Raw genomic sequence first — 259466 nt, 5'->3', positions numbered from 1 at the left:
TGCACAGCAGGATGTGATGGAGGGAGCAGGAGGGCTCTGTGGCCTGAGGGGCTCTTGCAGTGTGTTTCTGTTGTGTATGGGCAACATGATAAATGACTTTTTACTGCTGTGCCTGGCCAAACACCAGTGTGTGCCTCCACCACTGCTGGTGAGATCTGTGGTTGTTCATCACCTCATGGATCAGGCCTTTTGTTAATGATATCCCTCAAAAAATGCATCATACTTCACAGGCACTGCTTGATTAATTCCCTCAGTGTCCAAGGGTGGCGTGCCAGGAATGAAGAAGAATTGGTTAACGAGTGGAAAAATCGATTACAGAAATATGAGGGGTGCTATATTAGATATGCCTGTGCTCCCCAAAGGATCATCTCAGGGCTGTCAAAACACTGGGCATTCTATTCTCCATTTTTATGTAGCTTTGACTTGGTTTTTCATGGAGATGAGAAAAAAGGCTCCACAAAGCCTGGTTACTCGGTCTTGGTTCAGAAGGTGCTTAATAGGTCTGCCTGCTCTGTCCCTGTTTTTGAGTGTTGTGCACAGTAATTTCCACTGAACTCAGCATTTCTGTAAAAGCAGCTCACCTGAAGAGCTGTCTCAGCTGGATGCAGAGAGTGTGACCGTGTGGCCTTGTCCAGCTCTGAGGAAAAGGATGGGGTGAGCAGTGCCTTTGTCAGGCACGTCCAGTTGGACCTGGACAGGTGTTCAGCCCTGGTGTGTTCAATGTCCCCACTGGTGACCACAGAACTCCTGACTGAAAACACTGAATTTAGCCCTTTGCACTGTCCCTTTGCTGTGTTCACCTTGATTCTTATAACCTGGGCTTAACCTGATCCTTGTTTTCCCTGCAGTGAATTGTGGAGGTCCAGACTCCCCACGAGCTCTTTTCCCCCTTGGCTGCAGAAATGAAGAGCAGGCTTTGAAATGCAACCTTCATATCTTGTCAGGGAATTTCTTGTGAGATTCCTGGGAGGGCCCTTGATGGACAGACAGGAAGAGGGCTAGACATTGCAAAGCATGAATAATCCTGAATTCTAGCCTGGTCATTAACCAAGTGGAGCTCTGAGTAATAAAATGAGGTTTCTGGGAAAGCTTGACATTTCTACCTTACCTTCTGTTTACAACAGCTTTGTGTGTTTTATCTTTGCAATGTGCTTAAAAGATTAATTTGTTTTTAAAATGGACTTTCCTTGCCTCTTCACTCACGCTACAGGAACTGTAATAAGCATTTATTATGTAAAAATTGTAGAGAGACTGGAGCTCAGAAGTCTTCAGTGGCAATTTGCATTGCATTGGTAGAACCATGCCATTGGTATCTCTGCAAGAGTTCATTCATGCACATAAATCAATGTCCAAAAACAGTCTGGCCACTTCCAGCTCTACCAAAGGCATGAAGATTTTTCTCACAAGTCCCTGTAATGCTGTTGCAAATGGCCAGGAAGTTTTTCAAGTTCAATTTAAACAACCACGATGCCAAGTTGGATGTGGAGGAAGAGTTCCTGCCTTTTTTTGATGAAGCACTTCAAGGGCTGCTCCTGATAGCAATGTTTGCTTTACCAAGGGGGGACTGGTGGGACAGGCTTTACTTTACCTCCTTGGACACGTCTGCAGTTTAAATATCCCCACTTGAGCAAGGCTCTCCCTTGGCTCCTTTTATTGGTAAGAAGGACTAGAGGATGTGAATCATCAGACCTATTCCAGACATTTCATTTAGGTGAGATTAATAGTGGCCTCCCACTATTTTCTTCTCTCCAGTGACTCAGGGAGCTCCAGTGGGACTGGATCTGATTTAGGATGTGTTTTACAGAAGCCTCTCTCTGCACAGAAGTATCACCATGCTTGATTGGGTTGGTTCCTGAGCTGCAGAGTTGATTTTGGTGGGTGATACACATAGCATGCAAACAAAACCATGGGTGGTTACATTTATACCCATTTTATAAATAATCCGTTTCTATAATCATTTGCCCCAAACCTGGATTTTGCTGTCCATAAAGAGGATCCAGCACACTTGGTGTCATGCATGTCTTCAGTTCTTTTCCACCCCATTCAGGGCCATGGCTTTCCAGCAAGCCTTCAGTGTCCTGTGCTGCCCAAAACCACCCTGAGAGGATGTCTGCAGGCTGATGTCTGTGCTCCTCAGCTGCAGCACAGGCAAATCCAGTGCCCAAATTTATCCTGGGGATGTGACCCTGCTCCAGGCTGTGATTGCACAAGCAAGGAGAATTAATTACATCAGGTCAGTGCAGTGTGACTCAGGAGACAAACACATCCACATCTTTTCTTAGAAAGTCAAACACTTTCCAGAACTTTGGTTTCCATTTTCTGCAGGCTCCAGCAGGTCTTGCTGGGGAGAAGGGTCAAGGTGGAGGGAACTGGGCTCTTTTCTCTCATTATTGGAGTGTTAAATATTTTGCAGAATTCTGGTGTTGAAAGCTGCAATCTGAACAGTTGAGAAAAAGTTCAGACCTGCATACTTAGCTTCCAGAAAATGCCCACATGAATTTCTCTGATTGAAGTGGAGCAACCACAAGGGAAATTCTCAGGACATACAATTTCAAATTCTAAATAGAAATGTAACAGGAAATTAAAGTAAAAAAGAAAGACCTATGACCAATATCCATAAAAAACCATTTGACCAGTGTCTAGATTTCAGCTTTGTAACAAATCTAGGCAAACCACCAAGAAATATGCATTTGTTATGCTTTCCCAGTTATGTTTCTCAAGCTCAAACCACTTGAAGTAAATAAATGGCCTCAGGAAATTAATGTATTACGATTTTCATTGATGCAATTGTGACTGGAAAACATATTTTGCAGTATTAATGTCAGCCTCCAGTCATTACTTTGCAATCAGTTTAATTGGATGCATCTGATAATTAAGAGCTCAATCCTGACCCCAGTGGTCCTTTCAGGATTTCTTCCTTTGCACAGCTGAGCCTGGCACAGCCTGAGTTTGGTGTTTATAACCAACAGGTAAGAGAGATTTCAAAGAATGAAGCTCCAGTCTCCCTGACAGCAATTCCCAATTGTGTCTTTGTTTTTGGGAGGCAGTGGAGGCAGCACAGGAAGGACATGGACCTGTTGGAGCATCCCAGAGGAGGCCACCAGGCTGCTCAGAGGGATGGGATGGAATGGAGCACCTGTCCTATGAGGAAAGGCTGAGAAGAATTGGGATTGTGCAGCCTGGAGAAGGCTCCAGGGTTACCTCACTGCAGCTTTGCAGTATCTGATGGGAGCCTAAAAGAAAAAATGGAGGGGAACCCCGAGGGCATGTAGTGACAGGACAAGGGGAAAAGGCTTCAAGCTGGAAGAGAGCAGGTTCAGATTGGATATTGGGAAGAAATCCTCTGCTGTGAGGGTGGGGAGGCCCTGGAACAGGCTGCCCAGAGAAGCTGGATGTGCCCCGGGCAGGCTGGTGAGGCTCTGAGCAGCCTGGTCCAGAGGAAGATGCCCCTGACCATGGCAGGGATGGCCTGGATGGTCCCTTCTGCTGAGGAACATGCTCAGGGCAGGGGCACAGGGTGCAGCTGCTCCAGGTTGGGCTCTGCTCTGCCTTTGTTTTCCCCAAAACTTCCAAGCCAAACCATTCTGGGATTCTGTGATTTATGCAGGGGTTTGGGAGCTGCTTTGTTCAAGGTCAGAGGTTAAGACCATGGGTAATTAGGAGCAACTTGTGAATCCTCCACTCATGCAGGAATTTAGGGGGCTTCAAAATATATCAGGGGCACGGGCAAGCTGCACCACTGACAAGCCCATTTTCCACATAAAATAAGGCAAAATATCAGTAGGTGGAGATAAAATGAATTTCCTGAAAGACCATACACAAAGTAATGAATTATGTACCTCTTCCCCAAGCAGGACCATAAAGGTTTGACATTGAGAGTCCAAGCAAACCTGAGTCAGAGACATCAGTCTCACTATGTGCACAGATATTATTTGAGATAAAAAGATCATGCAGCAGTTTGAGGTGTGCAAGTTTCCTTCTGCTGCAGAAAGAGCAACCCTTGCACCTCCTGTGTGACCTGGAATTCTCCCATCGAATCCTGCAGCAAGGTGTGCTCATCTCTACATAAAAGAAGGCAGGAGCAAGCATGTGCTACTATTGTGAAGAGCTGGTTATGTTTGGGGTTTTTTTTTTTTCTCCTTAGAGTGTTTCAGAAGACAAAAGTGTGGTTTGGTTTTTTTGTTTCACGGATTTCGAAAAAATGAAACGAGAAACCACAACTTTGGGGTACAGATATTTTGTTTATAAAAACTGGAAATTATTTTGGGAAGTGGGTTTTTCTCAGAATAATAGAAAATAGTCTAAGAAAACAGGAGAAAACTCAGTTTCAAGTCTGTGCTTCTTTGTCCAACAGGAAAACATTTTGTGAGGACAAAAAGATGGAGGGGGAAAAAAGCTATTGTAATCTGCTACAAAAATACTTGGCATTTTAAGAACATTTTTATGCCTTTGTTTGTATCTTGCTCTGCCTCTTATTTGTCATAATTCAGCCTTCTCAAGATGCAATATTATTTACCCAGGCATTTTGTGAAATGCGTCACACTCCGAAAGGAAGGTGGCAAAAAGGACAATTCGTGTGTCAAGACAGCATTCCTGGGGGAAAATCACTGTGCTACAACTCTCTGGAAATATGGAACAGAGGAATTTCAGATAAATATGTTAGAGAGGAATTTCACCCCACTAAGAATGTTTGCTGTGAGTTGTCTTTTCCTTAGAAGTACAGCACGTACATCATCTTGCCAAATGATTCTCACATCAATAATTTCCCATGTTGGGAAACTGCAAATCTCTGTGTAAAACTGCAGCTCCCTAAAGGCAGCTGAAAGTTCAGCAAGGGACTGGGTTATGGGGTGGAAAGAGACTTTTTCTCCTCATGTGGCACCAAAGACTCGTTCTAATCCTGGGTTAGAATTCCTGGGAGAATCCCCAAATACTGGGGAGAAATGATCCTTGTAGGACTTTGTAACTTTCTGTGCCTGTAGGTTTGATTTCTGTTTGTCCTGTCATTTCCTCTGGTGGCAGACACAAGTTGGCAACAGGGCTGATAATTAAGGTTGCCCAAACATTAAAAAAAAAATCCTTAGGCTGTCTACATCCACTTGTTAATACTTTTGTTAAACTTCAGCCCCAGAGAATGGTGGTGTTACTGCCCACACCAGAAGTTTTCCTCAAAGCAGAGTGTCAAATGCCAAATCATAAAGGACTTGCTGAATCTCCAGCTAGGAAATAAACTGGTTTTGCCACTGTAAGGTCTCAGGAAGGAGGAGGAGAGGATGCAGTTTGTCACCAAAGTGCAGGGGCTGGCAGGGAGATGGGGTTAAATTTGCCACAGATCTGAGGATGTGGGGAAACAGGAATAACTCTCAAGAGTGGATTTGGCTGGAGCTGCCAGACAACCTGCAGAAAATGTCACTGCATCAATCAGTACAACCTGGTCCCTCCAGGTTTTCTGAACTGAAGAACTCCATGCTAGTAATACCCAGCAGGAGTTTCATCAGTGACTGAAAATTGCACTTATTTCAGCAAGGGAGAACCAACAATGGTTACAAAAATCAAATCAGCTTCCTGCTATGGGTTTGCAGTGGCTGAGGTGTCCCTGCAGCACTGGTAGCTCAAACCCTGCCCACTGAAAATTGCTGCTCCTGCAGAAACAAACCTGGCTTGTCTAGATCTGGCAGCAGCAGCAGCATTATTGAGGGTGGGACCCAGGGAGCAAGAACCCCTCTCAGTCTGAAGACCTTTACCATATCAAGGAATTCCTGATTGTTGAGAATTGCTCAGCTACTGAAGCAGAGCACTGACATTGCTGGAATAAAAAAACCAAGAGCTCTGTGGTTTTGCAAGGCTTCTAAATGGAGTTGGGCTGTCCCAGTTCTCAGAGTCCCATTACAGTATTTTGGCATAACTTCTACTATCTAGGTGCTCTTGCTCCATCTAGTGAGGAAATTTATTGCTCATCCTGGCTTAGTTTTGGCCATGGAGGAGGCCTGGGGAAAAGTAATATAATTTATTCATTTGACCTATGCAAAGATGGGAATTACCCAGGAAGACTCAAGGTTTGATTTTGTTGGAAGAGTAAGAATGACAATGATTTTAGCTTACAGCTGCTCATTGACATACCTATTAAATTATTTTTAAAAAAAAGACTTGAGGGTTTTTTTTAATGAACTTTCCCATGAAACTCTATTTATGTTTATGTTCAGTGGGTGGATTTGCTTGTTATGTGAATTGAATGGGGGGGGGAGGAGGGTGAAGAGATAAAATGAACAAAGTTGGTTTAAGGGGTTTAGCTGTATCTGTTCCAACCCATCTTTACTGCTCTTGTTCAGCAGCCAAAACACATTCCTCTTTTATAAAAGAAGGAACACAGGGGCACCATCTCCCAGCTCCTGAGGGCAGTAGAGCTGTCTCTGAGGGCTGTGTGAGGGGCTGTGTCCTGCTGGGCACTGAAGAGAGCAGAGCAGGGTCAGGGTGTGGAGCTCAGAGATACCCAGGGACCCTCTCTGTGCCTGCCAAACCCTGGGGGAGCTGAGGCAGGTCGGGATTTGCCCATTCCTTCTTCTACCCTGCCTTGCCAGACATATTTCATGCTATATTCCCCCTTTCCTTTTCCCTTTCCAAAAGATATTCACTCAAACCATGAGTGGAGAGCAGAGAGAACAGATAAAAAAAGAGAGACCAATGGCATTTCTTTCTGGGACTTGCATTTTTGGGTACACTTGAGTGCACAGTAAGTGCCATTTTCATCAGGTAGAATTTTCCTAATTTTGTTTGAAAACTCCTATTATTGCTTCTGAGTTTGGTTAGGCTCATGCAATAGATATATATGCACTATGTATTAAAAAGTATCTATATATTCTGCAAAAATACAAGCTAAAGACACAGGGCTGCCATGTCAAAGGGATTTTTGGCTTTTTAAGTGAAAACAGTTTTTAGTTTAAAAAAAGATTTTGTAAAGAATGTTCCCTTCCTCCACCAAAAAAAAAAAAAAAAAAGAAATCCCAAAAAACAAACAAGAAAACCAAACATAAAAAGATATTAGTATTATTTTGTGCTTGTTAAGGCCAAAGTTAGACAGGGCTTACAGAGACTGTCTCAGTGCTATTGCATGGCCTTGGCTGCCTTTTTGGTCCAACATTAAATGCCAGAATAACTGTGAGCAACTCATACACCCATCTACAGAGGGCCTGATTCAGTGGTTCCCTCTGTACAGTGCTCTGCTGTTAAATGCCCCTGGTATAATTATTTTTGCATAGTTTCCACCATTCTCATGTTTTCTGGCTGTCATCTTCAACCCTGTCATCAAAAATTCACATCTGACCTAATGAGCAGAACAACATTTGCAGGTAAAGTTACAACAAAAATCAAAAACTCGCTTAGAGGAAATCGGAATCTGCTTTCCTGAGCTAAGGAATACATACAGAAAGGCAGAGGGAAAGAATGCAGAAGGTAAAAATTCTGGATTGATTAGAAATTGTAGAAATCTGACAAACCAGTGCTATTTTCCTTCTGCATTCAAAGGGCAAAAGACAGCATAAAACAAAGAGATTTTTTGACACCATGGAAGAGGAATGGATGCACTTTGGTGAAAAACAGCAAAGAGAAGCCTTGAAGCCAAAATATCTGACCTTGGAGCTCTCTGATGAAGCTCAGGAGTTGGTGGGTGCCCTGTGGGAGATCTGTGCTGGTTTTATCCACTGCTGGAGGGTCTTGAAATATTGCCATGGGGCTTAGACAAAGGTAAAGACACTCTGTATGAAGGAAATGGGACAACAGGACTGGACTGAGAGCTGCTTTTAAAAGACCAAAAACTGTCCTGGAAGCTTTTATATTTAATTAATCAGTTTACCTAACAGATAACCAGGCATTTCCTGTCATGAGCACAACCAAAGGCTTTTAGCTGTGCCTGGGAAAATCTGGTTGAATTAAAGAAGCTCAAGTGGTTCCTTGACAGAAGTAATGAGGAAGATGGATTACAAGAAAAGGACAGTGAATTTATAGAGCTCCCCTGGAGAAGAAAGCAAGATGTTACAGTGGGGTGGCAGCTACTGAGCAGACCTTTGGGGTGGCTAATGTATGTGATTTATCAAAGGCTAAAGAGACTGTCAAGCTTTTTAAAACATACCACAGTTTCCTGAGCACTAATGAACCAGCCATCTGATTAGTTTTTCAGATCTCTGGTCCTTTCAAAGTTTCATGTTGGGACATTCACATCCCTTGAGCTGGTTTGTATGTGCTGACTGGAGTCCTGCCACGGGGGAATGGGAGTAGGGACAGGGACAAAGGTTCCTCTGGTGACAACATTCCTGAGGGCAGCTTTTCACGGAGCACAGCTCCATCTTTAATCTCTCGTGGGAGACTCAGTCTCTCAGCTCTAAGAAGCTCCTTGGACTCTTGATCCACTGCCATCACTTGTGTTTGCTCTGGGAGGCTCCCAGCAGGGCTGTCCTGCTTTCCCTGGCCATGGCTGATGTGATGGAATCACAGCCCTGATTGTCTAGAACAAATCCATAGTTTGGCAGAACCCAGCTTAGCTCAGACTGTGCTTTAAAGAAAAAAAAAAAAACCAACCAAAACTCCTAGACACTTGGCTTTTCTTTTTTAGAGAAAAATAAATTGATAAATAACAAATCAATATGTAAGTATAAAAAGACATTTCCATGGAAGTTCAAAGGCACTTTATGGAGTTCAATACACTCTGTAGTTGAAAGGCCGAAAGATGCATTAAATTAAGATGGTAAATCTCATATAGGATATGAGTTGGCACCTGAGAGCATCCCCTTGCACACCTTGCTTGTGGGCCCAGGGGATTCCAGCTGGGATCCAGCCCGAGCACCAGGTCTTGTCTGAGCCTGATCCCTGCAGGTCTTCATCCCTGTCTCAAGTCCCAGCTGGGGCTTGGCTTTTTTTTGGGATGGGCTGGTGTCTCTGCACTGTTTCTAAAGTCCTAAACTTGGTTATGCATTTTTATTCAAATGTTCCTCTTTCAAAGACTGAGCACTGCAATTCCACACAGTGTGTTTGGATGCACTACAGAAGTACAAATGATATTGGCAGCCCACTGCTGTTATTTTTGCAGTTTACTTTAATTAGTAATCAAATATAATTTTTCAGCTCAGTGTTTTTTATTCCAAATCTTTAATGTCTTCCAGATCCACTCCAGGTTCACTAGACTGGGTGGTAACTAAATCTTAATTTTAATCCAGAGGAAACTGCCATGCCCATTTTGAGCATGCCTTATTTGCTTACTTTTGCTCTTTTATTTTTAGCTTTATTTTGTACTGCATTTCTCTCTGTGTCTCTCTCTCTGTATTTAAAAATTATTTTAGACTTTTCATTATTATGTGACATCGATTCTTGGCACTGAGGTTAAAATCTGGAACTGAACAAATCATGAAATTACTTCCTCAGCACAACCATTTGAAAATTTCTGTTATGTACTTGGCCTTGTGTTTGTCAAACCTCTGCTCACCCTCTGTGTAGGATCCTACATAATTTATTCCTCAGCTGGAGAAGAGGGAGGAAAAGAGAGAGATGAGAATACCACTCACTCATCATTTACCTGGTCCAGGATTTGCCTAATGAGCCCCGAAATGAAAAGTGTTCAAAGCTTTTCCTTGTAAGTGAAACATTATAAGCAAAATCCTCTTCTTTTTTGTATGTTCTGCACCAACCAGTGCCTCACCAAGAAATCTGCTTTAGAGGTGGAAGTGCAGTGTGAGTTTCCCTCAGCAATGCCCAGGATGGGCAAAGTTCTGGGCTGGACTGACATCCCAAGCACAGAAATGCCATGACTTTGAAATCCCATTCTTTCTATCTTTTTGAGAAGCTGGGAAAAAAGGAGAGAAAGTCCCTGTGCACAGGAGAGAGGTTCTTCAGTTTCCTGGTCACACTCTGTGCTTCAGGAGGACAGCCAAACAAAGCTGTGATATTCCTGCTTGGCAGGGGTATTACACAGAACCCACACAACCATTTATTTAGGCTGGAAAAGGCTCTTAAGATCGTGGCTTGGCTTGCACAGCAGGCTGTGCCCAGCAGTGTGTGTTCTATCCCAGCTCCTAACCCAGCTGGGGCAGTGATCCTTGTCTTTCCCAAACCCATCCTCCCTCCAGGAGATCTCTCCTGTTCATGGCCATGCAGTCCCAGGGCAGGGCTGATCAAATTCCATCATCCCATGGGGAGATGCTCCAGCCAGGGCAGGAGCCGAGCATTTCCTACCCAGATCAATGGGGAGATTTGGAACAGCAGAGCAGCCTTTTCCCACTGGATCCCAGGGGAAAACCAGAGCCTTCCACATCATCCCTGCAGCTTTGGAGGAAAACTGCACCTTGTGCAGGAGCCCTGCTCCAGCAGAACCACATCTGTCACTGCAGGAGGATGCAGCCACCATGGAATGGGACTGCACCAACCCTGACTGACTGAGGGGGGCAGCTTGGATTCTCACTCTGCCCCTGCTCTGGGTTTGTTCTCTGTAATACTGTTTTTTTTATTTTAATTTTCCTAATAAAGAACTGTTATTCCTATTCCCATCTCTTTGCCTGAGAGCCCCTTAATTTCAAAACTACAATAATTTGGAGGGTGAGGGTTTACATTGTCCATTTCAAGACAGCTCCTGCCTTCCTTAGCACTTGTCTTTCAAACCAAGACAGATCATCAAACCCAACTGTAAATCCAACACTGCTAAGCCCAACACTAAACTATATCCCTAAATGTCACATCTACACACCTACTAAACCCCTCCAGGGCTGGGGATTAACCACTTCCCTGGCCAGGCTCTTCCAGTGCTTGCCAAGCCTTTCAGTGGGGAGATTTTCCCCAACATGTCACAAGCAGAGGTGTCTCTCAGCACAGCATTTCTGCTGTTCCCACTGCTCCCTTCACTGGCACCTGTGCCTGTGGGGTAGCCCAGGGGCTCCAGGTGCCAGGGTGGAAAACCCAAGGGGTGACACTGAGGGTGTGTGAGTGCCTGCAGCAGCAGCAGGGACCATTTCTAACCCTGAAAATCTCCATCAGTGTCATGGAGCTGTGGCTTCATCCCTTCTCTGGGAAAAGGGTGTCTCCCCTGCCAGCAGGGTCGTGCCCCCAGTGAAGCAGCAAAGCCCAGCCCCAGACCTCACTGAGCCTCCCCTGGAAATGTTCTTGGCCAGGAGCAGAGGGTGAGGAGCCAGGCTGGCACAGCAGGCAGCTGGCAGCAAGGACTGCAAGAGCTCTCGTGTTCCCAGAGAATTGCATTTTTCTTGATGTTAAATGAATATACAATGGGGTGTTATAGATGTTCCTTCTACATCTTAGCCACAGTTAGAGAACTTCAGTTGTTAATGCCAAGTATAATAAAAATGTTTTCTAATCTTGATGGAGTTCTCCCTGACATCTTGTGTTTCACTGTCTTTTTTAGCTTCCAGCACTTCTTTCTATCAGGATTCTTGTTTGCCTTGGCTTTCACAGTCCCTATCCCTTTTTAGGGCTTTCTTTAATTGGTTGCAAAGTGCATTTTGACTTTTTGCTCTTCCTTTGTTTACATGTTTGTTTGTTTGTTTGTTTAGAGAAACAGTGGGGGAGTGCTTGGGGAGGATCTCTGCTTCTTCCTTCTGGTTTAATATCCTGGCCATCATTTCATATCACCTCCTCCTTTCTGTGTTGTGGAAACCTGTCAGAATCTCTGGGCAGGTGACAGCACTGCCTGACTCATGCCACGTTGCCCTGTCCTGTGTCCTTGCCTCTGATTCCTTGCAAAACAGAATAACTTGAGCCTTGCAGGTTATTGGATGTACAACATCCTAAAAAGCAGCAGGTGAATCCATACAAAATAGAGGCATTTCCCTAAAATCCAAGCCAGAACTGGGTAGACACTTGCTTCTGCCAAAAGAACCAAAGCAGAAAAGTCAGAGAATTATAAAGGGGATATCAGTAAAATGTGGGTTCTCCACATCTTTGTGGAGGGTGATGATAGGGGGAAGTTTGAAAAGGTATTGTGATGAAAAATGGCTTATAAAAATTCAGTTTTATAAAATTTTTTATTAAAAGTTTCTTTAAAGTGGTCCAAATCCTTGTCTTTTCTCACTATTTCCTTCTCTAGTGCTTAAGCTGAGGAAGGTTTCAAATAGTTCAAATATTTCCAAAAGACTGGAAAACCTGAAATCATTTGCCTGAACATTTTATGTGAAAACTTTCTGGTATTTTTCCTTTTCACTGCTGCTGCCCACAGAAGCTTTACCCCTGGAATAATGACGTGTGCCCATGTAGGACCACGGCTTTACCTCCTGCAAGCTCCTAAGTCACTTCTGAGCCCAAAAATAAGGATCATTCCCTTACCTCTGGACAGGAGGCAGGGTGCCTTTTGTACTTCTCTGCAGAGGGGAAGTGAAGGGGCGTTTTTCCTTTGGAATGACACTGGAAAGTCTTTATGTGGACAGCAATGTGCTTACCTCAGCCATAATTTACAGGACTCCCTCTCAGAAAAGAAGAGTGTTTAATTCCCAGAGATGCTCAGACTGCCTGTACAACACGTGGGCTGCAGGACAAGTCTCCTCTTTCCCTGAGAAGTCATCAGGAGATTGATTTAAAGTGCCAATAAGCATATTGGGAGGCAATAGGAAGATCAAAGGCTGCTAAATATTACAGCTGTTTTCTGAAGTATTTTGTTCACAGGGTGAGCACAGCTGATCCTCTGCTTGATGGAGCTGATGGTCACATCAAACACTGCTTCATGGGTCACTGGGGCCAAGGTGCTGGAGGTAACTTTGGTATTAGTCTTTCTTGCTAACCATCTGCCTGTCATCATCAATAACCCTCCCAATCCTTTACCATCCAGGTCCTTGCTTGATCTTCCACCAAAATTGATTGTTTGAAATGTTCAAGTCATTCATCAGCCATTACTGAAGCCAGATTTGGAGGGCAAAACAAATAATACCAACTTAAAAAAAAAAAAAAAAAAAAGTTTAATGGTTTTCTTTGTAAGAAAGAGGCTGCTGAGACAACAGGAATTGCCTGAAAGTGTCCAGGGCCAGCCAACACTGCTTTAGTGTGTGTCTGAAGAGAAAAATGGGCTCTGGAAAGAAGAGAGAATAAGGAAGGAGCATTTGCAGGAGCAGACAGGTATTTATAGAGCTAATTCACCTCAACCTCTGCCTGTTGCTTTTGTCACTTGTTCTTTCCTCCTAGAGCAGGAGCACTGCTCACTCCTTCCCCCTTCAGCTGTGACACTTGTCCTTGTCATGAGGATATCACTTGTTCCCTGCCCAGCAAACACTGCTGTGGCAAAATATCTTCAGGGAAGAGAGGGACAGCCTTAATGCCTACTTGATGTGAAGGTTTTTTATGAGCAGTGTTGCCCCTTTGGACAAGAGGATGCCATTTTTGGCTGAAGCACTCAGAGACTCAAAGGTGAGACAAACCCCCTGTCAATAGGAGCATGACACAAGTCTGAGTGAGGAGGGGACAGGAGAGGAGGCTGGCAGGTGGGGCTGGTGGGGTAGGAGACTGTGAGCAGTGAAATGAGGACAGGACATGGAGAAGCAGCACACTGCTGGTTTGGTTTCTGTTGTCTGTTTTGGTCAGGAGAAGAGTTCTGTGTTTGGGAGATAAACCAAGCCCCGAGGAGCAGGAGCTGATCCAGGCTCCATGGGTGGTGTCAGCCCTTCCCAATTGCAGAGCTGGGCCAGCCTGGTACAATGGAGTGCATTTTTGTCTGTGTTTGGACTGTAAACCTTGCCATGTGCTTTGCCCCAAGGGATGAATGCTGATTGCACTGCAATGATCTGCTCTCAGAGCAGACAGGCAGCCAGCAGGGTGTGAAACCCTCTGCTGTGCATGGGCTGCACCTTGCCATGCACTGCAGGCTGAGCGAGTTCAGCTCATTGCAGTAAATGCAATCTGCTGGGAGGGGAACATTTGGGCTGTTCAGATGCAGCTCGTGAATTTGCCAGCCCCGGTGTAATGCATCCCTGGGTAATTGTTATGGGGCTTCATTTTTTATTTGTTTATGTGTTTGTTTTTCAACTTCAGTTGGTTACTTTGAGTCAGTAGACTCAGTGGTATACACAGCCTGGATTTCTCCCAGCTTTCTTTTGGATACTTATATAAAACTGTGATTTCAAAATATCTACTGCTCTACACTCCTTTATGACAGCAACTTCTGCTATTACAGTAGTGTAATATTAGTGTACCGTAGCTACATAACTTAATTAAAAAGATGATGAGCAATTTATTTCATCCTCTGTAGCCAGGAAATAATGATGATTGGCAGTTATATTAAAAGGATGGGTTGGACTCTGACTCCTTTTGCTGCAGGTTGTAGACTTGCCAGCCCAGTTACTTTCTGCAAATAGCTGATTGTTTTTCTTGGCAATTCAGTGGCCCAGTGGGTTCTAGACATCTGGCTGCTGAATAATTCCAGATCAATTTGTGCACCTATAACAGCCCAACATGCTCAGGTTTGACAAGTGGCTGCTGCACATTGATGAGGGTGCCAGGATGGATGTCTTGGCTTGCTGTGTGTGAGCAGGCTGGTTCTGCATGCTCTTAGCTGACCTCCTTGATGCTAACAGGCCTGAGCTGGGCTAGAACTGTGTGGCAAGACTTCAGCTGCACTGTGCACACTGCTCAGGATCCCAGCTGATGGAGCAGGAATCAAAACGTTGCATCAGGACAGGCTCAATCAGTAAAATCAGTAATACCTTGACATTTTTGCTGTTGTCTTGCAGCTCTGGCTTTGTGCCTAGGTGAAAAGTGATCCAGAGCTTGCTTATCCTCCATGAACCCTGAGTGAAAATTGTCCTTGCTTAGAATGCCAGCTGTGCTTCCTAATGCGACCTTGCAGGACAGGATAAGCACACTTAATTTTGCATGCAAATGACACAGTCAAGAGATATGAATCTTTTAATGCCTGTGCAGCTCAAGTTCAAAAGCAAATTCTAGTCCCCAGAATGGGATGTGCTGCCATCTCAAAGCTGGGAGTTCACATCCATTGTGTTGAAAACCTGTCCTGTCACACTGTGGGACAAAAAACACAACCCTTGTTGTGCTCAGAAGGAAGAACAATGCTTGAACAAAGATTTTTTTCTCCTGCTGTCCTTAAGTAAGCCAAACCTCCCATCTAGAGCACATGTAAGAGATCCAGCTGAATAGAGAGCACAAGCTGCTGTCATTGTTGTGTTCTGTCTTTACAATGCCTGCTAGCCCTGGCACCCTCATTTTAGGTCCTGTCACTGGGGAGAAGCTGACATGCAGGTATGGAGGACCAGGATGTGGTGCAGGATGGATAAAGGAAGGAATCAGGAGTCCCCCTGTACCAGTCCTGTTTTTGGAGCTGGCAGAGAAACAGGCTCTCTGTGAGTACCAGCTAAAAACAGCAGTGCTGCTGTGGGAAATTCTCTCTTGTTTTATATTCCCCAAATCCACTTTTGGTGCCTCTGGAGTTGAAGGCATAAAAGCAGCTCATTAGGGGCCTTATCCAAACCCCATGGATCTCACTCAGAGTTTGTGCCAGCAATGGGACTTGGTTGAGTTTAGTTATGAGCCCGTATCTTTTCTCCACATGTATGGAGATGTGGGATGAAGCTACTGGTGAGCAGTGAGTCCTGGTGAGTCTCACTGCCTGCAGGGTTCAAAGTCCTGAGTTTCACCTCCCCCTCTCTCATAAAGGCTCATCTTTTGTTTCTCTCTGCATCCTTTAGCCAAAAAGACACTATCTCGAGTGAAAACACATTCCACTATTTTAGTTCTGCTCCTTGGAATGTTGTGACACATCCCTCAAATATCAGCTTTGTTAACTGTCAACAAATTGGTGTCCTTTCACTCCCAGTGTGCTCACTCATGGATCCTCTTGGCTCCTGCCCTTCCAGAGAGCAGCACCAAGGCTGCAGTCCAGGGAACACTCCCTGTCCTGACCTTCTGCCCCAAAATTCACCTTCTCATCACTGAACAGTGGGACAGCATCCCATCAGCTAGGAAAGCTTCCTCTCCTTCTCCAGCATCAGGAGGAAATGGCTGGCACTGAATTTATTCACCAGGGAAAAACCCAAGTTTGGCCCAGTCCCGAACCAGCCTGGTTATCCTTCCCATCCAGATTTATTTTATATCCTCATTAAAGCAAATAATGGCCTTGAACAAAACCACTTGGATGGTACTTAGGGAAAAAGCTTATCTGGGTGCCTGACCCAGCAGAGAAACTGGTGCTAATGGGGGAAACCAAAGCCTACCAAGGCAGGGGGAAGAAAACAAAACCCCAGCTTATCTCTGTTTTATCTCTAACCTCTTCACTGGTATTAGTGGCACCACATATTAGTGGCCATCTTCTTTTTTCCTCTGCCTTCACTCAGTCAGGATTGAAGCATGAGAGAAGGATTTTCGTGTTGGGACTCAGTTGTTTATTAAATCTTATCTTTAGTGCAGTGAATTCTACACAACCTTTAGCTAACAAGGTAAAAATGAGAAAATGGAGCTGTGTCCTGCTCATTACAAGGTTTTTTAAGGCCTAAATATCCAATTAAAAACTAACATCTGTATTATTTATACTTTTGACCCAATGACCAAACACTAGTGACCTGCACTGCAGTACTTTCTATCCAACCAAAAACTGCTGCCTAAAACCAAGAAGAAGGAACAAGAAGGAAGAAGAGCCAAAGCCCAAGAACATCCATCTTGTCCCATCCTATTACTGTGTTCTAAAACCCCAAATTCCAAACCCTTCATCACATGATATCACACATTTCCATTCTAACTACACCCCCAGGACTTTAAGTCCATCATCCAAATTTGGAGCCTTCTCCAAGGCTTCAAGTCAAAAGCAGTGTTCTCCTGGGGGTCAGTGCAGAAAGCACAGAAAGCTCAAAACTCCCAGGCTTCAGGGTTCCAACACACTTTGACACCTGGAGAGGAGAGAAAGCCCTGGTGAGTTTTCTGCACCATCCTAGTCAGTTATGGTTGGACAAAGGTCTGAGCCTGTTTTGCTCCAGCAGATGAGCCCCAGGACCATTTTTTTCCCCCTCTCAGGTTCCCCTTGGAAGGCTGATGCCATTCCAGGCAGGGCAGTTGTGCTGGAAAAGGCTGAGGGTGGCTGTGCTCCCAGCCAGAGCTCAGGGTTTAAATCAGTGTGAGAGATCCCAGGATGTGGGTCCTTGTGATCTGGCAATTATAAACCAGTCATTTGAATCACATGATTAGAATTCAGGTAAACAGTCGGGGAATAACCAAGGCTTGTCCCCCAAATGCAGAGCCAGACACACCATTTAAGGGAAATGAGAGGGAAACAGCTTTGCTCCAGCCCAAGGCTTATCCTAAAGATATTCCAGCCCTCAGCTTGAGGCACTGGCAGAAGGAAGCTCAGCCTTGCAGGCTGCTTCACCCCATTCTGCCTGCAAAATAACAACTGTGCATCTTCACTGCTGTGCCAGAGTGTGCCAGCAGTGTGGTGCCTTTGTGATGTGCCAGTGGAGCTTTCTGCAGTAGCTCCTATGTATGCCCAAGGTCAATAAATATTCATATTAACTCTGCACTGGATCTGTACTTTCTGCTTGTAACTGAGGAGGGTAAGCAGTTGAACCAGACTTAAGAAAAAAAAAAGCCCCTCTGAATTTTCCTGCTTAGAAATCTGAATTTTAGAAGCAGATGTACTATATCTGAATTTCTGGGGGGCCTCCAAGCAATCAGACTGACCACCATAGCACAACAGAGCAAGTGAAGGGGAACTGGGCATGCTTGTTAGTCAGCTCTGCTTTTTCACCATCACTCTGATTATCCATCCTGCCTTTTCTCCTCTTTTGAAGGAGAAAAGGTAGATTTAGGATGAATTAAGGCTTGGAGAAAATGGTTTTGGGTTGTGATGTTGGCTTGCTCTTTGTATTTTTTTTTTTTATTTTAATGCCAGTCTTGCTTTTAAAGTATAGAAAATGGTGCATGGTCTCCTGCAAAGTCAGTTTACACTAAAGTCAAAGCCTTGCAAATATTCAATTAGGAGACCAGTCAAGTATGTGGGATTAAGTTGTTTATATAAATGTTTGCAGAACCAGAGTGTGAGTTCACAGGCAGGCATGGGAGCTTTGGTTTCCCAGCTGATCCATAAAAAAGGTCAAACACTGTATACTGATAAATGGAGTATAGTTACAAAAAAAAGCCAGCCAGCCCCAATCCAGTCCTGACTGGAGCTTCCAGTACCAATTCCCAGTTGTTTATCAAAGTGAAGTTGGAGGCTGATGAGTTTGCAGGATGTGTAATTTAAAAACAATTTCAGACCCTTCCCTGGGCACCACTGCACATCTCCACACATTCACATGCAGTTGGGAGCTAAAAGCAGATTCTGTTTAAGTAAACAAAGAGCTTCCACTGATTACCCAGAAGCAGCTCTGGTGTGAGCAAGAGTGGAAGAGGCCCCATGGAATGAGGTCTGAAGATACAGGGCAGCATCATTCCCTGGAATTTTCTGCCTTTGCTCCTCTTTGTTTCTGCTTCTGGTTCCAAATTCCTGAGAGCAGCTGGAGAAAAGTCCTGGTGTTCAAACCCAGGGAAGATAGAGGAGAAAATTAACTCCTCTTATGAAGAGAAGTAATTGCTCTCTCAGCTCCAGCTTCAATTTTGGTGAGCCCTGGCAGGACTGATGGAGTGTACAGTGGAAGACAAAACCGGGTAAAAGAGTAAAAGGTGAAAAGAAGATAATTTTGTGCAACTATATTTCTGAAATTTCATTTGGGAGGGGTGTCAGATTTGCAATAAATTCCTACAGTCTCCCAGGAAATAGAGAGAAAGCAAGGACTCCAGTGCTCTAAGAGTGCCTGGTGCCTGGCTCCCTGATTTCTGTGCTGGAGGAGACACGAAGCCATCAGCAACAATCAGGAATTTGCCCAACCCCAGTGGGCCAGAAGGAGGAGTGACTGCACTGAGACTGTTTTTTCTCCCCTGTGATTAACTGGCACGAAGTCAGGAAGTTCCCTACACCCTTGTATTTTTTTTTAGGGTAGTTTCTTTAGACAGGCTATGCTGTTAAGAGTGTGCAACTGGTGTTTTTTGGGATGAAAGGTGCTGAGTCAGTGCAATATGTTGCTTTTTTTCCCCTTGAATTTGTTTTTAAGTTTTGGATATCTGTATTGGAGTTACTAATAGACTGAATTGTCCAAACGGGGATTCTTCACCACTCCTGCTGCAAAATCCAGGCTGTGTTCCTGTTGCTACAGCATCTACTGCTAAGTTACAGCTAGTACAGTCTGTTTTTCACTAAGTGCATCAGTGAACAGTTTAAACAAAGTTAAACAAAAAAAAAAAAGTACTGGCAACAAAGAGATGACTTATCATTTGCAACTTTAAAAAGGAGCCTGCAGCTATACGAATCTGGAAATAATATAAACTTAACCCACAGGACTGTTGCATTGGTTTTAGAAGAGCTTACTTTAAAGCTGGTATGTGGGCTCACTAAGAGACTGAGTGGTTGGCAAGGATGCTAACCATTTATGGAATGTGTCTTTGGAAAGGATTAAAGCAAAAAACATGTTGCTTCTTACCAGCTCTGAGCTGGGAATATAGCTCTAAGGGGCGAGTGTTAAATTTTAAGCATCCAGTATGTAAAGCTTTTAGAGAAATAAACTTTTTCTCTTTCCTTGCCCTGGTGCTTGGGATCAAATTCAGTCCAGACCGGATAGACTAAAAATCATTCCCATGTGACGTCCAGGAAAAGGTCAGGAGTTCCAGCAGTGCTGGCAGTAGTGGAGCAGTTCCCAGCTTGCCTAAATTCTATTTGTGAACTGCCCAAGATAACAGTCAGCATTTCAGCTCTCACTGTTCCAAGCCTCATCTAACTCTGCCTATTCATTTTGTCCCTCTACGCTGGCTTTTGAAAACTGCTTTGTAAAACTAAAGCCTGGGACAAGTTAAAATGCAAAATCCCTGTGACTTGGTTGGGAAATCTTTCATTTTTTACTTTCATTGGCCCTGTTATGACTCTTTCTCTGCCTCATGGTCCAGCCCCTCACTGTGTTGTCTTCTTCCTGTGGCACTCCCTGTCCCAGGCTGTGCTTGAAAAGACAGTGAAAAGTGTCTCTAAGTGGCACCACTTTCCTGTGACAGAGATTCTCTGTTACTGATGAAACAACTCCATATTTCGCCCACGTGTGTGAGCAGGTGTGGTGCTGCATCTCTCTATGTTTGCAAAAGGCACTAAAAGGACTTGCTGCCAAACCCAGTTTTCTCCCCAGTGTGGAGAGAACCACGGTGCTGTTCTCAGCTCTGACATCTGTCCACAAGAGCAAAGATCTCTTTTAAACAATCTGTGTGTCCAGCTGCTGCCTCCTTAGCAGCTGCTGCCACTGGCAATGCAGGGGCCACAGTCCAAAATATTTGCGAGCCTACAGCCACTCCCACAAGGTGAGGACAGCTTTTGGAAATAGGACGTAAATAGAGGCCTAAAAGGTGTTGGAAATAAGTTCCAAGGGGGACAGTGTCTCTTTTCCTGCAAGCATGCCTGCCCCCCATCATCTGCTCTTGGCACACGTGGCAGTGCAAGGACAGCCCTGGCTGATGGGGCAGTGCAGGGTGGTGCCAAGGTGTGTTACCTGCTACTTGTCAACACCTTGGGGCTGAAATCATGGGAGAGTCTGAGCCTCAGGTGCAGAGCTGGGGGCTCTGGATGTGGAAGATCACAGTCATTTTGGAGAGCTTCCACTGACTGTGGCAATTTCTTAACAGGATCCTTCCCCTAAGAGACTTGTGTTTTTCTTTCTCTCCAACCATTCATGAAACCCAGAATCCAGTCCTGCACCATGAGGATGTGAGACAGAATTGGCTCAGTTTTGGAGTGGTCCATGTTAAAGCCTTTCTCTAGAATTTGCACCAAATGGCCAGAATATCTTTGTGGCCTCACTTTGAAATCTTTGATTGAATTCTTGACTACAGAAACTGGCCGTGACAGGATTTGTGTATGACTTACTATTATCTGTCTAGTAAATAGTCTAACATGCTTTATTTGACAATGAATGTGTACACCAGTGCCATAAAAGCATGATATCACACTTATTAGGAGACTCTCAAAAAGAAAACCATGGCTAAATGTGGAGGTGAGCATCTCTTTCTTCTTTAAAGTGAAAATCCTAAAGCTGTGTCTTCATTGTTGAGAATAAATGAATTTTCTCCCAAATGAATTGCATTCTACTGAATGCTCACCTTTTTTTTTTCCCCCATATTGCTTATGCTGATGAAGTTCCAGAAAAGGTAATGCCAGCTGCTCCTTGTGAGTGCCCTAAGTGGCTGTGATGTCCCTGATCAGCTTCACCTGAGCCCTGCATCCCCTCCCAGGGGCACAGGAGCCCTATTTAAGCTCAACCCTAGCTCTGCTTACTGATTTTACACTTGGCTCTTCCTCCTGAGCTGGTGTTGGATTTGTGGTTTTTTTGGTATCTGGCTCCTGCTCTCCAGGGTGTGTTGTACATTTCCAGCTCTTTGTCCTCTGCTGCTCTTGAGAAGTTTCCTGCATGGATTCTGGGCTTGCTTTGCTGCTTGCTGTGCCTGGAGCTATTGATGGGCCCTGTTTCCAGCATCCCTAGAGGCTGCCTGATCTGTGCCCAGCCTCGTCAGCGTTTGGGGAATTTTGTGCTCGAGTGCTTGGTAAAGGTAAGAGGAAAATGTGTAGCTTGAAGTTACCCTGGTAATGACAGACTCAGTAAAGCTTGATTGTGTTTTTCCCCCCTCCCCTAGAGTTTAATGATTATGGTGTTTTGAAGATGTTTCCCATTTCTTTCTCCCATGTAGAATGTCTGCCCACCCGCCTTTGTGAAGGTGTTTTCCCTTTCTTTTCCCCCACGGAGAGTGTCTGCACGCCTGCCTTTGTGCATCCCCCAGTTACTGGCTGAGTGAAAGGCAATAACATTTCTGGTTTGAAATTGCTACCTAGAAAAGGTCAAGCAGCACCAGATAACCCATGTTGCAGTCTTGCTCTTGGGATGGGTGCAGGTAACTCGCAGAAATCATTATACTTGCAGTTGCAAGGGTGTTAGGAGGAAAAAAAGAAAGGTTTGGGATGAAGTCCTTTGAAGAAGACTTGCATCAGAAGGGCCTTAAGTGTTTTATGAGATGAGTAGCTGTAAGTGTCTTCAAAGATACTGACTGCAGCCAGTGGCAAAGAACAGAACTTTTAGGGAGCTTTTTTCCTGCACAGAGAGGCAGTGGAGCTGAGGATGGTGCAGAGCATTCCTGGTACCTGGAGTGTTACTGTCCAGGTGCACCTACTGCCTCTCCTGAGTGCTCCTGGAGCCCTTGGATCTCCTGGGCTTCTGCAGGAGGAGTTTCCCAGCTTGCCCTGGCTGTGCAGCCAATGCAATCTTATCTTTGTGGCCCTTTTGAAAAGGGCAATGTGGGAAGGCTGAGCTGGTTCGTGTGGAGTTATGGGTTCAAGGACCAAGCTGTTCCTACGCTTTTTCTTCTGTGGCTTTGCTGCTCTTCTGACCCCTAGTAAACTTTCTGGAAAAGAACCTGAAGCTAATTAAGAGGGTCATTTTTGTGGCATTGGCTAAATGGGAAATGGAATTTCTTCCCATTTGCACAAACAGAGGTCTGGCAGCAGTTGGAGCCCACTGCTGGAAAATAAAGGGGAAGAGGTCTGAAATAGGTTTCAGAAGGAAAATGCTTGTTTAAAATGAGGGTTTGCAGATCTGTGTGCCTGGATAAGAAATATGTGCCTTCACACATCCTGCCCTGGCCCTTAGTTGTGAGGTAGGTGCTCAGGCATCTGACCCTGTGGGGAATTTTCAAAGCTGTGTAAGGACACTTAATATTTAATGCCCCAATACCCTGCCTCTCCTATTGCTGCATAACTAATAATGTGAACTTAAATGGATTAGATGCCATCGTTGCCTCAGGAAAGGGATTCTTAAGTTGCCTTTTGTGCTACGATGGAGCTATAGGCATTCTGGTTTATTTTGGCAATGGTTCGGACTTGAAACAAACCTGGTTAATTTGAAATTAAAACAATTGGGTCCTTTATGCATTTGTAATGGATTTTGCAGTAGTTGCTTACTTATAAAGGTGATTTCATTGTCCATTGGAGGTGGTTCACAACTGTATGGTTGGCACTATTAAATTTGATCATTGATGGATTTCTGGGTTCAAAATCCAAATCTAGATCTGTGCTTAGTTCTGTTGTCCAGACTGAGATGTAGAAAGGGTAGGTCTGACAGTGAGTTTATTTAATATTGACAGCACTGAACACTCCATTATCATGACTGAGACTCTTCCAAAATTCTGTACTTGGTTTAAGTTAATGGGACTTAGAAAAATATCTATCATCCATTTTCCCCCCTCTGCAATAGTAATTATTATTCATTGTTTCCAATGAAGCCTGTAATTCTCCCATGAGCTTTTGTCTCCAGGTGCTCTCAAAATATTGCCAATTATTGAAAAACTTGAAGTAAAATGTTATTAGTCCTTCTGTCTTTAAGCTAGAACAATGGACCTGTTAAAATATTTATAGTTAATGTTAGGGCAGCCTGTGGGAATTGGGTCTGAGAGTTTCATTCAGACTTTTATTTCATGCATGTATTTATGTTCTCACTGAGCAAGCAGTGGTTGCTGCAGAGCTGGGAGATGGGTTAGGTCTGATACCTCTGCATTTTGTTGTGTTAATTTTCAGCTGTGGTTTTGGACAGTAAGGAATATTTAAATATTTTGTTTAGCATAGCACACATGTGATGGTCAGTGAGTGTTTCCCTGCTGGTTCTGGCAGTGTTTATATGCCATGGTAATTTCTGCCCTCACAATTCTGCACTCTTGCTGCCCCTGTGCTGACAGCACTGCCAGCTCCCCATTGCTTAGTGCCCTGTGAGGACAGGAAATGCTGATTTTGTTCAAAGGGAGAACCTAGAAACCGCAAATGGCCAGGATGCTTGCCCAGATTGTGCAGCAAGGAGTTTTTTTTTTAATGGCAGGTGCAAATTGTGGGAATCCTGACTTGTAATGTTCGTTTGCACTGATGTTTTCCCACCTGGTGAAGGCTTCCCTCAGCTGATTGTATCTTACAGGTTTACTTTTTTCTAAGCACACACTGGATCTTCACCCAAGATTAGTAAAAATTAGACAGGACCTAATCAGATAATAAGTAATTCTACCTGAACCAACTGTAACTTCTTTGAACAAAACAATGTTTGTGTTTCTCCTTTTCTCTAGGAGACTGTGTCCTCACAGGAAGAGGATGCTGCTGTTTTTACTTTATCAACAGAGTGTGTTCAGATACTGGTTTTTTATTTTTTACACGAGTTGTATTTCAGAGGACACTGCCAATTCTTCAGTCTTGTTCTTTTCAAACTAGACAAACCCATCTAATCAATCTCAGATTCAGTGCTCTGCTTACCTGCTGTTGCCCAAACCCATAGACTCTGTTTGCCCTCAAGCTTTTTTGTCTTTTGGCAGCAGTTCCCATTCCAATTACGAAATATCCTTGGAAATTCAATACCTCATTTTTCTATTATTTAAATTATGGCTCACATTGTAGTTCAATGAATTTAATTAAAGCATTTCCCTACACACGTGGTGTCCATGTGGATAGGGAATAAGAACTTTTAATCTTAAAACTGGGCATGTGTAATAGAGCACAAGAGATCACTGCTCCTTATTGCATCCTTCAGGCAAGATGAATGTTCCTGTTGCCTGGAGGAAAAGATAATCTGTATGAGCTGCCTTAAAATCCTTAGGTAGCAGAAGGAATAACCTGTTTTAAATAAGCATGTTGTAAGATCTTGGTGGGATATTGAAGGGGTGAAGCAGGACCTGCAGATTTGGGGGTTACCCAGTGGAGTTGAGGCTGTTGCTGCCTCAGCCCCGGGGCTCCCACCAGAGTTTTTGGCTGCTGGAAGGGGATTGTGATCAAAAAGTCTCACTCTTCATCACAATGAAGGTTTGCAGATCTGAGTGTTAATTTTGTGGTAGGAATTTGCCTTCAGAATACCCAAGGCTGGCTTGTGAACTTTCTTTTTGAAGAAGTTATTTTTGTTAAATTCCCTTTCTGATGCACTGATGAGGATGCTCAGCTGATACCAATCCCTCTTTTCTCCACCATCCTGCAAGCCTGTTGGTTAAATTTGATTAGACTTCCAATCTTTGGCCTGCTTCAATGTCTTTGTTTAAAAAAATAAAAAGGAAACAACTCCAAGAGAAAACCAGCATTTGTGTGTAAGACAAATGCAGGCAACATATCCAGCATGGACTTGATGAGCATTTGGTTTGTGCCAGCAGCTGAAAGGTCACCTGTGGTCCCCCAGCCCTTGCTGCTCCACTGGAATCTGTGCCTTGGTGGCTGGGGACCCCTTTTCAGGGCATGAAGATGCTGAAATGTTTGTTCCCAGGGGAGGTGAATTTTCTAGAAGTGGGGGCTGGAGAATCTATGAATATTTTGTGCTGCTGGGAAGTGAAGTTTAAGGGTGTGGGCTATTAGCCATAAATAGCTGGCCTTTAGGAGTGCTTTTGCTTATGTGATGACTTATTTTGTTTGCACTGGAATGTGAGAATTGTCATTATGGGCCAAACCAGCGATCTGTTGGCATCTCCACAGCATCAGAAGCATCAAGAGAAAATTGTAGCTGACAATTGTTGGAAAAACTCCTTTGCACTGAGCAGTCTCTGCTGCACACCAATCTTCCCTTCCCATCCCTGGACACTGTTATTGCTGCTTCCCTCAGGAACAGGAGACCCTGCACTCAGGGCTGTGTGAACATTTGGGATGGCTGCAGACTCTACAGTGGAGTCTCTTTGCTCTCTTGTCAAGCCTGGAGTGATTAAACTCTTTTTCCTTTGCTCACCATTCCATGTGTTTTCCTAGAAAAACTACAAAGTAAATGCAAACCCAGCTACTACATAGTTAAGATAACACAAGTAAACACATGCAACAGATTAATTGGTAGCTGGATTTGGTATATAGTCAAGCCTTCTAAAGGCAGGAAACTTGAAAACTGTGAAATATGCAATTTCACCAATTTCCAAACCATGTACTTTACTGGATTTTGATGCTTTTGTAAAGCAGTTTTCTCAATCCCTATTGCAATGTGATTTTATTTCACCATGATCATGCTGCTATATGGAGTTGACCTAACAATTTAACATTCTATTGAACTGATTAATCCCAAATGCAACCAACTGCTTGCATTAAAAACCCTTTAATTCACCAGGTTCTTCCCTTCCCTTGGTCATGGTTCCAAGTGTGGATATGGAGACTGCTTGCCTCTTCTACTCTAAAAGCTGGCAGTAGGTTTGCATTACTTGGAGAGTAGTTTAGCAGCTTCTTTTTGGGCAGGTGTTGCTAAATGAGAGGAAGTATTTTCTTATTTCAAGTTCTCAGTAATTGTGGCAGTTCTGATATGTTGTTGGTCACACTCCTGCATGCAGAGCAGTAAGAGGCATATTCAGGATGCAAACTGTGTTGAGAATGTTCTTGTGCATGGGAAGTGCAGTAAATACAATTATAACACCATAAGGGCAGCACAGTCTGACTCTGTGGTATCATCTGCCCTTGACAGCTTGTGACAGCACTGAGTCAAACCACTGGTGTGGCTGTAAAGACCAAGGAAAAGCAATTTTAAATGATAAACTAATTATGTTCACGGCTACAGGACCTCTGAACCTTGGAAATGAGCCAATTACAACATTCTTCTTTGCTGAAATATCCTAACAAGGAAGCTACTTTAAGCTGAATGTAATCCATGGTTAGCTTATAGCTGATTGCTTGGTTTCCCAGAGCGTTGATTTTTGTAGCTCTTCCATCTGAAATTATTTTAAAATATGTCCCAACATAGTAACTGTGTTTTCAGCTACCAAGGTGCTGTCATCTCTGAATGAAGCATGGTGCCAGTGTGACTTTGCCATGTTTTAATTTCTCCTTTGCCTTTCCATGATATCAGTGAGAACAAATGTGTTACCAGCTGCACTGGGCACAAACAGACTCCGGTTGCATCTGGCAAGAATTTGGGGAAATCTACTTTGAGTTACAACTTGGAAGAACTTGTTCTGCTTTAATAGCAACAGACTTCCAGAGCATGGGTTTCCTGAGCCCTTTGGGTGTGAAAAGCCATCACAAATGTGATGTGATTTTTTTTTTTTTTTTTTTTGTCAGCCTGCCTTTCGTTGGAGGATATCCCAAGCAATGAAAGCACATGCAGTGTGCTCTATTTATAACTCAGAAGACACAAGTAGTACCAGTGTCTTTGGCCACTTGACTTTTTATTGTGTTTGCAGAGCAGTTACTAAGATGCTGTGTTTTGGAAGTGCTGGAGAAGCTGGGCAATCTCCTCCCAGGCTCCTAAACTTCAGCAGCTAAAGGCTGAAAGGATGTATTGCTTGCCTCTGCAAGTTTGGGCTGTCAGAGGCTGACTGTGCCTCCTGATGGATCATTAGAATTAATTACTTGGGTCCTGGTGTGCCCGAGATGGATGAGCTCTGTCACCTCCCTGCTGAGGGGTGAATTATTTGTTGGTTTGCTGCAGCACTCGTGGCACATTACACCTGCAGAGCAATTAGCTGTGCCATGCTGTTAATTCCTCGTGTGGATTAGCAGAGGGCACCACACTTGTGTTGTATCCTCTGCCAGTGCTGCCTTCTGTGCCTTGGTGACCTGGCAGGACTGAAGGACACCGTGTGAGAAAAATGCCCCTCCTGCTCAGCTGGCTCATTCCAAGGAAAAACACATCCTAGCAAGAGTTTCCTTCCACTCCCCTTACACGGAAGGAATGTCTTGGGAAGCTTGGAATGGCTTCTTGATTCTCCTGGAATACGTGGCAGCCAGCCAAAGGAGAGCCCAAATCCTTTAAGTTGCTTATTAGTATGTGTGTAGTGGTTTTAATTTGCCAATTTGAGATTTCTCAGCCAGTGTACCAATTATTGTAGTGGATTTAGCTCTGACTAAATTACCAGTGCACCCACTAGAATTATTTACTCCTTTCCTGCTATGAGATAGGCAAAACAAGCTCCAACTTTAAAGGGTATAAACAAAAGCTTTGTTAACAGAACTACAAGAAAAAAATACTAAGAATCAGAATAAAACTTCCAGAACACTTCTCTTCCTCCCAAACCTCTTTTCTTTCACACTGACAACGTACAGGAACAAATCAGTCAGTTTACCATCTCTAGAATAGTTTTTCTCCAATCTACTTAGGGAGAGGAGATTCTCTCTTCAGTCTGTAGAGACTTCTCTTCTCTTGTGGCATCAATTTCCACAAATAGCAGCCACCTATACAATCTGCATGAGCTGCCAATGTTCTGGATTTCAGCATAATTATGAAGAATTTAATCTGCATTTGATAGTCATTTTGGGTATCATTCTAGTTTGGGAACTGTAAGCCATTACTTTATAGCAACTTGTACATTTTGGAGAGCAGAGCTGTACTGAGATTTCTAGTCTCAAGTACTTTGCCACTCTTAGATTTTAAACTGGTTTATTTGCAAATATGCTCACAGTTATTTAGTGTTTATTTCCATAAACCTTGTTCAGAGCTGTGGCTACACGAGGTATGGGTTTGATGGATGGACTGCCCAGTGAAAAAGGAATTGCCTGGATGGTCACAGCTCAGAGCTGTGGTTTGTTGAGCAAGTGGAGAGCAGAGGTGAGGGGTGTTCCACAGGGTTTGGGTTGTACAGCTAAAGGGAGCCTGCAGGAAAGCTGGAGAGGGACTTTTTACATGGACATGCAGTGCTAGGACAAGGGGGAATGGCCTTAAACTGAAAGGAGGAGGGTTTAGATTTGATATCAGGAAGAAATTCTTGAGTTGGGATGTGGAAATACATTATGCAGAGAAGCTGTGGATATCCCCATCTCTGGAAGTGTTCAAGGCCAGGCTGGATGGGACACTGAGCAACCTGGTCTAGTGGAAGGTGTCCCTGTCCATGGAAGGGTTTTTAAGGTTCTTTTCAACCTAAATCAATCTGATTTTATGTATATGGGTGTTTTTTGGTAAGCATTGCCTGGTAACTCTGAGCATTATTAATTTAAGAGATTTTTAAGGTTGCTGATCCTGTGGAATTTGCTTGATGTTCTGTGACTGCTGTATCCTTAGGAGACCAAACATAGCTGAAAGTATCTGGTACTTGAGATAGTATGAACAAATTCCCCACTTATCCTGAAACTGCTGCACTGCACGAGCTGCCAGGTCCCAAAGGGAGAATTTGAGCTGTGCTTTGTGTCTGTGTTGAACCAGAGTAACCAGGGAGACCCAAGGAACTCTGCTGAATATCATCCTGGTCTCTTTGGGGGGATCATACAATATCCTGAGTTTAAAGGGACCCATTAACATCACAGGAGTTCAACTGGTCCTGTACAGGATGAATGTCACCATGTGCTTGAGAGCTTTGTCCAAATGCTTTTTTTTCACTGTCAGGCTTGGTGCCAGGACCATTCCCTTCTCTAGTGCCTGACTGCACCTTGGGGGAAGAACCTTTTCCTAATATCCACCCTAAAATTCCCCTGCCACAGCTTGGTGGCATTTCCTCCAGTCCTGTGTGGTTGATAGAGGGGAGATCAGCACCTGCCCATGGTGAGGCAGCTGGAACTGCAGTGAGGGCTCCCTTTCCCTGGGCTGAGCAGACCAAGTGACCTCAGCTATTCCTTGAATGCCTTCCCATCCAGACACTTCACCACCTCTGCACACTCTCTAATGGCCCAGTGCCTTTTCTGCACTGTGGCACCCCAAACTGCACACAATATCCAAGGTGAGGTCACCCCAGAGCAGACAATCCCTCCCTTGCCTGGCTGATGCTGTCCCTGGTGTCCCCAGGACAGGGATGTCCCTCCTGGCTGCCAGGGCACTGCTGCCTCATGTCCAAATTGCCATTAAAGAGCACCAGCCCTAAAATGGAGCCCTGCAGGTCCCCACTAGTGACTGGTTTGCTGGGATGTGATGGTGGAGATTCCCAGGGAGACTGGCATGGCTGAGCTCTCGTGATCTTTCTCATTATTTGCTCCAGGAAATAATTTGACATTTTTGGAAGGGAGTTTTGATGATTTCTGAGTACTTGGCATTATAATGAGTTTTTTAAAGCTTACAAGGAGAAGATATTAGGTTCATTGCTAGCCAAGCATGTAGCCCTGGAAAGGGGTTTTAACCCTTTGAGTGCAGCAGAAATAAGATGCACAGCTACATGGTCGCCTTTCATGACAGGAAGAAAGAGCCAAGTTTATTCAGTAACACACTTGGTTTTATAGCATGACTGCAACTCCAAGAGTAGAGAAAAGGTGATTGGTTCAGAGAGGAGACACCCCATTGCCAGGGCCTGGTCACACACCACAACAGGTGTTCTATCTTGTTATTAATTCCTTTTGATTTTGACCAAATCATCACCCTGGGAGAAATTCTCCCTGGCCTTGAGCTGGCCCAGCTGATGGGCTGGGAACAGAGCTGAAAAGCTCCAGCCTGGAATATTTTTCAGGCTGTAATTTTCTTACTTTCTCAAGATGTGCCCCACACAAGCATCCTTACCTTGGGTGACAAGTAAAACAGGTTCAGCTGGCCCAAGCCTAATGAGAGACTAAATAATACTTGTAAATATTTCCTGGAGTCAGTATTGAAAGTTGTCCTGGTGTTCTGAGGTGTGGACCCCAAGTTCAATACTCCCCACCTTTCAGATTCGGGTCTCACAGGTGCATACAACCTTTTCTAAGTTAGTGGTAGCTGTATTTATATTTTATACATATTATATTGGATCCTTCCCAGGGTGAGTAGATGTACATGATTGCCCCTGAAGCACCAGAGTTGCATAAAATTGTTGCTTCTATATATCTTATGTAACCTATGCTAGATTTCAATTACCTTAATGCTATTCAATATTTTTTTTAAACTTGGCACCACAGAAATGAATGTGATTTATTTCTGGACCAAGGAAAGCATGAAATCTGCTATCAGAAGCCTGGTTCTTTCAGTAGTGGTGAGAAACGGCAAGAAAAAAAAAACCATTGCCACTTTCTCATTAATGCAATTACCATAGCCCATCAAACATGTGCTGATAAATTTGAGAGGCCTATACTATTCATTAGGCATATACATTCATTAGTGTAGCCATCATAAAATAACAAGGGGAGTGTCCAGCTTGGGGAAAAATCCAGAGAACAAGAGCTCACATTATACAGAGCTATGATGATAAATGTCTCCTGTGGCATAATTTTAACTCTTACCATCTGTTATTCCCTGTTGCCATAGTAACTTAAAATAAATATTAAAAATAGTCTGAAACCAGGAAAAGCACAGCAGGGAATGTCTGTCCTGAAAGAAAACAAACCCTCAGTGTGACCAGGAAATAGCAGGAAAAAGGACTGATGAGAACTTGAGGAGATTTAGCTGGGAGAATTTTCAATATGCAGGGGTGGGTGAGAGAAGGATCCCAAACCAGTGTTTACAAGCAGTTGTAGCTGGGCTACCAAAGCCCTATCAGATGCTCAGTGCTGTACTTGCCATCTGTTTTCAGCTTTGAGCTTGAGAAGTAATTTTACTTTAACTTTTAGAGGATTTATGTATATATGCATAAATATGATTTTACATTTTTGAGATATATTTGATTTTTTTTTTTTTTGGCTGAGCTAGAGGGCCATGAGGAGCTGTTATGACACAGTTACTGTAAGTTGTGAGCATTACACTGGTGTTGAACAAATGATGCCATTCAAATATTATTAGAACTGAGCCTTTAGGCCAAAGGCAAGGCTTAAAAGGAGAGCTGCACTTTCATGCCAGGCCAGCACAGGAGCTGTTTCCAGAGGCTTCTTTCTGGAAAATGCAAGAGCAAGAAAAGCTGACTTTGGAAGGAAAGGCTGAAAGACTGCATCTAGTGTCAGGGGCATGAGGAGTTGTCTAAATAATTGTAAGTGTTGTGAAATAACAGCAGTTCAAGAACCCGGGAACTTGACTCTTTTGGGATGTCCTATGTAAAGAAATCCTTGTTTGAGAAATGCTTTGCATGGGGGAGCAGCCCTGCTTGGAGGAATCGCTGACTGTTCTGGGTGGGTCCTTGCTTTAGTCTAATTATAATGGAGATTTGTTTAGCTTCCTTGGTGAGTGCTCCTGTATGATTTTTAGCATTCCCTTTCATTCGTTTGGCAGTCACTTCAAGGGTGATTTATGATAAGAGAGGAGAAAACAAAGTGAGATTTGATGTTAGGCAGTAGCCAGGGAACTTTAGATGTAATCTCTGCTGCATAACATCCTGTGCAGCTCGGTGAGCAGGGTGTGCTCACAGTGGACTCACAGCATCTCACTCACAAGGCTGACTGGATATACAAACATCCAGGTGCCATCAGTGCCAATTTAGGGTCTGTGGCTGGGCTCAAGTGCGTGAGACCTGAGGAACACAAATGAGAAATTTGGTTTGGTCCTGTTGTGGCTGATGACCTGACAGGCAGCTTTTTATCTGCAGCCTTGCGGTTTGCTCTGGGACAATAACAAATGCAAATTCTAAAAAGGCAGCCAAATGTAGATGTTTTGATTTGCAGGGAAGCTCTGACCCCCCAGAACTGTAACTTTGAGTGATAAAAGTTACTTGAGTTCCAGCTACAGCCACAGCTATACAGACACAGCTACAGTGTCTGAGTTTTCCCAGACTTTTCTTCCCCTCTTCTATTCTCTGCCATGTCAAACTTTGGTGTAATGTGAGTTTTCTCTTTGGCCAGAGTGCTGTCCTCAGCCTGCTGTGGACACTTCCATGGCACAGCTGCCTGGCTCCTGTGCAGTAACTCAGTGCCTTTGGGAGATTTGGCCATGTCCAAAACAGCTGCTCCATCCATGTCATAATCCTGATGCACACCAAGAGCCTTAGGTTCACCCCCAAACCCCTTAAGGCAGGTCCAAAGTTTCTCACAAGGCTTCATATTCTTCCTGATGAGTTAATGATGACAGAAATGACGCCTCTCCTGTGCTGATATGATCTGGTCGAGTCTTTTCCTGATCTTGCTGTGATGTGGGAGAGACCTGTGTCACTTTGTTCTTGCTGGCACAGCTTTTCCATGGCTTGCTGCCCTGGTCTGAGGTGTGGAGAGCCCAGAAGAGAGAGACCTGTTTCCCTGAGACCTGTTTCAAGTGGTGACAAGGGAACCAATACAATGACCTGTTGGGATATAACACAGGATAGTTTCAGTCTCTGTTGGCACTGCTCTTTGTCCATGCTGGACCCTCATGCCCATGGCAAACTGAAAATTCCCCAAATCCCATCTGACTCACCTTCAGCTGATGAAATAGTTCATCTAAAGCTCCACTCTCTTCATCTGTGCTTCAAGTATTAATTCTGCAAAACTGTTTCTGTGTAGCTGTGCAGTCTTCTGAACTTTGCTCTTCATTTTTTTTTTTTTCTTGTACTCCATTCCTGTCTGCTTATTTTTGTGGGGAATCCACACACACTGGAGTGGTTTCTGGCATGCTGCAGGAAGGAAAGGGTTTCCCAGGAGTTCTGGGAGCAAGCCAGTTACTTGGAAGTCCTGCTGGAAACACTGCTTGGAAGATGCATAGAAAATATTAGAACTTTGCTGCATCCTGCTCAAAATAGGCTATTATTCAATAGTAAACTTAGTTAGGTATGGTGATGTGTGTATGTGTGCTCTGACTGTACATTATTTAACACAGACTGTGCTTGGAGGGCTCTTCTTGCTACTGAAGATGAAATGTTTCCTGCTTTGAGGAATTTACAGCCTAGATGGACACTCCAGGAAGACCAAAAATCCAGCAGCAGCTCAAGATGGAGTAGTTCATGTTAGGAAGTTTATCTCTATTTCATGATGGTGATGACATAATTTTTACTTGGAGGAGTAGGATTTATGCTGATGCACTTTCAGCTTTTATGCCAATCTCCTTATGTATTGCATTAGACAGTCCCTGCTGCAAAGGTTGGAAATCTCAGCTAGATTAAGATATCTGATCTGTGCTTCCCAAAAATTCCACTGTGTTGTCAAGTGAAAGCAGAAAGCTGATGGAAGACATAAAGTGTGCAGAAGGCCTGCCATATTTCACCATGATTTACTCTGACATCTCTATGTAGCTAGTTGATTTTTTTTTTTTCTTTTGACCCGAATAGCAGTGTGAGTTCAGCAGTCAGCAGCATACATTCTTTAATGCATCTAGAGAATTGAAATTATTGTTTTATGGGTGAAGTGATAGCCATGCAATTAGGATTTCCATCTGTGCAGTCCTTTGCTTTGGTATGGTGGCAAACATGTAGCATGAAATAAACTTATTACAGCTGTGGGAGGAGGGCTAAGGATGAGCCTCCCTGTCAACAGTTTTGCTGTAGAATTTTACTTTTAAAGGAACTTTGCAGATATTTACAAAACTTCCATATAGCTGCTTCCTGAAGTTATGCCTTGCCTTTAATCACAACTGAATGCCCAGAAGTTCTCTAACTCCAAATTTGCACAGAAATTCAATTCCTCACTCCAGTTAGCTCTGAACTTGTGCTGTGCCCTCAATGAAAAGCCCTTGCTGTGTCTTTTGCAGTCCAGTCTTACAGCATAGGTTGTTTTCCAGCAACCCTGAGCCTTGCTTTCCATGAACTGTAGTTTAGTTTGGATCCAGTTAAAACCTCTGTTGCTTTTCATTTATAAGGAGTATGTGGATTTTATTAGAGAAGCTTGTCCCAAGCTTTGGGCTGGATTTTTTTGACAGAATGCTATTTTGCAGTTAGTAGCCATGTTATGCTGTCTGTCATCTGAGCTGGAGATGTATCATCAAACTGCAAACAGCTTCCAAGTTGCAAAAGGTATTTCCTTCCTTATTCCATCCCCTTAGCTTTCTTTTTTTTTGTTTTTTTTTACAGGCAGTAATAGTTTCCACGCTCGCTCTTCAAGATCCCATGGATCTGGAGAGCTCATGGTGACTATCATTTTATTCTGCTGAGTACTTTAAAAGTTGTAATGAGACTGTGTGGTAAAGTTAATAGAGCCTCCTGGTTATTCTCAGAGTACTTGTAAAAAATTACTTGGTGTCATGACTTCATATCCAGACAACTGTATAAAATTAGGAATACTCTTAATGCTTGTTCTCCAAGATGTATATTCTTAAATTTATTGGTGCCATGAAAATGCAATCATTTTATCAGGGAGATAACTTGGAACTTTCCAAATGCTGATGAATAGCCTGCCAAATCTTTTTGGTGTTCAATAATAAAGTTCAAAGCATAACACATTGGACACATGGGAAAAGTTCCCTTTTGCAGGTGATTGATGTGCCAACCTTTCATTCTGCTTCCAGAATGCTTTGAGATGCAGATTTCTTTTTTTTTTAAGCAAAAGATTTCAGAATTTTTTCTTAGTTATACCATTTAGGAGCTTAGTTTTCATTCAACTGAATGGTTAAAACATTAAGTTTCATGCTGTCCCTTGCAGGATAATCTTTAGGGCTTGGTGGAGTAAATGATTGTGCTCAGAATTATGCTGGGTCATCCACCCACCTCGTTACCTTGTGGTGTATAAGATTTGTGTATAAGTAGCTTTGCTGTGGCATTGTATTTTTTATTAATCAAGTGAGAGGTGGCAATGAAATGCTAACAAGAATGGCCTTTATTTCTACAGATATTTACTGCTTACAGAACTTTATACCATTCTACAATTTTGTCAGCCCTTTTCAGGTAATGGGCTTGTTATATTTCTTGTTATGGCTAAAAAAATAACTAGGGAAGGCATTCACATTTATTTGTGAACTACAGTGCTGAAGTGTGCACCCATGAGAAAGGATCCCTTCCTTGTTTATCATCTGCTGTAAGGCCTCTCTAGCTCTTCCTTCACCATCAGCCTTCATCCTGCTTTTTCTTTTTCCTGAGAAACTAAAATGAAAAAACTGCGTTGAATGTGACTTACTGTGCTGAAATGACCATGCTGCTAAAGTCAATCTTTGCCTGCAGTTGGTTTAATAGCCCCACACTAAGGGTAACACAGAACAACAGTAACTGGGATATTCTTGTGTGCCAGCAGGGGAAGAGATGGTTCTGGTACCTGGTGTCTAGGAGATTTGCATGTAACCCTTCAGATCCTTTTCTGGAGTCTGATAATGGGTTGGGTGATAGTGGAAAAACACTTTTCTTTTACCATGGCACATATGAACTTCTTTGACAAATGAGAAGATTGATCCTTTCAGAAGCTGGGGCAGTGCTGGTGAGGTGAGTGGCACAAAAGCCAGGTACCATGTGTCTGTTCAGAATGTGAAATGCAGGGCTTTGTGCAGATGTTAACTGGTGAGGCTCTGGGGTTGAGCAGCTTGGGGGGTAAGGTTTCAAGAAATGTGGGTGCTTTAACAAATGATCTTCCTGATCTGGTATTCTCTGATTTCAAATCTCTTGGTAGGAACAAAATAAGCATAATACACAAAATTATGCATGTTATTCTGAGATTAGCTCAGTTGTTTGGAGCATGGTGAGAAGGTCAAGGGTTTCATCCCCACATGGGCCATTCACTTGAGAGTTGAACTTGATAATCCTTTTTGGGTGCCTTCCAACCTGGAATGCTCTGTAATTCCTCATTAGCTAAAGCACAGGAAATACATGCATGACATGAAACCATAAGCAAGTGTAATGCTTAGAATAATGTGCTGCTCTAGTGTAGCTCAGCTCTAAGAGGCTACTGAAGTTGATGGGAATTTTTTGCAAATCTGGGGCTCATCCCAGGGTGGCTCTTTGGCCCTGTGGCATTATTAGAGGCCTCATGGCATGATTTTGTTATCTTTAGAAGTAATGTCCTTGTGTTCATTCCTCATGAAAGATACGTGGCTGCAAGTGAGAGCTCTGGCCATAATACCAGCTGTGAATTACTTGGCACCCTGACTACCTAGAGAAGCCAGGATGCTTTTTTAATTTTTTTTTTCCCCCCAAGAGGAATAGCTTTGCAGCAAATGAGATAGGCTTAGCATTTCTACAATTCATTAATTGTCATATGAATAAGCTCTAAAGAAGAAAGCCCTACATTTTTAGATGTTAGCCACATGTGATCTCATAACTGAGGCCACATAGTTCTGTAAAAGGTCATAAGAAACATCTAAAAGCTGGTAGTCATATTTCACTATAATCTTTGGTTGATATTAATGATGCCAAAGAAATACTGAAAAAATGCCTGGGGAAAAAAATCCTTAAGGCAAAAAGTACGAATGGCACCTACAAGTGTCTGATATTTCTTTATCTGAAAATCTAGGCTGTGTACTCAACCAAATGTTCTCTTCTAGAGATGCAAAACCATGTAGCTTCTGGCTTACCTGTCTAAAACACAGGGTTGAGAGCTATTTTGCAAGGTCTGTGTTTCTGCTAATTGTTCATTTGGCAAGGTGGTGATGATCATCAACAGCATGAGGAGTGACAAGGATCCACACAACTGCCCAGACTCAAGAATTCTGCAAGTACTCTGGAGCTGCTCCCTCAAAATACCTCCTTCTATTATTTTGTATTCAAATTTCAACCCTCAAAGGTATGTGAGAGCTGCAGAGTATTTTACTACTGATGTGCCTGTAAGTTGTATTCTATGCCAAATTAAGCAGCAATACTTCTGTATGGCACATACTGTAATTAAATACAGAACCCAAGCCTAATGTTTGACCTTGGGGATTTTAATTCAGTTGATTGTAGTGCTGGTGGGAAAATGAATTCCATAATTGAGGCTGAGATCTGATGTCCCTCATGGTATTGGAGTATTCAAACAAAGTTTTGGGAGAAGTCCATTTCTAATATTCATGCTAATTTATCATTTTAACTGACATATTTGGATTCCAGAACAATTGAAGGTTAAACAAAAGGAAAACAGGAAATTAAAGGATTTGATGGGTCCCCTCCAAGTTGTGTGTGAGTCTTTCTCTACTGGCTTTAATGGAATGTGGCCCACTCTCTAGAAATAGTTCTTGAATTCTTTCACTGGAAACACTGACAAAAATTAATATGCCCCTAAAGTGAAACAGACCTGGGAAACAAAATAAAACTCAGCTCTTGGAATTGTCCAAACCAGAGGAAGTGCAGAAGCAAAACAAATACCATGAGAATGTAAGAATTTTATTCTTTCAGCTTTAATATTTAAGGTATGAATAACAAAGATAAGGTAAGAGTGGTCTATCTGTGAATTAGAATAGTGCTGCAGATATAGTGGAAATGGAAATTTGAAATGTTCAGAGCCTTACTGGGACAGTGGGTTTTTGAAACACATGATTTTTTTTTAGGATGGTGCTGGAATGATGTATCTCTTATTGACATGACAGCCATAAATAACCAAAAGTGTAGAAAAATTAAATATGAAGCAGTTTTTTGAAGTCTCAATATACCCACCTTTCATTGGGAAGAAATGGTTCCTTAATGAATGGCATTTTCCTTTTATTTTAATTTGTATAGAATTGTTTCCACCATGTAGAGTGACTTTTTTTGTTGTGGTGTTTTTGGCTTTGCAGTGTCATGCAAATGGCAATTGCCAGGATAGAAAAATTGGAACCTGGAAGTCATCCCAAAAAGCATAATAAAAAAATATTCTTTTTTTCTATGCATTTACTACAATGAATCAGATGATGCAGTATCCCTTTGTGGTTGATTTTTTTTCACTTTTTTTTTCAGTTGAAGTTATTCTGTGTAGAGTGCTGTTGTGGGAAATCCTCACTCTTCAAGCTGAGTAGTTTTACTGTGACTTAAATGGTGCCAGTTAATTTAACTTTAAATGCAGTGGGCTTTAAATCTGCAGAAATGTGAGAGAGGATATAAAAATTCAGTTTTTCTATGGGGGGGGGAAAAAACTACTAGTGGGTTGTGATAGTATTGAAATAATTATTGGAAGAATACATTGATCTATTTGAGGAGCAAAACAGCTTCTAGAAACCTGATTGTCAGAATGCAACAAGGGCCATTTGCAGATTTATATATTTTTGTGATGGGTGGCTTCAAGTTATTTGGTTGGGTTTTTTTTTTTTTTTTTACTTGAATTTTGGCCTCTGCTTTCCAATTCTCAGACCTCACAGTCCATGGTATCACTGGCACTGTGCTTCAAATAATTCCTGGACAAACACCAAAAATCCTGGGGGTTTAAGTCAAGGAAATTCCCTCTTACCTTGCAGGAGTAAATGTTGACTGAAATCTGCATTAAATCACTCACTGCAGTGTGCTCTGGTTAGGAAAAGAAGCATGTGATCTGTTCCTCCACTGTAAACGTTCCAGAAAAGTGTATTTGAGTTTATTTATAGGCAATTCTGTGGTGCTCACCACTGCAATATCATCTCATTGCTCTCAGGGCATTCCTGCCTTTTAATGGAAAAGGACAAATTTTTTTTTTTTTTTTTTTCCTCTTCAGAGCTTTGCAAGTGAGGGCACATCAATGAAATTAATGTCAGGCCTAAATTGTTAATCTAACTAAAATAATGGGGTTTTCTTCTGAAAAATGCTACTGTTTTGCAGCAGTTTTTGGCAGGTTTCTTAACAGAAATGGAATAATGAATGCACTCTTCATGTTTCCTTGAATGTTTTGTGTATTAAACGTGAAATTAAATTTAAAAAATTCTACTATGCACAGTTTCTCTGACTTTGCAGCAGTGTTTACAAGAATAATTCACAAAATGTCTAGATAGAGGGCACATGCCACAGGGAGTACAGCTGCTTGGAAAATATTCATCCCTTTAGTGGCCTCCTTCTGTCTCAATCCCCCAAATTCTGATGACAATGAAAAGAATTTCACTCTTAACAAAAAAATTCTATTGAAAGCTTAATTTGGGGAAAATGAGAGAAACTTTAACCATAATTTTTCTCAGTGAAATAAAAACATTGTGTCGAGGGAAACTCTCAAAATTTGGCCACTGCCCTCTGCAGCCCCTCTCAAGCCCAGGGTATAATTCAGACTTTTTAGCTGGGCCACCTTGAGCCACCTTGAACATCAGGAGAAATCAGAGTCACCTGAAAGAATAAGCCTCAAGAAAGTGTGTTGGTTTTTTTTTTTGTTGTTGTTGTTGTTGTTTTTTTTTTTTTGAGGCATTGGTCCTAGAAAACTGGAGAAGCTGTGCCTTAGCATTATTGAAGGTAAGGGTTTTTTTTTAATGAAACAAAAATTTTGATTTTTTTTTTTTTTTTTAGGTTGGTTTGGGCCAAAAATTTAGTAGTTCTCAAAGGAAAACATTATTTTTATGGAGGTGGAAATGTCTGGCAAAATACTTGCCATTTTATATCAATTTTTCTGACTGGAATATTTTTTTATCATAGAAAATTAAGCAGCTTGATATCTTAATCCTACTTCTGCTGCTTTGGATCCTTAAATTCAATTTATTTCCTCTGATTTTTGGATATTACAATGAAGCCACTGACTAGAGGGACGAATGCTATAAAGATTTAACTTTGGACCTTTGCACACCTGAAACACAAATAAGTTTTGTTTTCTCTGTTATTACTTTGGGCTAAAATTCTCTTTGCAATATGATCCCAAATGAGAAGAGCAAGATAATTTAGGAAAAAGATGCTGTAACTGTCAAGGCTTTAATCTACATTATTAGCACACCATGTGTGGTTTCCCTGAAAACCAAAAGCAAGCTGAAAGCTTTGACTCTCATAACTCATCTGCATGATGAGGATGTCTTCTGGTGGATGTTTTGTAAGGTTTTTGAAAATGTTGGAACTTGCAAAGGAGCCCGAGGCTACAAAAAGTGTTCTGAATAAAGAACAAATGGAAATTCAGAGGAAGAGAAGCAATCTGATCCTGGAGAGTTCTCTGGTAATGCAGAAATCTGAGCAGGAAAAGGTGTTTGCCTCTTCAAAGCCATAGATTTTAGAAATGAACTATTCCAGGTGAAATTCCATTGAGCAAAAAGAACAGGAAGAGAAGGAATTTTTTTTTTTTTGGTCAAAGGCTTGAGGGACAGAGCTTGTTGTGGAGATCATTTCTTTGTGATCAAAGTAAAAACTTGCAGGAATGGGTGATTTTCCAAGAGGGAGGGAAGGGAGATCCTCATCAGTGTGATGTGCACACTATTGGCTCACAGCTGTAAGAAACTTTGTTTATCCCTGTTGAAAATCCTGTTTTTAAAGCTGGGCAACCAAATGACAGCAGCTGTCATTTATCCCAAGGTTTGGAATTCTGATATATTGAAATACAGATGTAGTGGAAGATTATCTTCCCTTCCACATGCTTCCTGTCCTGATATGAGAAGGAGAAACTCCTTTTGAAGGCAACAGGGTTTCTGTCCAGAAGGTATGAGGAGGTTTCTTTGTTGTAATAGGGCAAAAAAAAAGGCTCATTGATAATATAAGCCAATTCTTGTGTTAGCAGTGTTGCAAACACAGAAGACAAGTATGTTAGGACTATAAATCTCTGTAAAATCACAATATTGGTTATAAAGCTCAGGCTTGAGAGCCAGCTGTCCCTGCTGTTCAACCATTCCAGTTGGGTGGGTGACTCTAACCTTTGAGGCTGAGCTCAAGGCCATGGAACTCAAAATTGAGTGGAGAAAAAGTTCCTTAGGTTTGTCTGAGAAACTTGGGAACCTAAGAATGGCTTCATTTCTATCCTGTGTGCTGCCCCCACTGCCTGGCACTATTCTTTGTGTGGAAAGAGCAGAGTAAGAGTGTGTTCATCTACTGCCCTGTGAGATAATGTCACAACTCTCAGCTCTTCAGGAGCTCATCAGGAATTCCCGGGGTGAAGCTGCAGGGCTGAGACACCCCAGTTTCTGGGAGCACTCTTGCTCAGTTGGGTGCTGCTGTGGCTCCCAACACAGAATGCAGAGTGTGCTGAGGGACAGACCCGATCAGATTGTCTGTGGGTTGAGTTTTTACAACGTTTTTATCTGGCATAGTGGTGTCATGACCTGGTGAAGGGAGAGGACTTCATTTCATTGATTTTTGTTCTACCTAGCTAAAACTGCTCCTGCATTTTTGTCCCCCCTGTGCTTGTTGGACCTCATTGTTTGGTGCTGTCTTGCTAAACAATTCCTTTCTTTTGCCCTGAGTTGCTTCTGTTTCAGTGTGACTGATCTAAAAAACTCCCCTGTGTCTGTCAAAAACCTGGAATCCCCCTACAGTGAGAGGTAATGTAGAATGCAAAATATATTTAGATGTTTGTGTGCTTCCAGCTCAGCAGGTAACTTCCCCATTGCAAAAATTCCAACAATTCGGGCTCCTACACCGTTCAGATTTGAACAGCTGGATTTTTTTTCCTTGCCACCCCAAACACCTTTTTATGTACCTTACACTTAGATGTCAGTGATGATTTCCTTTTGGAGCACTTTCAGAGGCCTCACACAAGAAAATCAACTGCACTGCAGCCATGTGCCTAGCAGGACTTTTACTGAGACCACCAGCTCATTTCACACAGGTCATCAAATGGTTTTCCAAGCATGTGCTGACTTGGACTGGTTTTGAACCATTGACTTGGAGTGGAAATATTTCATATCCCTTGCTAATCCCCTGAGCCTGCTGGCCTCCCACCCCTGTGGCCATTATTTTTGAGGAGAATCAATTAAGTACAGAAATTCAGCTTCACGTTCTTTCACTTAGGTCTCCAGCATTCTGTACTGTGTCAGGGAGCTTTTATGAATTCTGGAGGGGAAAAAAGTGTAAAATCAGGAGATTGCAGAGGAGTGAAGCTTGCTTTTCATTCTAAATGGTAACAAAAAAAATACTTAACTATAAAAAGAGGCCAAATAACATTGCATGTGAACTGCAAGTTTCTCAGCACAGTTTAAATCCTGGTGCTCCTCTTTGGACAAGCTGGGTACCTCGATTTCAAGGAGTTTCATGATTTTGGTTATTTGTTTTTTGCAGAGACAAGCAGATCTGACCAAAAATGTATGCATGTATATCTTGGGTCTCTTTAAATGCTTTTTCTGCCTTTTCCCAATAAAGATTGTGGAACTGGCACTTCTAGTCACCACAGTATTTCAGGGAGCTACATCCTTGAATATGAAAGTAGAGGAGGAGCTGCAAAAGTGTGTAGAATAAAATTATGGGAACTTGACATACTGTCTGGAAAATATGTCTGGAAAGCTGTGGTTTCCTTTTTACTCATACCCCTCTAAGTGGATTTGCTTTATTGCAATGCCAATAAATAATTTAAGCCATTTATTAGACAGCTTGTGATCCTGTCCATTAGGCTAGTGTGTTTTTGTTAGGAGGGTAGAAATTTCCTTGGGGTTTTTTTTTTCTGCTGGTTCTGTCATGGATAGGTCTACAGCTTTTTTTTTTTTTTTTTTTGTTTTAATTGCATGGGAGTCCCTTGCCTTAACTATGCTGTTGTAACCTCTGCTGAGTAGAGCACTGATAAGTCTGTTACCATCTGTAAAAAAAAAAAAAAAAAAAAAGGTAATTGTGCTACACAAGTTAGGAAAGTGACAGCTTGTTTCCAGTTCTGTGCAAGACTTCAGGGAGCAGTGTTTAAACTCTTTCAGGATCTGTAGCTCTTTAATTGCTAAATGGCTGTGGAATCTTTACTTTCTGGGAAGTGTAGAGGTTGGGAAACTGTTCAAGAATGCTTGCTCTGGAAATTCCTCGTTGAGATGTGGAAATGAGGGTGGACAGGGGAGTGGCCTCACCTGCAGATGCAGGAGGCTTCAACCTGAAACCATGGGAGCTGATGTGGCTGTTCTGGATCAGGTCCTGTTTCTGGTTTTTGTTCTGGGTTGGTTCAGAACCAGCCACTTTTTATGGTGTGCTCCTAGTTAGGGATTGTGGTTGGATCTTTGCCATCTGATATCCCTGTATATTAAGTTTGTCACACCCCATGGCCTTTGGATAATGGCTCTTAGGTTGTGCAGTTTCTAAGTTTATTTTATACATTCAAATCTTTTTTCTCAAACCAATCCATCCCTCTGTTTATGCCATGGACTTCCCTGCTGGACAGGTCCCAGTATTGCTGCCTCACCAGCAGTGATAGTGAAATAAGATCTTACAAAATTGTTATTGCCAGATTTTGACCTTCCCACATTTGTGTGTTGGGCTGTATTTTTTTGCCTTTTTTCCCCAGCTGGTAACTTCTCTGGGATCAAGTATTAACAGTATCTTCCCTGCTGTCTACTTTTTTTGGTAGTTCTTTTAGATAACAGTTCAAAAATAATGTTTCCCTGTCACCAGCCTTCTTCAGCAGTGGTTGGTGGCTCTAATTATTCCTAAATGCAGCATAAAAACCTAAGCAAGATTTGTGGTGAGTTAATTAAAGACAGTATGGCAGAAAGTGATGAAAACATCCCAGTCCCGAGGGAAGGAAAATTCTCAGTACTTGCAGAGTTCCTTGGTGCTCCTTTTTGCCTGGTAACTCTTAATGACTGCAATTAGGGAATTGTTGGGATTCTGAAGGTTTGCTTTTAGAGCCTGACATCTTGGTGAACTTTGTGTAAGGGATAGATCCTGCTGCTTCACTGAACTCCTCTGGAGTCCAAAGGCTCATCTAAAAATACCAGTTTGTAAAAGCAGTTTGGTGTGTTTATTATGGTCTTGGACAATCTTGCTTTGTCTGTTTTACCTTCCAGATGAGCTACAAATATATGCTTCTCCTCCCAGTAAACTCCTGTTGGGAATATTTTCTTCAAGTGTTGTTTTAGTTCTCTTCTTTTACTTTTAGCTGAGCAGGAGAGTAGCAAAAGTATGATCAGTTCTCACTTGGTGAATTCATTGAGTTGCAGCACATTTGGGTTTGAGGGGAGGGATATGAACATTATGGTCCCACAGAGTTTGTTCCAAAGCTCATTGGAGATAAAGATTTTGAGTTTTTAGTCAGCTTCTGTCAACATCAATGAGAAAAATTAAATCAACTTTCTCCTGTAAAAGCAAGACCTTTTTTGTCAAGGCTGTATTTCTAAGTTTTCCCCTGATTTTATTTTTTTTTTTTTTTTTTGGTCGTCAAATGTATTAAGATACCCTTAAGGTGGCTACATTTTTTTTTTTTTTTTTTTTTTTTAGATTTTGGATGGCTACTGAAGTAATAAAAAGCCAAAACATCAGTATCTCTAGTCTCAACTTGGCAACATGCAACTAAAAGAATAAATGTTGTAGGAAGGAAATGTTGTTCATCTATGTACAGGAACTTTGTTCTTTGCCTCATTTCCATGGAAAAATCATCCTTTGTGTAGTTTCAGGATTTTCTCACGTGCAATCAGAGTAAAATCAAATCCCTTCCAGTTATCTCTGCAGTGGGAAAAGCTCCAGAATAGCTCTAAGAAATCATTTTGTAGATGTGTCGTCAGCAGCTTCTTCCCCTCACTCCTGGAAGCCCTTCCTGAGTGGTGTTTGCTCTCCAAGCAAATGCAAATCTTCTCAGAAGCCCTGGAAGGGAGGTGATCCTGTCTGCCCTGTTGGGATAAGTGGAAGGGGTTCCTCTGGAGTCACTGGGGCTTTGCTGGTTTACATGCAAATGATTTGTTGGCATATTTTTATAGGCTTTATTTCCCTGTTGTGTCTGGAAATGAGAAGGATTAATGCCTCATACTTCCTGCTGATACTTGCTGACTTCCCAGCTAATTTCATATTCTCCCTGCAAAACTAACTTATCATAACAATTTCTCTTCCCTCTTCACTTTTCTGAGTTTAAATGATGACTTGCAATAAGGGCACTAACTTTGTTAGTCCTAACAAATATTTTACCCTTTGTCTTTTATCTTTCTTCCAGAATCTGCTGATTTGTGTTTTTGCCTTGTTGCCTCTTCCCCTCTTGGTTTATGCCTGCTGAACCCCACTTGGCATCACTGTCATGGAACACTGGAAGTTGTTCTCAGAATCATCAGTCCCCCTTCCATGGCATCTTCCAGAATGCTGTAACAAAAGCTGGATATTTGTCAGCTCAGTAGTATAAGGGTCCATTGCTTGCTCTGATGTTCTTCTTGCTGGACTTTTGGAGTCCAAATAAATATCTGGGTTGACTTTACTGGCTGCAGAGGAATGCTGGAGCAGAAATCTTTCCAGAGGGAGTCACTATCACAGAACAGGATTAACAATCAACAGGAAGTGTCCATATTAAATTATAATCCAGGCCAGCTCTGGTACCTTGGGAGAGAGGTGGAGCAAATGATGTGTCTGGGATGTCACAGGGCAGGACAATCTGGTGGCAGCTGTTGCCATAAGGTTGTTGAGGATTCAGCCACTTTTCCACTACTGAGGCCCTTCAATATCTTGGGAAAGGTGCTTTCCTCGAGTGTGAGAGTTTGGTACTGCTCTGCACGAAGCCTTGCCCATAATAAAGATAAAAATGCAGGGAGGAATCACTGGCTGTGTGCTCTGGAGCTGGGAGTGCTGAGCACTTGGGTCCCTTTGCTCCCTGTGACTTGGAAGCACTGCTGGCTCTCGTGGCCAAAGCTTGCAGTGTGAATAACAGTGGGAAATTAGGAACAAAGAGCATTTGAACTCCTGATCAGCAGTTCAGCTATGCACCAAAATGTAAACGTTTGGCAAAACTGTCTGGGACACATGTTTTGTATTTCGAAAGATGAGTTAAAAATTTCTAAAAGCTTTAAGGGCTTTGATGTTCTCCAGTTCCTTAAAAATGAATTCCTCCTAAATGAATCTGTGAGGAATAGATTCTCTTCTAAGAATTTATGAAATATTTTGGAATTCTCTTACTTTTGTTTTTATGAAAGGAAAGTGTGGGGATGTATGAAATGAAAAAATAGAAATACAGAGACAGTATCCAGGTTAAGGCTTACCAAAAGTTCCAGAGTTGTTGGCTGAAGAGAGCTTCCATACAACAAAAAGAAATTAAAACTCAAAGTGAGAATACTAACTCTCCAGGATCACTGTCCTTGTCCAAGTAAAACCACATGTACAACAACTTTGCTGAATGAGCCATGCATGCATCAAGTCCTACAGAGAAACTTGCTCATGAGGAAAATGAACTCAATGTTTATGAGGAAAAGCAATCACAAAAATATTTCATATTGGATATTTTTGCCATGGGGAAGAACTTTGACTGTAAAGCAAAGCAATATCTAAATAATGTTGTGTAATTGGCCAAGACCTTGTATCCAGGAGAAGCATGGCATGTGACAGTGCCAGCACAAGGGATCTGTCCCTTCCCAAGGGGAGCTCAAACCCAGAAACCTCAGCCTGGGCTCCTTCCTCTGCCTTTAGATTTGAACCTCCAGAGAACCCCAGGAAGGAAATTTTCAGTACAAGCTTTTGGTGCTGATTCATCCCTTCAATGCACTTCCAAATGATTAGGGAAATCAGGACATTGGGCCTGGGATGCTGATGTTTTTCCCAAATCCCAAAAGCTGAATAGATGCAGACTGAAGTCTATATGTGGAAAGTATTTTGCCACATTTTTTTGGTGTGGGTCATGCTATGAAATTCAAGGTAAATCTATTTTTATTGATATATTCCAGAAATGGGCAGTAAAGGTGCATGGCACCTCAATATTTTATCACCAATCTGTAGCTAGCACAGTATCAGACAAAAGCTCAGGGGCTGCAGCCTGAATTTTGAGTGCTGGCAAGTTGGTTGACTGAGGTATAAAAGACTAGGCATGCTTGAAACTCGAGGTTTCTGACATCTTCCAACTGAGATGTCTCTTCCTTTGACAGAAACTTTGGATCCTCTTGTGCCTCAAGATCCTCTGCTGCAGACTTTACCCGTTCTAGTGCTTTAATCACTACTTATAAATAACTGACAAAAAAAAATACTCAGGCTGCCTCTGTAGCTTGGAAATGATGCTGGCTCTGTGTGCAGTGGTTGTGTGAGGTCAGGATTTCCATGGAGAGGAGCCACAAAGGGAAGAGTGTTCAGAGAGTATTGCCCAGGACACACTGGCAGATATCCTCTCCCTTTTCTCTTGTTTAAATGTCCTCGGACATTCTCCTCACAAGAACCCCAAATCAGCAAGAACCATTCTGTTTGGCATCCTATGGTTCAGGATCAAAATGGATTTTTTAACTTTTTTTACTGGTGTTGAAGTCTATGAAGAATCTGCCCAGAGTAAAGGAGATGGAGAACAGGATATCCACAAATAAGTCCAGGTGCTGAAAATGCTGTTTTTTTCCTAATAGGCATGGGTTTTTAATTTTTACCATGGTTAGGGGAAATGCAGAAGAAAAGTATAGAGCTGCTCTTGTACAAGCCATTATGTCCAAAAAAAAAAAAACCAAACCTCCTCTAATTGAGATAGCTCTTTTGCTTGGGCAGTAAGTATTTGTGAGCAGAACACCTAATATTTAGTCAGTCCCAACTCATCAGCTCAGCACCAGCATCCTCTGACTGCAGCCCAGGCTCACTTTGCAGGCCTGGCTGCAGAAGCAGATTCCAGAAAATTAGTTTAGCATGTCAGCCCAGCCCGGAGCTCCAGGCTTTGGGAGGAGGAATGAATGGAGGCACAGTTCTTGTGCAGACCACATGGATTGGAGGCTGCCCTCTGATTTACACACATGCTGAGCTCGGGGGAGTGCACAGGTGTATGTGGGGGCAGAAAAAGGCACATTTGTGTTTTGCTTTTTCTAAAAAAAAAAGTGGTGCAGACCTGGGCTGTGTAGCCAGATCTGTCCCAGTCTGGCACATCCAGTAGCTAACTCCATACCTGAGGCTAGATTACAGAATCTGGTGGTAGTTCAAAGTGACTTTGTACTGCTGCCAAACAAGGAACAGGCTCATTGCTTATTCTCCAAATCAAAAATACATTGTAAAAAGCAACATAACACAGAATTAGGGCTGCATGGTTTAAACATTAAACAGCCAGCAGAACCAAGGGGAAAGATTTCTGTGTCTGCATTAGCCCTAAGCCAGGCTATTTCTATTACTATTTTTCCAGCTAGACATGCAGCTTATGTGACCAATGCTTGCTCTTGATGAAAGCAGTGACATTTTTGTGGTGTGGGAGCCAAATGGAGCCTTTAAATTGGCTGGTATGAAGAAGTACCAACTGGACCATAAAGCATTTGGGCTGCTTTTGAGCTCGAGCTGATCTAAAACCCTTTCACAGAATGAGGGATGTCTTGAGATGTGTTTGCTCAGAAGGGCTGGGCACAGAGGCCAGGGCCTGGCTTCCTCAGGTTCATAATTGTCATGTCCCAAAGGATGTGTGCAGGTCTGCTGCAAGCTACAGAAACATTTCTCCTATTTAAACAAATATAATTTGGAGCTATTGGAATACAGCTGCATCTTCCTCCCAGCCCTACCCCTGTTTTATAGCTGAGCTGAGTCTGGCAAGAAGGTTAATTTGGGTCTGTCAAAACCAGGAGAGACCAAAACTGCATTTCAGGGCCTTTGGTGAATTGATTTGCTCTTACATGTGCTAACACAACTTGTGACAGTGACAGTTCTGAAGTATTTCAGGTTTTTATCAGTGAGGATCCAGCCTTGCCCATGGGCTATTTAAGATGCTTCTGAGACATGTGGGCTGCAAATTGGTTTAAGAAACTTGAGCCACAGATTGTCACTGTCTCTCCCCAGCCACTGTAAATGCTTGTTGAAGTATGCAGTCTGCAGATTTGCAGCTGAAACAGTTGTGAGAGCTGGTCAAGAAAAGCAAGAGCACATGGCTCCATTTGGCAGACCCAGCCAAAAGTTCCACTTCACTCTTATTTGCAGATCTTAGTCCAGGTTCAGGCTCAATGGGTTTGACAAACTCAGAGTTTAAGATTCCTGACTAATGGCCCAAGAACTAAAGCTTGTGGGTTTTTCCTGTGCTCGATTCTGTGCTGGTTAATTGTCATTTGGAGCAGATATTTTTCTCTTGGGAGGGCAGAGAAGTCCCTGGAGAAGGGATGGCTGCTGAAGCTTGAGTGGTTGCTCATGGTTATAGGGGCTGATAGTGCAGGAGTGCAGTGTGGGGAATGTAAATCACTGCAGGAAGCCAACAGGAAGTGTTGGGCTGATTTTCTATTAAATAGAGGCTGTTTTTCGATCAAATCTGGAGCTTCTGTGCTCCAAAGCCTGGAAGCTCTCTGTGAAACAGCTGTAAGAACACTTATCCACATGGTCCCACATTTTACTTTAACCTGTGTAAGCACCCAGAAAAAAACCCAATCCTTAACAGTGCCCCCCAAGCTGTCATCAGGTAACATCAGGACACAAATGCAGAGCATGGAAACTTCTATTCAAACACTTAATACTGAGCAAAGTTATAAGCTACTGCAATGGGGGTGTCCTGTAATGGAAAATCTTATGCAAGATGAGCTAGAGGAGAAGCTGCCACTGGTATGTGAAACTGCACAGCCATGGGTGGCTTGTTTTTTCTTCTGCTTTTCCACCTAAGCTGTGTAAGCAGCATCTGCCACCAAGGTTATTTTTGCATTAAATTTCAAGCTTGAAGTAGAATTTACAAGCTAGTTAATGGTTGTGTGTTAGCACTTTTCTTTTTTTTTTTTTTTTAATAAATACACAAGCTTTCAAGTAGGCTCTTTCAAATTTAATGCTGGGAAATAATTCATCCTCAGATTCTGAAAAAAAAATTTTTTTTCCTCTGAACTAGTATGTGAAATGTCAGCTCTGATTCCCTGACTTGGCCTAATCAGGAATTACTCTCAAAGGATGGACTCGCTTTTCTTACCTCCAGAAAGATGAAGAGTGAGAGTGAATTTTTGTGGCCCATTTTCCTGGCATATCAGTTTGAAATTCCAATCTCTTGACTGTGAATCCTGACAAATTCAGCAGTCCAGGGCTGAGGATGCCCTGATGCTTTCTGCCATTCCCTTCATCCCTGGACAATCCACTGTGGAGAAGCTCTTGAGGGAAAAGAAATCCTGGGGTAGAGTGGAGGGGCTGTTTTATTTGCCAGAGAGTCTGAACAGGCTCTCAGCTTCCCTGCCTCTCACTTCTTTCTTTCTTTCCCCTCTCCACCACAGAGGATGACATAATTTCACTACAAAATGCCACAGTGGCCATTTTTCCAGCCCAGCTCCTTCTGGGAATTTTTAGACCTAGTTTGAAGACTCATAAAGGTTCCATTACTCTTCTAATTAGGAAATAAAGAAGGCTCGTTATTTTGTTAGGGGCAAAGGACTTTAAACCTTTTAAGCAATTATTTCCATGGTGAAATACTACCCATAATTGTGAAATCAAAATGGAAGCCAAAGGGATTAAGATCCCAACAACTGGTTTGACAGGAGAAAGAAGAGGGGAAAAACCCCCAAGATTTGATTGCCCCTTTTGCAGTAATCCTTCTTGCCAGAATGCAAAAACTGCCAAACATCTGGCAGAGTTAAATTAGCAAGAGTGAATGAGAGAACTTAGACACAAAGGGTTACAACAAGCAGAAGATTATTTGGACAAACTGGATGTGCAAAATAAAATCCCCTGTGCCTACAAACTGGGAAGGAGAGGGGTTAGACAACAATGACCCAATTTTGTCAAAAATCTTCACATTTTAGGAGTTGGGGAGGACAGACCTTGCTCAATATCCAAGCTTTCCTAGTTGATTTCTATCACTGCACTAGGTAAGCCTGGCTTTTTCCTGCTGTACCTGAGCTCAGTGAGTTACTTGTGCAGGACTACAGTGACCCTTTCTTACCTGAAAGGAACAGAAGAATGTAGGAAGGGGTACAAAATCTGCAGGATGTCTCCAAGCCTAGCTGTCAGCTTGCTTCTTGATTTTTATTTTTTATAACTTCTAGTTAAAAAAAAGCATTAATTAATGGAATTAAAATTAGCATAATAAACTGATATATCATTGACAATCTGTTTCAAGAGCAAGTCTTCCCAGTTTCCTGTCTAATAAATATGAGTTTGGGGGTGAAAATGGCTTTTCTGGCTAGCCATTTCATGGTACAAGCTGCACAAAAACCACCTGTGCATGTGCTGAAGAGAACAAGGTGCAGCTGTGCAGAAACTGCTGCCCACCAAAATCTGTAGCCCTTTAGCCAAGGAAAGGCTGGCACTTTTGTCTGGGTTCAGCTCAGTTGAAATCCTGACTCTGTTGTTGGGGATTAGGTTTCTTTTCTTCTGTTTGTTGTTAGTTCCATAGTTGTTGTTGTTTTGTTTGCCTTGTTATACACACTAGTGAAGAGCTGTTATTCCCATCCTCATTTCTTTGCCTGAAAGCCCCTTAAATTTCAAAATTATAGTAATAGGGAGGGAGAGAGTTCACATTCTCCAGTCCAAGGGATGCTCCTGCCTTCCCTAGCAGAATCCTGTATTTCAAACCAGGATATCTGTGTAACTCCAGTCCCCTCCATGCACTCTGGGGACTCCTCCTGGGATCTGCACTGAAGACAAAAATAGGTCTGGATGTGACAGAGGATGAGAGTGCTGGATGGGACACAATAAAAACTGGAGATGTTTGGGGAGATGATCTTTTCCTGGGCAGGATGCACCTTTTCACAAGAGCTAAATGAGGTTTCAGTGTTGCTGCCTTGATTCAAGGCCACCTGAGAAACCCTATAAATCACAGCTGCTCATCAAGGTGAGTTTTAAAATACATCACCTTCAGGTGCTGTAATAGGAGAATGTTGATTTAATAGGAGAAGGAGGATACTGTGCATAGAGAACTTGAATTAGTGTTCTCAGTGGTGCTGATGTTTGTGTGAGTGTTGTATAAGGAGAGAGTTATAGCTGAAAATATTCTCAGAGGACTCTGTGCACAGGGCTGGGGGAAGATAAAAATCCAGATTTCCATTTTCTTTGGAATATCCTACATATTCAGAAGAGGGACTGCGTCTGAAAAAACAGGGAGAGTTCAGACTTTTAAAATCCTTCATCACTCACTACTGTCCCACTTGATTTATACTGCCTAAGGTGGGCCAGCCACACTTGAGCACTACAATAGCCAAATACATCATAAAAAGCTTAAATAGGTTTTACACAGAGGCTGTTACCAGCATGAACAGCTCACAACGTGTGTCTAATGCCCAGTATAGGTGTCTGTGGAACAAGAAAACATTGTTTAAAAAAAAAAAAAAAGAAGAATATTGTGTTACACTAGACAGCCTAAATGCATAATAGTTCTGAGCCTGGTGCCTCCCTCTGGTTATGTGCTGGGATCTAGCAGAACAAAACAATTTTGCACCAAAATTTTGGAATGTTTACATCTTGGCAACAAGTGCTGTTTGGAGGAGACAAGCAGCGTTGCTGAGGTAGAGGGAGGTGGGAGAGACTGACCCAAGTCTTTGCTCCCTTCCTTCAGGTCCCAGTTTTCCTTCCCAGATTTCTCCTGACTCATCAGGGCAGGGACTGGAGTGGATTTCAGGTCAGGGTCAGTGGTTTAATTCTGGTGTAGAACAGAGGAAACCCAACAGCATTAAATGGAAATCAAAATGTAAGCTTCAATGAATGGAGTGATAATTCATCTGAGAATTGCCCTTTTGTGCTCACTCCCACTGAATTTTATTATGCAATAATATATTCACCCCTTCCTTTCAACACCCCTTGCTGGAGATGAACTTACAAAAACCTTTCTAGGGGAGTGACCCCACTCTGCAGCGTTATCTCTTTACTCACCTGAGCAAACCCTGCTGGCTTATGGCATCTGCCGTTGTTCTCTAGGAAAAGTTCACTGGGTGGGTTTGGTTTTTGAGGTCTGGAGTGCTCCACACCTCATTAAGGACTGCAGTGCTTTCTGTGTGTCTTTGGGGACAGTGCTGTAAACAGAATATTCTCAGCCTGGTTGGGGCTGCAGAGGTCTCTGTGGAAAAGGAGATGCAGTGGCTGAGCACTGATGACAGCAGGAATTAAGTACTGTGTTTTTCCTACACTTTATCAAGTAAAGCTTGGCTATAAAAAAAGGAAAGGTTTGGGAATTGCCTGAGTTGACTGATTTATTCTTGCTGTGTATGATGCCTTAAGGCTATGTCTGTAAACACTGCCTTGTATCCATCAGAGATGCTGCCAACACCACCCTATAGCTAATTAATTCTCATTAATGGACCTACAGTCTTACACATCCAGCTGCCACCTTGAGCTTCAGTAGCACACTGACCTTTAAACTACAAATTTCTGTGTGATGTTCAGATTTCCTGTGCAGCCTTTCAGCAAGTTTTTGGGGTTCAGGGTGTGTCTGCAGTTCCCTTTGGGGGAGCTATGGCTCGGACATGGAGTTTCCTCCCATTTTGTACACACTCATCTCTCTTCTCTGTGCTATTTCCACATCTCTGCTCTTGTTCCCTGTCCTGTTGGGACTGTGTGATGAATGGTGAAAGCCAGAAACATTTTGATATTTTGTTTATATTTAATATCAACCGTCTGGATTTCTTCTGCAGGCTCAGCAGGTGTTAAGGTTTTGTAAATGTCTTTTTCTACCCATGCTCTCCTGATCGTATTAGATATAAATTTAATATCTTTAATTGCCAGATAAGCTAAAAGAGATTAGGAGCTGTCCTTGTTGGTGGGAACCCTAAAGATCCTGTTTGGATCTGAGATTGTGATCTGAGTGTGGTGGGAAAAGATTTTTGAACTTTGAACAGGTGTGATCCATGGGAGCACATAAAATACAGCTAAAATGAGCAGCCCTATAATAACAGAAACTTCAACATAACAAGATAGTAAAACAAATGGTACAGGAAAATTTTAAGATGGTTTGATGACTGAACTATCCAATACTTGGACTAGTAGAGCCAACTATTTACTTTTTGTGTTTGTGCACTCCTTTGATATTTATATCTCAGAGAAAAACAAGCAAAGTCTGTAGAGAGATCTTGTCAGGCTGGGTTTGTTTGGTGGTGAGTTTTGAGAATTTTCATAGCATTAACATAAGTTTGCTCACAGGAAATGGAAGGAAAGTGTGATTTTTGGTAAAAGAATTAAAAAATATCTGACCTTTACAAAATAGAAGTGTTTTTTGTGTGAGTCTCTGATGGCATTGCCTTGCAGCTGAGGGAAGCAGAGGCATCTGGGCTGTTTTTGTTTTGTTTGTCAAACCAGTCTCTCATGTGATACTTTCTGAAAGCTGCCAAATCCTCTCAAATCTTGGGTGGCCTGGGCCTGGAACAATAAGTGGCCCAATTTCCCATACTTTTGCAGTATGTAACCACCAATACATTTTTATTCCTGATTAAATTTGGACAGCATTTATAGAAAATACCCTTCCCCTTGGAGAAAATGAATCAAAATGCCTTTTACTAATCCCTCTGAGCATATGAAGTTGAAGTTCATAAGACAGAACTTGCACTGTAGGAATTTCCTAATCAATCATAACTAATCTGGAAGATAAGATGAAAAAGCAATAGGGAAATTGGTCACTGTGTCAAAAAGCTTAAGCTGAATATTTTTCTGGATATTTCTCTGTGCTTCTTCACACATCCTTAACGGCTGCCAAGAGACCATAATAGAAAACAATGAATGAATAACATCACTTCAGGAGCTGAAATTTGTTTTGTTGGAGTCTGTATTCATAGATTTGCTGAATATCACTGGACTGTATTTCAGAAGAGTTATTTTTGGTTTTTTTTCTTTCTTTTTTTTTTTTGTTAAATGTTATTGCAGGGGTTCTGAGAGCAGTTGTTGCACACTGTTGGAGCATTTATTTCTATTTCTGATATTTTATTTTACAGTTCAGTGAAGAATTGGAAAGGATGTCACTTGACATTATCAAGAGGAGGTATACATGAATTTTTTTTCCCTTCTAATTAAATAATGAACTCAAGGAGAGCTCTGAAATGTTAGAATTTCCCACAAGACAGGCACTGGGGACTCTGACCACCCCAGTGAAGGGCTTGAATAGGATTCTCATGTTCATGGCATTGAGCAAATTCTATTTAGTGTGCCCCTGGCACAGGTGGGGATGGAGCTGTGGGAGGGAGAGGGGGACTTCCCTGCAGGGCTTGGATTTCCCAACAGCTCCAGGCAGATGCTGAGCCCTGGTGGGATCCCTCTGCTGAGCCCAGGGCAAACTGAGGAGTGATCCCTGCTAATGTGGGCTCAGGGAAAGCAGCAAATCCTCTCACTGGAGGATTTTATGAGCGTTTATGAGCTCCTGACACACGCTGGAGGCAGGATGGCAATAGTTTGAAATATGGAGCTATACATTGTGTGCAGCCATCCCACTGCCTGCTCCTGCAGCTGCTGTGGTGTGGCTCAGAGTCTGTCAGAAATGGGGCTGGAGTGTCCCTGGGAGATGGTGAATTTATCCATGATCTAATCAGAAATGGGAATTCTGCAAGCTGTTTCTCTGATATTTGATTTGCGTGCATCTTGTGTATGAAAACTCTTAGTGATTTTGAGGAAGTCCTCAATTGTATTTAACTGCTCAGAAGCCAAATTAAACAAGCTGTCATTTAAAAAAAAAATCAAATATAGAATAGTTGAGACTTGAACACTGAAGTTCAAAGAAGAGGAAGTTGGCAACTAAATGTCAGAGTGTGTTTCTGACCCATTATCAGTTTAAAGCCTCTTTGAAAGCTAAGGACACTTCTTAGAAAACCTATCAAATATGACTTCTTTTCCTTTTTGCTTTGTGGTGTCATAGTGTGCTAAATTCTAGAAAAAGTCAAATTTGTGATATTCCTTCTAATGAATCCAAACAATAGCTATTAGCTAGGAATTCAACATGCATTCTAACACTCAGAAGCAGCTCTGACTCAAGGCATGTGTCTGTTTATCCTGATGGTTATAATATCATATGTGGTAGATGCTGGCAGGGACATCCCTTCCCTTTACCCAAAAGCATTTAGCAGTGGTGAAAAGACTTTTGTCAAGGCAGGCATAATTCTTTCCATATTTGTGCTTAAAAAAAAAAAATCACTGGTTATTTTTTATTTATGAATGTTGTCTCTGTGGCTGAAAATAATAAAGATGTTAACCATGAGCCACTGGTGACTGGTTTATATCATTGATATCTAAACTTGCAGCACTGGGAATTAGTCCTGATGACTTGTGAGACTGAGTGTGGTAGTGGGGCTACCTTAATAAAGGGTAGCATATGATAATCTAGAGAGTTTCATAAGTTATTTTCTTTATAGGAAAATGCAATGAATCCTCAATCAAATGTTCTTAAAAACATCTTTTTGATGTTTAATGGGGAAAAAATGCAATCCTTTGTAGACTGCTGCTTTTTTGGAGCTTTGTATCCTGAGACTCTTATCAAGCCAGCTCTGAGATCTGTTTTGTGAGGGATACTCTGAACATGTGTCACAGACACACCCATGTTAATTTTTTGTGGTAACTCATAAATCAGGAGCACAGTGCCAATGAACACCTATAGAAAACGGTGACCTGCTTGCATTGCTAGGTTCCCACTGATATTGCTAAAGCAGATAAGCAGTGATTCCTTACAGACATTATTCAGGGTATCTGGAAGCATTTCTGTAACCATTGTTACCAGTGCAAAAAGGTACAGGAGCACTGCAGCCTTTCCTGATGATAAATGGCTTGTCTGAGGAAGTGGCATCTGAGGAGAGACCTTGTCTTAAAAAAGGGTTCCAGAGAGCCAGTTGGGAGCACTAGTATTGCATTCCCATTCCTCTAGAAACAGAACTGCAGTAAGGTCATTAAAATCGCTTTAAAAAGCATTTCAAATATAAATTCAAAGGACTGAATGTGAACAGGATGGGATTATTCCCCAGCATTGTATACTGTTAATTGATGTGAGTGTGCTTCATACAGCTGGCACTTGGTGCTCAATTGCTGTGAAACATTCTTGCAGGGAAAGGAGAAAGTTTGATTTTGTGACATTGATCCATCTCAAAGAACAGGAAAAAGGATATTTGCACTCTGCCTGAAGGTTACACTAAACTCCAGGGGTTAAGAGCTTGTCACAGAAGGGGAACATGTGTCATTTTGGTAAAGGGCAAATAGAGATCAGAGTGATTCAGAAGATGAGATATTTGATGAGCACTGATCATAGGAGAGCTGGAAGGTCATAAAGTATTTATTCAAATAAGTGTGATCTCTACATAGAGAATTTAATTCTAATTCCTTCAGTTTCACTGTCTGACCAAAGGGCAGGCCAAAGGAGGTTTGATATAAAGTGCAAAAGCTACATTCTACATAAACCTCAAATTTGCCATAAACTATGGGTACACCTCTTGCACAGCAAAGCACAGGTATTAAATCTTCTTGGAAGCAAAGTAATTTAGAAGTGTAGAGGAGCTGGAGACTGGAACTGTGAGAAACAGATGAGCTGTGACTCCTGTTTTTATATACTTCTGTTACCTCAACACATGATATGCCAGGGATGTAGTTTATAGAGAAATAGCAGGGCTGTCTGCAGTTCACACCCCCAGCTGCCCTCTGAGAAATTCTATCATGTTACTTCATCAGTACTAACAATTGGGATGGGCTGAGGATATCAGTGGGTAGGCAGCCCAGAATGAAATGCAATGTAAAAATATACAGCATGGAGGCTTCTGTCCTGGCTCTTTTTTTAAAAAAAATTAATACTTAGTTTCTTTTATTTAAAGAAAGCTGTTGCAGGAAATTGCCTGTGAGGGGACATAACCCAGAGCACTTCACAGAAAGCTGGGTGTGTCTAGATTTGGAGAGGATGAACTGAATAGTTGGCAAAACCCCAGTAGCCCTCTCTTTCCATGTGAGAGGGGACAAGGAAAGGCATCCCACTATGTTCACTATTACACTAAATGCTGCATCTTTAGAGAAACTCCCTTGGGGGTTCATACTTCCCTAGGATTGCTGATCTGGAGCCCTGCCTGTGCACAAAGGATTTGGCACATGGAAATCCCAGCCCTGCATGTGCCTTCCATATCCTGCTGCTGTGCTGTGAGCAGGGACCAGCCCATGGGAGCTTGGATCCTGGCTGACATGACTTGGTGATGCTGCAGTAGGGATAACTGTATGTCCTGGTTTGAAAGACAGGGGTCTGCTAAGGAAGGCAGGAGCTGTCTTGAAATGGACAATGTAAACCCTCACCCTCCAAATTATTATAATTTTGAAATTGAGGGGCTCTCAGGCAAAGAGATGGGAATAGGAATAACAGTTCTTTACCAGGAAAAATCCAAATAAAAATACAGTATTACAAAAAAAAATCCCAAAACACTGCCAGAGTGAGAATCCAAGCTGCCCCCCTCAGTCAGTCAGGGCTTGGTGCAGTCCCATTCCATGGTGGCTGCATCCTCCTGCAGTGACAGATGTGGTTCTGCTGGAGCAGGGCTCCTGCACAAGGTGCAGTTGTCCTCCAAAGCTGCAGGGATGATGTGGAAGGCTCTGGTTTTCCTCTGGGATCCAGTGGGAAAAGGCTGCTCTGCTGTTCCAAATCTCAGTTTTAATCTAGGTAGGAAATGCTTGGCTCCTCCCCCTGGCTGGAGCATCTCCCAATGGGATGATGGAATTTTATCAGTCCTGCCCTGGGACTGCATGGCCATGAACAGGAGATATTTTCCTAGACAAAGGATGTGTCCTGGAACAGATAAAGAAAACTGCTCTGCCTGGTTTTAACAGCTGGCCCATTAACAGAGGATATTTCCCCAGGAGTTATGGGGCATGGAAGAGATAAAGAACATTGCCCCACCTGGTTTTAACAGCTGGCCCATTAACAGGGTGATATCCCCCCCTGAGTTATAAGGAACACTGCTCCACCTGTTTTCAACAGATGGTTATGGAATAAATACTTTTGATTACATCTTGCATTGCAACCTAAGACATTGTTGTTTCAGTGGGGTTCCAGCTTTGGAACAAGATGCCCAGGCAGTAAATGCTGCTAGATGGATGTCAGGGATTTGGTGCCCTCCCATATCCATTTCCCAAATTTGGTCTGTGGCATTACAGAATATTGCTAATATTTCTTCATTTGCCTCCTCATCTGCTTCCAATAAATTCTTTTGAGGCAGATATTGCAGTTCCTCTTTCCTCCATTGGGTAAACCCAAGGGCAGGCAGGGGTTTTGGCTTAGCAAAATGCCTGGGACTGCTGTTGAGGTTTTGTCTGCTATGCCTGTTCTTCTTCCCTATAAATCTGTTGTCTTTGGCACAGACAGGAATTTGGCTTTTCCAAGGAAGTGGCAAAGGCTTGTCCTGTCCAGAGGCAGATTGAGGGAGGGATGTCCTCTGCTGTGTAGCTCTTTCCACAGATCCCCCATGTGACTTTGGCACAGCCACAGGCTGCTCTAGTTTGGCACAGTTTGGCACTGCTGGCTTCCAGTCGTGGCTCTGCCAGTGCATCACAAGTTGAGAGGGTGAGATAAGGGCACTGCAGATCCTGAAAATGCTCTTTACTGGGGCAGGGTACTCACTTGCCCAGCATGTGAGTGCTCAGAGAGAGGCACAAAGCTGCAGTTTGTTCTGAGCTGAGCAAACACAGCTCTGCCCTCTGTGTGTGAGAGCAGACACCGGGTGCTCTCACCTCTGTCTGGTTCTTCCCAGTGCTCAGATGTATCATCATCACTGATACACAGGCTGAGCTGAATGTCTGAACACTGTGGGTCTAGGCTGGATCTTCAGTCCCTTGTTTTCAGTCTTGGAAAAGGGAGCAGAGCTCTTTGCTTCCTATTGCTCTGTGTTTTACCTGTAGGGCATGGAAATGCAGCTCTGTACAGAAAGAATTTAGGTTGTCTTTATAGGTGTGCAGTGTGACCTAGACTGGTTAGAGCTTCTTGAGTCTGGAGGAGGTGCAAGAAAATATATGACAATAAAATAAAGCACGAGCTGGCTGTAAAGTGGTGACTGTATTCACACTGTTCCCCTTAGGCAGTGGTAAATTGGGACAATAATAAATTCACTGTTTGAAGCAAATACTGTCAGAATCAGGTATTCCTGCCAGCAGCTACCTCTACTTCATTTTATTGAGTAAGCACAGCCTTCAGTTGCTTGAGGTGCCTTTCTCTCTCCATGGCTTGCCATCCTTAGGGATGGAGAATCAGTTGTAAGTTTTGAATTCTGTTACAGCAGGCAGAGCTGCACAGGAGATCTAAATGAAGATCACACGTATTGTTTGCAAACACGGCCATGTGTGGGACTTAAATGGACTTTGCCCATGGAAGTTGTGATTTTCATTTGAGTTCAAGTTAATGACCTTGCCCCAGCCTGTGCTCATTGCCTGAGCCAAGCTGCTGGAGCTGAATGGTTCATTAGCATCAGAGCACAAAGGGGCCTGGTTCTCACATTGCTGTGACAATAGGAGATGTCAGAGAATATTGATTTGATTAGGCTGATTCTTGGTGTAGCCTGGTCTAAGTTGAGGGGAGAATCAAGGCCAAGGAACATGCCTCACCCTCAAAATGCCTGTACCAGCAGCTGTGTCATTTGTAAGCTGGTTGCAAAAGCAGATGATGGCACCATCTCTTCTGCCTGGAAAACAATACTCGAATTAAAGCCAAATTTACAAGGAGGAGTGTGCACTGTGCAGTTGTTCGGGGCAAACACACTGATTTTTCTCAAAATAAGGCAAATGGAGACAGAGTGTAAAGTTTCGAGCACTGCTACATGCATTGAGTGTAATTTTTCATGAGTGGCAGTGGCAAATGGGGGTGCTTGGAAAACGATACACATCTGCTGTTCATAGTTTGCACTCTGTGTGAGAAGTAGGCATGTCCTTTTAAAAAGTGATTCCTGAGAGCAGAGTTCCCTTACCTGGTGTTCACCTGCAGAAAAAGTGTGTAAAATTCCCACTTTTGGAAGAAATGAAGAAGAGTTCTTTTTTTACTTTTCTGCTAGTGAGTGAAGGTGCTGTGAAGTCTCTGTTCTTTGGGGGGCACTGTGTACTAATAGCTAGGCTTAGTTTTGTAGTGGAAAAGTAAATTCAGGTATTCTGTTTTCTTTGGAATATGGGCCACTATGCTGTTTGTTTTGCTTTTAGTGAGGTAAAGTCACTGTGTCCATGATTAGTTATTTCTTGTTGTGGGTAAAAAATATCTTTTTCCAGCGGGTTTTTGGATGTTTTTTTTTCATCTTTTATCATGTATAAATGAGCTTTGCACATATTTCGTTGTCTAAACTCAGAGAAATAAAATACCTCACCTAGCAGAAATGGGTAGATATACCACACCAAAATGAATGGAAAAGAGGCATAATTACATGCCAAAGTTTTAATTGCTTTAATCCAAGGTGAGGAAATACTGCTCATGGAAACTCTTGACTAAATCCTACTCTCAGGGTGCTAGGTCAGTCTCTTCCCTGTAGCCTGGGGGCCTTTCTTTCCCAACATCTTTAGGAAAGCTGAAAGCTGGAATCATCTCCTGCCCTGCATTCCTTGCTTGGTTTTCATGGACTAATGCACGACATGCTTTTTGATTCCTGCACCTTAAACAGGATCCGTTGTTTATTCACTGATTGCTTTGGTTGGCACTCTGAAGAATTGCATTGCTTTTCAGGTAGAAGCAGAGCACGGTCCTTGCCATTCAAGGGAGGTTTGGGGCACTTGGAGTGAGAGGTTTAGTGCCCTGGGAATGTGCTAAAAATCCATGATGGGAAAAGCTCCTTGCAGGGCTCTTCCACTGGATATGAACGTGTCCTAGGCAGACTGAGGCTGGGATTCCTGTTAGGAAGTGCACCCTTCTCAGTACTCACATTGCTAGCCCTTGTTACTGGGTCTAAGCAGCTCTAGGTTTTTTTATTTTTAGCTGACTGACACTGCACTGCACACAGCCCCGCGTTTGAAGAGATGCTCATATTTCTCTGCTCTCTTTTGTGGTCGTTTTTACACCCTCTTTGAGCTTGCTGGTGGCTTTGAAGTCCTATGGATTGTGCTGTTTCAGGCCAAAAGATATTGCCTGAAGCAGCATGTGTAAAATTTTCCTAAAAAGTTACCTCTGCCTGTCTAACACAGAAGCAGCTTGTCTGTGCCCAGGAGGTAATTATGAGGATGATCAAATCTGCTCGTGGTGTGTGGGCTTCTCCCTCCTGCCCTGAGCAGCAATCCCCCAGACAGAGCTGCCAGCTGGGTGGCTGGCTCACAAATCTCAGCTCCCTCACCTTGGTGTCAGAGGGGCACAGCTGTGATCTGCAGCACCTGGGCTGGAGCCTGGCTGTGTGAGATGTGATTTCAGATGAGCTGTGGAAATGGCACAGCCATAGCATCATTTAGGAACCGTCTGCTGGGCTGGGAGAAACCAGCACTGGGGTCTGTTTATGCTATGAGGAGGTCTGAGAAAATATGCAGAGCCAAACCATGCTCCCTGTGCTGGCCTGGAGCAGCAGAGGAGGTGTGAGCCAGCCGGGGGTGAAGAGCACATTTCCTGCTGCTGCTCCTCAAAGGAGGGGAAAGCAAAGTCTGCTGGACAGCCCAAGGGTGAGCTGGTGAACCTCAGCTGCTCCTGCTGCTGCCTTCTCTCTGGGTATGCTCCTCATCCAACCCAGTTCCTGAGCTGATCCTGGGGGCCCCTTTCCCCTTTCCCCTTTCCCCTTTCCCCTTTCCCCTTTCCCCTTTCCCCTTTCCCCTTTCCCCTTTCCCCTTTCCCCTTTCCCCTTTCCCCTTTCCCCTTTCCCCTTTCCCCTTTCCCCTTTCCCCTTTCCCCTTTCCCCTTTCCCCTTTCCCCTTTCCCCTTTCCCCTTTCCCCTTTCCCCTTTCCCCTTTCCCCTTTCCCCTTTCCCCTTTCCCCTTTCAGCAAGTGACACGGGTGTCACTGACCCTGGCAACAAGGCTTCCTACAAGATCTGGTTGTAGGGATAGTGCAGAAGGCGATTTTCCCCAATGAATTAGAGCTGTACTGATTACTGAGGAGTGGAAATACTTGTCTGCCCAATGAGGTTGGATGTTATAAAAGAGTGGGTCAGCTAGTTGAGAGTAAATTGCAGTTTGGGGTGCAGGGGCTGCTGCAGTTTGGGATGGGATCCTGCTGCAGTTTGGGATGGGATCCTGCTGCAGTTTGGGATGGGATCCTGCTGCAGTTTGGGATGGGATCCTGCTGCAGTTTGGGATGGGATCCTGCTGCAGTTTGGGATGGGATCCTGCTGCAGTTTGGGATGGGATCCTGCTGCAGTTTGGGATGGGATCCTGCTGCAGTTTGGGATGGGATCCTGCTGCAGTTTGGGATGGGATCCTGCTGCAGTTTGGGATGGGATCCTGCTGCAGTTTGGGATGGGATCCTGCTGCAGTTTGGGATGGGATCCTGCTGCAGTTTGGGATGGGATCCTGCTGCAGTTTGGGATGGGATCCTGCTGCAGTTTGGGATGGGATCCTGCTGCAGTTTGGGATGGGATCCTGCTGCAGTTTGGGATGGGATCCTGCTGCAGTTTGGGATGGGATCCTGCTGCAGTTTGGGATGGGATCCTGCTGCAGTTTGGGATGGGATCCTGCTGCAGTTTGGGATGGGATCCTGCTGCAGTTTGGGATGGGATCCTGCTGCAGTTTGGGATGGGATCCTGCTGCAGTTTGGGATGGGATCCTGCTGCAGTTTGGGATGGGATCCTGCTGCAGTTTGGGATGGGATCCTGCTGCAGTTTGGGATGGGATCCTGCTGCAGTTTGGGATGGGATCCTGCTGCAGTTTGGGATGGGATCCTGCTGCAGTTTAGGGTGGCGTTCTGCAATTTGGGATGGGATCCTGCTGGCTGTGCTGTGAGGAGGAAGGGATATGTGGTTGTGCAAGGCACAGACAAGGTGAGAAGATGCTGTGTGAGGAACACACAGGGTTAGGTGGCTGGGTAAGGGACAGGTTGGGGTTTAGCCAGTCATGCAGAAGGAAGAAGGGAACTTGCAGAGAGGAGAGAAGGAGTCAGAGCTGTGTGGAGCTGCCTCTGAGGAAAGGAGTCAGAATTGCTTGAGAGAAGTTCACTCAAAGAAGGCATAAAAAGTTTTTAATAAAGGACTGGTGATGATACTAGTCATGTCCATCTCGACATAATTTCTACATCTGCTTAGCCTGGACATCTTGTGTAATCTCAAAAAGTCCCCCTCATCTTTGATGGTGAAGTTCCACTTAGCACTTATATTCTGGAAGGGCTGAAAGTGAAGGATGATGCAGCATTGTGCCTGGTTTTTCAGGGGCTGAATACTCCAGTATTTAGACAAAACCCTCTTTTAGTGCTCTAGAGAGTTTACAGGGTAGGACCAAGGCTCTGCCCCAGCCATGTGACCCTCCAGGGATGTACTTTGTATATTTATATTTTGTTAAGACTCCTTACCATCCCTGTGGTGCTCAGAGACAAAGGATGGCAGACGTTTCACAGTAAAATGTTGCATGGCATAGATGTGAGGAGTGCTGTGAAGGGAACCCAAACGTGCAGGGCTGGGTCTGGGGGTGTTTGCTGGGCTGGGTCTGGGGGTGTTTTCTGGGCTGAGAGTTGTGTTCAGGTCCTGCCTCTCTGCATCAGCCTCTGGGCTGGGGAATGGGGATGGTTATTGCAGCCCTCACTGCTGTGATTCTCCAAAGCAGAGCTTTGGTCCCCCACCCTAAGCGTGGAGCATCTGTGCTAGTTGCTGGAGAGAAGTTAATTTCTAAAGATTTGTGTTTTTGCTGTGAACATTAGGAGAGTTTGGCTTACTCTTAGCTGTGAAGACAACAACAAAAAAAGTCAATTTGGGAGTGAGAGACAAGAACCATTTTGGCACAGATGGGAAGAATAGCCTTCCCCGTGGTGTATTTGGTGCTCTATATGTATCTTGCTGTGCTGTGGCAATGTGCAGGTGTGGGTGGTTCAGGATGTGTCTCTGGAATGGCAGCTGGAGACATTGCAGTGACAGTGGTGGGACAGTGCTGCTCACCTGCACCATGCCAAATTAAAAGAAAAATAATTTGGGGAAGCTCAATAATAGAAATGGCTTCATTTTGAAAAGCAAAATATTGTCCCTCCATAAATGCCCCAAAGATTTTTTTTACAGGCAGGGATCACAGCTCTGCCATCACAGCAGCTTTGGGAAGGCACTCTGAGGCTGGACCAGCAATAGCCCAAGGGGACCCTCTGGCCACCACTGCCTGCTGAGCCTCAAGGGCTTTGTGGTGACAAAATGCAGATGGTTCAGTGTCTGTACACAGCAGCCAGGGCTGTGTGCACCCCAGGGCATGATTTACACTGTATTTCTAGACCACAGCTTTACCTCAGCTTTAGACTGTAAATTTTGCAGGAAAAGTTGATCAACCTGTGAGAGCCCCAGTCTCAGAGATTTCCAAGGTAATTCTAACATGATTCTTCTGAGGGAGAGACTGCAGGCTGAGGTCTCCAAGAATGCACTAACAACCCAAAATGTGTAAGTGCTTTGACTCTTATCACAAGCAGTCCCACCCTTGCCCTGTGTTATCAAACTTCAGAGCTTAGCAATGAGCACTGGCAGGGCCCTTCCTCACTGTGATAAGGTATTGATTAAAAAATTGTATTTGATTTAGGGGTTTAATTTCTGCATACACTATTTTTCCCCCCTATGTCTTATATTTTCAATCATAAACCAGGATTTGGGTTATTCCAGTCCTGGAAATATTTTCAGGTCTGGGCTGTGACACAGAGGGGGTCTCATTGTTAAAGCAAAGGGGAGGATGTGGCTAGAGAGGCAGTCCTGGTGGCTAGGGCAAGGACTACCGTGGGAGTTCCCTAAATTGTTACTACTGTGGATTTAGGCACCTTATAACTACATTTACAAGTGGCTCCTGTCATAGGATGCAGAGGGGCATCCACTAGAACTTAACTCTGCATTCTTCAAAGCTCAGGTTTCCAGTAGCATCTCCAGGAAAACTCTGGGACCTGTGACAGTTTATTGGCTTCAAAGCTTCAAGTCATGGAAATCAAAAGTTCCTCTCAGTGAAATTCACTTGAGTGAGAAGGATGCAAACTTTATTTTTCACCATGTCATTTCCTCAAAGCAAAATTGGGTTTTTTTGTGAATTTTGATGGAAAGGTGACTTGGAACACAGAGTTTGGGATGCTTTGGCAAGGGAGTAGCAAAGTAATGGTAAGAAAAAAAAAAAGCTAAAATACCACAAGACCCCCCAGTTGCTTTCAGCTTTAGGTAGTGTCTCCCTTCCAGCTCCCTGTTGCAGTGGACACTCAGCTTGCAGGGGTTGATGGCCATGCTGGAATGAGAACCTGAGGATACTCCTGCCCTTCAGCTTTCTCTTTTGAGAGTCCACATCCCTTAATCCTGCTTTTCTCTTAGCCTGGATTCTTCAACGTTTTCCACCCTAAAAATTTAGGGGATGCTAAGATCCAGTAGAGATTTGTAATTCCTTCCTGAATAATGTCACTACCTCTTTCTATTTGGTCATGGATACATAAGCTAATAATTTCTGTATTTAATAGAATGGCTGAGAACAAGGATTTTGTTCTCTCTTTTCTAGTAAATCCCACAAAACAAAGTGACATATATGCTGTAGGTATTACTCTTGATATTTAAAACTGTTGTAGCCACATCATGGCAGCTGTCTGGCATTAGAAGAATTTTCCAAGGGGTTGTTAAAGTGAAGGAAAAAAGTGCCTTCAAAAAACAAACACCACTTTTTGCTTCATATAATAAACCAGTGAAATTTAAAATGGCCCTAAGAATAATTATGATTTCTTGCTGTAAATCTGCATAGATTTGTCTCTCTTTGAATTTTTTTATGCTATAAGGATTAGTTTACTGTCTGTGGACTAGATCCTTCTTGCATTACACATGTGACTAAATCTGTGGGGCCCAGTTACCAGAAAAAAGGAACCCAGAAAGGCATTAAAATAGTTTAGCCCATTCAGCTGCAAAGTCATCTTACACTAAACCAGTTAGGGGTAAACTATGTGTATGTTATTGTCAAATATGAACCTGCAGAACATCTCCTGCTCTGGAATCTCATTCCCTTAGAGCACTCAGCTGTTGTGTAGCCTTTCTTAGTGACTGGTACATGTTGGGATCTCTGCACTGTGCTGTTTTCTAGGCAATAATTTTCCTCTTTATTTTCACACTTGGTTTATGTACTTTGTATGTTTCCATGATCAGTCTTTATCTGTTTGTCCATTTTTGAAATACCTGCATAATTTGCAAAGTGTGCAATCATTAAATTAAATTAAATTAAATTGCAGTGTGCAATCATTAAAGCAAAACAAAGGTAAAAATTAATTTAGGTTTACTTTATTGATAATATTCAAAGATAGTGCCAGTATTGGTCACATTAAGGAGATGTAAGGCTATTTTCATAGTAAGTGAACCAGATTTGATCTCTAGATGAATAGTTGTAGACCTATAAACTAAACCTATGTATCCAACTAATCCAGCATGCCAAGGATCATCAAAGTTTCAAATCCCTTTAAAAGTTATTTTTCAGAACATGGCTATTCTATCTGTAACTTCTATTGTACTGTTTGAAATGGAATCAGGCTGTGAAGCCTGCCAACTCATCTTTCATGTGCCTTTCCCACTGGTGTCTCTCTCTTTCTGCAGAACCAAGCTTGCACAGCAGAGCGTTTCTGTTGCCTTTTACATGTGGTCCTCGTTAAAAAAAAAAAAAAATACAATGAAGTTTAGCTGTGGCGAAATTATTTATTTGATATTCTTAAAAAAAAAAAAAAAACCTGGTGCAAAAAGTAAATATGTTTACTGTATCCCTTTCCATCCAGCGCATTTCCTTTTTTTAAGCCCCGTTTCTGTTGAACAAGACAGCCTCTTTCTCCAAGATTAACATTTCTTATGATTGTTCCTGACAGAGGATTTACTTTCAGAGGCCCTGCTAAGGATAACCAAAAAAGGGCATGTAGCAAGACACTTTTGGCAGCTCGCACGAATTTTCGGGAGGCTTTTTAGGTCTTGGTTTTCTGATGAGTGGCTTCCTGAGCATGCCTGGGGAATGACAGGCATCCCTGCAGGCAGGCTGAGCCCACCTTGGCTTAGCTCAGCCATTGGCCGCCCATCAGAATAAATCGAGGACAATGCATTCCGCCGCCTGCCAATTGTAAACATCGGGGATGTGTGTGTTCACTTAGCATCGGCTTTTTTGGGAGGGGCCAAGGGAAAGCTGCGCTTTTATTGAATAGGGCTGTGTGTGTGTGTGTGTGTGTGCGGGGCTGCTGTGCCTTTCTCCGCTGCCCCAGTTATTATTCATTTCCTTCCCAGTAGCTGAGAACTTTGCAGCCAGAGGTAAGGAAGGGCTGGCGGGGTGTGTTTGTTTGGGAGCGAGCCGGGCTGTCGGGGATGATTCTTGCTCTCCTCCTCTCTTCTCTGTGCCCCCTCCTTTCCAGATGTTGGGAGGGCTGCATGGGGGATGCGTGTTTGCTCACCCCGCTGGACCCCGGTGAGGAGATGCTGGCCAGGATCTCTGCTGGTCCATCACTCTATTTTTGATCCTAACCTACCTACCTTTTCTTTCCTTCCCCCCACATTTTCTTATTATTTTTTTTAATTTTTTTTTTTTTTTTGAGAAAGTTTTCAGTGTGTTATGGTCCGCTGAATCGCTTTTCAATTTTGCAACTTAATACGTGGACTTCCAACTGCAAGGGCAGTGTCGGGGCAGTAAGCGATACCGTGAAGCCCTGGTTAGTGTAAGTGATCTGATAGTCGCCGCTGTCCCCCCTGGCAGCCTTTCACAGGAGGATTGTTGACAATAGATGGCATCAGTTTTTGTTTTCAGCCTCCCAACATGCGTTGCCAGAATGTTTCTTGTGAAGTCGTCTTTCCTGTTAAAAAGGAGGGGGGGGGATTAAAAAATTTTGCTTGGGTGGGACTGGAGCTCTTGGAAGTCTGGGTCTGTGTTTGTCAGAACTGGAGAGCAGGCTCCCCTTCCCAGCTCCTTGGACGTGTTGGGACACTTGGAAAGCATTGTGCAAGGCTGGCTGCTGCTAGCATGGTATTCTGCATAGCAGGGAATTTCTCAGGGAAAGGGCTGGGAAAATGAAGGGAGGGAAGGGAGGAAGTCAGCTGCAGATGAATGCTTGGTAGCTGCAGACACTGACCAAGCTGCTAAGCTCTGGCCAGACCTGCAGGGATAGAATAGATTTGTCTCATGTGTCAAATGTTGTTTGGAAGAATGAAAACATAACTGTTTTGAAATGACTTTTTTATGGAGTATTTGTTTTCAAAGGAGAATTTCTTCTCAAAGTATGAAGTTTTTGTACAGTTTTGCCTGAGAAGGCTTCCCCTGCTAAAAGGCAGACAGGAGAATAATTTGGGAAAATAACACATTCCCTCCTTGGCAGCAGCTCAAAGAAAATAAGGAGGCAGAGTGGGATTTTTTGTAAGAACCATGTATTTATTATAATTTGTCTATTTTAGATACCATACTGTGAATGATTGTGTTTGTATGATTTGCCATTGGAGAACCCTTGGGCTCTGCCTCCATTCTTTTTCTGTGTCATTAAATGTAGCAGTGAGTCTCATCTTTTTCTCCTGCCATTTAGACAGGGTGGGACCCTAAAACTACACACACCGAAATCAATGGATCAGACTATTTCAACATAAACTACAAGTGGAGCAAAACTTTTAGTCCATTTGCTCTATTAAATTGCCTGTAAGGTAAAGCAGGGCAGAACTTTTCTCAAAATATTTGAAGAAATGATTGGTCTGCCTTGTTTGGGGAAGCTGCTTTGATAATAAAACCTGCATATGTTAATGTAGACTCTAAATCGTGGTGGGAGGGAAGAAATACCAGATAAGATGTCTGCAAACAAGAGACTCAATTGAAATAATTTGTTTTTCCTGAAAACTCCTCTTTGTTGCCACTTGCAATGACAAGAGGATCAATTCTCACAGCCTTCATTCACAGGATTAATCCTGGTGAAATCAATACCATCATTAATGGATTCAGGGGCTGATGCAAAGGGAGTCCTGTGTACTCTGAATACACTTTGACAGTGAGTGATGTAAGCATGTTTCAGGAGAATGAGGGATTTTCTACAACTGCTTCTTCATACACTCACAGCATTATTCTGACATGGAGCAGCCTGAGAAAGGAGTCACTTCCCTTGTGCTTTTAATTCTTGACAGACACAATGCAATAATGACAGGAAATTAAAGATAGGTGAGTTGAAAGGGAAGTGGGGAAGGGTGTAAGTTCCTCTGGCTGGCATTGCAGGGAAAATTGAGGTGCATTTAGATGGGAAGGTTTTTTTTTTACTGGTCTCATTCATGGGGCCAGAATGTGACACAGAGCATCTGTTCAGCCCCATCCGGGATTAGGGTGCAGTGCTGCTTATTCCAGGTGGGGAGACCACAAAGGTAGGGCAAGGCTTTTCTCATGGGTGGCTGCTGTCCCATGAAGATGCCAGGGAGGCTCTGTCAGGAGCCTGACTGGAATTCCTCCTCGTCTGACACTTCCCTTTGCACAGCTGGAGCAGCCCTGCCTGTGGGGGTGATCTTTTCCTTGCAGAAAAGTGAGAGCCTGCAGGATTTCCTTCCTGCAGGACAAATACAACTGGAATGTTCTGGGGCTGTGGAAAAAAACCCCCTGATTTCTCAGGAGCTGCTTACATGAGACCTGTTCTTGTGGGCTTGCCTGAGTTTTACTTTGTATTAAAGATCAGTGGAGTTCTTAACCCCTATCTGCCAAAGGTGCAGCTGGGAACATTTGATCCCAGTGTGTGAACCAAGAGGGACAGGAAACCATATATGCCAAAGAATGAGAGGGCCAGGAGATCATAACTGTCCATCTGCAGGGCTGCTCTGGACTCTCCTGGGTATGGCAGAAAGCACCAAAAAAGGCAACAGGGCAGAAGGGGAAGTGCAGTCCTGGGAGCACTTTTGATTGCCTTTGAGAGGAGCTTTATAGGGAGTTTGCAGGATTGGGCTCCAGGTGTACAAAGCCTGGGGCACACAAGCCTGTGACTGCACAGAGTGGGAGCCTGCCTTCAAAGAGAGCTTTCATTCTTTAAAAATTGTCTCCTCTTAGTAACTGCCCCCTGGCAGCTTGTAATGAGAAATTTGCTGCTTTGGGGAAGGTGTGTGTGTGCAGGGGATGGTTTGCTGGCTTTGTGCAGGGCTGCTGAGGGGTTCAGTGGGTGAGGGTGGATTTGGGGCAGCTGTACTGGAAGGAAGTCACCTACAAAACGTGCAGGCACCTCCTCTTGGGGTGCTGGTCTTGCTTGGAAGGTGTAGCTGCTGCTTGTCAAGGGTTTGGCTGAGGTTGAAATTTGACTCAGAGGCATTTGAAGGTCATGTTAGATCTGACCTTTCTGGATGAAACACCCAGGTCACAGGACAGTTGAGCTATAGAACATTTTTTTTTTTTTCTTTCCTGATGCTTTTGTACACTCGACTAGCCCAGCAAGGAAGGACACTCTGTAATTTGGGATCCCTCCCACCCCCGCGGGAGCTTGCTCCTAAAATTTCTTGAAACAGATTTGATCAACCGAAAAGGTTAGGGAATGTAACACTGTTCTTAGCTGCTGTGTTAGCTGTGTGGTTTACATCCTGCATTACAAAGGTGCTCCTTTTAATGCATTTTTCCTTTGGAACCACCACCACAAACCAGTGTCTCTTTCCCTTTTCTTGCCCTTCAAGAGGGGAAAATTCTGTCCACGAAGCATAGGGGCACCTCCTGATCACAAAATCTTATCTACAGCAGTGTTTATGGGTTGAAGCCAGGAAGAATTGCTTGTGGGGACTGTCCTGCTGGCTTGCAGTGAAGGCAGGACCAAATAGCTGAGGAAGCAGGTGAAAGAAAGGGAAAAAAAACCCCAGCAATATCTTAAGCCACTGGAGTGATTTCTCCTTTGAATTTTTTTCCTGTGGTCATAAATACCTGGTGAGTCACTTAATGGCCCTGTGTCTGTTTCTCTATCTCCAAGTAAAGGATAATCTGAACCTTTCTGTATTTAGCCCATGGGGCTGCCGGGCTTAGTTCATTAGTGTTTATAAAGAATTTGCAATACCAAAATGCCGAGTTTAGGCACTGGCTGAAACCTTGTTTTTGACTGATTTCCCAGATCATCTTAGGCTTTTTTTCCTTGTTGTGTTCACACAGATATGTGTTAGATTTCTAGATGATGGGTATAAAACCACTGGAGCCCAGGGAATGGGGTGAAGGTGGGCCAGGCTCAGTGGTGACAATGTGCTGTCATGTCTGGAGGGCATTTCCCGTGTGCTTGAAGTTTGAATTGTTTGTGCTGCATCTGGACAGCTGTGAAGCTGTCATGTGTGCTCCAAAAAAAATGCACAAAGGCAGCTTTTGCTTACAGATCCACCATAGAGTCAAAAGCTTGGAAGCAAAACTACTCAGCAAGCTGCTGGACCTTATCTGCTTGCTCAGTCTCATGTTGATGAGAGAAGTTGAAATTGTAAGCCCTGAGGCCAGGCCAAGCTGCAGTGGGGAAAATATTAGGGAAAGAGTTCAGGGCAATGGAAACTTTGCATGTTTCCACACCCACTCGTGTGTACAGAATACAAATAAAGAGCATTTTCCCTTCAGACTTGCTGTGGAGGGCGTGAAGCAAAGTGGAACCCACCCGTTTGCACATTTTCTGGTTTATGTCCTTAAATGGCAAAAAAAAAAAAATCTTTGGAATTTAGCTCATAGAAGGGTTATAAATAGATTTGTGGAGATAAAGTTTTGCTGTAAATGCTCTGGTTTGGGATCTATTCAGAAGGCTGACAAACATGAAGAGGAAAGTATTGCTAAATGCAGGAATATAGTGTCACTGCACATCCATGCACGTGTGGCCTTCCCAATCTTCCCTCAAGCATGTGCAGACCTAAAGGGCATGGAAATCACCATGTTCCTTTTAAAAATTAAATAACCTGGGCTGAGGAGGAACTAGTGCTCACGGTTTTTAAATGGCTAAGGGAGACTGAACCTGTGACAGCAATGTAAACAAAGATTTGTAGGCAGCTTTTTTTTTTTTTTTTTTTTTTTTTGGTGTGTGTGTGTGTGTCCTTGTGCAAAGGAGCTGAATTTGCCTGGGGGGAGGCAGAGCAGGGCTGGACAAGCTCTCCTCCAGGAGCAGCAGAAGTCAAGGTTCGATCCTGCAGGCTTGTGCCCATTGGATCCCAGTCATCTTCAAAGGGAGCTCTGCCCAAGTGAAGCAGTCTGTGATCAGGCCATTGTTTGTTTCTTATTTGCAAGGCTTTGATGTTCTCTCTTGTCTTTCTGACTGCCACAGGCCATGTTTTTACCCTTTTCCCACTTCATTATTTTCTTTGACAGTGAGCTCTCTAATGGTGAAATGGCCCTCACTTGATTTTGTTTCTTTTTTTTTTCCCTTGAGCCACAAAGTTCACCCTGGTAAAATCTTTTCATCCCAGAAGCACAAAGGCATGACCTTTTATAATTCCTCTCCATTTCAGAGGACCTAGCAGTGCTAGTGTGATGGCCCAGACCATTTCTTTCTCTATCAGCTGCTGTACTGAGAACAATTTCTGCTCAGTCTGAGTAGGTTCAGCTGCAGATGGGAGAGGCAAAGGACTTTATCTGCACCTTCCTAATGACCCTGTGATAACCTCATTTCTCCCAGCAATTTCTACAGTCATTGAGCTGAGGAGAATTTGGCTTTGCTCTGGCCTAGTTAAAACTCATAAATTTGGAAAAGAAGTTCCAAGAGTTTGTCTGTGATGTGTGGGGCTAGGAGTGGGTTGGAAAAGGTTTGGTCAGCTCTCCTTTACCTGCACAGCTTGACCTGCAGGATGCCTGCAGTCAGCATCACTGTGGGTCTGCAGAGAGGTTTTGCTGCTTGGTTTGGCTTTGGGAACAGCATTTCCCCATGTGCAGAGCCACACCCCTGCTATGAAAATGAGGAGTTTCATTCAGATGTCTGATAAGCCACAGCTGTTGCTTTGCCACTTCAAACAGAACTGGGATTATAAAGACTGAAGTGCAGCATTTTAATTGCTGTAAATATGAGCAAGAACGTTTAGGCAATCCAGATGATACAGAGCCAAGCATTTCTGTGGCTAATGTATATTATACTGACAAAAGCAGGCCAGCTGAGAATTTCCCTACTGCTGTCCCAGTAATTTAAAACACCACTTATTTCTTTTCTGCTGTATTGGTGAAAATGAGGGAGAACCTGGGCATTAGCTGGCCTGAATCTGAACTTCATTTCAGTAGCTATGCTGGGACACATTTAGTGATATAAATGATATTGAGGGTTTTTTAAAATATACATTGGATCTAGTCTGTTTGATTTCCTTGAGTTAGAGGAATTCAGAATTCCCTGTGAGCTGCTTGCTATCAAGAAGCTGGCCCTTTTTGTTTGATTTTCTACACATCCCCTGAAGGACAATGACAGTAGGAAGCTGGGTCAAAATCCCAGGAATGAGCATTCACTGGGAAATGCTATTTTGTACAAGAGAGGGCACTGCAAACCTAGAAAGGCAGGAAAATTCCATTGCTCCTTGCTCCCTGGTGATTAAAAGGCTCTGCCATATATAGGAAAGGTCTGAGCTTCATTTCCTCAAACCTCAGCAGCAAATGGCTTATCCACTCGACACGAGATGCAATCAAGGAACATTCTGACAATAAAAAGGAAAAGCAGAAACTCTTGCATGTAGTCTGCTTGGAGTTTTCTCTGCTGTGTGTTATTAGAAGCTCTGTGAGCAGGTTTTTTTTCTTGCTCCTTTATTTAGATCCCTGTAAACTTCAGTCAGTTTTGCTTGCCACTTAACCCTCCTTCTAAAACCAGACACACCAGTCTATTTCCTCTCCCCCCACCATATAACCCAAACAAGAAAATAGCATTTCCTTTACCCCAGTGCATGTATAAACGTAGTTCCTTGGTCTTCAGTGCATCTAGTGTGCATTTATATAGCTAAAAACTGGGATTAGTGGACAAAATCTCATTCTCACCAGGTATAAAGCACTAACTTTAAGAAAATCAATGATTAAATGCCACTTTTTCAGGGATGGGGCCACAGGAGTGAAGCAAATATGTGTGTGTGTATAAATAGGGATGAGTTTTTGGGGGGAGGAAGGGAGCAATGTGCTTTGGATGGGAATTGCAGAAGGGGTTCCCAGTGCTCCATGTTGCTCTCAGGGATTTTCTTTCCATCCCATCAATTTTTGGGTGGTGAAACTCGACACAGACAACCTTGAGATGCAAAATCTTCGGAGCACAGTTGTGTTTGCATCCTTGCTTTTCAGTTTATTTTGTTTGGGGATGCGTGCTCTCTGCCATCAAAATCATGGGGATAAAGTAGTTGGTGTAGTTGGATTTTTATTTCACGTGGAGAAAGTTTAAGTGCAATAATTGAGCAGCAAGATGTACTTTGCTTGATGGAGATTTCCTGGAGTTTTTTGTTGTTTTGCACTGAGCACCTTAGAAATACATTGTTTGTGTCATATTGGTAAGTTTAGAGATTCTCTGCTATGATTTTGCTGGAAAGACAGATCTTTGTGGCCAGGAAGGCTGATGGATCAATTTGATTTCTCAGACTAAACCTCATTCCACACCACACTCATGTTTTGAGGCCACTTTTGACATGGGGTGTCACAGTCACCACAGGACAGGTTGCCTGGATTTAAAACCAGCAAATACTTTTCATCTCTGGCCAGCAGTACTCCTGAGGAGGTGGCCTTTGACATTATCACAAAGTCATGCTAAGACATGGCCACTGAGGAGCTTGAATGTGGCCAAAAGAAGCATGGTCAGGTTGTGACTGTTGGGTAATGCAGTAGTAGCACATGAATAATTCTGTTTTCCATCTCTTAGAAGGATCAGGGGTAGCCAATTTGGAGACCAAAATAACTGCTTATCTAATCTCATTCATATTTTTTCATTCAGGATTTGGATTGTGAGAAACTCTGCATTATATCAGCTTTTTAAATGGCATCTGGAGCCTTTGGAAAAAGTCCTTGAGTAATAATCACAATAAGTATTATTGCATGGGCAAAAATGCTTTTCATTTCTTCTATTTTTACAGTCTCCATGATTCCAAAGAGAGACTGCTTTGTTTTTCTTTTACCTCTTAAAAGAGGAAAGTGTAAATGATGCTTGTTTGGGCATAATTTTCCCTTTGGTTTTCCCCTCCCCTGAATGATTTGTGACCCTGCTCAGTGTGTTTGTGCAATCCCATCCTGGCTGTTTGTGGAGAAGCTTTGCAGGAGCTCATGGTGTTGAATTCTGCTGCTCTGCACTGTCCCCATGGTCAGTAAAGATGTTTATTGCTTCACTTGTCAAACCAGAAACTACTTCATCATCCTTGTGCCATCTGCTGTAGTGACCTAACTGCTTTTCCAAAGCAGGCAGTTTATTTTGTTTTGATTTGCTTTTTTATTTCCCCCTCTGTTCATCTGTAAATAGATGTGAGCTCCTTTCTTGGAGTCAGTGTATAGCAAACTTAATATTAAGAAGTGGAGAGGGAGTAATGGTGTGTTTGCCTTCTGTGTCAGAGTATCTGATAAAGATCAGTTCATCTTAGTGAAAAATGAAAGGAATTTACTGTATGTGCAGGGAATATGTTTTGTTATAAATGAACGTACTGAAGTGGTGACAGGCTGTGAATCTGACTTATATGACAAAATACAGTTACACACTTCTGAAAGCCTGGAGACTGGTGTGATGAACTGGAAAAAACATTATAATCTGAGCACGTTATTTCTGTCTCTCCTGTGACCCTCCAAGGCAATAGAGAGGCACTGATGGAGAGGCTGGTGGCATTAGCAAGAATAGGACTGGTCTTGTTGGTCCTGGTTCCATGCTTACAGATGCTGAGGCTGAATTTAAGCAGGCACTCTCAGTGCTTCCCAATTTAGGATTAAATACCAGAAGCCATAGGTATAAAAAAAACCCCATAACCAACACCAGTCTGCCCCCAGAAAACAGAAAAGCTGGGAAAGCCATATATAGGTCATCTTGTCCCCATCCTGGAGGCAGTGTAGGATAATTCCCAAAAGTGCATTCACACATGTTTTGTCCATAAACACCTCTGTTTATTAACAAAATACAATAAACTGTCATTTTTTTCACTGAGGGTTGGGATAATTTGCTGCACTTTCTAGATTTTAGCAAGGGGAAATAGCTTTCATTCTAAAATGTATTTCTTGGCCCATGGATATTGCTGATGTGAATTCATGCAAAAAAAAAAAAAAAGCCCTAATGAATGGAAACTTGTAGAGGAGTTACCAGCAGCTGGTTTTATTATGGACCATGGCTCTGACATGATCTCACACATGTTTAAGACAAGTGTTACCTCACTGGCTTCAGTGGAAATGCTTTTCATTTGCAAGGGAGTAAATGAAGCCAAAATCAGACAGAGACCTAGGGAGACTCTCTGGGAGAGGGTTTTAGTCTGGGAAATGTGCTTTACATAGGTATAAAATATATGGGCATATCTGCACACTGCAGTAAATGTGTCAGGCCACCTGAGAGAGAGCAGCCAAATTCTGCTTTGAGTAGCACCTGTGTAAATCCAGAATGGACTGCAGGGAAAATGTGCCAGGGCAGACCAAAGAGGTATCTAATTTTCTTAGAGTGCGTTTTTCTTATTGGATTTCTTAGGTTTCTTTGATTAGATGACTGGAAAATAGAGCAAAATTAGACTGTTGTCAGGGAGCTTCATGTTTTTGGCTCCTTATTTTCAACCATATCAAAGTTTTGTTAACTGTGAAACCATTTCAGACAAAAGCATTACGTGTACAGCTATTCTGCCTTGAAAATATGCAAGGAAACAGTGAAATAAGGACTATTTATTTCTTTAGTCAACTCTTCAGAATTGGGTAATAATGCATCTTCTTTCAAACTCAGCCTTCAGCTCAGCTGAATCCTGCAAAATTGGAGGGAGGTAGCTGTGCTTTATTGAAAATGTAGCTATGGTCTCAAAAAGGCAGAAGAACTTTAAAACTTCTTCAGGTCCAGTAGAGATGTTATTTAAGAGGGATATTTTGGTTCTACAGCAAATCTGCAGCTGTGAGATGGGCTTTGCTGTTTTTTCTGGGTGTGAGGAAATGCAGTTGAAGATGTGACAGGTATTGGTTCACAGTGAATGAAGGACACAAGGGAGGGATTTGCTGTCTTGGTTTGTTGCTCCCTTTGTTTTGTTGGTCCTGCTTTCTGCTCTCCTGCACAGCAGCACCTGAGGCACACCTGGAACTGGAGCCTGCAGCCTCTTTGGTGTGAGCTTTGAAATGTTGTGTTTTAGGTGCAGAGTTTAACCTGGCTTCCTTGATTTTAGCAGGACTTCCCACCAATGTAAACACCGGTTTCAGATGCTTTTTGCTTTACTCAGTGTTTGAAACAGGGATGTTTACAGGTGTGTGGTGTAAAGTTTCCTTGTAATGTGGTTTGCAGCTGATGCTGTGCACTCCCGGTGATGGAGGGAAAATGTTTTAAGACTATGGAATTCAGTAGTGTTAACTTTCATTTTTACTTTCCTTGAGGACTTGAAGGAAAGCAGAATGATGGTAATTAAGCTTGATCTGTAGCCCAAAATTGAGGGGGGGAAGGCAATAAAGTATAGGGAATGTTTTAAATGGCCCTATCTACTTATTTAAAGCGAGCTCTTAGAGACTGGGGTTACAAGCCTCTTCTCAGCCTATTACAGGTTTCTAAGTGCTCACTGTCTGAGCCAAAGCTAATTATATTGTCCACGGAAAAAGCACAGCAGAAGCTGGTGTCCCTGTGGTTCATACAACTGCTAATTATTTCCAGTGGTGATGCAGAAATACGTTCTTACATAATTGGTCTGAGATCACCAACTTGTTTCACGTAGATGCCATCAGGCAGAAAGGATCCTGCCAGCTGCACTGCCCTGCCAGATTCTCAGTGGCAGGCATGAAGTACAGAGCCGATTGCTGAAAGCATTTGAGATGTGATTTTTTTTAGTTCTCCCTAGATCTTCTCCCTGAGGAAATTAAATGCTGCTGAGAGAGCAACTCCAGTGGGAGAGCTCATGTTTGAATACAGCACAGAAATCCTTTTCTTTTGCTGGCTTCCAGCATTTTTCTGTCTTGAAAACCACCCCATATTTCTATTTTAATATTGTTTTTAGTTGAGCAGTGCTTACCAAATTCAGTCAGCCTCGTATGTGCTAAACAACACTGTGCATGCTGTAGGTGCCTTTACTGAGACAAAACTGGCCAGGGTCATGTGCAAAGCCAGTGAGAGAGAAGGGCAGAGGTTGGCACTTCTGTCTGCTACAGCAAGACACACAGGTCTAAAATATTCTGTCATCCCAAGGAATAATATCCACAGGTGTCCCAGTTTTGGCCAGGCCAGGATTAATTTTTTGCAGTAGCTTGGGGGTGCTGGTGGAGGAGAGGCTGGACCTGACCTGGCAGTGTGAACCTGCAGCCCAGAAAGCCAATTGTGTCCTGGGCTGCATCCCAAGGCATGTGGGTAGCAGGGCAGGGAGGCAATTCTGCCCCTCAGCTCTGGGGACACCCCACCCATGAGTGCTGCATGAGTTCTGGGGTCCCCCAGCACAAAAACGACATCAGCCTGCTGGAGCAAATCCATGGGAGTCACCAAGTGCAGCAGAGGGTTGGAGCAGCTCTCCTATGGTAAAAGGCTGAGACAGTTGGGTTTGGGAAGAGAAGGCTTGAGAGTAACCTGGAATGCAGTGTGGGATGGAGGGATCAGACAGAGGGTGCTGCACCCAATCCTGCCGTGCCCGAAAGTGATGCAAGAGTTGACACAAGTGTGTCAGAAATGAACAACTAGGATTTTATTCTGGAGCACATCCATGGCAGGAGGGTTCACAGGAACAGCTGTTTCTCATACAGCTTTGGTGCTGCCCGCTGCACAAAACATCCCTCTGAAATATGAGCAAGAAAATCTTGATGTACTGCAGCGACTTTGCATTTGTACAGGTGCAATTGGCTTCAGCTGAAGGGCCATTTGGATGAGATGGAATGTCTCATTTATATCTCAGTTATAAATTACATCTGGACATTTGCACGAAATGTAGTAGAAAACAAACACACTCCACTTGTTGGTGGTGTTGCTGTGTTCATGAAAGATGACCTGCCCTCCTTCCCCACATGCAATTTCTGTGTGGACATAATGCCCCTATTCAGTATTCACAGAGACAGTGGTGGCTACCCAACTTGGCTGCTTGATTCTGCATTTGCAGAATTCCACCCAGCTGAAATCACTGATTCTGCAAAGGGAATTTGTTTATACATTTTTTTTCCTTCATTAAAAAAATGCAATTAGTGGTTTACAATGTTTATATGGATGGCACCAGCTGAGTCTTTTTCCAGTCCATTGCATGCTGTTTTCATGTGACCTGCAATAAGAATTGTGCAAAAAAAAAAATCTCACTGGGATGTCCAATTTTAAGTTCAAATTCCCACTGTAAATAAGAAGCTTTGTCAAGCTTAATTAATCTCCTTAGGTGATATCAGTGTTGTGGGTTTTTTTTTTCCCAAGGGATAGAAAAAAAGGAGACTGAATAGAAGTAAGCTGCTATCCTGCAAATTTCAGCAATTAGATCTTCAACTGTTGTATTATATTGAATAATTAAGTCAATTCACCACCCAATTTTCACTTTTTCTATTCAGCAATCCCTAAAATCTCTTTTGGGGAGCCAGCTGTGCTTGCATCCAATTTTTCCCTATGAGGGCAAGTGTGCCAGTTCAAAACTTTGGGGTGTGCCAGCCATCCTAAGAGGGCATAGTGTTAAATATCTTGTGTGAATATGAATATTTTGCTGTTTTGTGTGAAACTGAGTGACAGTGCAGTCCCAGACTTCTTTCTTTTTTTACCTGATTGCTTTATTTTGTACATCTTTTGCTTCACTTTACTGATGACATACTACTTCTGGTTTAATATCACAGCAATACAAAGCTTGTTGACAATTTATTGAAGTAGCTTTTAGGCAATCACATTGTGGCAATGTACTGCTTATTGCATTGAAACCTGTGCAGTCTGTGCCCACGTTTACCTTTGGTGAAATTAATTTCTAACCACTTGTCATTTTACAAAATATATCTCAAAATGGTGCAAAAAAAGCAATTATTTCCCCTCTCCCTTAATAGTGAAAAAGCTTCACTGGAGTGAATACTGAAAACGTTCACTAGAGTACTAAATAAAGGGTTCTAGAGGAAAATATCTGATTTGAAAATCCCTAGCACATTATTCAGAGGTGACCCTTAAGGCAGTGAAATACCTTTAGAGATGTTGCACATCAGGAGCTGTAGGCACTCTCCTCTTTGTACTCTGTGCTGAGATATTTCCAGCAGCTTTTGAAAGTAATAATTTCTCTTTTGGAATGCACAATATAATCTGCATTTCCCCAAAGCAGTGCTTTTAGGAACTTTTAATTGTCATCATTTGGATTGGGAGCTGCTCTCCTAAAAGAACAACTCTGGCTGTTTTGGGGATTTTTTTGTCAATTTTACCTGTTGAATATTATTTTAGTATTTTTTTTCCTATTAACAGCTGACTGTACCACAGAAATATGGAGACTGCCCAAAGAAATATGTGCCTGCCCTTGACTTTTACCCATTTGAATCCAGTCAGTGGCTTCACATTTCCCAGCTTGTATTTGTGCTTGCTGAGGGGAATGGGACCTGAAATGTCATTGGGAATGATGTTCTGTCTTCAAACAGCTCAGTCACTGCTCCATGACCAGAAGTACCAGATTTTGTTAGGACCCTCAGCTGTTAACATCAAACTGAGAATAATATCATTTTTTGTGCATAAATTTATGTAGGTAGAGAAACCAAAGATTTAAACTTTTAGGTAATTGCTGTCTAATTATCATAGCCTTGGTGATGACAGAGAAAAGAGAAATGGACACAAGTTACTCTGAGCCATCAGATAAGAAATCCAGATCCTGTAGTACATGCTAGCTGCAGTATTGAATTTCTTAAAATGTGTGTATGGTTAGCAGCTTTAGGCACTTGGTGCTGTCTTTGATTATAACAGTGCTGAACTTTAGCTGCAAAATTAAAACTTCTGATTTTCTAGTACATCAGTAAGTGAAACCTAAACCCATGTAATCTGTAAAAATAAATGTAATTACTTTAGCAAATGTGTTACAGCTGGCCAGGTTTAACATTAAGGTACCTGTTTCTTGGAGCTGACTGGTGTCAGAAGACAGAGGTGATGGCTTGAGCTGTGCTTTGCAGGCAGAATGGAAGAGAAAAATTATTGTTTTGCATTCTTCTGTGTCTACATTAAAGTGAATTAAACAGAGTTGCAGATCTGACCTCTGGCACTTCTTCCCACTGTTTTCTTCTGTTTAAAGCATCTTGGTGAGAGCAGCTTTTTTTTTTTTTTTTTTTTTTTTTTTTTCATTTCAAAATCTCTGGTAAAACTGTAGTTAAGCGAGCAGCTTCAAAATTGAACACTTGATAAAATCTTCAAGAGCACCTGAGGCGTCTGAAGCTGTGACTGATCCCTTTCAGGGCTGCAGTCTGCTAGAGCAGGACGTGGGACTCTGCACTCTGTCACTGGTGCTGCTTTAGCAGAATTTTTGCCCTTTTTTCCTCGGTTACTTACCTAGCAAAGCCATTTGGGATTTCTGCAGCAGCACAGAGATAAGGGGCTGACTGCAGCAAAGCTCTCCAGCCTTGGCCAGTGATTGCTGTGGTGAAAATAAGATCACAAAAGGCTGTACCAGGTCTGTCTCTGGTCAGAGCACTGCTGTTGGATCCCAGGAATGTGGAGTTTTGGAGCTTTCTGTGCTTCCAGGCACAGACCCCCTGGAAAACACTGCTCTGGAGCTGGAACCTTGGAGAAGGCTTGGAAATACAAATAATGAGTTAGAAATCACAAATGTGCAGTGGGTTAGGTGTGTGTGTTTTCACTGGGTGATGGGTTTTAAATTTGAGATTTTTATAGTATAGTGGTGGATGTGGGACAAGATGGAGAATTTTGGGTGGTGTCTTTCTCTTTGTTCATCTTCTTCCTTCTCCACAGAACTCAGGCAGTGACCTTTGACTGGTCAGGCAAATGCCACTCTAAAGCTTGTAGGAATCTATTATTGGGTCAAAAGGATAAATAATATAGGTGCTAAACTTTTATTGGTTTGTTTGGCTTTTAAAGGCCTTGAAGCAGGCTCAGCTGTGCCCATTTTTCCCCACTTCTAGCAAGGAGCTGGAGGTGCTGTCACACTTTCTATAATTTCTGATAAAATACAATAAACATCCAAGCCTGAACACAAGAATTGCCTCAGTTGTGTTTCTGTAAATCGTGGCTCTGAAGGAAGACAGAGAAAACTGATAACAAACCATTAATAAGTGGTGCAAAGCCCAGCACACAGCCCCACACACTGGCACAAAGCCCTGCACTGGTGTGGGTCCCTTCATTATTCTCCAGACTTGGGTGTCATTTCCTGTTGTGCATGGAGCCTTATTAATCTGCCATAAGAGCACTCTTGTTTCCTGACCTTTGGGAGATTTTTCAGCAGCTATTTTTCACAGGAATGCTGTGGCTTCAGGCTTAATTAGGGTCTAGAAGTGTTTAGAGGTGCTTTAATGAAAGGTGCTCTGGCATTGGTAAGTGCATTGTGATGTTATTAACTAAAGTGATGCCTACCAAGAACTAATGCTGGATAAGCTATCATCAGCTGCTGAGCTTTTCTGCTCCTGCTCTTTGATCTTGCAGGTTTCTGGTTCTTCCACTTGGGCAGTTTTAAATCCCTCTTCACAAAGAACCCCTATTGAAATAATGTGGACCAACTGATTTTTGGATCACTAATTCAAACTGGAGCGAATGATCAGGTTTACAATTTCAGTCTCAGTTTAGAGCATTGGGGTTTTTAGAATGGCTTTCTGTGAGGCTTAACGTTTAGGAACAACTGTCTTGAGTAGCCAGGGATCTTCCTGAGAGGTGGCCTCATTCTTCTTGTCACATATTCTGGTCTTTCCAAGAGTCATTTTTCTCCTGTGAGCTGTTACTGGGAGTGTTTTTGTGGCATCAGTAACAATTCTGTATCTTGATCTTAACCATCCTGGATCTCATGCAGTATCTGGAAAGAAAAGATGCAGTGAAGACCTAAACTTTGTGGGGTTTTTTGGTTTGCTTTGAGTTGCCCTTTTTATAAAGAAGCAAAGTTGTAGTTTCTGAATGATCTGCAGAAATTATGTAGGTAAAATTCCTGCTTTGAATGGTTCCCAGGATAACTCTACATTGTGTATGTCCCTTACAGCTTGTAGCTGGGATTTGTTTTGTTTGCTTGCAAAAGAAAATTAATATATCATGATGAGCAATGCATGGCACATAAGTCAAATTACACAAATGACTGAGGATTTTTGTGTTCTTATATCTGTGCATGGATAATATTTAGAAAACAAAGTCATTTAAAAACCTTAAAGAATTTTGGCTGCCTTTCAGAAATGGTAGAGTTAAGTCAATAAAATGCTCAGCAGAGATTGCATGTCCCCAAACATATTTTATCTTGACAGGTTATATACTATTGAGAGCTGCAGCCATGACTTGAAGCCAAGTTGGGGAAAAGAACAGTTCTGTTACAGGGCTGCATTTGATGGCAATCTGAGGAGGGGAAGGGAGAGAATTGTGTGTGCTCTGAGAATGCCAAATGCAGAAAGCTTTGCTCAGCTGAACTCCTGGGTTCTGTAAATCATTGTAACATCAGTAGGTCTTTACTGATTTCCATCTCTTGGGCAACTGTTTTGGTTTTTATTTTACACAAACCTGATTTCTCTGGATGCATGAAATGCATGGGGTTTTAATGGAAGTTGTACTGATGGGCAGTAGCTTGGAGTCTGTGTATTAAAGTTTGGAGTTTAAAAAATTTTAAGTAATAAAATGGGCAAGTGTGGCACTGTCTAGCCTCCATGACCTGGATCAAACTGATCCATGATTTCTCTGCACTGATGTGGCTCCACTGAAGTTTGCTCATCACACATCTTGCTTCCATGCCAGTGTGTGGCTGGAAAGAATGGACTTTTGGGGTAGGAGATTGGAAATTACGAGTTATGGGGCATTAGAACAGATACTTTAGTGCCCTCTGGGTCCTCCCAGCTGAAAAGAATGTGAAAAATACATTCAAATAGCAGGGAGCATAAAATCTGTCTCTGTGGTATCTGTTGAAGGAAGCTCAGTAGATCTGGTGCCATTATTGCTGGGTTGGAACTCTTTGGGTTTGTGGAGACAGAAAAGTGCTGCTGTGAGCAGGGAGGTTCATGATCTGCACGTGAGAAATGTGGAGTCCTGCTCTTTTACCCCAGGGAGAGGCTCCATGTAAAGGTTGAGGTCTGGCACAGGTGTTTGTTCATCCCTGTTTTGGGGAAGTTAAATTCACTTTCCAGGTACTAAAGGCAATTTTTATTCAGAATGGCCACGGGCTGCCACAGCCTCACTCGAGGGCAGGGGGAGTAACTTTGAAGTAGATCTGGATGGTATTTTTGGCCCTCTCAATTAGCAGAAATTGGAATGGTTTGGGGTTAAAGTTGTGAAAAAATTATACAGGATTTAAATTTACTTCAGTCATCCTGTATGAGCAAGGCTTTTGAGAAGGGAGTTTAGAAAGTCTGGTTTTGAGAGTCTGTTCTCCTGAAACCTTTCTTTGGGGAATCTTTAGCATGATGTAGGTCCTGTAAGAAGGTACAATGAACTATTGGTGGTTGGTGACTTCCCCTTTTGCCTGTCCATTCAGACACCTGACTGCTAAAGGACCCCAACACTCTCAAAGTAAGGAGGAGCTACAGTGGGAATGTTTGTCAAGCTGAGTGTCTTAAAAATGAGTATGACCATAAGTCACACAGCAGTGTGCACTGCCCAGTAGGGTTATGTGGTGTGTTAAAAAGTTAAACAAATTATATTTAGACTTACAGATCTTTAATTGTTTTTCTTTCATAGAAATACCTTGAGAAGATATTGTGTTGCTACTATTAAAATAGATATTTTGGACTGTTATACTTCAATTTATTAAAAAACAAAACAGCTTGGAGGAATGTTTATATATATTTTTTTAGATGTTCTGTCCTTGAGTGAATGAACAGTGGCTTGAAGCTGATAAGGGATGCAGTTCCAAAGGCAGTGCTTGACTGCAGTGTGGAGGCAGCTGCTGGGAATTGAAAACCTCCCCCTGCCCCACCATGGCTCTGTGTGTTGGCCTGATAGGTTTCATCTGTCCCTGGAAGTTTTTCTTGATCCACTTAGATATTGTCAGATAATTGCTGGGGTGGTGCTGTTTGCACATAGAGTGAGATTGACACTGTGGAATTATTTCTCTTATGTGAGAGGAGAAGGAGACTCCTATGGGAAATATATTTGAATTAAATACAACACATTGACCCACTCATTACCTCAGGGGTGGGAGGCATGGAATGCTGGTGGTGAAATGATTTAGAGACAATTTACCAGGGTGTCAGGGGAGCTTTCTCCATCCTCCCTGAGCTCAGCCAGTGCTGCACGGCATGGTGTGCCCTTCTGTGCCATGAGGAAATACCAGACAACATTTTATTTCTCCTTTCAATTTCTGCACAGTGAGGGTGGAACTGGGCTGTACTGGAGCCATTTCACAGGGACAGGGGTGATTGTCTTGTGCTCTCCTGTACTGACCTCAGCTAAAGCAGGAGCAAATCCCTAAGGTCCAGGAGTGGCAATAAGGAAGTGTAGCATGTTTAGTAATGTGGAAATTCTGTATTTTTATTTTCTTCATGGAGAGGTCCTACATTTGAATTGAGAGCTCTCACTAGCTAAAGAATCTGTTGAATTTTTTTGTCTTCTGATGACTCTTGATCTTGAAAAAGATCAAGACTCGGGTCAATAAAAGATATTAAAACATACCAAGAGCTTAGATACTTAAATGGATCCTCATTTTGAACTGAGTTCCTTACCTTTACTTGATGGCTCATTTTTAGAGAGATACCTGCTAAATGAGACTACATCACTTGAAGTTCTGGGCACTGAAAGGCACAGTGTGATGCAGAGTTCTAAGGTCAGATCCAGCTGAAGTCAGAAATTACTGAGAGTTGTTGCTGTGTGACAGCTTCACAGTGATTTAAGGCACACAAAGCAATCTATTCCAGCAGAGTTCAGGAAATGCTGTTCAGTTCTGAAGACAGATTTTTCTACTACACCTGTGTGCAGTCATTCTAATCATCAGTGGATTATTGCTCAGGACTTAGTGGTGTCTTTAGGGAAGCATAATGAAGTCTGTGTTGCTTAGTGTCTGCTGTAACTTTTTCTAAGTGGGGGATTTCATACCCAGCATCTTTCATCAGCCCTGGGTTCACTCAGTTTGTCATGCTCCAACCTCTCAAACATTCCTGGTCAGTGTTGGCAACATTCTGCTCAAAGAGTGAGACCTGCAGAGCTGTGAAAGAGTGTCAGAAACTCAGGGGGTCCCCCAGAGAGAAGAGAGTTTATTATTATGAATATTATTAGGCATGACTGTGGTTGTATAGGACATGTCTGGCTGCTTTAATTTGAAGCATCTTACTGTTTGTTGTTTTCACAGTGCCACTTTGAATAATTCCTCTAAATGCTGGGCCTGCCATTGTTGGGAAAATTTTGCATTTGGCTAAAAATATTCAAATCTTACATGAGGCTTTCATTCCTTTGCATATTTCTTCTCCCTAGATGCTGGGAAATTTCACGATGGTGGCTGGCAAGGTAAAGAAAATCTAAATCAAAAGGGCTGCAGTGAATGACTGATAGGTGATTGGTACAGGTTTTTAAATGTGCAAGTGTCACTATGAGCCAACTGAAGTTATTACTGCTATTCCTAAAAGTACCACTAAAAAGCATCAGCCAGTTGAAGTGAAGTCAGGATTTTTCAGAGATCACACTTCAGCAAAAGCTGACATTCCTTTTTTAGCTTTCACTGGGAGAAATCCAGATGCATGTGCTTTAAAACTCAGTTTACTCTGGCTGTAGTCAAATAAGTAAAGACAGAATATTGGTCCAGATGGGGATGCTTAAATCACCAACTGATGTCTTAATTTCTCTTCTTTTCCTTCAGTTTATCCTCCCTTTGAAATCTGGTCATGCAAGAATTTTCTTGAATGCTGTGATCTGGAATATTTCCTTAAAACCATATCCACGGAGTTATTTTAGATTGCTGATTTACTGCTGTCCTTCCTGTGTCTTCTTAGGTTCTCAATTCTTTCTGCAATGATTCTCCATTACTGTCAAGCCTAGGGCAGTAATAAAAAGAAGTTTATAGTCTTGTACTCAGTTCTTGGTTGTCCCATGTCCTCTGATTTCTATCATGCCAAAACATGCTAATAGTAGCCCAGTACCTGGCATGATCTTTCATGTTATGTTTCTTGAAAAATATAATTTATTGCAAGCTGGCTTGTTAGAAGTACTGGATGAGTGGTGTTGGAATGAAATTAATTTGCTTTCTAGAAGAAATAGCCCACACAGAAGCTTTTATCAGACTTCTCTCCTGCCCTGGAAGGGCCCAGCTGTTAGGAAGAGGGAAGGGATGTGTGCAGGTTCATACTCACACAATGGTTTGGCCTTTTATTTATGCAGGCTATTGGTAGGGCTGCTCATTTATAACAACTGTGGTTGTTTGTGTGATCAAGTGAAAAACTGTCAGGGTCATGTCTAAGGAAATCGTGTTCCATTGGTGCAAAGCATCATCAGGTGTCATGAGGTAGATTAGTAAAAATAAATTTGCAAATTTTTCCAGCCATACAGCCCTGGACTGTTATTGTAAAATGAGTAAAGGTACTCAAAATACACATTCCTTTGGGTTTTCTTTCCAAATCTGAAAAAACAAATAGTCTATCTAAAGTCTCTTTAATGGAAAATGATTCCCAAGGGGTTAGAGAGCTTCTGTTTTTTTTTCCAGTAACTAAAAAGTTAGCACTGAAACAGGAAGTGCATATAAACATCTGCTCAGCAAACACACTCCACATTTATATAGTGGAGAGTTTAGAGGTTAAGAGTGTCCAGTTGGTACTGGGAATGCTCCAAGTTCTCCAGGCTCCCACTTTCATTGTTGTGTTTGAAACCTTAGGGAAAAATAGAAGTACTTATCAAATATTTGCATTTATCCACATTCTTGCAAATTACATGCAAGAATGGTATTTTAGAGATTGCTTGAACTTACTCAGTGGTTGTGGAAATTCTGTGGTCTGCCCTGTCCCATACCAAAAAATGTTGCCATTTGTCTAGCTGTTACTTTTCAAAATTCCAAAACAATAATTAGCAAAAGAAGAAAAATTAAGACACTGTAACAAGGAGACAGAGAAAAAAAAATTCCTTACCCATGTCCCCTACTGAAAAAGGATTTTACAGAGAGGTGCTGGCAGGAGAAGCAGGGCCTGGAAGCTTTGTACATAAAATCAATGGTGGGATAATTTCCAAAGTCAACAGAATCCAGTGTGGCTGTGCTCCTGTAAGCCATAACTGCCATAAACACGCCTTTCCAACACGAAAATTACCCCAGCTCCTCTGGGATTATCCAGGAGGAATGGGTCAGCAGGGGACCCTCCCTGTCAGTAGTTCTGTTTGGTAATCCTTGAGCAGATGGAATTTCCAAGGTGATTTTTGGGAAATGTGTATCAGGCATGCTGGTCTCTTTGAACAGTTGTTATTACAGCACTCCAGAACTGGAAAACTCGGGGAAAATAATGAAGTGAGGAGCAGGAGTGAAGGAGAGTCACTACTGGGTGATGCTCCAGCTGCTCCTACTTAGAATTCAGATCAAATGCACAGATGATACCAGGATCAGGAGGGTGGGGGGATAGAGAGCAGTGATGAAGATAAGGCAGCTGTAGACTGCAATCTGTGTCATTCAATAAACTGACTCTGTTCAGATAAATTGTTGTCATGCAGCCAAAACCAAAGTCATATATTAAGGAACAAGAGAAATAGAGTGGGGGACTGTATCCTCTGTGTATGAACAATATAGAAAACTCTAATAAAAATCAAATCTTGGTACCTCCTCAGGGACAGATGTTGGCTACTAACAGGCTCTGTGATTGTAGCAGAGAAAATCCTATGGAATAGTTGGAATCTGAAACCAGACAAGTAAATTGGACACACATTTTTATGCTCAGGGTGATGGGCTGCTGGAAGAACGATGTTTGGTTGATTCTTCTCTTGGTGGTGCTAAGAAAATGTGACATCTGCCTCATGTCACACAGCCCACAGTTCTTTTTTTTTCCTTCTTTCTTATAGTTTAGAAGTCCCCTCAAGTTCTGTCTAAAAGCTGATTTTGGGACTGTGTGTGCACATAAGTCCCACTAGACAAAGTTGGAACCTTTCTGATCACCCCTGAAGTGCAAATGTGTTGCAGCAGGAGTACTGAGCCTGTTTAATTAAAAACCCCAACAGAAATAACTTCCTTACAATGGTTAATAAACTGTGCTATTGAGCCTGTCTGGAGCTGTCACAGAAAAGTGATCCAGAGATGTCTGCAAAGACAAGAAACACAAAATAAAATGCACGGGAAATGAGCTCCTACAGACCCAACTTGAAGGCTGTTGTTGGATTATTGCCAAGTGACTTTTGAGGTCCCATGCATGAAGGAAGCAGGAACTGGGGGTAACCAGCAGGGCTCACACTCCAGAGCCTTTTCTGGATGGGTTCTCTCATGGGACACTATTGTAGATTTAACTTCACTTTAATGACTCACATCCAGTGGAGAAAAATGGGATGATAGAAGTGAGATGTAGTGCTCTGCTGCATCTCCAGAATGAGAACAAGCTGTTCTGATAACTAATCATGATCCAGTTATTAAATGTGTTCTCCATCACTAAATGTGCCAGCAGGCACCTCAGTGACATAATAGAACAAGAAAAGGTTATTTAATGCTTGTTTTATAGGTAGCTTATGCAGAATGCAGTGAATTTACTTTGAGATATCTGTGCCTTCCATATTTTATTTTTAGTTTTAGGAATAAAGAAATACTATCTCCCATCAATAATCAATTTATTGACAGCTGATCAAGAGTTTTATAGGACAGTGTGGGCCTGACTTAGAAAACCAAGCCCCATTCCTTTTAGAATGTTTACATTCTTACTTTTCTGCAGAAGCCAGGGCAATTGAGGTTTTTTTGGTTTTTTTCCTGTGTAACATGATCAGAAAACTTGTATGGATGGGGAAGAAGAACTAATTCTGCTGTGGCATTTATAAAGCCGGGTAACTGGGAAAGTTGCAAAGTAAAGCAGATATTACAAAGAATCAGAAAATTTTGGGAGTTCTGTGGTTTAGAGTCTTTTTGTTATTTTTTAAATTTTTTTTTTAATTAGCCCTCCTCAGGATTATTAATGCAAAGAGGGAAGAATTATGAGAAATGACAGTAGAATTTAGAAAGAGACTTGAAATTAGGAGGAAATGTGAGGGAAAGAAATGAAAATTGCATTGGATGTGCAAGTTTGAGATGAGAGGGAAGGAGGAGGGCAGAGCTGACAGGAGTGATAGAGAGGACAGACAAAAGGAAAATGGGTACAGGATTTTGAAGAACCAGTCTGAAATAATGCTGTGAAAAGAGGGTGGGAAGGGATGAGCAGATTTATAGATGGCTGGAATGGTACAGTCATGGAACTGAAATCAGAAATATCAGCTCTGGGCACTGCTGGAGTGATCAACTGCTGAACACAGCTTTTGGAGGCTGCTGTATTTCCATTTAGGTGTGATGTTATTTAGTGTATTTTAGACTAGTTGTGGCAATTTTGTTAATTGTGGCACTGCTCCATCTGGTGGAAAATATTTCTTTCCTGTTTAGCATGGACACTTCACATATCTGATGGTAAAAAGTGATTGGAAAATCCTACCCCCATGTATTTCAGTGCACCAAAAGCAAATAATTACACTTCAAAGTCCTGAGGGGAAAAAAAGTTGTGCAGGATACTCAGATGATGTTACATGTATACTTTTTAATATAATTCTCCACTCTCCAGAAGTTTTTGATGGTTATCCACACTATCTTTATCTTCCAACTCATCATCAGTGTTTTGGTAACAAAGGTTTGTTTTGTGTTTTTCTGTAAGCTGTGTGTCAGCAGCATTGACTTGCTGTCTTCTGTGACAGGTCTGGTTGTAGTTCCACTTTTTTTTGTTTCTTTTTTTTAGTAAGCACAGAAAAAAATTGTTGATAACATTGTTTTTGTGAAATTTAGGAGCATGATGCTTCTTTATTTTTTTATTTTTTAATATTTTTAATTTTTTTTTTTTTTATTGAAAAGCATTAATGTATGTACAGGGGTAAAATGTTTAATCTGTTTCTATGACTCTGGCCCCAGGTCAGTGCTCTGGAGTTGGTGTCCTGGGTAGGACACATCATGGCAGAGTATCAGACTTCCACTCTGATTAACTGGATCAGTGTGAACCTCTTGGGAAGTGACAGAGGGTGGGTCTGCCATCACATGAGCCTTCTGAAGTAAATTTTCACTGAATTCTTGGGTTAGTTGAGACAGACCCAGTTTTAATGTAGAATTTTTCATTTTTTTGGTGTATTCAGTACTTTTACTTCCATTTTCTCTGCCCATGAATCTGATGAGTCTTGACTTCTCAGTAGGGCTCCAGGACATATTTTTAACTTGCTCTTTTGTGGCTCAAAGTTATATTTCCAAATGAGTGCTTGCATAGGCTGCTCAGTTGCATCTTTCATCACCATTTTTAGATGTCTCCCTGTAAATGTCAGGCACTTCATCACTTCTATGACTTCATGTACCTTCGTGCAGGGCTGGTGGCCTGGGATATTCAAGTGTGTTTATCTTGTCATCACCAGTTGTGCTTTGGACTGGCTTTACTCCTGAGCAGCGTGGAGAGATGGCTGAGTGATTGCAACCCTTGTTCTGTGCTCTCCCACTGCCTAAATTGCCCTCTTTGCCTGCTTTTGGGTCTGCCCCTGTCCCAGGATCAGGAACAAGGGGAAGGAATATTAACTCCCCGTGACTGTGAGCTGGAGAAAGCATTTCCAGAAGAGTTCCTGGCTGCGTGAAGTGTGATGGCATCTCAGCATTTTGGCAAGAACAGTCACACAGCTGGAGCTGCAGCACGTTCTTGTGTCTGTCTGGTCATCGTGCTGAGAGCTGTTTATGAGCGTTTTTATCGAGATAATTAATCTTGAATCCACGGCGTGCCGTCCTCTTTGTGGTTTCAGTAGGACATTGCACAACGATTGGCAGAGCTACCTGATTGATAAATTCAATCAGATCAATGTGATCAGCGTGACTCAGGTTTGTGTGGTCACTCTCAGCTCCGTGGGAAGCTTTGTCTGTGTGCTCTCTTTGAGTCTCAGGTAGCTGCATGGCTTGAACCATTTATTACCTAGCTGTACTCTCAAATTCTCCCTGTTCTCTTCATGCATTGCCAAGCAATACATGCAATTTTATTGCCACCTTCCATTTTATGTCATATGGCTGGGTCTATGTATTATATTGCATAGTAGCATATATTATTGCACATATTATACACACCTTTCCAGGCTTTGTAGTCTGGCCAAAACAGTATTGCAGCATGGGTTGGTTGATGGCAGTGAATTGAAATTTACCTTCCCCATAGGTCCAGCCTGCTTTGACAGTGGTGTCTCAAGTTGGAATAGCAGACAAATATTTGCTGGACTTGGAGTAGGTGACTGACACGGTGCTATCTGTCATTTCTAAAGAGCATTTAACTGCTAGGTGTGGCATGGAGAAAGTAGTAAGTGTAAAAGATATGATTTCCCCATGCTGTAGTGGTTTGCAGTAGTTGGTACTGACTGGAATTAAGTCTGGATTAAAATTTGGACACGAGCTGCAGACCCCATGCATGAAAAAAATAGAGACATAAATTCCTTCATGATAACTGATTTTTTCAGAAATGCCTTTTGGTTGAAGTACTGCATGAATTTTACAAAGTTCATGTACCTCTGCAGTTTATTTTAAGAGATCTGAATTTATTTGGTGTAGATTTATTTCAATTATCTAATCAGAAGCAGACACATAACTGCTTAGGCTGTCAAAGGTATTCAGGAATGTATGACAAACTTCAAAGGAATGTATAAGATCTTGCTACACATCTTACTATGCATTTTTATAGAGAAGAGTTAATTAAATTTTCCCTTTCTGCCCAGAAATTACTTCTAGGCTAAATTAAATATGTGGGGTTGTCAGGCTTTTCAACGTTCTCTCTTTCTGCTTTAGCTTTGTGACTGATTAAACAACCAAATGCTTATCTGGATCAAAGAAATAATAAGCAGAGGGGGCATCCTCAGGCCAGTTATCAGTTGAAAACAATTTCACTGTCAGGTATCCAAGTTCCAAGGCACAGAGCCCACCAGAGGGATTAAACAACAGGGACTGTGTACAGTGGTGTTTACTTGCAAAGGAGAAACTTCCAAGGGGAACAGCTCAGTTTCCCAGCTCGTGTTTCTGCAGGCAGGGAATAAAAGGACTGTGCCACCCTTGAGTCCTGCCTGGTGTGGGTGTGGTCCCTGTCAGGTGGGACATGAGTTACCTGGCTACAGCACAGCATCCTTCCCTGCCTCCAAACTGGGAATGCAGCTTAGTCTTGGGTTAACTCCTGTGGAGAATTAATTTATGGGAGGGAAGGGGAGAAGGAAAAGAGGAAAAAAAAGCTCTGGTTATCTGAAAACACACCATTCAAGTATGTTTGCAGGGACAATATTTCAAGTTATTTGTTTCAGCAATTTAGATAAGAACATGTGCTTTCCTATGGAAGACAAGGCACAGTGTCTTAATACCTGACACAGGGAAACCCTGTGTGATAAAGTACATAGATAGCACAACAAGGGGTGAATTGGAAAAGCCTGGGAAGATATATGATGCCATTAGTAAAACATGGAGATTTATGTGTGACATTAACATCTCTGAGAGAGCAGAAGCAGAATTGTACTACTAAAGCTGCCTAAATGTTTTTTTTTTTCCTTTTCCCCCAGATGCAATAACAAAGAGATCTGAGAGAAAGGGTTATCTAATGAGTAAAGTACTGCCTACAGTTTGGCAGACCCACCATTCCCTTCAAATTTTCCTCTGTATCCTCTGGCAAAGGAGTAAGACTCGAATTTTTGCAAGCTGTGGCTGATGGCCATAATGATAGTGGTGTTTTGGCTGTGCTGGAACACAAGGGCTGGGATATGCCCTTTGTTGGCATTCAGGTACCCTGCTCCCTGCTGGGAATGCCTGTGCACATCAGGGGGGAGAGTTGAGCAGAAAGGATGGCCCTGGAGGAGCAGGAGTGGCCAGCAGCAGGCACAGAGGTTTGCTGGAGGCCACTTCTCGAGCTCTTGGGCACCAGTGCCAGGAAACAGGGGAATTTTAACTTTGCTGGCCAGCTTGTGTGAAATATTTCATCTTCCAGGGCTGCAGGGGAGTGAGAGAGTGGCTTCATCCCCTCTGGCTGAGCGTGCCCTTGGCTGTTTTACACTGAGTTACTCGTGTTGGTTCTGTCATGCCCAGTTAGGCTCTGTTTTGCATGTACAGAGATTTTTTGGGACAGCAGTGATGCATCCTCCTTCAGCCACAGGGCAGTCCTGTCCTTCCTGCCAAGGGGGAGATTCCATTGCCTTGGGTTCATTATAACACAGAGGGATGATGCCACAAGTTTAACCTTTCACAGCCCTGGAATTTGAAAATGTTCTGTTGCCTGTTGGGAGTTTCTTGCTGTACAAAGTGAATTCAGTTAAGCAATAACTCATTTTTCAAGAGAGTTTTTTTTTTTTTTTACAGTGCAGGAAATTCTCACTTGTGGCAAGCCAGTGTGAAAGTCAGCAGTCAGTCTGCACTGTCTTAAAAGCAGAGAGGAAAGAAAAACTGTCATTTTTGGAGGATGGAAAATTTAAAGGATAGCTCAGTGTACAAGTAGAGAATGCAAGTTTCCTTTGAGCAGACCATCACTGTGAGGCATAATTATTGAAATTGTGCTTTCCTTCTCTTTGAGCTGTTAGCATTTATACAGAAATAAAGTTCTGCTGGTTTTGAGGTAAAGCAGTTTAATATTGACACAGGTTATTGGTCGTGTGGGGAAAGTTGTCTGGTGCTATGGTGGGCGTGCAACACAATGAAGAGTTTTGTCAGGACACTTGGTAAATACACTCAGAAATTTGGGAATCAGAAGTTAAAGCTGATCCCACCCTCTCAAGTACATGGTTCGTTTGCTGATTGGAAAAGGAAAGGTCGCTTATAAGTGAGAATAATGAAAAGTGGAGCCCTTTTACACTTGGTGAAGTGTCATTGATAACAGCACATCACGGGTGAAAACTCCTCCTCTGGGAGCTCTCCAGGATCTTTCCAAAGGTGAATTTTGTGCCAGAGCTCACTGAAAGTGATTACCAAGACTGAAGCACAGTGAGCACGAAGATTTGGTCTTAATTTACACTTGAAGTGGGAGAGGGCAAATTATAAACCTGACTCATGACTAGTGGGTTAGATACCTGACAAGATTTTGGGGTCTTTTCCTGTCAGCTGGAAAACAACCCTGACACATCCAACTACTGCATACAGAAAGGGTACAGAGACATTTACAAATATCAGATATGCTGACTTTCTACTTTTTGATGCCTTTTTCATTTTTATGAGAGAAGCTGAGCAGAAACAGCTCCATGGTGCATAACTCTTTATTGTTTAGGGGTTTGTAAGTTCCATTTTATTTTTCACAGTGTAATTTTTTTTAATCTCCTAGTCTAAAATGAAACAAAACCTCACTTTTACGACGTGCGAGCATATATATTTTACATTTATTTTCATAACTTCCAATGGAAAGAAGTCCTCCAAGGAGCTGTAGTCAGGTTAATAAAGCTGTGGAGTCTGAGGCTCCACAGAGCAGGGAAGTTCTTGAGCTTCCATTCCATGACATGGATGGTTCTGGCTGCTTTAAAGAAACAAAGATGTCAGGGTGTAATTTTGTTTTGAGTAGTCACACAGTGAAGAGCCTGATGGAAGGAAAGTCTTCAGTGAGTTTTGGATCACATCATGAAACAGTTTGCCTATGAAACACCACAGAATTTAGATTTAAGAATAGATTTTATTGGAGACCAGGCTCTTTTATATATGTATAAAAAGACTTTAAAAATATGGTTGGAGTAAGTATTTTTGATTCCTTTAAAATGAAGAAATGAAGCCATTCTAGTGATTTCTAAGAAAAGTGAAAGTTAGCATGTAAGAAACAGATTTTTTTTGGCCCTGTTGAAACTGATGATGAAGCTTCTCTCCTATCCAGTTGTAGCCCTCAGATTTGGCAGACTCTGGTTTTCTGGCTGTTGACCATTTCAGCAATAATCCCTGGCCATAATCCACCAGCTCACTGGATGTGCAGTGCCTTGGGCTAATTCATGCCAGTGAATGCTGTGTGAGTGTTTAATGCATAAACACAGAGCATTTTCATTCCACATCTTGGTATGCCTGATGCTTTGGATTGATTCCAGCTCTGTCAATCAGTGCAGCACACAGTAATTTCTAATGGAGAAATATTTCAGACCTACTTATTTTGACTCGTCACTGTTGGCAGGGGTGGAGAGCTGTGCTCAGAAATTGGTGAATTTTCATGTAACCACTGCATTCTTCTAGAGTAGAATGGATGTTGAACAAAAAAAAAAAAAAAAAAACAAAACTTGTAAAAATCACCAGAATGAGTGTGCATGCATAACAGAAAGCTCCCAACCAGTCTTGTTAAATTCATGTTTTACACTGTCACACAGTCATGGAATGCATAACAATAGTCTGGCTACAGGTCAAGGGTCTGTTTGTTCTTTCATATTTCTCCTTAATTTGGCAAGTGGACACACTTTTTGTCAAAAAGAAGATGCCAAAAGAAAGGGCAGGGTTTTTTCCAAGTTATTTTTGAAAAGCCTTGATTCTTGGATGTCTGATCCGGATATTTTAGACCTGGCTGTCACTACCCTGGAAATCAAATTTTGCAACAGCTTAATACAGGCAGCCAAAATCATTAAAAGCGTTCCAAAAAAATTCATCTGAAGATACAGTTTAGTTCAGCTGCACAAAAGAGCAAGGCACTAATTGTAGGCTTAGCAGGGGATTCATATCTTCTGTCTTACATCAGTTTTTAACCAAAATTAAGTGTCTCCTTTGAAGAGCAAAAGATGGGGTTTGCTGTGTTCTCCTTTCTGTTCTCATGCACGTCCCCATACATTTTTGTCTATCAGAAATTTATTTCTGTGCTTGGGTCTCCTTCTCTTTTATGTGCATATATTGAGCCAAGTAATGATAATTTGTGTGCTGTGCTTACCTGAAATTCTCACCAAGTGGGAAGTGAATCCTGTGGGAGCCTGAGCTGCAGATTCCAGGCTGGGCTTGGTGCCTCCCCTGTCTCCCAGAGGTGAGGAGCAGCTTCTCAGGTGTCAAAATCCTCAGCATTGTCAAAACCCTGCTGGGAGCTCAGGTCTGTGATTCCTGGGTGACCCACGAGTAACTCCCTTCTGTTCAAAGGAGGAGATTTTCAGTAGCTCATTTGTTCCTTTTGTTTTATCCTGTTCCTCAAATGTCAGCCTGGGATTGTTCATGACTTGATCCAGATCTGACAGCACAGTCCTGTCCTGTGTTTTAAAGCAAAGGTGGTTCTTCAAAAACATTGTTTTCCAAAGACTTTTTTTTTAACTTTTTTTTTTTTTTGTTTGTTTGTTTGTTTTTGTTTGTTTTTGTTTTTTTTGTTTTTGCAATGTTTTGCTTTCTTCATCTGCTTCTGGCATAAAAACATGAAACTGAACAGCCCTAATCAGAATTATTTCTTGGGCAACTATGGAAGCAATCGTTTGACATACTACATAAAAATCTCTTTTAGTCCCAAGGCAAGTGTTGCAGTGAATACCTTGGAGTTTATAGAATTTCCTGTACAAAGATTGCCTGTTTATATGGTAATGGACTCCAGCAGATCATCTCTCCCAGACCCAGGTTATCTACCTGCAGAAAATACATGATGATTCTGAATTACTTTCAACCCTCTGTTAGCTGCAAGGCTTTCTTAGTATTTATTTTTAAAGAACCCTTTAAAGGATACCTTTTTTCTGTAGTGTAAAATGGCTTTATGATCAAGCTGTCAGGCATTGCTTTTTTTTGTGTTGGTCCTTCTTTACAGAGGAGTTTGGCATCATTTCCCCTTTTGTCACTCTGACAAAATGAAGCCCAAAAAAAGAAAAATGATTCCTGTGACAGCACCAGACTGGAGGTGATGCCAGCCAAGGGCTTTGTCCACTGTGTCACACTGGGCTTTGAAGGGCACTAATCCCCCAGTCCAACAAACACCAAACTTGTTACTAAAAAACATCAAAACATTATTCATCAAGGAGATGGATGGGATATGAAAACAGGAAAAATACTTTTTACAGCAGCTGACAGCACTGTAGGGCTGTAGCAAATGAAAAATCTTTTGAAAAATCCTACAAGGTTCAAATTAGATTAATTCCTTGAGAAATTCAAGAAACAGCATAACTTGTGCTCTGTCACTTGACATTTTAGCATGCACAGGTGAGCCAGACAACTGTTGTTTTAATCCACATTCAACATTCCTATCAGTAATTCTGCTCAAAGAGCCCCATATCCATCTCTTGTGTGGTACTCTCATTAAAATATATTTTTTTTGCTACCGCCTGGAATTTCATTATGAATAATCAGTGATGTAATACTAAACCTATGGAATCCTAATCATGACTCAAAATCTGTGGAATAAAGTAGACTCAAATAAAAAAGATGCAGTATATTTTGTTGGTACTGTTTTTTTGTTGTTTTTTTTTTTTCAAGTGGCTCATTGCAACATTTTCCCAAATATATTTCAACTAAAACGTCTCAAAAGAAACTTTCTTCAGTTTTAGGGTTTGGAGTTAGAGTTTTGTTAATAAATGTTTGTTTTCTTGTCTCCCATGTTTCTAACACAGTTTTTTGGTTGTTTGCTGCCTTACCTTTATCTCTAAATGTGTGGCTTTGACATTTCTGTGCCTTCCATTGCCACACAACCTTCAGTCCCATCCAACCCAGCCTGTCCTGGAGCTGTGCTGGGTGCATGCTGTCAACACAGCATTTGTCAAAATCAACTATTTGATGCTCAGTACATTTCCCACTTGTAGAACTCTAATTCTCCTTCAGAACACCTTTGTTTTGAAAACCCTTTTTTTTTTTTTTTTTTTTTTTGAAAAAAGGGTAAATTTCAGCCTCGTAGCAGAGTCTCAGTCCAGGTGAAATGTTGTTTGGCTTGTATTTTATTCCTTGCATCCACACACATTGAAACTAAAGAGAACCAAGTTAAGAAAATGAGTGGTGAAGTAAAAATGATGTGGTTTATAATATAGGCTAGCAATAATTTGAAGGGAATATTCAGTCTGGTGGTGTGAACCAAGGTTGGAATTAATAATGTGAGGGACTGGAGTGTAGGTGAGTGTTCAGCATGGTGGGACTGGGTACCAGAGACCCTTCAGAGCAGATGATGCTTTAAATTCCACTTTTCCTTTACAAGCCTGCTGACAACCTTTTAAAAGAGTTTTGCAGTTTTAAGGAAAAAAAAAACCAACCCAACAAAAATAAACAAAACCCCTGTCCCACAAACCCCTGACTTTTCAGAGTTTTCTTTGAGCTATAAATTCACTGCTGATATTGGCTGAGGAAATGGCTGTCTGCCCAATATAGTTGTCCCACAAAAATGTACAGAATCTCTATCTTTCAGTCTCCTATAAAGAAAAACATAGAACAAAAATGTTGGGGGAAAAAAATGAGTAAGACAAGACATGACCTTCTTTGGAGTAAATATATGGAAGAATTAAAGGATCCTCAAAAAGCCTTTTTTTTTTTTTTTTCCTGAAATGCCAATGTTTGTTGATGATTAATTCCAGAATTGATTAGAGTCAGAAGGATGGATAGGTGGGTGATGGAAGTATGAACCAAAAATGTCTAAACCAAGATTTCAAAAGAGGGTTCTGCCTGCATGTGCAGCATCCACATGTATGCTTTGTTTTTGGATGCTGACAAAACCTGCCTTGCTTTTTTCCTTGTCACATGGTGGAATATCACACCTTGGCTTGTCATCAAATTGTTGTTAACACAAATTGTCAGAAATTCAGCTTCATGTTTGAGTCTTGAAAGGGACTAAGGCTGTACTTGGAGCTTGTGCCTGACTGTGCTTTTTCTCTGCAGTAGTGAAAAATAAGGTGAAAAAACAATTGCTGCTCTGGTTCAAATAACAGACCAAACTGCTTCAGGTCTTTTTAAAGTGCTGTTAGAGGAGAAACTCAGGGACTTATAGTTAAAATGAAAGAGCAAAAGAAGCTATCTTGGTAAAATAAAGTGCCAAAGAAGCTCTCTTGGTAAAATGAAAGTGCAAAAGAAGCTCTCTTGCTAAAACCCCCAATTTTATTATTTTTTTTTCATTTTAACTATGTCCCTTCAACCAGTCATATATGAAGCCTATGAGAAATGGCACCTTAAGGGAGGTTTTCCATATGAGAAATCCATAAGCTGCAACCTGTGGCTCCTTTCTGTCAAATTTCAGTCCTCAGCCTGGTCAGCTGAAGAGTTGGGAATTTGAGTGACCCTGTAGAGCATTTCAGATGTGCTTTTGTGAATGTGTGGCTCTGGGCTGTGGGCTGCTTGCTCTGAGGACACCAAAGAGGTGCTGCTGTGGGTGGTGGGTGGTGGTTTTCACCTTGTCTCTGCAGGTGACTGGAAATGGAAGTTGATGTTTCTGGTTGCATTGAAAGAGAATTTTTTTTTTTTTTTTTTTTGCCATTTGCCTCCTTTAGAATGTCTGCAGCCCGGATCCACTTGGGTTGTGATGTTTTTTGGTCCTAAGGGATGAATAAAACCAGACCAAGCCATCCCTGGGAACCTTTGCAACCAGAATTGTTAGGAAGCAATTCAGGGAAATTCAGGGAAATTCAGCACATCTAATGCTTTCCTCTGAATCAGTGCCACACCTGATATGGTTTCAATGAGAGTTTTGGCTGCTTTTCATGCCTCCTGCTTTAATAGCCCTGAGGCAGGGCTCTGAAAATATTCAGAAATCCAGGTTTGATTTCTCTAGGTTTTTAAATATTTGTGCCATAATGGGGAGAGTTATCCTCAGCAACAAAACTTCACAGGTTTTGCCATTCCCAGGGTGTTGCAATGAAATAAAGCATTTTGTTTCTTTCTTTAGGTTATGGAAAAGAGGATCAAGCTTTTTCCAGTAGATTGGAAATAGGTAGCCCTCAGTGCCATTGTTTTTGCTTGCTTATGCAGGCTTTACCATCTAAGTGTTCCCACATTTAATCCCATGGAATGGGACCATAGGGATTGTCCTCTGTGAGAAACATTTCTGAAAATGTTTTTTTGTTTCCCCTTCCTACAGAGAAGAGAATTTCTCACTGGAAAAGAACCATGGAAAAAACATGATTCAGTTTGCTTATAAAATGTTAAATGGTCCACTTCTCTGTTTAGAAGTAGCTATCTCTAGTTATAAAGTTATGAAAGAAAGACAGTACTGACTCCTTGAAGAGGAAGAAAAAATTTACATTTCCAACTGTTTGGGTTTGGTACTCACACCTCAATTTCTCCCACCTGGTAATTAATTGATCAGTATGTCAGTAAATATAGTGATGAAATGATCTAAAAGAGATGGAAGAAATAATGAGGTAAATGATAATAAAATAATAATAATAATAATTCATTTGTGTTGCATTTAGTGCTCCTTTTAAGAACAAAGTGCAAGATAATTGTCTCAGCTTTCCTTTGTGTGTGTCATCCAGAGATTTCTTGAGCATGAACCAAATAGATTAATTTTATAGGAACTTTTTAGTTATTGGTGCCCCTTGACTTGGCTATATGGTATGAAACAGTATAAAAGGATATCAGCAAGTGGGTTAAAAAAATTCCTCTGCCTCAAATCATGTCCAGTTGTCAGGATTTGCTCATTCATGGTATTTCACTTGATAGGTCATAGAATCATAGAGTGGCATGAATTGGAAAAGGTCTGAAATACATTTGTGAGTTTTGTTTCAATAAGGAATTCTTGAAGATATTTGGCAACATAATTTTTTTTAAAAGTTTTTTTTTTTTTTTTTTTTTTTTTTTTTTTTTTTTTTTTTTTTTTTTTTAAGTACTGTGCTTAGGACTACAGAATAAAAACAGCCCATGAAAGAAAAACAAGTCCTTGCTCAGGAATATGTGTGTGTATGTTTTGGCTGTGTCTCAACAAACCTGTGCTTAACTTAAAGAAGGTGAGGAATCTTGTTTAGGTTGGTGAGGAGAGCACTTAAGTACCCTGTGAATGAGAGCACTCAGGAACGACTTGGTGTTAAGGAATCAAGGGAAACAGGGCTAAGTGAGAGCCTTAGGAAGAAAACAAGATGTTCTGATTAAGACTGATGTCCACCTTCAGAGCTTTATCTGCAAAACATCTCAGCAGTCAGGAAGTCACACAAATTAAAGGTGTTTCTGCTGTACCTTTAAATTGGTATTTTCTTGGGACATAAATGATGGGGTGTTTTTTCTCACAGCTACAGTAAGTGAAGCAGAGTTTCTGCTTGAAAGACCTGGATGACTCCGTGTAGCTACATGACTGCTGAGTGGCATGTCAGTCCTTGGATTTTATCAGTGATTGGAGTATTTTATTGATGGAAGGATAGAGCTGGATTTTCTCTGGATTAGAACGTGCAACAGCAATCGACTTTAATGGGAATTTTACTAAGGCTGAGGTAGCCCTGGAATCTGGATTTAGGCATTGCACAAAGAGAACCAGCATTCCTTTCACCAGAAAAGGTTTTCTGGATTCAGAAAACCTCAGGAAAACGTGGATTCTTCAGTATTTACTGTGACACAGAATAGTTTCCTGGAGGAACTGCCATGTTAGCTGTGATTCCCTGTCTTGGCAGCTCTTGGGGCACCAAAGGTGTTTGTTTTTGTAAAACAAAAGGGTGTACCAGTTGTGTCCAGCCATGGTGGAGCACAGCCCTGCATGTGTGGAGGAGACTTTGACTCCCTCTTCATTTCATCACACACTGCCTTCAAAAAACCCCTTTGGCAGGCAGTTTAAAATTGGAAAAAACTCCTCAAAATTCTCCAAGATAAGCAAATCCTGCCCCTGACGTTACTGCTCATGGATTTAGAAGAAATGGTGGAAAATTGCACTGTCACTTGCAAAAGCATGATGTATTTTTTTCAGGGCTTAGTCAAATCTCTTGCTCAAGACAGTGAATCTAATGAATACTCTTTAACCACCCTGCTGATTGTGCTGAGTAGGTGGGAAGGTAAACTCGATTTGTCTGATTAAAAGCTGGTTGTGAAGCCAGCTTGGTTTTGGTATCTTTCTTCACCTGGTTTAACATATAAAGAAAATTTCTCTGCACCTTGTAATTCCAGCCTTTTGTCTTCTGAATATATGAATATTGGAAAGTTTTGCCTGTTTTACTGCCTCTGTACCTGGAAGTGGATGGGAATCACCAGAGCCCCTGAGCAGCTTTCCCATTTTTGAGAGAGATTTGAGATCTCTCTCAGATTGGAGATCTGAGGGTACTCTCCAAGAACTCCCTGCAGTTCTCCCCCTTAGGCATGGCTCACAGCAGCTTTTTCTCACCACATTCTGTCCAAGTTATCATTTATCCCAGCCATTGCTTGAAGGTGGCTGTTGTTCCACTGCTGCAGTCCAAGTACATGTGCAGGGAGAAACCCATGTAAATGCAACCCAGCAGCTATGCATGAATAGCCAAAAGTTTTTGCATCTTTTGACTGGAGGCAGCCAGCAATCAAGAAACTGTGCTGGTCTGCAGCCAAAAGAAATAGGGAATTCCCTCTGTTGTTGTTTCTTTTTTTTTTTTTTTTTTTTGGAAGTGATTATTGGGGGCATAATCAGGTTTGGCTCCATGTTAATCAGTGCAGTTTGGATATTAAAATTCTCAGTTCTGTGGCTGATGATTCCCAGGATATTTACAGGGTGGTTGGGTTACAGTCATGGCAGCAGGATCAGGTGAATGGAGCAGTTTTCCTGGCAAATGGAAGCCACTCTTCCCTAAGTGGGAGTTCAGATGCATAGGACAGTTTTCCTGCCTTTTCCTGCTTGGGAGTTTCTTCCTCACAGGAAGAAAGGAAACAGAAAAGGAGCAGCAAATCAGTTTAGTCAGTGGTGCAATTGTATCTAGCAACTGCAGCAAGGACCAAGATTTGTTTTACTTTCTAGATCATCCTAACTGTAAAATTTTTCTGCCTTTGGTGCCCTCTTCAACCCCTCATGTAAACACTTGTGTCTTTCCAGTGCCTGTGATAAGCATTGGCTTACTCAGAGAATCCCTTGGGAGCTGAACAGGCAGCATCTTCCAGGCTCAGGGGCATCATATCTGGTGAGATATTTGCTTTTTATGCCTTTTTTTTTTTTTTTTTTTCTCCTATTTGAGCTGCATTGGATTCAGTTGAGACAATTTCTATCATGAACTGCACTTCAATGTAAGCTTAGTTTCCTTTGAAACTCAGAGTCTGGTATGGAAAGGGGTTGGTTTGGGTTTGTGATCAGCCTGATTGACACTTTGTGATAGTCCTTGATCAAACTGGCTGCCAGAAATTACTTGTATATTTGGGAATAGTCCACCCTGATTTTCCCTCTTTTAATTTTTTAAATTTTTTTTAAAAATGTTTTGTATGCCAAGGATTAGAAGTAATTATGTACACAGTAATTTAGCTCTCTGAAGCACTGAGAAATTTTTCCATGTTGTGGCTCCATATTAATCTCCTGGTTCCTGGAAATGACCTGAATGGGAAGGAGGTGTTTTTCCCTTGGGAAGGTCCAACTCTTGTGTCTTTATCATGAACCCTACCCGTGCTCATCTCTGCACACACAGGGAGCAGGCTGAGGTAATGAGGTCAGCTCAAAAGCCACTCCAGGCTTTCTCTTGGTGAAAGGTTATGAATATGGAGACCATTATGTGTCATTAAGATAATCATGTAGCTGAATATGTCAGTGAAGTCAATGACTCTCTATTCCCCAGGTGTTCTGGTTTTAGTTTGATAGGGACACAAAAAAAAAAAAAAAAAATTCTGCTTGCCAGGTGGGAGGAAATTTGCCTTTCAAAAGATTGCTGCTTCAGCACTTGATAGGAGTCTTCTAAGCAATAATGGTAATAATAATAATAAATGTTCCCAGGCTGCACTTGCTTTATAATTGCTATTTAGCCCAAATTGCTCTGAGTGAGGAAACTCCATCATTCTGGTTACACAGGTGGAGGTTATGATGTCATGGGTAGCAAATCCACTGATTCAAAAGGATGGAACATTTTTGTAAAATACTGACACAATGCAGAGTTTTAGTAGTGAAAACTAAGGGAAGCAAAAAGGATTCAAAATTCAAAAAGTGAAGCAGCCAACCTTGATGTGGAGGTGAGGAAAGGACTTGCCTTGTGCAGTAGTCGTTTGGGTTTGTTAATTTGAATATTTTTGTTGTGAGATAGGATTAGGAGGAAGGTGAAACAGGTTTAATTTTAAATGGTATAAAGAGATATTTTATTATTAGAAATTATAAGAAAATACTTATAATAAAAGTTTAGGCCATTTTTTTAATACAATTTTTTTTTTAATATTGAAGATGTATAGAAAATAACCTAGTTTACTATTTTTCAAAGCGTTTGTTATTAAAAACTTTGCTGTCAGGGCCTGTGTTTGCATGATCTGATCTGAACTTTTCCTACAAGGGAGAGGTTTGTAAGCATCCCAAGGAGTTCTGGGCACACACGTGGTTGAGCTGATGGCTACACACACTTTTAGTGAGTTTGTGTCTGAATTGTGTTTCCTCAGTGCCTTTTTTCTCATTTCTGGTGTTCACAGGCAGGTTCAAGTGGCCCAGCAGAGGAAAGTGCTGAGCACAGAGCTCATGTGGCCAGCTGCCCCTGCCTGCACCTCTGGCTGCCACAAATTGGGTCAGGACATGAGGAAAGAAGAGGCAGAGTGAGCTGGGCTGCAGCCAGGAGGGGAGAAACCTAAAAGTCAATTTGTTGGCCAATATTGGCTCCCAAACACATTTTTTTTTTTTTTTTATTTGCACATGGAGCTATAAAGGCTCCAGTTTCAGTTCTTGGGAATAATTAAACCTTAAGCAGTGATAAACAGTGCAATATTCAATTAGTGAGTTGTCCTGACAAAAGCATGTCAAAGTAAATTGGGGTTTTTTTTGAGGCTGTTAACTGTGCTGACAGAGAGTTGGTTAATTCTTGAAGGATAATGTTTTGGGCAAATTCCCAGCCTCCAAATGCCTGCAGGCAGACTTGTCCATATTTGTGGTATATTTGAGGTCTAGTGTTCCTCCTTTGGGCCATATATTTTAAGAGGGAATTTTAATGGAAGGAAACATTGCTGCAGAGCAACAGCCTTCTCTGAAACACTTTCCAAAAGAATGTGAAGGCCAAAGGTCTTGTTTTTTCAGGGCAAAAGATGTGAATCCTCTCATATTTACTCAGTTATAAATAGTGATGGGCAAGGCTCTAAGGATGGATTCCTGGCAGATTGTATCAGGGATAGTTATTCTCCAAACTAAGCAAAGACAGTGGCTGTCTCTTAATTGTTGCATCTTGTCTGGCACAGAGAACACCATTATTAAACAGATAGCAAATAATTACAATAAATTTGAGGTTTTCACTCCTCTTATTTCTCTCCAGTCCCAACAGGCAGCAAAGTGTATTTTATTTCTAGTAAAAGATGGCAGTTTAATGCTGGGGGAATGCTCATGATAAATATTTTGGTTCTCCAGTGAGGTGGCAGGAGAAATGCAACCCCATGAGGAAAGAACTTATTTGGGGTGTAAGAAGTGCTGCTGTTGACCAGCTGGGCTTGGACAGGGAACTATATTTCATTTATCTGTGCCTCTCTTCCCCCATCTGTAAAGAGGGGGGAAGATGATAACTTTTCTTAGAGAGAAGCTGTTTGAATATGTTGTTCCTTTCCACTGGAAGCTAAATCTGCTGGTATCATTGCTAATAAATAGGTGAGTGTTATCTGATTCCATTAACAGGTTAATTTGCCTCCCACAGTGAAATTCAGTCTCTCACAGTGAAGGTCTTGTAGAGTTCAGTGTGCAATTTGTGCATCACCAAAGAGTTAACATGAACCCAAATGTGAAATAATCCTTGCTGAGGAGCCTGAGGGCCAGAGCCTCCACAAGTGACACTTCCAAAAAGAAGCACAAGAATAAATTCCTTTATTTCTTGGAAAAGGAATGCAGTTTCTCATTTGCTTTCTAATTTCCTGTATCAAGGGCAAATGTACAGTAACTGAACTGGCTGGAAAACGTTTGGTAGTAAATACTAAATAATAAATGTTTGGTAGTAGGTGAGACCTCAAATAGCAAGAAAAAGTATTTTTCAGACACTGATATGCTTTTGTGTAGATGTGTTGTTTTGCTAGTACTTACCAGGGAAGAAAAAGTAAAACTGACTTCTAATAGCTATTAGGTATCATTCCAAAATTTTGCAGTTCAACATTTATTTGTACTGATGTAAGACAGGTACTTTGTAAAAAGTTGTAGCTGGACTCTATGGGATACTTGAAACTTTTGAGAACCAAAGAGATTTCCCACTGTAACCTGTTGTATGCTGTCTGTCTGTACCACAAAAAATTAAAATTGATTCCCAGTACTAAAAAAAAAAAAAAAAAAAAGAAAAAGACAAAGGGATTAAATGACAGAATTGCTGCTTTTTCTGGTGGCTGTTGGTACTATCATATATTCTAAAGCATTCCAGCCAAGGGCATGTGGCTGCAATGGAATTTGATGTACAATCAGTTTTAGAGAACAGCCTGTGCCTTGTTAATATAATCCATAGAAGGCTTCCAAACTTCCTGAAACCAGTCCCTTCTGTTTCCAAGTCTGCATATGATCTCATAGGAAATGATCTGGGAGAGGCCAGCTAACCCTTTTGCATAATCAAGGTAGCATTGTTCTTTTAATGCCTAAAGTGAGTTGTTTCACTGATATAAACTCAATAATCCCCTTCTGTTCTGTCAACAAATCTCTGTTATCAGGCCTTGCAATGATTTTGGTGGCATTACAACAGAGAAAAAGTGGCAAGACTGAAGTGTGACCTCAATAATGTCATTCATTTACTTTGTCACCCTTTGTCTTAGCTATTTCAAAAATCCTAAACCATTTGAAAATTGGGAAGGCTGAAGTGTAAATACATAACACGAGTGGGCAAGGTTTATTTTGCAGTGGGCTCAGAGGCAGGTAAGCAGCCTGCACCTTGCCAAGGTTCATAAATGGCAGTAGTAGCAAAACAGCAAGGAAGGTATCTGCCCTTTATATGGCTTTGATATCAAACCTCTCATATGTGCATTAGCAGCAGAAAGAGAAAAAGTGTGTTTTGTATGGGAGCCCCTGAAAACCTTGCTATTTACACAACCCCAGAGTGCCTCGTGCATGTTGTTTTATATCCTCGGGATACCCAGGATTTCCTCAATATATTTAGCCCAAGAAGGGAAACACTCCCATGAGCTGCTGTCCCTGAAAGCCTTGTAGGGCAGCGAGCCTGAGCCTTCCCTGGCAGGGCAGGGAGAACAAAAGGCTCTGGGCTTTGTCACTGTGCACAAGTACAATTATGGTCTAGTTCATGTGAGCAGCCTGGAGTTTCAGTGAGCCTAAGCAGAGGTTCTGTGGCACTCTGATCACTGCAGAGTTGTTAAATTTGGCACTCTGCTCTGGGCTCCAGTCTAACATTTTCTTCACCATATTAGGATATGTGGAAATTGGCCAGCCAGCAATGGGCCTTCAGTGTACTCGTTGCTTGTGCTCATGTTTTAGAGAGTAGGCAGCCACTGCTTTGCTAAAAACTAGCAGGTTTGATAGAATAAGACAAATAGAAGCCTTTAAAAATTGTCATTGCAGTACAGTAAGGAAAATAAGAGGATTTCCCAAGACCGAGGACATTGTTATAACAAAGTTTGTGGTTCCCTTGTGCTTTTCACCCTTAGCTATTGATCATCCTGTACATCCAATCTCAGGAGTTGTGTGTTGTGCTGTTATTCAGCTGAAAAAACAGAGTGAAGTGAGCCTGGCTGGCTGTGACAGGAGCATTCCCATTCCCTCTGCTGGCTTTTCCAAGGCTGGGGAAGGCAAAACTCTGGATTTGTGACTCCCAAGGTTTGAGTTTGGCTGATGGAGCCAGCCCAGCTGGGGGTGGTGCAGGAGCAGTGAGCCTGATCTGTCTGTGGCTTCAGAGGTGAGCATGTCTGAAACTTCCCCAGCAAGGGATGGACTCTTCCACTGGGGAAATTCCAGAATAGAAAGCCTTCAGCATCTAACTGACACCTTTTATGTTCTTAAGGGTTGAGAATTTGGCAAGTTTTGGTCAAGCATATTATCAGGTCGACCCCTGTACTCCAGTAGATTTTGCTATTAAAATTGCTTTTTTTTTGTTTTCATAATTTTTAATTTACTACTGCTCCCTGTAGCTGTAAACTTTTGTTTCACTACAATGATTCTCTGTCCTTTCTAATGTTCTAACACATGCAGCCAATTGTCACATCCCCTACTTAAAACTCATTTGATGCATGCGTAGCTCTTTTAATCTCTTTATAAGTCAGTTCCTCTCTGCTTGCTTAACACTTTTATGGCTCTCTTGTGATTGTTCTCTGGGTTGTTATTGTCATTGAGGAAATGAGTTCTCCAGAGCTGAATAAAGTATTCCAGGTGTGATCATCACAGGGCTGTGTTAGGGATATCACCTTTCTGCCTTGTGTGTTTCATTTAATGTTGCATGGACCCTTTCTGCTACCACATCATGCATTATTTGATGCCTACTAATAAAGAAACAACACCCCCCTCCCTCCAAAAAAACAAACAAAAAAACCAGGCCAAATTTAAGCTTTTCAATTACAAATTTAATTTTGATAACCTTTCTCAAAGGTGCAGGAATGGCTGAATCCATGCCTGTGGTTTTTAGCTCGAGGCAGCACTGTGCTGCCAGGAGATCTGGAATCATCACATCAGTTCTGACCTTTCAGCTTTTTGCTGATGGTGTGTATGACCTTACACAAATCCTTTGACTACTTGACCCTCGTGTCTGGATAATAACACTGTAGTAGCTGCATTTGGTAAGGCTGTGAGGGTTGGTTCAAGTTTGTGCATGATCTGGAAAATATAAAGAAGTGGCAATGTAAAATATTTGGGCAAATGGCTGCAGAAAACCACATTACATGACCTGTAAGCTTATGCTGTCCAGGCTTGTGGAAATTGAGGAGGGCCATCAATAAAAATCCTGTTTCTGTATAATGATTTATTTGCTAAAAAAAGAAGGGAACTAAATCAAATGAAAATGATGAACCTTATATTGAGTGTAACCTCTGCAAAGTTCACTAGAGACCCACTGAGAACACATGTCCAAATTTCCTTTGTTGTTTTACCCAGCTGTTAATTTTTAGTTTGAGAGACCAGCACAAGCAAGAATACATTTGGTTGAGGGTCTTGGAAGAGGTAGCAAGCCTGTCTTTTATTTAGGCATGTTTATATCAGCACAAAATGAGTGCAATATCATAAAATTGCAGCAGAGCTAGGAGTGGGGCATGGCAAGAATAAAACATTATTTTTACACGTGCTCTGAACTCATGTAAATGAAGACACATCACAAATGATTCTTCTGAGCCCAGGCTGGTAAATCCCTCACTGGCACAGCACATGGATTTACCAGGTTAAAAAACCCTACATGTGTTGCATGAAGCAGATGCAGCTGGAGGCAGAGTTCTAACCCTACCCATGACTTTTAAAATACAAATCTGATGAAGTTTTCAGTGCAGTAACATTCAGTTGATGTTAATTTGTGAGGACCAGGTCTTTATTGTATTAAGGAGGGTATGCAAAGGTGCATGAGCACTTGGGGTAGGAGGGAGGGGATTTTGCATGACTTCTTCATGCCCACATCACACTGAAACAAAATAAATGGAAATGCAGCCTCAATGCTAAATACACATAAGGGAAATGAAGAAGGAAACGTTTCTGCTGGTTTCCATTTTAGATACATTACAAAAAAGGAGCTCTGCTGTAGGGCTGTAGTTCAATGCAGGAAGCATTTCTATGGAATTTTGGCATTAGGTGGACTTCCCAAGAACAGCTACTGTCCAGAAGATATTCCAGGGAAAATCTTCAGAGAGCAGTTTGAAATGTTGGCACTATTTCATCTGAAGCCTGATCCAACTTGAACTAGGAGAGGAACAGAGGAGGCTCTGATTTGGATCTAAATGGCTCCTCTCTACACTGTCCAACTTGCACATAAAATATTCAAACAGAAGAACATCCCGACCAAACAGCCTCCCCAAATGACCCCTTATAAAGAATACGAGAGAAAAAAAAGGCTGCACAGACCTTGTATTTGACTAGACTAAGGCATATTTTGAGCCACAGCATCTCCTCGGCAGTGAGAGGGGAGATTGTGGCAGGGGAACATGGCCCAGAAACAAAAGCAACCCACACTGCACTTGTGGGAAGTGCAGCCTCTGTTTTGGATTGCTTTGAGCAGCCTTAGCAGAAATTCTTTCTGCCACAGCTAATTCACTTATTACTGAACTACTGATCATCTGCATGTGGATCTTGCCCAGATTTAACCCTAAACCACCAGGACTGGGTTGAGCTCTGTGAGCAGATACAGGAATATTCAGCAAGATGTCTTGGGGTTTTTTGTACCTCAGTTTTCCCATTTGGAGCACTCTGGCCTGACAGAACCAGATCAGGTTCTGTGATGCATCTGGTGTACTTGGATGTCAGCAACACATACAGCTGATCATGTGGATGTTTAAATAAATGCAATTTATTTAACACCAGAGGTGTTTCCAACTTACCCAAAAACGGGCTGTGCAGAGAGGGAGCAGAGGTGTGGACAGAGGGATTAGATTCTGTTCAGGACAGGGCTGGGTTTGGAGCCTGGTCTCCAGAAAAGGCTTCCAGTAGCTGACTGGCTAAATCCTGCTGTGGTTTAAATATTGATGGCATTGCTACAGACAGGAGAGTTTTGATTGGAGCTGAGGAGGTCTCAGACCCCTGTAGATGGTCACTTTGAAGGCCAGGGGACTTTGCTGAAGGATTCACCTCTGTGGCTGTGACTGTGGTTGTGGCAGAAGGAAGGATGCTGTGGCTGGGCTTACAGACAACCCAAACTCACAGAATCCAAGCTCAAGCACAAGTCTGGATGAGCTGGCTGCAGCTTGGACTCAAACTTCAAAGCCTCCAATGAAATTCCAAATAACCCAACGGGAGATTTTTGGGTTTGATTTGTTTTCTTAGATGTGAGACAGCAATATGAAGCTGAGATCTGGGTGTGCTCTAGATCTTGCCTCCTATTTCATGTGCATAAAATGCAGCTATTTTGAAGTACTGTTAAATTATTGTCCATCTTTGTTGCCCTTGGGACAGAATAATTGTATTTTGGATGTCTTTGTTTTCTCTGTGCCTCCTTCCATGTGCCTGTGGCATGTAGCAGAGTGAGCTCGAGTTAGTAGTACTTTATTTGTGTTTTGAGGAGAAAAGTCTCCTTATTGCTATTTTTCCACCCCCTGTCCTTTCTGTTTCATACCTTTAATCACCTTGCCAAGAATTTGATTGATAGCTTGGCTATAAGAAAAGATTGGTTTATGACTCTTAATAATATGTGAAGTTAAAAGTGCATCTCATGCTCCAGACTATGAGCTGAATGCTGAGAGACACAGAAAAAGAACTCTCCTGTTTTATCCTGTTTTTTTATTGCATGATTTGATAGGTGAATTGTGGATTTGTTTCATCTCCTTACAAATATCTTATAGTTACTTTTGGAGATGGAATGCTGATGCTGGTAGAGTGGCAGCTGTAGCTGATAGCAAATCCTGTTATGCTTGTGATCCAAACGAGAGTAAAAGATCAGAGCTCTATAATAATAGGAAAAAAATTTCATAAACAAATTAAATATGTGAGGAAATTCACATGAAAACAGTAAGGGTTAAGTGGAGAATTTTGAGGACAGGAAATAGGTACTCAGTGAAAGTTAAAGCTGGTATCTGTCCATTGTATTTCTTTAAATGATTCAGATTATTTTATTTTAAATAAGAGGAATGGAATTAATGGACTTTAAAACTGTATGCTTGGCAAAAAAAAAAAAAAAAGCTGTATCTTGAGTTTGTTTTACTTATACAGCCATACCAATCTGCTATGGTGGTTTGATTTTTATCTATGGTTACCAATGTCCATAGTCAAAGTATCTTGGGCTCTGCTTTTGTTACATCTGTCACTGATTTTTGATAGCTTCTGGCTGTGAGGATTTGCTGTCTTGCCAGTGGAATCCTTAGGACCCTTTGCTTCTGTGGAGAAGGTGATGAGCAAGCACTTCATGCACTTCTCCCCTGCCCTGTGCTCTTGGGAGGAGCTCTGGCTTCCTGCTCTTCTGGCTGCACACACACAGGTAGCACTTAGCCTGAAACTGGCAGGTAGTATTCAAAAATACATGAAATAATATAGAAGATAGACTGGGGAAAAAAAAATGTTGGCTTCTAATCCAGTTCATTCTATTGGCCCAAAGCAGAGTTTAGTATTTAAAGTGATTTTTGAGTGGTGTATTTTGTTCTGGAAGTGTCTCATGTAGAGCTTTGCAGTTTGCCTCACTTGAACTGTAACAGTGCTTAATTATCCTTCCCTCTACACATTTTTCCCAAGGTTCTTTATTGGTAGGGAAATTGCTGGTGTCAAGGGAGAAAATCAGTCTCTGTTGCTCCATTTTAAGCACATTACATCTTCTCCTACCCTCAGGGGATGTGAGGGGTTTATCATTCTCCAATATATGTGTGAAAATTACTGGTTTTTAGGCTTGGCAAGGCTGACCCTTCCAAATTCTCCATGGACACCATGTTTCCTAGAGCTCTGGAAACTCTGATTGCTCTCTTCCAATAATTCCCCTGTTTCCTGAAGCCATGTGAATATTCTCAGGTTTCCAGCCAGGAACTGGGCAGTACTCAAGAGGGAAGGAGGGTTGCTTTGTTTGTAGCTGCTCTGTTTCCAAACATTTGACATGAATGTGATTTGCCACCAGCCCTGGGCTTTAGTTTTTTTACTCTTTTCTTTTTTTTTTTTTTTTTTTTTTTTTTTAAATCTGTCAATTACTGCCTCAGTAAAATATTGTCTAGTGTTTGTGAAAGCAATTACCAAACCATTATCATATTTTTTTAGAGAGATTTAGTCCACAAGCTGAGAATACTTGAAGCTGAAAATGGCCTGATTTTGCATGTTCTGGCTACTTGTCCCTTCTCTTGCAATTCTTAACTTTCATGGTTTTTTATGCTATTAATAGCAAAATTTGTGTCAATATTGTCAGAGATATCTCTGGTCAATGGCTTGGGCTGCCTGATATATTCTGGCTTCACAGGATAGGTCAGGCTGAAAAACAAAATGAAATAGGGAGAAAACACCAAATGAAACAGGGAAAAACACTGAAATAGGGAGGCAAGCCCTAGAGCAATGAGGAGAATGAAAATGCGTGCATGAAATGCTTCAGTGAGGTTCTTGCAAGTGCTTAGAAAAGCAATGAGAGAAACACTTTGGGGAGAGCAGGATGTGTCTGGAGCCAAGTTTGTTCAACACCTATGGGTGTGCTTCATATTAATTTTTAATATCTGCTTTTAGAAATCTTGAGAAAGTAAGAGGTGATGCCATGACAGAAGAACAAACATATTTTGTCGAAAGTAGAGTGAAACCTGAGGAAGATATAATGTTATTAAAATGGAATTCACCTCCTTCCATGTGAGAGGGACAGCTTAAAGCAAGGTGCTTGCTCCTCTAATCCTCGTTGCAACCATGACTTCAAGACTTTGGAGTAAATTTCCCATAGCAATGGGAGAATCATCCTGATCTCCTCTAGCCTGGCTTCCTAAATGCTCAGATGATTGTTAATGAAGAGAACACCTACATTTATAATTTAGGGAATTTATAAATTCCCTAAAGAAGTGAATTGAGAGCACCTGCCTTGGTGTAAAGAGCACCTGATTGCCAGGGTTTGAGCATGCAGAATTCAGAACAGCAGATTGAGAGGTGTTTGAGTTCATCACTGTCCTTTAATGGCCCTGAGCTGTTCATTCAGTTCAAGCCAGGTTTTTCCACTGAGAGGAGGGATGAGATGAGTGCCTGTCAGTGGAGCTGTGCAGTGCAGAAAACAGCTTTGGAAATACAAGGCCCAGGAAATGTAAAATTGGACTCGTTACTGTCATGAAGCATAATGGTGAGAATTCACAATGTATCTGTTCCTGTAATAAAGCAGAGGAAAAGCTCTAATCCCCTGAAGAATCCGAGGGTTTATTTATATTATTTGCCGAGGTGTGGGTGTGATGGATGGGGACAGATATCAGTGGTGTAAATCTGTGGGTTCAGTGTGGGCAAAGCTGACTCTGGCCAAGATTTCTCAGAAGAGATTTCCTAAAGGGATGAGTTTTATGGTGTTGGTGACTTCCCAGGCACAGCACTCACCTCCAGAAATACCCAAGCTTACCCCTTAGGGTGGGAACTGATACACTGAGGGTTTTCACAATGCTAGCAAAAGGAAATCCCTGCTGTTTCAAACTTTGCCATGCACTGCTGGATAAGGACATGTGTTTTTAAACTCACCACCTTGTGTTCCTTTTGAAAGTGCTGGAAGTTTTCTATCTGAGCCCTGGAATATTTTGTGCATGGTACTGTGGTGAATATGTAGAGCTTAGCTGGCTGCTAGTTATTGTTTATAAAATTCTGTTTGTGCACTTACAAAATGGTGATTGAAATCCATGGAAACTCGAAATAGACTTTCAAGTATGTTTTGAGCCAGGATCTGAATTACAATAAGTATATTGATAAGTCACTTGTGCAAAAAGGTAGATATTTGTTTTCCTCTTCACACTGAAACAGAAGTGTAAACACTGAGCATTTCCTTAGTAATGTAATATCTTATTTTTGTAGATTTGTGGGGAAAAAAAGTCAAGTCTTTTCCTTTTCCCTCCACACCCTTTCCTCTGGGGCATTGTTAAAGTCTGTCTGATCCACAGAGATCTGATCCAAACCTAGGGAACTGAAACTTTTTTTCTAGAGTAAAAAAAAAAAAAAAAAAGAAACTGGGTTTGGTCATTTCCCCAAGGCTCAGGAATGTTAGTGATGTCACTTTTCTGTCTTCAGGAATTAATCTCTGTTACAAAGGCCATAATGGATATTCAAAAAACATTTAAATAAAACTCCTGACAGCTGAAGTCTCCATCTCATCAGTAGGTCATGGTTCAATGACAAATTGTCCATGAGGGCTCATAGTTGGTTATCCTTAATATTACAGGTGAACTAGTGCTCTTTTAAGGAAGAGGGTGTGAATGAAGGAAAATAAATGCTCACAGTTATCATATTGCATGAAAGCCACTTCCACCTCTGCCCTTCAACACCCATTAAAGTCTTGTATGGCATCAGTTGTGTTCTCTGTTTTCATTATGTATCTTGAAATCTGATTCAGATGACTGAAATACCAATGCAAAAATTGGAAAAAAGGGAGAATGTTTTTGCATACCTTATGAACCATAACGAGACCTCAGCTATTACTGTCCCTGTTTTATAGCTTATTATCTTGAAATTTCCAGGTGTATCTGCTAGATCAGGGTTAACAGAAAGGATTCCTTTCACCGTGCTGGGAGTGGTGTCAGTGTTGTGCTGCTGGGAAAAACAAGGAGAGTTGTTTAACTAAATTTAGGTAAGGCTGACATCAGGCTTGAATGTGAGCTTTTCCACCTCTCATGTGGGAGGTAGCAAATATGTGAATTCCCTGTGTTTGATTCCATGGTGTGTCTCAGTGGGAGCAGATTTCAGCATGTTGTGTTCCTGAGCTCTTGGTTTTAGGTGGGTTTTACAGTGCTGGCATGATTCACCCTGAAGTTTGTCTCAGGCAACCTTTTTGGTTCTTCTCTTGGATCCTGCATATTTCATGGTTGATTTAGCTGGGTTCACAGAGCTTTCTGTAAACTGTGGAGTTCTAGAGAGAAATTTATGGGTTTGGAAGAACAACCAGCTTCATAGGGCAAATGGCCCTGTCTCTGATTACTGTATCAAGAAAGGAAGTTTGGGTTTACCACTAATTGCAGATAAAAATTAATATTTGCAAAGGAGACACGTATGATTTATTTGTAAGTGTTTTCTGTTTCCATAATGAAATTTCCTTCGGGTTTAAGTACAGTCATTTGGAGGAAAAAACAGAGGTCTGTGGCTCATTAGTTTCTGGTGGTTGTCAGAAGCCATTAATCAATTGCCCCTTTTACCAACATAGGTCCTAATTCAGCAAAGCATTTAGGCACATGCTTAACTATAAGCATGTGTTTCAGAGCACTTTGCTAAATCAGGGCTTTAATGTGATTCAAGCTTGCTGCATTTTTTTCCAAGTCTAAGGTTACCCCAAAATGACAGGAGTCACTAATACATCAGCTGAAGTGTCATGTACCTTCCTCACCTGTCTTTCTAAAAAGTCATATGCAAGGGGAGAAAAAAAAGGGTCAATTTTTCCCTCATCCTTTTCAGATGGAGGCTCCTGTCCTGAATAGTAGGGCGTGTGGAATAGCAGCAAGCCAGGAGCAAGGGGAGTGAAATGTGGGGAAAGCAGTTTCCACTTGATTCTTTTGTTATCTCTGTTTTTGCTAAAGCCTGCTTGGTTATGAGGAGGAAAAGAGGAAGGCAGCAGGTCTCAGTTTTGGTACAGCCAGGTGAATCCTGGTGTGCAGTATCTAATAAGTCTGGGTGGAGTGTGCATGCATCTTAATCTACAGAGGAGAAAAATTCAGTTCCCCTCACTCCATAATTCTCCCAAGTGCTTCTACTACTCTTGTAAAAATCACAGTGTGACTTTCTGCAGTGGCTGAGGGTTGTGTTCTCAGTTCAAGTCTGGTCCCCTTTGGCACCTGGAAAAGGATGCAGTCCAAGCACAGCTATCCTGCAGAGAAATTCCCTGCAAGGAGCAGCACCTCAAGTGGCACAATGCCAGCATGACTGCCCCCTCCCACCATGTCCACCCTTCCCATTTTTATTCCAGTAAGAGAATCAAAGGGACCTGGGTTTCTTCTTGACATTTATTCGAGTATGATTCATAATTTAGTAGAGATGATCGAGAGCTGTCAGAAATTACAGCAGTTACTAGACTAGTTACTAGACCAATATGATTTTTATGGTTCAGCAGGAAGTTGAATATCTAGTAAAGGTAAGCAGCCTTATAATCCCTTCAGGAATTGTTTGGCATAGGAGAGAGTATAGCCTTTAGGCAATTTTTCCCCATTCTGTGAAAACCAAAGTGATATCCTTGTATCACACACAGTCTTGATTCCTTTCAGATTTTGCAGTAGGGATGCTGCCTGTTGAATCAGCTGAAGCACTTTTCCATAAATATAGGTTTCCTTTGGATTTTCTCCTCTCAATTCTGCTGTCATTCAAACTTGTTTTGCTTGTGAAACCTGGCATCATCTCAGCCTGAGGTTGTACGTGGGCAGGAAAATTGCTTCATTGGTTCATGCTTTTGTTTTCTTCCCTTTCTGCATTTGACAGCAGCAGGAGCACATGATGGAATGGTGCACATGAGCCTTTGCTATGTGCACTGCTCAGATTGCAATGACAACTGAGCTTTGGCTTTCAGGCTGGAGCAAGGTCTGCATTGCTCCTAATGCACCTTGGCTCTGCAGCGTGCAGTCAGGAGATGAGTGTGGAAAATTTTGCGTGCTTCCTTTGACTTTCTATTGGTATTCTTTCTATCCCAGGGAGAAGAAACCAAAACACTTTCTATTTTCTGTATTAATAGTTTTATACCACACTTAGGGGGGAGCTTAAGCACTGTTTATGTTGAAAAGCATTCCAAGGCCTCAAAGACTTAAAATGTGATCAGATGGGAATCAAAGGGCAGCAGGGGAAGAAGCAGCATTGAGGTAACCCCCTGTCCCCAGTCTCACCCCAAAACCTCGTGACAGAGTAGGGCAGAGAAGTCTCATCTGGAGTCCCAGGTCACAGCTTTCTCTTGCTGGTAAAGGGATGTCTTTCATAGGCTTTGGCTGATAATTGTGGCACTGGTTTTCTCCCCAGCATGCTTTTTCTCTGGAACCCTGAAAAAAATTGGCACCCTCACCAGTTGTGGAATCTTTTTGATAAAGATTGTTTTGCCACTCTAGAGTGAGTTACCAAGGTGTAGACTTTCCATGGTATCTTTTTTTTTTATTATTATTTTTTAGATTTGGAGCATTCCCCTTTGAATGATTTTGGTTTCAGAAAGTTGAAGCAACACTAAAGGAAGTTTTAAGCTAGCTCTCTTTTTTCTTCATGCAGTTACTTAGAATCTCTTGTTGTCTTGTGCTTCTTTTAATGTGCAGGAAGTTTAGGGGGCTTCACATCTCCTACCTGTATGACTTGCTAAGCACTGTGTGTTTGAGAATTGCAGCTTCATCAGGAGCAAAACCTGAAGGGTCCCTGTCCAAAACTGTCCTTACAGATGCTGAGTAAATTTAGGTGGTCTTGGAAAGTGTGAATCCATAGCCATCCATAGAAGACACTTGAAAACAGCAGAGATTTTTAAATAAAATAAAATGCATGTGTTTTTTTCCTAGTCTATGAAGTTTAACAAAGAAAAGGGAAAGGATAGTCAGGCAACAAAGGGAGAAATGGTGGGATATGTGTGATTAATACAGTTTTAACTTTGCTGTCTGTGATGACACTATGCAGTGATGAAGTGGATGTATTCTGTGATTTATTTTCTTCTACTTTAAAGTAGTGGGAGCTCTAAAAATGACTAATGAACCTCCTTTCAAGGTTCATATCTATGACCTAATTCATATGTGCAGGAATCTTGTCTTCCTTTTAACTGCTGCATAAAGTTGAGGGTTGCTCATCTACAGAGCATTAGGGGCCAAAGCAGAGACCCTGGACAAGTTCCAGCACTAATAGCTGCATTCCAGTGAAAACAGGAATCAGATGTACAGTGCACATGACAGTCTAATTGGCAGATGCTATTTACCATATGTTAATTGCAAGTTGTATTATAAGTTATGATGTTGATTAAGGCAGCAATTAGAGCAGTCCCTTGTAGGATGCTGAGATTTTAAAGATAATTGTTCCAGTAGATGCATTTTTATCAGTGTACCATTGAAGCTTATTCTTTAGAGGAAGACCTTATTAATGTGTGTTTTTCCTGACCTTGGCAAGCCCAGTTTCTCCAGAAAAGTTCCTACCTGAGGAAGTGTCCTGCTGTGCTTTATTGAGTCTGTAGAAGATAGTATGGCATGTATGTTTGCATACTATTTTTGTGCTACATCTGTTGCAAGATATATCAGTGTATATATGTGTATATGAAAGTCTATTTGATGTAACCATCTGTAGGCCTAAATAGGGATTTTTCTCTGGAGTTATTAGAAATGAATATGATAATTTTTAATGACAATATGATAACACGGGGCACCATACCCCCAGTATATAAATGAAGTTCAGCTGATGTCTTGTGGACAAATTGTAGTCTGGAGGCTGGAAATCAGTCTTTGGGTTGTGCAAAGCCTGTGGAAAGCTTCATGTTGCATTGTCTGTGTGGTGTTTCCTGATAGTAGAGGATAGAGCAGGGGAAAACTGCAAGAGCAAGATACAGAAGGTGTTCTCATCATTCAGAGCAGCTGAGCAGGCATAATCCTGTCGTTTCTCTCTGGTACAGAGTGATGCCAGGGTTTCTGCTTCTGGGAGACCAGCTGCACAGCTATGGCAGTTTGTACTGTTAAGGCTCAGCAGTTCTTCAGCTGAATCTCACTGCTCACACTCTTGAAATGATTTCTGCTGTGGTAACTGAGTTGGCTACCTTCACGTGGGGTGTCTGAAGACATCCCAAAGGAAGCAGAGCTAATTATCTGGTTGCCCTAATGATCCTGGTGATCATTAATCTACCATTAATCCTATACCCTGTAGTCCTGTTCTCAAAAATGTGCTGAAGCCCCCATTGGCACAAGCTTGTGACTCTAAGAGTGCTTGTCCTGTGTCACCACACCTCTGTCATGGCACAGTACTGAGATTTCCCTCTGCATCTAAGCTGGAGAAAATCTGATTTTCTGTCATTGCTCTACAGTCCAAGTAGTCACCCAGCACCATGCCATTATAACAAGTTTTCAAGTTATACAAGCAGACGTGAGGAAAAAAGCTGATTTTTCTCTCCTTAAAAAAAGGACTTGACATAATCCTAGTGAAGAGTATATATTGCTTTGAGAGACTGGTTTAGATCCATTCTCTGGATGTGGAAGGGACTCTAAGCAGAGGAAATCACCATGTTGAAGGAGAGGCTACTTTGATTTATTCCATTTTCAAAGTGTTCAGATTTCCAGTCACACTCTAAGCTCTCAACCTGAAATAACTGTGTCTACCCAGGGATTTGTCAGGGCTTAGCTGCATCTGTTCAGAATTGTACTTCTCATTGAAGCAGTGCAACTTTTTCTTCCTAGAAGAAGCTGTTTGTGTATTAGCCAAAGGCTGCAGTTGTAAAGGCAAGATTGAACTGGTGAAATGGTACATGGAGGTTTTTGGTTTGGGGATTTTTGTTCATTTCTTTTATATTCTTTTTTTTTCTCCCTTTTTCTGCTCTAGCAATAAAGTTTACATTGATGTTGTGACCCATTATTGCTTGGCTGTGGACATGTCACCATGTGGATGTGCAGGGTACCAAACCAGCTCACCTCTGCTCTGTACAACCAGCCAGACTTTGTATTGAGGCAGGTATTTAAAAATGGAGACAAATCTGTCCCATAAGTAGAAACTTATTATAGACAGGTTTCTCATGAATGTCTGTCTGAAATCCTATTAGATCTGGCTTGAAGCTGGAAGAATGGCACACTCTTTGGGGGCTGAGAAATCCCTGTGTCTACATTGACTCCATGGAGATTTTTATGTGTTATTTTCAGAGATGTTTGGTCAAGCACAGTGATCCTGTTGCAGTTCTAAAGGGACACCAAAGATGTTGCTGCTGTTTTGTAGGCTTAGAATAGGACAATACTTGGGACTTGTCTGAAGCTTCCTCTCTTTTCTATTTCCTCATCTTCCCTCCATTATTTTGAATGATTTAGATGTCATTTATGGTTGTGTAAAGAGGCCCTTCAATCTGTGTAAAATGTGTGCTTTGGTTCTGGCTCAAGCAAGGAAGCTGACAGCAATGGAATCACTATTTCTGGAGGAGGCAGCAGTTTATCATCTTCTGCCACATTTGTCACTGCCCTCTCTCCCTTTTCAGAGCATACCACTGAAAGAATTTGACAGAAACCAGTTTTGTGTTTCTAGGAAATGAATAATTTGTTTCAGAGAAAGTGGTCTTTTTTTTTTTCTTCTTCCCTGTAAGGAAAACCAAATAATACTAATAAAAAAGCTGTTTCACCGTTTGACACACTGGGAGGCCCCCGTGTAAGGTCTTAATTCACAGAACATATCTGTGGCTGTACAAGTTAATTTCTTTCTTTCATAATGAGCCTTTTGTAAAATGCAGAAATTACTCCTTCCTTTACAGGGTTGTTGTGAGAGTGAGACCTTTGAATCACTCACTATTGCAGTGGAAATCCTATGCACACCACAGAACTAAAAACTTCAATGTGATTGAATGTTGACTAAGAGTGAGGAGAAATATATTTGTGCTTGTGTATTGCCAGAAACCACAGAGATTTAGCCAGGTGAAGAGATAATAAAGTATTACCTGAAGCCTTCTCTGTGTGGAATTCCAACTGTTCCTCATGCTGGAATATGCAGCTCTTTTCATTTTCCACAAATATGCAGAGGGCAAAGCCATGACTGGGATTGGGAATTTGCCACTGGAAGGAATTTGCCACTGGCCCCCTGGATGGAAAATTCAAGGTAGCCAGACATGAACTGGAAGTCCCCCTGTGCCTAAGTGGGCTGCCACTGCTCTCTGCCCAATTTCTGCAGCTCTCTGCCCAATTTCTGGAGCTCTCTGCCCAATTTCTGGAGCTCTCTGCCCAATTTCTGGAGCTCTCTGCCCAATTTCTGGAGCTCTCTGCCCAATTTCTGGAGCTCTCTGCCCAATTTCTGGAGCTGCGTTCCAGGCATTGCACTGCAAGAGGGAGGTCTATGGGAAAAAGTCAAGGAGCACTGTCTGGAGGAATTATGTAGCCTAGTCCAAATTCCAGCAGAGGAGTCCCTAGATGATAATTTTTTAGAAGGTTTCTGATCTCTAGTGGTAGAAGTCAAAATTGGAAAGAATCTGAGATGATGAATGGCTCAGAGGAGAACAATCTAATTGTTTTGACGAAAGCTGTTTTGTAGATTAAACTCAGAGTTACAGCACCAGCCATTTCACTTCTCAAACCCTCATTCTTCTCTTCTCCTTCTTTGATTATCTATTTCTAATCTCCTGTTTCTGGACACACAGGTAGAATGAGCCCTGTTGCATGAAGTATTTGTTATCATAAGGCTTTTTGTGCACTCCTCCTCTCTGGCAGTTAACACAGATTCCTTCTCTGCTGGTGTGTGGCCTCTTTAATAGACACAAAATCATGCAGGGCAGATCATCTGTCTTTGTGGTGACTGAAGAGGGGATGAGCACCACTGAGGGCTCTGTATATACTAAATATATATCCTAACTATAAAAGAACAGTGTCATAATGCCTTGAAGTGACACCATGCAGCTGCAACAGCTGGAGGCACTGGTGCCATGGAGACTTGTCCAAGTCTATTGCTAAACCCGTCTCATTCCCTTTGTGCCAATCCTTCTGCCCATCTTTTTCATCCTCTTTGATGCCTCTGTATCACTGCTTCTCTTTGTTTTTAACATAATCTTTCCTGTTGATTTAATTTTCCAGGTCCTCTTTTGTCCTTGTGTGTCCTGGGTGTGTTTTTATCTGAAGCACAGTGCAGATTTGTTTCTACAGCTATTCCTCCTGTCAGCTTTTCCCACTCAACTGCAGGTGGTAATGTTATTTTAAGTGTTCATAAAGGAGATGTAAGCTGTGATAGGTAGTGTGGCCTAATAAATTTAAAAGCATGGCTGTAGAGACCAGAGATCCTCTCTCTGGCTGACACCAAAAGAAATGAACATAAACTGGTGGTAACTTCATGTCATTGTCACAGTGTGGCAATTCTGATGGAACAGGGCTCTGCCATTCCAGATAAAATAGTCCTGCTCTCACCTGGGAGAAGTAGAATTGAGTTAACTTGGCACTTGAATTCAGGCAGCATTTCACATATGAACTGCTTCATTCACAGATTTTCAGCTGGACTGGGGAAGGAAGGTGGAGCATAATCAAATAGAAATGTTCTTTGAACTGTGTTTTTGTATATTGAAGGATAGGAGAAATTAGTCAAGTGGGCGACTATTGTTTAGTTTTGTATATTTCTACAACTTAAAGATCAAGGAAATCCTGAGGGTTCTGTTTTTAAATAAGAAATACATAAAATTTAAGCATCGGTCTTCTTGAATTCCACTTGGTGAATGAGTCCTGATGCCTATATGATACTTTTGCTGCTTATTAATCTAATGTGACACTTTTAGAAAGGTTGTTTTGGACAAATGGCATCAAGACATAAAAGTAATAAACTCTCCATGAGTGTTGCTAACAATGAGAGCTGGCAATAGACAACATCAACTAGTTTCCCATGAGAAACAAAGAAATATCAAAGGGTTGTAAATAGCATTGCATTTTCTGCTTGCCAGATGAAGATGGGACATGTGGATGGTCTTGAATGTTTTGCCCATTTTGGCACATGCTTGCATTTTCAGTGGCTTAGCTGCTTGGTCTGGGATGTAAAAGACAAAATAGTGCTGTTACATGGTGAGAGAAGACTCCCAGCATTTAAAAACAGCAAAATCACTGTTATTGCTGCTGTGACTGCTCTTCTGAATAAAAACACTGGTGGCATTTCTTAGTTTATTACAGCTCTGTCCCTCTAGACAGGATATTCTGTCCTTCCCTTGCACTTTTGAGATTTATTTTGGTTCCCCTGTCCTGCTCAGAATTGATCATTGTACCCCCTCTCCATTTTACAGGCAGCAGGAGGGACCTCCCAAAGCTTTTGCTTGAGTCTGTTTTTTAGACTGAGCTGTTGCAGATTTTGAAGAAAAGCAAAAACACTGTGGGAAGGATAACAGAATCCTCCTCAAGTAATAAGAATTAGGAAGTTTCTCATTTGGTAGTCAAATAGTCACCCTACCTGGAAAAGAAAGTTTAACTGAGAATTCTCTCTGACTTCTCTGTGTTCATGTAACCCTTAGACTTTGGCAGCAAGTGACCATCTGAAAGATAAAACCTTCCCTGCAATCATGTTTAATTCAACTAAAATCTATTCTTACAAGGAAATTGGTGTAAAACCCAAGGAGGCTGAAGTTTAGCATGCTTAGGGTCTGCCAGTACCAAGTTATTAATCTCACTGCTTTTCTCTTATTTTCTAATCCAATTTTATGTTGCCACAAAACAGAGTTAATGTTCACAGAATGTTTTAGCATCATGCTTTCATGCTTAGATACCCAGAATTCGTTCTGTTGTGTACTGCTGCTCACTGAACTGTTGAGTTATTTATATTTTGTTATTTTGTTGGAATCAGGAATAACATTTGATTTCCCAAGGCCTTGTCTTTTTCTTTTTTTTTTTTTTTTCTTTTATAGTTTGGGTAACAATGACTTGAACTCTGCCTAGTTGCAGTAACATTTATTTGTGAGCCAATGTCCTTGAGACAAAACAAACACATTGCTTTGCCTAATGTGGTTATCTTTCCTATTCCAAAAAATATGCAAAGCATAAAGAAAAACGTTTTGCAACCCCATATCCTCTTTCTCCTGTGTTTACTGTTGCATGGCAAATAATATGCATTATGGTATTTAGTGAGCTAAGCTTTTGCTCTGTGGTCAACCACAAGTTTTCTCTGGAGTCAATGGAAGATTCAAATACTAGAGGAATCTGGATGTGAGTCAGCAGATACTGACCAGAGCTGGGTGAAAAAAATTATTTCTACCTTTAAATTTTCATGAATTCAAAATATTTCTGAAAATTCATCGGGATGCATAGAAGGAGTGTATTGAATAGGAATGCAGAAAGAGACACACTTTCCCTCTAATCTGTTTGCAGATCTCCTTGCAAGAGTGAAGGTTGAAATGGCACTCTGTGCAGCTGGGGATGAATATTGGGTCTTTTTCTTGTGGAAATGTGGGTGCATTTGCCACCCTGTACTGTGCCATTGCTGGTCGTGACTCCCTTTATATTTGCTCTGCACTGAATGAATAATTAAATAATTATTTTCCCTTTTTCTTTTAATGGAATCTGGAGTGATTCCAGATAGTCCAGGTAACAATCCCACTCCTGAACACCCTTCAGGCTGATGACATGATGGTACTTACCTGAGATGCAGGATGCACATGCAATTATCTTTACTTCACCTTAATTCTATTTTCTTATCACTTAGGTTAATGCCTAATTATTAGACAGATCTTTCTTGGGTTCAGCTAGAACTGATATATTTGCTCAGCTGAAGATGGATATTTCTACAGAAAATACCCATTTCATTGTTATGGTTTGGGGAGGTTTGCCCCATCAGCTCCTACATATTTTATCAGAAGAGTTGCAACTGCCTCTGGATGTGTGTTTCATATGAGTAGTGGCCTAAAACATCTTAAATAAAATGTGTAACTAGCAGATGGTGAGCGAGAAAATAGAAGTTGATTATGCCCAATAAGATTTTGAAATGTGCTGTGGAAGCTGTGTAGAGAAGACCTTGGTAGCAGAAACCTTCTCTGAGGTCAGGCATAATAAAAGCACACAATAAATGTGCAAGATGAATGAATGAAAAGCTATGGGTAAAGAGGCTAATGAGGCAGTCAGCCTTTAAAAACAGTTAACCTTTGAGTCCTTGGAATGTGTGAAAATCCTGAACTGACTCTTTGCATTCTTTGTTTTTTCTTTGCTAAGTGACTCCACACTCCTGTTGGTGACGTGAGGACTGCAAAGAAAAAGTGTAAGACCTTCACTGGTCTGGGACACAAATAAATTTCATAAAAACCAGGGCAAGCCCCTAACCAGATGTGAGCAAAAGCTGCTCTAGTGTGGAAGAGAAGCAAGGCTGAACTTGGAAGGATTAACATGGCTCTGCTGAAACCTCCATTAAAAGGACTGTTCCAACAGGGTTTTTATCCTTCACACACATGCACTTCAGTCATGCAGACTTGTACAGCTAGCATGGACCTCAGCAGCAGAAGACAAAATAATTAACAAAATGAAGATGGTAGTCTGGCTATTTTCCATCGAAGAGGCATTGGTAAAAGAGAATGAGAATGCCTTAAAAATTCTGTGTGGTGCTGCAGACTGAACTAAATTTTATGACCATGTTCTTTTTTTTTTTGCAAAATCTATAAATACATTTTTCGGGGAGGGAAGGAGGGGGCAGAGAGGGGAGGGAGGTTAGGAGGGGAATGAGAGAGAATGAAGTAAAACAAAATTCCTTTTTTTTTTTTTTTTTCCTTTTAAAATGGAATGCTAACCAATCCCTTGGCAACAAAGGCTATGTTTATTTTTAATTAAAAAATAACATAGCTGGGTTGACTTCAGTTTTCCCAGCTGCTATTCTTCCATCACAACAGCTTTCTGGCCTCTTTTCCCTTGCTGATTTCTTTCATCATTTGCACTTAGCTTGTATGTGTTACATGGATTTTATGTAATATTTCCTACTGAAATAGCAAGACTAACAATCTAAACAAGTAGCTGGGGCTCAGTCATCTTGATTCTCATCTGCAGTACCTGAGCATGCCCTTCCTTTTGGGAAAGTTATAGGTGTGACCAGGATAATTTTATTTTATTTTTTTCATGTGCACATTCCTTGCTGTTTATACGGCTGCCAAGCGAGGAGAAATTGAAAACTGCATTTTGAAGTTATGAGTTGGAGTTCATTAAAATAAATGGAGTGGGTTTGGCAGAGCTCAGGTATCACTGAGCACACAGGTAGTGTTTGAAGGCTGACAAGCAGCCTTGGTGGTTTTCCTCTAGATGATGGATTGCAGACTGCCAGGTTTTGTGTTTGCACATTGAGTGAAAAGTTGGAAAATAGAAATGCCTGCCATGCCTCCTCCTGCAGCTCCCTTTCCTCCATCCATGGGGCAGCACAGGAAGAAGTCAGGGTGGTGATCCATTTTCCAGCTCGTGGTGACAAAGTTGATCACTGATGCAGTGGAGCTGATGGTGCCCATCTGTAGCAGCCTGCTTTCCTGAGCACACTGAAATTTCAGTGTTTGTGTAGACATCCAGAGGCCCTGGAGTACTCATGCATAACTGCTCCTTTCTGCAGGCATTTTTGGGCTAATTCAAGTGGAGATAGCAATGGTGTAGCCTTCCAGGTTTGTGTACCAATCATCTCAATTAAACACTGCCAGCAGCAGTGGGAGCTGAAAGCATCAAACCTCCAGCTGCTCCCAGACAGGAGCTGGAATAAAAGCAGTGGTTTTTTGGGTCACTGGAAACAGGCTGTGGAAGAAGATATATGTATTAATCACCAATGATGTGACTGCTGGGACACTCTTTGTGATGCCTGATTTGCAAGCTTTCCATACCTAATAAAGCCACTTTAAAAAAGTCTTTTACATTTTTTTTGCATTATTCCTGAGTAAGTGGCAGCATTCTGGTGCACTGTGATACTTTTCCTCTGTGGAAGTTTAGCTCTGTTCATCTTGCCTCAAAAGAGCAGAAAGGCAAGCCCAAATGCATATGAATGCTTGTAATTTGAAGAAATTACATTATCCAAAGCATCTTTCAGGCACAAAAAGGGAGAGATTGGGAGATTTATGGGAACAACCCCCAAAACTGACAGGATCAGAGGTAGGAGATATCAGGACAATAACATTAAGGAGTAGGAGGAAGAGGATCTGGGCCAGGACATTGGTTCAAGTTTGGTATAGCAAGAATGTGAACAGGAGAGAGCAAGGAAGTTGGAGAACAGTAGAGTGAGGGAAAGCAGGAGAAGAGCAGAGGAAAAAATGGGGCAAAACCATCAAGATGTGATGGAAATAAGATGCATTAAAACCTCTGGGATAGAATAAGTGGATCTGGACTAGGTTAGCCTGTGAGGAAAGTGATAGAGAAGGGAGGTAGAAAGTGAAAAGAATCAGATTTTTTTTCTTCTTCTTCTTTTCTTCCATTTCCAAGTTTCTGGAGGATGGTTCAGCAAACTGGTGTGTGCTTCCTGTGGGAACTGGAATGCTATGTCCTCCCTTTTTTTTGCAGTGGAACAGCATTGGCTCATTTCCAGTTTCTTGTTTTGGCATGTAATGCATTACCCCTTGTAAAGATGGTTTATTTGAGATAGTACTTAAAGATTTGACAATAATCAAATAAAACACAGTGCTTGTGGTCAACTTAATCGTTTGTCCCCAGTCTTTATAGATAATTAGAGAATTGAAATCTTCTGAGCTGAGGAAAATACTAGATTGTCTTAGTAGGAAGGAGGTAGGAATTTGGAAACTAAAAGTTAGTCTGAACTAAAAGCTGAAATAAATCCAAAAGAAAAGAAAGTGGAACCAAATGTTTCCCTCCACAAAAGTTGGGCACGCTCATTTTTAGGGTTTAATTTTGACTCCTTTTAGAAACCTTCCCCGAGGACCAAGCAAGAAAATGGAATCAAACCTTTTGCCTCATGGGGAGGGCGTTCTCCAGGGACTTTCTGCTACCCTCTGTCCCCAGAGCAGCCCATGTGAAGGGAAGCCACAGAAGAGGTTCACATGAACCTTCCCTGCTGAGGGGATGCCTTCATTTGCACAAAGCTCTTTTCTGAACTGTTTTATTTTTATGGGAGCTGTGAGCTCCAGGATCCACAAATAGTAACTTTTCATGCTGTCACTAATCCTGTCAGTCAAACTCCTTCTCAGAAATGCCATTAATTAAAGTCCCCTGAAAAGGACACAATTTACAGAATTTTCCCTGCAGCCCCCTCTCTTCCAGCACCCATCCCACTGCTGTGTTTCCATTCAATAGCTAGGGATGACACAGAAGAGGGGAAAATCAGAGATTTCACAAGAGACCTTTTTTGTTGCTTCAGATTTTTTAGCTTACTTTCTCTGTTTCTTTTGGGCAGATTCTTTTATTTGAAATGTTGAATGACACTAGCAGCTGTCAAAATATGCTTTAAAGCAGGCAGTTTCCATTTACTGTCTGTGGGAGGAGACTATTTTCTGAATTATTATGCAGTATTCTTTATGGATTATTAACAATTTGGATTAGAGCTCTAAGCTTTCTGGAACCCTCTTCTGGAAGGGACAGCGAATTTGCAAGGAATTTGGGACTTTTTATTAGCAGTAAATAGTTCCCCCCAGAGGCACGTTCTGTAGCAGACATGCCAGTGATGTAGGGGAGCTTATGTTCAATTTCCAGATTAAAAACAGGGACATCGCAAGCTTTGGCTTTTAAAATTTTGAAATGCTCCCTCTTCAAGCAGGCAATTTGAGAGGGGAATTCTCTCCTTCAGTCCTTTCCTCGCTGTGTGTGGTTTACATGAGGACAGAGGATGCTCTGGAACAGGCTTGGCCTGTCCCTGCTGTCCCTGTGAGAGCAGCAGATCCTGCATGCAGCAGCAGCTGAGCACAGCCCTGTGTTTATTCCTGTGGTCACTAACTGCTGATCAAAGCAGGGAGACATGAGGAGTCTGGTTTTCTGCTAATGTGAATGCCACTGCTGTGTGGTTAGCAAAATGGTTTCTGCTTAGTAGCACAAATGTGGCCAAAGGAGGAAGCAAGTGCTGTATTTGCATGGCCAGGGGTGCTGCTCCAGCCACATCTGCTCAGATGCACACATACTTTGATTATTTGATAGCCTCTCCTTTCAGGAATTCCCATGCAAAGACCTCTCTCAGTCAGCATGAGCTGTACCTGGTCCTCTTTTGGTTGTGTTTAACCTTAGGAAGGAAACACTTTGCTTTCTTTCCTGTTCCCTGCCAGGATGTGCAGAGTGAAGCCCTGCGTGTAGGGCGGTCATTGCATGTGAAAAATATTTACTTTTGTTGCGAGAGTAACACTGTGAATGTGAGAAGAGTGACTTTCCTCCAAAATATCGGGGTGTCCTGCTACTCAAGTCAGTGTAAGGATAACTGGCATTTTACAGTGGTGAAGGGGAAATTTGTCATTTTCTGAAACTTTGGAGGTCAGATGAGTTTCTCATTAGGAAGATCTTGGCAGAGTGGCAGAAAGGAGGGGGAAGATCTTTCTCCTTCACAAAACTTTTCCCCCAGGAGGTGGCTGCACCCATCTTAGGGGTAGAACTCAGGTACAGCAAACTGTGTTCAGCAGAGCATGTGAATGAGTGTTTGGCCTGAAGCCAGAGGGATTTGACTGTGGATTTTACATTTAACTCAGGTGTATTGCTGCATGAGGTGTTTTTAATTGCTTTGAACTGTTGTTTTACACTGATGAGCTGTGGGTGTGTGTCTGGGTGAGCAGCTCACAGGTGCCAACACACCTCCCCTTTCTAGGTCATGCTAGAAAACAAATTCCTTGAGCATCTGATTTGGGTGATGGATGAATTTGAGGCTTCTTGTCCCCTCTCCTGCTGGCAACACTCATTTCCCAAATCTGAATTGAAAAGCCTTTTTGCCCATAGCACGTCCAAGGAAAAGGTTGAAGTGCTCCCTCTGTAATATCTTCCCAAGTAAATAAACTACATGACAACAGTGACAACATAAAGGTAGAAGGAGAAAAGTAGTTCTGGAAGAAGTGGGTATTCAAAGAAATGCTTCCCCTGGACTATTTTTTTAAAAAAGGTGGTTTCCTGTTGTCATTTTAATGAGTCAAGGGGAAAGAAATAATTTGCACACCAGCCACTATTGAAATCTGTGGATAAAAATTCCTGGCTGTAATTGGGATGAGATTCAAGTTTAACAGCCACTCTATGGCTGTCACATGCTGTGACTCTGTCACCATGGAGGTGGGGACAGATGACAATAAAAACAACCAAACCAGAGTCTTCTTCAAGGTGCCAGTGAAAGGACAGGAGGAAAGGGACAGAGATTGAAATTTTACAAAAAATCCATTTAAACATAGGGAAGAACTTTATTACTGTGAGAGATCCACACTGGAGCAGATTCCAAGGGAGGCTGGGGTGTCTCAATCCTTGGAAATTGTAAAACCCCAACTGAACATGGTGCTGGGGCAGCCTGCTTGGAGCAGGGAATTGGAGGTGATCTCCAGAGGTGACATCTAACCTGAACTGGTATGTGATTCTGTGAAATATTTGCTGTTTTTACAGACTAGAGGGTGAGTCTTTTTATCTAATAAGTTGCTAACTCAGAGTGCAGTAGGTAGACTGGGTGACCTCCTTTGTCACAGAGTGCTCAAATGTACTTTTCATCTATTCTTTATGTTCCCACTCTCTTCCACTGATGCAATTTCACTTTCCTAAGTGATTACATATGCAAGTGGGGCTGAAACCCAGGTGTGCCATTTCCAAGAGAGCTTTTTTAACCACCTTGCTGTCAGGTTTGGGATTGCTCCATTGTTTGGGATGCAGTGCTGAATGTTTTCTGTGTGCATACCAGAGCTAGCTGTGCATTAGGCGAGTGAGGATTCTGTCACAGGATTTTTGTTCAGTGTTGGCAGCTGCTGAACCTAATGGAAAAAAGCTGCCATGGAGATCAGTAAATATATGGATTCCACCTTTGACTCAGGCATTCTGGGAGTCACAAGCTGCTGTAGAGTATTGGTGGGAATCACCATTATGTACTTTCCCTGTCCCTGTGTTCTACTCTAGACATCACTACTGGGATCTCTTGGGTAAAATGGAATACCTGCAACACAGAGTTTGATAACTGGGCTCCATAACTTTATTTCCATTCAAAGCTACCAGCTGTAATGGAACCAAATTCATGAACAGAGCAGAGGGGAGTGCAGCCATGCTTTTCTCTGTGTGTGCATATATATACTTTTAATAAACCTCCCCAAACCCCATTTAAATGTCACAGGTCAACTGCTGAACGACCTTGGATGTGATTTGATTTCCCCAATTTCTATAATGAAGAGAGCAGCAACTCCTGAATTTCTTAAGCTACAAAGTACTTCGGATCGAGCATTTTTAACAACTTCTGATAAAAGCATTTCTGTTACTAAAATTGTATTTAATGGCTACTGTCCTGTGATTTCTGGGAATCTAGTGCTCATGTTAGCTGGAAATGGAATGTTGAATGTGCAGTGCTGGGTGTGTGCCAAGGTCTGGGATGCTGCTAATGCCATTGCACAAGTGAGAGCAGAACATGAACCCAAAGTTTATGGTCAGGGAAATTCAGAGGACAGAAGAATCAGTAGAAATGGTGCCAATTTTACAAGTGAAGATTACAGCCCAAAGTGTGTCCAAACCTGAGGGGGATGTTTGTTGGATTGGAGGGTTTGGATTTATGGAGTCTGTTTTTTGACCTGGGCCTGAACTTCCTTCATGCTTAAGTTGTGTGGAAATTACCTGTTTGTCAAATTGTTCATAACCCTTCATAATAACATTACAACAGAATTGTGGTGAGATAGAAGCTCTTTTGGAAGGCAAACACTGTGAGAGAATATTTTAGTCATTTTATTGATATCACAAATGTTGAATTTGATTCAGAAAAATGTTGTCTTAGAACAGAGCAAACACAAGGAGAACAGCAGAAAAAAATCTTCACAACTGTGGGAAAGAAAATGAAAATATTTTTTGGGGTTGTCTCCATTTTGGAAATGAAGAGATTGAAAGAGAACAAATGGTCTGAAGCAGAAAAAGGCTTTTAGACCCAGGACCCTCCAAAAGCATGATCTGAATGTCTTGTAGTTATTCCTGCTGAGAGTCAAGTGGGGCACACTAAACAATAGAGATGAGCAAAGTCAGATTTTCAATTTAGTGGGGAAGTTGGAATCAATTCAGTGACCTGGAAGGGCTTTGTTATTCATGAGTTGAAGCTCTGGACTGATAGAGCCTGGCCTGCTCTTGCTGTAAGCAGCTGTAACCAGGGAGAGAGAGATGATTTAGAGCTCTTGGTTGTTCTTTTCATACCCTGATAATCAGGGATGTCTTCTTACATTGTTCTTTCTTCTTATGTGATATATGCACATTAAAGCTCAGCCTCAAATGGAGGTTGGGATCTCTTGAATCTAATACTGAAACTCCTAATACATTGGATCAAATTCTTGCCTTTGGCCACCCCAGTATTTGCAATAATGTGAATCAGTGACAGGTGTCTTAAAACCTGGAGACCAGACTGTAAAATTGTTGTTGAAATTACAAAACAGTCACTTGTATTGAGTCCCCAAAAGTCTGAGTTTCCAGTGAAAAACCAGAAATGAATGCGAGTACCAACCCTCCTCTGTTATCTTAAACTGACTGAAAATAGGTTGATTTTTAAATAATCCATTTCCTCTGCTGGCAGCAGGATGTTCAACATGAAGGTCCTGGGTTCTAAAAAGAACAGACCATGAGAGGCTCTCTGAAGAAAGCTTGCAGTTTTTATTTTTTATTTATTTATTTATATATATTTTTTTAAATTTTTACTCTAGTGTGCCTGTATACTACCAGAGATAGCTGGATTCAGAGCCTGTCTTTAGGCTGTAATACCCCAGCTCACTGAAATTTGTTCTTCCTGCATTTCCTGGTGTTCACTGTGGGCTTCTACCAGCTCACCCAGAAATGGTTCAGGGTGAGAAACCCATTCCAGTGCATGGCAGCCCTTGTAAAGAGCCAGCTAATATCCTCAGGGGACTTCAAGAAGTCTTCGAGTGTCATTGGCTCATTTGGAGTTGATTGCTGTTTGTGTAAAGATCTAAAGGATTTTTTTTTTCTCCTCTACTTTTACTTTTGAAAAATGAATTCAGTTTGCCTGTAGAAATTCATTACTATGAACTTTTCCCCCAGTTCGTAGTACTGACTTGTAAGTTTTATTAAACTGAATATTTTCATATCAACTATAGATTGTCATCTTACTGTTTATCTGCTTTTGCAGAGTACTTCTTTGAACATGTTTTATACTGCAGAGAATATCCTGTATCCTTAGGATACCTGGCTCTGCTGTGAAAATTCACTGCTGCTCAGACAGTGTGTTTCATCTTGTTCTAATAACAAGAGTCTGTATCACTTCTTAAAGATGTTTTAGTGACTAACTTGGTTAAGAGATCTTGGGAAATCAAAATCTCCTTTGTCAAGTACTAATTTCTAGAGCTTTTGATAGTGGGTTTTGTTGGTATCTTAAAATTTTTTGTGTTTTATTCCATATTAAAAAAAACCCCACAACTTTCTAGGAGTGCCATTAAAGAGTTTATCAAAGAAAAATGAAGAATGCAGAGTAATTATGCCTTTGCTAAATAAGGTTCTTTATTTTCTATTTTTGTATAGAGATCCCCTTGTTTTTTCTGGAGTCGTCATTTTGATTCATCAAGCAGCTTGGTTCGTTACTGAAAAGCTCAGAATATTTCCTCTGATTGCCTTCCTGTGAGTATGATCAAAGAAGTTACCTCAGACTTCCTTTCCTGTGGTATTCAGAAGCTGGGGGGTTTATTCGAGGCTTTTTTTTTTTTTCCTTGTGTGTTTTCTAATTTCTTTGGAGGCTGATCCAAATTCCTCTGAAAATCAGTGGAGAACCCTGCAGCAGACCCTTGGCTCTGGTCCCTCTGGGTCACTGACACCAGTGATTACTTTTTCAGAATTGAGAGCAGATTTAAAGCATTTCATGTGGAATTTTACCTTCAACTCAAAACCATTGTGTTTTACAGCAATCATGTTGTCGGTGTATGGTCATTCTTTTAAAAGTTCTGGATTTTAGCAAGTTTTTTCTTGCAGTGGAAGTCTTAAATCATATTTATATGTCATGATCATATGCTGGTGTGCTGCTACCCTACTGTGTCTTCTTTTTAATTCAAGCAGGCTCTGAGAAGTATGTGAGAGACCAAGTAACTGTGTTTACTGACTATTTACAACACTTAGATTTTTTTTTTTTACAAACATTGTTTCTTCACTGCCAGAAGAAGTGAGGGCTCACAAGCCATTTAAAGGAAGTGTTTATAATGTGTGTAAACTTTAGCCCCTCAATATACGGAAATTCCAGCCTGGAGACAAACTGTGGACTGGCTCTAAGTTGTAAGCAGTGCCTGTGACAGCAGAATGATGGGTCAGAAATATTGCTCTCAGCTCCCTTAAATGCCATCATCTTCAGTCAGTTCAGGGTGCAATGAGCTGCTTGTCACTGCTGGGGGACCTCTCTGTCCTCTGTACCTCTGTCCCTGTTTTTGGCAAGAGCAGAGTGGAGGAGGAGACACACACAGAGCAGCAGGCTGGACACTGCTTGCATTGCCTTTCATCTCCAGCAGCTTTCCCTCCCCATCAGCATTGCTGGGTCCCAGCCCATTTTAGCTGGTTTTGTCATCATCCTTGGGGAAGCAAATTTCACTTTGTCTACACTTCTGAGAGGGTTTGTGCAAGTGCTGAATGGGCTGATAATCGTTGCAGGCTGTTCTCTGCCCCGGTTGTTGTTCTGCAGTTCTGTGTTCCTTTCCAGCCTTTGTTGGGGGGAGTTTTTAAAACTGAAGCCAGATGCAATCTGGTATTTCCAGTTGCAGGAAATGCTGATGATTCAAAATCAGGATTTCTTTTTGATTCAGAACCAGGCTAAATGTTCTAAAATTTCCCATGGAACGCTTCTTCCCATGAGATGTGTAGCTTTAAGTTCCCACATGCTTCCATGAGTAGTGCATTTATGAGGTATTTAAATTCCTTAAAAATGTGAATTCAGGCAAAGAAGGCCATACTGTCCAAAAGCAAGTGGGATCATAAGTGTCAGTCCTTTTCCCCTGTGCTGAGGACTGGATATTCAAAGAGAGCAGTGACTGCCCTCCAGAGTGTTTCTGACACCTCAGCAGTTGGGGTTGAGTTTGTACACAGGTCTGAGCACGCAGGCTGTGGTGTTGAAAGGAGAAACTTCAGCCCCTCAAAACTGAGGCTGAGCTGGGGCTGGTTCCTTATTTTGGTTCATAAATTGCATCTGAAAATCCATCCATCCATCCATCCATCCATCCATCCATCCATCCATCCATCCATCCATCCATCCATCCATCCATCCATCCATCCATCCATCCATCATCCATCCATCCATCCATCATCCATCATCCATCCATCCATCCATCCATCCATCCATCATCCATCCATCATCCATCCATCCATCCATCATCCATCATCCATCCATCCATCCATCCATCATCCATCCATCATCCATCCATCATCCATCCATCCATTCATCCATCATCCATCCATCATCCATCCATCCATCATCCATCCATCATCCATCCATCATCCATCCATCATCCATCCATCATCCATCCATCATCCATCCATCCATCCATCCATCCATCCATCCATCCATCCATCCATCCATCCATCATCCATCCATCCATCATCCATCCCTCCATCCATCCATCATCCATCCATCCATCATCCATCCATCCATCCATCATCCATCCATCATCCATCCATCCATCCATCCATCCATCCATCCATCCATCCATCCATCCATCCATCCATCCATCTTCTCCAAGTGTAGGCTGCAGGGTAAGTGCCACCTCTCATGCTGAACTCCCTCTGGTGCTTGCCCAGCCCTTGTCAAGGTGACAAAATAATTCTGTCACAAAGAAATAAAGGCAAAATCTGATCATATTTTCCATATTTAACTTCCACTTTCACATGGCAAGGCTGGCTGAACAGATGGATGGGTTTTAGGGGATGTGATTGAAAATGCCATGAAATAAGCATTAGTTGCCTTTAGAAAATCATTAAAGCAAATGTTGTGGACCAATACACTCATTTGGAAAGGGAAAAAACCAAAACAAAACAGCATTATCTCTGTACTGGAAATGAGGCTCATCTCTTTATCTGAATATAAAAGGCACTAACAGTTTACTGTTATCCTGACAGTCAAATCTTCTGTCAGTTCTTGAATACAGTCAAAGCTGACTTTGGAAGGCAATCTGCCACGCTGTATAAATTACTTTCAAGAATAAGTGGTACCCTCAAAGGTTAGGGTTCAGAGTCACTGAATAGGGATGTTTGGTTTTTATTTTCCCTTGGAAATGTTTGTTTTATTGAAAGATGTTTGCCATTGGGAAACACTGTGTAAGAATGGGTTTGGTCACTTTTGTCCTAAATAATCAAGCCTGAAAGCATTTCTGTAGTCTCTGAAGATATTTTCTATGGCTTTAATGTGATAAGGTAAAATTAGATGAACACAGGGTCTCCCTTCTCTCACCCATCCTCTCTGCCACTTGGGAAAGGAGGGGCAGAACTCAATCTTGCCCAAGTTTTTCGGTAAGTTCTGAGACCTTGAGTGACCTCTGTGTACAGCTGGGCCTTTTTGGGAAGAGCTCTTTGGTGAGAGATGAGAGCCTGGTGGGTTTTGTGTTGCTCTGGGTCACTGAAGAGGTGTTACAACTGTTTGGAGTGGCTGTAAACAAAGCCAGAGCATCAGTTAGATTATAGAAAGTTATTCTTCATTTAAGGGTGAACACAAACTAGTAAACCTGTTGTGACATCCCAAGTTTTGGATGAAGAAGAATTTTTTTTATTTTCCAGAAATTACAGCACCTAGGAATTGTAAAATGGACACACTGAGTAGCTGAAGAGAAATTTGCTTCTGATAAATCTTGCCTTGTCAGACAGAGGTTTAAGAACATTTAAAAAGAATATTAAAATATTCTGAAAAGTAGAAATATCGTCTATAAGGGCAGAATCACTGCTGTGCTTGGAGTAAAGGGAAAGGAGTTGATTATTTGCATTTTCTCAGTAGGCAGGGAGCAGGCACAGCTCAGTGGAGAGGAGGTGGCAGGAACATGCTGCACTTTGGCTCTGCTCTCTGGCAGGGAATCCAGCAGAGAGCAGAAGCTGGGTCTGTCCCCTGTGCAACATTGCCCTTCTAGGTCAGGAAATGCATGTGCTGAGCGAGCTGGGGTTCTTCAGTCCTCATTGACAGCCGTTCTTTCTCAGCTCTGTCACAAATAAACTCTCCTGCCACTTCAAAACTGCATTTCTGTTGCTGCTGCTTTGAACTCCCCAGGGCCATTGTTGGCTTGGTGTGTGTCACTTCTCAGAGCAGAGCAATCTCTGAGAAATGGAGCCAATTGTTCAGAGCCCTGATGATAATTACACTGTGCAGATTTGCCTTGCCTGCAGTTTGGTGATGCTTTCAGACCATGGAGTGCCCAATATTTCCATATAATGTGGAAGTGAGAAGTGGCTGAAATTTATTTAAGAGTTGCCAGCTCATGTTGTACACCCAGGTGTTGTGGTGGGGTGGCCTCAGAAGCACAGCAGCATTGTTGGGTGTTGATATGAACTGAGTTTGAACTCCCAATCTCTGGAAGTTCCCCATGCTTGTTTTCCAACAAGAGCCCGATTTTTTTTGCAACTTTTTCTCACGTGAGTGCTGTGGGTTTGGAGCTGTTAAGTCTTTGGCCTGACTCTCACTTTCACTAGAGTCCCTTTACACAGTTAAGGCATTCTGCTGCAGGGGTCTTAAAATGAAAGTAGATGACATTTAATAGCTTAAATGAGAAACAGGTCCCCTAAAAAAAAAAAAAAAAAGTGAAATTGGTCTTCCCTAAATTGTTGAGCGCTGACCTTGAAAAAATCCTTACAGTCTCTGCAGGCAGACTGGAATTTTTTTTCAGGAGAACAGATACCCCAAACTTCAAAAGATTATCTGAAGCAGAGCTTTTTTCTGCTCTTGTTTTTAGGAGAAAATCCTTTTCCATTACACTTGGTATCAACATGTCTGTCTTAAAATGCTATTTATTTGTCACTGAACTTCAGAACTGCTGGTATTGCATTCTCACTCTTCTTTAGGATTTTTTAAATTTGCTAGTTTTAACAATTTATATTTAACACATATTTTGGTTATGTGAACATTTTAAAGACTCTGGTTGTATTTTGAATATTGGGAGGACTTTTTTTTATGTGGGAGGCAATGTTTAAATATGTTTTTAGAAGGGGGGAGGCAAGGAAAGCTGTCATCCATCAACTGGTATTAAGTCCAACTTTGAAAGTTTGATACAAACTAAATCTGACTGTTAGTGCAGACATGATACAAATTAGCTGTGACTTTATGATACCAGCTGTTTCTCTGACAGGGTAAAAGGGCACATAACTAGAATAGCATCTTTTGTTGAAAGCAGTGTTTCCCTGTGTTAAATGTGGGAGCCTCAGGCAAAAAAATCCTAGTCCATAGTTATGTGACATGAGCAGTCTGCAACATGTTCATGGAGCTCAGGGGGCTTTTTACTGATGTTTTTCAAAGTCAGGGTTATCATAAATGTTCTATTTTTGGCTAGTTTTATCACTGAGAGACAAATCTCTGTCATGTTTTTCCCTTGTGTTAAAAGCGAGGATAATCTAAGTGCTATTTTCCTTACCAAGTACAAAGAAAATCCTGAACAGCAAAACCTGAGAAAAGTCTACAAGTCTCAATGCAATATTTCATTGAATTGGTTATTTTTATTAATTGTTCTCTCAATTTGTTTTCTCACCAGAATTTTCAGAGCATTTTATTCCGTAAAAAGTCTCTAAAAAAAGTAGCAATGAGCACTAACTGAGATGTCTCTGTACATCTGTGTCCCTGCTGTGCATCTCTGGCCTTTGCACCACACCAACCCTAACTCAGGCAACAGAAAGGTGGCTGTAAATAACCTGAAACAATGGGATTCATGAAAAAATCAAATTAATCTTACTTCTGCCACTGGACTGAGAGCCAGTAAGTTTTTAAAATGTATTACTGCAGGTAATTCCAGACATACTCCATTTGAATCAATATTAACAATGGAGTTATTTATTAGTACACAAATACTTAACTAGGACTGTTGAGGCTGGAACTGCTCAGAGAAGCAAAATTTAGGCTGAGTATCTTTCACACTTTCTTAGCCACTGTGAGAGATGGTAGAGCAAACAAACTCACCTCCTACTGAAGATGCAGAAAATAAAAAAATGCATGGAGTAGAATTGGAGCAGGCATTTGAGGCAAAAGGCAGAGTTAAGCGTGTGGAAAAATATTCATTTCTACTCGCTCACTTCTTGGAATAAATTTTAAAAATAAATACATTTCAAAAGAAAAGTTGAGGCTGTAATAGGTGTTGAGTTTTCATGCATTGCTGATGATAATATGAAGCATAAAATAGAAAATTCCAAGCACTACTAAATAGGACTTGGCCATTTCTATTGCAAACATCCATTTTTACTGTCTAACATCTGTTTCTGAAATTATGTGAAGTATTTATTTTAAATGTCTTACCATGATAGTCTAAGTGACAAGAGAACATCTTGTTTTCATGAATGTGCAGAGTGGTATGTCAACAAACAAAAGTCCATACATGACATTTGAAGAACAAAACCCAACCACAAGGAGTTCCACATTCTGTATTAATTTTTTGTTGATGTAAAAGTCCCCTTAGCCAGCTTTCTCCTTATGGTTCTATCCCTGCAAACTTGGAGTATCTCCAAGGAGAGCTTAATGTCTCCCTTCCATCCATGCAGGCAGGCTGAGTGTGGGAGCACAGGGCTGGCTGTAGATGCAGTCCCAGTGAGATGCTAGAGAAATGTGTTAATCACAAATGTGAAGAAACAACCAGGAGGAAATCATGACATGGAGAACTTAGAGGTAGCATTTTAGCAAGAAAGTCATGTGCTGTCAAATGTATGATAGCTGGAGACTCAACTCATCCCAGCTGAGTTTTATGGCCATGATGTAAGATATGAGAAGGGATGGTAGCCCTCAAATCCCAGAATTGAAATTAATCTTTATACTATCTGCATTCCTTTTAATGAAAACAACTTTCCCCCTCATTTTGAGGTCTAAACTCTTGAGTTGTGTTGTTCAGAGCTTCAGTCAAGTTGCCATATTCCTCTCCAAGATGCTGACAGTCAGTGGTGAGATGATATTGTCTCTTTTGGGTGTCTGGGGGAGGGCAGGGGACATTTTGCACTCAGCTGTGCCAGCTGCCTGCCATCCCCTGGGATGAGGGATTTGTGCAGAGACCGAGTTACAGTCGAGTACTTGGGCACCATCTCAACAACACGAGGAGCCTGGGGCTCCTGGAGGAGCCTCTTGATCCACATGGCAGATAGGTTATCCCTAAAACTGAGTTACTCTGGCATCTAGGGTCGATGATAAGGAAAATGCCTTTATTGTAAGTTCCCACTGTTCTGCAGATGCTAATCTTGCAAAATGATTTGAGTGTATGAGTTTAATTTTGTTCCCCCTCTGGCTGGTGCAGTCCTACCCTCATGTTCATTTGTGTCTCAACTTGATTAAATTGTGAGGGTCAGCAAATCCTTATTGCTTATGGTTATTTAGAATCACACTCTGATTTGTCCCTTTGGAAGACTGTACAAGCAAAAACTCTATTCTGTAGGAGTAAAATGTGCAAAATTTGACCTTGAATGTGAATAAACATTTAAGGACTTGCTTCTGCCAGTCAGTGACATGCTGAACATTAGGTTCATTCTTAAACAGTTGTATTGATCTTACAGGTTCTTTTCTTTCCCCTCTTTTTCTCTCTTTCCAGCTCTTGCTTTCAATTTACTTTCATCTTTTAATTTCTTCCACCCAGCCCAAAGCAAAAATCTATAAGCAATGGTCTTGTTCAAAGTATGGAAGCCAGCTCCAAAACCAACCTTGCTTCAGTTTTAAAACCTTGCTTGAGGGAGCCAGAATCCCTTTACTTAAATTATTTAATTTTCAAGCAGTATGAATCATGCAGCAACTGCACAAGCTCTGGCTAAAATATATTGTACATATGTTTGTTCTTTAGGCAGTAAGGAGAGAATACAGAACTGGAGGTCATTTGAGTTACAACTGCTTTGGGGGATTTTTTTTTTTTCTAAAACATTCCTTCTAACAAATGCAGTTTAAATGGGTTTGTTTATACAGCGTGGAATTGGAAAGGCCCAAACTAACCAGGCTTTACACAATGTGGCCTTCTTCCAAATTAATCTAAAATATTTTAATCCCTCTGGAGTTTCTTTATCCTCTGCATCTGTGCTATAGTGGAGACACATTTTTAACATTTCTTCGAGGAAAATTACCTTTTTTCCCCTCCAACTGTACTCAGCAAGGTCAATGGAGCACTGTTATTTGCTATTTAAACATCTGAGATTCATCATATATCTGCACAACAGAAAGAATCATCATAAAAGGTCTAATGAATCCCGACTGCTGGCCAAGTGAGGGAGTCCCCTTACGGATACTGGGGATTAGAAGCAAAGAATACATGCAAAACACAGGTTTTTACACTTCAGCCTTTGCAATTAATAACCAAACTACCCCTCCAGAAGGGAGCAGGGAATGTTTGTGACTCCCCAGAACAATTCTGGCAAATCACACCCTGCTTGTTCCAAATTCTGAAGTCATGGCATGGCCAGGCTGTTGTCTGGGTCTGGCTGGAAACAAAGGGCTCCCCTGTGCCTGTGGCACCAGCCTGGAGGGGCTTCTTGCCCTGGGCAAGGAGATGCTCCAAGCCATGGGCAAGTTGCAGTGCTGGCTATCTGAGCCCCTGCCTGTGTGCTTTTATTTTCTTTTTAAAGCCTTCTTGGTTTTCTTGTTCTGCACCAAGCTCGTGGGACTGAACTCATTTCAATTGTTGTAAAATTAATTTCCAGGCATTTCAGAAGCCACTGCTACCCCTCCAGTTGCCTGCAGTTCCAGCCAGCCTGAAATGGCCACAGGGAGCAGATATTGGATCCTCTGGGAGGTTTTATCTGGAAAACTTTAATATTGGGCATTTTTATCTGAAATAATATTACTTAGTTTGATAGTGATGGTCTGAGTGAAATCATCACCCCAGACTGTCCCTGCTTTCAAATGAAGCCATGTCTACCTCAAACACATTTTCCCCATCTTTTCACATAGTCAGAGGTATTTTGGGACCATGGCAAGCCATCCAGTAATGGATTAAATTCCAAACCCAGCAGGAGACCACATTGGAGGAAAAACTCATTATGTGCCATGGGCATTTCTTTTACTTTTTCTATCGGTACTGGAAAATATTCCATAAATAATAAATCTGGATGTGGAGGAGAAGAGAGGGAAAAGATGAAAAACAATCCTTTAAATTCAGTAGGAGCCTATTTAATGGCTTGTTTAATCTGCCAGCTGGCACAGCACTGACTTCTTGCTGCACATACTTTAAGAAGACCTATGTAGTTCTTGGAAGTGAGTTTATATTAAGTTGTAGAAAGTTAAATATGGATAAATTGGCAAGGCTGCTTCTTGGTGCTTAATAGAAATCAAGAAACTGCTTAGTCATCTCCAAAGATATTTCTGTCTCCTTTTTAATATAAATACCAAAAATAATATGGACCTAAAGCAGTAGCAAAGATAGTAAAAATTCAGATTTGTTCCCTGTGTGCCCTCTTGAAGAACGTGCACATCCTTCAGACTTTGAAATCACACGTGTTCCCTATACAACACGAGTTTTGGGCAGTGCTTTTATAATGTTGTTTGTGACACCATTTTCTTTGAAGTAAAATTATCAGTTTGCACATTATGAATTTGTGTCTTCTGCAGCACTCCCTGGCTAAGAAAAGTGGTGCTGTCTTTATGTGGATTTTATTAGGGGTGTCTTGCAAGTGGTATCACCTAATAGGTTCTCCAGGGTGTAGTTTACATCTATTTTATATGACTGTAAATGCTGATGCTTTTAGATTTTAATTGGCTTAGTGTGAAGGTAGATGGGTGCAACTGAAAGCTAACTTGATGTGATGTACATAATTACATTTACACTTTCTATTCCTGAAAAGTTAGGCTGCACCAAGACGCATGTCTTCTGTTTTCAATTATTTTCAGCAGTAGAAAAGCAGGGGAGAAAGGATTTAACTGGAAAGCAACCTGTCTTTTATGTTTAGGGACTCCTTTAACAGGATCTGAAGTGACACTTGTCCATATTTACAAGCTGTAAAGGTTTTATTTGGTTCAGGAAAGCATTGAAAAATCTGGCTGTTTATTTATGATTTTCAGATATAGCTTTTATTTTCTTTGTTCTCCTTAAGGGTGCAAGCTTCTTCCAGGTGGATTTTTTTTTGTTTGTTTTTGTTTGTTTGTTTGGGTTTTTGTTTGTTTGTTTGTTTGTTTTTTTACTCTGGGGCATGGATTGTAAGACTCTTCCAAGTTTGCAAGTGTTATCATCTGGGACTTTGGTTTGATTCTTGATTCTTCTCTGTACACATCCAGCTGTACCCTGTGGCTGTGAAAATGGGGCGTCATGTGCCTTTGGTACCCAGAATATATATATTTATATATTTATATATAAAATACTGTGACCAGTCACGTGTGCTCTGTGTCTCAGTCTGAGCTGGGTGGAATTACATGGCAATAAGGGAGGCTGGAGGAGAGCACATAGAAGAAGTTTTGGATTCTTATGGAAGAGGATTTAGGGAATGGTAAAAGGTAACATTTTATACAGAAATGATTTTTTTTCTTACCTATTTTTTTTATGGTAATATTTTATTTATTTAATTTTTTTTGCCTCTGGACCACACAGATATCTGAGCTACTGTTCCTAAATAAATGAAACAATTAAAAATTTTATTTGCTTTATGCAGTGCTCAAGTGTAACTTTCTTTTGTCCCATGGATACAAAGCATTTATGTGTGTGTTTGTGCACACAGGATGCTGTCTGGTCTCACCTGTCTTGTTTATTTGACTCTGAGCCAGGCCAAAGCCTCACTGCTGTTGGGTCTTCTGGTTTGGTGACATTATTGTGTGTTTCCTTGTTTCCAGCTGAGCTCAGCCTATAATGGGGGTGTTTGATGTAGACTGTGAGGGATATACATCTATTTTTGTGAGACCCTCTTGGAATGGTCATGTTGAAAGGCTTTGTGTCTTTGCTGCCCTGCTTTACCTCTTTAAAGCCAGGACTGACCTCCTGCTTCAACTTTCTACCAAAATGACACAGATTTGCTGCTCGTTAGTGAGAAATTGATAGACCTACTTGGCAGGAAACAATCTGGGTTTCATTTTTAAAGATGACCAGAAGTGTGAGCTGGCAAAGCCCAGCAGAAATTTCTTCAGCTGGACCCATTCCAGGTGGAATTCCAGAGATTTCCATGATGTTCTGCCATTGAATTCCTGGCCTTTCAGCTGCAGGGTATCTATCATGGTGACATGTGTTGTTTTGGTGTAAGAGTAAAGATATTGGGAGGGAAGATGAGTTAAAGTTTAAGAGCCACTGGCAACACCTTGAAAATTTATCATTCATTCCTTCCAAGGAACTGGTTGGATTCAAAATACTCATTGTCTCTTAGGGCAAAACTAGTAACATCAGCAAAACAAAGATCGGTGTGATAGGGTTTTTTGGTCATATTTCTTTTTTCTTTAAAAATACAGGGATGATGTCTAAAACCTAATATTGTTGCTTGGTGTTGGCTCAACAGAGCAAGCAGCAGAGACCCCCTCAAGTCTCACTAGAGTTGATGATATTCAGCACTAGGCAGAGCTGGATCCTAAAGCTACATGTTTTAGCATGAAAAGAAAAAGGGTTGAAAACACAAAACTGAAGCCACAGTAAGCTGGCTGCATTTTATCTTCATATTATTTTCTATTACTATTTTATGACTGACTATGTAGCTTAATGTATCATGATTTTGTATTTTGAAACACGTTCCAGAAAACATGTGGAGTTTGAAGCCTGGCTGAAGGAATATTGCTGTTGGAACCTTACCTTAAGATTTGCTCAAACATTTCATTATTTTTAATGGCATTGCCTTGGCCTTTTAATTCAAGACCAGAGAGATAGAGAGAAAGTGTGTAAATAGAGTGCTAAAACATTTGTAAAACCAGCTTGGAAACAAATGCATTCAGAAAATGTATTGGTGAAGCTTTTCTGCCTGGGTGATGCTCTTTTCCATCCTCTGTTTTGGGTTTTTAATTGAAATCAGTGGGAAATCAACATTGTCGTTTAAAAGGGCAAGAAGAAGTGCATTCTCCTCTTTAATGTGTCTTGGTCACCTGAGCTAGTTGTTCTTTCCTATTATTAAGAGCAAAAAGGCTCCTGGCTGGAAGCTGTTGGCCTGGCTGCTGTTTTTCTGCTGTTTTTCTGGGGGATGAAGCTGGCCAACAGCTGGGGCATCACCTCAGATTTGGGACAAAGCATGCAGGAGGACTGAGTGCATGATGTGGGCATTCTTGTGATTAAATTCGTTGAATTGAGATTAAAGTCTTTGCTGGCAGAGCAGGTAAAAGGCAAAGGTAACTTGTGAATGATCTCCTATGAACTTGCTTCCCAGTGTCTGATTGCAGGAAAAAGTGAATGCTAGTCAGAGCTTATTTGGGGATTAAACACTTTTACAAATGGTTTTGTGGACTACAAATTCCCTTTTATTTCTGTGTGTTCTGCCTCATGGTCATTACCTGACCATCACTTATGGTTGAACATTGGTTAAAGGGCAATGAAGCTTTCACTGCACTTTGTGTCTACAGCAGAGGCTAAGTGTTTCCTCAGTGATAATGGTATTTGTGTAAAAATAACTCATTTCCCACAAGTAAGAGTGAAAGCAATTCTGCCTTTGCATGTGTGTGCACAAAGGTACAAGGAGTTGAAGCAGCCTATAGTGGCAAAATCTGGGATGACACCAGTTCCAGTTTCTGGTGTGCAGGGTATGCCCATCAAACGTTCCTTGTGTGTATTAGATGAATCTGGCCTGTGAGGGTGGAATCCTGATTGAGGTCTCTGGGAAGTGTGCCAAGGATTCCAACAGGACCAAGATTTCAACTCTGGTTTGTATGTGAGTAATATTTCAGTATCTTCTGATCTTTGGGGACAGCATATTTGAAATTCTTCAGAGGACACTTGAAGGGGAGAGTCAAGGGTCGATTCTTCTACCATGAGAACCAGTGGCTGTGCCAGCAGCTTCCAGCTATGTCTTGTTTCTTCCTTCAGCTGCTAATGGGAAATGATAGACAAATGTCACAGAGATCAGGGGTGGGACCAGTATGTGCAAATGCAAGTGTCAGGAGAAAGCTCTGCCTGGCCCTTGAGTCAATGTGCAGTAGAGGAAAGGAGAGGAAGGAAGTAGGAGGAGTGGAAATGGCTAAGGAGTCAGCATGCCTAAGGGAGTAAAGATAAATGGGGACTTTCCACAGCTCTGAGATGAGAGCTCCTGCTGCTGCAGCATCCCCATTATTTGCTGACACCTCTGGGACAGAGCAGCTCTGCAGAGCTCCTGCCCCAGAGCTGAATTAGATCATGGGTACAAGAAATGCACCAGCCATGCATCTTTTAGTTGCAGACCCCGATGCCTTAGGATTTTAGCTTTTATATTTTCCAGACATTTGTAATCCTGCAATTCTTTGGTGTGTCACTCTAAGCTCCATATCCAGTGTGAGCTGCTGCTCTCCCATTTTGGTCAGACACAGCAATTCCTCTCCAGGCTGGGAATCAAGGACACCTCACTGCCTCAGGCCTGAGAGATGGAAACAAAAGTGAGTTGGGGGAGAGCAAACTTGGGGTAAAATGACTTCATTACCTGAAGCCATAATTGGAAGATTAACCCCCAATATGCAAATAGACCAAACTTAGAAAAGTATGAAGACCCATGACCTGTGGTCCATTTTTGGGTGTAGCCTCTGGGTGGGCTTCATCTGCCCTAAGTGTGTCTGAAGCCTCTTCAATAAATATAACCATTTTTTATTCTCTTAATTCTGTCTAACTTCTGCTTCTAGTTAGTCCCCATAAGGCATCAACCCAAGGAGTCAACTCTGGGAGGAACAAATTCCTATAAAAAGCTCCCTGTCAACATTTTCATGTGGTTCTGTAGCAGCAGGAGCTGTCACAGGGCCGGGAGCCTTCCAGAATATTTGTGACATACACTTTGGTAACCTGTGCTGGAGGCAGGCTGAGTGAAACCTGTTCAGCTCCTACTGGAATTGAGGGTCTGGAACATGGTCTGGTCCTGTGGGCCATCAGTATTTTGCAAAGCATCAGCTGGAAAATCTCTATTCAATGTAATCACTGCATATTTTTGCTCAGGATGCCACTGAGGTGTTCACTAATTTATTCATCAGGTTTGCAAATGCCCCACCAATGCACATGAGCTTTTTTCACTCCCATGAAAGATGAGATGGAAAATGTACTTGATACCAAAAGCAGAGATTTTTACAGATGGAGGGGGTTTGATTTCTGTGTTGAAATTCTTTGTAATTCACTGCCTTCTCCTCACAAAGTCATTTGGTTGGAAATACACATGTAGCTGGAAGTGAAATGTTTGAAGAACTGAAACTGGGACCTTGAGAAAACTCCAGAGTTTGATTTTCTTATGCCAAGGTTGGTTTGCCATTGATGAATTTCCCTTGGAAGTCCTAAGAAGCATGGTCAGATGAAACAAGGCACTGCTACACTGGAATAAAACTGTGTTCATGTGACCTAGTATATTTTTTTTTTGCCTCAAGTCCCAAATGAACTATTCTGTTTGGGAAGGAATAAAGCTGCTCGATACAGATTTGTGTGTATTGTGCATATACATATATTTACAAGAGTTTATTTTCTGCAGTCAACATGAATACTTGGCCAAGTTTACAGAAACAATTGCAGATGTGGTTTTGCATGAAAGGAAGGTTGAAAATGAATTTATGGAGCCTTGCTGTTGGTACTGTATGACTGTAGTGATATCTAACATCTCAGACTAAAGGAGGGGCACTCATGAGGTGTGACAAAGGAGAAATCAATCCTTTGAACTCCAGCTTTTGATTTCAATGAAGTCATGCCTGTTTCTAAAAGACCTGAGTGGCACTGAATGCTTCTAAAGCAGAATTAAGAGGGGAGCAATGAAAATAATTTCCAAATGTTTTCTGACAGATTGTAATAAAAAACACATTTATTTGTTTTGACTGAAGATAGATTAAGGAACTCTAATTCTCCCAGATATTGCAGTAGAATGCTTCTCATACCTGCATTTCACGGGTGCCAGATTAAACAAGTCACATTTAGACAACGAGTGTTGCTTGCTGAGTCGCTTTTAGCTTCAAAAGAGGCAATGAAGAGGTTATGTTTTCACTTCTGAGGTGGAGGAGGTAGAAAGAAAGGGCAGTGATAGTCTTAGGGATATGGTAGATGTCATGGCATTTAGCCAGCTAATGTAAAAGATCCTTTATGCTTCTCACTGACCAGTCCTTTGCTGACATTTGAAAGGTCCTTTGGACACCAGGGCTTTGAGCCACCTGAGGTGGACACAAATGGGAAAACGGGACACTTGGATTAATGGGGTACAGGTCACAAAGCTGCATGCAATCTTGGTTGAAGTGAAAATGTAATGAGAAATGTGATGGTTTTGGTGGTAATATCAAGAAAAACAAAGAGAACAATGATGGCAATGACTTAGGTCTTCTGTCACCACCTGATCCTGCAGTGAGGACAGGTCAGAGGACAATCAAATGTTTAGCTGCAAGCACGTGGGAAACCTTTGTGCAGCTGGACTTGGGAGGGTCCTGAAATTTCTGCCAGCTCCTGCAGAACTGGAATTTACAGCGGTGCAGGGTGGGTCTGTGCTGGCAGCCCCCACTTTACTCAGCAGCCTGAGAGGCTTGTGGGGCTCAGAAAGGAAGGGGACACAGGTGCAAGAGCCTGACAGAGAGACAGCTCCTAAAATGCTCTTTATTGCACTGACGAGGTTCCAGCAGTTTGAGGGTCGTGGGTGAGCCCAGAGCTGCTGGCTCTAGGCAAGCTGTGTGTCCTGAAACTCAATTCTGGTTCTGGTTACAATGAATTATAAACTTTTCATTACAGAGCATCTTCATACATGGCTACATCACACACAATACCTTTTACATTTACATATAACCTATCAAAACTGCTAAAATTACCACATTATGTTAGTAATTAGCCAGCCATCAGAATTAGTATTTACATGTTAAACTTTGGGACTTGTTCTGCAGTAGAAATTTTTGAAATCTTTTTTCTAACTTGCAGCATTGGCTTTCTTGTTTACTTGTGAAAATCCATTTGTTTGGTAAAAACATCTTTTGTTTGAGGTGGGTTTATCCTTTGCTCTAAGCCATAAAATCCCCTTTTAACTGAATTGCTCGTTGCCTTCTAGTTACCCAGTCAGACTGGCTCAGCAATTCTTTTCTTCTATATCAAAACTTGCTTTTATTCCTCTAGAACTTTCTGTATATCTGTAAAACTCCTCTGTTAAATTCTCATCCTTCCCAACACTCAGGCACAGTGTGCAGGGATCTTTAGATATGATGGAAATTTTACCAGAAGATTTCTTGTTGGATCTCAAAAACCTGGGGGTTTTGAACTTTCTGTGCTTTCTAACACTAACCCCTAAAGAGCACTGCTTTTGACCTGCAGCCTTAGTTAAAAGTTAAAATCAGAAGTGTGTCATTAAAGAAAAATGTGTACTTTCACACAGTAAAAAGTTTTAAATTTAAAGTTTTTATAATATAGTAATAAGTATAAAACAATATAAAAAATTTAGTGTATTTTTCAGTGTTCATCATCCTCCTTCCTTCTTCTTCATAAATTTCAAATAATAATTTCTGATTAATCAGTCAATATCACACTAAAAGTCATAAAAATTTAATTATTAAGTTAAAAAAATAAATATTCTCTATTAAACTATTTAACTTGAAAAAACCTTATAACAACTAAATCTTACTCCAATTTTCCTCACTTCTAACAAATGACTAAAAGTGCTATTAAACACTCTGTACTTTTTAATAATATTTAATAAACAACCAAACACAAAAAAATCCATTTCCATAGTATATTTATTAATCCTAACTCTAAATAAAAACAAAAAAAAACCCCTAAAACAAAGCACTAATTAAATAATAAAAACCCCCACCACTGTTACAATTTCTCTTGTTACAAAGAAACCGAGGCCCCCTTGCTTCCCTTCATGTGAATGAGGAAATGGGGAAATTTGTTGTTGTATTCAGGGGGAAGCAGGATGGAATGTTCTTGTGTGATGCATGGCCAGCACAGAGCCTCGTGGCTGTGTTATCTCAGGGAATTTGCTTTTGTTTGATTTTTTTTGGCTCAACCAGGTTGAAGCTGGTGTAGAAATTCAGCCTGAACATCCCAGTCCCTCACTGACCTTGTTGGGTGACTGATATCTGGCTGGGTTAATTTGATAGGAATCCATAATCCATCACCCATGGGTGGTGTGAGAAATGTGTTCTGTGTGAATAAGTGACCATTTTCACTTTCAAATTTCAGGGGGGAAAAAGAAAAAGAAGGTCAGAAAGAAATTAGCAGGTTGCAACAGATACCCAGTGTCTTTAAGGCTGTGAACTTTTAGTTGCATAGAGGAATTCTTCAACTGGATGGCAGCTGTTATAATGCTATTTGTGGGAATTAAGCCAATCTATCAGTATATATCAGTAATTGCTCATTAAGGCTTGTGAATGCCAGTGCTGTAATGATCATCCTTGTGCAGTGCCATGGAAAGGTGGCTGGGAGGTCTTGGAAGACATTTCTGTTCAAAGACCTGAGCTGAAATTTGCATTTTGCTTGCTGCCACAATGGCTCATCTGTTTTTAAGACCCCCCTGGATGGTGAGTTGTGTCTGAAACCAGTGCTGGGAATAGGGTGAGGACAGTTTTAACTCTGAGCCAGAGCAGGAGGTTATTTTGCTCTCCATACTGGATAATACAATTACATGGTGGTGTGTGTACTTCTACTCAGCCAAGTTATTGTTTGCTTTCAAAAAGCTTATTCCCACCAAGCACTATTAAAATATTTTGTCACATATTTGAAATTACTTCCTCTGATTTTCTACCTGGATGAAAGCTTGAAGAAAGAAGACAAAATTTTCGAAGTGTCTCGTGGGATGAGACATAAAGAGAAGTGGGATTTGTGTGTGTGTGCTTTGTTCTGGGAGTGATTAAATGTGGCTGTCCCTGAAGAAAATACTTTTTAGCAAGACAATGAAAAACTCAACAAATTTCAGCAATAAACCATAATCAGGTGAAGATCAGAGGCACGATGTGAAGTGCAGAGAGGGAAGGAGGGACTGGTATTGCTTTTGAAATGAGGGGTTTTTTTGGGGAGAGATGATATTTTCAGGGCACAAACTTTGCTGTGATTCTGATTCAAGCTGTGTGGCAATGCAGGTAAATCCTTCCACAGGTCCCTCTTTTGAACCTGGTGGTGGAAAAACCACCCCCAAATTTACTTCAGATTATTTCAGTGGTGTAAAAGCTGAAAAGATGCTGAGGGTCTTGTTTTGAAGTAGGAACAACAAAATGATAAGTGGCTTTTCACTGTAAGAGCAGCCCATGTTCCTGTAATTTGCACATACAGGGGAATAGAACTGGCCAAATAATTTCAGACATCTACATCTGTTTGATAAATACATACGTATTTACGCTTGTTTAAAATTTTTTGGTGTCTTCTAGGTGAATTAGATGAAAAACATACCTGAAAATAATTTGGAAAAAAAAATAAATTGAGATAACAAGATATTGTCCATTTTAATTTGAAACCCCAAAATTTTATGTTTAAGATAAAACTAGGGAATTTTTCTTTTTTAAGGTTGAATGAAACATTGCTTTTGAGACAGTTTTTTTGGGATAGTTCTCCTCTTTTCAGAAAATGAAACTTTTTTGGTTTGACACCAACTTATTGAAAATACAAAATAAAAAGGAAAATAAGTATCCAGTCAAAGAGTAGAAAAATAAAATGTCTTTGCACACCTTAGAAGGTCACACAGAGAGACATTTTCACAAGTGGCTTTGAAGGCAGGCCCTGGAGAGGAGCTGGGTGAAATGTTACATTTTGTCCCAGGATGTTTTTACTCATGAACAATTTTAATCTTAAAAAAAGGAAGCAATAAAATGTGTACACTGCAAAAAATGGCTTGTAGAAAACATTCTAATACTTGGTACCTACATCAACAATATAGCAATTTTTGAGTCTTCTGAGAATCTTAGCTTTTATACTATGTACAAAAAATGTACATTATATTATATATATTACATTTTTGTGGAAACAGGAAGAATTTTTAGATAGGTTGATGTTATTGTCTGGTGGTTCTCAGAGGCTGAATGGCAGCTTGTCATTTTTGGGGAGACAGTGAACAGCACAGAATAGTTGACTTCTTCAAGTGAACCTTCTGGCTGATGATTCCATTTCTTCCCCTGGTATGGCTTTGCTAACTAAAGCTCAAACTGTTGACCTGAACTCCATTTCCCTGGTTTTTGAAAGAGAGATTTGGACTGGCAGCCTTCTGAATGTCATGCAGGGGCTGTGCCTCATCCTTTGAGAGGAGACACCAATAAACCCTTGGCATCCTCCCATCCATCTCATCTTCACTGCCTGACAAAAGTGCCCCGAGGATGGGGAAGATTTGCTGCATCAGGAAACTCCTTATCACTGCTGGGCAACCTCCCCAGTGCTCCTGGGAAGGAAAAGAGGGGAGGAAGAACAGAAATAGTTCTGGGTTGTTGTTGTTGTTGTTATCCTCCTCAGACTTCCTCGTGAGGAAGAGCTTGAGTTTTTCAGAGATGAGAGGTGCTGGGGACCATGCAGAAAGGGGAGGGCTGGAGGATGGGCTGGGACATTTGGAGAGGGACATTTGGAGGGGTAATGTTGGTGCACAGAGCCCGAGCAGCCCAGAAGGAAAGAACGTGCCTTGAGAGGTGCAGAGAGGGATGTGCCTGGCTGGGTAGGAGCTGATGAAGGTGCACATAAATCAGATATCAAAGCAGGAATAAGCTTTGGGATTGATCTTTCTAGCATGTGAGTTGTCATCCTAACACCCAACTCTGTTTAAATCCCTGATGGTGACTGTGCTCCACAGACTGAATTCTGATACAGTCCCAGTTCCTGAGGATGCTGTCATTGCACAGAAACCCAGCGTTTCCAATTCTTTCCATTGAGGAGGAATCCCTCCATTCCACCCTTGATCCTTGTGTCCCAGCCAGGGGGAACCTGGAGAATCAGTCCTGCAGCTCACAGGTCCTCCAGCAAAGAAACTGGGACCAGATTTAGCTGCACGTGTGGGCTGAGATGGAAACACTTCTTGGGAGAAACATTTCTTGGGAGAAAATGGAAGATTTGCTGTTCTGGGTTCTTCAAGGAGTACCCGGTGCTAAGAGTAAACCCAAGATTGGCAAAAAATCTTGTTACAACTTGCTTTTTAGATATATGGTCTAAATGAATTTTAAAAATAAAGGAAGAGGTAAAGCAGCAGCAATTGTAGTGTCTCTATCAGATTTACAAAATTAACCTTTCCTTTGAATCTCCACAAAACAACCCCAGACAAGCGCGAGGAAAATCACATCAACAACAACAAAAATTTAAATCCCTCAATCTGGGAACAAATCAGAAAGAAAAATACCCCCGGGGAAAGTAAACTAATAAAATAACCTCCACAAAACCCCTGCCCTCAGCAGCGTTTTAATCCAAAAAAGGGGGCAGAAAAAGCCACGGATTCCCTGAAGCCATGCAAGGCTTTGCTGGTGCCAGTGATTTCATGGGGAGGGCACTTGGCCGCTGGAATATAAAGCCACAAGGCTTTGCTCCATCTGCAAACAGAGCATTTCAAATAATGTCCAAATGCACCTTGGCTTCGTTTCCCTCCAGCTTCAGCAGCTCCTGAGCCACCTTTGGAAGGCTGAGCGGGGTGGCTTTGCCTGGGAAAAGGTGGAATTTTTTTTTTTGGGGGGGTGGAAATCCTGGGAGTGCAGCTCCGGGGCTGGGATTGCAGAGGAAGCTGAGGCCTCCAGCCCTGCACAGGAAGCAATCTTAGAGCAAGCCTTAAATGCCAGATTCCAGGCAGAGTTTAACTAACCACTGACAGCTCTGTAAACAAAGCAGGGACAAAAAGAGAACAGCTTTCCCTTTTCTGGTAGTCATTTTTGGTTTGGGGGCTGCAGGGGAATTCTGTAATAGTCGGCTTGATGGGATATAAACCGAGGCTGGGAAGGCTTTGTATATGAAGAACTGTAAAGGGGAAAATACTTCATGGACTAAATCATAAACAAGAAGGTAGGGCACGGGCAAAACGCGCGGATTAAACTACAGAAAAAAAATATTGCTGCTTTTCGCTCTTTGAGCAGGATTTGTACATGGTTTGACTTCCCCTGCGTGGCATTTAAAAGCAGTGGTTTATTTTTTCTTATTTCTCTTTTCGTTCTCTTTTTTATCCCCCCCCTCTTTTCTCTTTTCCTTTTCTTTCTTTTCGCGTTTTCTCCTCATTTTCTTTTTTTTTTTTTTTTTTTTTTGCCTTTCTGAAGGTGGGGGTGGGAACACCCGGACGGGGACTAACTTCTGCAGAACTTTCAATTATCTGTGCTACTAAAGAAAATGAGAACTCTCTTGTGCAGTGCTTTTACTACCTGCGGTGAAAAACTGGAAGCCTAAAGTTAAAAATCCTGCTGAATTTTTGTTGCTTTTGTTAGTGGAAAAGACCTGTGACGTTACAAATAGCTAGTCTGTGGCTAGCAGATGTGTACAGTCCCTACTTGAAGCATGTTGATTTAATTTTAACTAGGAAACTAAACACAGGCACAGGCTGTGTTTATCGTACAAGACATTTCATTAATCTTGTTTATCTCAGCGATACTGAGGAAGTTGAGTTTTTTGATGGAAAGAGAAAATAGTTACAGCGAAGTTGAGGCAGCAAAACCGAACTAAACGGGCTCAGTTGGTTAAATGCATCCCTTGTGTGCTCACCCTCACCTAAGTGATCATCTCCCTTTCAGATTTGGATCTTTCCAGAGCTTGGAACACTTGAGCACCCACCATGGATGACTTTGAACGCCGCAGAGAGCTCAGGAGGCAAAAGCGTGAGGAAATGCGCCTGGAAGCAGAGAGGTGAGTTAGCACATCTGGAAAATGCTGCTGCTGCCTTGCTTGCCTTTCATTAGCAGTGGCCATGAGAATTTCTGCCTTAAGTCCCAAAGAGTTCTTTGTAAGTGCCAAAAAATGGCTTTAGCTAATGTTGTGGGAGAGATGGGGAGTGTGTGTCTGATTTCCTTCGGCTGCTGTAAAGGTCTGGCTTTGAGTTGTTTTGCTGCATGGATAAATGGGAACAGCAAAGGAGGAATGTGAAATCACAGAAAGGAAAGCTCATCCTCAGATGCTGTGTGAGTGCTGTGCAGAAGGGATTGTGTCTGCCAGATATTTATATATATACTAAAGATAAAGTTATGAGATATAAATGGAAAGCTGGGGCACACTTGGTGTATGCAGTATAGCATGTGTGTGAATTGTCTGCCATTGTAGTGCAGTTGTGTTTGCACTGCCTCTTGCTTTTTATTCATTTACAGTCTCTTCATGTGGGCAACGAGCAGCATTTGCTGTAAGCTGTTACAGATTTACCTTGGTGAAATGAGAGTAGAATTAGATGTGGATGTGATGATGTCCATTTATGAAAGAAATCCATGGAAATACTGGGAATGACATTTCATTAACTAAACCCATTTTATATCTGTACAGTTCTCTTTGCTTTAATGAAATTCCATGATTTACACTGGGAGAAAGCAGTAAGCAGGGAGAAAGGCTCAATTTATTTTTGTGATGAAAAGATTTGATTTAGTTTATTAACACTGCACTGATTAAATAATATAAAAGCTGGGTTTAAGAACACTTTACTCTCATTTTGTATTTAATTCTGAATAGGAATTTCATTTTTGTTTCTTCTTTAAGCAGCAAAGCTGTTAAAGGAAAGTAGGGTTTGTTGGGAATAGAGGCCTTGGGTAGTCTGTGGAGGATGTTAGGGGTTGTAGTTTGGGAGTTTCTGTAGAAAAATGCCACTTGGCTTCTCTCTGAAGACATCCAGGCTCCTGTTGAGCATTCAGGGTGATTTGGGCACCCTGTGCTGTGGGTGGTTTGGGGATGCTGGGCTCTGCCCTTGCCATCACTGGGGCTGCTGATGGGATACACTGGTGCCATGTGGATCCCATCCTGCTGATGGGAAGTGTTTTTTCCATGTCTGGGGTGCTTTGTTGGGGTTTAGTGTGGTGCTCCCATGGAGGAGGGTAGCTTGGTGGCAGCCTGGCCAGAGGAGAAGGGCTTGGGCCTGTGTCCCTTTTCCTCCCAAATCACTGCAGATGCTCTCCATGCCCTTTCCCACACATTTAAGGCTTTCAACAATAAATTACTGTACACTAAATCTTGCTGTACTCCCTTTGCTGCTGCCAACCTCAAGCATTCAAGTACAATGAGTCAGACCCCTTAAAAGTCACAAGACTGCTTTAAAAATCTTAGGATCTTAAAAATAATTTAGTCTGGTCTTTTTATTTTTGGTTTGCCTTAACGATAACAGAGTCTGATTCTCAAGTTCGGATGTGACTCTGGGAGCTGGGACCTCCCAAATCCTCCCAAATTCTCCCTCTTGGGAGCTCCCAAATCCCAGTGAGGGCTGTGTGGGGCAGGAACTGAGCTGAGCATCTGCCCCCATTGCAGTGTTCACACAGAGGGAAGGGCAGCAGATCTGGGGCAGTTAATAACAAATAAATGAGTGATGCTGCATTGGTTTTGGCAAATTCAGATTTTTGGGGATTTTGGGATCATCTTTGCCTTTAATAATACGACCAAAACATGTTCACATGTCATAAGCTGCAGCAATCTGCTTGCCAGGCTTGCCTCTGAACACTTTCAGGTATTTTATGAAATGGGTTGTGCAGTCCTAAAGCTCAGCGTGGGGGTTGGAAATATTCCTCCATAAGTTCTGAGCAGAACTTTTTTTTCCCCCCAGCCCTCCCATCAGTGAGGTGTAGCCCTGCTGTGGGGAATCCAGCCCTGGTTGGAAGCATTTCTGCTGGGAGGTGGACAGATGGATGTCTGTGCAGGCTGTAAAACGCTTGCCAGGTCTCCCATATACTGTTAAGGCTTCTTTGGGTAGAAAAATAAATCCAGAAATGCAAGCAGCCATATCCACCAACAGTGATTGTGTCTCACCCAGTTGCAGTGATGAATTTTGGTTTCCTGGGATAAACATTCATTGGAAGCTCATCTTCCTAGCTGGATGCCTGTGCCCAAGGAAGGCTGAGGGGTGGAAATGTAGAGAGAGTGACTTGATGTTATCATGCCCTCCTCAGAGCCTGGGGCTGTGTTAGGACTGGTGAGGATACTGTGCTGTCACATTCCCCAGTGTCTGAGATGCTGGAGCCACGGACATCCAGCTGTTTAATCTTTGGAGAAGCTTAGTGTGACTTCAGTCCTTGTGGTCTGGTGTTAAGCTTTGTGTTTTGGGTTGGTTTTTTCCATTAGGAATCTGTTGGAAATGCTGCCAGCTTTGTTGGCATTCCAGGTTCATATGCTTAGGACTGATCCTGAGAACTCATTTTGTCTTTTGAAGACCAGCATTGCATTTCAGCCCTGCTCTGTGCCAGTAGTCCATGCTGTGGCAACTCAGATAAAAAACTGACACCAACTCAGAAACAGAGTGGGGTTTTTTTGCATTTTAAGTTCTTATAATTCCAAGGTATCCCAGACGTTCTGGATTCCCCACACAGGCTCGCTGCGCCCACCCAGAAGTTTTGTCCAGCCATGTTTGGTTTTTTTTAAGTATTTATATTTGTCTGGATCTCTGGAGGCCTATCAACGTGTTTGGAGCAGCACTGCAGACCTGTCTAAGGGGCAAGTTTCCAAGAGCAGACATGTGAGACTCAGTCCAGCTTTCTCCCAGGCTGTCAGATTTATTGCATGTGCTCAGCCTGGCAGGGACCCAGCAGCTCGGGTACCTCAGGGGGGAAGGAGACTTTTCAGGCTGGGAAACCCAGGACAAAATATGGCAGTATTAACTTGTATGGCAGCATTCTGGATCTGGTTTGGACTGATCAGGTGTGAGATCAGGGAAAAAAGAAAATAAGGAAAACTTTCAGCTGTTGGGGTGATGGGTTACATAAAGATGATTACATCTTTAATTGTTCTGTGACAAAGCCAAGGCTTTGTCCTGCTGCCCGGGGACAGAGGGATGACTCCTGTGCCTGGGACAGTGCTTTTATAAAATCCTGAGGTACCAGTCTGGACCTGGCTGGAATCACTGGGAAGCTTTGCACTGGTTTCAGCAGCCTTTGGATTAAGCCCTACCTGAGTTATTCCAGCCAGCTGATTTATGAGGCAGCTCTGAAGGAGCTGGATGAACACTTTGCCTTCCCAGCCACAGGGCACAGGCTGTGCTGGAGTGTCAGGGCTGGCACAGGAGTGAGCTGACAGCAAGAATCCCGTGTGGAATTGGAGCACAGGGGACTGCCTTCCTCCAGCAAGGGGAAAAACAAATACCACCTGCTGCTTTGTGCTTCTTCCTAGGCAGAAAAAGATGTTCTCTTGAACAAAACCATCGGGTTTTGTCATTTTGATGTCACTGACACTGGAAGAATTTAGCCTGGAGCTGGGTAGAGTTTATGTGTCTGGAGGGGTGGTGATTTCAGAGGATCTTGCTGGTCCACTTCAGTCTGCTGCAGCTGCACTGAAAAACTGAGGTGAAATACTTCTTGAAATGACAGTGGACCTACTCCTTCGACTTCAGCATAACTGAGAGCAAAAATAAGTCCCTTGGACTCTCTAAAGAATATTTCTCAGGTTAATCTATTTAGCACTTAATTCTCAGTTTTACAAGTGGCTGACTTGCCATGATAGCAGCAATGAATTTTCACTTCTGCTTTGTGGTTGTTGTTGTTTTGTTTGTTTTTAAATTATACTAATTTGCTCCATTGTCACATCAGGGAGGTCTTAGGGTCATTGTCAGGCTGGCCTTCATTTAGCTGAAGCTCCACTTTGAATCTGAACCAGTTTTGCCCTGTGTCATGCCCTTCCCTAAGGGATTGCAGATCATATCATGGGGAAGGTGTTGGTCATCCAGTTGTGAAAATATGGCAAAGAGAAGGAGTTATCTGGATCAGTTAGATATTACTAAATTCACCCTAAAAAAGGGGATGTGAGTAGGACATAGAGAAAAACACTGTCACAAAGCTGTATGGTTCCTGGTAGCATCCATTTCTAAAGGCAGTAGTTAAAGATTTCTTTTAAAGTTTTTTTTTTTTTTTAAAGGATCCTACAGGTCGGAGATGGCAGCAGCCTGCAGGAGGCTAAAAGTCTCCTGTGCTGGTAAATTGCTTAATGCAACTTCTGCTAAAACAACATTAATATGGTTAATCCCAACTTGGTACAACAGAAAAAAAAGCCAGGTGGATTTCAGTTTGGATCTGTGAAGGTGTGTAGAGAAACAGAAAGGCATTTCACAATTTCACAAAGGCTTTTTAGTGTTCCTGTTGTAGCTCTGGTAGCATACAGAGGACTGAATCACCACGTTAGGAAGGTCAAACCAGCAGGGTACATCTTTGCAGGACAATGAGAAGCACCTTTCTTATCTTCTGGAGAGGTAAAAACTGGACACATTTGTTTCCATAGCATATTAATCCTTCTGGAGAGCAAGAAGTGTCATCATTGCCAGCCACAGGAAGTAAAAAATGTCATTGTCCTGTCCAAGCCAGTGAGGGTGAGCGTGTGTCCATGTTAGATCAAGGCTGAATGACCACAAATAACTTTTGAAGCTGTCTTTCATTCCTGCAGTGGAGTTATCCCTGCTATGGGGTGCACATTAGTGAGAAATGTTAAACAGAGTTGAGAGTTTAGGAATTACAAAAATGGTTCCTTTCTGGTTTCCTTTTTCATGAAACACTAGGAGTTGCCCATTTCTTGTTCTCAAGCCTCTGGTTATATTTTTATTAAAAGTTTTCAGAGACCGTGCTTCAATTCGGGTTTGTGTTGAGGAAAGGAGAATGTGATCTTAATACAACTTTTCAATGAGTGTATGTTTGAACATAAGAGCAGCATATGTGTTCCATGTCATTTCCCAATGTTCATGTTTTATTTCAGAACTGTATTTCCCCAGAAGTTAAACCTCTATCTCCCTAAGGGCTGTGCTCCTTATTCCAAGCCTCTTTTGCTACTAGGAAAAAACCTTATCTCTCCATGAACTTCATAAATCCTGAAGTTGCCAATATTTTGGGGATTTCTGTTTGTCTTTCTGTAAAATACTCAATTTTTACTAGAGCTGAGACATGACACCTTCTGTCCAGGAGTCAAATATTAAGGCACAGAATAAATAAGATTAGAGATGCGTGAGAGTTGAGAACAAATGGAAGCATAGTGCTCCAGCTGTTCACCTGTCTTCACAGCTGCCTGGAATTCCAGACTGACAGGACATTTTTGGATTATTGGGATGGGTTTGACCCTTCACACTGAATCCCTGTTGTGCAATTTTTGGAGTTCATTCTTAACCCAGGCAGGAAAGCATGACCCAGTGGCTCATTAAAACCTTCTCTACTGCAGTCACTCTCAAGGGAGAGTGGATACTAAAAAAATCTCTGCTATTGTAGCATTTCAAATGCCCTGGAGAAAATAAACAAATGTATGGAAAGCTTGGTAAAATTTAGCAGCTAATTTTTGTGTTGTTCAGATTACATTTTCTTTAAAGTCGTTACAGAGAAATGTTTCATAAAAGCAGCTTTGATCTTCCAAAGAGCTGGATATTCAGAGTAAAGACTTCACTGAGCTAAACCCACTGCAATTCCTAAGCAGACAACAAAATTGCCTTAATATTTCATGTAAAAATTCAGATTATGGACGACAGTGTGTTAAAATCACTCTGTAATCTGTGTACTACATGTGCTATACCAGCCAAGCTTTCAGGAGGACAGCTCCAATCTTGCACCCACACAGCTGGGAAAATTCTCCATCCTTCATCTGCTGGAAACACCAAGGAATTTTGGAAATTACTGGGTGAAAAGAGTTCCCTCTAATCCTGTAATCAGGTAACCCACCTACCCTTTGTTTCCTACTGTAAACTTATTAGCTTTAACTGTACCAACATCCCTCATGAGCTGTATCTTATTTAAATATCTAAAAAATACAGGCATGGAGACACAAAATTTTGTGCTTATTACTGATAATTCTGACAAGCATGCCTGCTTAAAAGAGCACCATGTGAGAAGCAATATAACATGGAACATTATCATGATTTTCAGAATTAGACCAAAACAAAGCTGCACAAAGAAAATCACGAGTCTGAAGAAATGTAGCTGATATCGTACAGATAAGTGTCAATGGCTTTCCTGCCATGTTTATGTTGAAAATTTACTTCTATTTAGTATCTTAGATGAAAATTGGCAAGTATGCAGTCTATTAAGCTAGGGCAGCACTCTTGCACGTTTGTCATTGCACCTTCAAACAGTGCCACCAGAATTTTCTCATATAAAAAACTTCAGGTACTTGAAATGTAAAAAGGCTTCATAAAATGAACATTGGCCTAAGGTTGTGAAGACACAGAGCTTTCAAACTTCCTGTGCCATCCACAGCAGGGCACGGAGCTTAACTTCTGTTAACTGCAGGCAGAGACCAAAGGCTTTGTTCCAAACTCACTCAGAATAAAAGAGGTTCTGTTCTTGAATCCTGGGTCTGCTTTTGTTAGATTCTTAGGCAGGGAAATCCCTATATTTCTATATTTCTTCCTAGACAGTAAGTATGTAACTGGGCTCTCAGCTGCTTAGTCATTTTCCATGTGCCTGACATGGTGACAACTGGTGCAAGTGGCAGAGTTAATACAATTCATTGTATAAAACATTCTCACACAGGATTACATTTACCTCATCACAGAAATGCATGTGCTGAAAAACCTACATTAACCCTTCTTTTGACTAAATAAGGCCTTATATTTAATAGTGATGCTCAGCAACAAATTGCTTTTAGTTTAAAGAAGAGCAAAGGGAATACTGTGGTGTTCCCAAACAAAAGAAGCTGATGGTTGAATATCCCTGTGTCGTAGGAAAAGTTTGAAAGAATACTCTTCAGGCAAATATGTTTGATATATTTACCTGCACTAACATGTTCTGTAGGCTGCATATGTGTGTTGCAAGGGTCTGGACAGAAGAAGAAATAACAGCAGCCTTTAAAACTGCAAATTTGCAGACTTGGGATGGTATCTCTTAGTTATTACATTTAAATGCCTTCTTCTAAGAGAGCAAGAACATTGTTGAACTTATTGCCTAATTGTATTACTGTTCTTCAGGGCATTCTGGGCTCAGAATGGTAGAAATAATTAGACATGAGAGAAATTGCAGCTATTGCCCAGCTGTAAGACTCTTTAAGGAGTGACATGGAAATAAATTTAGCCAGAGTGTTTCTAGGAGCATCTGCTTCTCAGTGTGAGTTTGCATTTTATTAACGTCTTTGATAATCAGAAGATGAGATTTAAAAAAAAAAAAAAAAAAAAAAAAAAGCTGAGCTCCCTTTAAAAAGCTGAGGCCAGTTCGTTTGCAGGGATAATAGATTAAATGAAGTCAAATGCTAACAAGTTTTACACACGAATAAGTAGAGTTATGTAAACACTATCAGATTGCTGGCAGCCGGGGCAAAGCCATCCCTTCACAGCTCAGTTCAAAGAACCACAGAGGAAAAATGTGATTTGCAAGTGAAACCCCAGGCTGATTTCAACCTCCAGAAGCATCTCATTTGGTCAATTAGCTTCTGCATTTTTGGCTTTGTGCCTTTAAACAAGTTTTTAATTACTGAAGATAAATGTTTATTTCTCTCATCGTAACCTCCTCATTAGCTCGTGCTAAACAAGGAAAATCGCTCTTGCCAGCAGATTGTCCTTGTGTGATCAAAGTCTTTCATGGCACCAAGGAAGTCATCAGGTGCCTGTGCTTCTTGGGCAAATTAATTCATCAGCACACAGCTCGAGAAACATTCCTGGCCAGAAATGAGGTCAGTGGGCAGCCAGTCCTTCAGAAAGAAGCCTGGTGACAGCACAGTCCCTGGGAATGCTGGCATGGAACCAAAGGGTCAGGTCAGCACAAGTGATACAGCTCGAGATGAGAAGGAGTTGTGTTGGTGCTGCAGCTGAGCCCTGCTCTTCCTGGGGAGCAGCAGGGCTGATGGGAAGTGGAAAAGCAAGCAGGATGCATTTCTTCTTGTTTATGGGAAAGTATAAACCAGTGGGTTGTCTATGTGACAGCTAAAGCTTAGCTTCATCTTGGTTGACATTAAGGAAATATAAATAGATGCTGTTTTGCTCCTTTTTATGTTCAAAACTTGTTGGTTGGTCCAAATCGACTTGCTTATTAATAATCTTTGCTGGATAGTATTGAATTAAAGTCCAGCAAGTTTGTCATGTTGAGATAGAAAACCAAGGGAAGGCTGCAACTCAACAGCGAGTTTTGACTCTCTTTTGGTTTGGGATTTTGTTTTTTGGGTTTTTTTCTCTGACATTTTTCTGAAACTGTGCCTCAGTTTCCTTTAAGGGAGGTTGTGGCCCATCTTCAATTCAGAAATAATTTAAGCAAACAGCAAGGACTGCTCTAGCAAAGATTATCTTCTAGGTGGACTGTGTACTAGTGCTGAGACCAGAAGAGGTGCTCTAAATTGGTACTCAAAAAGCAGGTTTAAAAAAAAAAATCCTTCTTCAAAGGTTTGGATAAGTTACTTCTCCATACTCTACTTCCCTTTTCCACCAGCTTGAGACAACATTTTAGTGTATGGATGAAAACTGAAAAAGGTATTCCTTCTTAGTGAGCACTCTTTGCATGGCTCTAAACCTGATGCAGACATACCATGGCAGATTTTGAAATCAATTAAATGCACAGAGTGGAAAGAAACCAAATCACCATGAACAGATTTCTGTGTCTGCTTGTGAGCCGAGCCTGTCTCCAGTCAGGTCTCTTTGTCAAACAGCATGGCAGGGGAAGCCCTGTCACATCTGCTCTGGGAGCTTTGCACAGATTTGATGCACTTGGTTTCAAACCAGGTCTGAGGTGATTTTCTGCTATTTCTGTGCACAAGCAAGGACTCTGTAGCTGTGATGCACTTCTCGAGTCACTGCAGGAGTCTCTGAGAACAATTACAGTTCTGTGCTCACAGGACACACATCTTCCTACCACCAGACAGGTTCCTATGTGGAATAGCTCAGTTTGGAGAAATAAGTCTTTTGGGGTTGGGAGGATGTTTTTGAGCAGAATTCCAGTGAGCAGACAGTGTTAACAGGAGCAAGCTGGTTTCATTTATAACACTGTCAGTGATAGGGAAAAGATCAGATACTCAGTGTATCAATGCTGGGAATTTCTGAAAGGCAGTGTTATAATTATAGTGGTGAGAACGATACAGGGCTGGAGTTGGCTCCAGAGCAGAATGCTTACTTAGTGTAAAGAATAAAACTTTTTCCATCTGTGCTTTTTAGCAGAGAAAAGAAATAAGGTGGTAAATGACTTTAAATGAAATGGACATTTTAGAAGGGGGGGGAAAACCAAAAAGCAACAAACCTCACAAATTTATTTTTGATCTTCACCTGAATTCCAGAGCTGTTAATCAAAACTTAGACCTCAGATTTTCACAGAAATGCTTACAGCTGGGACATGGACCATCACAAAAGGCTGCCTCTATTCCTCCCACTTCTAGTGTGCATCATCTCCTCAGAGGACCAGAGCACAGCAGAGACTGGAGAGGAAAGCCCTTTCCATAATCCATATACAGAGGGCTTTTTTGTCCTTCTGCCTCCTCATGAGATGATTATATCATTGTATTGGCATGTCACATCGTGCCATCCCTCAAGATGAAGTCCTCAACCTGCATTCTGTTTTGTCCCTTTCTCCCACATAGAAAATGTTTGATTGTTTAGAAATGAAAATTAAAAAATAGTGTGTATTTTCACAGAAATAGGATGACTTTAGTTTCTTTAGAATAGGTTTCTTTTACTAGCCTGTGATCACCAAGCAGAACAGTCCTCACAGCTTTTTCAAGTTCATTTTCAGCCTACACAAAATGACAAGCTTGTTCTGGGCACTGTTGCTCAGATCATTCCCCAGATTCTCCTGCAGTTACTACTTCAGTGTCTGAATAAGGCAACACCAGAGCTGGGAAAGACAAGGAGAGATGGATTCTCTAAACACTGGCTACACATGGATTCCTTTTATGGTGCAGCTTGCACAGTGGGGTATTCCTCTGAAGGTCACAGACACGGGTGACAAAGTGCTTCCCACTGCCGTTGGTTTTTTTTTTGTGTGCAGGCATCATGTGTCTGCTGCCACACATCCAGGCTGTTCTGAGGAGGAGAAGGAGATAGCTGGGGAGGGAAAGTGGAGAAAGAAGGAGCAAAAGCAGGGCCTGAAGTTCTGTGTGCTTTGCATTGATGCTGTTGCTGCAGGATGGATTTGTGGTTAATATGTGGAGAATGTGTGTGTGCTTGTGCTGATATTTCACAAAAAAGTGTCCCTCAGAATGTCCTCTGGAGGATTTCAGGGATCAAGTCATCCCACAGCAATACCAAGGGCAAATTTTCATGTCATGGCCATGAATTTGGTTCTTCCTCCTCCCAGCAAAAGGAGATAAAGTGCTAATGACCTTTTCAAACCAGTGAGTTATGATAGCTGGAGGGTTTGTCTGTGCTGGAATGCCACAAGATGAATTTGTTTAAGGAAAAGGTTTAATTCCACCCCTCCTTCCCCTTCTCTCTTGTACAAGCTGGAGTCTTTTCTCTCATTAGCATGTAATCATCTTAGACTGGAGGATTGAGTAAGTTCCTTCAGGGCTATGGTCTCATTTCTCACCCAAATTTTTCATGGAATGGATGAGTCATTTCAATATTCTAACGAGAAGGGATATATTGGTGATTAAATTAATATGAGAGAACCTCCTACTAAGTAATGAAAATATCATCATATTTTTTCAGGCCTGAATATAAGTGCAGGATATACATAAATAGAATGAAGAAAATATATCTTCAAGGCAAACCTGAAATGTTTAGGCAAATTCCATGGACTTATAATCTAATTTTTCGTTTACTGATTATTATCAGATGGACTAATACAGTACCTAATAAACTGTGAAGATAATGAAAGACTTCAGCTGTGTCACCAGCTCTGACACTGTTTGAGTAAAGAGAAGTGCTTGAAGGTGTTTTGGTGACTCATGTCTTAAAAGTCTAACTTTCTTCATCTGTCTCCCTGTTGCTTTGCTGGCTCCATCCTGATTTCACCTCTCGTGCTCACATCATACTTACAATGAGATCCTGATGTGCTGCCTTTGATACCATCCTAGGTCTTGCATGCTTGTGGCTATGCTGACTTTGGAGGAAATGTGACTTCTCAGTTTGTTGGCTGCATGGTTTTGCTGGATGTAATATCTTGCTCTGAGGAGATAAAGGCATAAATGCACACGAGTGGAGCAAAGACCACAAAACATCCAATTTAGCTGATGAAAGCTTTTAAACTCCTGTCCTTGTATGAAGAGAACAGAAGAATTCTGAAATTCAAGTGAATATCAATGAGTATGTTTTAAAGCAGGGTGGATCCAGGAGGAAATGTTTGGCTGCCAGTTAAACTCAGGGGACCCATTTAATAATCCATGTCATACATTCAGAGCTATTCCATGTTATTCTATGTTTCAAGGCTTGCCCTCGTTTCAGTCTGAATCCTGGCTTTGGTGATTGTGCATGTTTAATAATTACTTTGAATTTGAGGGATTGATATAACTGAGAGCAGGGATCCTCATCATACTGCTGGAAGAAATTCTGCTAAGATGTCTTGGTGACTAGGAACGACTTTTCCATCACCAGCCTCTCTTCATTTATTTATTGGTTGTTCTTCCCTCAACTTGGGCTGTACCCTGTCATCAGTTTTGAAGCCAAATTCTTGATGGAAGTCAATAGGGAGTCCTGCGCAAAGGGAAATGACATAATGCTGCCCTTTAGTCCTACCTACAGAGAAGCAGACTTGGGAAACATACACATTTTCCTAATTACCAAGCACTGAAATTTACAGCATGTGTTCATTTTCTATTGACATCCGGCAGCAACCCAGCACATTGTAAATTCGGCCGTTTGTATTCCAGACAATTGTTTTTAATAAAAATATTCTGGATGTTGTCTTTATTTGGCTTGCATATGGTAAATGTTGAGGTCTTCAGTCCTCTGAGGTAAAGAATGTGCCATTTTAATGGGCAGCATGGAGTGTTCTTAGCTAAAAATGTTTCCTTGTCTCACTGGAGTGCATGATTTTGTAGGCTGCCACCTTTTACCCAACCAGTAATTGCATCCTGCTGGAGACGTGTGTCTCTATAGTTTGTAAAGCACTTTTTGATATGAAAGATGCTTCTGTAAATGTAAGCTGTTATCATGTGAGCTGGCTCACTTCTGTAGAGCCTTCAAGTTGTTCTTCTGCAGCACAGGATAGACAGAGTTGCAGAATGGGTTTAAAATTGAGATTTTCCTAATAGAACAACCTCTTTACTAGTTGGAACTCAGACCCTTTAAAGCTTAAATGTTTAATTAGATGAAGTAAGGATGTAAGCATAAACATGAAGAAATCTGACCAGAGCAGACTGCTTTGAAAGGTAGCTGAAAGTGATTCCTTCTTTTGGGAATAGTAATGCCATTTTTTACTGCTTTTACTCCTTTTAGCACTGTAGTGCCTCTCATGATGAATGCTTTGTACATCTCTATAAGAGATAGATGCTCCATAGCATCTGGCATTTTGTCATTTATTTACTAAATGTATATAAATCTGCATCATCCTTTTAGCAGGGTGGTGCTGCTCCTTGAGCTTAACAAATGGGGAGTGAGGAAGGACTCAGCCACAGACCTGTCAGAGGGGATGTATTGATGCTTTTTGCTTGCCTCTTTGCTCATCAGATCTTCTCCAGGCTGCAGAATTTGGAGAATGATGTGCAAATCACCCAGGCCCACAGTTTTTAGCACCTGTACTTTGGTACAGGCCACTTTCAGAAGGAGAAGCCATGAAAAGCAGCCTTAGTCAGACTCCAGGAATCATTCTCCATAAGTTTTAAGGTCTTTGGAGGTTGGCCCACCTCTCTTCCTTTAATAAGAACTCTGTTTATGTTTTATTGCAGGGAAGATTGGATGTGGAGCCATTGCTTATCTCTGCCACTCGCAGTTGGCTCCTGGATGTTGACAGGGAGATATTGCAGTGTGTGTGCTGATGACTTCTGCTGGCAAGGGAGGGTGACAAGGGGGACAGCCTGATAATGCTGTCCAGGCTGGCTCTGAGATGGCACGAGGTGATTTGCATGGGCTGCAGGGCTTTTATGGAGCAGTTGTGTTCTTAATAAACCTTTCCAGAAGCTGGAGAGGAGTAACACCTCCTTGTGATCCCTTTCCACTGGATTTTGGGGGATTTTACCTCTGCAGATTTTGTTTGAGGAGACTGAAGGGTCTTTCAAATGCCTGTGGAAGCTTTAGGGTCACATCGTGAATGGCCAGTGGACAGGGCACTTTAATGTTGCTGAGCATGTGTGTGAGAGGAGGATGTGGGAGACATCTGGAGACTTACTCTGTCCAAAACTAACAAACATGATGCTGCAGTTTTGGGAAAGCAATCAGAACATAGGGCAGGAGCAATACCAGACCCTTTGACTGAAGGTACTCTTCTGCCATTTGTGAACTGGATTCATCATCTGAGACAGCAGCTGTGGCCATATCAGATAGTATTTTTTCCCTAATTTTGTCTTTCTCTTTTCTTTTTTTATTTTTTTTTTCCAACCAGAACCATGACCCTATTTCTTGTAAATGTGCCTTTGTCATCACAGGTTTAGGCTGTCATAACACATTGTACCTCAAGCTCCATCTTTAATCACTTAGTGGCAGAATAGAAGCCCTGTCTCAGCCACAGGACCACATCAGCTCTCCAAGGCAGAGAACAGCTGGGAGCTTTCTCACAGAGCAGCCTGCCCTGCAGTTTGTTGCAAGCTGTATTTTGGGTGTCTCACAAACTGGGGCAAATGCAAGTTCACCTTGTAGCAAAGAGCAGTGTGAGTCTCAAAGGGCACAGAACTGCCTGGGACCTTGTTCAGGCAGAAGAGGGGAAGGTGGCAGCTGAGCCTGTGCATCTAGTCAGTGTTGGGAACAGATAATAAATTAAGACTTTTAGGGGTGAAAAAAAAAGGCTGCTTGTGTAACCCAACTCCATTTGTTAGACTTCCTCCTTCCCCATTATTTATCAATTAAATATGCTGAGAGCAGTGAGCTGTTGACCACGAAATTGGGGAGGGAGGGGGTTGTGGGGTAATAGTTGTTATCCTGTTCCAAGAGCTCTAATATGGATACCAGAAGGAATGAGAGTCAGATGTAGATGATGCTGTTGAGTTGCCATTGGTAGAACAGAATGTACAGAACTATCCAGCTCTGGTTGTTGCTGTGTCTAAACCCACACAGTACGAGTGAAATGTGGATGTCAGGCTGGAGCACTTGTGTGGTTTACAGGCTCCTCATTACGTTGCTAAACTGTGCATGATAGATTCAACTGCCATAAAAATTTCATGTCTCTAAACAGCTTATTTTGCTGCACAGACATTGCTTCCACTCAGGGTTGCATGCAAGTGAAGAGAGCCTTATCATTCAGGCACTGCAGGGTTTGTGTTTGCTGCTCCTACTGTCAGCAGAATCCTGATGGACTTCATGACAAAAACTGGATGAAATGCTTGTTTTTCATGAAAACCTGGATGGCTGATGGGGAGGTAGGAAAGAGTGCTGAAAACTTTGAATTCTTACCCCAAACCCTTCTTCATGTATGAAATTGAAGGGGAGAGGGACAAATGCAACATTTCCTGCAAGGTGACAATGAGCAGCTCTGGTTTTCTTCAGATGGAGAACGTTCTCTGATGGTTGCTCCATGAAGAAATAAGAGTAGAGGCCTTGCCTTCACTGAGCTGTGACCCTGGTGTCCCTAAATTGTGCTTAGAAACTCCTCTTTGCTGTACTTCAAATCAGTGCTTTAACTTAGGCAGTCATAACACATTTTACCAGGTGTATTTAACTTCAAATCAGTGTTTTTCAGTACTGTTTGGAGTCATAGACTGGAAACCAGCATCAAAAACTTAAACTAAATGTGAACTTGAAACTTGTTTGAGCTGTTATTCTTTTCCTGAACAGCAACTCAGTCCAAATAATGACTTTGAAAAGTCTTTTTAAAATTTAAATATTAACTTGAATTGAAGGAGCCAAACAGAAACCAAAGCTGAGCTGAGCTGAAAAGTATACATCAGCTGAACTTTATGAGCAGAGCTGTATACTGCAAAGTTGTTTACACATGTGCAGTGAAGGGAAAGACCTCTGCTCTGAAATTCTTGGTGTCTTAATTAACACAGGGTGTGCACAGCTGATTGACAATGAAATGGCAGAACAGAGTCAGGCAATTGCAGATAACACAAACTGTGGTCAGGACTCTTCAGCTTGACTGTGGAGTTGTTGGCAGAATAGCCCCAGACACAGGGATTGCACTGAAAAACAAGTTTTATAGGAAGATGTAGAAAGGAGCAAAGCAAAATCTCTGACCTGCTTCTACACTCCAACATGTTACTGCTTACCTGAGACAAAAAGGAAGGGCTCAGGTCCTTGGGGGAGTTAAGGTGGGGCATTTGTGACCCTGTTAGAGCCATCTAATGGGATATTTGTCCTTCATCCTGTACAGGTGTGGGGATCCCTTACTTGTCCTAAAAAACCATACCAGCAGTGCCTGCAATCCACTATCATGAGCTGTCCAAAGGAAGCCTCCCATGGATTTAAAAAATACATTCACAAGCAATTTGATTTTTCCTTGTTCAAGGCTGAAGGCAACCAAAACAATAAGAATTTATGTTGGAGTGATCAGACCAATGCTAGTTAAAAGATTTAAAAGAGGGAGAACACATTAGGAAGAGTAAATTTTTAAAGCATCTCTCATGAGTTGAGTTGATGATTCTGCAGTGGTGCAGGATCACATCCATGGTGTGAGGGCCCTCCTGAATTGTGCCAGGGAATCCTGGCTCCAGACTCTTGCTCTGAGAGAGCTCCTGGCCTGAGAAATTTGCACACTCTTTATTTCAGCTCAGCACCTCGCCTTGCAGTGCTCAGGTGTCAACCTGTGGCAAATGTACCAGGTTTTTTTTTTTTTTTTTTTTTCTTCCCTCCCTTGAAGTACTTAAAGCTCCATTGTCAGCATTCAGGAAAGCTGTGTTTAGACTGAGTTGGGAACAGGTACCAATAAGGCTAGCTGACGCAAGAGTGGTTTATTTTCCATTTTAATAGTTCTTTAAACAGGTCCTGCATTTGTATATAGCTCCTTTGTTGGAATAAAAATCCTCGTTGGAGGCTACCAGACAGCTATAAATAGCTGTCGTGAGTATTTATGCTGAGGATAATCTCAGGAGAAGATATTTTTAACTTTGCACATTGTTTAGAGTAGGAAATTCTTGTAATGCCCACATTTTCCATTCCCAGTGCCATTAGCTTTCCCCCACCCCCTCTCATCATGTGTGCCTTGCTCTCTCTTTTCTCCCTCTCATTTCCTTTAAGGTTCAAGGTTACAGCCAACCCACTCCAGAGGCACGCTTGAGTTTATTTTTTTTTTTTTTTTAAGGAAAATGCTAACTTTGGCCTTTTGTGACTGTGTGGGAATTCAGTTCATTTCGTGGGGCTATCAGAATGTAAACGAGATATCTCACCAGGCTGTCCCTGTAAATTGGGTAATGAATGAGCACTTTATTTCTCTCCTGCATGGAACTCATGTGCTTGTTAGAATAACAGTGGCCAATCTATTTTATACTCCCACAGCAAGTATTCCACTTTTTTTTTATTTGGCAAGTTTGTGAGAGCTGCTACTTGTACCAATACTTAATGCTGGACCAGAGGGAAAAAAAAAAAAAGTTAAGGCATTATGCTGAACTGTACTTGCCACTTAAAAATGTGATCCACAGTAAAGCTTGTTCTTACACAAGCCAATGTATAATTTCAATCTGCAAAATCATCAAATATGTGTTAAATTGAAAGTGAGGTGCAGACTTTGGGCCAGATTGAAAGCAGGTATAATTTGACACAATTTGAAGTGCAGCCTTTGAGAGAAGTTCACTGTTTACCTGTGGTGCAATCTAGTAAGATCTTTTTGATTTTTCATAATCCTCTTTAGTCTTAAAAGAGACTGACAGATGCAAAGCCTAACAATTAATGGGAATTAGGTACCTTCTAGACAGGGGAAGGCTGGATTGTCAGTATGAAAGATTATTTGACAGCAAAAAATATGTGAGGTCTGTCCTGTACACAGAGTCAGATTTTAAAAGGTATTTCAATACCTCTTGAGATTTGCCTTTGAAATCTTCTTTTGATCTCATGGGGCTGCACAAAAGACAATCTGTGTGCTCTTGAAAACCTCACCCAAGCTCCCTGCTACTGCCAGCATCTCTGGAGCAGCTTTTAGCCTGTATGAGGGGATGGATGCTGGTTTTTTAAGCAGATAAAAGTTATTTCAAGCCTCTCTTTCTCTGCACAGTTGATAAGGATTTGTGGCCTGTAACCTACCTGCCCGCGTTTGTTGACTGTATTTGTGTTTTTGACAGTTGTGCTACTGTTAATTTGGCTATTTAATTTGTGTTTGCCCCATAAATACGTAGGTAGATGTGCACACATATCCTGCAGTTTTGAAATGCTGCTGTGCTGGAGGCGAGGGCTGGTGGCCACACAGCTCATTTGCTGCACTAATGGTTAAAGAAAATGAACTGTGAGGACAGGAAAATTAAAAAAAACCCCAACCCTTCACTGCAGACTGCACCTCTGTTTTGCCTGCTGAGTGAGCAATGTCATGATCACAAAGATCAGGGCTTAATTTCCCGTCTATAATGTTGTTTGCCTGAAGATCAGGGGTTATTAAACATGACTATTAAACAGAAAATGTGACCTTCCAGGCTATGTAAATGTCAGGGAAGGGAGCTTGGTGAGTGGAGGGAGGCTGAGTGCTCAGATACCTCGCTGGGGAAGCTGTGACAAACCTGAAAGGATTGGGACTTTGTGCCAAAAGGCTGCTGATGAGCTACCCCAGGCAGGCTTGGGTAGTCTGGGAAGGTCTTGCCTCAAAACCACCAAGAACCCACCTGGATAAGTGTTGGATCCCAGGAATGTGGAGTTTTGGAGCTTTCTGTGCTTCCAGGCACAGACCCCCTGGAAAACACTGCTCTGGAGCTGAAACCTTGGAGAAGGCTTGGAAATGTGAATAATGAGTTAGAAATCACCAATGTGCAGTGGGTTAGATGTGTGTGTTTTCACTGGGTGATGGGGTTTAAATGTGAGGTTTTTATGTATAGTAGTAGTTAGGGGACAAGATGGAGAATTTTGGGTGGTGTCTTTTCTCTTTGTTCATCTTCTTCTCTTCCTTCTTCTTCACAGAACTTGGGTGATTACCTTTAGATTGGTCAGTTGAAAGTCACTCTAAGGGTCATGGGAATCTATTATTGGGTTAAAAGTATAAATAATATATAATAATAATATATAATAATAATATATAATGATAATATAATAATATATAAGTGTAAAACTTTTATTGGTCTGTTTAGCTTTAAAAGGCCTTGAAGCAGTCTCAGCTTGGAGCCATTTTCCCTAATTCTAGCAAGGAGCTAGAAGTGCTGCTATGCTTTCTGTAAATTTTGATAAGACATAATAAACATCCAAGTCCAAACATGAGAATCTAACTCCATTGCCTTTCTAATAATCCTGGCTCTAAACAAAAACAAACGAGACTGAAACAAACCCCTAATTAGTGGTGCAAAAGCCCGGCACACTCTTGCAAATAAGAACCCTGGGAAGTACAAATATGAAATATGAAATATGAAATATGAAATATGAAATATGAAATATGAAATATGAAATATGAAATATGAAATATGAAATATGAAATATGGCATAATCAGAAGGCTCAGGCACTCTGGGGGGGGAACTCCTGCCTGTTCCTTTGTGCAGGCAAAACCCAGGAGAAAAAGCAGCACCCAGGTGGAAGCAGGACCTGGTGTTGTGCCTTAGTGCAGTCAGGACTGGCCATGTCATTGCAGCAGGGACCTTGGCAGGTCAGCAGGAAGGAAGGTGATGGATTGCAGCCACAGGGATGTCCTGAGTGCCAAGCCAAGGGTGGCAGGGTGTGCTCCCAGTGGAAGCTTCCTGCAAGTGCCACAGCCTTGACTCAGAGGTGGCTTTGCTGGGGTGCCAGGTGTAATGAGCCCACTAAAACCTGGCTGCACACCTCCACGTTTCTTACATTCCCAGTTTATAGAGTGCAGTCAAATGATTTCTGCTTTGCCTTTCTTATCTTGTGAAACTGTGGCTTTATTCAATCTCAGGATTTTTCTCCTTTCTCTGTTGTCTAGAATGTGACTAGATCAAATTTCTCCCTTCTGTCATGACCATTAGTAGCTTTTATTTTTTTACATGAAGCTTTTTTTCAGCAATAAAATCTCTCCCAGACTGTAGTTATATAATATTCAAGGTCACAGTAATCATAACAGAATCTACCTCACTTATTAGGACTGTGGTCATGGAAATGAAAATGCCCTAGCAGGATTTTTCTTTTTTCTTTTTTTTTTTTGGTAGGATTTTGCTACTGCACACATAATTCATGAGACTTGATCCATAAAAGATGATGCCATTTTTAGGCCTATTGCATTGAGCTCTTTAGGATCCTAAATTTTTTAGTTGTGAGGTAGAAGTAAAAAGCTTTGGGCTTCTTCTACCAGAGCCTAAGGAAAGAAAAACATTATAACTACAGAATTTTTAGATATTGCTGTTGTATGCACACTAAATGGCTTTGAATCCAAAGTATCATATGATTAAAAATCAGCACGTTTATAAATGCACAGGATCTTCCCAGAGCCCTTTTGTGTTATTATTCCTTGTGTTGTCTCAGTGTCCTCCCTGCTGGCTTCTCAGCATCACAGTTCTCCATCTCTAGCTCAGAATCATCCTCACAGGAACTGTTCAGGTCTGAGGAAAAGCTCCAATGTGCCTTTGGTGATTTCACTGTGGGTGGAGGAATGGTGACCCAGGGAGAAGCTGACCAGCTGTAAAACCCATGCCATTTTCTTCATTCATATTTCTCTATTTCCTCTATCCCCCAGATGGCTGGGGATACATTTGATCTTTGAAAACTCTGGGGCCATATGTGATAATTTTCAGAGGATGCCAGGACAAAAGATTTGGTACAAATTTCACTGGAAGAAGAACTTGTTGCCAAAGGGATCTCCTCTTCAAGTGTCTTCTGACATGAAAACACAACTAAGCCCTCCTTATTGAAGAGTTTATTGTAAACAGAGATGTGTCCACTCACCTGGGGCTTGTGGGCTCCCCTCCAGCAGTAAACACAGGGTGTGATTGCCCGGGGGCCCTGTCAGCAGTGTCACTGAGCCTGAGCTTGGCTTGATCTCTGTCAGGATCTGTCTAGCACAGCTCCTTGCCAAAGGTGACTTCAGCAGACACACAGGCACTGCTGAAACACTGCCACTGCCTCATCAAACCTCCTGTCCAAGTCTTCCAAAGCAGTTGGACCTGGTCATGCTTGATACAGCTCTTGCGTGGTGAGAATTTGTGCTGCACACAAATTCTCTGTGGGGAAGAGCAAGGAGGAGTTTCCTTCCCTTGGCGAGGGTTATTTCTCTTTAGGATGAGCTGAGTGGTTATCTCTGCAATCCTTGGTGCTGCTCCCTTCAGCACAGCCTAGAAACCTGCTAAAAGTTTTTAAATTGCTGCTGTCAATCCAGATTGAGCCTTTGACTGCTGTAAAAATGCCAGCACTTGAATGGTAGATGTGTGCCTCCTTGGACTGCAGCGTTTCACAAAACATCACTGCCACGTCTTCCCTGGGGAAGGATGCATCCAAAATTCACGTGGTGGCTTCTGATCCATCTGTGTGGGCTACAGCACTTGGACTTGTGTACACTCCTTGCTGTCAGCAGCATTTAAGGAAGTTCTGAAGAGCTTTGCTGTCTTGCAGCCTGAGTGGTTTAGAAGTGCCCCCTTGTATTTCTGCAGGAAATCTGCACAGGATTAGACTCAAGTTTTAGTCAGCTCAGCATGTTTTGATCAGGACAAGCTCTGTTTAATTCCACCAATGAATTTATGGATTTGTGGTAGTGCACAGGTGTGCTAGAGCTCACCTGAGGAGTGGGGAGCCTTCCCAATGATGCAGCAAGGTGACAGAGTGCAGTGCAGTGGATGGAAATTGCTCGAGAGGGAAAACACTGCCAGAACAAGGAATTTTGCTGACTGGTCTGTGCTGAAGTGATGCCTGACTGTGTCATCCTGTGACCTTGGTGAGACATTGCAAATTTCTTTGAATTCTGTGTTTAATTCTGAAAGTATGGTAGTTTGTTTATAGTGCTCGTGTAATTTGATGGTAATTTAAAAAATAATTTTGGAAAAGTGTTCGACATCAGTAAAAATACTCAGATCTTAATTTCAAAATAAACACAGGCTCTTGTAAATATGGACAAAGGTAAGGGCACCATAGACTATCACAGTAAGACACCCAAGACTGTGCCAATAGTTGTTAATTTCGAAGGAAGCATTAATTTCCTTTTCCTGTTTCTCAAGAATTTTTATGTGTAGGAGAAATGCCCCTGCTGCATAAACATTTTTTAAAATAATGGCTTTAAAGGGCATGAACGAGAGCCTACATCTGAATGTTTTGCTAGTACTTAAGGACTCTTTGTTTAACTCTTGCTTCCTTTTTTTTTTTTTTTTTTTTTCTTTTTAACATAGTTTTAATATGGCTGGAGCCAAGATCAGTATAGGGCAAATGTGGCCAAAACCCAATAATAATATAATTATATCTGCTTGTCCATCATAACCTGCTCTGTTTGCCTGCCTAATACTTTAACTAAAAAGAAAAAAAAAAAAGAGCCAAAGCAGGAAGAGGAAAAGATCATTTTCTTTACAGATATAAGAGGGCAATTTGATCCCAGCTTTGGGTTCATTTCTCACCATATTTCCTTTGGGGACATTTGTCATCCTTCTCCAGGGGAAAAAAAAGGAACACCAGGTGATGTTTGTTTCTGAGAACATCATTTGGAGGTGGCAGTCCCATGTGCTGGGCACGTGGACTGCATCTGGCTGCTTGGATAAAGAGGAGCATATTTGGTGTAAAGAGGCTAAAATAGACCCACAGACACGGGCTGGAGCCCCTCTTGACTGAGGTCACCTGGCATCAGTTGGGGTGGAACACAGACCAAGCTGGAGTGACTTCCCTGCTGCTCCTCTCCATCAAAAACACCCTAAAACACACTGAGAGGAGCTGCTGCATCTGCTGGCATAAAAAAAAAAAAAGGGAAGTTAGAGAGTTTTTTTTCTTTGTGTGTGTTTTTGGGCTGGCTGTTGGGAAGGTGGGAACATCTGTCACCCAAAGCAGAGCCTGATCCCCCTGGGACTGCTCTCAGCCATCCCACTGCAGGTTCATTTGAGCTGATGCACACGTTTGTGGATGATGGGGCCATCCCTCTGCTTCCTTTTGCAGCTCCTGCCATCACTGATTGCTCTTCCTGCCACAAATGCCAAGAGAATCCTGGCTCCTGTTCTTAGAGCTCAGTCCTCTGCAGAGTGGGCAGCCACTCTACACATGAGCCCTGGGGCTCACTGGGACAAAATGTGTCCCAAAATTTTCGTGTCCTAAATTGATTCAGCTGGCAAATCAGTGGTGCAAACAAAACAAATTGGGAAATTCATTATTCGTTTGCTAATTGCTAGGTTATGTTTCTCTTGAAGGGGGTTCTCATCAGATATAGTAGTAGTAAACATGTAGAAACAAGGCACAGCATCTGATATTATTGGAGTTTTGTGGAGAGCTGGGTTGGAAATGCCATTATCCAACCTAAATTTGGGGAAGAATCACATGGAAGGGTGTAGCTGGTCATTTGTGTTGATTCAGTCAAGCAGTCTCTCTTCCTACCTTTGTGGGCCATCGGGTCACAAATGAAGAAAAATTAAGCAGAATATCAAGAAATTATTTAAATCACTTTAAATAACGGATGTTTTCTTAATTTCCATGACCTCTCTAAGCCTCTTGTGAGAAAGCAAGTGGAGTGGTGCAGCATAAGGCAGCAAAGATTATGTTTAGTGTTCAGACCTTGGCCCTGTCTCCTTTAATCCTGATTCAGGGGCACAATTCCTACAACTGAAGACACTCAAGTAATGATTGACCTCTTCATTTCAGGCAGTTCCCTTAGAATCCTCTGCTTGCTTGTGCACATGTGTAGACACAATCTTGGTGTTTAGATGAATTAATCAATTTTCTTTCACTCAGAGTTGCTAGTTTCCTTACCTGAAGTTTAATTGTATTGTTGAGGAATTTGGTTTCTAGATCTTTCTGCCACAGTTTAAAGTGCTTTATTTTCTGATCCCACCTATCTGGAAGTCAGTAGGAGAAAAGCTATTGCTTTGAGGTAAGTGTAAAAGAAGTGCCCCAAATGACACTGCCACAGGAAGACAATGGGTAGAGGATCCATGTCTGTAACTGTGATTTTCCCTTTTCACTGATTTTCCCAGTCCATCGTGCTGCATAAATTTGGGTTCATCAAGTAGCAAAGGACTGTAACACACAGGGCCAAGCCTGCAGAATTAGGGATGCAGAAGGTATATTCTCCCTGTGAGAGGTTTTACTCCTTTGCTTTGTGCTTGTTTTTAGTAGACAGTCACATCCAATGGCATGTGATGGATTGGCACAAAATAATCTGGATTTTATGAGTAGGGGTTATCATTGTAAGCATGGATCTTGTGTGTGTACATGAAAAGAGCTGCTGGTATCTCTGGCCAGCCACACTCCAGTTATTTCTGATCTTATTTCTGATCTGTCTGAGAGCTGTACATACAAATGGCACTGGAGCTTTTTGTTCTTCACCTCTGGATGAAAGCTGCCCTTTTCTATCCAGTATTTGCAGGCTTGAAGTTACCAGCCAGTGCTTGTTTTGGTTGCTTCTTTTTTGGGCAAGAACTGAATAGTTTTTATAACTTTCAGAAGCTCTGTGGTAATTTTTGGTCGGAAAACCTTTTTATGAGGTTCTAACTCCTGCTTTTGAAAGTGTTTCGCTTCTAAGGGAGGTAAGTGCTTTTGGAGAATTTCACATAAGTGAATTATTCTATTATATATTGAAGACAGTAGGAGAGGAAGCTGAAATGAAGTTGTTGGAAGTGGTGTAGGCAGAGCAAGCTGCAGGTTGAAGTAAACCACAGCCCTCTCTTTAGGCTTCAGCTGCTGTTTGCCTCTTTTTAATAATGTTTGCTCTTCCTTTCTTTGTGGTACCTTGGCACACCACACGGATGGGGACCACATTAATTACCACTTGATTCAGCAGGTTTAAATTGTAAACTGCAACTTCTGAGGTGATGGAATAGAAAAAAAGAGGACACTAGGACAGGGAAGTGAGATCCAGGGAGGAAACTCTGCCCTGTTTGAGGCTGGCTGTATGGCTGGGATGCTGCCTGGCCTTTCCATGCCCCATGCAAGGCTGGGCAAGGCTCTCAGCTCCCACTCCTTTCTTTAGCTGTGCTTTTAAGGGAGGATTGTGGAGCATCTGGCCCTCAGCTAGAAAGTCAGAAGGCAGGAAATGCCTTTGCTGGTAGCATTTGCCAACTGTGGTTTCTGGTATGTTGGTGGGTGGGTTCTCAACATGTCCATCTTGATAAGGAAATGCCTAAAGCCAGACCCCGCTCATCGTTCATCAAAGGATCATTTTCTTTATCTCCAGTTTCAATTAAATGTAGAGTTTCTGAAAACAAAAAGGCACCCCTGCTCCTCTCACAACCACATTTAACCTCTTAAGCCTTGTTATGTGCATCAGGACTAAGTTACAGCTGAAGATCAGGGCTTATCTTCCCAGTTGAATCAATTTCTCTTGACTTTCTCCAAAGAATTTGGTATCCCCTGAAATTCTGCATGTCTTATCATACATAGGTCTTTTTCGGGAATATTTTTAGAGGAAAAAAATAAAACAAGAGGTTATAACGGTTGAAAAATTGTCCCTATTTTGTTTTTGCAAATTGTAAAAATAATGTAAACATAAAAATAGCCTCCTGTCTAGTGTCAGTATTCATATTTTTCCCGTTAAGGAAGAATGGATAAAGAAAACACCCCATAATTTGATTGGGTTATTTGAGAGGTATGTAGTCTGGGTTTTGTGTTTTTAAGAAGCACACTTGAAAAAAATGTGTTTGGGATTCAAATGGAAGGGTGTGGACAAAGTTGGGTTTTGTAGAAAGACTATATTTAAGAAAAATGCATTTTAAATAATGCTGATAGGAATAAAATACCAGCAAAGGATCACACTACACTATTTTCTTTTCTGAACAGTTTCTTACACTCCCAAAATACATTTTATCTAATAATCTTTGGGTTCAGAATTGCTCTAGACCAGCTGTTTTTGTATAAATTCCTGAGTGTTGTAGATGTTAATTTAAATTACACCAAGTGATGCAGGATTCTTTGTCTCTGGTGTGTTCAGAGGGGCAGGACCTGCTGCTGGTCCCTTCCCATCGTGGAAGTGGTGGCATCTCCACTGGGAATTGTTCTCCAGGCCCATGGAGCCCACACAGCCACGAATGTTTCTCCCAGCTGTGTATTTCCAACATTAAAAACCAGCTAAGTTAAATCACAGAACGTCACATCAGTAGTTGTTAGCTCACCTGTTGCTAGACCAAAATGAATTTGAATTAACAGTTTAATGCTTCCATCCTGCTTTTAGGTTCTACATTGGCATTTGGAGCTGAAGGGATTTTTCTGCTTTCTTTGCATTCTGAAAATGCAATTCAAATTCTTTCTTATTTCACAGCAGCCTCAGTGTAAATAAATGAGCACTGAGGAAAAAGCTGCAAACCTTTCCCAAAAGAAAAAAAAAAATTACTCTCAAGTATTAGAAGTGCTTGAAATCCTGCCAAGTTTCTCAAAATGCTTCTGATTTCTTTCTTTCAGACTTTCCTGAAATGTTTATTTGAAACACGTTTTTAATATTTTTGAAGTGTTGTAGTGCATTGAAATGTCCAGTGGCCATTTTAGTGAGATATTTCAAATGATTCCCATAGAAGCTCTCTAGGTGCAAAGATGATGCCTCAGAACAGGTTTGTCTTCAGTTGCCTGTGCTTGGGAATGGTAGAAAATTCACTTTCTGAATGTGAGCTGTTTAGATTGGAAGGGTGAGTTCCTGTTATAATGGCTGATCTTAGGAGGAAGTTTGTAAAACTGCACATGCTTTAATCTCTCCTGAACCTCTAAATCCTGCAAGGGCCTCTGCAGGAAGAGTTCCTGGAATCCTTCCCATCCCATGAGGTTTATTCATAAAATGTGACACTCTGAAGCCATATCTCAGCACAAAACATCAGCAGGGCATGGAAGTGCAACCACAGCTCCAAAACTCAGGCTGCAGCTTTTGGCAGATCTTGGAGGGGAGGTTTGCCATTTGAAAAAGAAAATGATTTTTCTTTGTAGCTAGTGGTTGATATTTCTCTGTGCAAACTGGACTGCTACTGACTCTTTTGATAACTGTTTTATTTAAATCTCCTTGAAGACAGGTCTGTCAGCTGTTTTGGGGAAGGCTACATTTTTCTGAAGCCACTTACTGTCAGTTTTTTTCCATTTTTTTTTTCAGTTTCTATGAGGAACTGAATTTAAAGGGAGGATATTGGTTAATGGCAAGTCCCAGAGAATGCAAACCCATCACAGCCAGTGAGAGCTGACAAGGATTTCTTCTGTGTTTAGTGCTGGCAGAGGGGATTTTCCTGCTCTTTGAGGACTAAAAGAACAGCTGAGATTCAGACCCTTTCTTGAAGGTTAATGCAAGTTTGGCAAAGGTCTGTTTTCATAGGCAGCTCAAATGGGAGGCCATGGGGAATTGTGCAGGGATCCTGGTGACAGTGCTCAAGCTACTTGGGTTTCAAAGATTGTGAGAAGAAAGTAATTCAGTATTTTTCAGTTTCCCTCAAACACAGGTCAACACTCACAGTTGCTTTTCCTACTATCATCTGTCACTGCAGATGGGAAGAAATCAATTTATTGAGAGTTGGCTCAGTCCTGATGGTGTAAGGGATGGCCAGAGAGCCATTTCCCAGGAGAAGCTAGGAAGTAGATATGGAGAACTTAAAATAATTGTTCACGGGGTGTTTTTATACATTACAACAGGTTCCTGGTACTTCAGTGCAGAAATAAGTATTAGCACTTGGGTTTGCAGAGGAATAACAGAGAAAAAAAAATAGAGTTGGGTCTTATTACACTGGAGTAATTTAAGCCCTCACATCATTGTGCCCTTGATGCAAATGCTGGGATGCAATTATGAACATTTATCACGGAATCAATGAATTTGGAAAAGTCTTCTGAGATTGAGCCCAACCTATGACCACACACCACAGTGAACTAGACCATGGCACTCAGTGCCACATCCAGTTCTTTCCTTACACACCTCCAGGGATGGTGACTCCAGCAGTTCCCTGCCAGCCCATTCCAATGTCTAAACACCTTTCTGGGAAGAAATTACTCCCAATGTCCTACCCAGAGCTCCCCTGGTGCAGCTTGAGACTGTGTCCTGTGCTATGGTGATTTAATTTTAATTTCTTGATGCCCTTTTATGTCTATTACCATGCAATAAATCACTTTTCCCTTCTTTTGAAAGCCTGTACGTGGCAGAGCCCCAGCTGCCTGCCTGCAAGGGACAGGGAGGAATTCTGCTCTGCAGGGAGAACTTTGCTCCACGGGCCAGGTGCAGTGGGGTTTGCAGTTTTTTTTTTTCTTTTCCCACTGCTTTCCTCTAAAATGTTAGGTGTGAGACATGGCTGGAGGCAAGAATCCAGCCCTGGTGGAGAGCTGTCCTGATGTGATATGACAGGTCTTGTGGAAGTGTTCAGCCTCTACCCTTTGCTGCTTTCAAGAGGGAGATCCCACTAGATTGTGCAGGTGAGACTGGGAGACTTTGTGTTTAGATTTCCCTAAGACAAGGAGAAAGTCAAGAAACCTTTTTTTATGTGTGGTTTTATTTTGGTCTTCTTCAAGAAAGGAGAAGTGTTGGGAAAATAGATGTTAGATGTATCCTGTTTCTTCTTACACTTCTAACACAGTTTGGTTCCCTTTGGTTCCTCTGTGGAAGAATTGGCAAGGCTTGCTGCACAGGGAGAACAAGTTTCATGTGCTGCTAGCTCATCTTGGAAACTGAAAATGGCTTGAGTTAGGAGAACTAAAGAGATTGATCAGGCAGCAGGAGCTGAGAGTCTCCAAGTTAGTGCAGAGATTAACATGCCAAAGAAACCTCTGCTGTGAACCATGGAAGTGAAGGGGTAACAGAGACAGCTCACATCCACTCTCTGCCAGTTTGCTGAAGTGGATTTGAATGAAACTGAATGTATAACTAGCCCCTAATTTCCAAAGCATTTCTGTGTGGATTTAGCAATCTGATTCCTGTCAAACCCAATGACTGTCACACTGACGCAAATACCAGGCAATATTTAGAAAATTTGGGAAAGGTATTTTGCCAAGCAAGAGAAAAAACCAACCCCTCTCTTTTAACATGCATTCCTATAGGAATCAGAAATACAGAAGAAAGGGGAAAAGCATACTGAAGTGTTGACCATTCTAACAAAAATCATACTGCACTGGTCTTTTTTTGGAAATTTTTTTTAAAGTTTTCCACTGGCTGGAGGCTTTTGAAGGAAAGAAAAGACTCATCTTCTGTCTTGAATTAACTTTGTTAATGATTAACAGAGCAGTGCAGTATGTGTGGTGCCTTTTAATTAAATCAGAAGAGACATGATTTGGACAAGATTTTAGTTTCACTTTGAAAGTTATTAAATAAACTGACACTGTTTGCTCTCCAAAAGTTCCTGGGAGCATCCGGTGAGCTGGTAATCCTTGTGCAGCTAGTGAAATAAAGCTGCTCCTAAAACACCCAAGGGAATTTGATACACCAGATATTAAAAATGACTGGTCCAGTCAGACAGGGGCAGAACTGAACATGAACCTGCACCAAGCAGGTCTGAGGATCCAGTTTCAGTTCAGGGATTAATAAAGGTTCAGACTGAGTGTTTCTGGTCAAGTTTGCATTTTGAATGCCTCTGAGCTGTTCAAGTGGCATTAAGCTGTGGAACAGTTGCTGCCTTTGGTGGAATTCTGATGGCTTTTGCTAGCTGAATTTATGGGGTTGTTTGTGGATTGAGATCCTGGCTGGGGCTTGGATGCTGCTGACCAGTAAAATTCAGAGTATCATAAGATGGGAGCTTTTGGTGCAGGAAGGTCTCCATCCATTGGCCCAGCAGGAAATGCTCTCCTCCTCCCAGAGCTGTGTGCACGTGTGCCTGTGCACACATTTATGTAAAACTCTCCCAGCACTGAAGGATCAAGCCCAAAGCCTGGAATCACACCCTGGCTTCAGACTGGAGAAAGGCACTGGATGCTCTTGCTGGCATGTGGTGGCACACAGGGGTGAACAGACCCAACATTTCACACTCTGAGTTTGTTGTTGTTTACTGATCTGTGTGTTAAGGAGCTGTGGTCTCCACCCATGCCCTCTCAGCAGTAAAACCAAGGCAGAGCCTGTTTTGCCTGGAGATGCATCTATCATCTGTGTTTGTGTCACACCTGCCACATTCTGCCTTCTGTGGTCAGGCTTGGAGTGAATAGTTATCTTTGCAGCATGCCTCCAATATTTTAAAAATAACATTAATAATCTCATATAAAACCTGTTGTTGAAATTACCTATTGCCAGAAACAATTGGGGCAAAGAGAACTTACATCTACATTATTGGCAGCTTGGTGTTTTGTGGGCTCTGCAAGTATTGTCCCACATGGCTGTGAACAGAAGTCCTACAAGTCTGGGCTTTGAGTGTTATTCTTCACACTGATAAAGCTGAAATGTATTAATAGCCATAATAATTCAGGTATAAATGAGAGACAGCAAATTTTAAAGTTTGTAAGCCAAAAGAATAGGCGGCTTTTTATTCCTGTGAGAATTGGCATGTGTTCCTGAAATGCATAAAGCACAAAATTGAGTGGAATTGAGTGGGGAAATAGTGGCCCTTCCATCTGCTGCTGCTGGTGACTGAGAGAAATAGGCTCCAGATTCTGTCCCTCACCTGTGGCAGTGCCAGGGCACAGGGAGAAGTGATAAAACCTTTGTGATTGCTTCCCTCTTGCACTTTCCTCCATTCCAGTTGTCCAGTGACCAGAAAATATCTGTATCCTGGTGGTTATATGCAGACTATCATTTAGATCTCCATGTTTATTTGAAAGCAGTGAAAACATGACATAAAACAAAAGCTGTGCTTTGATGGAAATGGTCTCTCACACATATCAGGAAATATTATGCTGCTTTATTTCTGGATTGTGCATTTCCCCATAAGTGACTGATACAGAATGCAAACATCAGCAAATACGTTTTTCTAATCAAGTTTCAATTTACAGTGATAGTTCTCCTTGGAATATGATCTTAACACTTGTTTTGGAGTTTGTTTTGTTTACTGTCACAGCCATACATGCAGTCAGTAGCTTTTCCATGTGAAAAGCAGAATAATATGATCTCACAAAATGAGGACAAATCAGAGAAAATTAAATTCTCTTCCCTGTTGAGGACCAGACTCCTTCCTGCACTATCCAAGTGCATCCTGTTGCAGCAAAGCAGGCATCAGATAGGACTGGATGCTGCATGGACTCTATATGGGTCTTATCTGGAGCTACATATTCTGGAATTGTTTATAATTTCGGGCTGCAGGCTCTGGTACATTCTCATGTACAATTCTTGTGTTCCCAATCCTGCAGAACTTGTCTATGCAAATAGTTCTATCTTCTGATAAAGCATTTGCTACCTGAAAATGTGTCAGTGTGAACATGCAAATTCTGCTTGTGTGTGGCTCTGTGATTTGCACATGCAGATGCCCAAGCCTACATGTTTCAATTTGAGTGTATATTTTAATACACAAATCCACATGCAGTACATAGCTGGGTACTCAGAGGTTTCATTGAGCACATGGAAATTTTTGACACTGCTGCTCTTTATGGGCACCCAGGTAGTTATAACTATGGGATAGATTTAAAAAATGAAGGGAAGAACAGATATCAGAGCTGTGGGATGGATTCTTAGTGTTGAACTCTGAAAGAGCTTGGAAAACTTATGACTGGGAAATGGCAGAATCTCTCTTACTTGAGATATTTACAGCTTGACTTGGAAAAAAATACAAAGTAAGAGACAGCTCAGCATTATTTGATGACAAAGTACATAGTCTTGTTTTTATAAGTGCTCAAGAGATATTCACCAAGAGCTGCCAGACTTTACCTTCAGCATGTGATTTAATACACAAAGTGTTGTTCATCTGTGAAATAAATTCCCCACTCACATGCCAGTGTCCTAGAATGAAATCTCCTAGGATGGTGAATGCAGATGCGTTTTGCCCTGTGAGATGCATCCACTGAGTTCCCTGCAGTGAACTGTATTGGGGCATTTCAGAACAGACCTTAAAAAAAACCAACAGGGTTTGTCTACTCCGTGAGAACATGAAAGAGACTGTGGCATCTTTCATTTTCCCAGGGTGGGAACAGTTAAAAATATTCTTCAAATAAGGAGCAGATGTTAATGTCGTTAGAATGGATTTTCATAAAAACCAGAGTTCTCTTGCAAAATGCCAGTAGCTCTGCAAACTCCTCTGCAAGTCTGCCTGCTTATTTCAGACTTGTGGCACTTGTGGAAAAGGCAGTGCAGGGAGAGCTTTTTACTGTCTGTGAAACCAACCAGGTACATTTCTGTAAGTTGCCTGTTTTAAAATTGCCTCAACATGGACTAAACAGCTAAAGAAAAATGAAGGTATTTGAATTACAGGACAAGAACAGTGAGCATCACAGCAAATTCTCTGCTGACAAATACAAAAATGAAAAAGTCATGGTCTGGACAGTGCATATGCCTCTGTCAGGTTTTAATTTCACTATAATTTCAAAAGAAAAAAGCATGTACAGGCTTTTTTGATCATCTCACTGAAAATTCTGCCTTGCCTGCAAGAATGGTTAAAGTAAAAATAACAAACAAAATATTAAATGCCTCTCTGGATGACCTCTGGACATTCCTATTGTTAGTATGAGTAGACATTGGAACCTCCCAGTAATAATTTCCTTTTGGAAAGCTCTTATGTCTCCTTCTCCTCCTCATTTTACTGCTTTTAATGTTCAGAAAATAGGAAAGGCCCTGTAGGTCCTTTTGTTGCTGCAGTAGATAACCTTATACTCTCCTAGAGCCATTTGCCTTGAGTTCATTGGCATGAAGGACACTCACAAGTGCTCGGGTGTAGTTAGCATTTGTTTGCTCTAGTTTTTTTTCTTTTTCTGGTGTCTTCCTTCGGGGTTTTGGTGTCCTCTGAAGCATCAGGATGCAGGCTGAGACATGTCTGCTGCCCCCATCATTTTAATTTTTGTGCTTCGGATGCCCATGTGAATTTTTGAGATTATCTGGGAGGTGATTTGCCTCTTCCTGCTCCATATACAAGATCTTCACCTCAGGGCCACAGTGCACTGTAACTCTTGGTTAAGTGGCTGAAGTAAACAACAAACATTTGACTTCCAAATATTAAAGGGATTCTGAAGTGCAAGGATCTGTAACTGCCTCAGATGCTGCTCCCACTGCTTTTCCCAGGGGTTGCAAGCATGGCACAGTGTGTTTGATTCAGCTTCTTCCAGGGCAGCTCGTTCTGCTCTGCTGTAAGCTCAGGGAGCTGCTGGACCCACACCCAGCTGCTTGGGGATGCTTGGAACTGCAGGGACTGGCCCTGGCTGAGCAAACAGCATGAGCCAATGGCCCTGTAGCTCTTGTTAAAACTGATATTCCTGGGCTGGATGGACCTTTATGGCTTCAGTGATGGACACAGCTCTGGGGTGAGGTCCCCAGGGCACTCCCCAAGCTGCTCCTGGGGGTTACCCAGCTCCTCATGGCAGTGTGCTCCTTGCCTGGTGCAGGGAATTGACATCTGCATGCCCAGAGCTGCCTGCTGGGCCTTTGCAAGTGTGACAAATCACAATTTCTGGATGGATGAAAGAACAACAACACTGGTGCTGTCAAATTAAAATTTAATTTGTGGGATGCCAGCATGCAGGGCATGTTGAGCAGTTGTTGACAAGGATGTCTGTCCCAGATAACACTACAGACACATGCTGATACTGTCTGCAAGGGGGGTTTGCCCACCTTATTTATCTTCATTTGCAGGCAAAGATGGCACATGCCTTGAGGATAGGCTTGCATGACCAGCACTGTTCACTGCTGAACCTCTAGGCAGATGAAATCTATTCTCAGTAGTGCTGTAGATGCAAATTGTTGCTAAAGTCTTGAAATTAAAAATGGGCTGACCATGTGAAGAATTGTGTTTCATCTGGACTGAAGTTCTCTTCCAGAATTTTGTAATTCCACGCAATATTTGGAAAAGTGAAGAAAGGAAAACTGTGATTCTTGTGACTATCCAAAGGGGACTATTTAAAAATGGTTCTGGAGTCTACTATAAGTGGAAGAGGCTTCCCCTGTTTCTAATGGCCAACAAATAGAGCCATGCATGACAGTACAGGCAGATTTTCTAAAATTCTGAAACTATTCTTTGAAAATGTAGAGTGGAGTGTTTTAGAATCTAGTCGATTTTATTTTTATCCTGAATGGAAACAGTTTTGTTGGTGAGCACTGCACTTACCTGATTTATTCCAGGATAGATTGAAAGGAGTGTAGAATAATCAACTGGAATAAAAAGTTTCTGTAACACAGTAGTAAATAGAGACCTGTATTAGAAATCTGTATGGCTGCTTTGGAACCCAATTTAGAATTTCATAAACATCAGCCCTTACATCTGGCATCTGATTAAAATGTGTATTTTGGAAGAACAGTGATACAATCTCTGTTTAACTAATGCTCTTCCAGAGGGAAGAATTCTGCTTCAGTAATTCCTCAGCAGTAGAAATTCTTTTTCCAGGAAGAGAAAATATGCCTTCCTTCTCACCAGCATTTTTAAGGACCCTATGTAAAAAAAACCCAAAACAATACAGCAATGGCCTGTGTGCTGCACTGTCATCTCATTTGCAGATCTCTCTGCAATCACAGCAGTGCAATTCATATTTTCCTCCCTTGGCAATCAACACTATTGGCCTTTCCTTGCTCCAGACCAGAATTCCAGTATATTTTATACACTAAAAATATGGGGAGGTTTAGTACTTTAGAGCAAAGGGCTGGGTCTACAGAAGGTGTGCATGAAGAAATAGCAACTTTTAGCAGACTTGTTTCTGTGTGTGTGTGTAAAAAAGCCCTTGTATGTGCTTGCAAGGGAATCCTTCAACCATCTATAAAGCACAGAATTGTTACCTTTTCACAAAAAAATCTATCTCATCAAAAGCATAGAGAGAGTTTTTGTGAGGAAAAAAAAAATCCAGTTATTGCCTATGGGATTTAAGTAGAGCATAAATTAATATCAGTGTCCTGAGCAAAGTGCAGCTCTGATTCTTGAAAGCTCTGAGGAAAAAAAGAGTGAGGATTGATGCTCCCCATGCCATGCAGCATTGTCCGTGGCTTTTGTGCTCACTCCGAGGTAAGAGTGCCACCTGCTGAAGCCACACACACAGGAGAGCTCCAGGGTCAGGGATTTCCCTTTGGGGTACCAATCCATCCACACCCACTCTTGTAATTTATGAGGGTTAACAAGATCACAGCCTGGGGTGGAATAGCTGCAGGAGTGCACAGTAAGTGATTTCAGTTTGCTCACGTTTTTGGGATTTAAGGGGAAGGGGTGTGAGAGCCAAGCATATGAAGCTGGTAACTGATGGTGCCTCCATTTAAATCACTGTTTGCATTTCTATTTCCTTCACTGGATTACATGGAAGAACACTGAGAGCAGCCTGTTAGGCTGGGTTCAGTTCCAGCTTTGGTTTTAATCCTGTTTTTAAATCAAAGATGGTTTTACCTGGACTGCAGTTGAGCTTGCAGCAGGATTTGTTTGTGTTTGGCAATCACCCTCAGTCTGGAGCTGTCTGATCCAGCTTGACCTTTCACAAGTGAGACTGGATGCAAGTGCCTGCAAAATGCTCAGGCAGTGATTTACTATCAGAAGGGAGGACTGTTCCCTGGACCATTATTTCATATCTGTGTCCTCTCATCTCTCAGCAGGCTGGAATGTGAGTTTCCTGTGAGCAAGTACGTGCAAAGGCACCTCTGTGCAGGGCTGAGGCTGCTCAGTGCTCAGACAAGCTGCCTGAACACACTCCCTTCTTGTGAAAGCTGAATGGGAAGCAAGAGTTTGTCAGGCAGCTGGAGCAGCTGAGAAATCTGCAGGAATTTCTGTGGCTGGGGACCCAGCAATGATGAGGAGGATCTATTAGAGAGAATACAGTAAAAAAAAAAAATTAAAAAAAAAAAAATCATGGGATAGCAGAGGGGAGCGGGGATAGAAGATAGATAATGAGCTTGACAACAGGCAGTGTGTCATTCCAGGAGCTACAGGACCAACCAAATGGTTAACCTGTGGGGTGGAAAGAGCATCCAATGAGCCTGAAAGGATAATGGCATTTTTATTATCTCATTCCACGCCCTGATCATCCGTCCATTTGCTCCCTGGAGCTGCCAGCAGTTTGCACTGCTTCACCCGCTGCAGACATGATCAGATCATACTGCAGGCAGAACTTGTCAAACCTCTCCAAGTGAGTTGCCAGTTTATTGTGTCTGTATGGATTTAGCCTTTGGGTGCTGTGAGGGAGGTGCTGGGGTGCTGGAAATGGCAATGGGGACAGAATGGTGTGACAAGCTGGGAAATGAGCAATGAATATAGATTGATATTTTGCTTCTTTTTTCTTGCTGCATTGTGCTCTATTGTCTAAATTCTTTGTGTTCATGCATTTCTATTACCTGAATTGCAGAATTCAAATTTTTTGGTGGCAGAGGGATTTGTTGGGAGAGCTGACTTCTAATAAGAATTCTTTTGGTGGGGAGTTTGCAGAAGTTTCATAGTTTGTGTGAAAGCATTCACATAACTCAGATTGCTTAATTCACCGAGTAAATAAAGTCCTTATGACACATTTATCCCTGAATGTGGAAGGGAAAGCAAGAGAAGAAAATCAATTAGCCTGTGTCATATTGCCAGTAACATAATCTGCTTTATTCCTGTCCTGTATTGTTTGGTTGGTCTGCTTTATGAGTTGGTGGGTAGGAAACAGGACAGTGCTATGTTTCTAAATTGCTGTGATTTATATAAGGCTTTGCTTTAAAGCTTGGGAGAGGTTTTGAAGAGCAACTGGGATTTCTATGCGTGTTTTTTAGAGTTTCCAGCATGAAATCCTGTGCTCTTGGAGGGAGAGGGAGCTCAGGGATTTCCGAAACTCAGCCCCTCCAAGAAGTCCCTTCCAGGAATCTGAAATCCTTCGTTGTGATTTCAGAAATTGGGCAATAAATAATAATTTAACCAAGAACATGTCAGATGACATTTTTTTGGTGTGTTGTTCTGTGGTAAAATAGCAGCCACAAGCCCCAGTAGCCAGCCCTCCCATACCTCTGCATGGGAACAGGGAGCAGCAATTTCTCTGCACTCAGTGCAGGGGAGAAGCAAGGGAGGGGAAGGGGCAGAGCAGGTGAGATTTGGACACTTTAATGATTATCTAAGTGATGAAAACATTGACTTGTGATACCTAATGTGGGGAGCTGGCCCTGAGTGCAGGCTGGACCTCTCAGGTGACTTTGAGATCCTTTCTGGACTGTGCTGGACCTGGTTTAGTGAGGTGTCAGTGTCTGATTGTTTTGTTTAAAATACTGTTTAAAATGAGATATCCTTGCTGTGGATATTCTCTACCACTCCCTTTTGGGCAGGAGAGGGAACCAGCAGTGTGCTGCCTTTATCCTTGACATGTCTGATGTGCTGGGGGCAAAGCCTTGGCTTGAGTGTGAAGTGAGTTCGGTGAAATCAGTGCAATTGTGTCGTAGTGAAAGCAATCGTTTTCTCCTGAAGTGGGATTACTGTAGTAACAATACTGTGGTGTTGTTTTCCTGTATCTTGAGAGTCTTGGGTCCTGTAACAGCTTCTGACAAAGCAGACACACCTTGAAAACCAGACCCGGGTTTCTTTTGTCAAGACTCACAGCAGCACGCTTGGGGAAGAAAAGCAAAGTTCTCTTTTGGCAAGGACTCTGAAGAGAAATCAAAACGTGTGGCCAGAACTTGGAAACGGATTTTTTCCCTCGTAACAAACATCTCTGTGACCTCAGGCCAAAAGAGGGAAGACACCTTTAGCATTACCCACAAAGGCTTCTTCAAAGCATTGCTGAGAGAAACACATGATGAAATCCTGCCCTTCCCAGGCTGAGCATCACGTAATCATTCCAAGTGCTCATGTCTTCTCAGGAGATTGCACTGGAAAAGAAAAGGAGTATTAAAATCCTTATAAGTTAACTCTCTGGAGGCTCTCCAGGGAAAAGGAGGAGGCTGTTATTGCATTATTTTGAATGAGGTACAATGTGATTGTTAACTTCTTGCAAATGTCCTCTAATGGCCCCTTTATATGATCATTTCATCTGTGTTGTTTAAAGATATTTTCTATGCTTTCAGTGGACTTGTGGTATTTGTAGAAAATTCTGTAATTGCTTAAGAGCTGAATATAATCCTGTTAGCATTTGATACACTAGAAATTAAAAGCAGAAGCTCTTAGTGGAGCCAAGAAATCATTCTGGTTGGCCTGAAAACATGAAGTCAGTTTAATAAATGTATAGGGATTGGCTTGGCTCGCTGTGCTGGACACTAAAGTGTTTACTGTGCAAGTTCCTAGAGAAAGCAGAAGTTTTCCTTGCCAGCAGGTAGAATATTTCCTTCCAGCAAATGATAGCTTCTGTTCAAACTCCAGTTTGCTTGTTGGAAGCTCCATTTTTTGCAGCATTTTCTTTGTACTGTAGGTCATGTTTTCTGTTTCTTGGCTGGCTGTTCAAGACTGATACCAGCTAGTTTTTTAGGGGGAGAAAGGGGTTTAGGAGCACTCCTCCCCAGGCAGCAGTGGTATTGGTGGAACTGTGTTATCTGGTTAATTCTGCTCCAAAAATTGATGCTGTTAATTTTTACTTGAAGCTCTCTCCTTCTTCTGGTCTTCTCTTTGGACCATGCTCTTCATTCCTGTTCCCCAGTGGGCAAAGGCCTGAATCCTTAATTTGTAAAAGCCTTTTTACATTGCTGAGGTGATACAAGAAGGACATAAAGTAACTACAGACAAGACACATGACGATATTTGTCTGTATTTGAGGTTATTTTTCTGTTTTGGGAGCAAAGAATCCCAGTCTGAATTTCTGGAAGTGGCTATTCCCCAACAGTGACAAGTCCACATGAAGAACTGAAACATTTTTGAGTGGGAGTTCCCATGGCAGAGAAAGGACAGGTCTATAGGGAAACATCTGAGATTTTTCAGCTTTCTTGCCTCAGTGAAAGAGATAAGATTAATAATAAATAATAATAAATAATCACTTATTTTCAGCATAAGAAAAGCATTGGCTCTCAGGAGCACAAAGCTGGAATGAAGTTCTGAGCATCCAGCTCAGTCTTGAGACAGTGAGCATCAAACATCTCAAGTTTTGTCAGAGGACAAGTGACTTGGGAGAGTTTCATGAAAATTCTGAGCTAAATTCTCCCCCCTGTGCAAGCCTTGTTCAAGCTAGGAACTTGCTATGAATCCAAGTGTCTGAAATGAGCTGTGAGAACTGCTTCTGATGAAAGGTAAATTTAGTAAAACCTAGAAAATATAGGAGAGTTTTGGCCAGAACTCTTTCAGAATGGTTCACAGCAGAGCTGGTTATGAGTTCATGTCAGGTTTCTGAAATTGGCTTTGTCCAAAGTAAAAGAGTAGGAAATACTTCTTTTTTTTAATGCATATTTTTACACTTTCTACATAAGAAAACACTGCGTTGCACTTTTTCAGTTTTTGAAAATAAAAAAATCTGATATATTTTGATCTTTTGTTTCCAATTGATCTACCTTTCATAGAGAAAAGTAAAAAGAAACTTACATGAAGGATTTGCTTTCTTGTTCCAGGCTGAATTAAAAAAAAAAAAAACAACAACAAAAAAACCCAGCCCTGAACATTTTCCATATCACTTCACTCTGACAAGGGTTTTTGCTTCTGCTTCAGCAAAACTAGAAAATTCATTGTTAGTGCAGATCTTAAATCCAGATAGCCCCTCCACAGCCACGCTGTTGGCAAAGGTGTTCAGCCAGTGTGGGTGGGGGTGGAGGAGCCTTATCCTGCTCCTTCATACCCTGCCTTTCCCTTTCCCTGTCCTGCCAAAGCTGCACTCCCATCCACCCTGCTCCTACTCCAGAGGGAAACAGGGAAAACTCAGGGAAACTCTCTGGTGGTGACTCCAGGCCCTCTGTGCTTTTCAGTTCATATATGTGTCTATGTGGCCGTATAAAGCAGATGAAGTCAATTATTATGTCCAGTAAATTAAATGCTTAAAAATGCAACCAAGAGAAACACTTCTGTCAGTCATTGAAATAATTGATACATAGAGGCTCAACTCAATGTAACTTTTCACTCTATCCACGTTTTACTTTGTAAAAAAAACCCCAAAACATTCGAAAAACCCTTTCTTGCACTGTTTCCATGTCCTGACTATTGGATCTATATTTTGGGATATGTATCTTAAATGTAGTGAAAAAGTCTCTTTGAGTTCACTAAGGCAGCTTGCATGTATAAGTGACCACAGAGCCAAGTTTATAATTATATATCTGTATAATGTTAGCCTTCATACATTTATCCATTCCAATTTTAATTCTCCATTCCATAAAATCTATGATCAAATTCTGGAGCCCGAGCTAAGCTGATGTCGTCCCTTTTAATTTAGGACTCAGCCCTTTTATTCTCCTTCTGTGCTTTACTTTTATTAGTTGCTTTCTTTTTTGTGCTGATGTGCAGCACATATTGTTAAAGGCACTTATTAGAGCCAGAATTTTACAGCGTGGAGACTGTCCTAATAAGGGAAAAAAAAAAACCCAGCCCTTTATTGGTGAGGTAAGAGAAATCAGGCAGTGGATAATTTTTTTTTTTAATTTTTTTTTTGCTGATTGAAGAGGATAAGGTGTGGTTTGGCAGGTACCACATTGGTTTGGCATTTGCTGACACGGTTCCTCTGTGCTGCAGCTCAAATCCTTTGCAGAGCAGACAGGGAAGGGCTTCCCCCACTCCCCCTTCTGCCTCTCCCTTCCCTCTTCCTCCTCCTTTTCACCAGTGTTCAGCTGCTGCTGTGGAATCTCACTCTGACACTCAGACTGGATGTGGTAATGAGACATTTTTGCAAGTCCAGCAGTGCAATGCTGTAATCACCTTTTTGGGGGAATATTGGAAAACAGTTCTCCATATTTTTTATTTTTTTTTACCTCTAAAGCATTTAAGCAGTTTGTGAGGCTGTCAGAAAAATCACATTGCAGTCCAAGGTATTTTGATACAATTTCTCTCTTCCCCAAACCCCACTATTGAAGCAAAGTACTAACTACCAGCTTTAGTTGATTGCTCATCTGTTTTTTCCTTCCAATTGCTTTGGATGCACATATTGAGTTCCAGAGAGGAGCAGCACATCCCAGGCTTAAGTACAGGCTTCACATCTAAAGTCAGTGTAGTTCCTTGACTTTTAAGCTGAATTATGGTGAACAAAGTTTCAAATGAGGGCAGAAGCCTCTATTTTGGGGTTTTTGTTCCTCAGTGTCTGTTTATCTCTTGATAAAAGAATACTAAGCCAAGTATTGGCTCTGCTTAAATTCACTTTGTTCTGCATCAGGAGACTGAAACTGAAGTAAAGTGGCTGCCCCCTTTCCACCTGGTTCTCTGGTGTATTTCTTTGATTGTAGGAGGAAAAATGGTTGACTTAGTCACTAATACCCAGTTTTCTGTCACTCTCTTGCTTATTTTCTTCTGAATACTTTACATTTACTGGCATCACATGTGAAGCAGTTTTTTATTTTTTTCCTCTGCTCCCCACCATAGTAAGTAATTCTAGAGTACATGTCCTGTCATTATTGAGGTTAGCTTACTATAGGGAAAGGATGTGAAAGACAAATGGCTGATAATAAAGCAGAAAAGGAAAAGAAAAGCTTTTGTAGCAGGGATTGGATGTACCAGTTCACATTACGTAAAATACACAGATGGACCATTAGGTGTGGACTATTCCCAAAGGCTTAATAAACAGCCCCTTTTTGGGGGGATTGGTAGGGTTTGGGGATTTTTTGCAAGATGCCTGTTTGTATTCAGACTCTTCCTCAGTCTGCATTTCTCTTGAAGATCAGGGACTTGGCTAACTTTGTCTTCCTTTTTCAATTCCATCCAGCACTTTTCCCTATACCTTGACTAAGCAGCAGTGAGAAATACTCAGTTTCTCGTGAGCAAGACTGAGTCCAGCAGAACCTGGCACAGCACCTGCAGAGGATTAACTCTCTGCAAGAAGTTTCACTCTGAACTCTGAATCTTTTTCAGATCACTTTCAATCTGCATTATACTTCTCTAAATCAGGATATGGTCCTGCTGTGTGTCCTTGAGGCTGAAATGTTGCTGTATTATGGAACAAAAATTAAAAGATGATTCTGGTTCCAGACTGAACATCATTCAGAAATATCTCCTAACTGGTGTACTATATATTTAAAAAATTTGAGAGAACAGCCCCTAGAGAAGCCATCCATGTGCATTTGTTTTCCTTCCCACGATTCTTCTAGAAATGTGGAGGCCTGTCCTACAGGTGTGTCCTGCAGATCAATGCACTTGACAGTACAGGATGTAAAATTCTGGCTTCTGTTTGGTTTGCTGAAGCCAAACTGCCCGCAGGCCTTTTGAACCATAAAAATACATGACATGTTTTTGAACAGGAGGTTTTTGGCTTGCCAGATCCCATCTACAATTCCTTCAGCACTGGAGTTGCTGCCATGAAATTACAGAAGTACCTTCTGGCATCACAACTGTTCTGTCCTGGCTCGTTCCTTACTATGGCTTTTTGCTGTTTGGGTATTTTTTGGGTTTGTTTGCACTTCTTTTGTTGTACCTGCTTTAGTGGAGTTTGTGACTCAGCAGGAGGATCGTGGCATGGGTGAAGTTCACAAGCTCAGTGCACTGTGGGTTTCAGCATCCACAGATGATGTGTGCCACCATCACCACACACTGACATGGCCATGGTGGAACCTTTGCAGTCTCTTTGGTCATTTTCAGGTTGTTTCTGGCTTTCCAGTTCCCATGAGCTGCAGTGACATTTTCCATTGTCATGTGTTTCTTTCCCGCCCCCCTTTTTTTTGTAGTTTTTCCCTTGATAGCGTTTTATTTGATTATTTTGCAAAGCCCAAATGAAGTGTTTTCTGATCTTACTGCATTCTTTTGCACTATGATGTCTATAAAAGAAGAATCCCATTTTTAAATTGGGGTGTGTATTTTCTGTAACACTCATCTTTCCTCTGTGAAGCCTGAGTTTTTTTTTTTTTTTAGGATTCTGTTTGTCCTGCAAGAGGAAAATCACTGGCATGTGCTCTGGGTGTGTAAGATGGTGTTGTGCATCTTGGCCTTAGTCATCTCCCTCCTCCTGGAACAGGAGTGGTCAGACACATCGTGTCAGCAGTTTTCTTTCTCAGGACTGCAAAGAGCCCCAAAGCCTAATTAGCAGAGGCCACATCTGTTTCCAAAACCAGCTACATTTTTACTTTACTTAAAAAGATGAAGTTTGAGGACTAGTTTTCTCCTTGTTCCTCTGTTAAATTTGCCATAAAGGCTGTAGCAAAGCAGTTTTGTTCTTCTCTGAAAACGTAGCTTTTACTCAAGGCTTCCCAAACTTAAGGAGCTCTGTTAATGCCTGGCAGAGCTATCCTGGTGTTCCCATAGTCCTTATCTATATGACTGTGAAACCTTCCCACTGACTGCATTTGCATTAGTGATAGTTTGCAGCCCATTCAGCTGAGAACAAATATTCCTTTCTTGTGCACATCTGAGAGCTGCATTTGGTCCTTTGGCATTTGGGGAAAGCCTTGGGGGTAATTACTTACCTGAATTCCTGGATTCTTCTCTGTCTTTCAAACTCACCCAACACCCTGTGAAGTGCTGAGGTAGGAGACAGCGTCTCCCATTGGTTCAATTGGCCCTGAACAATTTTGAGTGGAGGTATTTTGAGCAAACTTTGGTCAAACATGCAGAAAACCCGTTTGTACATGATTATAGCTGTGCACCAGCACTGGCAGTGTGTCTCTTGCTCACCTTGAGCTGGCAGAAGCAGCCCAAGGTACATCCAAGAGCACCTCCCTGGCAGAGGATTGCAAGTGTTTGTTTTGGTGTAGGTGGCACCTCTGGATCCTGAAGTGCACGATTTTTTTCACTGAACATACCTGAGTGTTAGCCAGATGGGAACTGGAGCACAAGGGAGTTTAAGCAGCTCACACAGCAACCTGCAGCAGAGGAACCAAATGAAGTCTTCAAAACCCCATATTTAGCAACATAACTCTCATCATGTTACTTAGAATTAAGAGTTGTCTTGTTTTTACAGCTTAGAGGATTGCTGATCCCTAGACCTTTTTGTTACCTTATAGCTGCTAAAGGTTATCTTCTTCAGATAATAATTATCATGTTCTTGTTTACTCAGTAATCTCAGTTGAAAAGTGCTCTCAGGTTGGATCACACTCTGTGTGAGTAGGAATTCAAATTCTCTTATGCCTGTTCTCATTCTTTGTCGTGCCAAGTATTTGTCATTTTACGTTGCCAAATCCTTGCTTTACAAATGTACTTTCACAAAAATATATGACATGTAAATTTGCTATCCAGTGCTTGATTTTTGGCCCCTCCCAATGGTTTCAGGCTGCATGACTTAAATTCAACGAGAGCTTTCATTAAAGGATAAATGGATTTGCATCTCCCTTGCAATGGGCTTAGTGTGTGCCTGTGAATGGTTGCTGTGGATTGCTGGATGCTTGGATGAGCAGGGCATGGTTGGATCAGGTGTAGGGTCTGGAGCAGGACATGGTTGGATCAGGTGTAGGGTCTGGAGCAGGGCATGGTTGGATCAGGTGTAGGGTCTGGAGCAGGGCATGGTTGGATCAGGTGTAGGGTCTGCTCTCTGGTGTTATTCCTAAGGACCCATCTGCTGTGCAAATGTTACAGGAGCCTCAGTGACACCTCAGAACACTTTGTCTTGCAGTCCAGGTGAGAGGGGAGAAGTTTTGACTTTGAATCAAGACCCAGTCCTGCAGGAGCTGGTGTTGGAAGGGTTGGCTGATGTTCAGGTCAGTCCCATTGACACTGTGGGGCTGAAGAGGGACTTCAGAAACTTCCTACATTTTCTCTAGGACTAAAACCTCTCTGGTGTAGAGCTGGGGTTTTCTCACTCCATCAGCTTTTGGGAGTCCTATCTCACCAAGTCCTGTTGAGCTTTCTGTACCTGTTGAAGCTTGAGAAACAGAAGGGTGTGGCAGCAAGCCAGCTCCTTGTTTCCCAGTGTAGGGTGATGACCCTGGACCCCATTTCTCATACTTTCAGGCATTTTAGTGTGTCTCAGTTCACAGCCCAGTGCTCCAAAAGGTTCCTTCCCGACTGTACTGAGCCTTGCTGACTGCTGTGAAAAGTCCAAGATGCTTTTGCAGTGACATGGCCCCAAGATCCCCTGGGCTAAACTTGCTTTTGGCCCTTCCTTTCCTATTTCCCAGCAGGCACACCTCTTTTTTAAAAATGTAGGCTACTGACTTGGAAATACCTAGCAACAGAAGGCATTATTTAAAATGTAGAGAGACAGGCCATCACTTGATCAGAGAGAGCTCAGGGGAGCTTAGTTTGGTATGCCAGAAAAAAACATTTCAGGATAATTCTGTCAAGAGCAGCAATGGAAGTCAGCACAGTGTTGGAGATGGGACTGGGAGGAAGGAGTCCACATACCTACAACAAGTCCCTTTAGAAGCTGCTGGAAGAGCTCCTTGTAGCTTTAACAAGTTTTTGGAGCAGGTGTGAAGAAGTGCAGCCAAAAGAGAACCATATCTGCTCTGTGGTTTAGACTGAAAGTAGAACATCCATCTATCTATCTTTTTCCATTCCATAAACTGGCATTATAATAGTCATAATACCCACCACACAGAAGTCAGAAGGGTTGCAAGGATTGCTTCACATTTGTAAAACATGTTGAGATCTTTTGATGGAGAGAATTTAACAAGTGCCAAGAACTAGTACAATAACAAGGGAAAAATAGCCATAGTCTTCATTCACTTCTGGAATGTAATGGATTATACCAGAAGCCTTGGCTTAAACATCAGTGGGTGTGTACGTTTAATAATGAATTTTTTGATTGCCCTTTCAGTGTCAGTTGGATCTGTTAGACAGCTTTGCTTCTTGGTTGATGGGAAGTGATCAGGGCTTGTCTCCTCTCAGCTTTGGGACCAGCTCCTCTTTTGGCTGCCCTTGCAGTCTGTTCCCACTGGCTCTATGGCTTTCTTGTCACAGCAGCCCTTTGCTGTCTTGGTGCCCACCTGTGTAAAGGATATTGCAGCAGCAGCACTGACTGGCTTCTGTGTGGAACTGCTGTTCCAGAATGAAACTGAAATTGTCAGTAACAACAACAAAAAGGGTGCCCTAATATCTGCTGTGGTTTTAAATCCCACTGGATATTGTAGAAAAGCCCCTCACCCTGTCCCTGTATCTCCACAGGGCAGTTTCTCTGTGTTAGGTGCCTCTTTACAGCTGCCCTATGTCCCTTTGGAATTCTCCAGGCTTCGGGCACTTTTAGGGCAAGCAAATTGTAATTTTCTAGCGATTTTTATCTGGATGCTTTCTGTGAACAGCTTATAAATTGTGGATAATTTGTTAGTGAGTCTTTGCAATGGAAGAGGTTTTTGTTGCATGCTAGAGTTCTGTGGAAAGAGTTGTTCCCCCACCCCCTTCATTTTTTTTTGAAGAACAGTGGCTTTTAGATTTATATTTGCAGTGTGATTAATCAGCTTTAATGAGCTCAGTCAGCTTTCCAGACAGCATCTCCAATACTCAGTTTGGTCATTTCTTACGAGTAACTTCTCTGGAATAAGAATTACAGTGAAGCAATATGAGAAGAACAAGCACATCTAAGGGAAAACTAATTGAAAGGATAAAGCCAGGATATTTTATTGTGTTTATGTGGGTGTAGTTACAATGGCTACATTTCAAACTTCCAGCTGTTTAATTTGCACAGTGCTGTTATACGATGTCTGCAAATTGTTGTAACATTAGTGTGCTGTTCAAAGTGCTGTGCGTGACCCTGCAGATCTGCACGGGCCTGTTTTATGAGGAAGGGTTCTTTACCTTTCACGAAGGTGAAAGACACATCGGGATTAACTTTCACAGGGATGCATGGAATGTATCTGCCCCTAATCCTGTTAGCAAATGACGGGATCTGCACTAATAATTCCTCTGCTGTCTCACTGAAAGTGTCTCCTAATCACCTTGGCTGCTGACAGTAGGCTTCTTAAACACCTCAGAAAGAGAGAGATGCTTGCCCATGTTAAAAGCAAACAGCCATGAATTTCCCTTGAAACAAAATCCACACCTGCACAGCACCCGTGAGTTGTGTGTAGGGGGAATCAGTACCAGAAAACGTCGAGACATCTGATTTTCATTAATTTTTTTTTTCCATTCACCACATGTTGTAGCACTGGATGGATTTGTAATGCCATATTTCCCCTCGAGTGGTTTATTTCAGTTAGCATAAGGGTTCACAGTCTGCTCTGTTTTGGTGCATGTTCTGGTCTTGCATTTCATCTGCTATCCTGTTTGTGGCATTTATTTCAATATTTAATCTGCTGTGGTATGTTAAGGCTGTTGCCTCCTAGTGCATATTTTGTGCTGGGAGGAGTGGATAAAAAAAGATTATTCTATTATTATCTGAATAATTATCTAGTAAAATTATTTTTCCAGAGTCCCTGTGTGGAAGTACATGCCTTGTACTTTGTTTGTCAGTGCAGTGTTCTCTGTATTTCTGAAAGCTCCAGCACCCATCCTCAGGGACCTGTCTGAGCAAAAGTCATTTAGTTACCATCTCTGATCCCCTGGGGAAGACAGAGCAGTTCTGATGCTTCACAGAGGCTAATGCTAACACCCATATCTTCAGTGGAGCAAGCAACAAAAATATTGGGTTCTGACTGTTTGTGGGTGTTTCAGATCACAGATCACTCCAGTCTGGGCTGAATTTACTGAGTGATGTGGAGCCTGGGTAGTCACAGCCTGCTGTGTTCCATTTCCCTGCTCCCAGTCATGCAGGGTTTTGGTTCTCCAGGCTCTGGCCAGCCCTGTAAACCTGGCTGGGTGTTGGTGACAGCCACTTGCCCAGTCCAGGATCTATTTCCCTCTTCCCTGTTCTCCCAGTATTTCTCTGCCAACATTCCTCCCTTCCCCATCTGGTGCCCAGCAGGGATGGAGGCTCCTCATCCCTTAGCTTCTGTCTGTCCCCAGTCCAGGGGGATGTCTTGTTCCTGGTCTGCTATTCCTGCTTCCACATTCCTCCTTCCTGCCCCACTGAGTATCTCTGTCCCACCCTCTTCTAATCCATGATGAACTTCAGGGTCAGTCCTAAATAAGAGAACTCTGGTTTGGGGATGAAACCATCCAAGGCTACAAACTGATCTGCCCCAGGTGCTGCAGCATGTCAGCAAGAGATGAAAAATCTCCTTTCAGGGTGGGTCCAGCACTACTGGTGGGAGTTGTCCTTGACATCAATCCATGGGATGCTGTGAATTTTCTTCTCTTCATCACTCACCTGCTGTAGAGTCCTGGCTCATGGTTCTCCATTATACCCTGCAAAGCCTGGCAGGCAAGAGAACAAAATGCAGAGGAGTGCAAAAGGCAATTCTGCTCAGGAATTGGTTGTCTTTGAAAACCAAAGCCTTGTTCCATCTCCAGTTTCACAAATTTCTTGTTTTGTCAGGGGGGGGTGGTGACTAAATCTATGCTGGAAGTTGACTGTGAGTAGGTTGGGCATGGTGATGAAGGATTAGGGTGTGTGACTGGTTTGGATATTGATGTTTCATTCCTCAAATAAGTGATTGTCTGGGTTAACTTTCTTAGTCTTTGTCCTTACATGATATCAGTGGAGCCAAGAGCAGGTTGAGATTAAAGAACTTCGTGTATATGAGACCTAATCCTCATGTTCCTGCACTTCCTTTTAAAATACAGTTCTCTTAAAATGCAACAATCCCATTAATCTTTGTGGAGGAAATGAAGTGCAAGCGTTGGTTTGTTAAGAGGCTTTCTATTTCCTAGAGTGCTGCATTAAAGAAGCCTTCAAAGCTGCTAACAAGGGTGAAAGTAGATAAGCAAGATGAAATTGAAGGCTGGGTTTCCAGGTCAGGAATACATACATGATTTATTATATTTCAGTTTGGGCTTTTCTGAAATCATCAGTTTGTTCTTTGCTAATTTCTGAGGATGCAGTGTACTGCTTTGGAATAATTAAAAAAAAAACAAACAAAAAACACGCACCAGAAATTTTTTTTTTTTTTAAAGTTGAAACTATATTTTTTCAAAAAATATTGCCTGCTGCAGCTACTGGGCTAAACTGCACATTTTGGATGCAATCAGTAAGCTAGCAATTTGAGGTATAAAAGTGCCTTGAAAGCCACATTAAATATAGCAGTCCAAAACCACAAGAAAGAAAACTTCTTATTTGTCTTTGTAGAAATTGTGGATTGTACATTCTAGGGCAAATGCTGTACAGCCTGACTTATGCCTCAGCTAGGCAAGATGCCCATTGTTCTCAAGTCATGTGCCTGAAATATTACTTACTGGGTAAGGCTGTGGCATAAATTATTCTGGATTTTATATGCAATAAAGCACTAGAAGCTGGAGGTGGTGGCAGCAAGCAATTTGCTTCGGAGTCAACAAATACCACATTAACCACAGTGGTGTGCACACTGTTTGGGTTTTGCTCCCACTTTTTCACGTTTGGAAAAGAAAGGGAAACAGAGATCTGGGTGAACTCCACCAAGCTTCAAGGAAAACAGTAAAAAATTATCAGGTCGAAGGCACTTGGCCAATTATTGTTTTCTGTTCAGTTATTATTTCAGTTTTCATGTGAAACTTCTAAATTAGAGCAGATTCCATACGCTGCTCTGCTCACTGACAGGTCAATGCCATGTCTATTGTTATGCAGTGAAACTGCAGAGCATTAGGCTTCACATATTGAGAGAATTATGTGCTTCCCCCCTGGTACATTTCCAGCAAGCACTTTTATCTAAATATAATATAGGTTGGAGGCAAATTTGACATTATTTCAGTAGCGGGAGGGTTTTACCCTTCATGTTTGCAGCCCTGAGTTCGATTTATGCTGAGGTGCTCAGAGCAGATTTACCAGAGCTATGTGGCTGTGGTTGGAGAATCTGCTTGCATTTCATATTATGAAACAGATCATCAGTTTTTGAGCCATGAGGAAAGAGGGGGGAAAAAAAAAAAAAAAAGAAAAAAAGAAAACCAGGCGCGTGCGTGAGTCATTGTGCCTTTGTGCAGAGCAAGGCTGGGGTGGCACAGGCTGGGTCTAACTGCAGGGCCCAGGTTTAGGGCTTGAATCTAAAACCAAAACAACTGTGCTGTTATGAGCAGGAAAAAAAAATAAAAAAAGAAAAGATGGCATTGGAAATCTTGGACACCTACAAAACTGAAATTTGCGTTTTCAACGGAAAGCAGTAATTTGGGAAGCCAGGATTTTTGCTAGAGGATTCAGTGCCATGCCCAGCAAAGAAATGAAAGCTCTGGATGGTTTTGGCATTAATTACTTGCTAGTCACCCAGGATTTCTGTTGTCACTATGGAGTCCTTTTTCCTTGTGGTTTTTTCTTTGCATGTCACATTTTATCCTTTGTTCTTCGATAAGGATGGCTTGCACCTTAGATTTCAGAATCACACTCTTTGAGGGATGAATGTTCCTACTCTTTCCTTACCTGTTAAAAAAACCTAAACGTCAAAAACATCAAAAATAGAGGAACCATAAAAAAATACACAAACTGAACGTCTCAAAGGCCTTTTCTTTCCCATGCTTCACTGTTTTGTCATGTAAACAAAATAACAATCTCCCATCCAAGTCTTGAACCAAAGTAAATAATCTAAAGGTTTTGCTAAGCTGAAACAAACAAAAAAAACCCCTGTTTTTAAAATGGTGAAAAGTTTTAGCCTTTAGATATTTTAGATCAAAGTTTAAGGTAGAGGAAATGCTTCTAAAGGTATGGTAGGAAATTAAGGATGCCAGGTCTGACAGAAAGAATGTTCTTCTGAAAATGAATTTGATAAGTGGTTACCATTCAGAAAAAATTAGTAATCCTGGAAATCTTTGGAGCTATGAAAAAGAACAAAGTGTATTAGAAACACAGTATGAAAATGAAGTGAATGACACAATACACTGAAAGGTGCATCAGTCTCTGGTTTTGGCCTGAGAGCTGTGTGCATTTCTGGGTAATTTGCCTGCTCAGAGCACAGGCTGTGTCCCTGTGGAGAATGGATGGATAAACAGAGTAAAAATACTTGTGAGACAGAGATAAATTGTGAGCCAAATGAGAAACATGTACTGTTTGTAAACAGAAGGCTGTAGTGTTTAAATCCAGCAGGTGCCACCACATAATCTAGTCTGACTTCCCACACATAAGTGTTAGTGGAATTTTCATCAAGCTCTCTACAATGTACCCAAAAATCAGAATTATTTTGTAGTATAGCTTCCAAAAAGGCATCCATCTTCATGTGGAGATGCAAGAGATGGATGTTCCATCATTTCTTGTGTATGTAATTATCCTCACTGTTCAAAACATGTGCTTAATTTCCAGTTTTAATTTGTCTGGGTTTCATTTCCAGCCATTGGTTAATTTTATCCACTTGTCTCTCCTACATTCAATGTGGAAAAAAAAATGGTGCATGTCAAATTGAGAAATATGTGAAAAATATGGGTGTTAATAACAGCATTCATGCACAACATTGGACTGAGAACTGTGGTGGCATATCTGCATGTCTCCAGCATAATCCCCTGTTTTCACTCACTACATCTTTTTGAGGCATATGAACATTTTTGGACTGAAGTTCTGCTCATTCCCTCATAAAAATGAATCTTCTTAAGCAGGTCTGTGCAGAATGCTGGCAGCTCTCATTGAACGATGGGGGAATGATTAGAAAAAAGAGTTTTCCCCACAACTGTCCCCCACCATTGAGCACATTTTTAGATAGGACTTGAATGAAATACAGCTGAGATTGACACGCAAAGCTTGAAAGAGGCACAGCCCTCTGTGGAAGCATGTGCACTTGTTATGGTTGGATTTGGGGTTTTTTGGGTTTTTTTGGAGGTGAAGATTGATCAGTTGTTTATATTCGGGTTTTTGAAGTGTGCCTATCATAACACAAATTAAGCAAACAATAAAAAGATTAAAAACATATGTAATCATAAATAAAATGGGACTGAATATCAACAGTGACACAAAGAGCACTCCCCACTGGGTGTTTTAACAAAGTCCATCCTCACCCCACCCATCCTTTCAGGAAGAGCCTGGGTAAATAGAAGGACTTTCTAAGAGCACAGAAGGCCAACAAAGTCAACTTTTATAGACTGAGTGTGGCAGTGAAATTTGTCATTGAGGACATTTTACTGACATCCTGCATCTGACAGAAATTTGGAGACACAAATGAGCAGATATCCCTTCAGCTGCTGTGTTCTTACCTAATGCAGGGCAGAGGTCTCAGAAGTAGGTTAGGCTGCAAGTTGGAGGTGCAGCACTTTGGTACAGGATGAGTGATCTCATTTCTTGGGGTGGACCACAGACAAAATCAATCTGTAATACCTGTAAAAGCTTCAGGATAACAAAATAGTGTGGGAAGGAGCTTGCTGAATAGGTGCAATTGTATCTAATTGAGTCCATGCTGTGAGGGCACTGCTGAGAATGAAAGGTGTAGACACCAGACTGACATTTGAGTGAGCCATGGAGGGAAGAAGAGGCAGATATGAGCTGAAAAAAAAATCTTAGAAGGCTTTTGTTCTGTTTGGAGTATTTTCTGTGTATTTCTGACACTTGAAATGGAGTCTGAGTTCAGATCCACAGCAATTCTTTCTTCCTGCCTCCTCTAGAATGGAGTAGAGTGATGCAGCCCAAATTAGGCAGGCTTTTTCTACTCCTGTGAAAAATGAAAAAAGAATTTAGATTCATCAGGTTTATTTATGACTCACTGAGGGCAGATTGTGCTACAAATTATAAGGTTTCTCTTTAATCAGAATCACTGAATCACTATTTAGAGTGGGGACCAGATCTTGCCCTGTCTTCATAAATTGCCTACTGTAGCAAGCCCATGAGCTTGATCAGGAAATTTCAGTGCTGTCATAACTCAGACAATAATAATAATGTAGTAGTACTGGGCAAGGAATTCCAAACCCAAAGTGCCTTAGATAATGCTCGGGCTGATTTATGGTTTCAAGTGGAAACCAGTTAAAGCTGGGTTGTATGAAATGGTCTCAGCCCATAATCATCCCAGCTATTACCAAGTTTCTTGCTGGTTATAACTTTACATAAATTCAGTGTTTGGTGTAGAATACAGAGTGCTGTATTTCTCTGAAAAAGGTCTGAAGGAGATGGTCACATCTCCTGTATTCCCAATCCAGCAGATTTATTTTTCACTCAAAGTCCCCCCCATTCAATCTGAGGGCAACATTTTTAGACTTACTCAAGTAATAATGAGATTTGTTGAGTTCTTCAGGTCTGGGATTTCAGTCCTTGAGAGTTGCACTTGATGATCCTTGTGGGTCCCTTCCAATTCAGAATATTCTGTGTTCTGAGTATTCAGCAAGAGCTGTTGTATCAGCAGGCTTGGCATTCCTCTTTGTGATCCTGCTGTGTTGGGGTCTCCTTGCCTGAGGCAGCTGGAACAGCTGATTGTGGAGAGATGCTTGCCTGCAAAGCCATGTGGAAGGTGACAAATGGATGTGAGTTTGGTTTAATTTACTTGCTGGGTGTGTGCTGGGCAGCAAGGCTGCTCTCCAAGGGTGGGGAAACAACACAGGCCAGCGTGGATCATCAGATTTCTATCTGTCCGATAAACAGAGCTGAAATCTTGGAGACACACTTTTTATTATTTATTTACTCTTAGCCTGAAGAATGTCAGAAGATGTAGGAGAGTGGAAGATGAGCTCTGAAGAGCTCCCAAATTCATTTTGCTCGTGATGGGGTTGCTACAGAGATCTGTAGCAGTGGGGGAATGAGGGTCACTCTTCACGCTGAAAGCAGTATTAACATAATTGCAAGGAAAACAAGAAACACATCTCTTAAAAAGCCTGCAACTGGTTGTTCCTGTGACTGTTTCCAGATTTCTGGGCAGATGGCATGAATGCTGGTGAACAGAAATGCATAGTTAAGGTGATTTTCATGGATGGAGCCCATCCCTGGTGTATTTGCTCTCTGTAGGAAACTGCTGGGATATGTCATAAGGCAATGGATGTGTTTAGAATCATATTAAGAGACATTTTCAGCTTTCTTGACAGATGATCTATGTGATAAGTGTCCAAGGACAGGAAGTACATATCTGCCTAATGGATAAGATCTTGTGGGAATTTTTTGCTCTGGGTATTCTTTTTATTTCCTTTTTTAGTTTTCTGAGGAACTGGTGGTTTACAAAAGGCATTTTAAAGAGGCTTTTAAAAGCAGTTGTTCTCCTTGCTGTGTAGGGATGTTCTGTGTGGGTATGGAGAGTGGAATAAACTTCTTCATCTTTGTGTGGTCTCACTGCACAGACAAATCCTGAGCTATAGACACTGGGTGTTGACTCAGTTGTGGCCATTGTCCAGCTACCACAGGCTGGGAGCAGTCTGTCCTCTCCTGTGTCCTTGCAGGTGAACTTCAGAGTTCAAAAGATCATAAGCTTCTTGCAGCCAGAATATCTCACTAGTGAGAGGGGTGTCTGTGGTCAATTTGCTAATGCAGTTTTTATTCCAGAGTCTCTTTCTTGTTAAAGACCCCATTGGTTTATTATTGTGTTTATATCCTTTCTGTTCCAGACCTAAATGAAATTTTGATACCCCTTGATTTGATACTCCTTGAAGTTGTTTACAAATGGCAGGAAGTGTTTTTCCTTACCTTCCCTGCATCACTTTTAGTGCTTTTAATTCAGCTCCTTCCTTTCTTCCTCATCTGCCACAGTGCTCCCTCACTGCCATGCTGCTCATGGTTTGCACTCTCTTTGAGAAGAGTTCTTTCTATAAAGAAAAAGGTTGCAAGCTCTTGAAGCAGAGTGTGAAAGTAGCAAATTAAATTCTTCAGTGCACTGAGGCTGATAATGCTGTTCTAGATCTGGCAAGTGGCTCAGCCATGTTTTACACTTTCTTAAATTCTTAAAGCAAAATTGGGGTAACTGAATCCCTGCTGAACCTCTACTTTCACCCTTCTTTCAGCAAAGAAGGAAAGTAGTATCAGAACACGGTGATGATGGGAGAGTTTTGTTCCCAAAGAATCTCATTGATGGCTAAATCAAAATGGTTTAGTTGCTTTTAATGTTAAAATATTTGCAATAAAAACATTATCTGTAGTTGGCTTTAGTCGGTGCAGAACTCTGGGTTTTTTTCTGTATTCATGGCTGCACTGCTAAATTAAATGTGTAACTATGTAAAGAAGGGAGACTTCTTAACCATGATGTATCAAACCACTGCCAGAAGTAAAGTAAATGAATGTCCTGACTGGGTCTGGCACATGTGAGCTTCCTAATTCCCTTTCCCTGCTCAAAAAGATAAGAGGAATGCAGGCCTCTCCCTTTATCTCACACAGTAATAACCTCAGCAAAGATTTGAATGGGACACAGGATTATTAGGATTTCAAGGTCTTGCTTTCCTTTTCAAGTAGGATGAAACTAAATGTAGTCATCTGTTGGGTTAGATGAATACAATGGGTTCTCAGCTGTAGGCTTTCATCACAGCAGTGATCTTGTGTGATTTGGCCTGGCAGGGCTCCGGGCTCACAAAAATTTTGTGGGTGTCAGATGTTTGGCACTCAGAACCGACCACTGAGAGCTGTTGTCATACTTGTGTCTCCCTGCTTTCCAGTCTTTAAAATGCAGAATACTGTCACCGTTTTCAGCATGTGATATTTAGAGGAGAGTAATGAAAAGCTGCTTTGCTGAGTCCGGTTTCAGTGGGCCTGAGCAGCAATCTGCTCAAATGCTGCTGTGGGGATCATGGGGCAGGCTAGGAGCATGTTTGGATTTTGGTGTTTTTTGGGGGCCAGCTGACAGTGTGGCGTGGCTGCTGCCTTCACAGGGACTATTTTCTCAAGTTCACTTCTGAAAAACAAAAGCAAACCAGGGTTTGAAATTCCGCCTCTCAATTTCACAGCGTATTTTCACAACGGCATGTGGAGCAGCCACTGCAGCCCTGCTTACTGTGCTCTATCTAGAAAACGGCTTTTTGTGATTTTTTTTCTTTTCCGTGTCCAATAGGACCAATGTTTCCCTCTCCCTGTTGCAGGCTGTCCTACCAGAGAAACGATGATGATGATGAGGAAGCTGCCAGGGAGCGTCGCCGGCGGGCTCGGCAGGAGAGGCTGCGGCAAAAGGAAGAAGGAGATCTCTCAGGAGAAGGAACAGAGAAATCCGAGGTTAATGCCCAAAACAGGTACGTGTCTGGTGCTGTTTGCTGACAAGCCAATGGTAATTCTTGTTCAGAGTGGAGAAGTATCTAGAAGAGGTTTGCTTTGGTGCTTGAATTTGAAGTACTTGGTTCGGCCATCCTCAAACTGAAGAACTGTGAGGATCAATCACCCTGGCTGTGTCTGCATGGTAGAATGGGAGCATCACTGACCCTGGCCTGAGGCCATACATATCCAGCTATCCTCAAGGCTGTCTGTGGGGTAATTCAGCTGGGGCTTTCAGATTCTCTCAGGGATGGGTGCATCTGGCCTCACAATGCACCACATCTTTTGTTCTGCTCACAGGGGTCGTGGCATCGTGGGGCCAAAGCACTGGGTGGCACCCAGCCCTCAAGCTGTGGCTGAAATATGCCTGCAAGGTGCTGGGTGTGAGCTTTAGGGCACAGCACTCACCTGGCACTGTCAGTGTCACGCTGGTGTAGAGGGCAGAAAAGCTTATGGAAGGAGGTGACTCTTAAAATCATAGAAAATCATAGAATCATCAAAGCTGGAAGATTTAAGATCATCAAGTCCAACCATCAACCCAGCAGTGCCATGGCACCATACCACTCACATCATACACCCACTTGTCACAAGCTGAGTGGCCTTCCTGTCCATCTATCATTTGTTTAGTTTCACATAGTCACAAATAATATGCCCAGATTTCCAGTGGCCATCACACTACAAGAAACCAGAGTTATGAAGGCAAGTGCTGCTAGATACTGAGCACAAGAAGCAATTTATTTAAGGCAAGGAGAATGGATATAATAGCAAAACAACAGATAAATTTTGAAGTGTGTGACCTGCTGTGTTTTCCAACCATGAAATGATGCTACAGCAAGCTTTCTTCCTAGAAACAGTGAGCACATATGTTGTTAGAAAGATTTTATTTTTTATTTTTTTTTTATTTTTTAATGCAAACCTGTCCCTTTTCCATAGTGTGGCAGGGGAGGAAAGCAAGCGTTCCACAGATGATGAGGCTGCATTGTTGGAGAGGCTGGCGAGGAGGGAGGAGAGACGCCAGAAACGTCTGCAGGAAGCCCTGGAACGCCAAAAGGAATTGGACCCCACGATCACAGATGGGAGCTTGTCAGTGCCCAGCAGGAGAGAAGTGAACAATGTGGAGGAAAACGAGACCACGGGGAAAGAGGACAAGGCTGAGAAACGCCGAGGGCGCTATGAGATTGAGGAGACAGAAACCAAATCGTACCAAAGGAACAACTGGAGGCAAGATGGGGAAGAAGAGGAAAAAAAAGAAGAAAAAGACAAGGAGGAGGTGCAGGAGGAGAAACCAAAGGAGCTTCCCGTAGAGGAAAATCAGGTAGAGGTGACAGCAGAAAAACCCACAGATAAAGAAGAGGCAGTAACTGTAAATGCAGAGGAGCACAAAGCAGAGAATGACACAAATGCTGTGCCAGAAGGGACCCAGAGTGTAACTGATGCTGTAGATAAAGAGAAGCTTCAGGATGAGGAAAAGGCTGAGGAAGAAAGGAAGGAAGCAGAAGAAAGGGAGAGGTTAAAAGCAGAGGAAGAAAAGAGGGCAGCTGAGGAAAAACAAAGAGCAGAGGAAGAAAAGAGGGCAGCTGAGGAAAAACAAAGAGCAGAGGAAGAAAAGAGGGCAGCTGAGGAAAAACAAAAAGCAGAGGAAGAAAAGAGGGCAGCTGAGGAGAGGGCAAAGGCAGAGGAGGAGAGGAAGGCAGCTGAGGAAAGAGAGAGGGCTAAAGCAGAAGAGGAGAGGAGGGCAGCTGAGGAAAAACAAAAAGCAGAGGAGGAAAAGAGGGCAGCTGAGGAAAAGGCTAAACTAGAAGCAGAGAAATTAAAGGAAAAACAAAAGATGGAAGAACAGAAAATGGAAGATAAACAGGTAAAAGAGAAGAAAGTAGAAGATGAAAAACCTCAAGCAGCTTTCTTAAAAAAACAGGTACAGTAAACATTTTGCACCAAAATAAGACACCTGTGGTTTGTGTGAAATGTAATGCAAGAAAAGATTGAATTGGAATTTCCTCACAGATCTAGTCCTGAAGTTACTAATACCTGTGCTGTCGCTCTCTCTTTTTAAAAATAAATCCCCTCCTGCTTATCAATAATTCAGTGCACAACCTCACTCCATTTTTCAAAGAAAACCTTGCATGTTCAGACCTCTGCATGTGCCTGTGCCTTTTTTTCCCCCCCTCAGCTGCTATAACCTGGCCTAATGCAGTAACACAGGAGGTGGAGGCAGACACATCCTGGCAGAAAATATTATGAGCACCTGTCAAACTGTGTGGGGAATGCTGTGTGCTAAAGGAAATCACAAGGAAGGGACACATGAGCATGATGCCAAGGGAGGGAGAAAGGCCCAGGTGGGGGGAATGGGAGGATTTGGAGAGGGTGGAGGGGGCACAGCAGCACATGATGGAGCTGTGGCTGCTCACTGGATTGCTACGTGAGCACAGCGTGGAGAAACAAAAAGCGCAAACAGGTGCGGTGTTGGTTTTTTGTTTTTGTGTGTTTAAAAAAAATAAATAAATTATTGAAAACCCAAAAACAAAGGAGGAAGAAAAAGTGGAGGCTAAAAAGGAAAAGCTGGCAGAAGAGAAGCTCCAAGCTACCTCCATAAAAGATCAGGTAACTCATAAACCACTGATTTAGATGTGATAGGGAAACTTGAGATGTGAAAACAAATAAGGCACCTATAAGTGAAAGTTGCTTCTTCAGCAAAGTACTTAAGCTTGTGCTCCACTTCAAGAACATGGGTAATCCTGCTGAAATAAATAGGGATGAAGCTTCTTAAGTGCTTAAAATTAAGTAAATTCTTAAGTAGTTTGTTCTTTTGGGGCTTTAGGGCCAATTCCTGTTTGTCTTAAAACAAATATTTCAGGAAATTCAGTTCAGTCAACAACACAAGTATGATTTTCCCTCTAGGGATGAATTTTTCAGGACAGTATCAACTAATCATCCTTCCCTGGTTTCCTCTCACTTTACTGTGAACTTTTCCCCTATGAACAAAATCTCCTCTAATAATTATCATCATAATCATCATCAACATAATGATAATTAATAATAATCATCAACATGACAATAATAATCTAGGCCCCTTGGCCACCTGATTTCCTTAACTAATAATTCTCCTGCAAGCTGCAGTACCCCATGATATAAACTCTTCATACCCAAGATTCTTCTTTTGTTTTAAAGAGAAAATCCACCAAATTTACTGCATTGCATTTCCACTGTAAGCACAGGAGCTGGTGCCATGGTGTTTTACTGTATGGTAAGTAAATGAGATTTGGGGACCATTTGCTCTTCAGGGTACAGTTGGACATGGGGAGCCATGCTCAGTGCTGGCCAGTGGTTTTGGTTCAGCAGGTCCCAAAACACCCCCAGGTTCTGATTAGGGTCAGAGATTGCTCAGAGCCTTGGAAATTTGGACCCATTTGGGTTCAGCCAGGTCTGTGTGGTTTAAATTGCTGCCTGTCCCGAGGATTGGGACCACTGAGAATTGTAGAGGGTCCACTGCAGGGTCCTTGGTTAGCAGATGAGTTTGGAACAGGCTGTAGGTGCTTGGCTCACCCTCAGAGAGCAGAGAGGAAACAGCTGCACAAAAAGTAAGGGATGGATTATACTAAGAAGACAGAACCAGTTTCCACTATTCACTTTTGCATGCAGTCTTTGAATATTGCAAGTAAATGTAAAGAGGAGTCTGTAACTGACCACAAACTTTGATTTCTGGGAAACTTGAGACACAGTTGTCCTGCTTGTTCTTACATAGAGCTCGGCCAGCTCTCCCTGGAGCTCTCATCATGCTTTTAAAACCTACTCACTGGGCTAGATTATTCCAGGAAATTGGCAAGACTTATAAAAGTTACTTGTGATTTTAGTGTTTCCATCTTTGGATGCTGAAGCTGAGACAACTTAATAGAATCCCACTTATAGTGCAATGCTGAATACCCATCCTGAGCATTTAAAATATCTTTAAAAATCTCAGTTGTTGTTTCTTTACTTGTCAGCAAAAATTGATCATCAGGTAATATCAGGCTTTCATCTCCACTTCTCCCACCCTTTGTAGGACACACAGATTCAGTGAGGTCTCTTTCTGAATGTGCATGCAGCTAAGAGGATGCCAGTGTTTCATGAGCAGACCCTGAGGGAATAGAGTGTATCTACATGATCAGGTTTTGCTTTAGACCTCAAAGTTCGGGTTTTGATTAATTTGGCAAGAAGAAATTTGTCTCCCTTTCTGAACTTCTGCACAGTTTTTGGTTCTTAGAGTGACCTGAGAAGTTCATAAGAGCAAGCTTTCTCATGATGTGAGACTCCTGGTATTTCCTGCTTCCAGTTTGGCAAGATGTGCTGCAGCAGTTGCTTTTCCCATGGTATTTGGGGATGGCAGAAGACTCTACAGGGAAGCCCTAGACCCAGATGCCCACAGCTTTTAACTCACCAAATAACTGAGCCCAAGCAAGGAATCAAATCTACCAGATGGGCCCCAACCTCAGCAACAGATTTGCTTCAGTCTGAAGGTGTTCAGACTCAAGATTTAGAAATCTCAGCTCTCAAATAAAAGCATAAAAATCTTAACAGAAAAGAGGCAGTATAGAAAGAGATAAAAATATAAATACATAAGGCTGGAAATTTTTTAACAGTGCCTTTGGTCACGTTCTAGCTTGATATCAAGATTTGTGAGAACATGTGAACTGTTTCAGTTCAGGTAATATTACCTGCCTGCTCCAAGTGGAGTCCTTTTTGAATTCAGCAGAAGGTGAATTAGTCTGTAATTTAGGGAAGCAGTAAGGCAAGGGAAAGAACTTATTCTGTTGTCTGCCTTTGGAATGAGATACAAAGGTTTCTGCTTCTTTGCTAATCAATCTCTGCTTTGGTATTAAAATTAGTAGGAGAAGGATGGAGCCCAAAAGATATTTCTGTAATATCTTGATTTGCCATCTTTTTGAATAAAGAGGCCAAGCTGTGTTAATGGTTTTCTCAAACACAGACACATTATCATAAATCCTACTGGCTTCTGAAATGCTATTTCCTAACCTATTAATTTTTAAACTATATTGTTTTAATATTAGTTTTCTCAGTGATTTCAATTAAGATGTAAGAGATACAGCCCTCCCCAGTGGACCTGAATACATAAGACAGCTGGAAGTGTTGGCTTCTTAAATAAGACTTAGGAAGGTCTTGATGAAAATCTCAGCAAAGGAAATCTTATGTCTCAAAAATCCCAGGACAGACATCCTGGCACGAGAAATCTTGCACCAATCAGCACAGCCTGTTTCAGCATCCCCCTGGCTGGGGCTGAGCAGAGGTGCCTGCTGTGAACACCATCACCCAGAAGATGATGCTGTCTGATGGCATCCATCAGCATAAATGAAAAGCCCTGCCTGTCTCAGCCCAGCTCCTAGAAAACTGCAAACCATTCCTTGAGGCCAGTGGCAATAATGGCCTGGCTTGCAGCAGCTGCAGCATCATGGCCAAAGAATGCAGGGCCAGGGAAGCTGAACTCTCCTCTTGTCCCTCGGGGAGCTGCTGCCAGGTCTTGCTGGCAGGAGAGGGTGGGAAAAGTCTGCACTGAGTTGTTCTTTGATGAGGAAGAACAGAAATTTCTTTTGATTTGTACTGTGTACTACTGTTTTATTTCAAGGTGCATCTTAAGGCACCTTTAAGAGCAGCTGTGTTGCAGACAGGGCTGTTACAGAAGTTCTTTATCTTCCTGGTTAGCAGATGGGATGGCAACAGGCTTCCAAAGTATTTATTTTCTAAAGTTCTCTGTTTGAATTCTACACAGAAGGTATTTCTTGCTTGCCAGCTAGAACCTTCCTTCAGCACAGAGCTGAGGAAAGCCAGTGAATACCATGGAGGTAACCATTTCATCTGCTGCTGTTGGAAGTTTGTTTTGGCTGGTAGTCTTAGCTAAAAGAGAATATTTCTACCTGAGGATCCATAACTTAAATCAGTTCACTTTCTCCTTTTACCAGCACCTAGCCATGACTCAGCATGCTGGGGTCAGGCCATCTGTGGTATTGATAAATACTTCAAGCTCATAACTCTGAAGAAATACTGGAGGATGAAATTTATGTGCAAAATATTCTTGATTACGATTAAGAATCATAAGACAAAACTTTTTTAAGGATAAAGGGAATTTTTACTTGTGTTTTCCAGAGCATCTCCTTCTTCATAGGTTTAAATATTCATGTCTGATAATGAACAGACCCAGGCAGGACTGTGCTTTTTATCAGAGTAAGTTTTGCTCTGATACAAAGATGATTTTGTGTTTTGGCCATTATTCCTGCAACAATGAAGTATCCTTCTGCTGTGACACTGAAAAAAAACGTGAACTTTGTCAAACAAGCTTGACATTTGTTGGAGGTTACGTGTTATTTCTATTGCACCAATGCCCTAAAACTGCTACCAAAAATGCACTGGCAAGTCCCAGAGAGTTTGCAACCCATGACCTTAAGAAGCAACAGGTGAATGATGCTGCAATGGGGGGGAGGAGTGGGGGTGCAGTTGCAGAGTGGAGCAGTGTGGTGGAATAGTCCCATGGCCACAGCAAACTTTCACAGAAGATAATATTTGATTATCTTCTATGAAGAAGATATTATTTTCAAGAAGGTAATATTATTTTCAAGATGCTTTGACCTGGAATTCAGGTCAGGACAGCGAAGTGATGGTTGATCACAGTTTAGAGCTTTGCAGACTCCTTCTGCCCTAAAGCTCATAAACATTTTGAAGACAGCTCCCAGTCTTGCCAAGAAATTTGTGTTTCTCAGCTGCTAGGTAGAATGCCTCGTTCTGACTTTTTTTTTTTTTTTTTTTTTTTTGTGTGTGTGTGTGTCTTGTGTTTTGCTCTGTGATTTGTGCTATCTCCTGAGCAGGTAAAAGATGACAAAGGTAAAGCACCCAAAGAGGAAATGAAAAGTGTCTGGGATCGTAAGAAGGGCGTTCCTGAGCAGAAGGCACAGAATGGAGAACGGGAATTCCCTGCCTCCAAACTGAAACCCACTGAGAATGCTTTTGGGTAAGTTCAGAGTAAGAATTGGGATTTGTAGCACAAGAATTTTGTGTTCTCTAATTTTTTTTAGTCAGGTCTCAACTTTTGCTATAGTAACCTATTTCCAATTACCCATCTACGTTTAATTAGCAGAATAAAGCACAATTCAGTTGGTAACTCTAGAAAGAGCTTCTCTCTTTATTTCAAGGCAAACAGTGAAATCAATGGCTTCTGTAGAAAAGTGTTTTTTCAGATAGTTAAAAACCTCTCCTAGCCAAAATAACTTTTTTTTTCTTTTTTTTCCCCCTTCCTTTTTATAAGCTGTGTCACAGTTTGAATTTTATTTTTCTTTTTAAGGAATATTTATAAAAAGGTTATATTGGGAAATTCAAAAAAGTAACAATTTTCTAGTGAAAATTTTATTTAAATGGATCCTGCTTGCTAAAAGCATGAAATAGAAATTAAGTTCTTCCTTTTAGCAGGAAACTAGGAATGAGTAGGTTAGAAATTGAATTTTTTTTCCTTCTGCATCTCTCTTCCTCTTTTACATTGACACAGGCAAAGGAAAGGTTAAGCTCCCCAAGCACTTTGAAAAATCTGAGCATGGCAGATGGGATTTGCTATTGTATCTCAGCATTCCCCTCATGATTCTTCCGGGAAAAACAAACTTTCTCAAAATAAAATGCAGTTCAAAAGACCCTGGAGACGCCCTGACCTAAGGCCAAAAGGCAGCAATGGAGATGGAACAGCAGGAAATTGGCCTTGCTCAAAACTTGGGTCACATCATCAATAACATGAGAATGATTTTCTAAAAATATTGTGTTTTCCTTTGCTTTGCTTCCTATGGGAGACAGGCAGTAGTGACAAAATGTACATTTGAGTTTCCACTCCTGTCTTTTTTTTCTATTTCTGTTTTTCTTCTACTGTTTCATGGAATTGTGGAGAAGCCTGTTCAACAACATTTTATGTTCTGAGTAGATTTGGGTTGGCAGCATCAGCAGAGGTGCCAGTGTTTGCTGGGTATGAATTCGGGCTCCTGGCCTGTTTTCTAATCAACTGCCCCTGTAGAGTTGGGCTTTGTCTAGAACTGTCCTTTGCTCCTTTTTTTTTTTTTTTTAATGCACACATCAGATGGGATTTAGAAAGAATATAACTTGGCTAACTTTCAGTGGTGAGAACTGAGAACAAAATAGGGTAATGGAGGCTAAAGAAAAATGTTATCTCTCTTTTTGTCTACGTCAGTCAGTAAGAGAAATACAGAGTAAAATCCCATTTTATGGCTTCCCCTTCCCATCTCCCCTCCCACCTGCCTTCCTCCCTATTCTCATACAAGACTGCAAAAGTCCTAAATATGATGTAACATGTTTTTTCACATTGTTCTGACATTTTTGGCTCCCACAAGCCACTTCTTTCCTTTTCCTCCTTGTCTGAAAGCTGGCAACCAGCTTCATTCCATTTCTTAATACCAAAGAGGTGCTTACAAAACTCTTCCTCCACCCAGCACCTCAATACTAATTTCCCAATGTCGACAGCAGAGAACAGAGATTTCCCAGAATCTGTTGAAAACAGAGTAATTGGAAGTGGAGGAAAATAATGATAATAACTGCCAGTGTATTGTTTGCTATTTTGGATTGTGCAGAACCATTCAAGGAAGACCTGTGAGCAGCATGAGAATAAAATAAGTTCAAAACTTTAAATATCTTTGTAAGGAGGCCAAAACAATCAGCCAAGGTCTGCAAACAAGAATGTTCAGGCTTGATTCTGCCCCTGGCTTAATCAAAGCTGAAATCTGAGTAGCTGTTAATTTCATTGAGGGTACTGAGGGCTAACATTTCTCCTGTGCTGATAGAGAACAGGGTGGCTCTTCCCTAGGAAAATCTTGGCAAACATTCTTCATTCCCTTCATTCTGAAGGCCAAATGTTTGGCCTTGCTGGGGGATCATTTTGTCAGTTTGAAGTGACCTCTTCCATCTTCTTTGGGCCCAAAGCTTGCAGGTCTTGGCGAGTTGGCAACACAGACTTGGACACCAAGAGGCAAATGAAAAAAATATTGAGGTTCCTGGGTTTGTTTGCTGGAGGGGCTACAGCCTTGCAGTGGAGCAGGAAAGCCTTAAGATAGCCAGGGATTTCTTTTGTCCTGTGCACCATTAGGTGCATTGGATCTTTGGAAATTACATAGTGCCTTGTGGAATATTTTGGGTTGTCAGTACTTCTGCAAACTGGACCAGAAGTATTCCAGGCTGGACACCCACTCAAAATCACACCTCAGGTATTGCTCTTCACTTTGTTTTTGAAAGGGCTAAATGAAATTTCAAATTAAATTTCCAATGTATTCTCACAATGCGCTGTCAATTGTATTTTTCATTTAAAAAAGCAATTCTGTAATTTGGCATCACTACCTGATGCAAGACCTTATTTGTGGCCACTTACATTAACTTGTCACATGTTTTTTGGTACTGATAGAACTCCTAATTCCATGCTAGAAGCAAATTTCATTCAATTTGGTAAGATCATGTGGGGGAAGAGAACTCTGTGTTAGATTTTATTATGATATTAGCTCTGGTCCTACAGCCTCTTTTATATGGCTCCATCTGCATGAAACATCTGTCTGAATGAAGAGCATCTTTGCAGGATTGGGTGTGATTGCAAATTTATTGACTGGATTACAAATTTACATGGAATCAGTTTTTTTATATTGTCATCTCTAACAATTACTGTTGGAATCTTTGATTTGTACTGTCTTGTGGTGTTAAACTCTGCAACACTCTGGTTGCATTAATGAAGTAATTTATATCCAGGTTTTTTTAGATGCCAACAATAGAGAAAGTTTTTTTAAAGAATTCCATATACACATTCATCTTCTTTCTTTTTGTCAATAGTACACTTAGAAATCTTAGGTATCTATCTCCTTGTCAGCAGTAACATTAAACACAGTTAAGGAGCAGACATTTGTCTAAACACTGATGAGGTAATTATTTAACAAGGTGATGCTATCTGACTCTGTTGGAAGCATGCACTTCACCTGTGCAAATTCTTTAGGTTTGGTGGGGGGTGGTTTTTGGCATTCTTTCTTTCTGTCTCATGTATTGCAGCTGCTTGGAAAACTCCTGTTTTTTCTCCTGGGGAAAGTTACCATTAATGATTTCCAGTTCCTCACTAAAAAGTAATATTTTCCCTTGAAAATGTAAGCAAAAGACCTGATGAACCTTTCCTTTCATACATGCTGGTGGAGTTAGTGATGGGTGTTATAGGTGAGATAGGAATCTTTTTAGGTTTTTTTAAAAACACTGTTGAAACTGGAAGATTCCATCTCCTCTCTCATTTCTTCCTGTTTTTCCCGAGTCAAGTAAATTGTTCTGTCCCCAAAGATGCTTGTGTTTTTCTAGAGGGTTTGTAAAAAATGCTTGCCTTTGAAAGCAAAGGATTAGTGCATCCTTTATGACACAGAATATAAAATAGTGGTGGCACAAGTTCTCAGGCATGTGGGAGAGACTCCTTCCTCACTGGCAGGGATGGGAGGAGTGCTCCTTGTAATATCCCAGCCTGACAACTCCTGATGGAAGTGCTTTGGGTGTCTTGGTTTGAGAGACAGGTGTTTGCTAAGAAAAGCAGGAGTCTTTTTCTGAAATGGGGAATGTAAACTTCTTTCCTGCAAATTATTATAATTTTGAAATCAAGGGGCTCTCATGCAAAGATATGGGAATAGGAATAACAGTTTTTTACTAGGAAAATTAAAATAAAAATACAGTATTACAGAGAACAAACCCAAAACACTTCCAGAGTCAGAATCCTAGCTGACACTTTGTCAGTCAGTCAGGGTGTTGGTGCAGTCCCATTCCATGGTGACTGCATCCTCCTGCAGTGACAGATGTGGTTCTGCTGGAGCAGGGCTCCTGCACAAGGTGCAGAGATGATGTGGAAAGGTCCAGTTTTCCTCTGGAATCCAGTGGAAAAAAGGCTGCTTGTGGTGTTCTAAATTTTAGTTTTTATTTAAATAGGACAGGCTTGGTTCCTTTTGGCTGGAGCATCTCCCAATGGGATGATGGAATTTTATCAGCCCTGCCCTGGGACTCCATGGCCCATTAACAGGAGATATCTCCTGGAGGAAGGATGGGCTGTGGGAAAGGTGAAGAACACTGCAACAGCTGGTTTAACAGCTGGCCCATTAACAGCAGATATCCCCCTGGAGGAAGCATGGGTTGTGGAAAAGGTAAAGAACACTGCCCCAGCTGGTTTAACAGATGATAGAATACACACTTTTGGTCACATCCTGTATTGCAGCCTAAGACATTTGGGCTTGGAGAGGCTGGCTGTGCTGCTGCTGCTGGCCAGGAAGGGAAAAGCCCATGGCAACATTTTTCCATCCATTGCCTTCCCAGGCGCTCCAGTTTGAAGGGGAGCTCAGAGGAGGCAAAGCCAGGGGTGGAGGCTCTGAAGAGGTTGGAGGATCAGCGGCGCCGGCGGGGCGAGAACGAGAGCGAGGAGCTGGAGAAGCTGAAGGAGAAGCAGCAGGAGGCAGCAGCAGAGCTGGATGAGCTGAAGAAGAGGCGGGAGGAGCGCAGGAAAATCCTGGAGGAAGAGGAGCAGAAGAAGAAGCAGGAGGAGGCTGAGAGAAAAATCAGAGAGGAGGTAGGTGTGAAGTGTGGTGTGTTGGACTTGGGTTTGTTCCATTTTTACTTTGGGTTTATTCAGTTTTTACATTTTACTTGGGTTAATTCCATTATTACATTTTTCCATTTTTTAATTTTTTATTCCATGTTTAATTCCACTCTCCCCGCATTAACTGGCAACTCTTTTTTGTTGTTGTTGACTTGTCAACATTCACTTCACTAGCATTGTCTAGTGAAGACCTGAGGTAAAACATGCAGCATCCAGGACAAAATATTCTAATTCTAGCCTTAGGAAAGGCAGGGCTCTAATATCTGTTTACATGAGCCAGGATTTCATTTGTGATAGCTCTTATCTTCATGGGGATTCAGAATCTTGGGGCAGTGCTTTAGCCACAGGATTTTTTTGACATTATACAGTTTGAATTACAAAGTGCATGTCAGAATTTATCTGCTGCAGATGGGCTGGAATGCTAATGTTGTGTATAGTTACAATAGGCTAGATCTCATTAGGGAGATATTCTTGTCTATTTAAATATTGACATCTGACAACACATCTGTTTTCTTGTACTTCCTCTGCCAAGGGACTCTACAAATAGGATTTCCAAGTCTCTGGTGCATCATTTAGGAATCCTAGTTGTTTGGAAAACGAATAGTAAATGAATAATACTGATAGTATCTGGCAGCTGAATGCCAATTCCTTCAGTGTACTGAGCTCTTTACAGCAGAACTCAGTAGATGCCAAGATTGCACAATACCTTGCTGGACCAGTGCTCACTTTGGTGTTGCTTTGAGGGCTTCAGGTTTGACTTGTAGCTCGTGAGGCAAAACTCATGTGTGGAGGGAGATCTGCAAGCATTTCATCTTGGGTTTCTTGGCCACCTATTGGTTTTTTCCACATTAAATATTAACCTTGGCACAGTGTGTGTCAGAGTAGAGGGACAGAAGAACAATACCAGTGTGATACATGAGAATACAGAGAAACTGAGCTTGGGTCTTTTTCTCTGTTTGAGTGGAACTATATGACAATAAATTTGTGACTTCAGTGTGCACACACTGATTGCCTTCCTGGCACCCTTAACACTGTGATGGATTGGCATTAACACCTTTATACATTTCAGGAAGACCACTGAACTTCTTTGACTGACATAAAAAGTTGTTTTTATAAAATGTGATGAATGTTTGCAGAGCTGCAGAGCCTTGTGATGGTGACATAGTTTCTGAAAGAAGGATTAAACATTGTATTTTTTTAAGGAGGAAAAGAGGAGGATGAAGGAAGAAATAGAAAGAAGAAGGGCTGAAGCTGCTGAAAAACGCCAGAAGATGCCAGAGGATGGTGTATCTGAAGACAAGAAGCCATTTAAATGTTTCAGTCCTAAAGGTTCATCTCTCAAGGTAACCTCCCCACTGGCATCTATATAGGACATAAAAGTAATGGGGTTTGTAGTCTAAACCAACAGCCCAACATCAAAAGCAATGTTGAAATACTTGTAATCAGACCTAGGAAAATACTTTGATAGGTTTAGCCTGAACCCTTTAGCTGAAAGACTTCAATCATTGAGGTGATTGAAAATTGGAGACTAGACTGGCAGCTGTCTCTTCTTGGTAAAGAATCTCCAAAAAGGATCTTCACTTCCTAGAGAAAATTATTTTTGAAATCTAGAGCTGCATTACTATGTTTTTTAAAATTTATTATAGGAGTGCTCTGTGAACTGGAGTAGAATCATAGAATCATTTAGGTTGGAAAAGATCTCTTAAGACCATTAAGTCACAAATGTTCTCTCACTCCTTCCACATCCACAGTTATTTTCTTGCTTGCCAGATTACTTTGTCCTTAAGCATGTTCAGCCTAATCATCATTAATTGTAACTGACCTGTATGGGAATTCTAGCTTATGTCTAATCCCCCTAAAAATAACATCTAGAAGTACTGGGCTGGATTTCATTTTCTTACATAACAAGAAATACCTCACCCTTCAGCTGCTGCAGGATTTCTAAATGGTCTTTTGTGGCCTATATTATATTAGAAGTGTGATAAATCAATTAAATGGTCTTTCAGCATGGAAGAGGAATCCTGGCCCCACTGAAATTATTGGGAGGATTGTTTTGGAATTCAGTCCAGTTGTTTTCTCAGCTCAAGCTCAAACTGCAGATCTAGTAATGTTTTCAAAAATATTTTCCTTTTTTCATTTCGTGTCATTAGTCATTTAAGAACCCCAAACGTTTGTCAGAAAGGGACACTTAGTGGGAACTAGGAGAGAAAAGAACAAGGTAGCAGCTCATTGAACCATGAATTGGATCTGCATGAGATTAAAACTGTTGAGTGAAAAACTGCATTTGGAAAAAATCAGTTTTCCAGTCACAGAGAGCTTCACTTTGATCCAATGTGGGGATCCAGGTCTGCTTTGGGTCCAGTTCTAGCAAATACAGAGTCCAAAAGTTTTTGAATGGACTCACCTTTTGCTTCTAAGATACCTTTGAACCTGAAATACTGGAACGGAATGCACACAGTTGTAAACAAAAATTGAAAAGCTTCACGACTTGCTCTGATTAGTTAAACCTGCTCTTGCCATTTTGGTTGCTAAAGATGATGTCTATAACAGACACTGTAAATGTACAACTTCTTCCCAGCCCTCCTGGGAGGGCTTCCTTTTCTTCTGTTTATTGAGATGCCTTTTATGAACATACGTTTGGAGCTTTAATTTACAGAAGGCTCAGAATGGAGGAAATTGTACTTGAAAACACAAAGTAAAAAGGATATAGATCCTAATTTTGGGATAAGTGAGAAAAAACACTGGACTTGGCAGGAGGTGGAAAGCTTTCAGATGCCTTTTGTATACTGATGCTACACTATTCTAAGTGTATTTTCAGAGGAAAGCTGAAATTTTTCAAGTGTCGTTAGGCATCCAAAGTACAATTTATTTTTTTTTTTAATGTTGGGTTTTGTGTCTTGTTAGGTAGAAGTTGTTTGCTACAAAACCTGATATATGCAACTCTACACATTTTTTCCTCTTTCTCTGTTTCCTTCTCTGAGAAACTGGTGATACTCTACAGATTCCAGTCCAGTGTCTGTGGGTGGCCAGTGTAGATATGTAATGCTGTAGAAGTTCACACCCTAAACTGTTTCTTGGCATTCTGTGGTCAGGAGCTGAGGGGAGAGTAATCTCAGTTTATTAACCTGATGTGAAACTGGATGTCAAAATGCAGTTATTAGAATTGAGCCTGTTTTGTTTGCTTTAATTTGGACTGACTCCTCAGGCTGCTCTCACCTGGTTGGTACGCAGCGTTCTCACTGTCTGCTCTGCACTGCCCAACTTATCTTTTGATTTGTAAAGCATCTGGCACAGGTTTTCTCCCTTGATGGATTTATCATCTCATTAGATCTGCCATGAGTCATGTGAGAATCCCAAATGCACGGCTGTGGGTGGGTGGTTGGAATTAATACTGAAAAAAGGGAGGCTCAGGATAAAAATCATGTATGATACATGTGCACATGCTGACTTCTCCTGGGTCACAGTTTGGCAAAGCAGATTTTCAATCTTTGCTTGTCCTTCCTGATGGGATAAGCTTTTGGGAAGAAAAAGAAGTTCATAGGAGTGGCTAGTATGAGGAAAGTAGGGCGTGCTGATTGCCAAGGGAACGAGAAGAAGAGAGGGAAGAAGGGAGATGAACTGAGCAGCAGTGTGGCAGATTGCATCTGTGGATGCTGCATCTGTCCATCAGCAGGCCTCTCTCCTCTCCTCTCCTCTCCTCTCCTCTCCTCTCCTCTCCTCTCCTCTCCTCTCCTCTCCTCTCCTCTCCTCTCCTCTCCTCTCCTCTCCTCTCCTCTCCTCTCCTCTCCTCTCCTCTCCTCTCCTCTCCTCTCCTCTCCTCTCCTCTCCTCTCCTCTCCTCTCCTCTCCTCTCCTCTCCTCTCCTCTCCTCTCCTCTCCTCTCCTCTCCTCTCCTCTCCTCTCCTCTCCTCTCCTCTCCTCTCCTCTCCTCTCCTCTCCTCTCCTCTCCTCTCCTCTCCTCTCCTCTCCTCTCCTCTCCTCTCCTCTCCTCTCCTCTCCTCTCCTCTCCTCTCCTCTCCTCTCCTCTCCTCCACAGCTCATGGATGCCCAAATGTAAATGTACATATACAAACATGGACAAAATACACACACGTGCTTGTATTTCCAAAAACCTGCTGTGATTTCCTTGTCTGGCCTCTAAAAATCACAGTGCTGACCACTCCTGTTGTTTTTACTGGTAAATAACAGCGTTTCCCTCAAACCTCAGACACTACCAAATTGTGTGCAGCCTTTGTAGTGACAGCCTGAGGGTTGGTTCTTTCTGAGGGGACAGAGAAAAGAAAATGTGCCAAGTAAACACAGGCCAAGTTCATCACTAGCTCGGGGACAGAAGCAGCTTGGATTTCTCAGGGCTGGGTGGACACCCTGTGGGCTGCAGTGGTACCAAACTTCTGTTCAGCCTCTGTCCTGTATCTTGTTTTTATTTTTTTTAAATGAAGACAAAGCCTGGAAAGAGCCTCTGCTGCTCTCCCATTTGCCTCCAGCTTGTCCTTTCCCTAATTTAGTTCATGTAAAATACAATGCATTCAAAGAATGAAATTTCCTGGAAAATCATTGATCATTTTGCTTTTTAGACAAGTTCATTCCTCGTGTTTCTTTGCAAAGGAAGGTTGCTGAGTCCTTGTACTCTGTTCTCGAGGTTAATCAGGAGAGAACAGGATATTTCAGTACTAAATCTCTTCTTGGGGATGAACACCACCACCAGAGAAATGCAAAAGCAGTTATTAGGTGTTGAGGGGAGGGAGCAATGGCAGGAGGAGGGGATATCCCAGTCTTTGGAGAAAATATCTCCTGGAAAACATTGGCAGCCAGCACTCTCTGCAAGGCATTGCTGACAGCTAAGACAGAAAATAGGACTTTTCAGAGACATTTTTTTCTTTAAAAACCTGTCTTGTCCTATCTCATTATTGCTCTCAATACCTGACAGCTGAGGCAGTGACTGGAAAGAAGGAGACTCCACATAATCAGCTCTTCCTTGATGAGCTGTTCTTGTGGCAGAGGGAAAACAGAAATGTAAGAGCAGGATGTGTGACATTTGTTTGTCCCCATCTTTGGTGCTGATGGCAGCACTGGAGTCTGGTGGGTAAACTGGGCTGGCCTGGCACACTCTGCTCAGATGCTGCTGACAGCAGGAAAAAGCATAAATGTGCTTAATGGAGCAAGAGACTGTGTTAGCCACTCGGGGGGATGAGGAGAAGCCTCTCCCAGGGGCTGCTGCTCCCATGGATTTCCACTGGGTCCTTCCACATGCTAGATATGAGAAAAAATAAAATACAGGGTTTTCTGTTTTCTTTTTCTGTTTTCTGTGTTCTTTTTTTATTCCCCTTCTTCCTTGACACATTTTTTTGAGAAGAGTTTTCTATAGATCCGTTTACAAGTTTCTGCTGCATAATATCCAGCACACAGTTTAAAACTCCTAAGAATCATGTGATACCTTTCTATGAAACAAATTTTACTGGGAATATCCAATGTTTTTTGTTTCCCAAGTCATGGTTTTATATTGTGTGTTAACTCATTCCTTCTGGTCATAATTCAATTAGAAGGTGGCAGGTTGACTTTTTTGAATGTCTGTGTTGTGAAAGTATTCCATGGTGACAAAACATAATCCAAGCTATTTAACAAGATCCTGTTAAGATGAATGCAGTAAAAAGATTATTCTTATTTCCTGCTCTGAAACTGAGAAAGCATCTTGCATTTTATGTTAACCACCTTGCTTTGCCTGTTTCTTTTACAGATCTATTTTGTCATACTGTTTACTGTATGTGCCAAAAGTTTTAAATTCTTTGCATGGAGTTTGTGTGATGTGCAGTGGGTAAATGACCTTTAGATGCTGCTGTGCTGTCTAAATGTATTTGACTTTTATGTTGAATGCACGTGTGTACAGGTTTGTTTGCTCTAGGTATATTCCATGTCTGCTTCTGCTATGTTTGAAGGAGGATATTCCAGAATAAACCCTCACAGAATATATTTTATCCCTCCAGAGGGCCTTGCTCAGTTCTGAGGGTTTCTTCCTAACTCTTTCCTGTTTATTTTCTGGTTTTGCTTTTTCACTCTCCTCTTCTGAACAACCTTTCCACAGCTGGTGCTCTGAGAACCTCTGTTACCAGTGGCTAAAGAATGACCCCACTTTTGTCTTTTTACCACAACCACAAAAATAATGTCCATCCTCCCTCCCACCTGTCCTCCTCTCCCACCAGTGCCTACCCCAGCTTGGTTTTCCTGCTGTGCATATAAAAAACAGTGTGAAGATCCTGTAAATGAATTATTAGGCAGTTTCCTTGAGCCCTGGTTCTTTGAGGTAGTCCATATTATTTGTCCTTGCTGCCCAGCAGAGTTTCACTGGTGCAGCTGGGCACAGACTGGGGACAAACTGGAGGCTCTTGCTGGAATAATTCCTCATTTTGATGCATTGCTGGTCCCAAATTTGTCCTAAACTAGAACACCCAGACATCAGCACTGGGGGAAACTTCCACTATACCACAGCAGACGTGAGGCAGCGTGTTTTCAGTGACCATCCTTGTTCTGTTTGGTCACTTTTTAAACCACTGACTTGCTCGTTCTGTGGCATTGCTGGCTGCATCTCTGGGTGAAAGAGCTGTAACCTGCTGGGGTGTGCAGGGCTCCTGCTCCTGCTGGTCTTTTGCTGCCACCTTGTGACATCCCTCCACTGAAATCTGGGATTTTTCCTAGCAAAGCCGTCTTTGCACTCAGGGCTGCTTTCAGCTCGCGTTTTGGCAGCTAAAAGTGGGAATGGAAACGCCTCTGTAAGTTGTATGTATATTTTAGAGGTGCTTTGAGCAGGATGGGTGGTAGCTGGAGTTCCTCCAGTGAGCTCGTTTGGCAAATTCTGCACTCAAGTGAGCTGCCAGAGTTTTTGCTTGCAAGGGCTTGAGAAATAAACCCTGCATGCCCTTTGATGGGATTGCTGTGGGATTTAGTATTCTGGGATAGCCTTGGATGCTAAAGGCACTGAGGAGAACCATTTAAAGGAATGGCTGTCATTGCCTTGTTTTAAAGGCACGAATGCCAGAGCAGTCAGGTTAAAGTAAATTGAAAATGGAGAGCCCTGCTGAGACTGGGGAGTCCCCAGGAATCCAGCCAGGATGATTATTAATCATTTCAATCCCCTGGAGCTGCTTGCATGCATTTTACTTCTAAGTGAAACTGTAGAGCCTGGGCTGAGAAGTGAAACAATGCAACGTGGATAAGACTTGAGGAAGTTTGATGAAAATATTTCTCAACCCAGAATACAAAAAGATGCACATACTCCTCATTCCCCCACCCCCCAAAGTGAAATGTTTTAAAACTTTATTCAGGGATGGAGTTTTTTGAAGTATTGAGAGATTTGACAGAAGTCATATGAGACCTTCATGAGTCTTCCTCCCGGGAAATGTCACAATATTTTCCTATTTACAAAGTAGAAAATAATGATGAAATGTCAGATACCAGTTTGTATAATAATAGCTGGTAGATGCTGATTGAGCAGTGACCCTGCCTGACCATGAGCAAGGTTTACACTGATGGGTTTTTTGGAGCTCAAATTTAAATTGTTAGTGTCCTCTACATTGAATGTTCTTTAAACACGGATTGTTAGTGTTTAAATTTAAAGTGTTAGTGTTTCTACATGTGTAAGGGAGGCTTTGTGGCTGAGCTCCAAACCTGGCCTAGTCTGATGTCTCAGCTCAGAAGAACTTTATTAAATTTGCTGTCTGTCTCACGAGACACACACTTGCTCTTGTGTGGGAGATGTGAGGATGACATAGGTTTTTGTGCATATCAATCCCTTCCATGACATAAACTTCTTCCCTTTCCTTCTTTCTGTGTTGTTCATTTATTCTCTTGTTACATATGAGGCACTGAAGAAATGTGTAGGATTCATGCAGAGAATATATCCAATTTTCTGAATCTGCAGCACAATAGGCTCCTATCTATAAAACCTTTGTGTGTGTTTGTGAAATTTCTGTTGGAATGTGTCTCTCTCTGAGATTGACTTTTCTGACATTTAAAATGACATTTCAGGCTGGCCTTGTACAGGCTGACTCTTTATTAACTTTAAACTTAAAGCTTTTGTTCTTCTCTTTTCTAGATAGAGGAGCGAACAGAATTTTTGAACAAATCTGCTCAAAAGAGGTAAAGCAAAAAAACTGTAAGTTCAGTTCAAACAGCAGTGTTTAAATGGAGGGAATAATAATTCTTGTTTGTTTTTTGTTTTTTGTTTGTTTTCTTTCCACTTTCTATAGTGGTATGAAGCCCACCCAGACAACAGCAGTTGTCTCAAAGATTGACAGTAGACTTGAGCAATACACCAGTGCAATTGAGGTAAGTTATTTCCAGTAAATGGATCTAGTTAATGATGCCTTTAATCAGCCTTTGTTTTGCTGTTCAAGAATTGCAGGGGTTTTTTTTGATCACAAACTCTTCTTTAAGGTGACTTCAAGAACAAAATGTGCTTGAGGCACATCTGGAACCAACATCTAGAGATGATGAGACACAAAACCTCAGATTTGTGTCTTCCCTTCCGTGTTGCAATTTGCTCTGTTTTGAGGTTGCAGTGGCTCTGGAGGGCTCAGTCAGCATCTTGAGTGAGTCACATCCTCTGCCTGGCTGATGAGAGCTGATGGGCACCCTGAGCAAAGCTGACCAAGAATCTTATTCAGGAGAACAAGGAGCTGGCTCTGTGCTGCTGGCTGCCACCTCACAGTGAAATTCCTTGGCAGAGACATACTCTGCAGAGAATTAGTTAAGCAGTGACAAAAGGGAAATCAAAATCACATTGAAACATAGAATTTGACCCCAGGGGATTTTGACAGCTGTGCCTAAGAGCCAGAACTGAGGGCTTTTTCTGTCCATAGTCCAAAGTAAAACAGGAGATTGATACCAGTGCATCCAGCTGCCATCTGACTTTTGAAATATCTCCTTTGCTGAGTTTCTGATTTGCCCACAAGTTGCCAAATCTTAATTGCTTTGCAATTAAGGAGGCAAAGCATCACTCATACAGGTTCTTATTCTCATCAAATCTATGATGCAAGATGTTTGAAAAGAAGAAAGGGGAAGAATTTGGCCTGGCATTTTTAGTAACCATGCAAAAGACACATTTCCCTAAAAAAAACCACCCAAAAACTCCCACCCAATTCTCCATTTTTTGAAGCACCTCGTTTCTTTCAAACATATTGTGAGATTCACCCCTGGAATGCTGAGGTTCAGTTGTGATGCTGAATGACAGAACAGCCTTTCCCCCTGCCTCTGCTAAAGGATTTCCTTAGCTCGGTCCCTTAAAGAGCCAGGTTTACAGGATCCAGGCACTAACTAAGATTTTAAAGCCTTGGAGCAGTTGTGTGTAGAGTTATGGTTTGCCATGGGTTTTAGAAAGGTAATAAGCACAAAAAAAAAAAAAAAAGAAGAAAAAAAAGAAAAAAAAGTGAGTGCCATTTTTACAGTTGTATCAAGGGTGCAACTGCAAATGGAAAAGGGGAGAGAATCTCAGTGGCACTTCTGGAGCTGGGTACTCCTCCTCATCTTTGCATGACCAGTGCTAGAACCACATGGAAATGCTGCATTCCCTGGAGTCAAACCACCCTGCAAATCCAGCTCTTAATGCCAAACACCAATTTTTCCCCAGGGCACAAAGGCTTCAAGACCAGCTAAAGCTTCTGACCTTCACGTTCCAGCTGAGGGTGTCCGTAATATCAAGAGCATGTGGGAGAAAGGGAATGTTTTTTCGTCACCTTCTGGGACAGGAACACCAAATAAGGTATGTGATTAATTTAGCCTCGTGGTTATGAAGAATTGTGCTCTGGAGCTGACCTTGCTGCTCGTGTTCAAGCCTGTCTGCTCCTGTTGACATCACTGGTGAGGAATATCCCAAAGGATCCTGAGGATCTCAGAAATCCACAAGATGGTGTGGCTGCAATATTGGGTATCATGGAAGAATTTAATGACCTACTGAGCTCAGTTATGAGACATTCCAGAGCCACATCAGATATCTTAGAAAAACACATCTGGGTCATTCAAGCGGAGTACAAAGAAATTCTTTGACTAGGGCAAAATTCTTTAGGGGAGCAGAGGAGATTTGAATAGGCAGGATAGTGCTGATATTTTCTAGATAATTCACAGTATTTGTGAGACCTTTATCTTTTCTAGGCAAATCCTTAAGGCAACATTTTCTTTCTATAAATTGATGGGAGTTGCCGAGCTTTTATCATAGGCAAAAAGATGAGCCATGGATTGAAGTGGGTTATTACAGATAGTAATTAAAATTTATTCTAGCCTTTGAAAGATTTAATGTTTTAAATGTTAGGCCACTTCTCTATTGTGCAATTTTTTGGAAAAGAATTAGTTTAACAAGAGAAAAAAAGTAGATTTGAATTTATGTCTCTTCTATTAAGCTAAAGATTTTTAGAGTTTGGTTTTGTGGTCGAAACAACATGTTTATGTCTGACATTTATTACTGGGGTAGCAGTAAAGTGGAGATGTTTTTGTCAGTCCATGTGTGTAATTTCTGGAAACTAGAGGGCAGTAGCAGAGTGTAATTCATGGGGACAACACCTTCAGAGCACACACGATGTCTCTGAGCCAGCCACAGGCTCAGTGAAGACCTCTCTGTTAAACTCAGGCTTGGCTTTGCTTTTAAATCTAAACCATGGTAAACAGAGCAGAAGCCATTCTGGAAGTCTTCTGATTGGATTTTATCATTTTTCAGGAAACTGCTGGACTGAAGGTTGGTGTCTCCAGTCGTATCAACGAGTGGTTGACCAAGACCCCAGAGAGCAACAAATCCCCTGCTCCAAAACCTTCTGTAAGTAAACCTGGAACAACCATCTCTTCAGTAGGTGGGTTTTCTCCTGGGGCAGAGGGTGATGGCCTTTGGAGGAACTCTGCTTTGTGTTCTCCTGGAAGCTCACAGAGCTTCCCTCACTGCCTGCTGACTTCTAGGTAGTCAGAAAAAGGGGAGAGGAAAAAGGGCAGTTCTCACCTTAAAGCTCAGAGAAGCCCTTCTCTGGTAGGGGGCAACTTTAATTTACCACCTGTAAAAGACCATTAATTTAGAAATTACCAGGCACAAACCACAGATTGCACACTTACACACACTTGCCTTGTAAAAATCTTCCCAGTGTTTTTTAAAACACAGCTGAAATAATTTAGTTCTTTATGAGCCTAAATGGAACTCCTAATGAAGTCTCTTTAACCTGCCCATTAGTTCAGCCAGAATGAGAGCAGAAAATGCTGTGGAGGTAATAAAGTGGGAATGTGGGAAGCAGCAGTGTGTGAAGGAGCAGGAAGAAATAACTGTGGGGTGGGAAGGGTAAGGATGAGGAACTGGAACATAAATGTCATGTTGGAGAATCATTTGTGGTGTTAATGATTAAACTTCAGGATTTTGTTAAAGAGCTGGTTTCTTCCCATATCCTTGTGCGGTGCTTTTCTGCCTGTTCACCTGCCCTTTAGAAAAAGTGCATCCTGAAAAACATTTTCTCAATTTACACTCCTATGTGTCCTAAAAGAGGAGTTTGAAATTTGCAGCATTATCCACTGTAGAATCTTCTCTCTTTCTTTTAAGTTGCATCTTTTTAGATAATGTAAAACTAATCTCTTGTTTTTCCCTCAGCCGACTGTTTCTATCTATGCCTTAATTTCCCTCTTTCTCAATAGATTGTTCTTTCTTCTTTCAATGTCTCTGCTTGAAGGAACGTGTCCTCCTCCTATTCTTCTTCTTTGAGGGTCTGTTTGCTAAGTTGGTCAGGTAAATCTATTTATAATTGACTATGAAGGTTTGTATACATCCATAATGTGTGATTTTCACTTTTTTTTTTTAGTCAGGATAAAAGGAAAGCCTAGAATTTCTTATTTAGCAAATAACTTCTCTCCCCCATCACATTCTGCCAAAGTAAAGAAATGTTCAAAGTTTTTGTCACCATCAAGATTCTGGTGGGTTTTGGAAGAATATCCAATTCAAGGCAGAGCAAAGATTTCAGTTTTGTGGTGAACTGAAATCACAGATCCCAAATTATTTCAGGATTATGGAAATGGATTTGTGGTGATGTCCACTGCAAGGGGCTTTGTGATAAGGTCAAAGTTGGTTGCTTTATTCCTTCCTCTGTTCCTGCTGAACTCCTTTCTTAAAGTGCAGAATTGGCTTCAGGTTTTATTCATCAGCAGCTCTGTGTGGCTGCAAATTAATTATGATCAGTCCTAGAGGATCTCTGCTGGGTGCAAACAGCCCCTGCTATGGAATCTCATTTCCATTCATCACTGAGCATTTTACAGGCAGAAATTCCCATGTGCAGAAATTTTACCTCCCTAGGGATGGCCAGGACAAAATCCTGGAAGCCATGAAGGACTTGAACACTTCTGAAAAGGAGAGTTCTCATGTCCAAAATTGTCTGAGTTCCTTGTTTGCCATGCACAGGGGTAGGTATCAATCTATGCCTAGCAGATGTCATTTCCATTTGCAGCCCTCCTTTTCCCCAAGAAGCTAAAAATCGACATTTTTATGGAGTTTTCATTAAAGTCTCCATAATACACTCATTTTCAGAGAGTACTTCTGTTTTTTAATGGCTTTATCTCATCTGTTTTGTTTTGGTTTGGTTTTTTTCCTGTCAGACTAGTGATTAGCAGGTCCTAAGGCTGCAAATGATGCAATGGAAATTAAAATGGATATGAAGGACTACAGTGAGAAGTGCTGAAATCTGTATTTAAGGATGCAGAGTAGGATCCTTTTTTCTGTTGTATTACAAGTCCAACTCTATTTTTTGCACATGTTTTAAAATAAAATATTTTGATTTTGATCTAAAATAACCAAGACAAATTGCTTTTGAATTCCTCCCTAGCAAAAATACTGTCCCTGAAAAAAATATGGGATTTTTCTGCAAAAATTTGATTTATTTTTTTGTAAAAATCTGCTGGTGCAGTAACTCTTCACTGTACTCCCTAAGTTGAATATTGGGTTCAGACCAGTCTGTGCCATATGAAATAGATGCAGCAGGATTGTTTTTTTCTTTAAAAAAATATGGATATTTGTGGAGTTATTTTGTGAAATATAATTCTTAATGGTAGACAATATTTACCTCTGGTGGATGTTCTTCAACTTCTCTCATGAGGAAGTTACATTCTAACTTTTTCTTTAACAAGTGCAAATAAACCTGAAGTAATGTTGGTTTCTCTCCTGTGACATTAAAAATCCAGGATTTAAGACCAGGGGATGTATCTGGCAAACGTAACCTCTGGGAGAAGCAGTCAGTGGAGAAACCAGCTGCTTCCTCTAAGGTAACAACACTTCTGGACAATGTTGAGAGGCTAATATTCTGTTACTAACCCACCTTTTTATCAATCAAAGAAAGCACAGTGAGGTTCAGATTTATATATTAAAAATAAATATATATATTAAATATTTATATATTTTAAAAAATATAAATATAAATATATAAAGATAAATAAATAAACAAATATATATATCTATATAAAAAACTTATATTTTTTATATTCCTGTTTGGCTGAGCTGTGTTATGTGTGGACATCTGTCCTTTGCACGGAGCTGATTTTTTTTTTTCCTGTTATAAATAGCAGAGTTCTCCTGTGTGGGATTCTAATAATGGCTTTTTGCTGTTTTCAAACAGGTATCAGCTATGGGGAAAAAATCAGAGACTAATGGTAAGTAATGCCTTAATGCACACATTGCACCTGTTTCTATAGTTTAATATATATTATTATATATATATATATTTAATAGAATCATATTAATGATAATATATACTATTATATGTATATTTAATGAAATAATACATACAAGAGTTGGTGATATACATACAATAACAGAATGCAAATATTCTAATGCCTATTATATAGAAATATTGCCACATTTTTGCATAGGTGTTACCTGTGTTTTAAATTTTAAAATTTTGGCATCACGATGCCAAAAACCCCTTTATGCATTTGCCTTTCAAAAACTCCATTAAAATATCATTTAAATATGAATGGCTGAGAAACTGCTTTTGCTGGAGTTATGCATTGGTGAATTTTCAAGGCAAAAATAGTTTTGCTGTTGTCATTTTGAAACCACTGGTTGGTGAAACACAAGCTAGTTTTACAGAAAGGAATCAGCAAGATAGCCCTCTTAGCTTTTTATTTTTATTTTAACCTAAAGCACTCCAAATAAAGTCAATTAAATTAATTGTATGGCTAAGAACCAGTGGGGAGGAATGGAATTTCACTGACCAATTTAATAACTTTAAGGGTGCTTTGCAGCATCCCTCGATTCTTTACCAAGAGTGAAATGATCAAATACAGAAAAACTCTTGGTTTTCTTCACTTTATGATGTGCACACACATTTTTAGTGCTTTTATGTAAAGCCAGCTGTATGCTACACCTGTGAACTTTTCTTTTTAGTTTAAAGTTGTGTAAAGCAGAATCGTTTTGCTCCTCTTGTCCTTTTTGAAACCAAAGTGTCAGAGATGTGCTCGGGTTGTTTCAAGCCATATTTAATCTGTCTCTTTCTCAGCAGGTTTGAGACAAATTGAGAAAGAACCATAGAAGGCCACTAAAGACGCTGGACCAATCAGTTTGGGGGGGGGAAAAAAAAAAAAAAAGGAAAAAGTGCTAAATTGTTCTTTTTATATTTATGTTTATTTACCAAAATGTCTTTTTTGCATTATCCCAGTTAAAACCATGTATATTAGCACTGTATTTAATAATCAGTCTAGACATTCATCAGAATAGTACTGCCTTTGCACAAGAGCCTTTATTCCTAAAGAAACCCATGCTGTGAAATACAGAGACTCTCCTACTGACAGTCAGAAATAGGGATCTGAACAGTGATTTCAGCTGGCATTAGAGGTCAACCCAAAACTCATGTCAAGTGAAGTTGCTTGGGAAAGGTGTGCAGCAAACCTAGAAAAACAATGGTTACTTTTGTAATACAGAAGTCTTTTTCTTTCTGCACTTTAGACTAAGGCATGGAAGAAATATCTTGAGTTGACAATGTAATATTTTCTGTACGTTGCCCATGTCATGAGAAATACTGCATCAATAACGTGTTTTAATTTGTTTTTTGTTTGTTTTATACTTTTTTTTAAGTATCAGTTTTTTTCCATTCTAGTTTAAGTTAATACCTAAATTTGGATGATTATGTTAGCTGACAGCGGTACTGATATTTCTTTTTGTTGTTAGTGACTAGTAATTGAATGCAATCTAGAATATATATACACACATAGCTTTACAAAGTTTAGCCTAAAGGCACTACTAACTGTAGAATGCTTTAATATGTGCTAGAGTATTATATTTAGCAATAAACATACATAATTAGCCAATATCACAGCTTAAAAAAAAAAATAAAGACAAAATCACACACTTTTCTGTAGTAAGATTTCATAGTTGTCATTAGAGGTATGGTGAGATAAGTATTAAAAAAAAAATTTAAATGTCAGTTGCCCAGTAATGGGTAATTAAAAAGAAAGTATAGTTTTTAAAAGAGGAAAAGGTAAGGGTATAGAGAGTCAAAAATAGGTCACTTGTATAAAATGTTGTAGTTTAATTTATATAAAACTACCATAATTAAAAAGAAAAAAAACTGTAAACAGAGTTGGAGCTTGTTTCAAATGACTGTACACTAAATCTTGCCATCCATCAGTGCCGTGCACAGGTCCACCAGAAATGAAGTAAACCTCCATCTTTATGATGCTTCCTTTTACTTCTCTCTCCTGAATACCTTATTTACAGATGTTTTCATTTGTATATAGGAAATACATGGCTATAGGACGTCAGCTTGGTTTGGATTTTCATGCCATGCAGTTTAGCATTTACATCCTACAGTGTATGGGTGGCATAAACTGAGCAGCTCAAGCAGCCCCTGAGCACGTTGTTCACAGCTCTGGTGTGCATTAGAACCCCCAGGAGCTCCCCTATCACCGTTTCCATGTCTTACAGCATCTGACTTCTTCCCAAAGAAGTGTCATGTTCTATTTCAACCCAGAGCTGGGCTCCCCTGCTTGGCTGAAACATCTTGTTTACATAAAGAGATGCACGAAGTTATCTGTAGGGGGTGAAACTGTGCCTGACATTGTCTGTGAGTTGTCATGTTTTGTTTTGGTTTTTTTTTTTTTTTTTTTTTTTTTTTGTTTGTTTGGGAGTTTTGTAAACGCTCCTCTGAGTCTTTCAAATATATCTGATAGCTGCAATAAAAACCATTTGTTCAAACAATGTATTCTGAAACTGCATCTGCAATAAATGGAATATTTCCATCAGCAGCAGCCCCCTGTTTGTTAATGAGTAGGGATGGACCAGTTGTTGTAAAGTGGGGTAGGAATTGTGCTGAGTCCCTGTGAGATGAGGTGAAGAACCTCTAAGGATGTCTCTCCTGAATTCCACAAACCAGCTTGGCTTTGGCCTGGCAAAATCTGTCTAGAAAATATTTTAGAGCACTTAACTGTGAGGCTGTCAGTTAAGTGTGTTAATGTCTCAGGGTGTGCTTTGGTGATTCTGAAGAAGAGTTTTTTCATTCTTTCCTCAGGTAAAGCCAGCCTGTGTCTGAGTGTAATATTCTGGATGCTGCCAGCAGAATTTAAAAAATCTAATTTTATGTTTGAGACTCCCAGTCTGGTGTTGGAGGCAGGGCTGGGTTTTACTGTGAGTTATCCCTGCCCATGATGCTGCCTTCAGCTTTCCCCACTGATCACACAGGGATCAGTTTCTAGGTATTCAGAGGGAGGGCTGTGTCACAGCTGCACCTTTGTTCTTTAGGTCCTAGCTGGAGCACAATCCTGTTTTGAAGAATAAACCACAAGGTGATCTGTATGTCCTGTCCTTGTACAGGAATTATAGAAGTTTATTTCTATCTGTATGAAAATTTGCAAAACCACAGACCTTAGAAAAACATGCCAAACTATATAAAACAATTTAAGGACTACACTGATCAACTTTTGTTGTTAATAAAACTTTATTCATATAAAATTTTAAAGCATTAGAAATACAGTCCATAAAAATCACAAATATATAAAAACCAATGTAATTAGGGCATTCTTTGACAGTGGCTCATGACTGACCACACTGGAAGTAACATATAAAAAACCCCATGGAAGTCACTATTTTTTTTTTGTTAAACATGTCTCTAATTAAGGAACATCAAAAATAAAGGAAATGAATAGACGTTGTCTTTTTACTGCTAATCAAAACCAGAATTCTCTTTACAAAAATCCAACCCTTTTTGCTGCATTCTTACATCAGTTAGTGGACTCCTCCTTAAATAAAGGAGGAAAAAGTGACTGCTCATAATGATTATCAATTACAGAAGAAGAAACTGAAGATCAAGCTGCAGAGTACACCTAATGTGGAAGGAGTTAAATGGAGGTCTTGTGTTCAATACTCTGCTTTGAATGGGTAGTCCTTGTGGTTGACAGCTCTGCAAAGAGAAAGACTTTGTTATTGAAGTGGTGCAGAAAATACCTCGAGCAGCATTTCCCTGTTGCAGTCCCCTTCCCAACTGAACCAATGTGCTCAAGTTCAGGTTCTGCAGCTCTCGTTGAACTGTGAGCTTGTGAGAAAGCCCCTGGAACACCAAGATGCTGGAGGGAACAATCCAAATGGATCTCCCTCCTCAAGTTCCAGGACATGCCCCGTTTAAAGTTTAAAGCAGGAGCTCTCCCTGGTTTTGGTCGTGTATGTTTTCAAGACGGGGGAATGAAAATACAGACGGAAACAGGATGAAGGGATAATAAGGATAATAAGGAACTTACTGGACCACTGGAACTGCCCTCCAGTTCCTGTTAAAGCTGAGGATGACATCCATCTCCTTTTTAGACAGTTCAAAGTCAAACACCTAGCAGGGAAAGAGAAAAAAAAGCTCTTTTTAGTTAGGTTCATGAGCAGTTACCTACTAAGTGTGCTTCGTGCACTCAGGACTGAGGTAGGAATGCATTAAGCATAGTTAAGCAATGCTCTTATTTCTCAGGCAAATAACAACCCTTGAAGTATCAAGACAGTCCTTTTCTTCCTGAGGTTCTATTCATAGCAAGGTCTTTCTTACATTTCTGGGTGGCTGAATGCCAGCACCACTGACTTGGTGTTGTAATGCACACAGAGAAGACTTTAAGTGCTCAGGATGTGTCACAAATACTGGAACTAGAGGTAAATTTTCTACTAGGAGAGAGGGCTACTGAGTGTCATCTAAGAGTTCTTGCTAGGGGATCATAAGAGAAATCTAAGATTCATCTAAGATTATGGGTAATCATCTTGCTAGGGGTTCACAGGAGAAATAACTCCAAACCCTCTCACCACGGATTGAAAGCAAACAGAGATATTATATGTGACACCTTATGAGCAAACATCCAGTTAAAACTTCACTGCCAAGGGGAGCCACAGCCTCAAGGTGAGACAGACTCCAGCAGGTCTGGTGTTCACAGCTTGTTCCTTTATACCCTAAGGGCTTGTTAAGCTTTTCCCCAAGGGCAAGTCCAAACCTGGGGCTCCCTTTCTGCAGCAGCAAAGCTCAGACAACCCTGGTGTAACCCATTCCTCTCCTAGCAGGAACAAAATTCTTCAGCCCAGGTGGTTTGGTAGTGCTGAGCCCCAGTGTTCAAATCTCTGTACCCCCTTTCCAGTGGCTCAGGTGCTGCTTGGGAACACGGAGGGGCTGTGGGTGTGGGTGCCTATGCTGCACAAAACCAGGCAATCAGCATTTCCAAATGCTTCACCTTCATGTTCTCCTCCACACGGTGTGGTTTGTCAGACTTGGGAATGACAATGATGTTTCTTTGGATCAGAAAGCGGATCAGGACCTAGGAAAGAACAAGGAGGAGCATGAACACTTTGGGGTCCTAAAAAAATCTATTCAAACACATTTTGTGGAATTTCTTTTTAATCTACAGTTTCTTCTACAACCATATTCACTCTTTGAAAGAGCACCAGTTTGCACACAGGAGTTTGATATGCCAGAATTTGCTCATGTATTTGACAGTAGACTGGCAAACTGTAATTGTTTCTAGCCTGTGTTGTTTCTACATTGGGGCTTTACCAGGATTTGTTTTGGTTTTGTTTAGGGTGGTAGCAGGGGAAAAAAAATTATGATGCTCTGACTTATATGAGTGCTCAGACTCAATGGGCATAGTGATAGTACAGATCATTTTGGGCTCACAGGTAAGTACCTCACAAAAAGGTTCAGCTTTTGGAAGTCCATAAAAGAAGAAATATATTTATAGAATTTGAAAGTTTTCCCCTCCCCCCAAAAAAGAACTGTTTTAGTCCTGCTCTGCCTGTCTTAAAATATGATTGTCTTTGATTGCATATGAGCATGTGGCTTTGTCTGAAGTACAGGTTCTGCACACCCCAGGCAACAACTCATTTGTGTGACTAGCAAAACTAATAGAGAAAGGAAGAAATCTTAAATAATCAAGCAGCTTTCAATAATTCTCTGTGAACACAAGCAGATTGGAGGCAATCAAATGTCTCCAAATTGCAGGACTCTTCTGAGGAATAATTTAGCTGGAGAAAGGAATAAAAATTTAGGAAGGTGAACACCTGCATGTACCATTGCTGATCAGTCCATCCCAAAACTTGGCACTCAAGACCTCCTTGAAAATAGCTGATAATTTTTATGGATGCTGTTAAGAGCTTGGGCAGAATGAAGAGTCAAGTTCAGCCCTATTATAATGAATTTCTGGAGAAAGTAGCACCTGCTAGGACTGGCTTGTAAGACATCTGAGGAGGAGGAGGAATAATTTGCTCTGACAACTTACCTGGGCAGGGCTTTTATGATGTCTGGTTGCAATGTCTTTAATCTTGGGATCGTCCATAAGCGTGGGATCCCCTGGCTTAGCCCTGTTAAAAAACAGAGATGGTGCTGGTAGAAAGGTGATAACTTCCCTATAGGAGAAGTGTGACATAATCTGCATCGAGACAACAGAACTTTTCTCATTTTACCTGTATCATTTGCCCAATTTTCTACAAATAACGATTTTCATAGTTGAGGTGCACAGTTTTGTGCAGTGCTCTCTTACCAGGGGCGGTTGGGAGAGCCCAGGGGGCTGTATGCTGTCACAGCAATCCCTTTGGACTGGCAGTACTTCACCAGCTTCTCCTGGGTCAGGTATGGATGACACTCCACCTGCAAGCACAGAAAGAGGCTTGATAAAGGGGGAGACTTCGCTGAGCTGCAGAGCATTACATTTTAAATGAAAATATGAGGACTTGACTTCCAGCATCATGATTCAAATCTATCTTATGAAAAACTTACTAATGTCACAGCAGTATCTAGCAGAGAATTGCTTTCTCATGCTGCATATTACCCACAGAAAGCAAAAAATAGATGGGAAGAGTGAAAATGTTATCTGTGTGGAATCTGGGAAATGAACCTTCCTGGACTGCTGCAGGGCAAGATTGCATTGTCAGAGGGGCAGCTCAGATTGGCTGAAGTTTATTTTCTGCTCTGATGCACTCAACCTCTCCTTGCCTCAAAGAGCCTTTGAAGAAGTTCGGGGAGATGGTCTGAGCTCACCTAAGGAAAAAAGTTCATGTTGCAGATTGATGTTTGGGTGAGATATCCTGAGAGCAGCAGGAGCTCCATGGGGATGCTCTGGCATGACCCCAGGGCTGTGTCTGTGCACGTACCCAGCTCCTTGTGACCCCTGGAGCTTTGCTACCAGGCATGGTGACATGAAAAATGTGTGCAGTAGTTAACTTCCATCTGAGCTAGTGTGGGGATTTCCCTGGATATTCCCCATCTGGAGGAGATGGGCATTCAGCACCCTCAGCTGAGTGCAAAGAAGTGGAAGAAAATCAGAAAGTCCCTAAGCTGCTGCCATCCTGTGATTGCATTAATGAGGTATGTGGTGAGAATTTATGTACTCTTCAACCTCCTTTCTATAAAGAAGTGGAGTGGTTTATTTTATGTTGAAAAATGACCAAGTCCTGTGCATCCCTGTGTAGTCCCATGCTGGTGCAGAAACTCCCAGTGGGGATTTTGCTGGATATATTTAAGATTACTCTAAATATATACTATATAAATTATGGATTATTTATAGAGGACATGTATATTATATTTATATATTATATGAACTTAGGTATATTCTAATTATACACACACACACACACACACACATTATAAATATATTTAGGAATACTTGTAAGTGGAAGGCTCCAGCCTCATGGAAAGGGGTTGGATCTAGATAATCCTTAAAGTACCTTCCAATCCTAATCCATTCTATGATTCCAGACTGCAAGGTTAGCTGAGGAATGGAAATAAAATTCTCACCTGGTTCATTACAGGCTTGTGCTTCAGTCCTGGCTTGTTCAGGATTCTTTCAATCTGCTCATGGTTGAAGTTGGAGACTCCAATGGCTTTTACCAGACCAGCATCCACCAGCTCTTCCATGGCCTAATGAGGGACAAGCAAGGTGTGGGAATGAGTTGGTGATATTACTGCCAAACTGCATTATTTTATTTCTCTCAATCTTGTGGCAAATGAGCAAACAACTCACGCTAGATTAGATTACATAAAAGTATCTCAGTTAATAAAAGAAAATAGAATCTTAACTGTATGAACACCCAGTAAACTAACAGCCACACCTAGATTAATCTAAAGGGTTGGTTCTACCATTGTGTGTATCCAAATATTTAGGGAACAGCACCTACAGTGCTGATAGTTTCTATTGTTTAGCTGTATTAAAAACATCCCCTTCTTGCTCCCCAAACAAGAGATGCAAGCAACTGTCTGGTTGAAATACAGTTTTGTGTGGCTGTCCTTCATACCCAAACATATCCCTCAATTTCATTTTGCACACAGATCTCTGCTCCATCTTTAGTGCTGATACCTGCTCAGAGGAGCAAATATTGACTTACCTCCCATGTGTCCAGAAAATCCGTGTCACTGGGAATGCTGTGACCTTTGTCATCCAGAGGATGCAGCTCTTCACCAGCCTGTTAAATCAGGGCAGATAATTTCACTATATAATAATCTAATCTTAGTAATAATCTAGCACAGACTTTTTAAGTGTTGAATTTCCTGCAGTGTACTAGCACTTTGGACTGCATTTACAGGCAGCAAATTAGCAGGTTGCTTAAACACATTGCATAACTAAAAATGATGTGTGCCCATAGGTATTCTCTTCTGGATGAGGGCCATAATTCACAAAAGCAGTCTCTGCATGCAAAGAGTGTGGGAATTAGTAATAATTATATAACTTTGGCAGATCTGGACAGAAGGGAACCCCCCTAGCCCCTTTATTCTAGTTTCTTATTTATTTTACCCAGACGTAGGCTGGGGGAAGAAACACATTCCTTCTGTGCAATGCTTCATTTTTCACTGCTGGTTACTTCAGACCAAGCCAACATCCCCCAAAACCCTAAATGTCCATGCTGGAACCACCATCCTGTGCTGGTTACCAGGGGGCTCACACCTGCGTCTCATTCCAAAAGGCACGAAAAGCCTGTGCTAAAACACACTTTAGTGACCAAATTCTTGCTGCCACTGGGATCAGGGAAGAGCCAGATGAAGCCCAGCTGTGTAATGAAGGTGGTGACAGCAGAGATGAGAGGATGCAGCGTGTTCATGGGCAGGTAAGGAGGAAAGGTGTGCAGGGCAGGACTACCTTGAATCCCATCGGGAAGTGCATCAGGTAGAGGTCGAGGTAGTCCAGCTGGAGAGCAGCAAGGCTCTTCTTGAACCCTACCTTGACCATGGACTTCTCATGGAACGTGTTCCAGAGCTGTGGGAAGAGACCAAGCCCAGATGTCACTTTACAGCTCCCACAGGGGACAGAAGCTTCTCACCCGGAGGTCTGGGAGGAAAATTCCCTCCCCACTTCAGTCAGGACATGCTGAAGATGAGGATGCAACATTTCACTGTTAAGGCAGGACAAACATAGCACAAAGCTGCCTGCCATGAAGGTGGGTCAGGGCTCCCACTTATGAGAAGATATTTTCAGATATAAATGTAACACTCTGACAAGTGCCTCTGACTCAGCAAAGCTGTTAGCGTTACAATTATTTTTTTCAGCCTAAGTTTTGACTATTGAGCAGCTCATAGATATCTTCTTTCTGTCCCTTTAAATTGTCCACATTGAGAACAGTTGCTTTTACTTTGAATTTTGCTTCTTTTTTGAAATCAAAATTCGGGTTGTTTAAATAGAAGAACAGGTATTATTCTTCTAATAGATATTCATCTATATTTTTATGTATGTTCTATATGTTCGATAATTGTTCTAACTAATATTCATTATTAAATGAAACCATGTTCTTTAACAAAAACAAAGCATAATATGGAAAATCTTAGTTATGCTCTAGGTTTTCTGGTTTTGCTGGTGAAAACCCCACGTGATAAATTTATTAATTTAACTGTTCTTTTTGGTAAGGAGCACTTCTGGGACAAGTGGATGAGATAAAGGAATTAAGAAAACACACATAAAATACTTTGATTTCTGTCCCCTTTCAGGACCATTTGTACAATTTTTAAATGTCTCGCTTAGCACTGATGAATCCAGGCAACTTTGTCTTTTTATTTTTTTCCCTTATTTTTCTTGGGTGTGTCCAATTGAATATCCAGTACAATTGACTTAATCAATGTGAGGAAATTATTAGATCAGTAATAGCCGTGATATCTTTCCTAAGTTTTCGGCAGTTCCTGATAAAACCAAGGTCAAATTGCAAATACAGGATGGGACTTTTCAGACACAACAGGAAAACCATGAAGTGAATGTCAGAGAAGGGAATAGGTCTTTATGTCACTTTACAGGTACAACAAGAATTTTTCTGCAAGAAAAGCTAAATGCCCCGACAATCTTGATTCCTTGTACCTTAGTGACAATGAAGAGGTCTTCCCGTTTCACAGCTCCCTCCTTGATCTTCTGCTGGACCGCGTTCCCTATTTCATTTTCATTCTGGTAGAAATAGGCGCAGTCGAAGTGGCGGTAGCCGGCATCAATAGCAAACTTCACCACCTCTTCCACCTTTCCCGGGGGAGCCTGGAAGAGACCAGAAGCCAGCCGTGAGCTGTGCCATGTCCCCCTGGCAGGGCTCAGTGCTGGGACAGCTGCACACAGTTCCCCTTTTTGTTCCTGGAGTTCCCTCATCACTTTTTTACTGAAATCCTACGGCAAAACAGCATTTCTGCAAGGCGCGGAGCGGAGCTTGTTTATGCAATGCTTTCAGCTCTGCAGCTGCCAGCCCCGCAATATCCACTGTCATTTCCCCTCTTTGCTCCCTGTGTTGCCCAAGGAGTTTCGCCACTTCACCTTCCCCAAATCTTCCCCTCTAGAGCGGGTCCGTGCCCGGATCCCCCCTCGGACTGCGACCGCATCCCGGGGCTGCGAGACACTGCCGCTCACTCTTCTTTTTTTTGCTCTCTCTCTCTTTTTTTTTTTTTTTTTTTTCTTTATCTGTTATCTGTGCCTCTTTCCGCCTTCTCCATCCCCTAATTTACATTTACTTTCGTTGCCATTTCCCCGTTGCCCGTGTTTCCCCGTGCCCCCCCCGTTCCTGGCATCCCGCCCGGTTACACAAGCGGCCGCACGCAGGGCACGGATCGCGCTCCAGAGCGGCGCTTCCTTCTCCGTTTTATGGTTTTTTAACTTCATTTGGGCACGAATCCCGCTCCAGAGCGGCTCTTTCTTCTCCGTTTTATTGTTTTTTTAACTTAATTTCGCATCTCAGCCTCTCTCATCCCCACCTTCCCTCCCTCCGTGTCTCCCTCCCGCGCCGGTACCTGCCAGGTGCCCAACCCCAGGGCGGGGATCTTCATCTTGTTGCTGAGCTCCACGCAGGGGATGGCCATGGTGCCTCTGTCTGTCTGTCTGTCTGTCCGTCCGAGCCTGCCCAGGGCTGCTATAAGGACCGGAGCTGCCCCAGCCCTGGCTCCGCCTCGCCCCTCCCCGCCCGTCACACACACGGGATGCTCGGGGGCACGGAGAGGCTCGGGAACGGATCTGAGTGGCGCTAAAGCCTGGGGGAGGGTTTAGGGCTCGTTTGGAGAGGAGCAGACCCCGAGCGAATGGCTCAGCAGCGCTGGGAAGGTGTCGGGATGTGGCACTTGGGGACAGGGGCTGGTGGCAGCCGTGCTGATGCTGGGGACAGGCTGGACTTGATGCCTTTGGAGCCTTTTCCCATCCTGATCATGCCATGGTAGCGCACCCCTGGCTGCCCGAGGCGAGGGGTGTGCATTGCAGAGTTTTCTCACTCTCCGGTGGTGCCAAATGGACTGAATTTTTCATGTTTTTCCCCCAAAATATTAGGCTCACCTGTTGTTCACAGAGGAGCTCGTCAGAAGGGAATGTGGCCTCACCTTTGAGCTCGTTTCTGTGTCTCCTGTCTTTGCAGAGGGGTGGACCATCAGTCTGTGTGAGGGAATCTCTTCCCTGGCCTCCAATTAAAGTTTCAGCCAGCGCTGGGAGGGTGTCAGATGCTGCACAGGGGATTTGTGATCACAGCTCGTCCACACAGAGTGTCCAAATAACCCCCCTTTAGTCCAAATAACCCCCCTGCTTTTTGCATAGGGTGAAAAGTGACATTTGAAGGTGGCAGGAGACTCTGTAGGAGAGCAGTGCCCCAGAAATCGAGAGGCAGAGCCTGGAGGGATTGGGCTGCTTGGCTGGCAGCTGTCTGGGAGAAAAGATGCTTCACACCATGGAGCTGATGTAAATTCAGCAGCCCACCTAGGCACCTCACATATCACAGAGACTTTGTGTTTAATTATCACAGTAGGGATGCTTTGCTGCTTGAGTTTACTTTTTTTCCTTTTCCTTATATTGCTATAAGCTCATTCCTGTTCATTGCTGATCCCTGACCACCAACTAAAATGCTGTGGAAGTTCCACTGGTGTCATCTTGTGACTTAAATACTTATTTAATAAAGAATTAAATACTTTATGCGTTGCCTTTTAATGTTTGCCTATCAAAATATAGAAACAGCCATGAATTATTGGGCCACTAACTGTGATGTTTGATATGATTTGTTAAAATTTATGTGCATTTGTATTATTTAAACTGCTTGTATGGGACAGTATTTTCAATTGGCTAGCAAATGCATGTTCTGGGTTTAAATATAAACAGAATCTCTTCCTGCTCTACTTGGCCTGGTTTCTAAGACATTGGCTTAACCAAACTTTATGGTTATCTTTCTGTTGCCTTGGATGTCATCACACATTCCAGAATGGGAAAAAAACCCAAATTGATATGAAGTAGAGACAGAGAAGCAGGGAATGAATTTTTTCAAAGTGGCTGGTAACTCCAGTATGGTCAAACTAGAGTAGTGAGAGGAGCTGTCTTCTATTGAAAGCAAATATGAAAATACATGATGAAAATATGAAATATGAAAAGACATAGATGAAACAACCCCACCCAAAAAAGAAAAAGACAAAGCTACTGTGATAGATGTGATGAATTTGACAGAAAAGAGAAAGACCTATTAAAAAAAAAAAAAAGTCTGTTGAGATTTTATAAATTTAGTAATGGTACATTTTTTAAGGCCAGAAAGGGCCACGCTGTTTTTCTTACACTGATCTCCAATTACATTGAAAAGATTTTATACCAAGCCTACGTCATATCCATATTACTTAATTTTTTATTAAAGGTCCTTGATTCTACAGCAATAGAAGCTGCCTAAAATTATGTAGAGAATAGACTAGGAAATGCTGAGATTGAGCTATTAAACTTATTAAATTTACCTTTAATTGCAACAAATCTTGGCCTGGAGGGTATAAACCCCACATAATTGCCTTTTTTTTTTTTCACTCATTTGTTTAACAGAGCCATCAACAATTTTCCTCCCTGTAAATCTTTCCTTGAAGAAATTAATGATTTTGGAGTGAAGTTTCTGCAGGCCAGGGAGGGGCAGGGACAGATTTTGGCAATTCAGCCACAGCATGGGCTGGCAGAGGAGAGCTGCTGGAAGGAGTCTGTCATGTGGATGGGCTTTTCTCTTCAAGCATTTTTGTTCTGATTTCTTTATCTGCGTGGAGGAAGGAAACTCATCATTCAAAGCCATATAAAAATTTTTATGAGGGTTTAAAAGCCTTTAATTATTTTTAACTGCTATTATTTGCTGGATGCAGTATGGGTGGTGGCTGGGGCCCATTCACCTCAGCTTTTTTACTGAGTCATGGTGATTTCAGTCCCTGCAGAGCCTGGCAACTCCCTCGGGCACCCTGCCCTGCTGCTTCATGAATCAGAGCCTGCAGGTACAGGTGGAGGCTTGTCCAGAACCTTGTTATCATGGCCATGACTTTTCTAGAGGGTAATGGTCCTCCTTCTTGATCAGATTTTGCTGAAATGCAAAAAATGCAAATCTCTTATGTGGACAGTCCAATGCTATTGGGAGTGTTTTGTACAGAATCATGGAAACATCAAGGCTGGAAAAGATCTCCAAGACCATCAGGTCCAACCTCAGAGATGAAAGTTTTTAGGCAGAAAGCCCCAACATGAATCAACCCTGTTAGGGTTCTTGGGGGAACAATGTACTTTATTTTCCTGAACTAATGCAGGAGCCAGGTGTCTGATCCTGCACAGCTGACAAAACATTGCAATGTACTGATTGCAACAATAGTGAAGCAACAAATGTGATTTTTTTAACTGGCAAGAAGGTAAGTATTTATATTTCAGTAAAACTTTTAGTTTGTTTTTTTTTTCCCCTGTGAGTCTAAAGGCATAGTGGGCACCTTTTCAGAATCTGCAATGGGTGAAGATTGAGACATAGCACAGAATCACAGAATGGTGAGATGGGAAGGGACCTCTGAAATTCATCCTGAACCTCTTCCCTGCTCAGGCAGGGCCACTGAGAGCAGCTCAGAGCTGTGTCCCGATGGGAGACACCACAACATCTCTGGGCACACTGCAGTGCTCAGCCACCTTTGCAGTGGAAAAGTGTTTTGTAATGGCAGAGGGACCTTCTTCTGCCTCACTTTGTGCCATTGCCTCTTCTCCTGGCACTGGGCACCGCTGAAAAGAGCCTGGCTGTCCCCTTTGCACCTTCCCTTCAGGTACTGATGCACATTGACAAGACCCCCTCGAACCTTCTCCCCTCCACACTCGGGATCCTCAGCTCTCCCAGTCTAACAGGAGGGAGGATTTAATCCCTTCATAATGAATTCTCTAATGCCTGTGCTTTGGCTGAGTCCTGGGGCAGCCTAGCAGCCCAGGTGGGGCACCCAGCCCTGTGCACCCCCAAACTGCAGGTGCATGTGGCAGTGCAGTGCCAGGTGTGGCTGGCACTCTGCTGCAGGTGACCATCTTGCAGGGGTTCTCCTTGTAGGATGCCCGTGGCAGTCAGCACACCCAAATCTTTCCCCTTCCATGCTATACCCTGTCTTTGGTGTGTTTCTGAATTGTTGCATACTCTCAGCCTGTCTCTAAAAACAAAACTAAACAAGCCCCAGTAACCTAGAGCAGGGAAGTTCTACTCTTACTGAGACAGAGCTACTTCTCTCTGCCTTATTTGCACAGTATCATGTTCATGGATCTGACAATGCCAGTAGGAAGTGGTACATGAGCAGTGAAGAAAGTTTTTAAGGGAGAAAGACATTTCTAGAATGCTTTGATTGATTCCCCCCTCCATGAGAGCAATGGACATTACCCAAATTTATCAGCCAGCTGTGGATTTTCAGTACCTACTGAAATAATTTCCCTGCAGCAGCTGCCTTTGGGGTGGTTGCAAGACACCAATTTTAGTAACACTTAAGTGAAACTTTTCATCAAAACTCTGAGAGCAGGGTTAGAAATTCACTGGAAAGAATCACCAGAGCTGTGTCCAGTGAATCCCAAGCAATATTCTGTTCCTCCAGTACGGTGGTGCATTTGTTCCCCTCTCTTTGGGGCTGCTCTAGAGCTTTGGGGATTCCTGTTAGGTCCTAAGTGAGGCCTTTTGGGCTCTCCTGGACCACACTGGGACTCCTCTCAGAACCCTCAAATCTGTGATTCTTGGGTGGCTGTTGCTGAAAGTTGATGCCAGGGCCTGGGCTGATGACACATTCCTCCACCCACTGAGACATGCAAAGACATCCAGGGTGAGTATTCAGTGCACTCATGGGAATTTTTGCCAGGTACCTTTGTCCAGGTAGATACAGATGTCTCTGTGTCTGTGTGTGCACGCATGGGAATTGATTGAAATGCCCTCTCAAGTACAACAGCCATGGTGCTATCTTGAATGGTGCTCTTAGGTCACTCTGGTAATTGTAATAAATCCTATTGAATCACTTTATAAATATTAAATTAGTCAATGATTAAGTGCTGCTAAGCCCTTTTGCACCTTACCCTTTTGCACCATTACCCTTTGCACCTTTACTTTTTTTGAATCTCTGGTCTCCATGTTCAGAAATTATTCTGAATTGATTCTAATCCGATTTTCCTTTGAATGCTTCACCTGTGTAGTAAGTAATGGAGCCAGTCTTGCCACTGAACTCTGTTAAATTATATCTTTACAAATTTATGTTAAAACCTGCTTTCACTAATACCTTTGACAGTGATTCTTGAAGCAGCCTAATACACTCATTTGCCACATCTTTAATTTAACTGTGTTCAGAAGAGCCTTGAGTTAAATCCTGTAAGGGCTTTCTCCAGTTCACCAGTTGTGCACTCTGATTGCTGCTTATTCCTGTTATTATTATTTAAATAATAATAGGATTTTTTTCCTTTCCCCTCTTCCTTTCATCCTCTGAATTTTGCAGCTCTTCCATTGAATTTTTTTTTCTAAAGAGCTGAGACAACACCTTTGATCCAGATAAGAACCTTGACAGCTTAGACCACCTGAGATTAGCCATGCAAAGGAAGGTGGCTGCTCATGGAGAAGAGTGTAGGAAAGCTGTGATGGATGAGGAAATGCACTGGCCTGGCAGCAATCCACTCTGAAGTGTTGATAGAGGCTCTTGTTTCTTGTTTCAGGGTGGTGTCCAACAAACTACCTGAGAAGATATTTACATTTAGTGACTGGGAATAGTTGATTTTTAAATGGGGTGGGTGATGGTTCACTGTTGTCATTGCTGCTACAAGAGAATTGCCAGTCTTTTATTTAATGGCCTTATTAAATTAGATGCTGCTGTGTCAAGAAGGAAGTTTTTTAATGTATTAGTGGGAGGAGTGAGTTAAAAGCAGAAGACTGGCATTGTAAATATGCAGGTTATTCCTGCAGCTGGGAATAACTCTTGATAAACCTGTGTGGCCAGCAGGCCAGTGATCCTCCAGCATGGGCAGAGTTTAACAGAGCCTTTGCCTTTTTGTTTTGTGCCTGTGCCCAGGTGCTGCTGGGAGAAGGGACAGAAATTAATGTTCTCCTTGTGTTTTAGTTCTGAGTTTGTGGCTGTCCCACACATGGGCTGACTCACACATGTAGAAATGGTGAGTAACCACATTTATGTAAACAGAGTTGTTTGTTTTTCATTACACTCTTACACTACAAGTTTTGGTTTTGTTTCTTTTGTTGTTTTTTTTTTTTTTTTTTGTTGTTGTTGTTGCTTTTTTTTAAATTTTTCTACAGACTTGTATCTTACAGCAGTTTTCAGTGCAGTTGGGGAATATGGGTAAAAAGGAGGGGTCCTGTAACTGTCTGCAGATCAGTTTCCAGATGGAATTTTACAACCTTCTTTGGCAAGAGAAGAAAACCACGTGCTGAAACCAGCTCAGGGCAGGTAAAGTGACAATTTTATTTTCTTTTATTCAGAAAATCAAATTATTAACAAAGCCAGACTATGCTAACAATCCTGTTACAAAGGGTGCACCTTTTAAATACCTCTAGGAGAAACCATAACTTAACCATGTTTTAAGTAAAAAGAGAAAAAAATTTTTTTTTTCCTTCTTTTCACTGTTTGAAGTATAAGAAAGCTTGAAAAACTGTCTGCTGTTATAAAAAAATGATGATGTCAGGCCTCACTTTTCTGTAGGTTGTGGGCAGGGTGTACTGCCACTCATCCTTCAATTTTGGCATAATTTATTCTTGATCTTGAGGCTGAAGATATATGTTCCAACCTTCCTAATGTATTTCTGTGACCCCCATAGAATATTAGAATTATCTGGATGTCAGCTGTGGACTTTTAATAAGAAAGTATTACACTTCTAGGTCTTTTGATGGTGAAAATTAAATTGCAATATTTAAACCTAATGCATATTCTTTTCTAAATTTTCTTTAGTTCTTCCTTAGGCTGATAATCTATAAAGCCTGATAAGAGTGCTTTAGGAGAACCAATTTATTGCTGATCTTCAGTAAATTGGAAGGAAAGTGGGATTGTAACTGGTGGGGAAAGCAGGGGGAAGGCTTAGGGATGGCTTCTGTGTAGGAGTGCAGGGTGTGAAATTAGACACGAGAAATGAGGGGTGCAGAAAGGAGAAGAGGCAGGAAAATGGGAAAGCCATACTCTTAAATGTAAATGTGTTTTCCATCTGAGTCCCACTGGAAGCAACAAAGTACTTTTAAAGTAAATAACCCAGAGCACAGTTGCTCTTAAAGCTCATCTCATTTTATTGTAGATATTTTGCTGACATTGTTTTCTTATTGACAGCCATGGAGGTTTCAAAAGCAATTGAAAGCAGCTGTCTGCTCCAAATTCACATTGAAACCATCAGGAAAAGTGGGACAGAGTCTTTCCCTGTAATATACTTGAGCCCAGTCCAAAGTGTCTTTTCATCACAAATTTTAATCATCAATTGCTGGTTTTGTTTATATTTGCTGCAGTGGGACAGGGACTAGAGCAGCTGTACCAGATAAGGGTGCACAGTAATTTATAACTGGCTTTACCAAATCCATCAAACTCACTTTCATCTTAAATACAATGTTATTTATTTTCTTTTTTTTTTTTTTCTCAGGCACTGTCAAGGTTTTTCTCTTTTAATATTTTCGAGGATTACTTTCTCTTGAGGAAATAAAGTTCAAAGTCCATTGATTAAATTTCTTATATCTCCTTATATTGACATTTTGTGACTGTGTATTAGGTTAAATGATTTTAATGCAGTGAACTTTCATTACATGATTAAATGGATATATATTAACTTTTAAAATTGGCCCCTATTTTTTTTTTCCTTTTCCTAAGTGACACTGGGAAAAGGTGTGCTTTACCTGAAAGCATTTTGTTTCTACAAGGAATTTTATGATGGCTGCAGTTTTTTTCTGTCTGTGCATGGTCAAAAGTGTCTCATGCACAGAAGGACAGAGTCTGAAGTAGCACATGAAGAAAAAAGACAATATATAGAGGAGTACAAGGGCATCATGTTTAGGTGTGTTCCATAAATTTTGGTCATTTAAAACCCCTTCCTTCTACTCTTTCCAAGTAGGGAAGAAAACAACATTGCCTTAAAAAGACTAATTCTTTTTATTGACTATAATTATTTATAATTTATTTATTTATTATTTATTACAGGATGGGTATATTTCTATCTTCTTTATATCTTCCTGGACCTGCAGAGGGTGCAAAATCTCCACATTGCTTAGAAGAAGCAGAATTATTTCATTCTCCTGGTATATTTTGCTTCTCTGGTAACTTGTAGCAGTGCTTCACCTGCACCAAGATGCTCACTAGAAATGTCATTGTAGCAAAAAAAAAGGAGATAAAAGCATTTATTACTGCAATTAGAGCTGTTGCCATTTAATTTGCAGAAGTGTTTTATTCTTTGATATCTGAACCTAGTGCTCAGCAATTCTCTAGCCTAGTGCAGTCTGGTCCCTTGTCATCTTCTCTCTTTCCCTCATAGCGTGCTTTCCTCTCCATCATCTCTGTTTTTCTGCTTTCCCTTTGATTTTAGTCTGGGTATTTCTTCTGGCTAATGGTTTCTGATGGAATTCTTGCTTCCAGCTTCAAGTGGTTTCTTTTCATCCACTGTGAAAACAGTGGAGGTAAATGACAAACTGCATGGCTTTGGTTGCACATTTTATTTTCACATGATTTCAGCAATATCTAGAATAACAAAATAAAATATCTGAGATATTATTATGACTTCATTTATTTTCACTGATTTAGCAGAGGTCTTCAATGGGAGAAAGTGTGTCAGCAATGTTTAGGCAAAAAAACTGCTTTTAAGGTATAGGGGTTTCTGGGATAAAACTTTTCTGCTTTCAAAGAAAACCATTCTGTTCTGCAAATCAGAACAATTGCTTCATTACCACTCAATTACAGCAGCATTATGAGGGGAATAATCCCTTAAATTTAAAATACCTGTCAATTAAGAATCAAAGGGAGGGGCAAGAAAGTTTTTAGGGTGTGGTGCTAAAACTTGTCTAACTTTCCACGTTTCATAATAAGGATTTTTTTCTCAATTTGTTTATTTTTGTTCATTTGTGTTTTGTTTTGAATTCATAGTTTTCATACCAGCTGTGAAAGGGCTGGGTCACAATGTTCTGGGAGGCACAGCAGCCTTTCAGACTGGTAGGATTTAAATGATCAGCCTTTGTGAGGAGTGAATGGGCACTGAAATCCAGGTCTCTGTATTTGGTCAGAGTTCTTTGTGGGGTTCTTTTGGAGCAAGTCTCATCAGTTTTCTGACTGGAACAAAAACTTCTTTTGCACTCACCTGCTTATATCTCATTTTTGGGTTGATGGGGGGAAAAAAACCAACAACCAATAATTAATCAACCAAAAGAAATAAAATAAAATCAACCAAGGATGTCAAGAGACAAGATTGTGCTTGTGCCAAAGGCCAGCACAGACACTCATGTTCTCTGTGGCTGCAGATGATGATGATGATGATGATGATGATGATGATGATACTGGAGAGAACAGAAAAACCTCCTTGAGGTTTGTCCTGATCCTGCTGAAAAACAGGAAAATTTCATCTTGCCTCTGATACCTACCCAGTGCAAATCTTTTGGCCAGGAGTTTCAAAATCAATTGCTCAGAGAGTGTAATTTGTATTTGGAGATTTTTAATACCTCTGGTTAAGTCTGAGAGTGCAGTTTTCTAAGATGAAAAGGATTAATTGTAAATAAATTGTTTGATTTGAAGATATTATTACTAGGATAGTACTGCAATAACTGTGTTAACATCATAATGGTAATCTCGTTGTCCTCTTTGATTCCAAGAATTGCAGGATTTAGACCTGCAAGGAAGAGCACAGCATCATTATATAATTTGGTAGGGAAGAGAAGCACCACTCTTCACAAATGAAAGATTAAAGGCTTGGGGTCTATTATGTGCCCATCTGCAGCTGTGCTATAAAGCAGTGATATTTATATTTTAATAATTTAGACAGAGGTGTGTGAGTAGCTGCCTGCTCTTTGTGCAGGCTGGGCCTTTCCTCGGGTGGGAAAGGTGAGCTGGAAAAATGTTCATTTCCTCACTGGGTCAGGCAGGGCAAGGCATGGGACAGAGAAAACTCTGATTATTGCAATCCATCAGGTGATGGAGGCCTCGGGACCAGGGAATTATTTCACAGGCTTCCTTGTTAATTAA

The 259466-nt window shown here is 41.7% G+C and overlaps 2 protein-coding genes across 12 annotated transcripts; one reads left to right on the top strand and one right to left on the bottom strand.

Moving 5' to 3' along the window:
* Nucleotides 1-68517: 68517 nt before the first annotated feature.
* Nucleotides 68518-241365, top strand: CALD1 (caldesmon 1). Of its 11 annotated transcripts, none has more exons than XR_015803619.1 (18): nucleotides 68518-68672; nucleotides 105502-105586; nucleotides 136533-136628; nucleotides 157876-157987; nucleotides 213339-213485; nucleotides 214438-215419; nucleotides 216031-216105; nucleotides 220356-220498; nucleotides 224851-225100; nucleotides 226333-226473; nucleotides 233216-233259; nucleotides 233370-233448; nucleotides 234749-234880; nucleotides 235829-235924; nucleotides 236814-236869; nucleotides 238312-238392; nucleotides 238743-238776; nucleotides 239628-239719. XR_015803619.1 is itself a non-coding variant. In XM_014870061.2 (17 exons), the coding sequence occupies exons 4-17, from the start codon at nucleotides 157917-157919 to the stop codon at nucleotides 239654-239656; spliced, it is 2304 nt and encodes a 767-aa protein (XP_014725547.2). In that variant the 5' UTR covers nucleotides 68518-68672; nucleotides 105502-105586; nucleotides 136533-136628; nucleotides 157876-157916; the 3' UTR covers nucleotides 239657-241365. The 11 variants fall into 11 exon arrangements, 8 of the variants coding, with proteins under 8 accessions (XP_014725547.2, XP_088020665.1, XP_088020671.1 ...); XR_015803620.1 differs by having other exon boundaries at nucleotides 239625-239719; XM_014870061.2 differs by lacking the exon at nucleotides 236814-236869 and having other exon boundaries at nucleotides 239628-241365.
* A 673-nt stretch (nucleotides 241366-242038) lies between these two features.
* LOC106849442 (aldo-keto reductase family 1 member B7-like) lies at nucleotides 242039-249972 on the bottom strand. The gene is made up of 10 exons (XM_014870059.2): nucleotides 249813-249972; nucleotides 248905-249072; nucleotides 247702-247818; nucleotides 246953-247030; nucleotides 246366-246488; nucleotides 245113-245219; nucleotides 244852-244933; nucleotides 243811-243894; nucleotides 242854-242936; nucleotides 242039-242519 (listed from the first exon to the last, which is right to left on the bottom strand). The coding sequence occupies exons 1-10, from the start codon at nucleotides 249879-249881 to the stop codon at nucleotides 242477-242479; spliced, it is 954 nt and encodes a 317-aa protein (XP_014725545.2). The 5' UTR covers nucleotides 249882-249972; the 3' UTR covers nucleotides 242039-242476.
* Nucleotides 249973-259466: the final 9494 nt, after the last annotated feature.

Source organism: Sturnus vulgaris, chromosome 5 (genome assembly GCF_052056855.1).
Source record: "Sturnus vulgaris isolate bStuVul1 chromosome 5, bStuVul1.hap1, whole genome shotgun sequence".
In the NCBI taxonomy this organism is placed as follows: Eukaryota; Metazoa; Chordata; class Aves; order Passeriformes; family Sturnidae; genus Sturnus; species Sturnus vulgaris.
Note: the sequence above shows the minus strand (reverse complement) of the source record. Positions and strands in the feature narration are given on the sequence as shown.

What these genes read in the sequence shown, in the direction of transcription:
- CALD1 (XM_088164539.1), top strand. Translation starts at nt 157,917, where the DNA reads ATGGATGACTTTGAACGCCGCAGAGAGCTCAGGAGGCAAAAGCGTGAG. An exon ending in AACCAGCTGCTTCCTCTAAG is followed by an intron (nt 238,393 to 238,742) that starts GTAACAACACTT and finishes GTTTTCAAACAG; the next exon opens with GTATCAGCTATGGGGAAAAA. An exon ending in GAAAAAATCAGAGACTAATG is followed by an intron (nt 238,777 to 239,624) that starts GTAAGTAATGCC and finishes TCTCTTTCTCAG; the next exon opens with CAGGTTTGAGACAAATTGAG.
- LOC106849442 (XM_014870059.2), bottom strand. Translation starts at nt 249,881, where the DNA reads ATGGCCATCCCCTGCGTGGAGCTCAGCAACAAGATGAAGATCCCCGCC. An exon ending in ACCTCTTCATTGTCACTAAG is followed by an intron (nt 247,819 to 248,904) that starts GTACAAGGAATC and finishes CTCTTCCCACAG; the next exon opens with CTCTGGAACACGTTCCATGA. An exon ending in ATTTTCTGGACACATGGGAG is followed by an intron (nt 246,489 to 246,952) that starts GTAAGTCAATAT and finishes GTCCCTCATTAG; the next exon opens with GCCATGGAAGAGCTGGTGGA.